Below are 288,358 nucleotides of genomic sequence, written 5' to 3' on the forward strand. Positions count from 1 at the left end.
AAGGTAGAAAATTCTTCCTTTTGTCTCCTTCAATCAATATCCTGAGATTCAATCCATATTGACTATAATAAGATTAAATTTTGTTAGTATTTTCTGCCTTACATTTTCCTCATTTGCAGTTTGCTACTTGTCTTTTCATAATTCTCCCTTCAATTTTCTCAGTTGCACCTCATAAGAGGTCTGTACTATTTTCCTTTGTACAATTTTTTGTTGTGTTGTTATCGTTATCACTTCCATCCCATTCTAGCTACCATTCTTACAGTTTTCATCTCCATCATATTTATTTTATCTTGTTTTCTGTGAAATCTGCAATTTCTACTTTCACTTTAACAGTTTGTTTCAGTATCTAACTATATATCCCTACTTAATATCTGTTGTTTATCTATTATTCGAAATTTAACTTTCAATATCCAGATGAATTGGATGTTAGGAATATTTCGGTAAACTTTCCAGATTACTACTACCAATATAACATTTTGTATTTTAGAAAACATTGGGAACAGCTTTTCCGAAGAGCAGCTCCTGGCAATTTGTATGGATATGTTCATGGCTGGATCTGAAACCACAAGTAACACCCTGAGTTTCTCTTTTCTGTATTTAATTTTATACCCAGATGTTCAGAAAAAGGCTCAGGAAGAAATAGATCGGGTTATTGGTAAAGACAGAAATCCATCATTAGATGACAGACCAAAGTACGTAAGCTGAAAATTTGTTATAATTGTCCTTTTCTCTTTTGTTATGTAAAAAGCAAACACAAGAGGATAAACCCATACTCGAATAAGTCGAGATTCCGTTGGATATTGTTCTTGAACTTCTGTTTGACCAAGAGCCACCAATCCTGAAAGCTCCTTGATCACGGATTCTAATATTTTTAATAAAAAATAAAAAATTTTACGTTTAGACGAACAAGATTTGCTTGGTCGGTGTGGATTTGATTGGTCGGAAATATTTCAATTAAATTATTTATTATTAAATTTCCATAATTTTTTTCCGTCATCACGGATTTTGATCAATCCTATATAGAATTTTGAGTGAAATATTATGTTCAATAAGAAAAAATCCAATCCTGCCGATCAATGATTTTTAGCCGGAAAGGTCATGCATACCTATTTGAATGGTGTGAAGCGGGGTAAAATTTATCTATTATCACGGAAACATTTTTTTTCAATTCACGCGTTTTAATGGCACATTTATAATTATCTTGATATGTGTGCTTATAAACTGCCGAAAGTATCGCGCATACCAAATTTTATTGTGTGAGTGAGGATTATACTATTATAGATTTCACTTACTTGACGACATTTCTTCTACTTCTGGTCTCTTCCTTAAGTTTTTAACTATTTATTATACTAATTAATATGGGAAAGAGGAAAATTTTTATTTGGGTTGATTATATAATAAATGAAGTTTGATACAAAAAATATGTTCAATTCAAGTATATCAATCAATAATCATCTACATCATTATCATTTCTATCTTCTTCTGATTCTTCGCTTTCCCAGCATGGTGGAATATTATTTGAATTGAAATTTATCATACCTTTGTAAAAATTTTTCTTTGTCGGTTGTACTTGCAAAAAATTTAAATAATAATTCAAATCTTGCAACATTAACATCATTATTTTTCATTTCATTTGTAAATCTTTGGACTAAATCTGTCTTTTCTTTATCATTTATGTCTTCCGGATTTGTCAAATGCTCGAACATGTTCTGATATTCTTCATTTTCTAACAAGAGGTTGTAGGCTTTAATTTTTCCTTTACGAACAAAAGCTGCTGTATAATCACAACCTGTAAAAGCATGGAAGCCCAGTAAAGCTCGATAGACTGATGAATCTAGCTTTTCTGCGAGCTGTGTACTACAATTTACGTAATTTATTTCGTTATTGGTTTTGAATGTGATCCATACTTCTTGCTCTTTGAATTTATGTATGTTTCAGAGACAAATAATTAACAGGACAGTATCTAATGATTTTATGAGGATTTTTTGTTGAGGCGAATATTTGTTAAGAGGAAAAAAATTTTTGTATCAGCTTCTTAATGGTAGCATTCATAATTTTCATCTATTATTCGAGTTATTATTCCATTACTATGAGTGTACACAAAACACTTGTCTGCAAATGTTAAAAAAACTTTTTTGTCTTTAATCATTTAGCTACATGTAGTGTCCGTCCAATGTAAAAATGTAACTATTGCGTCTTTGAATTTTGGATTACTAAAACTTTTATTAAAATCTGTAGGTCTGCTTTGTAATGGTCCCGTTATAGCAAATATCAAAAATCAAGTGGAATCTAAAGCAGTGGTGTTACATATTTTTTACAAAGGATATTGGGTTGGATATCTTTGCTGCATTAAACCCAATCAGATTGCTTGCACTCCATTCCAAAATGTTTCCAAGATTACAATTGATGGTGATATGGAGTCGGTGACAAGATGCATTTCTGAGGAATACCACCGTTGACCTCAAACCTTTCTGAGGTGTGTCCGTTGATAGCTACCCAGATGGATCGGTCTTTGCGAAAGCTACTAAGCCAGTCGACAAATCGTACAATGTTAATTTATTTAGGAGATTGGTAAAACCAAACCCTTTCAAAAGCGTTCCATTCCAATGCGATTGCTCTGGATTCCCCATATTTCTCTATAGCTCCAATCCATACGTTGGTGACATAAGTCTCTTTCACTATCCATTCGATAGAAAACGAAGTACATGGATGGGAGTGAGAGTTGAAAGGGATATCAAGGGTGTGAGATGCTATAATCCTCATTACTTTGGTTCATAAGCACGTTCAAGCAGCTATTATATCTAGTAAGGTTTATCGGCATCTCCTGTTTCCCGTGAATCGACAATCTACAATTTGTTTTCCATTTATCAATATAAAAGCTGATCAAAAGCTAGATATTGTGACATCATAAAAAGTCTAGAATATGGGATGGCTTTAATTGCCAGAGATCTTCGTCTTCTATTCCATACGCACCCAGGTAGTGGGTGTTTCACACTTCGAGAGAATGTGGATAGAGGTTTCTTCCTCTGTGCACGCCGCATTATCTACTAAGTCCTCTGGTGCAAATCTGTTGTTGAGGTTGCGCAGACACCATCGGCAACCCGCCCGTCAACGCCTCTAAGGTTCATCTCTGCTTCCTGGTTGTTCAGGTTCCGACAAGTTTTTCTCTTTTTTTGTAGAAGAGAGGGATCCATCTTCTCCCTATTTCCCATATTTGTGAGGTATTCTCACTTGAGTGGTGGAGGGCTACTCTACTTTTGCCGCGTGTTTCCGCTTTTATTTTTTTCTCTCTCCATGGTTGTTCCCACGAGTAGCCAGGGAAAGATTGGTCCATTCCAGCAGAGCCCTGCATGCCGCAGTAAGGTCGGAATACAATGGGGTGCGACCCGGTGCCTCAGGGGAATCGTTCGAGACAATATTCACCCTGCTGCCATTCATCCGTCGCTACGATGTTTTCTAACTTGAATTCGGGAGATTTTATTCTAATATAAGTTTTTTACTTATTCACAGAAGATCAGAAGTCGTTTGATTGCATCAATAACTTCAAAGGAACACTTTTGGAATATATACAGTTGGTTACTTTGTATAGTTTGTTCATTAAATTAAACTCAAACCTTTAAATTTTTCACTATTTTTAGAATGCCATATGTTGAATGTATAGCTTTAGAATCCCTTCGAATGTTTGGAGGAAGAGCATTCACAGTACCCCATCGAGCTCTTCGAGATACTTACTTATGTGGATATAGGATACCTAAGGTATGTTCATTATTAGTTTCACAGTTTTACATGTTCTCAATGCTTAAGAACAATTTTGTGCCATTATTTTTTAAAGGGTTAAACAATTTTGAGATTATACTATTGAAATAAAGGGATTCGGAAGGAACAGGTCCACTATAGATGCTATTTTTGTGATCTGCCAAATTATGGAAGAGGCTATAAAGCTCAATAAGGTGCTTCAATGATCGAAGACCTGGACACCGATAATTACACATATATCTGAATGGAAAATAAACTGACCAGTAAAATACCTGTGACGGCCGGTATCAGACAAGGAGACAGCCTCGGCCCGATATTGTTCAGTATCGTAATGGATGAGATTATAAACGAGAAAAAGCACGCTGGAAGAGAATACCAGATGGGAAACAAAGAAATAAAAATAGTATGTTATGCTGATGACGCAGTGATCATTTCAGTAGACGAAGATAACTTACAAAAGCTACTTTATAGGTTTGAACAAACAGCGAGAGCATTCAACATGCAAATATCCCTGAAGAAAACCAAATATTTTACAGTATCCAGAGAACCGAGAAGATATAAAGTGATAAATGCTTGTAAATGTTAAAAATCTGCTTATTCACGTACCCATTGAACCAAAAAATTTTGAACGGAAATTCAATATTAATATATTTTTGTCTTGGCCTATTCGCCGAATTGGAGGAGCTTATCGAAAAATTATCAATAAAGAGGAAAATAACCTTACCGGCTTTCCGGTACGGCGGCTATTGCTTCTTCAGTATTCACTGTTCGGCGTGTTACAAGATACATCGTAAGAAGTGAACGTGGTCCGAAAATTATTATTCGCCACTCCGAAAGACAATTTTGAATGTCATAAAATGGTCAAAGTGCCGTTGACGACAGCTACTTGCAAACGTTGCTAAGGTGTAAGTTTGTCCATAATGAACTGTCACGCTAAACTGAACAAAAAGCAACTATCAGCTGTTATCAAATAAATATTTTCATTACTGTCAAATAAAGCATTATTGCCTCGAAGCTGTGAACATTTGAGAAAGAATGTTTTAGTTTAAAAACCAAAGACTAAGACTTCTGGAAGTTTGTGAAGAATGAAGTGAAAGCTCAAACAACAAAGGCATCATTAATATCAGGGTACCTGAGAGATGTAATTTGACGGAATAAATATATGATTACCAGCAGCAAAGTAAGAATATACAAGACCTGTATGAGACTTCTAAGATCTACTGAAATGCGACGCTGAGATCAATAGCGGGACACACATTATTTGATCACAAGAGACATTATGAAATAAATGACATCCAGGATGTAGTGATATAGGCGAGAAATCGGAGAGGAGAATGGAGAGACCACGTGGACAGAATGTCAAATGACAGGTTGGCAAAGATTGCAAAGGAAAAAGAACCACCAGGACGACCACCTCAAAATGGTCTTTATCGTCCCAGCTGCAGCAAGGCAGCCATTGATGCAAGCACAGGACCAAGTCCTAAGGTACGATGAAGCAGACTATTAAAATAGAATAGTTTTAGTTCACGAAGAAAGTATAAATCTGATCCAATTTTCTGAAACTTTTACTTATTATTTTTATCAAAATAAGTGTTTTTCTCTTCCATGTGCTATTTGAAGTTCTATTTTAGGACGTCTTGGTAATAGCGAATCTCTATGGAAACTTATTAGGAGAAGGATGCGGTTATGACGATCCGGAAGCATTCAAACCTGAACGATTCTTGAAAAATGGGAAAATATTCTTACCAGATAGTTTTATTCCTTTTGGACTGGGTAAACATCGTTGTTTGGGTGAATCATTAGCCAGAGCGAATGTATTCTTATTTATAGCATCACTTTTGCAAAAGTTTGATTTCACCATGGTTCCTGGACAACCACTGACGACAGAATGGGTGGATGGAGTTACACCTGGACCTAAGCCTTTCAAAGCTAGGATAGTACCTCGAAAACATTGATAAAAGTTAATTCTATTAATTGAAAATAAAAAGCTTTACAAGAATAAAAAGATAAGAATTTCTCACGATTTTTACTTCTTTTATTAAACTATTAAATATTTCTCAAACTGAAAGATAAAAGGGAATAGGTCTATGTCTGGACATTCATCAATCAAGCTCCAGCTTAAAAAATATAAACTGTGTTCTTCAAAACTCACTAGTCAACTGCAATAATCAATTAAGATATCAATCACGGACTGGATCACGTTTACCCTCTCTAAACTCGGATCATAAACTAATAAACCAACTTTGTTGGTGGTACTGTCAATTCCATTCAAGTAATCTTCGGGTTCGATTTCAAAATCCAAATGTGTAGACTCCAGTTCTTCAGGTATACACTGTTAGAGATTCGGAAGATGCTCTGACTTAAGTAGTTCGAAGACTACAGGGAAACGTGGATTTTGTTGGTGACTCTGTTAAATAGTGTTCAAGCATTCTGCCTCCTCTATGTTATGAATATTTCATCCAAATAAATTTGATCGATTTCTAGTGCTTGCTAACAAGTAATTTATCAACCTATTTAACCCTTAACCCGAAACTTCAGATTTATACAACTCGATCTTATAGACACATCAAAGACTATATGAAAAATATAAGTAGCAACGAAAGTGTATTGGAGGATTTATTTTCAAATATTATAAAAATGAAACCTCACCTAACACACCTTATCTGAACGTTCAGCTAGAGAGTCGATTTTGAAGGTATAAGATGCCTCTCCCTGATTTGTCTTTCAATCTATATACATTTCAAGTCCATAGTGCCCTTTAAATGGTACTGAAATTCCATCTATTGTGACATTTATCCTATGGGGTTGAAATTATTCTCATAGTTTTATATTATCAATCAAGCAATTCAAAAATTGGTGAAAAGTTGTTAACTAGTTTTCTCTCCTCTTGTTCATTCATTAACCTTCTGTTCTCTATATTACTTTGAATTTCTCACGATCTGGTTTGAATAAATCTTACAAGTACATGAAACCAATGAATGCTTTTATCTTGGGTTTCGTTGTTTTTTAATATAATTGTTGGGGAGATATAGACAATTTCTCTTATTCAATTCACTCACCGACCTACACTAGACTACTCCCTATTTATAATAATTAACTATTCACTAATTTATTTAAATTCACCGGTTACTTTTTAGTACTTTCATCCCCTCACTATGATCTTCAATTATATAATGACTCTTCAGTTGTATAATTATAAAAATAAAGCAAAAAACAAATAAATATAAAGGTCTTCGCAGAAATTGGTTCTGAAAATATAACATAAACATGTAAACAGACTTTGCGAGAAGTTTGCACCCGGTGAGTTCACCAAATTCACCTAACCTAACCGAACCGAATTTTCCATGTCGTGGACGAGTTCGTAAGACTATTTTCCATATCTAGCAGTCACATCAAGCATATATTCAGTGAATATCATATTTTTTTGGTTTTTCTTTCACAAAAAGGTAAATTAGATTAGGTTAGCGCTGGTAACTTCGACCTAAATTAGTCGTTGTTCCCTTGTAAGCCTAGAGCCCTTGTTATATGCTTTATTTTCCACAATTTCCAAAATTTAGAAAGTTAGTTAACTACCCAACCACCTACCTATTTTTTACAATAATATATATATATCAAATTTTGCTATTTCTTCAAGACAATCAATACTGTCATCTCTCAGCATTTTACTTTCTCCGTTATAGGTATAATGCAATGGTTGTCCATTGCCATTCCCAATTTCTGTAGTCTTTTACCAATAGTACAATGTCCAGTATTAACTTCAATGATCTTCTGGTTTGTTTTCTCTCCATTGATCCTTAACCAAATCGCTCTGGATATCTGTTAGGCCATATATCAAGATGAATAACAATTCCATCGATAATAGCGCAGTAATTATCTCTTCGTCATCATCTTTTCTCAACTCACTCTTTACTAATTTATCCACTTTAGACTTTTCTTCCACTTATTATTGAGTTGATGCTTGATACACCATTTATTTAACACCTGCTTTCTCCTCTATTGCGTAAATTTGCACTTGAAAGTTATTACATTCACTTTTTAGCTTACTCTGAATATTCCTTTTCAGTTACCGAGCTATCCATGAAGATTGGGGTTTCTCCCTCATCTTCTTGGGTGTCCATATGAAGTTTCCGTGGGTTCTGAGCTTCTGTTTGGAACCGCTCATTCTATTCAGAAAAATTCAGTCCAAAGTTAGTCAGCAGCATGCAACTGTCCTTCATGATTATACGACTGCTATTCGTTAGCCTGTGTTTTCTTTATTAGGAGAAATTGCTTTTTTGTTTTGTTTGTCTTTTCAAATTTCATCGTTATCTACTGATACTGATATATTTGCAAGTTTGAGAAAGAATGAATAAAACGGACAGCTCATGCAAAAATTCTATCTGCATATCCGTCAGTCTGTCTATAGAGAGAATGGCGCTTCCGGCTCTAAAAATTTGCGGTTTGATGTTCTGGCTGATAGAGAATGCTCATTAGCTGAAACCTATTTAGCTTCTAAATTAGATTTATTTTTGATCTGCGGGAATAAGAAAAAATCATTGGAGGTAAAAGAAGAACTGTACGGCGAATGACCCATCTGACAGTTTTTGTTTTGATTCGTCTCCTGCGATTGTTTCCTTGATTTTTTCAAACACGTCTGGCAAACAAATACTAGTGAAACGACATCTTGTTGTCAATGGTTGTTCAGTTTTAAGTCAATAGGCCTGAATCGTCGCCTTTCATGATCTTACAGACGTCTTTTGAAGCACAGCGATTGAATTTTTTGAGCATTTCGTTGCATGAATCGACACGAGCTTTTTTTGAGCGACGTATTTCCATCCATTTTTTTACAAAAAAGAAGAATATGTCAAATATTTGTATACAACTCAAGTAACACTCATATGACAAGATGTTGTGAGTACGTTATACATATACATATATATATATATATATATATATATATATATATATATATATATATATATATATATATATATATATATATATATATGAGTCTAACCTGAAGTTAGCTGTTCCTCTAATTTGATAATTCTACACAGTTCTCTGTTATAAATCGACTCAGATGAATATTCTATTATTTAGATGTACAATATAAGGAAAATACTAAAAAATTATGTTAATTTTATATGATATAATCAAGAAGTTCAATTTCTGTGGAAGGATTACATATGATAAATTGAACAAAATTTAATTATACTACACAATTCATATTATTTCAACGGAAAAGGAATCTTAACCTCACAAATAAGGAATTTTATCCATTGTCAACGTAAGTATAGGTAATATTCCTTTTTTTTTATAAATTATTTTATATTGTTACTATTATTATTATTGGCCAATAATACGTGAAGGAACTGACCTGAGATGATAATATCTTGCAATATCAGATCTAAAACTTGCATTTACTTCTGTGAATTGTCAGTAACAAATCTTCAACTCATTGGATTAGTAACAAATCTTCAACTCATTGGATTTTCTTCAGTCCAGATATTTATCTTCCATTCATCTTTAATAATTCGCAATTATTTTGTATTTTGATTCAAATTTAACTTCTATTTCTTATAACTTTGCACTCCCCATTCTCTTTTCTGCTGATACTCTTTTTCCAAATTTTGATCCTACTTTTTTTTCCTTAGCAACCATATAATATGACTGACTAGACTTTTGCTCTTGTCTCCTCACAATGTCCTTCACTTTTCAAACACTTGTCAGTTCTTATATTTATGTTTTTAAATAAACTTTTATTTCATTAATAGTTTATGAATTTTCACTATTATGGGTCATTTTGGCAACAGTTTCATATATTTTTAAAAAAAAAATCAATCTTCCACTAAGTTTTATATTAATTTATAATTAATAACATTATTCTATGATACAAATTATGATTTGTACATATGCAATCCTTTTAGAATATATCATTTTTATATCATTTTTAATAAATAATTCCTTATATATAAAATAACTATAATTAATTAACTTACAAATATCAATTCAATTTCTTTTATTATTTTTATCGATTTTCTGCCTTTAGTTTAATTATTATCTTTAGTAAAACTAATCTCAATAAATTATAAATTTTCATTATGTACCTACTTGCTTTATATATATATATATATATATATATATATATATATATATATATATATATATATATATATATATATATATTGTTATGGTATTAATAGTGTGTAATGTTTATTTTTATAAATTTTATTTTAAATAAAATCAGATTTTAATTTGGGCGCCATTAATAATTATTTGAATTTCTTTATTTTATTATGTTATTATTATTTTTTTTTATTCTCAGGGTATTATATTGTGAGGTCAAATTAAAAAATTTTATTGTGATAAATTGTTATGGTTATAAGGTCAGATTATAATAGTTTTAAGACCGGGTCTGTTCTTTATAATGAATAAAATATTCAAAATATACAATTTCTTAACTAGCTATTACAATTATTTTATTTTACAAACATTCATTCATTCATTCATACTCATAATTACATTCATAAAACTAAATTATATGGAAATGTGAACTCAAATATTATATACTAAAAGAAATACTTAAACTTAATAGAACAGTACCTTAAGTGTTTGTTATGTTGTATTTTTAATTTTTTTTTTTAATTGGAAATTGTTACGGCCTTGCAGAATAAACAGATACTCCGCTGTAGTTCCACTCCTGTTCTTTTCCTTTTCACAACTTCTTTATCTTGGGAATTGTCCCTTTGTGAGTATTCTCACTTATTTCACTTTATTTAATTGTTTTCACTAATTTCTTAATACTACACTTATACAATTATTAATTATCAATCCTTTGAATATTTTATGCCTTTTTTATCAAGATTTTAATTTTTTTAAATTTCAATTAAAATTATTTTACTCTTTTTTCTCTTGCCAAAAAAAAATTTTTTTTCTCGTTGATTTTTTTTTTCTTTTAACCAATGATATTTATTTTAAAAGTTAGTTACTAAATTGTCATTTCTAAATTTTTAAATTATTGTGACTTTATTCAAATAATATTCTATAATTTCTTTGTTGTATTTATTTCATTCCTATGTTATTAATTTTATCATTGCAGTTGTCAAAATTTTTATATTTTATCATTTATAACCTTAAAATTTATGTTGGTATGTCACACAAATTTTTGAAGTTGGTGCTCCTGTTTTTATCTGTCAATTTATGGATTAAATTCTTTGATTATACAGGATTTGTCAAAATTAAATAATAATTTAGAATATAGTGTTGGCCAAAACTTAATATAAAGAATGTTATTTATTTTATTGTGATAAACTGCTCTAAATAACCGAATAACAGAACTGAACTTATTGCTTTATTTATATCTTATTATTATTTAATAATTTATTTTGAATATATTCATACCATAACAATATATATATATATATATATATATATATATATATATATATATATATATATATATATATATATATATATATATATATATATATACTTAAGTACCAACCCTCGTATATAAAAGGATATGAATTAATATAGTGTACAGTAAATATATTTTATTGAATTTAATAAAAACAATAAATGATATAAAGTTGTAAATAACTGAAAAACAAATATAAAATATTAGTATACAAATAAATAAAAATGCCCATTATAATAAACTAAGAACAATTTTGGATATTTAAATACATTCCTATATGCAGTTATACATATATGTTATTAATTTTTTGAAAAAAAAACAAATCCTAGAATTAGTAGAAGCGTAAAAAATTATAATAAACGAGAATCACTACTAGAATGTCAAAAACTGGCAACAATGTAATGATAACATAAATGTTTCCAATGTGTAATATAGAAAGATTGTATCTTGATCATAAAATAATATACTTTGGATAATTTCAGCAAAACATACTCGTATTTTGTAAATAATATCTCTTTGAAAATATTCCAATACTAATAGGATAAAGTAATAATAATTAACCCTGTATATGAATAGTTCACATATCACATTTAACAAGTGTTTAAGAAAAATTCATTCAATAATATAACTTCGTTGTTTCTCCACTAATAATTGCTTACCAAAGTAACTATTCTATTTTAAAATGCACCCATAAAGTGGTCTTATAATACTTTTATTTCTATAAAGTTCTGGTATACCTAAGTCAAGATATTTATTATTCAGAATAAGATGGTGGAGACATATATTCATTATTTGATGCATTCCACTAAGTACTTCCGATAAAAAGGTTCACGACCACGGTCTTTCCCGTTCCACTTAGTAAGTGAGTAAAATCAAAATGTCTTCTGCGGTGATAGTAAGTTATTTGGTGCTGCATCAAAACTATTTCTAGTATCCCTTGCCACATCAAATAATGAGGTAGATTCTCATGGATGCAATCTTTGTTGCTTTGAGTTTCGAAAATTTCGCTCCTTTCGACCCACCTCTTAACATGGATAGCATTAGTCATGATGTCATTAGTGACGTTTTCGCCGCGACCACAATGATTGTAGTTGCGATGTTGAACAACCAAAAGAGAATTTCAGGTGTTGTGATCACTTATTGGAATGCACTAATTGTAGACAAGTTGAAGTATGTGAATAGTCAAGCAACCATCGAAGCACTCAGCTGGAATGTCATATATACTTTAACCCTGCAGTCGACGCACGAAAATGCAACATATTTTCTTTTGTTTCAATACGTTACCGCCCCTGTTTATGGAAAATTTTGTTCTTGAGGTTGATTTTCTCACTATCGTTCAATAGCGTCACTATTAATTTTCAAATTATGCTAGTTGGATTTATTTTAGGTATTATTTATGATCTATAATGTCTGAAAAAATAGGAATAAGGGAGAGCGATCCAAAATTTGAGTAGGTGGTACTAGAATGGTTAAACGAAATTGAAAATCAGAAAAATTTTTCTATTGATGAAGCGTACCTAGATAAAAGTATTTAATCACGTTACAGATATTGAGAACCCGTCTTCAGAGTACAGTTCTTCTTCAGAGCAAGAACTAGATTCAGACAACGGTTTCGAAGTGGCTAAAAATGATACCCCAGTTACATACTTCGTACGATACTATAGTGGGTAACAGGGTACCCTGTTACAAATAATAGATTCATTAACACGGTCTACCAATATCAATAGTGTTAGATGCCTATATACGCATCTCAGAGATTGTGAAGTAACAGATGATGAGGATGTGGAAGAGCTAATAGGTATTCTATAGCTCGCATAAATTTAAAAATATCAACGCCAAAATATTTTTGACCATTTATGCATCTCGTTTTCTTTTTCTAATGAAATGTATTAGATTTGATAATATTACAATTAGAAATAAATGAAAATAATTTACTAAATTAACTCCAATAAGAGACCTTATCGAAATTTGTATCCAGAATTTCCTGAAAAATGATCCACCCTCACAGTATTTGCTAGTATATGCGACGAGATGCATTTAGTGGCAAATGCTCTTTTCGCACCAGTTAACACAAAAAATATTCTTAATATAGAAATGTATTGTGCTTAAGAGCCCGAGGGAGAGTTAAAAATTAAAGTTGACTGGTGCGAATGTGGTTAAAAGAATGGTGAAACATATTGAAGGCACGGGCAGAAATATTACAACGACAATGATTTTACAAGCATTCTATTAAGCATCGAAGTCCTAGAAGCAGAGTTAACTATTATAGGCAAGATTCGTAAAAATGACACCCAATTTCCACCAGAATTTGTAACTGGTAAAAGTAGATGAGAAAATAAATCTTATTTAGTTTTTACCATGGTAAGTGCTATTTGATCTCGCATTGCCCAAAAATGAATAAAATTGGCTATGTGTGACGATACTGGAGTGCAGTGGAATATGATTAATAGAAGTGCGTTCCATGAGTTCTGGGCCTCATATAGTAAATAGAATGCGTTCGCGTCAGTGACAAGTCTCAATAAGCTTTACACAAAGTTTCAATTTGCTGCTTCGATTCATTGTCATTGTCATGTTCTTTCGATAAAGCCAAGAATCAATAGAGGATGACGTGGTGCAAATTGTCTCGATTTCTGAGCACAGCAGTGTCGAGTGGAATGTTGTGAGCGATTTTTAGAAACTATACGAGATCGAAGAAAATATAATCCGATTAATTATATAAGTTATGAAACTATGGTCTTTTAATGATCCGATATCTTAAAAAGATTTCATGGAGTGACATAGAAAAGTAGAGCCCGTGCCAAAAAAGCAAAGGTCGCGAAAAACACCAAAAAAGTTAGGACTATATTATTTTGGGATTCCACCCACCATATAGTCTTGATCTGGCCCGGTCCGACTTATTTTTGTTCGAAAAGCTGAAGGCCGAGTTCAGGGCTGAAAGATTTAAAAGCTGCATTTTGACTCTAAAGATGCATAATATTTTTGTAGTGGCATAGAAGCTTTCGTTAGTCGTTCTGGAAAACTTGTGAAAATAAAGAATAATGATATTTCTTTCTATGTGACGGGGGAAGTTATGAACTTATGAAACACACTACTTCATCAACTTGATAATGTATAAAAAAATTGGAGGAGAAGGCGTTACATCTAATAAGACCGTCGGTTTCAAAATTCGTACATATCACCACAAATGAAGCAACGGATAAGATTTTCACTAAAATTCTAAAAGACATAAACAATAGTAACTCAACCACTGGACATTGCTATTACTGTGGAAGTACGAGAACAAAACCATGAAAAAATCTTGCAGTAACTCTAGTCAATGACCTTGTCCAGCTGTCTAGCTAAGCTTTGCTTAAATGTTTTTTTCCTGGTTCAAAGTAGTTATATACAAAAACATGTTTCTTAATTTAAAAATTGTTTTTCGAATATGGATAATTACATTTTAAATAAATTTTATACAATGTAGTGTCGTAATAACATTTTTAGCTTTAAAAAATTAATTTACAATTGTGCTCCCCGCATCTGATGGTGTTAAAAAATCAGACGCGGTAACTGTAAAGTTAAAGATCTGGGAATGTCTAGGAAAGGTAAGCTAACGTACACAAGTAAACAATAGTATAGTAAGGGGAATGTGATAAACAATGAGTTTGCTATAAACGTGAATAATGCATCAAATTGATGACCTAAACCATTCCCGAAGGCAGAATAATCATTAGAATACAATTCGCTTTTTTACCCCTCAGTTAGTTTTTCGGAAGTAATTCTGTTTACAAATCCAATTGAAGGTCAAGTTTTGTATTCTGTAGTTTGGTTCATTGTATCTTTTTTCTTGCTTTAGTTATCAGACTCACAAACTTTAATTTTACCAGTATTCCAAATAGAGTAATTATTTAACCACCAGAGCCAAAATCTTTTTTCTTAACAATTACTGTATAAATACTAGTATCACCACGTTTATTACCACTTTGTTTTATTTTCAATTAGGGCCGTATGTATGATTATAAATGGCGTAGTAATCAAAATTTTTGTTTTCTTTATATAAATTCGGGTTCAAAACCTCCTACGACCTTGTCCGACGCCTAGCTGTTATTCTATCCTGTCGCTGCAGTTGTTATCGTTCAGATTTCGTACACCAATTGATTTTCTTATTCCATGCATTCATGATAATCGTGGACCAAATTAACTGCTTCTCCTCAATAAATTATATAATTGTTTGTTCCAGGTTAATTCGCTTTTATATTGTTTAGTTTCTGATTCGATCTAACCGTAACGTTCTATTTGGTCTTCTTACTGCCTCTATTTCCGTGGCTTCTATTTTTTTTGTTTTTCTTTTATTCTCCACGTTTTCAATCCATATACCAACGTACTTCTAATCATTGCAGTATAGATCCATAGTTTTCTGACCATCCCACAGTATTCTATTTAGTCTGCCATATCCATTTTCCGTATTTTTCCTTTAGTTGGGGTTTAATGAAGTCATGTATATCTATCGATGGAGAGTGTATAAACAGGTGTCATCGCCGATTTGGATCAGAAACATTTTTTTGAAAGGTCTAGAGACGTTGCAGGTTCGCTGTAATAAATGTATCCAATTGAGGGGAGATGTTGAGTAATAAAATATTTTGACATTGAAATTTTTTTTGGTTATATAGGAGGCTGAGAATTTTTCAATATATCCCCGTACATGTAACTCTCAATTGGTTGTCTTTCGAGAAAAAAAACTTATTCCAAAAACATGTTTAAATGAAAACAATCGTATGTTTTATGACAGCTAAATGCAAATATGAAAAAAATATAAACAAAGAAATCCAATAATTTCAAGTATATGAACAAACGTAGTATTCAATTCCAAACATTCTCAGTCGTTTTGAAATCAGTACGTAGTTTCTGGATAAAGTAGCTCACTTTAACATATATATAATCATTTCTTGATAGTTAACTTGTAGTAAAAATATCACAGACAAAGGATTTTGAATCCAAAATTCATCATTGCAAAAATATTGAATATGTTTGAATAGGACTAGTCTGTCACCTCAATCTTGATTCGTCTTGGAGATGAATCTGAAATAAAAAAAAAATATTAATAACAATTATCGGGAATGAAACTGGTTTTGAAAATATGCTGGTTTCTACAGGGTGGCTCATTCCTTTTATAACGCGATACCCTGTATATTTTATGTTGCTAGCTAATGTCAAGAATTAGTATATGTCTACGAGACTGGCAAATGCACACATTTGGCCCTACACCACCTGGTAAATAAGGTTGAGGGCGCTTTACGTAGTTAGGTGGTAAAGATATTCTCCATCTATGTATAGAATTTTGTATCACCACCAGTTAGGAAGGTATGACGTCACGTTGTCGTACTCCTCTACCGGTTGGCAATTCTGGAGATTCTTTATAGCTCTAACTTTAGCTTCATTGTATTCCTAAATATGGTTTGTCAACATCTTGATTTGTTAGAGCTTCTGTAATGCCTTTAGAGCAGTTGTCGCCAAACAGTCAATCGGGAGCCACCACTGGCTCGCGAGGTGATTTTGGGTAGCTCGCGGTTAGCAACACTGAGTGACTGGGGGTGCTGCAACCGATTAGTCATTGCCGGAATTGCAAGTTTTTGTTTCGCATACTGTTATTGTCACGCATGTAGCCAAAGTAAGGTTATGTCTGGGCCGTATGTGTTTAATTCACGTGTACATGTTTAAGCTCTTGTTTGTTTTTACTAGTTCAAGCAAAAAGCCGAAAACTGTGAGTGTCTCTGTTGGAAAGAAAGGAAATGTTGAGCGTCAATTCAAGACAGATCACAGTGAAATTGAAAAAGATTATCTGCTGAATTCAGCTCTGAGAAAAGAGAAGGTGATGTAGTTAAAATCTCAGCTAAATGCAGAAAAGTCAACTTTTTTTGAAACACTAGACAAGAACAAGACAACTACCGAGGCGTCATTTCGGGTTTCCAAGGTTATCACTCAACATAGGAAACCGTACAAAGATGGTCAGTTGATTAGAACTGCATTTTTAGAAGCTGCAGATACAATCCGTTCAGCTTTCTGCTAATACAATGATACGAAGAGCTGGAGCTATGAGTTCTGATTTAGTTTCACAGCTTAAAACTGATTTTAATCGTTGTAGTTGTTTTTCCTTGAAAGATCGGGGTGAGCATCTCACCGAACTGGAAGATCCCACATGACTTCAAGATTTTTCCTTTCTTACTGAAAAGTTGGATGGCAGGGCAAAGATAACATCGGTGAAATGATTTCATATGTAACATCATTCTGATAAAAGCTCGAGATGTGGGAAAAGAATATAACCCAGTTTGAATACAAGCACTTTCCTAGTCTGAAACAGATCGCTGACAAACAAAATCCTCCACAACACCCCAACAATAAACAAGAATAAGTGGAAATTCTATCAGACTTAAGACAACAATTTAATCAACGATTCCAAGATTTTAAAAACATATTGATTATGGCACAGTTCGTCAACTCTCCCTTTGTAGAGATCGATACAGAAGATTTTTCAGCTTGTGTTGTAAAGCATTTTGGTGGAGATCAGGCTGCCGTTGAAATAGAAGTTGTTGATTTTCAGAATAACCTGTTCCTAAAATCCTTCTCTACGCCTTAAAATGTATGGCCTCTAGTCCCCAAAGAAAAGTATCCAATTATGGTTTAAGTTGCATTGAGATGAAAAGCTATGTTCAGTTCAACATACTTGTGTGAAGCATCTGTTTCAAATATGAAATTCATAAAAAACAAATACATAAACAGACTGACTGATGAACATTTGGACAACTGCATCAATATGGCGGCTACAACATATTCACCAAACTTCAAAAAAATACTTGATGAGCAAAAAGAGTCCCACTCCTCTCATTGAAATGACCTTTTTTTGTTACACTTCCTATATATTTTGATTAATACTAAAAATAAATGTTTGTAATAAACTGGTTTAAATTCTATTTTTTGTACTTAGTACTATAGTATAAGTATAATATTTCTCAATTTTATTTGTGTCATGGTATTCACATAATAATTATTATATAGTTATTTAGGCTCATTATATTTTCAAAAGATATCGAACTCCATTTTTCGTTAATACTTAGTGCGGTCCATCAGTTCTTAGCCTCATATAGGAAATAGAGTGAGTTCGCAAAAATCTTTATCCACGCGACAGTGGCAAGTCTCAATGCTCCAGTTCACAATTCTTCCGAGGCTACTGTTCACGAATGTCGCTTCATAGAGATTGACCAGATAACTCTGATCTGACCCTGCACAACTATTTTTTGTTCGTAAAGTTGAAGGCCGACTTAAAGGACAAAAGATTAAACGGCGACGATGAAATTGAACAAGCGGTGTACAAGCATTTGGATTCTAAAGATACATCATATTATTCTAGCGTTATAGAAGCTTTAGTGGGACGTTTTGAAAAGTGTGTGAAAATACGGGGAGAATATATTAAAAAATAATAACATTTCTTTACATTTGTGACTTTTCTTTCTATGTGCGGTTAAGAACTCATGAACTGCACTATGTATGTAATGAAATAAACATTCAACAAAATTTTCTTTGAAGTAATCTGTCTGGTACTTAAGAGACTTGGCAATAATTAGATCAATAGGGCCTTTGCTCTCTCAATATCATGTATCCTCCCAACTAAATAGCGGAGTTGTCGAAACGATGACGACCAGAGGTTGCCCACTGTACAAACTTTTGTTCCCAACTCTATAGCAAAAACTTAATTGCTAATCTGAGCAAGACAGCAAGACCTATACTGACGACTTACCCAGGCAAAGACGCCGCTGCTCTACAGGTCCGATATCATGGGCCTTACGGCACGTAGATCGGTGACCGTAGACCAATACCAACAGACGCAATGATGACACCTCAATTATAACAATGGGTGAAGCGTCTAGTGGTCACTTTTTACCCAAAACAGCTGGACAGAGTTCAGTATATCGTGATTCTTGGTACCACACGGTTTAAGTTGGCATATATCTATATATTCTTAATGAATTGCAGGATGTAGTAACTGGCTCCTATGACTGATAATAATAAGTGCTTGGAAGTACACAACACTGACAAGAAACAGTGGACGAGAGACTCTAAGCGTTCAATACTTAATAATGGAGCCATCTGGTATAACGAAAGCTCCTGGATGAATGGCTTCGCCGTAGCAGGCTTTTGCAGACGACAACTCAAAACAAACCGAATTTTCTCGCTTGTTAAAATCTGTTTCGTTTTCCCAGCCGAAAGTTTTTTAACGATAAAATGTGATCGGACGATACTTAGTTAAATATTCGGTTGTTAATTTTGTATAATCGTCAAACAGTAGTAATCAAACAGTGTTACAATTGGAATACCAATAAAAGCGGAGTGATGAAGGGATGTCTTTTATCATCCCTTTGTTCAAGCTTTATCCAGAGAACATATTTCGCGAGGCTTTATATGGTAAGACAGAGGGAGTAGAAATAGGAGGCGAAATAATAAACAACGTAAGTACACAGGTGGTACTGACCTCCTTGCAGAAAACAAATTTGCAAATGCCGCTGGGCAAAGATGGGTATTAATATAAAAGTCAAGAAAAAAAAATGGATGGATGCAGGTAGAATAAACAGAAAAGAGCGAAGATTGAAAACTCTCACTATAGAAACCTCCTCAAGATCCCGTAGACTGCACATACCAGTAATGAAAAAGACCTCAAACAGCTGAATAAAAATCCAGAACTCCTAAATTTCATGAAAACCAGAAATGTAATTTATTTCGGGCATATAAATCGAGGTATCAAATATCACGTCCCTCACCTGATCCTTCAGGGAAAGGTTGAGGACAGGAAATGGATAGATCGCAAAAAGCTATCGTAGCTACGAAATATAAGAAATTGGACCGGACTGGGAGTAGAACAACTATTCCGAATAGCGACATATAGAGACCATTTCAACCAAATTTTCATGGAAATAGCCCACGCTTGATTACAGGCATGGCACCAAACGGAAGGATTTTGTGTTGTGGGGCTATATAAAAAACAGATATACAAAAAACAACATCAATTGGAATAATAGACAAGATTGGAGGAGTTTCTAATAATATTTACGTAAACAGTTTGAGAAATGTAGTAAATTAATTTGAAAACCAAATACAAAGTTACACACACGTTGTAGATAGATATTTATTTCAATATTATTCCATTTAAATATTGCTATGGTTCATTTTTATTAAGTAATAACATTGGAAGAAATGTCGCTTTGATGAAAACTATATCAAATATAAGTTTTTGAAAGAATAAAATATCAATGAAACCGTTTGAAAAAATAATAAAATAATAATTCTACTTTTTGACTCACTATATATGCAGATATTCATTGAAAATTTTTGTTACAACTAACTTGAAAACTAGATAATAATTAAGCAACAAATTTACATTAAGATAAAAAAGATGCTGTATCAAAATGAATTTAAAAGAAGAAATTATAAAGGTGATTCGTAAAAGGGTTATTGTAAATGTTCAAATTGATGCCCATCTTGATCAATGTATTTACGGCAACATTTCTCAACAGAGGCAGACCGGCGAAGCATATCAAGCTGACCGCGAAGAGTTTCAATTTTTTTTACAATTGCAGTTCGGGAAGTTGGGAAGGGAGCGTGGTCCTCTTGCAGTAACGCGTTCTCTAGGAAAACACCACAGTAGGAAATCACAAGGTGTCAGGTCACACTCAACGAATCATTCTCTACCTACTCATTCAACAAAAAACCTCTTCTTGAGCGTGAGCTTGTGAGGATTATTAGTCAACTTAAAATAAATAGTCATTTATATACAGTGTTTGGTGAAATTGCACATCAGAAAAAAGACAATTATGGTGGTAATTTAAATTGGAAGAAATATACTCATCCTGTAAATATTTACGCAGAAAAAAAAATAATTTATTATATCTAAATCAGTATCTTACCTCACTTAATATGGCCCAATTATCACTTTCGGAGTGTACATTTAATCGTATCGATTCTATCTTGCCAATACTAACATCTAAAGTACCTGTAGCTATGCCGGCACTATCAAATTTACCTGCAATAAAGAAAAATAAGTCAAATTTCCACATTTCCAAGAATTTCGGATACATCGTGAAATAAAGTCGACTATAACTTTATTATTTTAAACGGAACACCCTGAATATTAAAACATTTTTGGAATCTGAGTAAAACTTTAGTATACTTTTGTCTGAAAACTTTTTTCGAAAAATGCATACTTTTTGAGTTATTAATTCTTTTTTAAAAAATTTGACGGTTGCAGAACCTTATACATTATTTTTTTAAGCAAGATATGAAAATGGTTTCTGTTCGGTTGCTTTAAGCGACGTATTTGAATCTATGTTGAAAACTTTTTTAAGTGTCAAAGCTTAATTAGATATTTATGAGGTTAAAATTTGAACACTTTTTATACACACCCTGTATAAAATAAAAAATTACGGTAAACTGTAGTGGTAGTATGAACAGTGTGTCAGTATAAAAAATATTCAATAATAATTCATTCATAATAAAATATAGGTTACGATTAAAATAATATTGGAACTATTCACTGTTATGTATTAAAGCTATATGTCATTTGGTTCAAACATCAAACTTTATTGAGTTCCAATAAAAACCGTCAACTAAATACGGTCACATCTCTACCACTAGTCAACGAATTGTGTGAGCTCGAATTGAAAGCGTTCACCGTTGCCAAATAGCATTCTAAAAATATACAGAATAAACAAAGCTGTGTTTTATTATCTTTTAAAGTTTCGTTGAAAATTAAATTTGAGCGATAAATAGAAAATATTGTGAAAATTATGAAATTTGATCCAGAGCTATTATTCGAATGTTTAATATTTATCAACGCTCACTACTATCCAGTGTTTGCAGTTAGCGAAATGTCCATGTTAGTTGCCAAATATCTTAGTGATAAAAAAGATACTCCGAATTTAGATCAAGATGCAGTTGTCTGTTTAACGAGGCACGTTTGTGAATTGATGAAATTAGTTTTGTTCCAAAGATTTAAATATTCTCATAAGAGTGAGTATATAACGATTTTTTATATCACTGTAATTTCCAAACTATAGTCTATTTTCATTGACAAGAGAGTAATAAATCCTAATTTCTAAGAAAAACTTGGTACAGTTTAATTGATACAATTGTATGGGACCTATATAAGTTTTCGGTCTTTTATTCATCTTTTGTAACCATAAGCTGTATAGAACAATAAAATAATGTTAGATAGACCAAAATCTCTGGGTACAAAATATTTCATAGCCGTATCATACAACTTTTTCAGTAAGTACTATTTTTGCCAATAAAATTTAGGAATTGTGTTTTATTTTATCCCAACAAATTTCATAGAAAATACGATTTTAGGTTTTTCCATTTAGAAATAAGACCCAAGTTGTGTATTCTTAAAAGTTTAGTTGCAACGTGAATTATTGTGAATTCTAGTGTAATTATGGAAAAATTTGGAAGCGTTCTTTAACAGTTAATGGAAAAACATTAATATTCATTTATTTTACATAATTTACCGGCAAATATTTATGGTGGAGAAAAGAATTGTATTCTTTGTTTTTCTTCTAACGAAGAGGTTCAAAAAAAATGAAATTGATCAAATTGCAAAATATCGTGAAATGACAGTGGTTAGATCACCAAGAAGATATAAGTAGGTTAGTTAGGTGAAAAAATAAATGTACATTCAATATATTCATACGAAAATACTTGAAGTATGAACTCAATAAAAATATCAAATTAAAAGAAGTGATATGCCTATAGATTACGAATGTTTTCATATTTTAACTGTCTATAGACGTAGATATTTTATTCCTAAAGTGATGTTTGTAGAAGGAAATTGTTCAAGATTGCATACATAAACGCTTATTTAGGGTATAGGATAGGTAGGCGGCTTAGCAGAAGAGTGATATTTCAGAGATTGACAATAGTTTTGCTATGATTATATTATTAGTTTACGCCATGTTTCAGACGTCATATGTAAAAATTTCACATAAATTTGACATATGGGTTAGTTCTAGTATTCATATATAAAGAAAACTGTTTTCCTTTATGCGTAAATATGAAAAAATAAGAATATCCAATGTAAAGTCAACATTTTTTACGTGGAAAAACAATGAAAGAAAACGAGTAAAAGTAAAAACGTAAATATTATTCTAAAAGTGTCGATATCAACACAGATGATGCTCAATTTTTACCAATTGGACGCTTAGTTTCTGAACTATTTTTCTGAAAATGGAAAAATTGAGTATCGATCTGTCATTAAATATTTGTTTCTAAATGCAATACACCAAAGAAATTGGAAGAGGAAATAGATTCTGTGTACAAACACCGTTTCTTAGGTCAGAAACTGTTCATCGAACCCTCGTAGCTCCCTTAATTATTGTTACCGTTTTCATGTCAGTCATCCTTATTATTTTTTTTATTTGTTTTATAAATTCTCATCCTGCTCGTTGTATAGATCATTAACCACATAATGTTCGCTAACGATAAAATACTGATCGCCAATCATCCTAAGGAATTACAGCAACAAATAAATGGAAGAAGCAAGATCATAATTAAACGCTAATCTACACCAAGAAGAAAAGAACGTTTGACCAATGCGTACTATCCGTCGTAAGACATGGATACGAAAAACGAAAACTTCAGGTAATACATGAAACTATGGAGTAAGGCATGCTCTTTAGTGGGAATGGGCAGGACACTTGACGAGAAGAACTGACAATAGATGAACCACACGAATCACGCATTAGTATCCAAGAAACAGATCTAGAAGAATACCTAACTTAAGGTGGAACCATGATCTTAGAAAATTGGTCGGAACAAGATAGGGCCCAACGTATAACAGTAGACAAATATAGAAAATGTACAAAATGAACAACCATATGTGAAAACTTCGTTCAATAATAAAATATTCATTTTAAAATTTTTATTTTAAATAATGTAATTTTTTTGCATTTTTTCCATTCTGTGTTTTAAGCTTTTACAAATAATCTTCATTTGACCGAATAAGATTAGAGAAATCTTGATAGGAATAGAGTTAAAAACTCGTTTTTAATTGTTTCTGTCGAATTATGTGGTTGTCGATTTTACTTTTACAGTTTACCATTTAAGATCATTTTATTATCGTTTAATTTTCTTTTTTTCTTCTCTATCACATTACCGTTTCACTACATCTTCTCTTTCAATATGAGTTCTTAGATAGATATAATTATATTATAAATCAGAATTATTTCTAGCATTTCCAGTTCATCTGTGAAATATATTGTCTCACTATATCCTTAATCTTTTTAGATCTCCTTAATGTCTGTTTACTTTCTATGTAAACTATAAATAGCATCTCTATTAAATATCCTAGTCTTTTACCATTCTGTATCTATTTATCATAGATATATCAGTAATTCTCTATTTTAAGAATTGTTTTTAATTCCCCTTTGGTATCCTTTATGATCTTCATTATTGTGACTCTTTCTTCTATTATGTTGTTGTTATTTTATTTGTACTATCCCATCGAACAACATTCATTTCTTCAGCATTTCCATTGGAGATTATCTTTAATATGTAGGAGTTATATAGAAATATACTGAAGACATCTTTGGTAATACTGCAACTGCAATAAGTAAAAGCTGTAAGAATATATATTTATTTAAAAGGTGTCTAGGAAAAAACTGATTATCTATTTACTAGATAAAAATTCAGCAGAGATTTATTTGATTGAAATGTATGTAATGAAAACAGCCATAATTATACTTGACCCTAATGTTCAATTTATTATGACCCTTAATTATAATATTACTATATTTTTAATGCCAATTGTGTTTATTTTAGAGTTTATAACGTTTTTTTCGTTGTTTCTGACCTTACTGACATGCGGTACAATATATTACAACATGCAAGTCCAGCAACCAGTGCTAAGGTTAGAAATTGTACTAAGTTGCCTAACCACATTGATGATAGGAAGCGAATTAATATGTGGAGTATGGTTTTTATTGCCTTGTTATAAAAAAGTTGAATATTTCTAATAAAATGTTTAAATTCATATTTATTTTATTTCTCGCCATATTCATAATAGATAAAAGTAAAACTTGACCTAACTACTATAACGCTCTTTCGTCACTACGTGTCGATTTGACGCTAACCTGGGCGCCAGTTTTTTATCGCGGTATGCTCCACTTGCTCCGGGCAGCGTCAGTGAAGAAAATAAAATATTCCAGGGGTCAATAATAGAGATGACGAATACGCTGAAGCCAGTTGAGTTGGTGTCTTGGGTATTTGCTGCTAGTTTTACTTACAAAACTTTTGAGGTAAGTAGTATAAGAAAGTGGAACAGCACAATTTCTTCTATTTAAAACTGGGTTTCTCCTACTTAAATTCAGGCGGACTGGCGCAGAGATCCTAACGGACTACCAATCCGCTGGATCTGCGCGGATTCCGATTGGGATTACCTACAACGATATTCCTTGGTTGGCTTTTTGTTTCCATGAGGACGACGGAACGATTTCCCTTTTACACACACACGTACGCGTTTGAAATCCCTGTAAGCATCCACCCCCGGATAAATCCACGGGTGGGTGCGAAAAAGAACATTCCACCAAACCCTTGTATTTTCGATAGGTCCTCATTCGCGTCGCAGTTTCGCGCGTAGACTCATTCCTCTCCTTTTCTATAGGAGTTGGCTATACACTCTTGGCTTCTTGTTCTGGACGTCTTAATGTGTGTGTGTGTTTCGCTGCCTCGAGTAAACCTTTTCCAACCCTCTCCTTCTCTATAGCTGTCCCCGATGTATAACTCTGAACTTACTTATGAAATGCGGAGTTACCGTGCCCGGGGGTTACCTCGGAGAACCTAGAATCTCGTAAAATATTTTTTTTTGTTTTTTGTGTTTTTCAAAAGTAACCTAACTTAACCTAATGATCTTGTTGTCCTCCGTTTCACTTTACCGATGAGTATTGCTATGAATGTCTGCATGTTCTGCAGCACACTCAGTAGCTGGGGCGTTCCTTGTCCTGTTGGTTTCTTAGCAGCTGGTATGTAGCTGCCCCCTGCTTGAGTGGTGTTCGTAGTGGGTTTGTTTTCCGTCTTCTTTGGGTATTTCGGGCACCACCAGTAGTTGGCAGGGTGCTCTCCTCCACAGTTCCTAGAGTTTGGTTTTTTTGTCCTGTTTTGTGTGCAGTCCGCCGCTCTGTGAGCTCCCGCGCATCTCACGCAGAGCAAGTCCAAATTGAACGTGCTTTGTCCGTAGTGGAATCCTCCGCATCTGTAACATTGTAAAGGTCCGTCATGCCTTTTTTGTTCTACCACACTTATTTTGGCGTGGCATAGGTATCTCAGCTTCTTGTATGCTTGTTCCTCTGTCGGCTCGATTACTACCATGTATATCAGTAGTAATTTTCGGGTGTTGTCCTCATTTCTTTGAGTACGGCTCGTCGGTTGCCATAGTCTTTTTGGTCTTAATCCATTTTTCCTCAGCTCTGCCTCTACTTACGACGTGGGGGTGTTTACAGCCAGTCCTTTTATGACTAGCTTCCTCTTTTTTTTCTTCGTTGAGTAGGTACTTATAGGAGCATCTTCATTCTGTTAACTTCCCTTTTAGACTGGATAACATCTCTTTTATTGCTGTAAGCGCTTCACTTTCTCTAGCATTGTGAAAAGTGGGGTCGCCTTAGCTACTGTTCCTTGAGTTTTGGAGCGAGAATACAATCCTTGTAAACAGTAATTTCGGGAGAGAACTATATTTTAGATCAATATATTTCTGTTTATAGGTACTCTATACTACTACTATATTATACTATATGGAAAAAGAATGAAGATATGAATTTACATTTAAAATCGGTAGTATCATTGCTTTCACGTTTTAGAAAAATAGTAACTTAGTTCCACTACAATATAATCCTTGGAATCGCTATCGTAATAACGAAAATAGAACAAAATCCAACTAGAGACTGGTCTTTCAACATAAGAGTCTGTCTCCATGCTATAGACAGCACGGACGATCCTGAATGCTACTGATGCATGAAGAAGAAAAAAAATCTACGTTACTGGTGAGAGTCTAGCACTCCCACGTGTGAGGTTGTGACATGGACGAGACTTATAGTGGAAGAACTCTTCTACAAGAAATAAGACGGTCTATCTAACCTAATTTTTCAGACTGTCCTTTGATTTCACTAATTATATGTGATTATTGTTGTTATTAGTATCACCTAGATGAAAGCTCTAATAGGACGGGTATACGTCTGCTTGCTATAATTTGTGACGTCACAAAATTACATTCTGTGAGGTTAATGGAAGTAGACCGTCTTATTCATTACGGAAGAGTCCTTGAGGCACAACGAACCTATTAGTAAACTATTTGCACAACAGCTATGACTAATGAAAAGAAAAAAATTTTGATTTCATTTCACGAGCATCTCTATTAACACACTCACCATTATTTCTCACAGAATATAGTTTTATCTATAATAAGTCTGTCAAGAATATATTTTTAAAAATATATACCAAGGTGATTTGAAGGAAAAGTAAATTTCCAAATGTTGGCAACACTTTTACTGCTGTTAGCCTTCGTTATGTTTTTAATGTCAGCTGTTAAAACAATTATTGTCAATAATAGTTAATGAAGTTAATATTTCAACAGAACGCAATATATAAAGCTATCTGAAAGGCAGGTGCCGCGATTGTCAAATGCTAATCAAAAGTTCGTTTCATTAAAATTTCAAACGAATATTTAGATATCTTCAAACGTCGATATGTCATAATACATGAAATGTTGTTATGTACATCATAAACAATAATATATTGCAAATAATGAACTTTACCCAAGAAATGTGTTAATCAAATACTGTGTTTGATTAATAAGTTCAAAGTAGGTAACAAAAGATTCAGATACAAGTGCGACTAATATTAAAGTTTTCACCAAAGGGTGCTCTACTGACATTTTCTTAAAAAAATAAGTACTAAGTTGATGGTGTTAACTTATACCAATCGTTGAGTTTGCATTAAATTATACTTCGGATTAAGTTTCAACCTCTTCTAGTTTGTCCTCAATATTTCAGCAAAAATAGTAGTTAGAATGTTGTACTAAGCAGCAGTGAACGAATGAAATAGGCTATGAACATATTTTAACCGTTAAAGTTACCAGAAGTGGATATAATCTCCTCATCCCTTCATCAAAAGAGGTAATAAGAATCCTACTACAGTTTATCAGCCTTATTCGGAGCTATCTAGAGCTTTAATATAGACCAGAGCTTCATACCAAAAGTAGAAAGAAGGGACCCCATATACACCCAGTCCTTCAGACCAATCAGCATAATTTCATTTCAATGATAACATATGATGCGACAGGAATAGATGGCAGATTTATGTCACAATTACTAGCTACTATAACTGCAGAAATGGAAGAAGGTTAATTAGCATTACCACAATAAGGGGGAGTTATGTCCCCATTTATGTGGAGCCTGGTAGTAAACTAACTCGGAGTGAAACCTTAATATACCTTGTGAGAGATATGCCGATGACATAGTCATTTATGGAAGGAGGAGTTTTGAGAATATATTCTTTGACTTAATTCAGAGATGACTGAACTATACAAGAAGGTGGAGTCGATTGGTGAGACTAAATGTCAGACCGAACAAAACCTACCTAACTAAAGAAAACAAAATCAATCTCAAGTCTATCAATTGAAACGTATTATAATTTAGTGAAAAACAGATGAGATATATTTGGGACTCACACTAGATAGTGACCTATTCCGAACCAAATACACAAATGAAATAACCAGTAGAGACAGAAAAGCCTCGATGGTGTGCAGGAACTTTGCATAGTAATAGCGAGACCAATCATCATTAATGAGGTCGTGTTCTGGGGCACTAGAAATTATCTGAGTACCACGAGAGTCATTCTCTCAGGTACAAAGACTGGGCTGCATATATACAGCCGGGGCAACAGAACATACCCAACGGCACTAGAAGTGATTCCAAATCTTCCATTACTCATTATTGGAAATCATGGTGAAAGAAGCCTCACTCGGAACGTTATACGAGGTGTCAGTAGGGATAAACTGAAAATTTTCGCAAACAATAATTAAATGTGAGATATGCGTCATATATATTGAAAAAGTTCAACTTTGAGAAAAACTTCATCTCACAACTAAGCTGTAGAAGAAAATGGAATCAAAGTGCCATACTATAAAATAACAGAAGCGGCATATGGTTGATTCCAAAACATTATACAGAAATAGAATTTACGTGCCCTCAACCAAACACTCTGAAAACTTGAGTCGCACCCTGATTTACCACATACATACTTATATTGGTTCTATGCCAGTCACTCACATTAATATATTGAAAAATTGAAAGCCAGTTGTATAACTTCAGGTTATAATGAGTACTTACCGACAATCAGAAAGCCATCTAGTGTTACGTTAGACATATTCGTATTTACAATCGGTTGCAGTGGTTTAACTTCCACAGTCGTATTGTAAAACTTATCGGTAGGATGTTCTGCATTCCCGCTACGGAAATAAAATCTAAAAGAGAACAAAATAAATTCAATATTAACTTTCATTATATGGTTTGAAAAATTCGATTTGAATTACAATTTATAAAATCCTTTCAATGTTTTCCGTCGATTACTCCACCACCTTGTTAGTACTAAATATAAATTCGCGCACATACCCCTCAACAAAAAAATCTATAGTGACGCCATTTCTCTGAAAAGAGAAGAGCTAGAGGAAAATGACAGTCGACAAACATTTATATGAGAAAATATAAGTAGAACAAAAATAATATGGAATGTCAATCAATCAATAGAAGAATGTTTGACTATTTGTAACAGGCAGAACGTGATCTTAAGCTGCTCGATCGAAGTTGTTTTTTTTCGAAATGATACGGAAACTAAGCGCCAGAGTTACCAAATGATCTAAGACAAAAAAAGAGATTACATGAGCAGGTCGATAGCTAAAACGACACTCATTTGTTTCTTCGAGGTTCTATAATAATTTCCTTTTACTTGGATGAACCGTTAATCTAGTGGTCTATTGCGAGGTCTTTGATAGATTTCGGAAAAGGTTCGCGCCTACGCACCGCGATTAATTGGATACTGCATTACGAAAATACTCGTCGAGTGCGACGCAATTGAGGACGTATAAATAAGTTTAATTAGAGTGACTCGGAGTTAAATAACTTCATTGGATTCGGTGTATTACTGTGAAAAAAAGGATTTTGAAGGTGACCATGTTATTTTATTATAACGATATAATATAATAATATATGAATTGCCAATTCTCGTTTATATAAAGTACCTTTTTAAAGCCGTTGGTGTTGTTAACTTAAACACAAGTTGATCTCCGGGTTGTGGTAGCAAACCCCAAAAAAATGTTTCTCCAAGATAAGCTCGCTTCAATGTATACTGTTTATAGTGTTTTATTCCAGACGTTACTTCAGCTGATGGATTGTTATGAGGAAAGAATAGAGCTACTTTTCCAAATTGTTTATCCTAAAAATATAGTATATTAAAAAACATGTGACTATTAAATCCAGCAAGTGTTCCAAATTCGGACAACCGAGTAATGCAACGAATGAATACTGGTCTCCTGTTACGAATGTTTTATTGTTGTTATACAATCTTAATTCGGTTGACATTCATTTTCTAATGTTAAAGTTGTCAGTACTGCTGCAATTGTGTGTAACAACTTAGTGTGTTAGCTATAGAAAAGTGGTAAAATTTTATAATTGACAGTCAATTCAAGATAGAGGTAACAAATTGCAAATTAAATCAATCAAATAGGATTCTGTGGAAATTTCAAATTAAAGTAGTTTTGATAGCCAAAGGTTTATTCGAAATTACCAACAGGATGAAGATGAAATAGCAAAATGGGTATTAAGAGATGCACGTGCTCAAGAAGTTCGTGTCGTAAGAATTAAGGACGAAATTATTACATTTATTATGCAAAGTGAAAGTGTTAAGGATATGTAGAATAAATTAGAAAACATTTACGAAAGAAAATCAGAGGCGAGTGACCATTTGCTAAATCAACAATTTTATAACCTAAAGTATGAAAATGATAAAATAAATAGTTTTATTCCGAAAGTAACAAACTTTAAAGCTAAATTGAAACAACTGGGTGAAGAAATTCCAAAAAACAATGGTAATAACTAAAATTTTTACATCATTACCAAAGAAGTGCAAACATTTTCGTTCAACATAAGAAAGTGTTGATCCAGATTATCAAATATTAAACTTGCGTGCTCGACTTCTTATAGAAGAAGAAACATTGAACAAGAAAGGTGATAAATTTCTTGCGTTAGTAACGTGTCAGTCAAGAAACATGTTAAAAAATGAGGTTGAAAAGAAATGCTTTAACCAAAGATGGGACACTTAAAATTTCAGTGCAGAAATTTGCAGTGTAGTAACTGCAAGAAAAGTGGCCATGTATTGAAGAACTGTTTTGTGAAGAGAAAGCAGGAATGTAATGGAACAAGTTCTAATCGAGACATTGGGGTACTCAGCACATGTGCAAAAAAAGAGGTATTTTCTATGAATTTGTGAAATTTGAAGACCCAAAATATATGAAGGTAGATAAGTGTACAACTTTAAAAGGTCAGGATAAAATTTGTGTCATGGCATAGAACAATGTAAATTTCCATATTGTAACTCTTGATGATGTTCTTTTTGAAACATATTTGAAAGTTAATCAGTTTTCACAAGGAAAAGCATTGGATAAGGGTCTATCATTATCATCTAATGCTACAAAAACACAATTTGTTGCTAAGATTGATGGAATTGAATTGTGGCAGTACGTATTCGCTCTGATAAACTGTCAAAAAATGATTTTAGTAATTGTAGAATTGCCTATTTCATTAGAAATAAGTTTCATGTTTATAACAAATTTATATTGACAAGCGGGAACCGGAAATAAGATGAGAGTAATTAAAGGCGATAACGGAACAGAATTTAATATTTCAGTAATTTGCTAAAAAATAATGGTATTAAAAATGAATATTACCATTAATATATTTATTTTTATTACACCATACAGCAATAAAAATTAAAAAACAATTAATCATTTTGTTCATCGAGGTTGTCAATGAAAATCTTATCAATAGCTGTTGAGATGTAAAATTGCTCTAAAAATTATGATGAATTGGGGGTATGTAAGACAATAACTCTATTGAATCTTTCTTTTTCTTTTCACTGATTGGGTGAGTAGTAGGATATAAAAGTTCAAGATTTTCAATTCCTCTTTTTAAAGACAACTTCACGAAAAAGAACATCATTATTATTAGATTATTTAAAATAAAATTTAAAAGAATGCACTTCACAAAACATTAGCCATTGCATCTTCAACCATTCAACTTTGCCTTTATCTCCACATAGTTTACGACTCGTATTATTTTTTTTTATAGATTTGCAAGAAAAAAATAAATCTTTTGTCATGGAAATTATTTTGAACGGCCTACACTTTCTAACCGCTAAAATAATTTGCTTCCAGTCTTCAGGCACATAGATGTTTTTGAAGAACCGTTTCTGTTTTTCCACTAAACCAAAATCCTGATCGCACGACATGTATGAATGTCCGCTCACAAAAAATTTGTGGTCAATTTTACAAATACCATATTCAGTAGAACTGGAAACAATAAACTGACAAAAGAACCATCTTGATATTCCTATTTTGCCCTCCACATTTATCAGAGTACATTATAAGATGTTTGCATTTTACAATATTTTTTAAGAAATACAATAGACAGGAAGCTATTTCCTCTGGATGTTATAGTTTTATCCCACAAAAACTTCTTCATTTTTCATATGATGAATACCTTAGCAATAAGTCCAGAGTTGTGCTAATAACAGGGGCTGGAAGTGTTTTCATAAGATCGAAGCAAATTACACTTACTCATGTTTTTTCATCATCATCAGCCGCTTTAATTTTAATATTAAATTGTTCATTGAATACTTTGCTAAAAATAAACTTCGATGCTGGATATTCAAATCTTTCAGCTTAAAGAGAATATAAAATACTCGTATTCAAATTTAAATTTGTGATAACTATTTTCGGTTTATTTTTTTATGAATGGAGTAATGTCACTTTCAACCTATCCCGCCAAATTACAGAGTTGCTAGTGTGCAAAAATGGCTCAACCAAGTTAGGTCGCTTTTGCGTTTGTGTCACAAGATGTTACTGCTAGTTACATGAGAAACTGAGATTAGGCTATTTTTGTATCTAAATATTGACACTACTGAATTAGTTGTGTGTACTGAACTTAAATATAGAGAAATTGTTGGTTAGGCCACTTTTGCGCTGACGGCCTCAATTTATCTAAATTGCATTTCATACTAGTCAAAAATTCCTCAAATTTTATGATAGGAAAAGTGAACATTACATTGCATGTCAATAAATAATTTTCTGTGCAAATCAAATTCAATTACCTTCAACTTCTGTACTTTTCCTTTTAGAGAAGAATGCATACCGATGTGTTGGAAAAGTGAAGGTTTGTAATGAATCCAAACTTTCGCCTTGTCTGCTTTACAGTTATCCTGAAATAAAAAAAAATTAACATTTCTGTTAGGTTATTACAATAACTACTTACATTTTTTTCCCAGTTACAAATTTTTGTTGTGATTAAGTAATCGAGTAACCAATCGACTGGTTTATCATTAAAAAACATGTGGAAAAACTGTATCAGCCAAGGAAGTTCTGCAGTTTTGAAGAGCTTTCCTAAAATGTTGACATAACGTTATTACAATGCTGAAATTATCTAATAATTAAACACTATTAAGAAGTACGGGAGTGACTACTATATCGTCTAAGTTGCATGAATATTACTAGAGACGTCTTTTTAGAAAAATAATTTTATTTATGTTCAGGACAATCACCACTTACATCAATTTATTTTTTTAACCGAAGCTCACTTAACTTAGAAGCTTGCAATCAATTATCTTTTGGGATGTTCTCCAAACATTGATGAACATCAGCATTTTCTTCGACCAAGTAAACGTCTTTTCATGTTAAAGGATAACCAGAAACCACACATGGTTAAATTAGGTGGAAAGGGTGATGACTGTTAACATTATTTTAACGTAGAAATCCAACTGCCTGTTATATAGTGTATACATTGTCGTAATGTGATTTTAGCCCGCGAATATTGACTGACTCCAAAAATTAATTTTTTTTCATGCTTTCTTGATAAATTCATATTTCTATGGCAATTCCTATGTACTACTATTTATTCTTTGATATCAACGACTGAGATCAGAGCTTACTACTTTAAAAGGATGTTATTTAAAATGTAGCGTTGTCAGCTCTAGCTCCTGCGTGGCATTTCAACATATACACAGTGACTCTTGTACCAAAACTAGATATAACTACTACGGATTTTTCCAAACATTTTATATTATAAAAAAAGTAGAATAGAGTTTATTTTTCAGTCAAATGAAAGTTTATTGTACATTATTATACAAAAAGCAGACAGAGTCCTTCTTTAAATTTTTGAACACCCTTCTACTAGCTTCACTTTTATGTGGGTTTATTTGTTTATGAGCTTGTTTGTTTGTAACTCTCCTTTGTGGCTCATAACTGTTAGTATATCCCACCACTTTAATTGCGTTCGTTAGCCGAGCGGGCCAAGGCGTCAACCTCCAGGTTCGCCGGTCACGGGTTAAAATCCTGTTCACGATGTGAAAAATTAATTTGGTACGTCAAAGATTTTTTATAAATCACTACTGCAAATTTTATCTTTACATTAGTATTACTTTAGAATTTAACATCTTAAATTTTATTATGCTGTTCGAAAAGAATTGTAGACCCGTACACCATCTGTTGATGATAACAATACTAATGACTAGAACTTGAAGAAAAATTTTATTTTTGACAATAAAACGAAGTCATAAGTAGAAATACAATATTACCATTATTTTCCAATCTTTATTGTTTCAAGCTTATTTTTAAAATTATTTCTTATTTTGATGTGATTTAAAAGCGTGTTTTTTAGTTAAACTATATTTTTTCTGTGGTTACTTAGAGCTTTTGTCTTGACAAAAATTTCATCAACAAGTGAAAAAGAGAAATAGAAATTAGCGACGAGATTACAAAAAAAAAATTAAGAAATGAAAATACTAAGAATATAAGACAATTGTAAAAATTTATACCGTGAGGAATAGGAAGCTATCGTTCTGATAAAAAAAGAATATCCTGGCACATAAGTCCCCAGAAAATGGATCGGGCAGGCAATTAGTAACTTTTTCAGATCCGTTCTAACTCAAGTAATTATAGCCAAATTTATCCATAACATGCGTTAATTTGAAGATACATTACGTCCCCAGATAAGTGAAACGACTCTTGCGAGGTATAAATTGCAAACTGTGATTATTCATTATCTACTTATATTTATTTTCATGAAAATATACTAAAAAATGGAACAATTCCCTTAAAACTCTAACTGCCATGTCAGTCATTCCCGACTGACAAGAATTTCTAAGCTGACGCCACGATCATTTTATATACGCGCGCACTACCACCTACGGTACAGAGATTCGTCGAATCATGCATACTTAATGTTCATTTAGTGGTACACACATCGAGAACATGTTTATACGTGTTTCCAAAAACGGTAGACACGGCGGCGTGGAATTACACAGTTTTTACACATTGGTTGATTATGATTATCATAATGTAATCATTTTTTGGGTAATATGCGTGTCTTTGTATTTTGTGGGTGACTACATTGGGACATAAATTGGAGTGAAAAAAATGAAATAATTCATTTTACTGTTTATTTTTATAGGAGTTGGAATTTGACCACTTCTCTTCTCAATAACTTCAAGAAGTAGAAAATCCATCCGAAAAGAGTTTAGGGATTTTTCTCCTTCTCCTTCAACTTCTCCGATGTTGACCCAGATTGTAATAATTCCAACGAGGATCCGAGTTCATCAGATAATGAAAAAGTAATGGAGAATGAAAATGATGAAAACAGCAAGTAATCTATTTCAATTCTGAAAATAACCAAAGATTTCAATTCACTGGTAATTCAAGAGGATCTAGCAAAAAATATTACATCCATTGCTGCATGTGATCAATTTTCTTCTGATATTATAGTTGTCAGTGAAAGAAACAAATCACTATACAGCCTATTTAATTTTCAATACAAATGTTACGTTATCGGGTTATCGCAGAATATTGGTCAACCGATTTACTATACAAAAATCGAGTATTGTCAAGAAATCGTTTTGGAATGCCGTTGAGGATGATTCACTTTAGCAATATGGACAATGAGACAAATAATGATAGGCTTTACAAAATCCGACCTGTTCCTGAAAGTTGAATATTTATTTTCAGCAGATTTATACACTAGGACAAGACATGGTCATATACGAAAGTATGATACCATGGAGAGACAGACTAAAATTTCGTCAATATATACCATCTAATAGACATAAATATAGTGTACTCCTGAAGGCTCTACATGGAAATACAAAATATATACTAGACGGACTAAGGAACGGTGCGCTGCAGGAATGCTTCATTAACTGAGGGATTATAGGATGGAAGCAGAACCCTCTACATGAACAACTTTTATACTAGTTGTGTATAATATAAGATTCTTTTCACCAAAAACACAGATTTGGTAGGTACACTTAGACTATTAAGAAAACACAAGATGTCAAAAAACATTAATACAATGGGCGAGAGACTAATGATGGGATGGTTGTCCCTAAATGGAAAGATGCTCCAGATCCATCTTCAAGTGAGCTAAAGAGGACAATGTCACCAATAGCTAATAATGATGTGTTGAAATCACTCGAAAAGAAAAAACAAAACTAAAGGCAGAAGCTTTTATTACTTATAATTATGAGAAATATGGCATCGACAAACGGTTTCATACATTACTTGTAATTGACAAGGCGCCAAGTGGTACCCAAAAGTTTTTTTTCGAATTACTGATAGGTACGTATATAGTAATATATACGTAATATATACGTATAATATAACGTATATAGTAAATGCATCCAACATATATAAAGAACATACCAATTCAAGATCAATTATCAATAAATTCAGAGAAGACGTTTATTATTTGGAAATGATGCCAACGGAAAGAACTTAGATACCCAAAGTAGCAAATTTATTTGAAAAAAACCGATGAGAAAACTCGAAAGCAATGTAGAACTTCTTATATCGACCTAACAAAAATTTCATGATCAGAAGCAAGACAAAAAGTAAGAAAACATATTGCGATGGAAAACCTGTAATGTGCAAATAGTGCCGCATTAAAAAACATAGTTCTGGAGTTATTTAATTTTTTAGCAATGTAGAAGATTTCTAATAAAAAGTTTCTCATAATTTCAAATTCATGTATTTTTACTTAGGGGACGTGAGGAACCGTGAAATTTTGTAGGCTTATAAAATTCGCCGACGCGATCTCAATAAGCGTACACAATTTAATATAAACTCGGTCCAAAAGCCCGACAAGGCCGTTAATTATAGTAGTGTTGTCGATTATAAACGAATGACGATGCAAAATTATGCATATCAGCCGGTCAGTCATATACGATTGACAAAGCAAAATAGAATAACCAAAATTTAGTAGGCTGGCAGTCAGTATGTTGAACTAAGTTTCTACCTATAGATATATATATATATATTTGCCATATTTATGTTGACTAAAAGGACTGACAAGTATTGAAATGAATCGGCATTTTCATAAATTCTAAGCGGAAAATCAACACATTTCATTCTCCAAATTCTCCGTCAGTGATTTATGACGTTATATTGAGGTTTACTTCCTGGGTCATGATCATTGTGCTATATGACAATATAGTGACTTTGTGATTGTAAATATGGTCTATAGATAGAAAGTAAATCAGAACTTATGAGAAGAAAAAAATGATGAATGAAATATGAAATATTTATCATATAAAATATGAAATAAGTGTTTCGATAACCAAGTTATCGTCTTCAGAGACTGAATTTGGTTATCGAAACGCGCGTCAGACAGTGTAATTGTGAGTGTTGGTGTAAACAGTGTATTCAGTTCTTCTAACACAAACTTCTTCAGTCCAAAAAAGGTGGTGAATTAAATTGAGTGTTTTTATTATTAATCGGTATGGAAACTTGAGGATAGGAAACGACATCACTATTAGTAACTTTTCAATCACAATAAAAAAAGGGCTAGAAAATAAATCAGCACAAAACGAAGAAAATCCTTTTGGATTTGTTTGAATTATTATCCTTCACAACCATTTACTGTCATTTTCTAAAGAAATGAATTGAATCAAATTCAAATTGATGTTTCACTATTTATCACATTGGTACAAACTTATTAAATAAATATTTTTGTTGTTTGAAACTGACAACGTTGCGTTTTCAATTAGCGCCGTTATTTACAAAACTTATCAATGAAAATGAACTACAAACATAGTATGATGAGCTTACCAATAAATCCAAGTTGGCAAAAATCTAATACAATCCAAGGTTGTTTGTTTGCGGTTTTTTCTATCGCGAACTTTTTCATAATTGTCATATAAGATGGCTTTGCCAGAATATCATCCTCTAATTGAACATAAAACGTACCTATAAATAGAATGATTACAAATACATTTTAATGCGCTAATTTCTCATAAAATATGACATGACAACAGTGTAATAATAAAATCAGTAGGTTACTACTGGTTAACGTACATCGTTTCAAATTTATGTGAATATCTCAATAAAAATGAAATAGTGTTTTAATGCGAAAATATAAAATTCAGAATCATAGCTAAATTAGGATCAATATTCACCTTTTGTTTGACAATATGCCATTAAAAACGCATAATCCAAGTTTTGTTTAGATCTCCATTTCACCCGTTCTGGAGAGTCTCCAAGAGTAATTCGAAGTTTATCAAAAGAAGGATAATATCCTGCAGAAGGAGCTATTATTTCTATTAATCCCGATTCAATTTGGAGTGGAAATCTGCAAAAATTTCATGAAACTATATTCAATAGAATATATTTAGTTTAGTACCATTGCAATAATTGAAACGTCTTTCAGAATCTCAGGGGTTACTTTATAAGAATTTTTACACAGAGAAATGAGTTCATAATTAAGTTCGTCAGGACCCGTTGCTCAGATCGGCATTTGGATAGTATGTCTGGATGCCTATAAAATGAAGATAAAGTCTTAGATGACCTTGTTCGGTTAAAACGCCATTCACTATTATGGATCAATTGATTTATTAGAGATATAGCGTACAACATTTAAACATATAGAAGATTCCAATTTATATTAAGTGATCTATCCGATAATTAAGTTCAGTTTGAGATGATGGGCAAATAAACTGTCAGTCAAAAAACATAAAAAATCTAATCAAGTTTAAGCAACCATCAATTGGAGATGCACACTCGTCCAAAAAAATTTGGTAACATCATCCGTATTCAAGAGGACGTTGAAAAAACAATTTATACACATTTTTCACTATTTTGTCGAAACTACTGGCAAAATTGTAATTAAATTTCATGTGAATATGTTTTGGAAACTGATACAAGCTATGATAGAGAAGTTATAAAAATTATAAAAGATGGTAGGTAATTTTGTTGAGCATGAGTATCCAGAGAAGTCAGGTTCTCTTATTTTTGACAAACTCATTGATGTCATTGGTATCATATTCGTTGTAGTTATTTTAAGAATTGATTGGAGATGTTCATTTGTAAGTATTGTACTATATTTGTTCGTATTTATTTTCATGACAGAAAACATCTGCTCACATAAAATAGGTGCTACCAAAGATACAGAGAATGTGTGCCGCATACTTTTTTAATTTCGGGTAATTATCCAAACTCTTGAAATATTGTGTATAAAATATAAGAGCGTTAATCTCATTAATTTTTTTTTAAATACTGTCTGATTGAAGATCTATCAACTCCATTTGCAAATAAACTGGTGCCTGTGAAGCTTCAAAATTGAATGGATTGTTGAAAATTGTTTCATTTATTTTGTGAAAGTCTTTAAAACGATTGTTGCATTCCGTTATCAAATTTTGCAGAAGTTGAGAATCTTCATCCAATTGTTTTTAGTTCACTGTGCTAAATGATTTTAAATAAGGGAAATGGTCCAAAGTTTGATTTTTTACCTGATTTTCCCACAACTTCTACTCTGTTTCAAATGCTTGATTATATGAATACATTTGAATGACAATCAGATTTTTACCCTGTAACTATAATCGGATCAGTCAAATGTTCATTCATATCTACCAAAAAGGCACAATCAATCCACTAATCATTGTCATAATCAATTGGTTTGTCTTTTTCTAACATGAAAGCTTGAATAGGGTCACGTAATGTAAAAAATCTTTCTAAAACTACTCCTCGACTCAACCCACGAACTTCGGTGAAATAAGGGACATAAGAAATCTTTTCTTCCAAATCTTGTAGCAATTGCCTGAACTGTCGATGATTTAGTACTCTATTCCTTATAAAATTTAAAATTTTAAATTTTAATTATAGGTTGCATGACATGGTCTATTTTTAAATGCTTGGATGCCAATGATTCCTGATGAATGATACAGTGAAATCCCACAAAATTACTATTTTAATTTAATTACAAAGCCCGAAATTTTGTCAGCCACGGCAGGAGCGCCATCCGTAGTTAGGCTGCTAAGTATATTCCAGTCGAGTTCATATTCTGGTATCAAATGCTCAATTTCAGACAAATATCATTTGCTGTTGTAGTGGAACGCACTTTAATAGTTCTTCAGTTGTTTCAAAGTTATTGTTAAAGCATGGTATAAAAACAGCAAGTTGAGCTGTACCAACAGAATCAGTGCTCTCATCAACAACCAGTGAGAAGTTTGTAAATTCCTTAATTTTTTCCTTTAGTTGAAGAACCAAATTTTGAGATAAATCATCTATTCATATTGGAAATGAAACATCGGCAACTTTCAACATACAGTCTTTAATAAAATCACCATCAGTGAAAGGTTTTGATCTTTTCGCGATTTCTAATGCAATAATAAAACTTGATTTCACAGCTTTACGTTTTTGTGACATTATGCTAAAATCCTAACAATTATGGAATTCGACGCAACAATTATGGATATCACAGGCGCACGACACAAATAAATGCACAATACCTTCACAATCACTACTTCGCAATACAATTAAAATCCTTCTCCAACCGTATCGCTTCGATTACTCGATTCAACTGACTCACGTCACGCCGACGCACTTGTTTTATATGGTTAAGGAAGCTTCTAGTCTAGACTCGAAGCGCGTGGAAGATTCTATCGTTCTAGAAAAAAATAAAAGGATAGTTCCGCTTGCTGCTAAGAGATGCCGATATTGTCTTTGTCTCTCGCTTGTCTAGGCACGCGCTATCCATGAAATTATTTAACACATCCTTAGAGGAATCCAATGAAGTCTAAAAGCTCTAAAAAACATGATCCTTCTCTTTGTGACACATTGTGATCGCGAGCCTTATTGACACGACCCAGAAGCCGGAAGCCACCCGTGGGTTGTATTTATGACATGACTGTGAAATGAGTTTGTTGTTATACAGTTTGGGTATAGCACAAAATAGAGACTGTGCTGTATCCCCGGAGTGCCCAACTTACGCAGGAAGTAATGAAAGTGCGAAGCACAAATTCTTCGTATGCCCGAGCTTCAGCATGATCGTCACACCTGGGAAGCTGCAATAGGAATTATCTGAAACTACTTGTTTTGGAAAACAATTCATATAGAAATTATCACATTACTAATTATAAAAATTTTATATTTTTCTGTTCCAGTTAAATACGGACTCCAGCTTGCCCTACGATCGTAGCCTCTCGCTGTGCAGCATCCAGAATAGTGCCCTAAAAACCGGCCATTTTAAACAATTTCAAAAAATAAAAATTTTGTTATAATTAAATGTATAAATAAATCACTTAATTGGATTACAAAAAAAATGAATAATTTATTTATATAAAAAAAATCGATTAAAATTCGTTGCATCTCTGAGGCCTAAAACTAGGGATACAAATTTCGAAAAAGATTAATTTCTTTGCAAACACTCTATGCGACAATTAAGGGGTTGAAGAAATGGTTAGTAGAGGGCGATCGAACCATGCTGTGGGGTTAATTAGGAGTGATCTAACCTTAAAATTCCACAGAAATTTGTCTGTCAGTTGATTCAAAGGTTTTATTTCCATACAGTGAATTAAATTAAATCTAAAACTTTTTTTATTCTCGTAATTTTTCATAAACCTTGTCATTTTCAAAGGAAGTCTAATAACCAAAGACAATAATGTTATTAATACAATAAGTTTGACAATTTGCAATTCTTTTGGGAATCGATAGATATAATTATTTCCAAATTAGTGGATAATTCTCATTGATATAAAAACAAATTCATTAGATATGTCAGCTTCCAAATTATATTTCTTATAAAATTTAATTACAATGTTACCAGCAGTATTCGCATTGGCGGTTTAATCTCCCAGAAGCAGTCTTAAATGATTAAATGAAATACTTTTACACTATATAAGTTACAGCATGATGCGTGGTAAGGGAGGAAACAATGAATCCGAGCTGAATATATATATATATATATATATATATATATATATATATATATATATATATATATATATATATATATATATATATATATATATATATATATATATATATATATATATATATAGCAATGGGTATATTTCCCTAAGAACATCAGACAACAAAATAATGATGCCATTAATCAAATTTGCTATGATGCAAACTAAATATATAATGTGAACGAAAAAATAACTCACTTTATTTCCACTTCCTTTGCAATTTGTAGAATGTACTCCATAGCAGTCTGTAAAAAATAATTATCAATTACCTGTTGTCATAGGAGTGGTATTTGAGTTGTTTACACATACTTGAAACTCTCATCTTGGTCAAAAAATGAAATTAAGTCGCGAACATTTTCGAATAATGATATTCTATGACTTTCGACATGGATTAAACCAACAGATCAACTCGCTTGGACTTTTCCTGGTTTTCTGAATTCAACACTAGAAGGTCGAGAGAATTTACTTACCTAAAAGGACGGCACTCGTTATCAATTTCGTTGAATTATTCCAGCATCATTTTACCTACTAATTCTAAATTGTAATAGATGAGAAGGTTTAAAGGTACAGTTCTAAATAATTTTTAAAAATCCTTGGAATAAAAAGTATAAAATAATAATAATAAAAACTTTCACTAAATTAATTACTCTTGTAATTTATACATAATGTAATTTTAACACTACATTTTCCACAATAAATTTTTTTACACTTTACACAAATGTTTGAAGATTTGTTCTCACATTCCGGTCGAATTTGGCATCTTTTTCTTTGTGGGCCCTCCAAATAGTAAATACAGTTATGTTTTGAGCTGTTTCGCAAGTGGGTTGAATATCTCGAGAAGAACCACAAGTTGATTAGATTTTTTGTAAAAGTCAATCTGCTTATCTTTTCATTTGTTGTTTCTTTATAGAGAATGCATGGAATGAAAGCAGCTATATCCAGAATATTGTAAAATACATGTACTAGCCATCTCCTTGCCCCAGCTCTCGTAGAATACTTCCGGCACATAGAGTCCATGGCATCTGCTCCAACTTTGTTTTTATTATAAAGCTCTACCGTCTCTGGCCTTCTTTTCTTACCTCCTGATATACTTATGTCAGTGTGCATTGTACTAAGCAATAGCACATTTTATGTCTTTGCGTTTGATATGCGGTAAGCGTATGGTTTTTTTCATTTTGAAATATTTTTGTGCTATACAAATCAGAGTGTTTCCTAGAAGAAGGCGGTATCTCTCTTCTATTTTTTATGGTTCCTACTAAGGAAATTTTGGCAGTTTCTCAGCCAATTTGGAAAAATTATTACTACAAGTGACATTTATGCCACTATTTTCATATGGCTCTAATAGGCGTAAAACGACATACTCTCCCAATTGCTGTTTCGCAGGCCTATCTTCTTCTTTTCTCAAATACGGATTGCAGATTGCAAATTTCTACGCCTGTTGTTTGGATTGTCGAATCGGAGATGTTTCATAATATTCAAAAATGTGTCCTTAGGCATTGAATTTTTAAAAATATTGGATCCCCAAGTTTTATCCCAGCAACCTTTCACTGATACTTACACCTCTTGCGTAAACCGGTGAAATAAATATCAGAAGTTCTTCTTTAGTAATACTCCAATTTTCATATTCTGATTTCCCGTGTTCTTTTGTATATTTTTGAACTATATTTAGCCAGTTGTCATTAATTATTTGGTTGAAAGCCGACAATGGTAAATTTTTTTAGCTTGAATAGTAGGCCCAGGAGTTATACGCAAAATATTTTGTTTTGATCGCCTACGTTATAACAAACCTGGTTGTATCTCCGTCCATTTAGTCCCATCACGAGCCGCTTCAGTATTGGTTGATGAACATTGTTCGTGATCCACATCGGAATCTGAAGAACTAGAATTTTCATCAGAGTCTTTACTTTCGACTATAAAATCGAGATCTTTTTCAAATAAATTCAATTATTGAGTAGCATTACTTGATTTATATCCCTTTCTTCCAAATCAATCTCTGGTTTGGATGTTTCTTCATCAATTTCCTGTAATGCGGCGAGAGCTTCTTCAGGAGTTTGTATATAATTTTACTCATTATAAACATTCACTACAAATAATCATTATGAAACAAGCTAAAAGGGGACGACCGGTTTGATATTTAGTGTTAGGGAACAGAATGTAAACTGAAAGAGAGTAAGAGAAAGGTTTATTATCCTACAGGTGAAGATTTGCACTGGGGAAAAGGTTTTAGGTCATAAATCATAATTGGATTTCCCAGGAATAAAAGAAAACATAAAAGGAATAGTTTTCAATCAAGTTAAAAGATAAGTTCTGAAAGATAGAGAAAGGTGTTTTTCTTTAAAGGGTCAAATGACCCTTCCCCGTCCTTCCAGGAAAAATTTTAAATATTAATAGAATATAGTATTATTTTTTTTTTAATTATCGTAATTTTTGGTCTTTTAAAAACAAAATAAACAAAGTCAAGAGGTATTAAGAAAAAATAATAATTCACCCGTACACAAAAATTATATTTAAATCCCAAAAAGGGTCATTTGACCAGGCCCATCCTTCTAGTGTTAATCGAGGTCGCACATCTAGGCGAGCGGATCACCCCCATATTTTTTCATGTACCGACCAATCGCGTTCTACATAGTTGCTAAAAACTATTGATCTTTATATTTTCAAGCCTAACCTAACCAAACCAATCGCATATGACGAAACACCACGACAATGCGAGCTCTCACACAATAGTTCAAACAGAAAAATTTTTGAACAGTCTAAAACATTGATTTGATGGGTCATCCGTCGTATAGTCCTTGTTTGGCATCCAATGATTTCTTCTTATCCCCACAAAAAACGTAAGTAGCAACCCTCGTAGTGTTATACAGACATAAAAGAAAGTTTTCAATTTATGGTGTGACAAAAAAAGAACAGAAGAAACCACTCTATTTATGAATAGTAGTGCTCGGAAATATAAGTTTATGATTTTTACCGAAGATATTCCGATTTTACATATTTAGGGTATCAATTCAAAAAAGACCATTCTGCAAAGCCTTCTATAACAATTGCTCAATATATCTAAGATAACTTGAGCTTAATTGGGGAGAATGATTAATAAAAACTTACCTCCGCGACCAATATGACAATCATAGTATCGTTAGCCTCATCTTCAGACAATCCATCTATAAGATTTTGTAGGGTATCCATTAAATAACTGTATTTTTCTCGTTTCACAGTAGGAATTCCTAGTACCAATGAAACACCTTCTCTATTTTTGGACATCAAATAAGATAATTTCAAACTATTGGGATTATCCAGCAGATGAGGCAGAAAATGATATGCAGAAGGAAATTTAATCGATACACCTAGAAATAAATTAGAAATTTTAACAATAAATAAAAAAATATGCGATACATTTTGATTTTGGTTAAAGGTTAAAAGGGATAGCAATTGAAAATTGGTGACAAGAAAATAGAAAGATATCTAAAGAGGAAATATATGGTTTCTATAGGTTTGGGGTGTTGTTTATACACCTGTAAGGATACATTAGACTATGTTTTTTAATTATATTGAAAGGTTTTAACTTTAAATATTAATATTAAAAGTTGCTTCTCCACAAATTCTTATTTTCCATTTAAATAAAATAAGAAAAACTTCTTCATCACTTTCGATTTTTAAAATCTACATTGGAAATACACGCTCTACAAAAAAGAGCTGATATTAATTTTTTGATATTGTCAGTACTTCAAAATTTATTCATGGTGAAAGTTTGATTGATGATAAATTGGTATATTATTTTATAGAGGACAAAATTTTCTCTAAGAATCTATAATCTGCTCATTCCATGTAAAATAAGAGACAGTGACCAATTTGACGTGGTTATTTCAACAATCATGGAACTTTCCACAATAAATTCTCTATGTCTACTGGAAATGAAAAGGCATTTCTGGCATCCCTTGCTGTGGAATATTGTGAAGAGCTATTCAAGCTGAATCCGGAACGACGAAAACGAGAAATGGGGAGATTAAGTGATGAACAACGACAACGAAAAAATGCAAGACAATGCTATAAACAGAAAAAAGGGAATGCTGCAGCAGAAAAAAAGACCGAACCTACAAGTAAGTGATTGGTTTTTTTTGTAACGTGGAAGCGTCTACATGATCAATTATTCCTATACGTTATTTATAGAAAGGTGATAATGGTGATTTTTAAAATGCTCTTTTTTCTTCCAGGCAACATGTAAATGTAAATTGACCTGCATATCGTTGAACTACGCAAACAGATTGGCTATTTTTGAAAAATACTACGATTGCAATGTTGACGTCCGTGGAACATATACAGTGCTTTTCAGATAAAAGTATCCACCTTTAATAACTTTTGTAATACTGATATTTAGAAAAAATCCAAAAACACGTCAATTTATGTTGGAAGGGGCAAGCATTATGGCTTATTTAAACTTACTGGAAAAGCCACCCCCTCACCCCTAGCAACATCCCCTTTATTTTTTTAAATTACTTTTCATATTTTTTATGTAAAATTTGGATACTCCTCTTTGAGCTGATTTCAAAAATGTATAATACTTGTAGGTTAAAGTGGTTAGTTTATGAGATAAACAATTTTTCTTTTAAGAGCACAAATTTTACTTATTATTTACTTTCACCTTATTTGCCTGTACTAAAATGGGTTGTACAACAGTTCAAACTCTTTAATCTTTTTAACTGTGCTATTTATTCTACTTAAAAAATCCAAACAACAAAAAACTCTACTTTTTATTAAAGTTTGACATTGTCAACTAGAATTTGTAGTCACTATTGATAGTGTAATTTGATACATTATTTATTTTGTTTCTCTGAAATGGTTTACTCTTTGCAAGAAAGAATTGAAATTGTAGGTTTATACTACCAAAATAATTATTGTGCAAGAGCTGCTGCTAGAATATTTAACGAATTAGATGACGGAAGACATGCAACTCATAAGTATATAATTCAACTGATGGAGAAATTTACCACAACAGGGTCTGTTTGCAATAAAGTGCATAAGCGAGAGGGACTCGTAAATAACGAAGCAATCCAAGTGGCAATTTTAGGGCAAGTCAGTTTAGAGACTCAACAACCCCAATCGTTGTCAACAATAAGTAGAGCGATCGGTGTTTCATCTTCTACAGTTTTCCTAGTTCTACATAAATTCAAGTACCACCCATACAAAGTTAAGTTGGTGCACGAGTTGAATGAAGATGATTTTGATCGTCGTCTAGAGATTTGCGAATCAATGACGCAAATTATCAATAACAATCCACAATTGTTAAACAATATTTGCTTCTCTGATGAATGCTCATGGTCATTAAATGGCTTAGTAAGTAGGCATAATTGTAGATATTGGGCTGAAAGTGATCCACATATTATGCGTGAATTCCATACACAACATCCCCAAAAGTTAAACGTTTGGTGTGGTATCCTAGGTGACCACATTGTCGGAGCTTTCTTCATCAACGGAAATTTAAATGGTGAATCATATCTTGAGTTACTCAGGGAAGGGGTTGACCCACGTATTACAACAATAATAGAAAATGATGATAACCTTTCCGAAGATTTACTGGTATTTCAACAAGACGGAGCTCCCCCACACTATGCTATGCCTGTCCGACAATTTTTAAACGAAACATTCCCCGCTCGTTGGATAGGTAGAAGGGGGCAGATGATGGAGTGGCCACCTAGGTCACCGGATTTAACACCCCTAGACTTCTTTTTATGGGGGTATTTAAAAACAAAAGTTTATGCTACCCAACCAGAATCTCTGGATGATTTACGAGAGAGGATAGAAAATGAATGTCGACAATTAAATCCAGCCGTATTAAGCAATGTCAGAGAGGCATTTCAAAATAGATTATACCATTGTATGGAAGTGAATGGTACTCATTTTGAACATTTATTGTAACTTCATAATAAATAGCACAGTTAAAAAGATTAAAGAGTTTGAACTGTTGTACAACCCATTTTAGTACAGGCAAATAAGGTGAAAGTAAATAATAAGTAAAATTTGTGCTCTTAAAAGAAAAATTGTTTATCTCATAAACTAACCACTTTAACCTACAAGTATTATACATTTTTGAAATGAGCTCAAAGAGGAGTATCCAAATTTTACATAAAAAATATGAAAAGTAATTTAAAAAAATAAAGGGGATGCTGCTAGTGGTGAGGGGGTGGCTTTTCCAGTAAGTTTAAATAAGCCATAATGCTTGCCCCTTCCAACATAAATTGACGTGTTTTTGGATTTTTTCTAAATACCAGTATTACAAAAGTTATTAAAGGTGGATACTTTTATCTGAAAAGTACTGTATAATGGGCTTAATACAGTTAACTGGCGTAAAGAGAAGAAGGCGTGATTCATATGAAGATCCTTGTGACAGTCATCGGCAATATACCATTCACTACACTCTTCCAGACGGAGAGGGTATGTGTTTGTAAATCTACTTTTATGAAGATATTTGATTTGACGAAAAAGCATTTGGAAACTATTATGCAAAATAAAAAAAAGCGGCCAAGTATTTTCTAAGGATATGAGAGCTCATACAGTCCTTGGAAAATTTACACAGAATTATAAGAAATTTATTACAAAGCACATAAATAGCATACCCCGAGAAGAGTCTCTCTATTCGCGTGCGAAAAGTGCAAAGGAATATATGAGTCCAGATTTAAATGTGAACCGCCTTTATAAAGCGTTTTTGCAGAAATATCCACAGAGCTTGGTCACTTATGAGTTTTAGAGGACAATATTAGAAAAAGATTTTCCAAATGTTTCATTTAGAGAACCTCAAAGTGACACCTGCCGAAAATGTGATTCGTTGAATTGCGAAATAAAAGCACAGGGTGAAAGAAGTTGTGCAGCAAAGGTGGAGTAAGAGCTGCACCATCGAAAGGCAGAAGCAGCTACCATGCTAATGAAAAAAGACATCGCATCGTCACAAGTGCCAGGAAACAACACGAGTGTGTTCTCTGTGGATAACAAACATTCTGTCATGTGTTGCTGGCATGAAGGAATGGCAGGACGTGGTGATAACGAGATTGCATCTTGCTTATTACGCGTCCTGAATATAAGCATTACAGGAAAAAAGAATGTTGTTGTGTGGGGCGATAATTGTATTGCCGAAAATAAAAACAGAATGATTGAGTTTATTTATGTGTTTTTGGTGAGTTGTAGGCTGTTTGAACCTTGTCAGTGGTCACAGTTTTCTCCAGTGCGATAGGGATTTTGCGTTAATCGAGGAGAAAGTAAGCGTAAGCTCCGATGGGTATCTAAGGACTTACACAATGTAATACTGTCAAGTACACACACTGGCCAATTGGAATAACTAGATATGACACAGGAAAAATTTTCCGATGTACAAGCGGCAGCCGACATGATGTTAAATCTCAAACAAGTGCATATTAGCAAAGTTGTACGAATGAAAGTTGATTCCCAAACACCTGGCTTTTTGTTCACTACTGAATCTTTTTCTGGATGAGCATACTGGGAAGCAACGCCGATACTTAAAAGAGGAAAAACCATACAAGATGTAAAAAATATCTCAATTAACCAGCTACCAAACATAAATAAGATTGGTGATAGCAAGAAAAAGCACTTAAGATCCATGATTCCGTATCTACAAAATCATAATCACAAATAGTTTTACAGTAATTTAAGTAATGTATTGGCACTTAGCCCATTTCCCAAATGTTTTACTTTTTTGAACAATTATTTTGAAATTGTTATTTTTTTCCGTTGTTTGTGACGTAGCAGTTTGGTATTATGGTGTAAAAAGTATTTTTTTTATATCTCTATTTAACAATTTTGGCACTTGACCTCTTTGTTACTTCTACTCCTCAATTAGGAGAGTTGTAGATGTTCTGGCATATTAACTAAAATAAGACTTAATTCTTATCTCTAGCTTAAAGTCCACCTCAACAGATTGGAAAGTTTGTCCTTGGGATTTGTGGATCTAACGGGAAACTGGTGATGCTGCATCATAATGCATCCCAGTTGTCCTCCATCAGTCAAGAGTTATCCTTGGCATATGTACTTTTTCGACGGATTGTTCACCTGTATGGCTTTATTACATGATTGCCCAGATTTGTTACCATGAGTCTTACACCATTGCATAGTCCTTCTGATAGGTCTAAATTACACAACATTTTTTCAAATTTTAGTTCGGGTGGTGTAAGTTTGAAATAAAAACTTGTATAAAAACCCTTGCCGATAATTTTGATTGACCTACCATAGGCGTAGATACCTCATTCTATAAATTTATTTTCTTACAAATACTATAATAATATAATAATAACATGATCAACACAATTTTTCCAACGCTTTTGGCGGTCTGCTGCTAGAACTTTCTTTAAGAGTTCTACAACCTCCCTACTCAGTTCTGGAGATTGATTACATTTTCGTAATTTTCGCAATTTCGTAATTCTGACTTTACGTTAACCCTATAGGGTTAATATGGGCAATACTAAAAAGGTAGTCTGAGAAGAGTATAACCCTGTTCTTTGCACAGCTTGTCAATGTAATACATTTCCTCTAACTTTAGACCTTTAATAACAGTGAGCAATTCTTTATTTGTTGGGCCTTGTTTACGAGCGCTGACAGGAATAGGAAAAATTTTTTCAGACATAAATGCTAAAATTTGAGGTTTGTTATTAATACTATTTGGTATCTTAAGGAGTTGCCGCGTATGGTAAGGTAAGGTATGGTATCCACGTGGACTGACGATTTGTTACATTTTATACGGCAAGTGAACATAATTTTTCATTTCTTAATTGGTATGAGTGTCATGCGTATTTATGAAATATTGATTAATCCTCACATAACTGTCTTCTGCAATTGATATTGGATGAACTGTAAGAGTAACGAGCATTGCTCTGTTTTTCATCCCTTCATAATTTACGTTGTCTAAGCTTCATCAATAAGATTGTTGCTTGATATAATACGTGCATATTTTCTTCTAGTTTGAAAGTTTTATAAACGGACCATAAGGAGCATCGCTTGATAGAGATATTCAAACGCCACCTTTTTCTTTTTATTTTACTTCCAATTAAGTTATAATTGACTTTGACGTATTAGCATCACATTGTTAATATTAATTAAATCATTATATTGAGTAAGCAGATAATAATCTTCAATATTTGTACCTATAAAAAGACAAGCCGGAGTTTAAGGTCCTACCTTCATATTGTATATCAATTTAAGGATATATTAAATTCATATATATGTACATATATTAATCACGTAATTAATGAATAAATATTTACATCACACTATTTAGTTATCTATTTGTTGTTCCCGCCTTTTTCCATTCATTATTTTTACATCCATCTAACCGCTTCCGTTCTATTCTCACATAATTGAAAATATGTGTTTAAATTAATTTTCAAAACATTTAGTACATTAAGGTGGGTTAAAGAAAGATAATTCATGTTGTTCAACATAGTATGAAAGTAAAATAAATGATAACTATTTGAGTTGGAATCCAACACTTAATTATTACAGTGAAACCTGGTTAAGTGGGACCTGAATAAGTGAGAAACCTCTATTATTGAGAGTTTGCAATGAGGTCCCGGTTCTTTTTCATTTAATTACCTCTGTTAATGGGACTTTTTGAACCTTGTTAAATGAGCTCTGAATTCTAATACTTTTCCCATACTTACCTCTATAATTAATTAATCTGTAGCTCAATTATCTGTATAAGTGAGACAAATTAATTATGTTTCAACACATCTTGACATGCTTGTTTACATTTCGCGCCGTCTTTCGCGCATGCTTTGTTTGTCAGTACTATCTCAAGTTTTGACCTAAGAACAAGGGAAAAAATATCCAAACGTAAATATAAAACGTTATCAGTATCTGAAAAATTACAACTTTTATCAGATTATGATGGTGGAAAGTCGCGCGATGAACTGTGTAGGGAGAATAACATACCAAAGTCAACCCAGTGTGGAATTATTGATAATAACGAGAAAATTCGGTCTCAGTGTATTGATGGAAAAGAAAAACTCAAACGAATACGAGCAGCAGAGTACCCTGAAGTTAAAAAGTGCCTCTGTACATGGATAAAGCAGGTACGTTTTCATAACATTCCAATAAGCGGACCCATGATTAAAGAGAAAGCTCAAGAATTTGCAAGGGCAATTCTGTGGACAATATCGAACGTAATGAGTGGATTAAAAACCTTCCAGCTTTATTACACGATTATTCCCCTGATGATGCATTTAACGCCGATGAAGCGGGCTTTTTCTACAAGTGTCTATCCGATAAAACATTTACGTTGAAAGATCAGCCTTGCCATGGTGGTAAAGTGAGTAAAGATCGAGTCACACAAGATGCTTCAAGTGTATTAAAACGTTGCCTGTTAATTATCAAAACAATAAAAAGAGCTGGATGATTTCTGAATCATTTGCAGATTGGTTAAAAAAAGTGGGCGAAGCTGTGAGTGCCTAAAAACGGCTCACAACAATATGCCCAAATTAGACTATATAACATTATTGTACTTACCCGCCAATACCACTAGTAAATTGCAGCCCATGGATTAGGGTATTATCAACTTAAGGTTTACTACAGGAAGGAAGTTGTTCAGTATGTTCTTAAATCTATTAAAGAGGATAAAAGCCCAGAAATCAATATCCTCCAGGCCATGAGATTTGCAAGAAAAGCTTGGTTTTCTGTTAGCAAAATCACAATTAGTCATTGCTTCAAAAAAACTGGATTCAAAGTGACGAATGCATCTGAACCTGAGAACCTACAAGAGGACATGCGAGATTTGTGCAACGTTTCCAGAATAGGATAGAATATTCACCACATGTAGGAATGACTTAAATGAGCAGCAGGCGACTTTTCAGGATTTCGTTTCTATGGATGATAATGTACTCATTTCAGAGGAGCTCAATGATGATGACATAGTTGCTATATATTCTTCTTTCGACACAGAAGAAGAAGAAGAAGACTGCGAAGAGACTCCAGTGAAAATTTCAAAGCGTAAGGCAATGGAAGCTTTAGAAACTTTACACAAGTATTTCCAAATGTCAAATATTGATAATTCTAATATTTTTGATCAAATTTATTCTATCGAGAAACTAGTAGTCAAGTACAATCAAACATAACCGATTACTTTAACTCCTAACCTATTTTTATCGACGTAATACATTATGTATGTACATTCATACCTACATTAAATTTATAACACCAAAAATACGCATTTTTATTAACATTTCCACCTCTAAATATGGAATAACGGCACATTTCGATCTCTGTAAATGAGGGCCTATGTAAATAAGACAAATATAATTTTAAACCTGCTTAATTGGAAAACTGGATTTTTGGAAAGCCTCAATAATTGACTTGGTCCCTTAAGATCCCAATTAACCAGGTTTCACTGTATAATAACATGAGTTGTTTAATTCTTAATATTTTCAAGACTATCTACATTACTTTCGACTCTGGCAGTTACAGTCATCCCACTTTTTAAACTTTCTAAAACGAGTGGGATTAACAGATCAGCTGTGAACACTGTCCTTTGGGTCGCAGTATCCTTAATATCTACATACACACATACAACTATTCACTAAAACACTATTTATTCAGATTCACTGTTTACTTTTCACTATTTCGTTCTATTTACTACGACATCCAATACTTTACTGACTTCATCGCTTATAAGCAAAAGTATATTTATACAAAAAGGATTTCTGGATAATTCTGTTCTAGGATGTAGATAAACAAAAAGGATTTCGTAGGAATTGATTTTATATAATATAACCAAATCGCTACTGTGTATAAAAACATATGAATAGCTTTTCTGGGAGTTTCCACATCCTCAAAAGTTTAGACTCTATAAACATAACAGAACAGGACAGGCTTTACGATCTACGTCAATGGATTAGTTCGTAACAATATGTAATCACACACTATAAATTGAATTAGATCATTATGCATTTCTCTATAGTTAAACGATATGCTTGGAGGGATTCTAGATTTCTTTTCAAATTTTTTTATTATTTATTTTCCTTTAATTAACAATTAGAATAAGTTTTTTCCTCAAAGTAATTGTTAAAACTTTTTATTATTTCAACCCAATTCTCCCATCGTATTTCCATGTTTTTTTTTGTACAAATATACAGTTAGTATAGCTGTTAATAGAAAATTTTATACGCAGTATGAACAATCACTTTCATGATATAAAAATGAAGAAGTAGACGTAATGTAGAACAGGTCAGACAGTAACATAATCATTATATTGAAATAATACATTACGTATACAACATAATTCCATTTAACAATTAACATAACAGAGAACATCATTAATATAGTTGTTTCGAGCATCAAGCCACTTTTAATATGAGAACCAATCCACAAGTAATTGGTTTTTTTATTCCAATATAATAATACTCGCATATGAAAAGTGTAACAGTTAAATACTATAAAATAGAAACAAGCACGTTTGATTATCTAATAACTCAATTATATAAGTTCTAAAATAAGATTTGTTATTAAAAAAAGTATCAAATGATTAGAATTTCAATAACGGATACTAAAGTTATAGAAAAACTTTAGACTTAAATTGGATAACGATTTGCACTAGAATTAAAAGACAATGAAAAACCTGCCAGTGATTAAATATATCAAAGATGAAAATAGTAATGAAAGATAATCACATGAGAAGAAATGATATACAAGAACAAAAAAATTATAGATGCCATTATGTCAAAAAAGAGAAGGCAGCTGGAAATATAATAGAAATACGAGGTCTGGCTATTAAATAACGAGATAGCGCGCCTAGATGGTGCCCTGGACGGGTGGGGTGAAAAACGAGTAGTGCGTTGGGTTAGGTCTAGATATCTTGTCTATGCACGTCCCAAAACACGTTTCCGTCACTTTATAGTATTTGTGCAATTGCGGTTTGAAACGAACGTGTTTTTTCCTCGTGCCGAAAACCATGACAGGAGCAACGTATTGATCTCAAATTTCTCGTTAAATTGAAAAAAATTCCGACTGAGTGTTGCTATAAATTGTTACAAGGGACCTATGGGGCCACTCTCTATCTCGTACGTGAGTTTTTGAGTGGTGTAAGCACTTTAGTGATGGCCGAGAGCGCCCAGGTCGCCCTATGACTATTTCAACTTCGGAAACAGTGACCAAAATCAACCAAATTGTTCGTGCAGATCGTCGAATGAGCATCCGGATGATTGCCGAGGCTGTAAATGCCGATAAAGAAACGGTTAGAAAATATTCAGACGAGGAATTACACATGACAGTCTGTGCGAAGTTGGAACCAAAAGCTCAGATTTCCTTAGGTTAGAAAAAGACTCGATTTGAGTCGATGGAAGCGGTAAAGCAGAGCTCCTAAAAGCACTCACCAAAGAAGACTTTTAGCACTGCTTCGATCAATGGAAAAAACGTATGGAAAGGTGTGTGTGGCGAGGGGAGGGGAATATATCGAATATCGAATGTAGAATAATTCTTTTCGTAACCAGTCTTGTTATTTAAAAGCCAGACCTCGTATTGTAGATAGAAGAGTAGCAAATACTGACTACTATTATATAATACAGTATGGAATACAAAAAATCTGCCAATATACAGGGTGTTTTCTAATTCATGCGACAAAATTTAGGACGTGATTGCTCGTACGTTTCTAATAGCAAAATTTCCTCAGCCTACCCTTTTCCGAGATATCACCTTTTAAATGTAGTGACTAATATTGAGTTTTTATTTATAAATTTCAGTAAAGCTAGAAACTTGAATTTATGTGATTTTCGTGCACATGCAAAAGACTACATCTTTGCTATCGACTATGGGTGTCGTGTAGATGTGATTGTTTGATTCAAGATAAACCCATAAACAGTAAACACAAGGATTTAACTCTGTAGTAGGAGGCCCTCCTCGACCAATCCGACGGTTGGGATATGTGGCACCTAAATGTTCCCTAGCAATCCGACTGAAATGTACCGGAACACCATCGTGCATGAACCACTTGTTTTGTCTGATATTGAATACGACGTCTTCAAGTAGTTCAGGGAGATCATTTTCGAGGAAACTGATGTAATAAATTCCATTTAATGGCTGAGGGAGAAAATGTGGTCCAATTAAGTTATTCCCTACAATACTTATCAAAGGAAAATAAACTTGTTTCCAGTAAAAATGATGTACCTCTACCAACTAACCTCTTGAAACTAATATTTCGTAAATACCGAAAAGCAACTGCTGTATCTACATGTAAATGAGGATGAATAACGAGATACTAATTCTACAAGTAAAGACCAATTATTATAAAAAGAACAAAAGCTTTCCAGTATATGATTTAAGAATGTACAATTGAATAAACATATACTGAATACAAACTACATCGAGTTTCTAAATTAATCCTTCTAATGAAAAATTTTCCACTTCAAAAACTGAATGCCGAGAGAAGAAAGTATTAAATTCTTACCCATAATAATGTTCAATAATCATTGTTCTGCACGAAAATCCTTTACGTCAAACAAATACTTCATTTTTTATATTAATCCTAACTATTTAACACTTACAACGGCCCTTAAATTGTCGTATTACGTAAGTCTAAGATCCCACCGCTTGATCTTGCAGGTATCTGTTTCTTTGATAAAATTAACTTTAAAGGAATCTTGAGAATGTGTGGAATGGATTAAGGATAGGTTGCCTTGTAAAAATTAGCCGCAATTACCTGTAATTAATTTTAATGTAATTAATATACTAATATGACTTGCAGCTATTTGTTTTTTCAGTCAATCTTACAGAATTTGAAGGAAAATGATGTCAAAAATTAAAATAAAAATGTTTGCCAGCTCTCAGTCGACTGCAGCATTAGGGTGTTAATTAACTGCATTGACCGGTTTTTTCTTAAAATTTTTATGCAAAAGTTTTATATACATTGAACATGAAAGTCCATGGTTGCCAGTTGTACAATGGCCTCAAGCAGAGGTTGCCATGTTTTTTGAAAGCACTCCAGGTAAGTGGAAGCGCAAAAGAAAAGATGGACGCATAGTTACGTGCGATGAATAAGGGCAAAGTATGGCAGCTGCGACACTTATACAGTTTACGTGCAGTTTAGACGTTTCATAGTTTACAAAAGGTGAGCACGCCATTTTGTCTCGTTTACGAAACGTGAACATTTTCGAACGTTTTCAATTTATTAAAGATTGTTTCGAGTTTATATTTGTGCTTTCTGGAAATGAAGACGTATTTTTTGTGCCACGAAGGAGAGAAATTGACTGATTTCAATAGTGAATCATTTAAAAAGTGTGAGTTTGTGTCGTTCTTTCGTAAAAAGGAGAACTATAAATACAGCGACATAACCTTTAATAGTGATATGATGGGAGCACATAGTTATCATCTATCATGTTACAAGAAATTTACCGTTTTAAAACAAATTATTGCCAAATGCAAACCGTAAGTACATAATTATTCTTAATTAATTCATTATTGTAATGTAAATATATTTCAGTCAATTTAGGAGCATTAACTCCATTTAGCTTAATGCAACGAGAAGCGTTTGCTCCATTTGCTCCAAAATTTTCTCAAGAATTAGCTGATTTTCGAATATCAACTCTAATAAATGTTTTTTAGTGCATTCCCACGAGTGAACAACTTGAAATTCTCAGCTTATTTTTTAAGCGTTTTTTCTCCCATGCTTCTGAGAGAGATGCGTTAGCAAAATGCAACTGAGCCAAATTGCCTTCAATCCAGAAGACTACGGTTGGTCAGTGAAGAAATTTAAAACCAACGTGGTTCATTGGCGAACCAATACCAATGACTGTCGAAGACATCTTGTTAGCATCGCAAGAATTTTCTTTAGACGATCAGCAACAAAATATAGAAGAAAGTATAGAAATAGACAATAGCTCTTATGATTCCGATGATATTGATAGTAACACAGACGGTGAAGAACAAAACTAAAAGATGTATTTAATACTAATATTTGCATTTAGAATAAGCCTAATGTCTGAAAAAAAACTTAACGAAAAGGATTTTTACTTTTTCGATAAAAAATAATATTGTTGAAATTAATAATAAAAGCAAATGAAGTTCTTAATGAAATAAAAACAAAAATCTAAGTATCCATAAACATAGAAAAAACTCCAAAACTTCTCTAACTATTTTGTAGAAAAATTTTTCAATGAAAAATGGGTCTTCACCCAAGCGCTGAAAATTCTCATTATGTCTAAAAATTTATGTTTAATAAATAATAAAACTTTCAACTTTATAATATTGTCAACAGCACGTAACAATGCATGCATCTTCTCTCTTGCGCTTCCACTTACCTGGAGCGAGAGTCGTTCACAAAAATCGTGGCAACCTCTGTTTGCGGCTATTGCGCAACTGGAAACCATGGTTTTTCATGTTCAATGTATATAAAACTTTAATTTTGCATAAAAATTTTAAGAAAAAACTGGTCAATGCAGTTAATTAACACCCTAATGCTGCGGTCGACTGCGAACTGGCAACCACTTTTATTTTGATTTGAGACATCATTTTTTTTCAAATGATGTAAGATTGACTGAAAAAACATATAGCTGCAAGTCATATTAGTATACTAATGACATTAAAATTAATTACAGGTTATTGCGGCTAATTTTTACAAGGCAACCTATCCTCAATCCATTCCATACATCCTCAAGATTCCTTTATAATTAATTTCATCAAAAAAACAGATACCTGCAAGATCAAGCGGTGGGATCTTAGACTATTACGTGATACGACAATTTAAGGGCCGTTGTAAGTGTTAAATAGTTAGGTGGGATCCTGCACTATAACGTTCGCCAGACCAAGTGTAAGAATGTACTTATGCGATAATTATCTTTTTATAGCATGATGGTATACGACTTCGACAAGTTTTCCCTAGGTCTAGGGAAATTGTGCACTATCTGGTATGGTGGTGTTTGAAATAACGCCATAAAACCTCAAATGTTTGAGAAATTTATCAAATTCTCTTAGTGGCTCTAAGGTTAATTACTCATTGAAGAGCACCTGTATACAAAAATAGTTTTCGAAGCTCTTGATTCCCGATGTTTCTTGAAAAAACCAGATGTTCGAAATGAGTATATAAGCAATCAGTCGCTTATCGCAATAGAACTTGTGCTTATAAAAATGTTTGTCCAAGGCTTAGATAGAGAAAGTAATGAGTTTCTTCAACTGGAGCTGAAATTCCCGTGCATAAGTTAAGCAAAACTTAAGAAAAAAATGTTCGTTGAACCTTAAACACCAAAATTTCAAAAAGATGAAAAGTTTGAAACTACACTTTTAAGAATAGAGAAAAGAGCATAAAATGCAATCAGAAATATATGTAGCCTAGGAAGAAAGCCTACATAAATCCAATTGAAGAATTTCTCCCATAATAATCTCATAAGGCATTAAAATGGTTCTATATAATCTAATGGGGATTCGCGTGATTATTGTGAAAATTTATGATACTCTTGAAAAATATTTTTCGTCCGTAAGCATACATTATTCAAAAATTGAGGATTTTGTCGCATTTCGTGTGTTGACCATTTTGGAAATTCTTCTAAGAGGAACTGAATCACTGAATTTAAACTTGTATGAAAGTTTGATTTTTTACCAAGCTGGTGGCGTCTCAAGGCGTAGTTTGGACCCTCAGAGAGAATATGTTTCACTGTCAGTTTCGTTTGGCAATGTTGGCAGTTTAGCAAAAGAGATCCTGATAACTATGTATGCCATATTTCGTCTGGATAAATAAAACTTAGGGGATCCATAAACTGTTGGTTGAATGTCACTTAGAGCCGAGGTAACTTGATTCCAATGACTTTTCGGTGTTACGATTTAGATTTTTTATGTATGTTTTAAAATCTCCAGAAATTTGGAGGTTAGTCAAGGAGTGAGTGAAAAGAGTGGCTTTTTTGCAAGATAATCGGCTCTTTCATTACCTATAATACCAGCGTGGGCAGGGACCCACATAATAGTTATGAAAGTATTTCGATTACTCGATAGTTCATTAAGGTTATGTATATCTTGGACTAAAGGAAGTCGGGTGTACGCATTTTTTATGGAATTTATAGCAGATAAGGAGTCTGTGCATATTGCTAAGCATAAATTTGTATTCTGTTGCGCATGTTTAAACGCTTGTAATATTGCAAATAGTTCACCAATGTAAACACTAAAGAAAGAGAAGATTTTATAGGATCCGATGTGGTTTTCTAGTGATTTTATAGAGCATCTAACTCCAACTTCGGTCTTTGGGGCATCCGTATAGAGGATGTATAGAGTGGTAGGAAGATGTGTTGATATCTAGTTAGCCTAGACCAGTTCCATGCATAAACAAAATATTGCGTCACCATAGTAACGAACAATAACTTATTAGAAGTGTCAGTGTAAAGTTTCACGTCAAAAAAGTAAACCAGAGTTACGCAATAAATTAAAATAAAAAACTGTCCACCAAAATTGTGAAAATCGAAAAATTGGATTATCGAGCCATCATCAAGTACCTGTATTTAAAAGGGTTAAGAGGTAAGCAGAAGATATGCTTAATACCCTTGGAGATCAATGTCCTTCGTATGCGACCGTAGAAAATTGGATTGCAAGCTTCAAAAGAGGTAAATTTTCCATTGGAGATGATGACTGATCGGAAAGGCCAGTTTCTGTGTCAGTCCTCGAAAATATCGATGCAGTTCATGACATGATTTTATCAGACCGTCGAATTGGGCTAAAATGGATATCTGAAGCACTAAATATTTTATACGAACGCGTTCAACATATAGTCACGTCAATTTGGACATGAGAAAAATTGCTGCAAAATGGATCCCCAAAAGTTTGATTGTTGACCAAAAGCGTGCAAGGGTAGAAGCATCGCGTTCGATCTGTGCTCGATTTAAAAACGATGTAGACTTCTTAAACCGAATTGTTACTATGGATGAGACTTGGTTACATTTCTAGGCTCCAGAAACAAAGCAACTATCGATGGAATTACGACACTCTGGTTCTTCAAGACCTAAGAAGTTTCGAGTCCAAAAATCTGCTGGAAAATTTCTTGCTTCAGTTTTTTGGGATTGCCATGGAGTAATCATGATTGATTTTTTGGATAAGTGTAGAACAATAACTGGAGATTACTATTCGACATTACTGAGAAAAGACGCGGAAAGCTATCCAAAGTTGTTTTTGTAGGACAACGCCCCTGCACACAAATCTCATGTTACCATGCAAAAAATTCGTGATTTAGGGTTTGAATTACTAGAACGCCCCCCTTAATCACCAGATTTGGCTCCATCCGACTATCGTCTCTTTTCTCAACTGAAAAAAGTTTAAAAAGTCGTAAATTTTCTTCCGACGAGAAGGTAATAAAAGCTGTGGAGGTCTGGTTTGCAGAGCAAGAAGAAACATTTTTTTCTGAAAGGTCTAAAGACGTTGCAGGTTCGCTGTAATAAATGTATCCAATTGAGAGGAGAATATGTTGAGTAATAAAATATTTTGACATTGAAATTTTGTTTGGTTCTATAGTAGGCTAAGAATTTTTCAATATATCCTCGTATATTCGATAGTAGTACTGGTCTAGTATGGGATAATTTTGCACTTTTGGTTAAGGTTTGGACTAGCAAAGGGAGAGGACGTGCGATTAAATTAAGTGGAAGATTGTGATGTTGGGATGATATTAAAGGTTATAAAAGCTTTCAGAGGAGCTAGGCCAGAATGCACCTAAACATAGTCAGATAGCAGTATTGTGTATCGAGTTGAGAGTTTTCAGATGGGTTTTATTTGGAGTCATGTAGATGAAGCTACCATAGTCGAGTTTAGAGCGAATTAGTGCTCTATATATTTGCAGCAGAGAAGTTTCTTCTGCACTCCAATGATAATGAAAAAGAGGTTTAATAATATCAAGCCTTCTAAGACATATTCATTTAGTTTCTTGAATGTGCTGTTTCCAGGAGTGTCTAGTATCGAATATTAGGCATAGGATTTTGCAGTTATCAACGACTGGTAGCAAGGAGTTGTAGATTGATAATTTAAGGGTGGAGGAGGAATAATATTACGTTTTACATCTTCACTGTTTTCCACTCAATTTATTAAAAAAACTATAAATTATGGTGTTTATTTTTTTTTCAGTAGCTATTGATTTTGAGAAAAAATTTAAGAATAAAATGTTTTTAATAAAACAATGAAAAAAATTGATATGAAATATAACTCAGGGTTGCTTAGGATAGGTCTATATCCATAGTTAGTCCTTTGCGAGTGCCCGAAAATCACATAATTTCAAGTTTCTAGTTTTACTGTAATTTAGAAATAAAAACTCAATTTTAGTTACCACGTTTCAAAGGTGATATCTCGAGAAAGGGTGGCCTGAGGAAATTTTGTTAAAGAAAAGACCCATTTTATTTTCATACGAGTAATCACCTCCTGAATTTTGTCGCACACACGCTGTATTAGGAGAAAGATATTATCACAAGAAAGGAGATAAAAATGATTGCAATAATTATCAGGGTATAATAACTTTACTGGGTATTATATCAAAAGTATATGAACGGGTATTAGAAAAAATGACTGATAAGATAAATAGAACGGAAATTACAAGAAATTCAAAGCAGATTCGATAATTGAATCAGCTGACGAATCAATTCTAATTAGAGCCTATATTAAAAAAATCAAAATTATGTCAGAACTGATAGCATGCAGTTAAGTTATTTTACAGTCAATTAACATTAAAATTAATAGGGAGTTTGGGGTCCACTTCTATGTAACATCGTAATCAAATAGAAGAACAAAAATTGTATGTTGGCTACAGGAACCTAGTCCTAAAATAGTCCAACGTCATGCTGTTTGGCATAAAGAGAAAAGAACTTTTTAAAAATCTACGAGTATAGAATAATGAATAACAAAAAAAAGAAAATTGATCAAAATAAAACTTGACATTGATAGTAGAGGAAATTAACGGATGAGTCTGATCAGATATACACGAGAACAAGTATCAATTTTAAATACACCATAAGCAAAATACAAGCAGTCAAAGTGATAAGTATATGAAAAGAACATATAAGTAAGAGGCCAAAAGCTAAACTGGTACTAGAAAAAATTGGAACAGCAAAATTGAAATTGGTACAACGCAGTCGAATGAAGAAAGAGAGGCAAGTCAAGATACAAGAAAAATCTCACAGAAACATCACCAACCATTACCAAGAAAATTTCCTCAGACAGAAAACAAACAAGGACGTAAGCGGCAACATTAAAAATTGAATGCCTTATAACTTACGGGTAGAAAGAAGCTGAGTTAGTTGTCATATTCATCGCGGTACATCTTGTTATTCAATACACGTCTGCACAAACAGCATTATTAGTTCTGCAAAAAAAGGTCACGGGGTAAACCTAATTCTGTAATTATATGTGGCAGTCAATATACGTGCTGTGAATTCTCGAATATAGTGGACTCGGGGGCAATGAAATTGTCAACAACTTGAACAAACATAAAGCCATTCGATTGCAGACATGGCCCGAACCTGTAGTGGAAATCCCTTATTAGTGAATCTTGAGCTTTGGAAAAGAGAAAAAACAAAGAATTATTTATCCAATAATATGGCTGTAGTGGAGCAAAAAAGCTGGGTAAAGCTACTGGAACAGATGACATTCCCACAGAGGCTATAAAGCTGTTCGAAGACGAGAAAATTGACATGTTGGTAAACCTTTTCAAAGACATCTATAGCACAGGTCACATTCCAAACAATTGGCTCTACTCAACTTTTATAATCATTCCTAAGACATCAAAAGTGGTAAAATATAAAGATCATCGACTAATTAGTTCAATGAATTATATGCTCAAGCTATTCCTCCATATCCTTTCAAACAAGGATGTTCAGATAGTTAGAAGAACTAAGTGGAGTGACACAGTTTGGTTTCAAAAGCGGTATGGGTACCTACTAAGCAGTTTTCTGCTAAATACCTCTACTGGAACTAGAAAGCATGGGTTAGACTGAATCAGACAATCAACACAGAAGACTTCAAAGTTTTAAGAGGGATACGCCAGGGGTGTTTTTTGTCTCCTGTGCTGTTCAACCTCTATGTAGAGAATGTCTTTGCTGAGGCTCTTAAGGGCTCTGATTATGGCTTTAAAGTTAATGGATAATCGCAGACAACGTTCTCGAGATGCAATTATTACTAGATAAAACAAATAATATTGGGAGATATTATGGCTTGAAAATAAATACAACAAAAACAAAGTGCATGGCAATAAGTAGAAATACAATTTTAAGTGCCCAACTGCATATAGATAACATGCCTATCGAGCAAGTGAAGACGTTTAAATATCTGGGGATAACTATAAATGAGAAATGGGACCCTCAGCAGGAAATTAAATGCCGCATTGAACACGCAAGACAGGCATTCAGTAAATTTAAACCGATGTTATGTAACCGTAATTTCTCCTTTGACCTTCGGTATAGAATGGTCAAATGTTATGTGTGGTCAATTTTACTGTACGGCATTGCAACAAGGACATTAAAGATATCGTACATCAATAAACTAGAAGCTTTCGAAATGTGTACCCTTCGAAGAATATTGCATATACCATAGACAGAAAGAATGAAGAACGAGGATGTGCTAAGAAGAGAGGAGACTGAGAGAGAATTGCTCAACTTGATCAAGATACGAAAGGTTGAGTACTTGGGTCACGTTCTTAGAGGAGAAAGATATACAATACTCCAATTGATGATACAAAGAAAGATCGAAGGAAAGAGAGGCATAGGCGAAAACAAATATCATGGGTACGCGTTATAAAATAATGGACTGGTATAAATAACACCGCTGAGCTGTATCATGCCACTATAAATAGATGTCTGACCATAAGATAATCGCCAACGCACTGTAGGTGCAAAGCAGTAGAAGAAGTGGAACAAAAACTTAAAAGGTGAGATAAGACTCTCAGACTGTGAGACAGAATTACTGTATTTGAAGCAAAGACTCTAGTAGGTTCTAATCACGACACGAGGAAGTCAGTTATTACAGATACGATATAGGGAAGGCCCCTATCAGGACTGTATATTGTGTGGAATAGAGAAGGAAACTGCGATGTACATCCTCTGCAACTGTCAAGCTATTGTCAACAAACGGTAAATCCTAAGTTCGATCTAGTGAAAGAGCTTTGAAATGAGCAACGCCTAGAGGATTATCTGGTTTACCATATTCCAGCATGGCGACTAAAAGGACCATGGATAGATTAACTTGTCCGCTACAAACAACAATGCCTTCTCATTCTTAGTATGAGTGTTGTTCATTCATTTGAATGCTCTGATTAATTTTACATTATCATCAACTTGAAGTGGGTAATTTTGAAGTTTTCAAGATTTTTTTCTTTTTTTCTTCGAGTCATATTTCTAAAAATTACCTCCTCAACTAAAACTACTCCTGTCATAGGCATTTATCATTAGACTTCTGTCACAATTTGAGCAAGTTGCGAAATTTTGTTTGGATTGGTAGCATAGCACATGTAGATCCCTGCAGTCTACACAATCCTAATAATCAAGATTCGTAAAGCAGAAATTGCTCACAAATAAATAAAAAAAACAAATTGTCGGCTCAAATCGCAAAACCTTTTATAATAGCCCCAAAGGTCCCAGTAAACACGATTAAAAAATTTAATAAAAGACTCGATAGAAATAGTGGCCACATATCAAATTTCGATAAAATAATAGGGAAAAAATAGTTCAAGTGAATTAACATGGAGTACAATTAGTTTTAAACAAAATGGTAGTCTGGATCTGCAAGGTTCTCTTTTAGACTCTCAACTTGTGTGTGTGACAGATAGAACAAGAAATGCTTTATTGTCAAAACATTGTCACAATTTCTAGACAAAACCTTGTAAAAACTAAAAAACAAACATAAAAATAACTAAATAAAGATACAAATAAAATAAAATTTCAATACACAGAAGAAAACCACAATGAATAATAAAATTATAGGTAATAGTAATAGGTAATAATTAGTATATAAGTCATATATAATTCCAAAAATTAAACCAGTATGCAGCATGCCCGAAATTAAATATTATTATTAGAAAAGTCGTTTACAGAAGGCACTTTACAGTAAATATGCCCTCAAATGATTACAAAAAGCGGGAAAAGGTGATATCGTTTGATTTCAATTGGCAAGTGATTGTACATTTTTTTACATTGTAAATATTGAGCCCTCAACTAAGTCTGAACGCATTCCTAAGTGGATAGCCGTGCAACAATCTTTCTAAAATTGGAGAAGCGTGTTTACGAATTAGGCAAACGGATTCAAAGATCAATAAGGAAGGAAAAATCAGAATGTTTAATCTTTTAAAGTCCCGGCAATGAGCTCTGCTGTTCTGTCCGAATAAATATCTAAAAGCTCTTTTTAATAGTTTGAAGATTCGCTTAAATTGCGCCTCACGTACCACAGAAGTGAAGGGCATATCGGAGATGAAACTCAATAAGTGCATAATAAACTGTTAAGAAGTTGGGGGTGGATAATTTTAAAACGGATTATTTTGAGACATTACGAATTTTTCCATAAGATGCGTTCAGAAATTATCTTAATGGTATCAAGATGTTGATATAGGAAAAAAAAGTTACCTACATGGTTTACGACAAAATCATTCAATTAAATGTAATAATGATAATGTTCTAAAAGCCTCAAAACGAAGAATGATAGTGAGAAAAGTTCTCTCAATATAAAATACATATTTCTTACCTGGATTGAGGCCATTGGCTGCAAATAATCCAGACATATTCTTAATCATTTGTTTTATATCTGGACGTGATTCTATTTGTATCAACGAGTTGTTAGAACTGTTTTCTGCGTTGTATAATTGATCGAAATGCTGTGTCAGTTCTTGTAAATCTTCTTGCCTCGATCTATACATCGCATCTAAATATTGAATTCTAACTTGGAGTTCGGCCAATCGTTGAACTAAGATTTCCTCCGAAGTCATATCTGTAAAATGAAGATAAGGTACAATGAAGTAGCCTAGATTCGAAACGGGCTAAATTCATTTAAACTCATTCGTTCAAATTCACAGAAAACTAAAAAAAAACTTTTACGGAATTTGACTCGCGAACAAAGATAAAGTTAACTGAACTTTATATTTATGTAGTAATCAAACGCAACATTTGTGATTATGTTTTCTTGGGTAAATTTACATGAAATATGTTTTAGCTATCTAAGTAAGTGGAAAGAAACTAAACTAATAAATCAAAGGTTAAATTTAGGGCCTTATTAAAGTCATAGCTTTCGTTTTCATCATTATCCGCATTCATCTCGTGGCTTTCTAGAACGTATCATTTCTTCCAAAGATTTTTGTAAAATAATACTTAAGTATTCACATCCTTAAGTTTAATATTTTTCGATTGAGTTCCTACTAAATTCTATTCGTATGTACCAGAGAGTAATAAATCTCAACATTTTAATAAAACTGTTGATGACACAGTGAAATTAGTTAGTAGTACGCTTGGGAAATTTACGATTTAGAAAATTATTAAAGAAGAGAAATGTGACGAGTTTGGAAGAGCACGAAAAGTTCCCGGAAAAAATAGAAAATCATTTGAAATACCGACTTTAGAAACAAATTTCCAACGGAAAACTTTTGCCAACATCCAAGTGGTTGAACAAAAAATTAAAAGAATTGTCTAAATTCAAAGAATGTCAAGTGCCATCCTGATTCTGCGTACTGTTTTCTGTGTACTCTTCACAAAGAGAAATTTGTGTAGATTCAGATGACGATTAGGATCTTGAATATTTTCCTCTTTTATTAATACGACTTTAAAATGAAAACGGATTCCCTAACATCACTCCAAGACAGATATGCCAAAGATACGGCCCGCGGGCCGCTTCCGGTTCTTGGGCCGTATCAATAAGACCCACGATCGCAATGTGTCACAAAGAGAAGAATCATGTTTTCTACAGCTTTTAGACTTCATTCGATTCCTCTACGGATGTATATGTAAATACTCGTACTCTACGTATGTTTATAAGTAATTTCAAGGACATCGCGTGCTTAGACAAGCTAGAGATAAAAACAGTACCGCCATCTCTTAGCAGCAAGCGGAAATATCCTATTATTATTGTTGAGAAAGATAGAATCTTCCACGCGCTTCGAGTCTAGACTAGAATCTTCCTTAAGCATTTAAAACGAGTGCGACAGTGCGATGTGAGTCAGTTGAGACGAGTAATCGAAGTGATACGGTTGGAGAAGGATTTTAATTGTACTGCGAAGCAGTGATTGTGAAGGTAAAGTTGATAGTGGGTGCAGAGTTTTTCAATCTAAATGATAAATTGCATATTTTTTCATAGAATGGAAAGGTGAACCACTGTGTTTGATTTGTAATCGAACTGTTGCTGTTTGTAAGGAATTTAATTTGAAGAGACACTATGATAAGAATCATGAGTCAAAATTCGATTGTTACATTGAAAGATAAGAATTGACAAATTTTCATCTTCAAAATCTAAACTTCAAGGTCAACAATCGATGTTTGCCAAAGCTAATACAGAGAGCGAAGATGCCCTGAAATCAAGTTTTATTAGAAATGCGAAAACCTTTCACTGGTGATGATTTTATTAAAGACTGTATGTTGAAAGTTTCCGATGCTTCATTTCCATTTCAAAAGTGAATAATTCAAAATATTTCGCTTTCAAGAAACACTGTTGCTTCAAGAATAAATAATTTGGTTCTGCAACTGAAGAAGCAGATTAAGGAATTTACCAACTGTTGGTACAGTTCAACTTGCTTTTTTTATACGAGGTATTAACAGTAACTTTGAAATAACTGAAAAACTATTAAAGTGCGTTCCATTGACATGCACTAGAACAGCAAATGATATTTTTTTGCAATTGAGCATTTGATAGCAGAATATGATCTCGACTGGAATATACTACGCAGTACAACTACGGATGACACTCTTGTCATGGCTGGCAAACATTCGGGCGTAACTAAATTAAAACAGAAAACATCAGGGAATTTTGTAGGATTTCACTGTATCATTCATCAGGAATCATTGGCATCCAACCATTTAAAAATGGACCATGTCATGCAATCTATAATTAAAATTTTAAATTTTATTAGGAGCAGAGAAGTAAATCACCGAAAATTCAGGCAATTTTTACAAGATTTGGAAGGAAAGTTTTCTGATGTCCCTTATTTCACCGAATTTCGTTGGCTTAGTCGAGGAGTAGTTTTAGAAAGGTTTTTTGCATTACGTGATCCTATTCAAGCTTACAAGTTAGAAAAAGGCAAACCAATTAATTATGACAATGATTGGTGGATTGATTGTGCCTTTTTGGTAGATATTTGACTGATCCGAATATAAAGTTACAGAGTAAAAATCTGATTGCCACTCAAATGTATCCATATATTAAAGCCTTTGAAACAAAGTTAAGGCTGTGAGAAAATCAGGTGAAAAATCAAAATTTAGACCATTTCCCTTCTGCAAAATTTGATTACGGAATTCAACAATCGTTTTGAGGACTTTCACAAAATGAATGAAATGGAATTCTCATTTTTCAATAACCCATTCAATTTTGCAGCTTCACTGGCACCAATTCATTTGCAAATGGAGTTGATAGATTTTCAATCGGACAGTATTTTGAAAGAAAAATTTTATGAGATTAACGCTCTTGAATTTTATACAAAATATTTCAAGAGTTTGGATAATTACCCGGAATTAAAAACTCATGCAGCACGCATTCTCTACATGTTTGGTAGCACCTATTTGTGTGAGCAGATGTTTTCCGTCATGAAAATAAATTAGAACAAACAACGCACAAGACTTACGAATGATCTACAATCAATTCTTAAAATAACTACAACAAATATGATACCAATGACATCAATGAGTTTGTCAAAAACAAGAGAAGTCAGGTATCTGGATCCTCGGGCTCAATATAATTACCTACCATCTTAAAACTTTGATATGATTTTCAACAACCGTATATTATATACTTATATAATTTAATAAATAAAATGTGATAATAATTCAGTTCATTTTTTTTTATTTTCAATCTGGTCCACCTACGAATTCAAAATTTAATATATGACCCTCTGTAATATTAAGTTTGACACCTATGCTCTAAAATAAGATCTGGGTAGCATTCCCAGATTTTCTGAAAACGTACAGAATTTGAACTCGATTTTCTCCTTTTCTTTGTAATGTTTCTTGTATCCTCCAAGTATCTTCTTTGATATTTTTTTCATAAAACTTTCATAGAAAACAAAATATTAAAAAGTAGTAAAGAAGAAGATGCTTCTTTTATATCTTCTCTGAGGTTATTCATTGAATTATTTCCATATAATAGTTAAGATAATTATAACAGTTGACTCGAGCATAATATTATGTAATGTAATAATATTTGTTTTACATATTTTTCGAGTTTACTGGATGTTTCGTTTTGGTACAATGATTAAGATAGACATACTAATTGCTAAAGTAATCTTATTATTATCAAATACTTTCAGAATATGTACACATTATACCGGTATACCGAAAACAATGAATCCATTATATATTTTTCCGATTTTGTCAAAAATATTGAGGAGCAAAATACAGGGTGATTCATGAAGAATTTTATATAGTTCAAGTACCTCGGGGAGGATATCATGTGGCTACTAAAAAGTGTCAACTCCTCTTCTTTATCTCTATCGTTCGAATTTTTAACTTTTTTCCTGATACAGTATACTACTATCAAGTAATGACGTATTCATTTGAACACATGTTAAAAATTTCAAGTATTATCACTAAAATGATAAACTGTATCGAGTTACAACAACGACAAATACTAAACATAAAAAAACAGTACTTAATAACAATAAATAACCATCGTTGGTCGATGATTATTAATCCTTGTACACAATTCCAACTTGGATTTCATCTCCAGAATGTAGTCGCTGAACCTTTGAATCTGACATGGTTACAAAATATTTTTTGTAAGATTCTACTCACTTTTGATTGAGTGATATAATTTCTTGACTTACTTGTCTAGTGCTTATTGTAGGCTTCCTAGTAACAGCGTCAATAATGTCATCCTCCTACGCTCCATCTACACTCATCACGGATTATTATTTTTGACAATATAAAAGACAAATTTGTTAAAGCGTATTATATTGAAATTTAATGAAAGAATTATGGGATGGTCAAAAACTTTTGAACGGTAGTATAGGTATAAAATGTTATGATATAAAATATAAATATAAAATATATCGTCAGAGCAAGACAAAATTTCCTATTTTTTTTTATACACTACCGTCAAAAGTTGTTGCCCACCCCATAATTCATTGATAAAATTTCAAAATAATACACTTCAACAAATTTTTTTCTTTCATATTTTCAACTTAAGGTCAACACGGTGTCTTACAAACCGAAAATAATAGTGTCCGTTATTTATTTACTTTATACAAGCATATTTTTTCGGTGATTACGACAAGTTAAAACTTGCAAGTAGATTTATTTATTATTTTTTAACTGTGAATTATTTCTCTGGTGTTTATGATTGTAGTTTAGTCCCAGCTAGCACTGTGAAATGCAAGAACGTGGTGTGATTTATACTTTTTGGACCAAGACATCTTTTTGTGAAGTTCGTATAGGAATTTGGCGATAGAATACGTACAGGACGGTCTCGAAAACCATTATCTCTGAAGATAAATGTATTGTATTGATCAGTAAACGTGATCAAGGACTCACGGGCCCAGAGATAGCATCTCAGATCAATGGATCTACCTTTGAGTACATCTACAGTGAAATGGAGATGAAGAGAAGCGTGAGGTTGCAGTTAGATGAACAATATATAAATTGGTCGCCTTGAAGAGGGTCTAAGAGAAGAGTGTTTACGCACAGGAAGAACGGATGTTAGATCCATGTGTACTGCTGACTGTAAAACACAGCAGAGTATCGGTGAAGATTTGGGGATGTTTTGGAAGAAGGGCAACTGGTAATAATTGAAGAGATTCTCAAGATAGGAGACTGGGTATAAAAAATTAATATTAAAGAAAATTTATCTTCTAGCATGACAATGATCTCAAGCATTCCTGGAAGCTGTGCAAAGAGTAATTTGGATGATGTACAGAAAATAATGATGAACTAGTAGTGTATGTTTCATAACAGTTTTTCGTCTATAACTCCGCTCGTTCCTCGTATCACGACAATTACAAGTCGTCTATTATTTTCGAAATCATATCGTGGGCTTAGTACAACAACCAGGTACCTTGACTTTTTCGGGAAATAATGTTACATTTGTAACGCTATGATTCAGTCCTTTCTAATGCCATAACTAGATAAGTCGTACGACATTTCAATAATTGGTGGCGCTAAATATGTTTAGAAATAGGTATCTCTTAAATCAAAATATTTCTCACTAAATCCAGTTATCTAGTTGTTCAATTAACATATTGTGACTAACCTAATTACATGTTTTAATGTGCGGTTTAAAATTTGTAAAAAATAGGAGTTATAGGAGCAAAAGGTTATTAGAAGCAACCCTTAAAAGCCCCAATGTTTGCTCTCGTAAGTAGTTTCTTGTTTTATACTTGTGAGTTGAGAGAAAAGTTACTACTATTGAGACATCAATTCATATAGTTTTTTTGTTTTATAGATTTTAAATTCCAATTTTGCCACCGGACACCCTATATGAACTGCAAAAACATCGGCGTTGAAGAATAGGAGGAAACTTATCAATTACATCTTTTGGTAAAGGATGAAGCTAGGCGAGAGAAGAAAAATGATAGGGAACGGGCACAACAAAATCACAACTATGTTATTTGCAATTTTGATTTGCAGCAAGTTCTATTGGCACCAACAGGATTGTTTTATTTGGACGGAGACAAATGGAAAAAGGGCCAGTTGTGAAATAGCAACATGTTAGTACAAATATTTTCAGTCATTTCCTACAGAAATTAATCACATATCGTATTTCAGTGATTGATGCAAAGGACAAAATTTGGTTGCACCAATGCTTTTGTCTGCCTTAAAAAACCTAACCACATTTAAATACCATAAATAGTTCGTGGTTGTCGGTCATAGCGAAATGCAATGTGACTCTTCATTCCGCTATAACCATCGAGCAGCAGAGAGTCGGAAAAGTAAACTGTACTGGAAAGCTTATGCCGATAGTAATGACTTGAATATTCGAAAAGACGATAAGGTAAGCTGGCAAAATATGTTGGCTGAGCTTTTCTATAGAGCGTCCGTCCATTCTCTATAAGATTTAAAGAACACTTTGAAGGAGAGTTTAGAACCCTTGACTGTATCAAAGAAAGAGGAATAATATCAATTTTCGACTGGCCGAAAAAAAGTGTTTGTGTGGAAATCATTACCCATTGCCCTCTTTTTACATCTGTCCCTCCAGCAATATATTTTATGAGAATATTACAAAGAGAATACCAAAAATAAGAAATCTATAAACTCACGTGGTCAAGAACTTGAAGAGTCGGGATCTGCGAATGACTAGTTTTCTTTTTTTTTCAACGATATTCATTGAGAATTCAAAACTCAGGCTGTGTGTTGATGTAAGTTGGTTTCCATTTATTTTGATAATTTTTTATAGATAAAAGTTATAAGAGTTTGTTTTTGTAATATCAAATATTTAATAGTGAATAAGGCATTAACCTTATTAATAATTAGGTAAGTAATAAAAACGCCGGGAAGAAATTCTTATTAATCTAAAAATTATTGTTTATTTAATAAACAAATAAAATAATTGAGTACCCATTATTAAAAAAGAGGCAAAAATTAACAATCGTCAAAAATATTGATTCTTTTCAACAGGATTTCCTACAAAAATAATGTTTCTAGTTACCAAGTAGTTGTATGATATATAGAATCTGTCGTCCATCCGTCCGATAAATTCTCAATATGAAATATTTTATATAACAAAAGTACATTTTTAAAACAATTCACAACTTTATATCGTAATTGAATAAAAACCATCAAAATTTATTAACATAAAATTTTGTTTGCCAATTTCAATAAAAACCGCAAATAATAACAATTATGATATAATATGAGAAATTATCATAAGAATCGGAATTAGAACTCATTTAAATACCATACATAGTGTGTTATTCAATAAATAAAGTAATGAATTAATAAGCAGAATAATGTAATACTTTACCTGGTACAGACAGTATAACAAATAAACAAAATGGCACAAAAACAATTAGCACAAATACAAAAAAACAATTCCGTTTTCTCAAAGACGACATACTTAGATTCACTATTGTCATGATTAAAGGTTAATCACAAAATAGTTGTTTATCCTAATAGCTGGTAATAGCAGCTACTACAACGACATGACCCGATGTCAAATCGAGAAATACCAACACGCGTTGTTTTATAGATATTATTGAATGTCTTTTATTCTCGATGCGGGTATGACTAATCATAAAATAGCGGTATATATATTCTTATATAAAGGTCGTGTAGTGGAAACCGACACGCGGCCTCAGTTGCGAGTTGAATCCAGTGTAGCCAAAGAGCTGTAAAATGCTGTGGATTAGAGAAATTCTCTCGAACATATGTCTACTAGTAATTGATATGGTATTGAGATTAATTAAATCGAATGTTTGCATAATAATATTACGCTCATTTGTAAATGTAAATAATTTGAATCAATAAATATACCAGGACGTGTTGATTAGAAAAGATTTCGAAATTGAATATTAAAAATTACAAATTATTTAGTTTAGGTTGCATACGCCCGATTTCCTTGAAATTTTAGTATGTTGTGGGGAAATTTATGCTGATTAATTTGATATATATATATATATATATATATATATATATATATATATATATATAAATTATTCCTTCACATACTTTTTCAAGGTTGAAAATTTAGATAGGTAAGATTAAGTTAGGTTAGGTTAGGTTAGGTTAGGTGAATTGGAAAAGTGCCAAAATCGCTCTGCTTAGAAAAAGAGAAAAGCCACTGGCAACCCAGGATCATACAGGCCGATATGCCTACTAGACGTTGAAGGAAAACTGTATGAACAACTAATCCTCATACAACTGAACGAGCTAGCGCGAATTGGAAGTCTGTAAGTCCGACAGTATGGTTTCAGAGAAGGCAGACAGAGGAAGCAGCATCGTATACAAGTGTACACCGAAGAATATGTGCAATGATCACACTTGACTTGAAAAATGCCTTCAACAACGCATCCTAGCAACTCATTCTTGAAGCGCTGAGGAAGAGAAGAATAGAGGAGAGCCTAATTAGCCTCATAGCCTCCTATTTGTCCGAAAGATAAATAGTTCTAGAGGCGGAAGTGTTGGATTCTACCCTGTGGAACATTCTCTACAATGACCTCCTCGAGCTTAAATTACCTGAGGAAGTAACATTAATAAGGTTCGCAGACGATGTGGCAATGGTCGTAGTCGCCAAGGGAGAAAATCTTTTGATGACCAGAGCAGACACAGCTTTATTAAGAGTGACTGAATGGATGAAGCAAAGGAGGCTGAAACTAGCACCAGAGAAGAGAGAAGCAGTTCTTTAAACTACCAAGAGGAAGGTACTACCAATCCAGCCAGAGTCAAAGAAGTCAAAATCAGACCAAGTAAGGCTGTGAAATACTTAAGAGTATGGTTAGATTCAAAACTAACCTTTGCGATGCACACAGACAAGATTGTGCAGACACAAGGTAGAACGGCAACAGCTTTAGCAAGGGTCCTACCCAATCTCGAAGGACCAAAAGCGTCGAACATGTGTTGTGCAATCGCAAATGCTATACGCAGCACCGATTTGGTATCCAGCAGTTAAAAACCAAAAGCTGAAGCCAAAGCTTACAAGTACACTAAGAATTCTGCTATTGTGAGTATGTAGTGCCTATAGGACCATCTCGGTTGAAGGAGTGGGTGTAATTACAGGAGTTCCACCCATAGACCTCCTAGCGCAAGATCGGCTAGAACGACATCAGGGTACAATTCCTAAAGAAGCCAACTTATAGAACGGTGGCAAGATAGATGGAACACTGGAACGAAAGGTGTACTACTTGATGACACAAGCTTTACCTGGACACGGCTGTTTAAGAAAAAATCTCTTTGAAAGAAACAAGGCGGACTCTGATACGTGCGGTTACAGCAGCGAGGTGGACGATACGGAGCATACGTTGTTCTTGTGTCCCAGATGGGAGGAAACCCGAACTGAGTATCTGGCAACAACAGAAAAAGTTTGCAATGCGGCAAACATAAAGAGATGTCTTGTCAAGTCAGAAACCAGTTGGAAAGAGATCTACAAAGCTGTTAGAACTATGGTAGAAACTAAAGAAAGTGAGGAAAGTAAAATGGGCAGATAAATAACCCCACAGACCACCTCCGCACTCAAGTAATGCGAATGGTTCGAAGTCTAGGGGGGGGGGGGTTTAGTCGGTAAGAGTCCGACGCTGCTTCGGTTTCCGAGGTTACTGTACACGAATGTGGCTTCGTAAAGGATTTTTTGTTCGCAAAGTTGAAAGCCGAGTTAAGGGGTAGAAGATTTAGCGGCGACGATGAAATTGAAAATTTTGACTCTTAAAGATGCATCATATGTTTACAGTGCCATAGAAGTTTTAGTCAGACTTTCTAAAAAATGTGAATATATTGAAAAATAATCATGGACCGCGCTAAGTACATAACAAACCATCTTGAACAAAACACCCCTTACAGCTTCTACATGTCTCTTTAACGATTTATCCATCACTTTTATAGTGCGTGGCCCATTAGTGTGTGGAAGTGCAATAACTTACTTAAGATAAAATATACAAAAAAAAATTAAATAAAAGTTGTTATATTTGCACAGATACACATTTCTAACGTATTTTGAGGTATACAGGATGTTCAGCCTAAGCGTGTCAATATGAAGTGAATTTTTTTTAAATAGGACTCCCTGTATATTAGTGAGAAGTAACTAAACTTGTTTGGTAAAGGATAGCTGAAATGTCTGATCAGTAGAAGTTTCGTTTGAAAATATCAATAGTTATCAAGTAACCTGTAAATTTTACATTTTCATAGTTTAAGTCAGATTATTTATTATCTAGACGGATTACAAAGAATAAGGAAGCAATTGATGTCAAGAATTTTCTGATACAAGAATTGACAGATATGATTTTTGTACTGGATGCCAGTGATAAGAACTGTTAACTTGTACAAAGGATTTATCAACTGGTATTGTAGCTTACCCTATTTATTTTATTACAGTTTTTAAAGGTACAAAATTACTGGTTTGATTTTGTCACAAAAAATAGAAGTATTTTAAACGTCGTATTCAGTGTTTCCTTGTTAAAAAGGTGAATGTTTTCAAATCATAAACTAAAAATGCAATTTTCTTAAAAACAGTTAATTTTAGAGTGTACATTATCAGACTTAATTTGAAGGGATAAAATAGTTTTATAAGATGGTAAAATAATATACTGCCTATAGTTTATATATAATATAGTTTTTGCTAATTGAAATCTCCTGAATTAATGCTTATCTAAAAAACACCCCGAACCCCAAAAGAAACTTCCACTCTGTTCAGACATTTCAGCCATCCTTCACATATGTAGTTACCAAACAAGTTTAGTTACTTCTCATTAATGACGTTTACTAGGCACCATTTAAAGTGCACCAATTTTCGTCAAATCTTCATATTTTTCGCTTCAACTTGGCAACGTCATAATTTATGGGAAAAGAAAAGACAGGGCTTGATGCAGAATTTTACGTTAAATCGATGGTAAGCAAATACACGGGGTTCCTATTTAAAAAAACTTCACTTTATGTTGTCACGCTTAGGCTGAACACCCCCTGTATACCTCAAAATATTTTGGAAGTGTGTATCTGTGCAAATATAACAACTTTTATTAAAAAATTTATTTTGTATATTTTATCTTAAGTACGTTATTGCACTTCCACACACTAATGGGCCACACCGTATAGAAATAACTGGGCACGGGGTTAACTACTGTTACCATACAAACAAGTCATTGTCAAAGTTACGAAAACTCTTTTATTTAATTTTTTTTCTTGTAATTATTTATTTTGTCGGGTTTTATGTACCACCTGAAATAATAATAAGTACCACTAGAGGTACACATACTGTAGTTTGAAAACCGCTGTTCTATGGAATATTTTCAACTGAGTAAATTAGTTATCAGTAAATTCTACATTAAATTTGCTTATTCCGCTCGTCAGAAGCAGAAAATATATGAAGGCTGAAGCATAAATAATCTGACCTATAACTACGATCCGTAAATTTATACTGTAAAAACTTCAGACCACAAAATCTAATTCATTCAATTAATGGATTTACTCGACCTGTGAAAAACTATAGGTAATTCATTAGGATTTTACAGTATATATTTATCTTTGTTGTGTGTCTAATTAACACGAGTTTACTTTGTATGGAGCTTTTGTTTCCTTGCTAATAACATAAACAGTTTTATTACCTATTATCAAACAAGCTGCGTATCTACATTGTTTACCAAAATTCCTACAATATATTAATGTTTGTCTATGAATTTTTATATTGGAAAAAGTATAGTTAACAACAGGTATATTACCTCGAAAAACTGTTAAATACAAGCCGAAAGATACAAGGGCTATACTGAATGTAGATTAAGACAATAGAAGATCTAATAGAAAGTGTTTCAATAGAGGAGATGTGAAGTAAATTTAAGTATACACTAGCGGTTAAGAGTTCTACGCACCAAATCATCCTTTATTAAATTTCAAAATAATACACTTTAACAAGTTCCTCTTTTTTATTGTCAAGCGAAAGTCGAAACGGTGCCTTACAAACCGAAAATAAGTGTCAGTGAGTGCGACAAGTAAAATCTTGCAAGTAAACATGATTGACGACTCATGGGCCCAGAGATAGCAGCTCAGATAAGTGGACCTGACAATCTGCTTTTGAGTAGTTCTACAGTGAAAAGGAGATTGAAAAAAGCGTGAGTACTACAACGTGAAAAAGTTTGCATCTACCAGAAACTTTGGCGATGGAAAAATTTGCCTTTAAAAACTACAACCACTGAAGATAAACGATGAATATATTTCCAATAAACCGCGGTTTCAAGGGGGATCGCAAGTGTCATGACCCCAAACTGTCTTACTTTCAGGAAAAATTTTGAGGAATAATCAAAGTTGGAGCATAGTGCCGAAATTAAAGAAAGATGCAATGACTCTATTAAATTTTAACGTGTTTTTGACTCGCAAATCTTATACAGATGATATCAAAATTGTATGTGAAAATGCAAAAAATTATCAAGGAATTTTTAATTATGATTCATTTCCATCAGTCGTTTCAGAATATGAATTATGGATTGGCAGAGAAAAGCCGGAGCATTACATGGAACAGATATGTCTCATTGTCTTCTCAATACTATATAAGAATGTAATAAAGAAGTGTACTTCACCAATAAGCGTCGCTTCAAGTGAAAAAAGCTTTTTAACTACGGCTGATACAAAATTGGCTTCGAGCATCCATAGGAGAAGGACGCATCATAGAAGTCGCCCTTATAAGCAGTAATAATAGGACAGATTTCCAAGTTATTCAATGAGAAGAATGGAATTTGTATTACGAGGAGGTACCCAAAAGTAACCGAATAGCATTGCCATGGGTGGAGCTTTTGTAATACAGATTTCTGCCCCTAGGTCCTGCCTAGCGCGACTCGTCGCCAGTTCAGTGCCGCGCAGGCCGTTGACCTGCTATGTTCTGTTCGTCACTAGTGACCGTTTTTGCTAGTGCTATTTCACTGCTGCTTCGTTTTTTTATGATGGCAACTTTAAGTGAACAACGTGTCGTTGTGAAATTTTGTTTTCTACGCTGCTGAAACTATTTTAATGCTGAAAACTGCTTACAAAGATAACGCTATAAGGAAATGGCAACATGTCGATTGATCGACTGCCCAAATCAATGAAAATGTTGAAAGAATTCGAGAGCTTGTGTGCACAGATCGTTGACAGACAACTGATCAACTGTCTGAAATCAGTGGAATATCTTGGAGCTCGGTTCAGCAAACAGGTGACTAGTTCTTCTACCATGACAACTCACCTGCACACTCAGCCATCACTGTTAACCAGTTTTTAGTGAAAAATAACATATGCAACTTTTTCTTGTTTCCACGCATGTAAAGGGGCTTGAAAGGACGTCGATTTGAAAACATTAAAGACATCATGAGAAGAACGACACAGGAGCTTGCAGCCATCTCTAAAGATGAGTTAAAACAATACTTCGAACAGTGGAAGTACCGCTGGGACAAATTTATTACTGGTAATGGAGAGTATTTTGCAGGGGATAAGGTTGTTTTGTCAATATTTGTGAATATATAGCATTTAAAAGATAATTCCGGTTATTTTTCGGTACCCCTAGTATAATGTCGAAAAAGCCTATTCAATAAATGATTCACGTATAGTTCTTCCAATATCAATTACAAAAGACAGTTATGCGAGGAACAATCAATATTTCATAAATACACACGGCACTCATACCGAATTAAGAAATGGAAAATAATGCTTACTCCCCGTATAATATTCGGTGAACATATAACAAACCGACAGTCCACGTTTGATGAGTGTGTGACAAAATTCATTATCTCTACTGTTTACCAATGAAAACATCGAACCGTAAACATAAATGCATTTCTATTGGCCGAAGCTGTCGAAAGACGTATGTACACAATTTCAACAGTCTGCGATAAGCAGTGGGGTTGTTTAGTGAGATACATTTAATTCATAAATTTCTTTAAATAAATAGAAATAAGGCGTTCTTTAGACCATGAACGAATGAAGACAATGAAATTGCACAGTGTAGTGAGAATAAAGACAGGTATGAATTGAATAATAAAGATTTAGATATACAAACACAGCAAGTTATTTTGAATATATTCGAATGTTTATGGGGGAAAATATTCAGCAATCTGATAATGCAATCATAATGAGAATTGCTAAATTAACTAGAGTAAATAAAATTTCCATTTATCGAGTAGTCACGAAAGAAGATCATTCACAGTACCAAAAAACATGTAAAGAAAAACAGAATCAGTTGACGAAGCTACTCAAAATTTTATACGTAGGTCAATTTATGGTTTATATAAGGAGAACAGGATTACGACGTTAGAAGTTATACAGCAAAGTTAGCAGATTATCCAGAATACAATTATACCAGTTTAGGAACATTGCGTCAAGTTTTGTCAGCCTGTGGTTTTAAACAAAACAAACTGAATAAACGGATAGCAGTAACCGAATTGTCAAGGATAGATGGAAGATTATTTCCATCATATAAAAGACTACCGAAGTTCTGTTAGACACACAATGTATCTAGATGAAACATGGTTTGACAGTCACGATGTAGTAAATTTCTGTTGAGTTGACAATAGTAAAAATTGCTATTTGATGAAAATGTAATCAGTCTCCAGAAGTGAGTAAAGAGGTTGTAGAACTTGTAAAGAAAGTTTTAGTAACAGACCACCAAGAGCTTTGCAAAAACTCTGTTGAACATGTTATTCAAAAAGAAGATGTGTATGTGGTATCACTCTTTGTAAAGCCCATCGTAATTCAATCATTCTAGTTCAGATAATTCTGACTACTATGATTATTTATAAAGATACTTTGGAATTGAAATGTTTTTATTTTCGTTTGTTTGATTTGCAAATAATTTATTTTTTTATGCTTTTAACGAAATTATTTAATGAAATTTCATTTTCCAGAAAAAAAAACGAATGGGGTACAAATAGGGTTCAGTTCACGTCTGGTACCCTATTTAAACCAAACTCCCTCAGAGGCATGTGCATTTTACTCGTCTATTCACGTTTTATAATTAAATAATCAGTTGTAGCAAGTTAACGATGTATAGTAATGATTTTTTTTAAGTTCCAAATAGGAATACAATTAAGTGCATCTGTATAAATAACGGTGTATAATGATTATAATGATTCGATTGCCTTTTAACGAATATTTTCTCGTATAAGATATACAAATTTTCAAAAGTATTTTTAGAAATAATAAATTCATAATATGAGGTATCTACGCCTATGGTAGATCAAACAATATTGTCGGCAAGGGTTTCGAACTAGTTTTTATAATCTGCAATAGATATTGGAAGAACTATAAATAGTATTATCTATTTGTTTCATTTCTTTATATTGAAATGATGGTTTTCAGTCAGAAAAAATTACCTATAGAAAGTTCTGATCACAGTTCTACTTTTTCTTTATTTTATTTCGTGTACCCCCCTTCCACCAAACTTAGAATCTGAAACCGTTTTCAATTGAAAGATTTTTTATTCAGTTTTCCTCCTAAATCTATCGTTATTCTATGACATTAGCTACTATTAAACGTAAAAATGATTTTTCAGAGCATCTCGTATTCGAATTTAAACCGTTTCACATTTCCATCGTAACTATGATGAGTTTTGGCATTATTCTAATGAGATGCAATTTCAAAGTGTCAATGCCGGCAACGCTGTTTGCATCGCAAGAGTAAGAACCACGCCTTCCCTAAGAACATTGAGTATTGATCAGTCGTCAATTCTTCTACATGCCCATAACGCTTTGCGTTTACGTTGATCGTAGAATACTTAATCATACACGAAAGGTTTTTTTTCTAATTTTGACGCGTAAACAACTAATTTAAGTTAATTATGTATGTAGGTAAGTACGTCAATAGTAGAAATGGTTTTGTTCACTACTTGCACCAATTTCAGTAGTGGTGATGAGGAATATACCAAAGATGTAAAAACGTTTTACTAAAAAATAGTTTCACTACAATGCAAACTGGTGCGAAACACCAAATTATTGGACATATTAGTTTTAAGGCCAGACTGTTGGCCGTACGACAAAAAGTTAAACGTAAACCCTTATTATTTTTTAATGAGTAATCGTTGAATTTTGATGTCAAGGTGGCTCCGAAGACACTTTTTTTTTAATTGTAATCCTCATATTTGACGCTGTAAATTGATTTCCACCAACTTTTACTTAGGTCACATTGTTTGATATGAGTAACCGTATAAAAGGGTTACAGGGTTTTAGGCAATTTCTTATATGGAAAAGGGGGACTTACAATAAATTTTTTGCGCACACAGAAGCTCCTTTTTCTTAGGGATATTTTCGAGTCCAAGATTGCGAATCCATTGTCCATATGCTCGATCATAATCTTTGACACTCATATAGTCCGGTCTATTTAGACTTTCGAAGTTACATAAATTCCCATCAGCGGAAAATCACTAAAATTGTTTAAAATACAATTGAACATAGAATTTGAATGTTTCCGATCATTTCCGTGCTTGGAAAAAATCATAGGTCAAAAAAATGTATCAATACTTTTTTTCCTACAAGCTACTGTTTCTGAGATATAATAATTCAAAAGTTGTAAAAATGTCGTATTTAACGGTTTCACCGATATATTTTCAGCAGTAAACTTTTCTTACAACATTGAAATGAACCGAGACTTGTTATGTGTATTTGTAAGAAATTTCTGTTGACCGTTTTGCTGATAATCGCGAAAACCCCATTTTTTTTACCTTTGACATTGAATAAAATTTTTTCCATACACGGAAATTATGGGGAACATTCAAATTTTATTTTCAATTGTATTTTAAATAATTTATGTAGCTTCACTCTTATTTTTTGGTCTAATTTGACGGGACTGATATGGTTTGTCATGAAAAAATTGAAAACGAGAATTAGAATCCTTACTGCTGAGTTTAATTTTTTCTCTTACTCGTCTCTGGGATACTACTAGAAAAGTGAAAAATAATTGGCGTTTACTAGGTAAAAAATTTTTGCTATCCGTATGCGTGATAAAGGGCGTTGGAGAAAAGAAGTTATGCATATATTTTACGATTTTTTTGGCAGCATTGTGATCAAATTTTGTACAAGCATGTCTTTGGAGCAGTTATAGTTTCTTCTAATGTTTGTTGAGAACGTTGTGAGTGTTCGTTATGGCTACATCGATGAGAATGACACTTCTATTATGGCGGGTTTACACCCTACATCAAATTGAACGACAAATCGTCGTTGACAAGTTGTAACGATTTGTCGAATATCGCATGTCCGTTTACACGTACCGACTTTTCGTTCAAGTCAGTCAGTATTTTCTCCTGTGTGAGGTGAATTGTGAAGTGCTTTCCAGCAATGGAGAAATTACTGTTATGGTATATGTACATAACTTGCCTTGCAACAAGTGTGAAGAGGAAATGTTAACATTCCCTGTAATAAACTTACAAAAAAGACCCTAGACCCTGGTTCAAATGGATTTACTAACCTCATTTATGTTTCCTTCTTCGGTTTCATCGAATGTGTTTTTGGAAATCCTTGCTGGTTCGACGTCATTCAAGAAATGGAGATGTTCGAAATACCACAGATTTGGTTTATAAACTTCATCACTACCTGCTCCGGATTTCAGGGAGTTGTTTATTTTGTTTTGTTCCCTTTTATATACTATTCTAAATGAGTTGATTTTTTTGACAACTGTAGATCTGTCTGCTTTTGGGTCGATCTCTTGATATTTTTTCACTAACTCGGCGTAGGCTAAGTCCTTCTTGTTTCTGTCAGAATAATCCTTGCTTTTGGTTTGCCACAAGCATGTAGAGTTTCGGTACAATTCAATGAACTCTAACAGGAACTCCCGAGAGGCTTGACGTAGGTCCGACATTTCACCGAAGCAAACTTATAATAAAAACTAATAAACAACAAAAACTTTCACTCAAAACCAGAAAATACAAAATTTACTACACTGTCTAGATGGCTTCACAACGGCAGAACTGAGGTACTTCGCTCCAAAAATAGAACTTAGGTGACCGATTTGACGGAGTCACCGTTTACACGTTCCGACTTGTCGATGAAGCCCTCCGACTTGTCGTTGCAAACCCGAGAAGTTTGTGGAAATTTGCACCAACCTTCCAACCTGGCTCCAACTCAGACAAGTCGTAACGACTTGCGGTTTACACACACCGACTTGCATGCAACGACTTATCGTTCAGACAAGTTGTTACGATTTATCGTAACGTGTAAACCCGCCTTTATACACCTATCTATCGGTGTTGAGACTAAAGTTGTCATTGGTACTTGTCTTGTAATACGGTGTATACGAGTATGGTACCAGAAGTACCCTGACCAAGGGATGGCGGTAGTTGCTTTAAAAAAACTACTAAATTAGAAAGTACACCATGCATACAGCATATGTTTCAAGTTTGAAGACGCCATGTTGTTAAGTATTTGCCAACAATAGTGAACGTTTCCAGTGAATTTGTAAATATGTAAAAAATTGGTCATCGTTATATGATACAATACTTTTATTTGAAAGCCTTAGCTCAACCAATATAGAACCTAAACTAGATTTCACTGTAGGTGAGACTGCTGCTTCGTTATCAATAATAAAATAATGAGTAGCAGTGTTTAAACGGGGTCGAACGATCTGCGAAGACCAGCATCGCATTGGTCGACCAAATACGTTGACAAATCCAGAAATGTTGAGGTAAACCCACAAAGTGGGACTGGATGATCGTCGATCGTGAGAGTACGCGAACCAACAGACATAATAAGCATTTAAAAAAGTACAGTACATCGCATATTAACTGAAAATTTAGACATGAAAGAGAAGTGTGTAAGAGCAAAAACAGCGTTATGAAGATGTTTCCATCGATATTACATTGCCTTATTATGCCTTCAACTGCAATGTTAAACAATACCGCTAAGAGTCCATTGCTCCAGCAAATTCCTTAGATGGTCCGTTTTTTGTTATTACCCTTGCCCTAGAATTTAGCAGAGTCACTTTTGGAGTACTTGTAGTTTTTCCATGTCCTTTATAATTTTCCTCTTTTCAGACTGTCAAATGCTTGTCGATGAAAAACGTTTGCATATTATTGTTGTGCTCATATAGCTTTTTTCGATTACTTTTTTTATAGCATATATGGCATCTACTGTTGACTTTTCTTGTCTAAAACCTCTTTGATATTCCCCTATTTATGGTTCCACTGCCTTTTTCAGTATTTCATTTATTAATGTTGTTAGTATTCTGTATTCGGTATTGAGCAAACTAACACTTGGGACTTCCTCTCTTCATTATTGGTATAATCAATCTAGTAGATCAATCTCCTGGCATTGCTTCTGTTTCCCATACTTTTTCTATGATCTTGAAATTTTGTATCTTTAGGTTATCTCCCCATATTTTATTAATTCATTCACTATTTAGTCTGGTCCTCCTATTTTATTTGTGTTTCAGATTGTAAATAAAAAAATCAAACTCTCCTAGTCATCTTATAAAGTGTTAATTAGAGAGAAAGTTGAAAACACGTCATTGAACTAGAAACGTTACCATTACGCAACTGGTGTCTGTTTACACTAGACATTAATAACCAATCGCTACTGAAAAATATCTTGTTATAATGAAATTTCACTTTTTTCGCTACAGTAAAACGAGTTGTGCCAGTAAAATTGTAATATTGGGTGTGTTTATGCTCCGCGATCTTAGCATATCATGTGCAGAATTTCGATTTACCAATTATACCATTTGAAATATCCGAAATTGATCATAAGAAATCAATTGGTCTTATTAATGGGTCAGCAGTAGTATTTTTTTATTAATGGTTGAATTTTTCAAGCAAATATCTGTAGAACTGGGAACATTTTATGAGCAAAATCATTTTTAGTAGTAATAAGTCCATTTTTGAGCATTTATCACTGTTCAAAGGTTATTCGCATATTAAAGGTGCAGTTAGCAAAAGAACAATTAGAAAAATTAAGTGAAGATACATACGTGTTTCTCATGAAGATGTATTTCCAATACGCATGCTGTCAATAATTTGATTATGACGTTTTTCGTCAACATTAAACTAGGGTGTTTATTGAGTTGGTATTGTTTTGACCTTTTTATAAACTAAGTGACTATCCGCGGTCTATCTATTTGAGTGATTTTTTTCCTTTGTATTCAAGCCAATCGCTTCGGCAGACGATTTTTTTTTAATTATAAATCGTATTTCTTCCAATGGGATATTATCAATATAATGATCGGATTTCCAGTGACGATTAATTCTTAGGAATAATAAGTTGATTTTTATATTTGAGCCCATTTTTGAAATCAATTTTTTAAATAATCGGACATGACAAACGTTGTTTTCTATTAAAAATTTGCTTTCAGTTCATTCTCGAAACACCTTAACAAGTTTTGCTGAATACAGAGTCATATTCAACTCGATTTGTTACAGAACCATTGTTGTTTGATTCGATAGAAAAAGTCAGTCAAGCAAGCTGTAACGTGCCATTCGACTTGTTACATTTTTAATATTCTTTTGTATTGTGGCAGAGTAATCACTTCTGATGTATTTATTCTAACATTCGAGTTTTTGAAAAAATTAATTACCATTCACTCCATTCCTGAATTTCAATAAAACCTCAGAATACGCTGTACAACAGGTTGCGAGCTCATCCAAGGATTAAGCCGATACACCACAAAGAAAGATACCAACCCATTTAACTCCAACGTCTGCAAACGAGCATTTTACAAAAAAACACAAGCAAAACTCAAAGACCGACCATTTTAGTAGGTTAAATATTAAAAAATCTAAGTTTTTGGCTACTCCCATCGTTCTTTGTATTTGACATGTAGAATTTAAAAATAAAAGTGTTTAAATTCACAACTGGAGAAATTTCTACTAACCTTTAAAAATCTAAGTATAGCTACGAGTGTTCCAGTGTTCAGCTAGTGTTTTCTTCAAGTTTATTCTGCAGATTTTTTTCAAGTTCTGTTTTTGTATACAACAGCATCATGATTAAACCAATACAATGGATAGATAATTCCTTAAACCATTGATGATGGAATTCGACAGTATATCTTTTAATAAAGGGCAAAATGTTTCTTAAAACACTGGTTTAGACTACCAACTTCATACCGCCTTTTTCCACTCAATTTTGGTTACTTTAAATACACTTTTATCAGCAGGTCGCATTATTAAAAAAAATCTGTTATTTTAAATATCCCTCAAGGTCACGGAACCATTTTCGTAAGTTTTCTTCTGTTTTATACTTCATGATAAACCCTTCTCTTCTCTCTCTCTCTTCTAAAGAGCACTCTGAATGATCCACGCCATTTTTCTCCAGGACGTATTCAAAAGATCATTTTTTGTGGGGGAATCCACATTTTTCTAACTCATTAATCTAGTTAATTAGTTTTATTTCTTCGTTTGAAGTTGGCACTGTAGCTGGACCTATTATTCTAGGTCATTTGTTCTTCACGTTTGGATTTTTTCCAAAGCATTTCCTGGGTAGTGGTGTATTAGTCTTTTCTTAAGTGTAATTCTGAGGAAGGTTTGAAAAGTGTCTACATACCTAATAATACTGAACTTACAGTGGTTGACTACTGAATTCTATAAATTCACTGATTGGCCAATTAGCATAAAAGGCAGCTGACTATTGGTTATACAAACTCAGACACAGTTTTAAGAGTAAAATTATAATCCAGAAAGTGATCTTTACGAACATGGTAAATATGGACCTAAATCGTAACATTTATGTAGTTCCCAGTAGTCGGCCAGGTGGCTGAGTATAGAATTTGATATGTATTTCAGAGCCAGTACTCAGCCATAGCCAAATTGATTGTTTTGAACAACTTTATGTCGTTTATATCATTGAAATATTGAAATAATACGTCTATACATTGATCTCAAGTTATAGCACAAAAGAAAATGCATTTTTTTGCCGATATACACTAACAATGATGAGTGTCTACTATAGTTCACATCAAGGATTTTTTAATTTGTACTCATCCATCCAATCTTCTCACCAAACTAGAAACTCCTACATAAACAATTTTTAGATTGTGTTCATTAAATTTTTGGATGACCACCGGGTGGTAGGAATTTATATAATATATATGCTTCTAAATGTTCATGATTTTAGGTCTTTTCTGTTTAAAAAATTCGTTTTTTTCAATTATTTTTGAAAAATTGACGTTTCGACTTAACTTCAGTCTTTATCAAACTAAGATATTGAGACTGACAATTTGCGTATTTATATAAATCAATAGAGCACCTACATCATGAACATCAAAATAATAATAAAATCAAAATAGAAATTTGTTCTAATAAGAAAAATTATTTTTTTCTCATTCCTTTCATCTCAAATATATAGCAGTACATAATCAATTAAATTATTTGTAATTTTATTATAATTTACAAAACAGAGCTATAAATTTTATTTAAATTATTCAGGTCTTTTTTTATTAATAGCTTTTTCGTTTTTATGAATGTGAACCATTTCTAAAAATTCCCTTTTTCGTGTATTAGATTCCGATTCAAGAATTTTTGAATCTTTATAATTGAATTCATGTTTTTTTAATATTTCATGGTTCGTTAATGCAGTTCTATTTTTTTATCGTATTGGTGACCTCTTAGTCTATTTTCTAAATACTGAGATGTCTGCCCTATGAAGACAGCATCACAATTAGTACAAGGCACTTGATATATTATATTACTTCTTCTATTTTTTGGTGTTTTAGATTTTAGTTTAGTGAAATATTTGGATAACGTATTATGTCCTTTATGACATATATTAATATCATATTTTTTAAAATAATTTGATAGTTGTTGGGAATGTCCTTGTACATACGGTAAGGAAAAATGTTTTATGTTTCGTTTCTGTTTTGTTTTTTAATCGATAGTAGTATCTGTTTATACTTCTCTTGAATATGTTGTTTATCATTTTTTCCGGATAATTATTTCCCTTCAATGCAGATTTTGGGTTTTGAATAGTTAAGCCTCTAAATTCAGGATCTGATAGTTGAATAGATCTGTCAGCCAAACTTATTATCACTGATCTTTTTTGGATGACATAGGATGACACGAATTGAAATTTAAATATCTTGAGTATGTACCAAGTTAGTTTCGGATACCATTCTGATCTTATGTTATTGTTAATTTTATATAATGTGACATCAAGAAAATTGATTCTATTATTTTGCTCGACCTCGATTGCGAATTGAATTTTTTACTTATGTTTTCAATTTGATTCTTTGGTACGACTGTAATGCAATCATCTACATATCGGAGAAAGAATGAAATATTTATATCAATTTTGCTTAGAACAGTTTCTTCAAGATCTTCCATTACTAATTGTGCTATAACACTTGAAACGGATGCCCCTGTAGCACAACCAACAATTTGTTTGTATTTTTCATTTTCATATTTGAAATATGTTGTTGTAAGTGTGAGTTCTATTCAATTTTTTAATTTTTTCTAACATCATTCGTTAAAAAGCTGGTGGCTCCCAATTTAATATTAATTGTTCACTCCATCTGAATACCACTTAGTAGATACTTTAACTGAGGCCGATTACCACTTCTCCTGTTAGAGAATGAAGGTTATACTTTGGTGCCCAGGTGAACGTATTGTTTGCTAATTACTTGGGTGGCGTGTTAAATTATTATTAAAGGTTTTCGTTTGAATAAATTCATTTTTTCATTCATTTTTTAGTATAATAAACTTCCCCGTATTAATATATCAATATTCGCTGGAGAGCAGTACAAAATTTGCTTTATTGTTATGTAGAGCAACCATATTTTTACAGGTTCTAAGTCATTTTTTTGTTTGAAATTATTTTAGTTCTTTCGTTTTATTTTCTGTTTTCGACAAATTGTTGACATATCTGTCAAGGTATTTTCGTTTTTTATTCTTTTTGTCGTAGAAACATTTATCGATTTTGGAAATTATCGCAGTTTCTTTTAAGAAATTCTACTTTTAAAAATGATGTTTTCAATATATAATATATATATAATATATAATTTTTAATTTGAATTATCAATAAGTATTGACATTAAAGCTTATATTTAAATAATGTTAGAAACCATTTGAAAACTCACGAACTTTCTTATGAAATCGGCATCAGTGAAAAAGCAAATCTTAGTTTTTCTTTCCTCACAAATAATTACATATTTAAAGATGATCTTACTGAAATTCGTAGTACAATTCAAGATTTGACTATAATTTAATATTAATTGTTCACCACATCTGAATACCAGTTATTTAAATACTTTAATGGAGACCGAATATCACTTCCTGATGAAAGTCTCTTGCTAGAAAATTGAGGTTATGAAATAGCAGCTTTACCACCTGACCAAGCTAATTCTACCGCTGCTATGTGATAGAATTTTCGTTGCAGCCTTTTAGGGATATTTTAACATCATGAATTTATCATTTTCGTTATTTCTACGGAACTTAATGCTGTCGTTACTTTGTTTTCTTTTATAGGGATCTGATAGCAGGTTTTGTCATATAGAATCGTTGGCAGCTCGCGCTAGCTTACTTATTAGTATGCACATGGTTTTGACCATAGTTTCTTTGTACTCTGTACTATCTTTTCTTCTGTTCACAGCCCTTTAAATTCAACGCCTAATCTTCCGATTTCCATATAATTGATACTTTCTATTATTACAAATCTTCATAAATGCTTTCCATACAAATTTTTTACTGTAAACGTTTTTTTTGTATATTTTATTAACAATACTGTCAGTATTACAACCAAATCATGACATATTTGAAGCATCAGAATCGAATTAAATCAATATGTATCCATGGCAATGTAATAAAGTGAAAAAAGCCCATATAATGTTGTACTGACTGCTTATCTTCAATCAGATGATTTCAAATTGATTGATTTCATTAGATTTCTACTGGAACAAAAAATTTTCAAAATAACAAAACAAATAAAGTCAAAACGTCTATTAAATCTCATCGAATTGATAAAATATAGATATAGAACTAAATGAATTTTATAAAACAGGAACATTCAAAGTGAAATTACCAATATTCGCTAAAACTTCCGATACACTTTTTGGAACAGTAAGTTCGCAAATTGCGTAATTCTGAAAAGTGCTGATACGATCGTTCCACATTAGTCCTTTATTGTTTAGACTGTAATTAACTTCCAAATATTTTTCGTTATTGCCAGCATTATCTGGTTGTTTGGGGAACCAATTAGCGAAAATAATCGGTTTGCCTGTACCCATCCATATCCAGTCAGAAAGATTATCGATAGATCCAGAAGTCCAAAATATGTAGTCGGTATTTCCGTCTGGAATTATAAATTTTATTAGTTATGTATAACGTGGAGAGAGATAGATAGGAGAACAGAAGGTATAATGGATCGGACTAATAACTGTTAATGCCATCTACAATTGACTTGACGCTCGCCTGTCCCTCAGAGTTAGTTAGTATCCTTGGAGTAGCTATACAACGGAACACGTTTCTATAAAGTTAATTTTTGTGTATTTTGATGTGAAAACACCAAATTTTGATCTGCATTCAAGTTTATTATGTTAGGGTTTTTGTTGTTTAATTTACTTAGTTTTAAGGATAAATACGTATTGAATAAGTATTGAACATCGATCCTGAAAAAAGTAATCGGTCTATTGAAGAAAAACCGCAATTTTGACGTATTTTTCAAAAAAATCGGAAAATGGGGAAATTTTCAATTTGAAATATGGGGCACTTTCAAGGTCGGATCTTGAAAGTAATGACATATTCATGTTCAGGGGGGTCAAAATATGTAAAATCGACCCTAAGAACGTCAAAATTGCTCACCCCACTTTTTTATGGTGGGGTGAAAAATCAAAAAACGACCTATGGCAAATTTCGAAGGGCTCCCGATCTCTAAAATTTTCTTTTGGCATTATTGCCCAACATACCAATTTTCATGCAGTTTGCCACTGCACTATATGTCGCGAGAAAAAGTTGTCAACAAAAAGACATGAAAAAAACAAAAACAACGTCTTATCGTATGTGAATACAAAAAAAGTGAGTGTAAAATGTAAGCCAAGTGAGGTGTGTGTAACAAAAATTTTTTAACCTTTGTTAAAAAACGTAAACATTTCAAACAAAATTTCACGACTTCTGGAATCTAGGAGATTGTAACGAACATCAGATTTGCCTAAAAAATCTTATACGGCTTTATTTAATAAACAGAAGAAGACATGGCAATTATGACGATGCAACTGAACGCAGGCAACAAATTGCATTTAAATATCTTATAATTAGAGGCATGTCGGAAGTTCAGGTAAAAATTCTATTCGTTATTTGAATTATATTCTTAGTCAAAACAATAATTAATGTTTTCAAAAGAATTCTATTCTAAAAGAAGTTGGAAGTTCCTTTTAATTTCTCGTGTGTAAAAAGACGTTTTGCGATACTTTTGGTATTAGACAACGCCGCGTGCAGATGCTTTCCGAAAAAAAAAATTAATTAATGACGTATAGATGTGGTTAAATAAGGCAGAGCGTTAATAGAACGAAAAAAAAAACAATTATAGTCGAAATGACGCGCCTAATAGAAAATATCTCCCAACACAACTTAGTGTGATAAAACTATTTAAAGGATTTTTAGATTCTTTTAAAATCGAAATAGATACTGCGCTAAGCCAAAGTTGGACTTTCATCACAAGCAAGTTGAGGTGGCCTGTAAACTAATGACTAATGATGGAGCAGACTCTAGATGCCTTAATTTAGATGTCGAGTGGTTTAATGAAATATTTTTCACCGAGTTTAATCTTTCTTCCAAGCCTCCGTTAGTAGACGCATGTCCGACGTGTGGCTCTTCTAAAATCAAAATAGATACTGCTATAACTAAAGAAGAAAATACCTCACTAAGCAAAAGTTCCTCACAAGTAAGTTGAGGTGGCCAGAAAACTAATGACTAATGATGGAGCAGACTCTAGATGCCCTAATTCAGATGTCGAGTGATTTAATGAAATATTTTGACCGAGTTCAATCTTTCTTCCAAGCCATAGACATATGCCCGACGTGTGACTTTTAAAATCGAAATAGATACTGCTCTAATTAAAGAAGTTAAGGACTTCGATAAGCAAAAGTTGGACTTTCATCACAAGCAAGTTGAGATGGCCAATAAACTAATGACTTATGATGAAGCAGACTCTAAATGCCCTAATTCAGATTGACCTCCAGCAATCGGTGTACCTTCAAACATTAACCCATACACAAATTATCTACAGTCGTCAGCTAGCGTTTGTAAATATGGAATTTCATTTGGAGGACGAAAGAGAGGGAATCATGTTCCTGTGAAATGAAACTGTTAAGCAAAAAAAAAATCAATTTTGTGGTGAGATAACTGTGGTAGGCAAAACAAGAACCAATCAGTACTTGCTATGTTCATCGTTTTAATTGCAAAAGGTTTCTTTTCAGAAATTAGTCATGAATTTCCTGCTATCATGATTTCGCGATAATTGAAAAATCGGAAAAATGTGTAAAGCCACTGATTCCATAAGACCTTATTGAGCTTATTTCAAATGCTGAAGAAACCCCTTCATGGTAGTGGATAATAAAAAATTCTAAATTGGATGAATCTGGCTGAAAATATAATTAATACCAAAAAGCTACAGATATCTTCGACAACGATGATTCGATTAACATCTGAAAGTTTTGGTGTTATTTTTACAAAGAAAAGTTACTGCCAATTTGCTCCTTGGATATCAACTCCAGTGCTTAAACCTGGAATTACTAAAGCGAATTTTGAGAAGCTACAAGTTGACAAGATCGAGACACCTTATCTCTATCTGATAATGTTAGATTTGTTTGAGAAAGGTTTAACGATAAATAAATAGTAGAGATGTTTGATGAATAAGTGTTCAATTATATAATAACAAAAAAAGAAGAATAAAGATATTATTTTATTTAATAATTCAGACTTATTATTTCTGTTGCTCAGCGAAAATATAAATTTAATGATGCACATACTTACAAAATGAAGTCATATATTCGTACAGAAAATCATTTTCTTCTTTTGTTTCTATACTAACTAAATCCATATTATGATATTTACACAACTGCGTTGCCTGGTAATGATTCCCCTAAAATGGAAAAATGATTTTTTTTTAAATTATCGTTTTCAATGTTTTTGATCACAGATCCACTTAAAATCCTAAGTGGATTACGTTACAGAAAAGTGAAGTGCAGTGAAATGAGGAAAAACCACTAATTACACTATACAATAGAAAATTATTAATGTTTTCGTCTTGGACGAGACTATGTGATTCGTAATTCTTATAGAAAAAATGAGAAAGGTGATTCTCTCACATTTTTGTGCGAAGTAAATTCATTGTTTTGAAAAAGTATTTATGAAACTCCAGTTTTATTATCAGCACTAAAAAAACATGTTTTCTAAGTGTGCGTTCACATGGTGAGGCTTAAGCGGTGAGCGTCGAGCGATGCCGCTTTTGCGATTTCATCGCGCACGTTGTCCTGTTTAAATTGGTTACTCATCGTTTTAGTTATTTTCTAGCTTTCGAACCAAAAGAACATAATGAATTTGGTATCCAAACGATTATTACTTATAGAAAGTACACGACTGCGAAGGCTAATTTTAAAGAAAAGCAAAAAAATACAAGATGTTCATGAACTTAATAGAAATAGACTTGCTTATGGCGAATTCCATCACCTTTTAAACGTTTGTTTACATTCTAGGAAAAATTAAGCATCGACTTTATAACAATTGAGGTTGGAGATAGAGGAAGAATAATGTTGTTTAATTTAATTGAGCTAAGGAATTTAATGAACCATCAGCTAAAGAATTGCCTGGTACGGATATTAAAGCACTGTTTGTACTCATTGGCGACGAAGCTGACCCGTTCTTCTTATTTAATTCCAGGCTGGCCTGGTTTGAGTTTCCGATATTAATAAGTCACGATCAATAATCTCATTTTGCGAGGTCATTTTATTAAAACTTGAACGTATAGATTAGTCGCATTTCGACTGGATAAAAGTATAAACATGGGCGCACCACAAAGGCGAGGCCACTTAAAAAAACGAACAAGATCGAAGATCGAACGGCGCAATGCGTTGCATCACGCGACGTTGAGCAGTGGTCTTTTGTAATGTGATCACATTCATTTAAAGTCTTTAGCCAGAAAGATTTTTTAATACCACTGGAGCGGCATGGCTCGACGTCACCGCTTGAGCGTTGCCAATGTGAACGCACACTAAGACTGTTTCACATATCTCCTATATTCGGAATCCGGAGTTTTTCTATTTAAAGACCAACAGTAGACTGCAAGCATTACTAGTTTCAATTTTCCTTGGTAAGCATTTCAATTATGGCGATATCTCAATGAAAGCACTCTCCATGCTCGTCACTTAAGGCGCCCATATTTTCCAGAAAAAACTTTAGGAAAGAATGTGAGAAGTGTATTTTGAAGAACAAATACAATCAATTTATAATATGCATTGAGCATTTTTTTTTGACAAACGCCATCCAAGCTTCTTTCTTTTTCATTTAAGGTGGTAAAGAATGGCGGATAATTTGTTTCCCTCGTGTCCAACAATTAGCGTCACTCAAAGAAGGAAATTTCTGTTTTAAGAATTTGAAATCAGTTCCATGTTTGACCATGGCATTTACAAAAATTTTTAATAGCCCTAATTTGATGTGCAAAGATGGAAATATTATCTTTTCGGGGTTAACTAAACTCATTTTCCACATTTTTTTGCCCAGAAACGTAAGCAGTTCTTGGCGGACGTATTGCTCTTACATAATGTTCATTTCTCACTCGACTGTTCCACTCGCATAAAAAGCAACAGCTTCGATTTCCTCGAAAAGCCTTCGGTGTTAATCAAGCAATACCAAAAGGCATTACTAAATATTGCCGATTAAACCAACCGGACAAATGAGGTTTCTAGTTATTGGATTGTCAAAATAATATGAAATATTTTTAATAGAACTACATACCTTGAAGATGCCTGCAAAGTAATAAACACTATCTTTAAACCTGGCCAAAGTCATTGATGGTAGTTTGCCTGCCATTAAATCAGTGTCTAAAAAATGAATATCAATAATAATTCTTTTTTACATTTCAATCGTATAAAAAAAAATAATATAAAGGTGAGGGAAATTTCCGCTCCAACATATCGACAACTTCTTCGATTTTTTCTTTTTAACTGCAGATCAACTTACAGATAATTCAAGTCACTTCCGAATAAGCCTTTCACAGATACTCGATCAGAAGACTCGTGAACTGATTATTAGGTAGACCTGTATCATTACCAGGGTTGCAAACAAACACCAAGTCATCACATAGTAGACCTGCGGGCCATCAGTTAGGCCCACCGCCCCCGGTGCAACTGTTTTGAAACAAATTGTGCAAACCGGTTGATCTTGCAACAGTTTTGTCATCAAAATAAAACTTTTCAGCACACGGATACGACTCGTAATCAGTATTAAATCAGTTGGTACAATAGTGAAACATAATTTTTCAAGGTATTTAGATGAGGTAGATGTCATTGATTATTATCAATACCGCAGACAACTCAGGGTACAGAGAGAATATTGGATCCATCCATACCTAAGTCAAAATTTTAACTCTAGACTGTTCGTAGCAGCACAAGAACTGTCTCAGACAGATATCGATATCTCTCACAAATTTTAGGTTCAGTTCTTGGTCACACATATTGAAAAAAAAGCAAAATGATAATCAAATGAAACAAAACCTGCAACGCAACTGCGACCGCGGAATCATGGTCATGTTGGTACATCCCATTGCAAACTAGTTTCATTTTAGTCACCTCGTGTGCGGCTCCCCGCAGTTATACATTGCCGAGTTTGCCGAACCGTTGCAAGATCAAATGGTTCACAGACTTTGTTTCAAAATAGACGCATAACGAGCGGTCGGCCTTAGTGATACGGTAAGCTCATGTACACTACAGAACATGATCTTTACGGAGACTCGTGATCGCATATCGACTCCAGCCGCATTTACTGAAATTACAGCTCATTCCAAACAGGATCTTCATAGTTCGAATCAATGTCTTTTGAAACGATAAATGAAATACAGCCGTACCTTCACCAGGCACATCAACCAGATTGTTGCTTATTTCTCTTTTAATACTTTCTGCTCTTTCAAGAAAGGTATTCGTGACTTGTCATTAATACTTCGGAGACCATTGTTACTGTTCAAACCATCTATAAGTCGATTTAAAGTAGCCCCTTTTATGGTAAGTCAAATCTTCTCGAACGTTATTTATCACAATCATGACAAAAATTACATTTAAAGAGATAATAATGAACTAACCAAGCTAAGCATTTCGTTACAATACTTAATATGGAAAAGTATATTTTAATTTCACTCCCCATTGAATCTAAATAAAATCTGAGAATATAAGTCGAAAGAAAGACAAAAGAATAGGGAAAATAACGAGGAATGAATCTTCAATTGGAACATGAAGTAGACCTCGTCAACCTCGTCAACCCCGAGAGAAATGGAGTGAGAATTTAGAACCAGGATGAGGAAAGATATGGAGGATGGGACGGGCGATGAACCTATTATGAAAGAGAGAGATGGAAAGGCTATTTCTTCATGTAAAAAGCAAGCACTAGAGGGTAAACTCTATTACACTCAAGTAGTTCGTGTTATCCCCGCCGTGTGGAGTTGTCAGTGGATATCGATCTTGAACTTCTTGAACAACTTGAGGTTGTAGTGTTCGAAAAAGATGAGGAAGTTGATTCCACAGGCTAGCACTTCTCCAAAGAAGTTCAAATTGACGTTCTCAGCATCTGCAAACGAACTGATTTAGGTGGGATTATGTTGGACAGCTCGGAAGAATATCTGCCGTGGTAGTATCGGTAAACCAGCCACATCAGCGACCTTTCTTCTATGTTTGAAATATCTGCATAATAATTATAATTATAAAGTTCCTCCTATGAGAAAGCAAGTTTTTTAACGTGCTGCGAATTGAAAAACCCCCCCTCCACAGCATTGTAAGTAATGAACACATAGCAGGTTTTGTGATCTTATGAAATGATAGCAATGCTTTGAGGTGCTTCAAATTTCGAAGAACTCAGAAACTAATTGGACTTGGGTTTGGGTGCAAGACGTCATTCCTGTATCAGAGTGAGCAAGTATGGAGTGAAAAAAGGCGTAGAAAACCCGTGAAAACAAAGCTCGATTGTCTTACAGAAATTTTTTACACGGACTTAGACCATCGATGCAACCTAGTACTGCAATCTCTTGGATCAAGTTAAGCTTATATATCTGAAAAAATAATGAAACAGCATCACATGTTTAGATCTCGAGAAGCACTTGAAAGCAAGCGATCACTGATTACATATATTTAGAAGGATCACTACAATGTTATTTATTCTGACTAAATTGAACTACTAATATGACAACCTTCTTAAAATATTGGCATAACATTATATTACCCAGTTTTGTCTTAAATTCATCAGCTTGTTATCTACTTATGCTAGCTTGATCCATCTGTGTGATACGTCTACAAAATAGGTGGTTTGTGCAAGCAATTTGAAACCAAACATCAGGTGAAAGCATACCTGTGCAACTACCCGTCAAACGTCAGTCAAAAATAATTTCCGGTCCCAAGCCCGGATAAAGGAGGAGGGTTCCCAAGCGAGGTTAGCTACCTACCTGGGGTAAAAGAACCAATTGGCTCACAGAACTGAAGATACAGTCATTGTTTCAATTTGATTATTTTCATATATGTTATGACATCACAATAGAGGGGAGGAATATCATAAATGTGACGGTTCCGGGAATCACAAGGTCATGAAATTTGTACGATATAATTAATGGATAGCGTTTTACAGTTAATTTAGTTAACAATATATTTATGAAATAATTTGTGGACACACATAATTTATCACTTACTTGCTATTGCCTGGCCGTAACCACGACTGTCCCCATTTTCACTTGCTTGGTTTGGTTTGAAGTCTAAATGAAGCACAAGAAAAAACAACAATGAATTATCGTAGATTACGTTAGCACTAATTAAGTTAATATTTGGCCATGGCCTACGATATTTGGCAATAGTCAAAAATGGAAATGGTGCTAACAATTGTATCAGTTGGTGGGAATGAGTGCGATAGTGAATTTATCAAAATACATTTATATATCTTCTAGCTGTTTTGAATCGTTTCCGTTTTTTTCAACCCTTACAAATTATAATTGCCCTATTTCTGCACAAAATAGGCGTTTACATAAACGATAACCTCCCTGTCAGATAAAAATCTCTCTCCTGCAAGTGAAAGGGTTAAGGAGAGGAGATAAGAAAAAGTCTTGCAGAGCTATAAAGGCTATTTAAATTGCAGATCTGAGTATGGGTGTGTTATCCTCAGCCCCCAGAGCAGTTCGTCTATGATTTACCAAACAATGTGGCTCCGTTCTCTTCTCAGGAGCAAAGTGTACTTCTATGGTAGCGATAGAAGAGGACAAATCTACAGAAGAAGATTCGCGCAGTGTTGCATAAAAGAAAACGTAACTTTTGGAAGAGGTTCCTGAATAGTTTTATAGAATTTCAATGGAATCAAAAATTGAGCTTGTTTTTATTGGAATTTGTGGTAGAAAATTTCATCTTAATGCAGGACAATGCCCGTCCACATTCAAGGCTCCATACGGTATCTGCAGGTTGTTGAAATTACCGCTATGGACTAGTCAGCGCGTAGCATTTATGGAATGAGCTTGAGAGAAAATTTCGGACAAGAAAAATGGAATAGTATCGAATAGAGGGAGAGCTAGTGACCAATTTTAGGTGGTCATTTCAAAAGCCATGAAGCGCTTCACAGTCAAACCTTAATAACTACAGATGTCGAAAAGCCACTTTTAGCAGCCCTATGTGGCCGGGATGAACTACCCTAAATTTTTAAAGAGGGTCAGAAATAAGACTTATTTTAGTTAAAGTATAAGTCATAAAATTCTAGGAAATTACTTTCGACAGTATTATTACTTCATAACATTTTTTCCAGAACATTTACGTCCCTCCTAATTGTTGACAGAACATAAATAATAAATAAATATTTATAAAAAAATCCAATTTTGTCATTTCATCAGTCTTGAAATTATAACAGAATAAATAAAATAGATACATAAGTCATAATATCTAAAGCCAGAAAGAAATTCTATCACCAACAGTCTGCCAGAGCGAAAAACGTGTCCGTGAGAGTGCAAGCAATGCACATGGAAACCTTCCTCGTGTGTGCACTATCATATTGGTCGTCGTGATCCTCAATGAATACAAAATCATTTGAATCTTCTATTAACGGAATTTGAGGCTCTAATATCCCATCCTTTGTGAATAAGATTAATAATGATTAACATATTACGACTTCATATACATACATATGTATATAATATGTATGCAATTTATATAAAAAATACACTTACCATCAATATTGTCATCATCTACTTCGATGTCAATGTTGTTTTTAGCGATAGCATCAATTACTGTAGGTGGTAGCTGATCTCCCTCGAAACAGTGAAACTCGTACTGACCATCATTCAACACCGATCCAAGTGCGAGCGATATATTTTGTTTTTAATACGTGTTGGTGGAGTTCAGCTTGACATGGAGGCAAATAGCATACATCAAACTTAATTACTTTATTCTTAAATGGTTCATCAATATTTTCAGCTGTGAAATAGTTCAAATCTTCCGCTATTTGTGTCGTCACAATTCTTTATTTTGTACATTTAGCATACTAATTTTTCCAATTTTGCTTTGATGAAAGCATCTTGATAAATTTTTGATTTCATCAGAAGTTTAAACGGATTTATTTTTTCTTTTTTATAAAATGCTGGATTATAATCACATCCAGTAAAGGCGTGATATGCAGGTAAACTCTTATTAATATCTGGACCAATGTTTTTGTCTATGATACGTTAATATAACGTTGATTTTTCCTGTACCAATATTCATCCATATTTTTACATTTTTATTTTGTAGGTGATCCATATTTCCAAGAATAACAATAAGAACATCTGTATTAGAACATCGAATAAGTATATTTTCTTCATCTTCTATTTTACATACATAATGAACAATTTTCGTATCAGCGTCTCCTCGTGATTTGAATCGTAGAAAAACTGTCGATATGACTTTATCATCGATACATTCATAACGATGGCATTCATTGAAGTTAAGATAAATGATTTTATTACCAATAAACGGAGCCATTTCATCTGTTGCCCAGAGTTGGATAAAAAAAATTAATATGGCTTCTGGAAATTTGTTATTTCTTGATTCTTTTGTAAATTCAATTTGCCGTTCTTGAACTGCTCCTACTATTATAGATGGTTCAAAGTATTGGTCAAAAATAAAATCAATTCTCAAATGGGAAGAAGAGAACATAGAAATACGTCACAGGTACAGGTAAAAGCAATAGACCTTCTACGAATTGTAACTCCCAAAAGAATACCTAGAATATTACCCATTTTAATATTTTCTCACAGTAGCCTTGTAAATGACCTGAAGAATATCTGCCTCAGAGGTACAGAAATATCTTTCAAAAGTGAAATCTCAACAAGATAAAGAAAAATCTACAGATGTCCAATAAGCGCTCTCACTCTAACTTAAAGGTTTCCATATGCATTGCTCGCACTCGCACGGACACATTTTTCGCTCTGGCAGACTGTTGGTGATGAAATTTCTTCCTGGCTTCAGATATTAAGACTTATTAATCTATTTTATTTATTCTGTTAAAATTTCGAGACTGATGAAATGACAAAATTGGATTTTTTTATAATTATTTATTTATTATTTATGTTCTGTCAACAATTAGGAGGGATTTAAATGTTCTTACTAAAATTTTATGAAGTAACAATACCGTCGAAAGTAATTTCCTAGAATTTTATGACTTATACTTTAACAGAAATAAGTCTTCAAAAATTAAGGGTATTTCACCCCGGCCACTTAGGGCTGCCAGAAGTGGCTTTTCAGCATCTGTAGGTATTAAGGTTTAACTGTGAAAAGTGACTTTTGAAATGACCACCTAAAATTTGTCACTGGCTCTTGGTCTAGAACGAGATCGAGTAAATACACTTATTCCATCCATAAAAAAGCGATAAGTATTATTATAAGGGAGGGAAAACTAAATATTGATATATTAATTTCAAATCAATTATTATTTTAACGAATTTAAGCTTGTGTTTTCTTTATTTATAACCCTCTTTTATGGTTAGAGATTCCTTTTCGTCTGATAGTTTTCCTTTACAAAAAAAATTATTCAATAACAACATAAACCATTCATTACAAAGTTGAAACCAATGTCTTTGAGATACTGAAATCAAAAAAAGAAAGGAAGCTACAGATATTTTGCTATATTTTGACAACAAGTGTGCGACTTGAGTCGATTTTTTGCTCATGAGTGTATATTGTGTAGCACATGGTATATCTTCAACTATTTGTCTAACAGTCACTTTTTAATCTTGGAACATGGAGTTTTTCAAAATTTACGTATGTGTTAGCAGTTGGGGGTGCTCCAATTGTACAGACGTCTGTCTGTCACATTAAAACTGACGCACCAACTTTTTATCAGTCATATGATAATGCAAATTCCCTTAATGTTCCCACCAAATCTTAGTGAATTGGATGTGGGATCAACTCTTCAAAATACAAGTATTCAATCAAAGCGCGTTGCTCATTACAATCCATTTTGATAAGATGAGATGTGCTCTCAATATTTGTTTTGTTCTATGAATGATCCAAAAGACCAGTAAAATTATCAGCCCTCGTAATAATTTGTGGTAGTGGTTGGAAACTTCAATTTTGTGGAAGAATGATTCTGAAGTAAATATATAATCCGTTTATCAGAAATAAATTGCAAAGTAACATTTTGAAAAAGATACAAAGGGAGTTTTCTAATTTAATATAAATTTTCAACTCTTTAGAAAGAATATATGCAAAGTCACGTTTTCTATCTTATATATGATTTTATCACTTGTTATCTATTTATATAGCCTCGAATAACCCCTATAGAATTGGTAAACAACCTACCTGTCGAAAAATTAATTAAAGTAAAAGTAAGGGGTGGAAAAATTTACCATCAATCAATTCATCGATTATAATTTTTGAAATATATGACTAATATAAAAAAATAATTTATTTATTTTGTAACGTGCATTGTTTACAGAAATAATTCTTCAATATTTTTAACTGACAATTCGATAAAAAGTTTAATAAATTTTGGATATAAAGTGATTGCTTCTCATTATTACGATTGGTCGTAGAAAAAACAGTGTATGCAACACCCATTCAATGACTATCAAGATACTAGTATTGCATCAACACAGATTTTTCTTATAAAAAGTAGAAAAAATAGTGATAGTAATACGTATTTAAAAAATTCAGAAGTAGAAAAAATACATTACTTACACAGAGATACATATTCCGGTAATGGATTTCCAGTGCCGCTACATATTGAAGCGAAAAGAATACAAGATATAACAGAAGTTCTATACATTTTTTTTGTTTTAACTTGATATTTCATTCGCGTTTGATCGAATAATATTACTAGTTAAAAAACAAGTGATATATATCATTCCGAAACAAACAAAAAATACCAATTTTAGCGGAAACGACAATGTGATTATGTTGAATGTATACACGAAGCAAAAAGCTGAATTTTTTATTTTACTAGGAGTAGCGTCCCGTTTCTTATATTTTACAAAAGTAACAAAAAAAATTCTACGAGTATAAAATATAAATAAGATATAATTAAAAGACATTTTTGATATGCAAGTCGATTTTTGATCCGTTCAAAATATAAAATGCCAAAACGTTAGATTTAAAAGGAATTTCGCACTGAATACAACAAAATAATTTCATTGTCCTGACCAAAATCACCAGGATTGTCAATTTGTTGTAACAGAATTTTTGAAGTTGATTTTTGAACATTTGAAAACATTGGATTTATTTGAAATTTCTCATAATTATCATGGACCGATAGCAATACAATAATTAAATAACTTCATGCAATAGTCGTGATCAGAACCACCAGGATAAGCAATTGTTTTAACGAATCATTGTAGTCAACTTGTTAGAACTCCAAACCGTCGGATTCATTTGAAATTTCTCACACTTATCCCGGATCAAATTTTAAAACGTCGCATTTATTTGAAATTGCTCATACTTATCATGGACACTACAATAATTTCATAACTTCATACCATAGTCGTGACTAGAACCACGAAGAGTAGCGATTTTTTGTAGCGAAATCTTTGTAGTCAATTTTTGAGCACTCCAAAATGACGGATTAATTTGAAATTTCTCACTTATCACGCACCAATGGCAATACAATAATTTTATGAATTTTAGTCATTATCCAAATCAGATTCACTAGGTTAGCGATTTTTCATAACGTAATCTTTGTAGTAAATTTTTAAGCTTTTCAAAACGTTGGATTTATTTGAAATTTCGCACACTTATTAAAAACTAACGACAATACAATAATTTCATAAATTCGTGACATAGTTCTGACTAGAATCACCAGGATTGGCGATTTTTTGTAACGGAATCTTTGAATCTTTCAAGTTAATTTTTTAGCACTTCAAAAGGTCGGATTTCAAACACTGGACTATGGAAACACTATGGACCGACGGCAGACGGATCAGAATCACAAGAATTGGTGATTTTTATAGTCGATTTTCAAGTATTTACAAACTTCTGATTTATTTGAAATTTCAAACTTATTAAGGACTGATAACAAAACATGAATTTCATAAATTCGTGTCATGATACGGACCAGATTCTCTAGGATCAGCGATTTTTTATATATACGAAGAACTCTTATAAAAGGAAGGTCGCAATTTACCCACTGTAGCCGACTTGGAATAAAAATTACTATATAATAGTTTGAAAATTTCAAAAAACACGCTTCAATATCATACCTAACTAAAAATTAGAAAATAATTAAAATTTCAATAAGTGTAGTGATTAAAAAAAGTTTTATTTTAATAATAAATAATAAAAAAAGATATCTTTCATGAATCATTTGACCCTTATTTGAATTAAATTTCTACCTAAGTGCAAGTTTGGTTTGCTATTAAAGTTGTTTTTCTAATTTTTTGAACTTTTATCAAGATATAATTCATTTCGCTCCTTTTGACGAAATTAAAGTTGTGAAGTGTGTAAGTTTACTACAAAACAACAAATTTAAACCGAGATCTGAATATCTCTTCCTCCCAAATTTTGATTAAAAATAAGTTAAAAGTAGGGGAATAAAATATAAAGCAAGTCAAAAGCATATTGACATAAGTATCAGAGACATGGACGCAGAGAAATGAGATTTCTAATAAAAATAGAGATAAATCAAAATACGAAAAAATAAGAGAAAATTTGAATTTAAATCAATTAAATACAAAATAGGAGAGGTTCAATAAAGTTTGGCCATGTTATGAAAAGGGGTGAAGAACGATTAATACGGAAAATATATAAAGCATGAACTTACAACGGAAAGGAAGACCAAGGAGTAGCAGGACAGAAGAAATTAACACTAATGGCAGGAGAAAATCGAGGAATAAGATGAAAGGAAATAGAACAAAAGACACTGGATAGAAAAGAATGGAAAGGGCTTTAAGAGAGGGAGCCCACGTGATGACTCAACTCCAGCATGTTGTACACCTGAAATGTAGAAATGCTTCAGGATTAAGTAAAAAAAGTTTTACCTAGCAAGACTCAATTAAGAAAGGTCAAATTTATTGGTTAAGCCGGGTTATAGATCTGAATAAAGACTAGATTAGATAGAAACATTAGATTCCCGATTCATGCGAAAATATTTTCTAATCATAATTCAATTGGGGAACAAGGAATAACGTAACAAGAAGCAGAGATAATGCTTATGTCTCCTAAAGAAATTAAAGAAATCGAAGAAAATATAAATGTAAAACAGCCCCTTGATCTGATCTCATTGCAGCAGAAGTTCTATTTTTTAGTAACGCTTAGGATGATTTTCAATTTTCTAGATTATGATGTTGACAAATATCATAGTTTGATAACAGAACATTTTTATAACATAAATTTCAAATTAGAGGAAAACAAACTATTAGTGTAACCTGAAAGTTTCGTATTAAATAGGAGACTTTAGTTGGTTGTGAATAATTGTATTTTCCATTAAACTGAAACATCCGCAAGATATAAACTATCTAGAAAATATCGAAAAATCCGTGTCCTTCCTGTGGATATATTTTAGATAACCATTCATTTTATTTCCATATATATTTGTTAGAACACAATTTTTGTATGTAGATACGAGGAATAATAATAAATTGATTTTATGAATTTTTGTACCATTGATAAGAAGGCAACTGTCTTCTGTCAAAACTTGACATTTATTGATACGAAATAATGTATAAAATATGATGAACACCCTCTACAACTGTCAAATTAGAAGCACATCACGATTTTGAATATGTCGCTTCGAGGGATAATCAATCAGTGACTATGAATTTTTCACAACTGATTCAAAGAAGAGGTGACTGTCAAATGTGAAAATTTTAAAGTTGATACGAAAAATTGCAAGAAATACGAAAAAACCATCTGCAATTGTCAAGTTAGAAACACATTAATATTTTGTAGTTACAAGGGATAAACAATAAGGGATTTTATAAATTTTTACCACCGTTTCAGTAAAGAGGTAACTATGTTTTGTCAAAATTTGACATTTATAACTGTAACTGTCTTTGGCAAAGTATGGCAATTGATATGAAATATTGCATACAATAAGATAAACACCCTTTGCAATTATCAAGTCAATCACGATTTTTCATTTGTAGCTAGGAGAGATAATTAATGTGACTTTATGAATAATCAATAAATGGTTATAAATTTTTCATTACAGATTCATTGAAGAGGCAACTGTCTTCTGTCAAAATTTAACAACTGACACCATCTGCAATTACTAAATTAAAAACACCAAGACGAGTAATTCAGTAGAGCCAGAGAGAACGACTGACAGAGGGAGTAGTATTCCTTCATGGCCCCACAGGACCTTTTGAAAAAGTTTAGGTGGACTTTCATATCCCATCACCCGTATATCCCGGAACTATCACCTCTTCCCCAAGCTAAAATAGCAATTAGGTGGCAAACGCTTCAAGAGCGATGATGAAGTCCGAGTAGGGATCACACGCTTTCTCGACAGATTAGCGAAGTAGTAATACAAAAGCTTCAAAAGTGTGAAGAATAAAATTGAGACTTTCTTATAAACTAAACAACAGTGTAAGCTTTTCAGTGATATATAAATTAATTACAATACATGTTTTTTTCTGTAAAAAATACGGAAGTCTTACTTTTGGTACAAAACTCACAAGCTGGACCAAAACAGTATTACAAAGCTAACCTCAAAAACTGAAAATTCATTTAATAAACATGGATAGTAGAGTAGGTATTGAAGCGGATAAATAGACCATTCTATTAATTTATCTCTTACACTATTTTACTAAATACTAACCATTTTATAAAGACTATTTGACTATGAAAAGTCATCGGTTTTGTTAAATATTAAAGGAAACACCAAAAATAAATGTTTTGGGGAGTTGCGAAAACTTCACTGATCCCATGATTTTAATCCTGATGATAATAACAGCAATTTTTTTTATAATGGAGAAATGCTGTGGAAATTATAGGAGAGACATTTTTCAAATAATTTAATTTTACAGAACTTTATTAAAAAAACACAAATGTGGATGCTTAGATCTACTTGAAAATATCGAGATGATGATTATATCAACTTATGGATTAAACACATGTCACCTGATGTTTTAGAACGCCATTTTTAAATTAACCAGTACTACTACATATCACAGTAGACAATCGTTTTGAACTTAAATAATATACTCAGTCGTATTCGTGGCTGCTTTCTTTTTGACCCAATAAAACGTCTTTTTCTTCTTCGGTTACTTCCGTTAAGGTGTGTTGGTGTAAAGCTGTTTTCGTAGTTCTGGAATTTATATTAGAAAGTCCTTCGGTGACTCCTGTTGTGGTGAGTCTTAAAATAAAACATAAAATTAATAGAATTAAATGATAACCATTAATAAAACTACTGAACACAAATTTACTACTATTATGCTTACACTAGCCCCATTCACAAGGAGAAGGAAGACAAATATAAATGCACCTATCCTTAATGGAACTAAATTAACACTTTCCAATGAAATAAAATATCTAGTAGTCATCCATACTTGGAACAATCACCTAGACAAGGTAATCTCAGAAGCCACTGTAGCTATATGGACTTGTCACAAGCCTATTGGCAAGACATGGAGACGAAAGCCTAAGATGGTGTAGTAAACAATCATCAAACCCATGATCACATAAGTACCACTTGTTTGGGGTTCCTCTTCACCTTATAGTGAAGAAATAGGTATTTAGAGACACCCACTAATAATTCTTTAATTGATAAAGGTAGAGAGCAGTTACAAACCAAAGCATAAGTCAATGAAAAGCTTTCACAGGCTCAAAATGTATCTCAATGGTACACAGACGGTTAGAAGCTAGCACAAGGAGCTGGATTGTTGCTAAAGTTGCTAGCAATAAACATAAGTGCTTAGGAGTGTTTGAATAGAAACCTCTTGGAAAATAAGATTTACATTGTCTCTGATAGTCGAGCGACCTTAAAGGTTCTGAAAGCTATCAAGTGCACATCCAAACTAATGTGGAAGTGCAAACAAATTCTAAAAGCAATAGCTAAAAGAAACAAAGTAACTAATGTGGGTACCAAGCCACCAGGATATATCAGTAAATGATGAATCAAACAACCCTCCCAAAAAAGGAAAATCGACTTCATAACTAGGACCTACTGAAGCCTCATGAGATGCCATATCAATAATGAACTGAACTGATGGCTAAAGAATCAGATGGAGTGTCACTGGAGATACACTCAAGGCCTAAAACAATCCAAAAGATTCATAACCATATCAACTAAGAACTTCTCATTATGACCATAAAGGACATCAAACTGCTGCTGAGTATACTGTCTACACTACTACTACAACAGCAACACTAACAATTACACTGTCTGATGAGAGTTTCGATAATCAAGTTATCATTTTCAAAGACTGAAAAAAGATGATAACTTTGTTATTGAAGCTCAATCAAACTGGAGGCGAGCAAGCCATGAGAATAGCACAATGAATGCCCTGCCTATTTCATTGAAAGGCTAAAGATCTTGAAGAAATAGTACCAACACCAGAGAAATGGGACACAAAATCCCCATGAAAATAGCCTCTTTTGGTAGGAGTGTAAGCATTTTGGAAGCAGAACAATGAGATGTAGAGTATTGTACAAAATATCTTCTAGGGATGGGTGCAAAATTGCTGTAAAGCCAAAACGACTCTCCAAACAATTTACAATTAAGCGCCATAGACTTCATACAAGAAGATCCAAGATCTGACAAGGGAGTTTTCACTGACAGTTTGCTGAAATGGAAAGTTTTTACGCAATATTTCAAAATGTGAAAAAGTTGATAGGGTATCAGGAGAAGGAAGGTATTGAACAGTTCCAAGACAAGAGAAGAAATATGAACCGTTAGCAATACCCTAAAATCAAGAGGAATCACAGTTAAAGTCATGTGTAGGAGTTTTGATACGATCTCAACAAATACCGGAATTTATAGTGTTGTCTTTTTACAACGAAAGCTTTGGCTCATTTGTCGTCACCATATCCTTGAAATCGTGTTAAGAGGCTCTGTTGTTAATAAGTCAATAGGAGTTTCATCCTTAAATAAGAAATTTAAAGGATTCTGGTCCTCTCTCCATCACAAAAATATTACCAACACAACATGTAATATTATTGAGTTTGCTAAAAACCAACAAACAAAATATCACCTCCAAAGGAGACTACAAAGAAGGGTGCCAGAGAGAGGTGTACATTTTAGAGCACCAGGTGGAATGCAAAGATCAGTCAAAGCTGTTTGAACAAGAAGGAATCCTGAACATCTCCTCATTAATCGTGAAAGTACTGGTTTCAAAAAGGATCTACATGTACTGCCACCAAAAATGGTTTGCAACTTTCACAATATTTGACAGAGTATGAAATAACCTGATCTAACTAGGGGTTTGACGTTGGGCGTTGCTGAATACACAAACGATTGACAGTCGATTGCTGAGAAGGCCCTGGTTCTTAAAGGACCTTAGTGCTGGTTAAAGAAGAAGAATGAAATGAGAAAATGTCAAAATGTAATATGAAGTTGTATCTATCAAAATAAATTTTAATAGCATTGTCCCCAATAAAGGTGAGAAAAAATAGTTGATGCTTTATAGAATGAAGATAGAGAAGAAGTAATGAAACAAGTCCTTAAGGATATTAAATGTCATCGGTGAATTGGAGCTGCAGGATTTTGTCTCAAGTAAAACCTTGAATTATTGTCATCTTATTTTCATATGTTAACAAATGAACAAAAAAAAATTGAAGATGAAAATAGAAGAAATAGCAGGATCACTTTAAGTAGTTAATAACATTACAGAACGTGGAGTTTCACTGATGAAAGACTACAGCTTCACAAAAAAGATGAAGAACAAGTAAAAACATAAACAATTTCTACTACTACGGGTTAAACAATTTAGAAAAAAGTATCCAAACTGAAAAAAATCAACTTTGATGTATTGAAATGAACGCATACCTAATATCTTTGTCATATACGAGGGTGAATCAAATATAAACAAGACTTATTTTTTAAAATATTTATTTTGATTTTAAACGCACAAACAATCATAGTTTATTTTTCTACATAATCTCCTGATTTAGAAACACATTTTTCCCAGCGTATAGGTAATTTTTTAATTCCTTCCAGGTAAAAAGAGTCAGGTCGTGTTTGTAGCCAATTGCGCACATATGCTTCAACCTCATTATCGCTGTGGAATTTTTGCCCTCCCAAAGCTTCCTTGAGAGGACCAAAGACATGGAAGTCACAGGGAGACAGGTCTGGACTGTATGGAGGGTGTTCCAGTGTCTCCCAACCCAGTTGCTCCAATTTTTGTACTGTCAGGGCTGCCGTATGGGGGCGAGCATTGTCATGGTGGAGAATCACTTTTCTCATTGGAAGGTGTCGTCTTTTGCGGCGATATGCAAGTCTTGCATATCGCAATTGCAATATCCGAAGTTGTTAGACGCCTATCACCTTCAACAAGTTGACGAACACTGTCGATGTTGCCCGCTGTAATGCTGGTGTGGGGTCTGCGGTCATGGCTCTCATTTTCAACACGTTCACGGCCCTCCACGAACTGTTTATGCCAAGCAAACACTCTAGCTCGCGACAGCGTCTTTTCCCCGAACTGTGCAGTCAATCTTCTCAAGATTTCGGCCGGTTTTACACCTTCTGCAGCTAAAAACTTTATATCAATACGTTGCACAATAGAGGGAGGTACCTCCTGCTCGGACATCGTAACGATGGACACTGAGCGAGTCTATGATGATGAGTCACGTGCTTCCCCCACTCCTGACAAACCAACCTAACAGCCAATAACAACGTTCTTCCATCACTATTGCGCGCGCAGGTCCAAAAGTCTCGTTTATATTTGATTCACCCTCGTATGAAAATTTAGGTGGTAGTAATGACTCTTTTTCACATAACAAATCATAAAGACTACCCCGAGGAAAAGAAATTTTCATGAAATATTAAGTACCACTTTAATGCTCATGTTATTATAATTTGCCTTATCAACCCTTTTGGCTGGGAACAATTGGATAATACCCCTTATAGACCGACCTAACACTTTTATTCCTGCATTTGAAGAGGCATCTGTTGAGACAACATCAAACCGATGATGACCAAGTTAAAACAACCACTGAAATTTTTGTTTATGGTATAGAAAATGACAGGATGTGTTAAAGAAAATCATTTTTTACCATATTTTAGGGACCCCTATAATACTCATATTTATCTGGCATTTTCATCTTTTTATATAGCAGGTCAGCTTCATCATCCGCTCCAAGATAATGCTCTTCATCATACAACAAATCGAGCACATTATCCTTTCTTTTGGCTGGGAACAATTGGATCATCACTTTTATAGAACTGATCTAACACTTTTGAAGAAGCATCTGTTGATGCACCACTAAACCGATGATTACCAAGTTAAAAGCACAAAGATGTAATGGTAATTTAACCCAACAACAATTATTTTTTATGATGGAATAGTGTTTTGATATCGATGGAAATAATTTAGGGTATTACAATATGGTCTGAGAAGTTAATAATTTTTGGAAAATATTTACTTGCTTTGGAGGTTAACTTACATTTCTATTTCATCATCATCATCTTCAGTTAAAGCGAAATAAGGATTCTGCGAAGCTGGTCTGAATTTGTAAGCAGTTAATACGAAGAATACGTAAGTAGCCATCTCTTTGAACATTTCATGTAACCAACCGTATTGGAAGGGCACTGTCATTTTCAATAAATAAACAATTATTCTTGTTGTATAGATGTAACAAACCACCATGACATAGAAGTGACGGAATAATTTCAATTTTCGAAGATTCATTGCGATTTTTCCATCGGTTTGTGAAGCTTCCTTGAAAATGAAAAAAAAATACATCTCAATATTTTTGAAAAATTATTTATTAAAAATATATACCACTAGTTTATACCCTTGTATAACCAAACATAAGAAATTAGTGTAGTAAATGAAAAGAAAAGCATTTCAAACAAATATAGATAGAAATGTGTAATGAAAAAAATTGTCTCAAATCCACCTTATGAGGTTTGATCTAAAAATATCGTGAATGTATTTTTATACCACCAATTAATGACAAATTTGAATTGCTCAAAATATGTCCCGAATTGAGGTTATGGGTTTGGTCTGAAAAAGCATCACCCGACATATACAGAAAGGGTATGAGATTAAAATCACTGTTAAATTGGAATTACGAGGGCGGTTCATCAAGATATAAATAGAATTGTACTATTTGAAGAAAAAGAAAGTGTTTTACCACTCTCTATCTGTCTCTATTATTTCTGATTGGTGTTTATGACTCCAGTTTTTTACAAGACAACACTTTAGTCACTATAACTTCACTAACACCGCCCATATTACTTGTATTGTTCTCCTCGTATCTTCCAATATTCAACTGACTGCTCTATTGCGAGCTTCTGCCATATATATACTCTCACAATAGCTCTATAACATTATATAATCTGTCTAATTACAGTTAACTGCTCCCAGAAACATCTAATTCAATAATAATTATAGATGGAGCTACCATCTTATATAGTTTCCATTACATTAAAGCGATCAGATGACGCGCGGCTATGTACCTGTCATGTTATAGATTTCAACATTTTACGACCAGCGCGACCAGATGGCGTGCAGCTGTATTTATGCTATATTTACCTGATTTAGCAGCATGTGCCTCCTGGTTCTTACCGAAATTTAAAAAAAAAGCTAAAAGGGAGACATTTTGACACAATTCTTGTCATGGAGAATTCTACGACAAAACCGATTTCAAAAGGAGAATTTCTGAAAGTATTCTCTACTGTAATTTCCTGCCTTATATATAGCATCACAATAACTCATATAATAGTAGAGTCTGTCGAGTTACTGTTAACTTCTTCCAGGAACATCAGAGACATTAGTTGTGGGACATAAAGTATGATATACAGATTAAGTTTTATTAGATTTTAACAAAATCTAACGGAGACAAGCTGTACGTATAATTTGGAAACTGTTAGATATTAGAATCTGCTGATATTAATATATTTTTGGATTGTTACTATTAGCACAGTAGCTAATTATCTATAATATTACCATAAGAACCATTTTTTTGAAGAAAAAATACATAAAAGCGCCATGGCAATAAGAATTATATAAGAATTACAGGAATTGGAAAGAATGAAGTAAACTTAATGTAACCATTTGAAAGAATTCTGTTTCTATCTACTGAATAATTATCAGTTTCAGCTAGAAATTAAATGATTAAAAATAGTTCAAACTAAAACTATCATTTTATTCATAAAAATGAAAAGCATTTGAATATTTAGTGTTTATTTACCTGCAAATGTCTAATGGACCACACAACTGGGAATAAAATACAACCGCAGCACAATAAATCCACTAGAATCACAAAATTTTTCCATGCAACATATTCTCTAGCACTTTCTTCGCTTTCTTCTAATATAATGTCAGCAACGTTCGCCAGTACTTGAAGAGGTATTACAACCATAAACAGTTTTTTATCTCTAGGTGTAAGAACATGTTTAACAAAAGTCCAACCGGTACCAACAAGTACTATTACAACAAATAAAAGAGCACCTGAAAGTAAATAATTAGTGCTACATTTTTGTTATAAGATTAAAATTGATACATAAAGGAAGATCCATTAGTTCTCGACGAAACTGGGTTAACAATTTTTATGCCACAGGAGAATTATTTGAATTTTTGAAAAAGTCCATTTTTCACTATTTACTGTCATCTAAGCCCAATATAAGATTAGACCAAATATATAGTTTTTCAGAGGGAATCTTATGAAAAGAATGCCGTTGGTAGGGGTATCTAAGTTATATTGAAGCGCTGAGATACAAATTATTGAAAATAAATGAAAAATTGGAATACTCAAAAATTTCTCTCGCAGCAGAATTTGATCATATTGGGTTCAAATTTCAGGATCGTCTCCTTTTTAGGTTTAATTTCTTAAAAAAAAATAAGCATCCAAATTGCCAACCTACGTGGGCACATTTTCATCGAGAATTAACGGATATGCCAATACATTTTTTTGAATTGATATAATATATATATATATATATATATATATATATATATATATATATATATATATATATATATAAATTTCTTCAATTTTTTATTTCTTAGACCTTTTGATATATTAATGCATCTAAATGTTTTTCATTTTAGGTCTCTTCTGTTTCAAAATTCTGTTTTTTTCAATAGTTTTTAAAAGAAAGATAAATTTTGACGTTTCGACTTTCCTTTAAGTCTTTATCAAAATATGATATTGACAATTTTGTAAATTCTAATAAATTTAATATATTTGAGATGTGGAAACCGAGAAAAAATTAATTTTTCTTATTGGAACAAAATTGTAAGTTGATTTTATCTTTATTTTGATATTCATGCTGAAGATGATTTATAGATCAATATAAGTGAGCAAATTGTCAGTGTCAATATCATATTTTGATAAAGACTTAAAGGAAAGTCGAAACGTCAAAATTTACCTTTCTTTTAAAAACTATCAAAAAAAAATAATTTTGAAACAGAAGAGACCTAAAATCAAGAACATTTAGATGCAATATATATATATATATATATATATATATATATATATATATATATATATATATATACAGTGCTTTTCAGATAAAAGTATCCACCTTTAATAACTTTTGTAATACTGGTATTTAGAAAAAATCCAAAAACACATCAATTTATGTTGGAAGGGGCAAGCATTATGGCTCATTTAAACTTACTGGAAAAGCCACCCCCTCACCCCTAGCAGCATCCCCTTTATTTTTTTAAATTACTTTTCATATTTTTTATGTAAAATTTGGATACTCCTCTTTGAGCTGATTTCAAAAATGTATAATACTTGTAGGTCATCTTCTACAGTTTTCCGAGTTCTACATAAATTCAAGTACCACCCATACAAAGTTAAGTTAGTGCACGAGTTGAATGAAGATGATTTTGATCGTCGTCTAGAGTTTTGCGAATCAATGACGCAAATTATCAATAACAATCCACAATTGTTAAACAATATTTGCTTTTCTGATGAATGCTCATGGTCATTAAATGGCTTAGTATGTAGGCATAATTGTAGATATTGGGCTGAAAGTGATCCACATATTGTGCGTGAATTCCATACACAACATCCCCAAAAGTTAAACGTTTGGTGTGGTATCCTAGGTGACCACATTGTCGGACCTTTCTTCATCAACGGAAATTTAAATGGTGAATCATATCTTGAGTTACTCAGGGAAGGGGTTGACCCACGTTTTACAACAATAATAGAAAATGATGATAACCTTTCCGAAGATTTACTGGTATTTCAACAAGACGGAGCTCCCCCACACTATGCTATGCCTGTCCGACAATTTTTAAACAAAACATTCCCCACTCGTTGGATAGGTAGAAGGGGGCAGATGATGGAGTGGCCACCTAGGTCACCGGATTTAACACCCCTAGACTTCTTTTTATGGGGGTATTTAAAAACAAAAGTTTATGCTACCCAACCAGAATCTCTGGATGATTTACGAGAGAGGATAGAAAATGAATGTCGACAATTAAATCCAGCCGTATTAAGCAATGTCAGAGAGGCATTTCAAAATAGATTATACCATTGTATGGAAGTGAATGGTACTCATTTTGAACAATTATTGTAACTTCATAATAAATAGCACAGTTAAAAAGATTAAAGAGTTTGAACTGTTGTACAACCCATTTTAGTACAGGCAAATAAGGTGAAAGTAAATAATAAGTAAAATTTGTGCTCTTAAAAGAAAAATTGTTTATCTCATAAACTAACCACTTTAACCTACAAGTATTATACATTTTTGAAATCAGCTCAAAGAGGAGTATCCAAATTTTACATAAAAAATATGAAAAGTAATTTAAAAAAATAAAGGGGATGCTGCTAGGGGTGAGGAGGTGGCTTTTCCAGTAAGTTTAAATGAGCCATAATGCTTGCCCCTTCCAACATAAATTGACGTGTTTTTGGATTTTTTCTAAATACCAGTATTACAAAAGTTATTAAAGGTGGATACTTTTATCTGAAAAGCACTGTATATATATATATTATTCCAAGAAATATATATTCCGAAAATTCTTCATGCCAAAAGAAATCCTAAAATGAATAATTGAACATCAACAGAGTCTTTAATATAAGTGATGTAATTCTTCGATAGCTGCCAAGAATAAGTATTCTTCTACTATCACTGGTACTACGGCAGTGGTAGCAGATAGTGTTGATATTTCTTCAATTTTTGCTCTTTCAAAAATTTTATACCCTGAATTTCCTACAATTTTTTCGTAGAAGCGAAAATAAAAGACATTGTAGGAAATTCAGAACATAAATTTGTCAATGAGGAAAAATGAAAGACATATCAGCATAAAATACCCAAATTTCACTGAATTCTCTAATAAATTCTATTGAAGCTAGCAAGAATTGGAAATTTGAGATTTTTACATATATATTTCTTTCATTTTTGCTCGTTCAAAAGTTTTATGCTCCAAATTTCTCTAATTTTATTGTTCGGCTATAAATGCAGTACTCAATAGCTTCAGTGGAAGTTCTCAGAAAATAATTAGAGGTCAATACATTTTTAGACATCATGTCTCAGAAAAAAATTGAAGTAGTTTTCCCAACATCCCCACACTACTTAATAGAGCTAAAAACAGATTGTAAAAGAGGAAAACTTCAAAACCTAAATTACTAGAACTGAACTTCATCATCATCATTCTGTGTTATCTCGTCCACTACTGGACATAAGCCTCCTCCAAATGCTTCCGGTTTTCTCTGCTCTGAGCAGTTGCTACCCAATTTGTCCATATTCTTTTAATATCGTCAGTCCATCTTGTAGGGGGTCTTCCTGGATTTCGTTTGTCTGTTCTCAGTCTCCAATCTAGAATTCTTTTTGTCCATCGGTTATCTTGTATCCTTGCAACATGTCCTGCCCACCGCCATTTTTGTCTCAGTCTATGATGTCTTTAACTCCAGATCGTCTGTGCAATTCGTCATTCCTTATCCCATCCCTCATAGTGATGCCGAGCATAGACCTTTTCATTTTACGCTGTGTAATTTGCAATTAAAGTATTGATCTTCTAGTTAATGTCAGGGTCTCTGCGCCATAAGTCAGGACTGGGAGGACACATTGGTTAAAGGCTTTTCTCTTAGGCCGATTGGCACATCCCCTTTGAACACATTTTGCAATTTACCAAACGAAGCCCATCCTGGTGTCGTTCTTCTAGACAGTTCTGTTGTTTGGTTGTCTCTAGTAATTTTTATCTCATGTCCCAGATATATATAACTCTCCACCATTTGAATATTTTTGTTGTCCACATTTAGTGGCTGGCTAGGAACTAAATTTGTCATTAACTTGATTTTATTGGAATTTATTTTTTTGAGACCAACTTTCCTTGTTGCGATTTGCAAATCTTGTATCATGTTTTTGCCTCACCTAATTCATCAGTTATGAGAACAATGTCATCTGCAAACCTTAGGTGATGTACTAAACTTACCTTTTAGTAAATGTGCAATATAGAAAAGAATTGCCCACGTAGCTAGATGCACACCAAGTCGTTCAATGTAATGATAATTAACTCCATGGAAAGCCAATGATACAGCTTTCAGAAATACCAGTACAGCCATCATATAATGAATTTTAAAGACGGGATGTCTGGATTGTTTCAACAAAAATACCCAGAACATTCCAGAAAGCAGAAACAGAATGGACATCATGCAGTACAGCGCTGGTAAGGGCATATCTCCTGCTGATAAGTAGCTACTTGGATTTTGCTCAACTATTTTTATATTGAAGTCAACACGAGATTCTATGTTTTTGTAAACAGGACAATTATGGAATATTAATGTGTATAGACCTTCTTCTTCTAAACTTCTGACTGCCATTACAAACTAAAAATTTAAAATAAAAAAAAATTTTCCAGTATAATTTTGTTGAATATACACTCACTGATGTATTATAATAAGTTCTTCCTTTATATTCTGTTGAAGTCAATTTAAATTTCAAGTCTTTACAATCAGAATTTTCATTTTCCTTATCATTTTCCTCCCGTTGTTTAAAAATATGTACATGATTTTGTTTTCCATTACAGGTAATTACAAGCCTACAAATTAAATCGACAAAATGTACAAAAACTCACAAAAGTTTTAATGAAAAACTATAAAATATCCACTTACTCTTTTGTCTGAAAATTCAGGATTAAAAAAATTATTTCAACCGTTTGAGGTTTTTCTGAAATACGCTCTAAAAGACAGTGATCTTCATGACCATTAAGATAAGGATTTACACCATCATTAATCGTTTTATCAAGACTAAAACCAAACTATAATATTTGTTAATATAAAACTAATTAAACACTAGCAATATGAAATACTTACAGGACCTGATATATTTTCAGGATTAACTGTGAAATTTGACAACTCTACTTCTAAATATCCACCTTTATAAAATCCAAAATTGCTCAAAGGAATATATCTACGAGCATCATTCTAAAAAATACATGTTGGCCACCTTAACATAATTTTATAGCTTAACTTTAATTTAAAAAATTAAAATTGTGTTGGAAATAAATAAAATAAACAGAATTATCCTAATAGGGGCAATTAATCAGCAAAATGAAAATAGTAGATGCTGGACTGGAGTTTCCCAAAATTGTATACCATGTGTTATGCAAAAGGACTCAGAGGTAATTTCATTACCAAAGATCTGACAGGAAGGTAGAAATCTCTTAGGTGCAGGTAAAGAAACACTTGAAGCTACTGGAAAGAGGAAACAACAAAAAGATATGGCTCTAAGTTATATGGATACATACAGGCCAAAATCTTCAAAGATAAGACAAACCCCTTAGATTGGGCAACGGAAAAACTGTAGGTAAGTATAGGGAGGACAAACAATCTAGTATATGTACGTGTATAGATATCACACCAGTTAAATATCAGAACCTAAAAAGAAAGACCGAGCAAAATCAATTTCTGTTATAAATTCCAGAGACAAAAGGTTTGGAGAAATGACTGGAAGAAAAATAGTAAAAATTACTGAGACCGAAAAACAAAAATGCAGTTTAGTTTGAACTACCCACCCACTACTGGTTACGTTTATTGCCTCTTAATGCAGGCATAAGAACAATGGAGTCTCTTTCTGTTAAGAACTCCTAGATGAATAAGAATTTAATATTAAAAGTTTTTTTGAGCTGAGATCTTCTAAAACAGTTTCGATAAATTACGTATAAGGGAGACAAACAGTCTGGTAGATACATGTATAGATATAATACCTGTAGAGCTTCTGACCAGGACCTTCCAATCCTGTAGAACAGTGAAGGAAAGTTTGATACACATCCTGGGAAATTATCAAGATATCAATAACACAATCAGAAAAAATTCGGTGATTTGACTTGCTTTAGAGTCAATGACGACTAGAGAATTCTTAAATTGTGGAGGACCTATACGGGCTAAAGCAAGGACAAAAAAAAAACGAATTACACGGACCATTAGAGCTAAAAAGGCTTTCCCATTCTTATTAACATTTCCATAGATACTAATCCGTTAGCCTCAGTGTACTGTTAAAAATCCTTTAAGAGCATCTGCCTGAATATTCTAGTTCCAATTTGACTGCTCAAGTTGTTGGGTAAATATAATTTCTCAATAAGATGCCTACCCTCATTATTGATGAGAATGATGTTATATTATGGGACAAATCAGATTTTTAAAAAATTTCAAATATAAAAACAAAAGCAGGATCGGAACTTTACTTTATGGTACCTCAAATATATTTATTAGTTTAGAACCAAAGTACTGCAACATTTTTACTAGGTATCTAGTTAAGTACATTTAGAATTAGGCCAATAAAAAGCTGTAGTATTCCATTATACCTAGCATAAGATGATCAATTCGTTAAAAAATATTGGTTGGGGAATTATATTAAGGCTTTTAACATAAAATTTGTCTGCTCTCTAATGATTGGAATACACATACACATAAACTTTTTTGTGAAAAGATGTGACTTTTAATATTTCTAGGGTTTGAGGCATTTAGCCAGCATTCATTTCAATATTCAACTTAATTCTTATGACGATACACATTTGGAAAGTTGCATCGTTCTTTATTAAATAAATTATAAGTGGCATTTCTATAATAAGAGCGTGGTAAGACAACCATAAAAAATTGGACAATATCTGCACTGTGTCAAAATATTATTGAACTACTTTTCCCGATAACTGAATATATTCATAAGTATATTTCAGACCAAGTACAATAAGTTACATAAATCATTACATATAAAGTGCCCTTTACAAAACAATATACCTATTTTACGAGTATAAGAGAATTGAAATTACGATGTGATTTAGTGGTATTGTATGTACTTACCGTAATTTCCAAATTGTGTTTTCTTGCTGAACATACACTTAGTATGCCAAATAATACGACTGCTATATAATTTACATGAATATTACTCATTTTATATGTTTTTTATTTATTCCTAAAATTTTTCATCATAACCATTGACAGATTTTGTGAAGGCTACACAGTGTGGCAGTGTTGAAATTATCAAGTCTTAAAGATGAAAGTCTTAATTCTCGAGTGGGATTTAAAACGTAGCTGCGTTAGTTGGTATCAAATTTTTTCGGTTCAAAAATATATTCATAAAATGTGAATTCATCATCCTCAGAAATAGTGAAATAATCAAGTATCTGGTACTTTTATTCTAAAATTACCTTGCATTTAATTATAAGATGACACTTATCAATACAATTATTCCATTGATTAGTTCTAAACCTTTGTTGGCCAGTTCAACACTATTACTCTCGAGTGTGTTGGATGGCTTATGGTGCTTTTATTTATCCAATACTGTGTATGCAATTATTCTTTATTTTATAGGGAAACAATAGTAAGATTATAAAACTAATCCCTCAATAAAGTACATTTGATTGAAATTCTCACTTTGTCAATTGATTTCTTTATACGTTTGACGTAGGATAGGACACTTAAAAACCAGATTTATAATATGATAAATACGGATGCTGTCAACATCAAAAACAGCTGTTATGTCACACAACGTCAAACAAACCTTTTAAAAATTTTATTGATTGTGCCCATTTTAGGAATATATAATAATGTCGGTAAATGAAAGGTACTTGCCCTTATTCTAACCAAAAATCACCAGAATTAAAATGCTTAAACTGTTTTTTGTAGAGTCCATGAAGAAATAGAAGCATTAGAAGCAATTTTAATGGATGATATATCAATTATTTACAACTCACAGTATGTTCATGTTTAATGGCATTAAAACAATTTGAATTATTTATTGTAATTTCAGAGGTCGTCCAGAACTAATTAAATCCACTATATTCCCTTCAACTGCAAACGAGGTAAACAAACAGTATGTTTGCGTGACGCTCGAAGTAAATCTTCCCGAAGAATATCCTGATTGTGAACCAAACGTTAAACTTAGAAGTCCTCGCGGCTTAGACGACTCAACAATTAATGATATTTACAAAGCCATCGCTGAGAAATGTAAGGAATATCTTGGTCAACCAGTTATATTTGAATTGATTGAGGTAATGCTGCTACTTTAATATATCAGGGAAACTTTCTTTTTCATATACCATAAAGATGAGTCACTTTAGTCCTATTTTCAAACTATACATTATTGTAACTTTTAAACCAAATGTTATAAATGTTTGTTATAAGTCTTATTTTGTAGGACTATATTAGTACTCTCAACTTTGAAATTGTCAAAAATCTAAACGATTTCTAAATCCATTTTTTAAAAATTGGGTGGCCAAAGTCAGACAATACAGTTACATTACTTTGGCCAAACATTATTTTATTAAAGACAGGGATATGAGTGACTTTAATTGCCAAATAGGTTTGTGTTATTTTTTTAGACTTTTGGGTTTATAAGCATAGCATTCTCCTTATAATAAAAGGAACAAAATGTTTTATAATGATTTTAATTGCAAAATAGAAGAACATTCTTTAGAAAACAAATATAGAAATAACATTGACATTCATTGGTTAAAAGAATTAAATGAAGTAATATTCTTTGGTAAAAAACAAGAAATTTTAAAATCTAGCTAAGAATAGCCTAGGAGGAGTATCTTTCAATTTCCGGTACCTTGAAGAAACCTCTCTTAAATGAAATAAGTCTCTCTATGACCTACAAAGTCTCTTCTGTATACCAAATAACATCGTTTGGTGTGGGCGATTTCCATTGAACCATCCACTAGATGCAAGAGATTTTATTTTGTATTGCTTCACTTTTTCCTGAATAATTTCTATGAAATAAAAATACAAACTTCCCAATTTTGAGTTCATTGTTATACCCAGCTCTTGTACTGTCTTGTATGTCTTTATTTTCACTTTCAAGTTCTCTCAAGTCCTGGTCTTCCTCCATTTGAAAGGAAATATTAACAGAACTATTGGACTCACTAGATATCGTCCTAGTTTTTTTGGTAGTGCAAGATGAGATATTTTTCTGAGCATAAATAGGACCGCAACTGATTGTTTTGAATGTTGCCAATTGAAATGCTTTTTCCAGCTATTACATTGACTTTTTTTTCTTTGGGGTTTGTTCTCTTGGGCTGGCGAATCTTCTTCTTCTAAGTAGGTCTATGACGGAGGTACTGACATTTAATTGGACGTTAGGGTCGAGATTTTCATTTGATATTATAGCTCCAATGTTTTCACTCTGTTAACACGATAAATTCCTGCTTTTTTAAATCCACTTTTAAAATTTTCCCCGACTGGTTCCTAAGGCATCTGTCAACAATTTAAGCAGACAAACTAATTTTTGCTCAACTTCATACAAATTTTACTTTTCAGTCTTTATCAAAACATATTTTGATAAAGTCTGAAAGTAGTCAAAATGTTAAATTTTTATCTGTATTTCAAAAATTATATAAAAAAACTAATTTTATAACAGAAGAGACCTAAAATCACGACGACTTAAAAACATAAATATTTAGATATAGAGTATATTGTGTTTCAATTTTTTTATAGCTCATCAGGGAAAGCTTGACTGAAAGTAACTTGCCAACCTGTCAGTGTGCGGTTTGTTTGTATGGTTTTGTTGAAGGAGACAATTTTACAAAAACTGAATGCTTTCACTACTTTCATTCCTATTGTTTATATAATCATGTCATTACAACTAAGAGACATTATCAAGAAGAGCAAGACAAGTTACCAGCTTGGCAAAAATGCACTAAAGGATTTCAGGTATTGTTTTACCAATTTTATTAAATATTATACTAAAAATCTAAGATCCAACAAATTGTGTATTTATCAGAAATGTGGACTTTGGTATCAAGCCACTTTTTTAATGGAAGAAAACAGCGGAGAGGAGTTATTTACACATTTTGAGCTATTTAGATTGATTGTCTTGTTCAAATGGTACTTTACAGATATTTTCACATTTTGGTTTACAATTCTAGGGAAATTTCACAAGATTTTCATTTTCCTGCATATGATTTTTGTTATTGATAAAGTTGCTAGTGATGTTATTTTCAACTAATATTTTCTAAGTGCAGAATTCTTACAATTCAGTACCTCTACATAAAAATCCCAATTTCATAGCATAATTCATCATCCACTGTTTTTCCATGACAGATGCCAATAGTTTCAGTGTCCTCTTTCCAGAACAAAGTTGAGAATGTAATATATAGGGGTAGATCTATTAATTCACGACGAAAGTATGCGCATTAGGGTCGACGATTTTGATGCTGATTTTTTCCTCGAAAGTATACCTAACAAGGACGCGATCCTGAAAATTTCAGCCCGACATGTACAAATCTGATCGCTGGATAATTTTTTTGATTTTTAAAAAAAGTAAGTTTGTCGCTAATTTTCATAAATTTTTATCTCTCAAAGACTCCTGCACAGCGGCATTTTCCTTAGTAAGACTTCTACTTGTATGAAAAAAAATAGATATTAGGTCTAAACTTATATCAGGCTTAGCTAATAGCTGCTAACTAAACATCTGTTTTGGTTGAATCTTACCTATTTATTAAACACTATTAATATGTACCATATTTAAAGTTGATAATCGATTAGCAGCTAATATCTTTTGTCATTTTATTGGAATCTTTTCAGCATAATTGCTCCTATTTTGTAAAGCTCTAGCTATTTAAAACCAAACAAATTTTTAAAAACCTCTGTTTTTAAATAGGTGGAACTTTTTTCTCCGAACTTCGATTTGTTTCATACTTACAAGAAAGTTGCTTTTTTCTGTCCCCAAGAATCCCTGAAAACTGGATTTAGGAAATTGAGCTTGTATTTGAGCTATAAATTTTCTGATATTGGCTTTAAAAAAAATTTCATATGTTGACGAGTGAGATATCAATATGTATTTTTCGAAATCAATAAAGTGAAATATAATATGGATCTGCCCATAGTATTGGGATCATTTTTGGCAAAAGAATAAAACATTAAACATTATTTTTCACGTGGCAAAACAATTGAAGAAACCAAAGAAAAAATATATAAATATTTTCCTGAAAGTTGCGCATCCCATGAAATGATTCGTGAGTAGTTCTCTGCTTGTAAAAATTTCCATATTAACAAGAATGATGCTGAACGCCTGCGATGGTCTCTTACTTAACTATTTCGAAAATAGTTGATGAAATGCATGCCTTTTTACTTAGAGATTAACAAGAGATTAATATTTATGTATCAAACAATCATCTGTTCTCCAATCTATCAAGAAAGTGAGCTCATTGAGTGAACAAATCACAGTTGGTCCAGTAAACTCTCTACTGGCGTCTACTGGCTGTTGCTAGGTCGAGCCGTCGTATCGTGGGAGAGGGAAGATGACACATTCTAGACTCAGTTGGTTCTGAACTCGAGCTAAACTCTGTTAGTGTTAGCTAAGGTGCTTGAATTTCAAGAGAACTCTAAAAACGGCGAGGAAAGGATGGCTGGACAGATGGAAGAAGAGGTATGGAGTAAGGCAGCTAAATATTAGTGGTCAGAAGCTATCAGCAGACTCATCTGAAATCGCGGATTTCAAATGAAAATGGAAGAAGTTGTGTTCAAAGAAGGACTAACTTCTGTTCAAATTTTCTCCTACCTTATAAAACCTTGGCATCAACATCGAGAGGACTGCTCCTAACGCGCTTTTCGATAACCAAGTTATCGTCTTCAGAGACTGAAAGTAAACTAAAATCTAATGACTGCGGAAAAAACTTCTTGGCTGAATGTAAAGATTCCTACCAAGGAGTTTTTTCCGCTGGAATTCATTTTCGCGGGTGAAGGTTTATTGGTGGAAAAATTTAGTACAAAACAATAGCAGTAAACAATAAAATTATTAGATTTTAGTTTACCTTCAATCTCTGAAGACAATAACTTGGTTATCGAAAAGCGCGTTGGACAGTGTAATTGTGAGTGTTTGTGTAGTGGTGGTGTAAACAGTGTATTGAGTATAAATATTTAGAAGAAATTCCAGAAATTCCAACTTATGTCCGATTCTGGCTACAGCTAATGCTTCTGGCTCATTGAAGCTAAGCTCGCTGCTTATTGGAAAGGCAGAAAATCTTAGAGCCTTTAAAATGTAAAAGTCGACTACCTGCCAACAAGGTACTGCAACCAAAGGAGTGCATGGGTGGACAGCCCGATATTCAGTGATTGGTTTTACAACGAATTTGTACCTGTGACTGAAGAGTTCTTGATAAATAATGAGCATTCCAGGAAAGCTGTTCCACTATTGAATAACGCGTTATCTCACCCTGATGCCCAAGAACTGTGCAGTGGTGGAATTAATGCAATCTTTCTACCCCATAATATAACTTCGCTTATACAACCTGTAGACCAATGGGTTCTAGAAGCGATGAAAAGGATCTACCGGCGAAGGCTTCTCCAGATGTTGATTTTAAAGTTAGACGAAGGAAACACTGTTAAGGATGTCTTAAAACAAGTCACATTAAAAGATGAGTCGTACTGGATTGCTTCAGCGTGGGATGAGGTAAAAACAACCACCGTTCAAAAGTCGTGGAAAAAATTATTTGGCATAGACGTACCATGTAAAAAAGCACCAGAACCCGAGAATGTGAGTGATTTAGTCGAAATAGCGAATGAGTTACCCGTTGAAGATCAAATCAACAGCGAAGACATTCGTGATTGGTGCGATCAAGATGTTCAGAGGGAGATTACCGACGAGGAAATCATCGATAGGGTAACCGCTGCTAAGGACAGTGAAGGAGATGACATTATGGACGAGATAACTCCCAAAATATCATACACCGACGGATTGAAGGCGATCGATGCTATTCTTGCTTTCACAGAGCAACAAGAAGAGTGTACGCCACACGACATTCTGTCTATACAGCGTTGGCACAACATTGCATCGTCCAAGCGAGGGAAGAGGTTATCTCAGAAGACGATCAATAACTTTTTCACGAAATAACCTATGTTTCCACTTGCTTACAGGTCGGTAATTGTGATTATCATATGTTTCTGCTTCCAATAAACCAGTTTTGTAACCTTTCACGGGGTTTTACGTCTTTTTTACCATAACCGAACTTAACTTTCCGATTATCCAAGTTTTCCCGTCTCCGAGGTGGTCCTGGCCCCAATTACTTTGGATAATCGGGAGTCTACTGTACTAAAATCTGCGTTCTGATGGACCAGAACCTTTGGAAAATAAGGAAGCTCTTTTCTCTTCTGTGATTTTTTACACAAACTATATTTGTTCTATTACTTTCGTTTGATTAGTTGAAGTACTTTGAATTTCTAAAACAGTTGGTTATATTGATATCTATGACACTGTTTACACTACCCCCACAGCAACACTCCCAATTATACTGTCTGACCTGCGTTTCGAAAACCAAGTCTTCAGAGATTGAAAGTAAAATGTTTACCTTCAGTATTATTATTATCACCAGATAAGAGAATGTCATTGAAGTTTCACCTATTACACATACATTTGAATTTTCCAGGGGGAAGCGTTCTCATCAAGATTTCAAGATTTTTCAAAAGAGTCCTTAGGGATTTTGGGATGAAAATATATATTAGGGAATTACTGTGGGTCTATAATATAAGAGATTTTAACCAACAAATATCAAAATATATGTAAGAAGCTCTCTTCTGAGACTTTGTTTTTATAGTTTGGGTATTTTTACTCTATTTGTCTGCTTGGTCGTTAAAACTTCAAAACCAAATTTGAAATATATCTCTGAAGAATATCACGTCCAACTTTTTTATGAAATCGACATTCCTTATGTTTCTCATAAATAAAAAAGAGGCATAATCTGCGGATCTGTTTTGATGTTATTACATATCATCAGATCGGCGTAACAATCTCGTCATCTTCATTTTCAACTTTCAAAGGTGATAAGTAGATTTCATATTTTGACGCATTGGCGATACCTCGTATATCACCAAATTCAATTCATATTATCATCGACTACGGCTACACTATACCTGACAGATGATTCGCAATTGGAAGTGAAGATGACGCCAGATAGCGTCTACTGGGAAAGGTTTAACTACGTGATCCAAATAGAAGCGCTTGCTGGTGTTGAAAAGACTCTGTAGTAGTTACGCCGCTCTGAATAGATGCAAAAACGTCGAAACTAGTCAGTGGTTATAACCTTTTTAAGCATATATATTTAAAAAGGTTATTTATAATTTTTTTACACTTTAGGCAAGCTGTCCAGTTTGTAGGGAATCAATAAACTGTGATGTTGAAGAACTGAAGACAGCTCTTCCTCCTAAAGATTTAGAAAACGCTCAAAATTTCCAAGTTACCAGTGATCTAAAAATATTACAAGAAAGTATGCGGCAATTGTTTTCTTACCAAAAAAGCAAGGGCGGTATCATTGACATTGAAGCAGAAGAGAACAAGTTGTTATTGATTACCGATTCTGGTGAAGATGGATCCGGTGATACTACTGAGGTAAGAACCATTTTCAAGTCTATCGATCTATTTCCTTCATTTCTTATAACTATAATTCTCGTTTTTTCTAATAAATCAATTAATAATACGCATTTAATTAACAATTTCTGGTGTAGTACAATAAATGACATTCCAGTTATTCATATGACCACTTTTAAAACTACCCTTCCACTATAAATCTTTGTGTGAAACTTTCAGAATAAAATATTAATTCAACTTTTCCTTAGTTTCTTTGAAAGTTTTTCCACGACAAAATGTTGATTAAAACTTGAAATTATTTTTTTCTTCAATATTTACGCAATAACGAAAATAGTTTTCTTTTTCTTATTCCCCATAATCCCCCTTTATTTCAATTTTCTATTTTCAGATCTCTGTACATCATCCTATGACCAATGTATGTTTTCCATCTTAGAGTTGGCTTTCCTCTATGTCTGGTATTCTTCGGACATGACCATATTATTGCAGTGTTCTGTCCTCTACTTCCTTTGCTATAGAGCATTCTACTTCTATTCGTTGCTATATTTTTGCATCATTTTTGTTGTCAGTTTTTCTGACTTGTTGGTACCTCCTCCTATGAACCAAATCCAATTATTTTCATTTTATTTCTTCTTGTTGTTCTGTATTTTGCTCTGAAATATTATCTTTTTTCTTATATTTAATCAGAGTGTTGGTACAGTCCCCTACTCTCAGGTCTCTATCCATCATCGTATGACCAATATATGTTTACCATCTTAGAGTTAGGTTTTCCTCTACCACTAATCACTCTATCACAGGTATAGTGGCTAGTGTGTTCAATATGAACATAGCCAACGGTTTCAAAAATTCCAACTGAACTTATCGAGTTGTTTATGAAGATTTTTTTCCTGGGGTGGAGAAGAAAGTTCTATCAGCTTATACTGATAACGATTGCTCGCATGCACTAAAACTTACACCATATAAGTCTCGGTGAGCCTGTAATCCCCCGCGAAAACCGCCGTCGGGCAACAGCAAATTTGCTCTTTCTTCTTCATTACTTCCCTGCATTCTCCAATCAATGCTGGTTGGTTGAAGGTTTAGGATAATAAGTTGGACTCTCCTTTGTTTTCTATGTTGTCGTCCTACATCAATGTAGGGAGCTTTCTATTACATAGCCTGGTGCTTTGCATTTTGCGTTAGTTGTGACACGTCTTACTTCGCTCTTCACGATGCAGATTCTGATGAACTCTCATGGCATTTAATTTATATTCAGAGCTAAGCACTGCTTTGACCAAGGTCTCAGGTTTGATGCCACGATTCTTGTTTATAAAGGTATTACAAGGCGACTATACATTTTTGCAATAGAAAATGTTACATTATTATTGAAATTCTGTAATTATCCGATCCTATTTCTTTAAAAGTAATAGGCACTTATAAACTAGCTGCCCTTGATATAAATTAATTTTTCATCATATTTACCAACAAATTTTCTCATGTCACTTTTTTACTTTTATTATTAGACCAAAACCCTTGGAAACAAGTAAAATTTTTTTAATTTCAGGACCCAGGACCTAGTGATGGCGTTTTGGAGCCAGATGTAATACAAAGGGGTCAAAGATATGAGTGCAGAATGAATTCTGTTTTCAGTAACAGATGACTAAGGCGCCCATTCAACTACCAGTTTTCGCATAATCTAAATGTCATGCTCCAATATTTATCTAATCATGGATGTGTTTTATAGAATCGATTAGTCTCGGACTTTTATTTATTTATTGTTTGTTTTTTAATTTTAATATTACTTTTAGTAAATATGTTGAAAACTAAAATTTCATTGCAATCAATCAAACATCTCTAAACTTCTTCTAATTTTCTCACAATATTAAGAATCATACATGCAAGGAAAAAAATGTAACTCATGGACTCGTGGTGGTTTTTACATTGTTTATCACTAAAAATAATGGATTTACAGAAATTTAGAGAGAACTATAATCAACCTTTAATGTGACAAAAACGTTGAATACTAAGAATAATAATAATCTATTCCCTTTTTACCGTAGTTTGTAGGAGTGTTAATTTCACTATTCTAAATCCTTATAAAAAGTTTCCAGTTCATTTCTATCTTGCGGCAAATGTTTCGACTCATGACGTTCCCTTCTTAAAGATTTTTTCTATGTGTTGTCCCATGTTGCTCGTGATCTTCCTCTTTTCCATTTTCCTGGCGTTTTACTTTCCAAAATTTTCTTTACTAGCATTATGTTATCCATCCTTTATAGGTGGTCCCACCATCCTAGTTGTTTCCTTTCTATAAATTCTTGTGTGGGCTCAATTTTGACCTCTCTTATTTTAGTTACTCCTTTCAGTGCTCGAAGGAATTCGTATCTGCTGCTCCAATTTTACTCTTGTATCTCACTGTCAATACTCAAGATTCAAAGCCATATGTGAGAATTGGGTCTTAAAATTGCTTTGTGCACTTTTATTTTTATTTCTTCGCCGAATATTTCATTATTGGGCATATTACACTTTGTTCGCCGTCTCTATTCTATCATTAGATTCTAAATTCTATTTGTCCTCCTTTTTTTTACATTTGTCCATACCATAACTTTGGTTTTCTTTTTGTTCATTTTCATTTCTTTTTCTATCAATATTTGCTTTCAGCTGTTTAACTTTCCTTCTAGAACTTCCTAGTTTTCTGCTAAGATCATTAATCATCTCTAAAGGCACATTCCGATATAATAATGCGTTCTAGTTGTCGGAATCCAATATGAAGTGGTTCTTTTTTTTTTCTCTTCACTTCTAATAAATTCCTCCATGATAAATAATGGATTCGAACTGCCATCTTATCGCAATTCTTCTTCTGTCGTGAATGTTTATAATTTCATGTTTCTGCTTATTACCTTATTTTTTGTTTCTTTGTACATGAATTTAGTGACTGTTGTTAATTTGCTGTCAACATTTCTTGTTTGCAGATTTTTCCATATTTTAGTTCGTAGAACCTTATCGAAAGCTGTTTCTATGTCTAGGAATGCAATGTATACTGGTTTTGATGTAAAATACCTACTCAAAAACAATTGAAAATACTTTCTTTTGTTTTTGTAATAAATTATAGTGCACTACTTCTTCTAATCACACTTGGAATACCACTGACAATGTAATTTGTGAAAATATTGACAATATAACAGAAAAGAAGACGTTGACTCATTCAAACAAGGAGTTTTTTTATCAACATGGTATTCTACCCAAGAGCAAGCCGAAAATGGAAACGATTCTAATAAAAATCGATATGAAGAAAGGAAAAAGTTCTTATATGATCCGGATACTTCAAGATTTGTTCTCAGAGACTTGTGGACGAAGGAGGAGAATTGTGAAATACCCCGGACACCAAGGAAATAATTAATTTGTTTGATGTTACAAGTAACATAATTTATTTATTTTTTACTAAATCAGTTTTGGTTTCTTCTGTTCCACAAAATCAAACCCCATCCCTGCAATTCTTTTCCAGCTATTGTCTTGCTTCACATGATTGCAAGTCTTTTTTCGAATTCTTGATGTTGGCGTCGATTTTCTTCCATTTTTCAAGATTTTTTTCACACATTTCCAACATTGCCTTAGTCTCTGGAATCAGAGTGGACAGTAGACTGTAACAAGGTAAACAAATTCCCATTAGAAATCCAACTTGACTTGCTGGCTGTTCATCCGGTTGATGTCTATCCATCATCGGTATAGGAATCCTTCCAGCTTTTCTTTCTGCATCTCCTTGTTCATAAAATTCCTCGACAATTACCTACAATTACATACATATAAAATAGAAGATCACAACTTTGAACATTTTTATAGTTTGTTACTTCAACATTATTTATTATTTATTTATTTCAATGTATTACACAGGCTTGGTTAGAAATATGCAAACATTTGTATATCATACTAACAAAAAAGATTTAAACAGGTGGTTTATTCAGTACAGTAGACTTCTGTGGTGGGAACACATCAAGGTACAAAACAATAGCAGACAAATGATAGGAATGTTAATAATGTCAATATGGAGTAATCGTCTGACAAAGAAAAGAATCGAAAAGGCGACACCAAAGCTGACGTTTAAGGAAGGAAGAAATGTATTTTATTTCTATATAAAATAGCTCAGCTACATTTGGATAAGATAAAAATAATATAATAAAAGTAAACTACCCCTATTTTTTTATGAAGGCGTCATCTGCAAGTGACACTAGGTATTGTAGTAAAGTTGAGACTCTAAAAGTCACATGCGTTTTTAACCACTTAGGAATAAAACATCAGTTTTATAATAATATTTATTACACATAATTAATTATGGGAAAATATTACAATTATGTATTGTGAAAGCTGTACCAACGCTTTAGTTGCATACCGACATTGCATTTGTTACACATTTTTCTAGTGCGTTGGTGACAATATCCACATTTTCGTTGGAAGCAGTCGACTTCCGAATGATCGTCCGCACTTCCTGCGGTTATACCGCGGTAGGTTCTCTTATCTGCAAAAGAACGCCACAAGCAGAATTACGGGACGCAGGCTTGCCATATTTTTGTAGATAAACAGTTAGTACATATCGCCGGAAATCACAATAGGTCCAGTTTTCAGACTGTCCTTTGATCAGTGATACATTTTGAAAAGATGCATCTAGGCCAAAAGCAAACAGAAGAAACCACCACTTTTTGCCGCGAAGAGCTACCCCCATAGTGTCAAAGCAGTCTATCCCACCCTTATACATCTTGATGATGGCTGGGAAATCGACTTGAATTTTTGCTCGTTATTTATCGACAAATCCAAGCCGATCGATCCACTTTTGTGATAGAATCAAATCAATCAAAGAGCCAAGGGATTATCTAAGGAAAACGTTACTCGTTTCTATAACTTGTTATGGCCTTTTACTGAGAAAAGTTCAAATGACACCACATAAAGTATTCAATGTCGACGAGTATATCTTAGTGTAAAAAGAAACATAAAACCTATTGAGTGGCATAAAAAAAACAAATCTATCCGATATTCGGGTACTTTCCCCTATTTGCAACATGATGCTTCAATGATGTCTGTGGAACGCCATACAGTTGAGCTACCTTTCTATAGCTCGCTGTTTTACTTAAATCGGCATCAACCTGTTTCATGCTTTCTATAATCCAACTGCTTTTCTTCTTATACGTACGCACCATTTTTTATACCTACAACAAAAGAAATTCTTTTATCAAATGTACAAGATGATTCCTTCAGATTACTTACATAAAAGGGGCACCATGGAGACAGCAGCTACAGAGCATAATGGGGTAACACACTTTGCTCCATTATACCCTATATTTTTGATAAAAACGATTCGACATATTGAGTGATTTTGATCAAAACATATCATTAAGTAATGTTGCAAGAAGAACAATAAAAAAACCATAGTAGTATTCTAGCACTTACCTATTTACAGTTGTTCTTGTGATCACTTAAGTTATATGAAATCATATAGAAAAAAGGAATTTTGTCATTAAAAACAAAAGTGAGGTTAGGTTAGGTTAGGTGAGTTAAGTGAGCAGTTGAGTCACCGGTCGCTGTCATAATGAATTGGGATAGGTGGATACTAGGTGTCGCCATTAAGTAACGAGACTAGCGCTGCTACAGAAAAAGTACACATGCACAAAACGTTAACGACTGTCAGCTGTTTAGCTTGAAGCCTACTCTTTCGAATGATTTGTCTACTCTTTGAAGACAAATCAGTGTAGCCATGGCCTTCGTTTGCATAGGGGCTGTTTTTTTGTTTTGACGTAAAAATGGAAATGAAAAGGTTTGCTATGAAATTCCATATTAAATCTAGAAAAACTGCAACTGGGCATTTGTTTATTGCTAGCAACTACCTGGTGAGTGACCTTCTTAGTAGTGTGGTCTAAAATTGCTCAATCCGGCTACTCGCGCTAGCTTCGAACTGTTTGTATATCAGAGAATGACACCGGGAGGTCTTAAGTTTATTTTGTAACCCACAATTTAGAACCTTAGTGAACTACAAAACCACCCTCCTATTTTTTCCCCTTTTACAGCTTATTTTTAACTATTTTCAACTTAGAACGAAGTTTTTTACTTTTCCTATTAGTCTGCTATTTTTTTTTAAATAATCTACTATGCCATCTCTAAGCAATTGGTGTCGTTTTAACATCAAAGCAGAGTATTGACAGAGCATATCTCCTTTTCTCCGTGACACTTCTTCCAATACTTCTGGAGTTTCTTGCAATAAAATGTCAATAATAATTACGATAGTCTTTTAGATTAACCACACAGTAAACACTCAACAGACGCAGTATCCTACTTCAAATAGAACAATTGGAATTTTTCTTGTTTCCAAACTAAAATTGTGTCTCTTTTATACTGCTATATCATTATTTGGAGAAATAAGTGTTTTTTAAATTATATTTACCTGAACAGTTTTGACTTGAATTTCCCAAGGTTTTGCGCTAGCACTTAGATCGCTACTAGTCATTGCTATCGCCTGAATTAATCGCCTATGTTCACCGTTGTCCCAAGAGAATTCTCCTGTCTTGACCAAATTTCCTAGTTTGGTTTTGTTTGTGAAGAACAAAGCTAAATCAGTTGCAAGAATGCAATGCTTCAAATAACTTAAAACTTGCTTATAGTCTTCGTTCAATAGTTTGCTGAAAATGTTGTGACCTTCCTGAAAATATTGGAAAAATGTACATTAATACACGAAAGTTCGTAGTAAAATTATCATTTTTCTATCAATAATTTAAAAAAATAAACGGTGAAAAAAGTGAATTGATTCACGTTAAAAGTATTTGTTGTAAAATTTTTTTTCTTCAACTCCTCAATCGTATTTTTTTAACGTATTGTTCATTTGATATATAGATAAAAGTATACCAGATTGCAAAACAGAAGAGATAAAAAATTATCACATTCTCATCTAATTTTTTACGAGATTTTAGAATAATCACATCAGAAAACTTCAACTAATCTACATTATAAAATGTGAATCAGCAAACTCTTGAAGAATTAACCAATGAAATGGTCGCATTCAGTGATAGAGGTCAAGCCCTTTTTGGTTTCTATCAATTGTTAGTTTTTGATAGGTGTAATATTATCATACGTGAGTTGGTACTTAGTTTTGAGATATGGCAACACTGATGTGAATATGTCATATCTAACATTATATAGTTTGGCATTTTTAATGGTGGACGTCTTCAGAACGTCTTGCTAATTGAAGGTACTTGAAACATTCATCTTGTTGAAAAAATGGCGAAAATTTTCGAGCGATGTTTTTTTTTCTTTCGATGTGGATTAAACCAACAGACTGTTATACCAAAAACATCGATGCTATCCACTCGCATATATTCAATATTGCTGTCAAAAGATTTGTTTGCTTTGGATGCCGTTTAATTTCACAATCACTCAAAAAAAGCTCGTACCGATTGGTGCAAAGAAATGTTGAAAAAATCCAATCTCTTGTTTTTATTGGTCTATCTCAAAACTTAAGTAGCAAACCTAGTAGACGCTATTTTTTTTTACTTTTATCGATCTTAACAAGTGTAACATAATAAAGTGAATGTGGTGATACTTTATATATTTCTTAGCATTTCTCGATTATGAAACTAACTTGGAACTAAATACTTACTTGCTGAAGAATCATAACAGTTTGATTGAAGTGGTGATGTTCCATCGTGGATGTGGAATAAATAGCTGCCAGTGGAGATTCTGTCTCCAACATAAATTTATTGTTCTTTCCTCTGTGATCTAAATCGTGGCACAGTGCTCCTACATACAGAGCCAAAGCCTAAAATTTGTTTCTGTAAAAATCGATTTTATTTCCATTTTAAGTGGTAGATGATTTATTGATTCATATAATTTATAAAAGTTGTCAACGGCAGATTATATTTTCCTACTTTCCTTGATGACCTTTCTTAGTTTTTGTCATGTGTTTCCATCCACATCCGTGAGGACTATCTTCTGAAACTTGCTGCCAGAGACTAAAGAGATGTAATGGCTACACTTTTGGCTAACCAAGAATAGGAATTAGTTTCACTTTTGATTTTGCTGATCCCAATTTGGAGTGCAAATCAATCTTGTCGTTGCCAGGGTATCCTGTCATTCAAACGAGCTAGATCTTGCAGCCATCATCAATTCACGTAGGACTCTAGGACAAACGTCTAGCCTACCAGTTTGGCCGTTATAAGCAACTCTAATATGTAAATAGATTGAGTATCACCTAACTACATTTCTTCAAAGCGAATAATTTGATTTTGGAAGCCAATTTTTCTCATCGCTAGTTAGTCTAACCTGTAATTTGTTAATGATATATCGTGTATATTCCATCCTCATAGCTTCGAATTGTGGTCGCAAAGGTAAGAGATCCAGTAGGACTTCGAGAGCCTTTATTAGGGTTGTATGCATAGACCCTGCCGAAACCTGTGAGACGATGAACATTGTACACTTCCACTCTAGTTTTCACTGTTCCCTCACATGACCAATACACAATGAGTTCGTGTATGAGAAGAAGGTTAGCATTCGAAGTGTGTATCCTTTGGGAGAACCTCGGTGAACGGCCCCATGTATATCTGAAGAGACTTGTGTATACTTACAGCACGCAGGTAGAGTTCCCCCGCGTTCTTACTAGAGCAGTTTTGGATATAAAGACTGTCATGTTATTATAATTGAAGAAGTGTACATATTGTGCCTTCTAGTAAAAAAGAGGATCTCGGTTTTTTGATATTAATAACACCAATCTACAAGCGCAATACCCTTGACCTTGACCTTGCAGAACAGTGGAAAAAAATAATCAAGTCATCAGCGAAGGAATATACGCGTCAATATACAAACTAGACTTGTTCGGACCAACGAAGAATATTATACAAAATATCGGATTTCTTAGTCGTCTAGGGTTTTTGTCCCCGTAAAACGTATAGAACTTTAAGAAATAAAATCGGTTCACAAGTGCTTGAAATAAGTGAAAAAAGAAGCATGAGCTTGATATTAGAAACATAGTATTATAACACGTCGTTCAAAGCGTGGAAATTCGTCTTTGGCTGCATAACTTTCGTCGGTCTGCATCTATTCGATGAAAACTCGTGGACATGTGCTTTTGTGCTTGGCAGTGACATGAAGTTGTGATATCTGGTGCTGTGAGATTGATTCAATGCGACAGATTACCTAAATGTCACCTTCTAGTTTGATAAGAAGGAGTTCCACATCATATTTTAATATTTGCATGATATGTGATCATCTTAATATTGAAGATTGAAATGGATGAAGAAGCAAAGAAGAGAAAAAAATACGGAGAGACAAGAAGAAATGCATTGACACAATTGGAGGAATAGATAACAAAATGAGAAATATTGAAAAAGAGCGAATAAATTATAAGAAGAAAGAACATTTTATATGAAAAGAATGGAGGAGAACAATAGAAAAAACAAGAGTTATTGAAACTCAAATCGGAGAAGTTCTAACGAGTGATCTTTTTGCTGGTATCTTTTTAGCAACACTGTTTTTGACAAGCGTGAATCGTGGCTTGTGTCATTATGAAACTTGTTCAGTTTGGTCTATAATTTAATCATGGATCGACTTACGAACGAACAACGCTTGCAAATTATTGAATTTTACTATAAAAATTTATGCTCGATTAAGAGAGTGCATCGCGCAATTTTTCCAATTTATGGGCGGTTTAATCGGCCACTGAGGGAACTATTCGGAAGCTTGGGTCTTGGACATTAAACCACTAACAGGCAAACGTACACTGAGGACCGAAGAAAATATTGCGGCTGTACCACCAGTGTTACTGATGACCGTAAAATGTAGATTCGCCACCGAATTGGGCATCTGTTACTCCATTACGTCGAAAATTTTGCGAAGGGATTTGTGTCTAAAACCTTATAAGATACGGCTGGAACAAGAATTGAAGCCACACGATCTCCCACAATGAATGAGCGCTGGCAAAGTTGGAGGGAGATCCACTTTTTTATCGAAAAATTGTGTTCAGCGATAAAGCTCATTTCTGGTTTAATGGATATGTCAACAAGGAAAATTGCCGCATAAGGAGTGAAGACGGCCAGAAGCATTGCAAGAGCTACCAATGCATTCCGAAAAAGACACTGTTTGGTGTGGATTATGGGCCGGTGGCATCATCGGGCAGTACTTCTTCAAAAGCGACGATGGCCGGAACGTTACTATGAATAGCGACCACTACCGTGTGATGATTGACGATTTTTTTTGCCCAAAATGGAAAAATTGGACATGCCTGACATGTGGTTTCAACAAGACGGTGCCACATACCATACGGCACGCGAAACAAATTGAGAGCCGCCTTCTGAACAGTTCATCTCACGTTTTGTTTTGTGGTTTTTTTCAAAATCAATTCCTATCCCTCTTAAAAAATCACTGATTAGAATAGTAAATCCAGCCTAAAAAAACTCAATATCGTTTTGAAATTTGGTTTTTAAAATATATTTCATTCTTTCACTATGTATCTCAATTAATTCCTTCCCCAATGATGAAAATATAGATACTTGAAGGTTTTTTCCCATAATAAACACCTAAATCTATGATATTTATTCAAGCTTGATTTTACAATGACCTTTATCAAATAAACGGAAAAATACTTACTTCATTTTTTTTAAACACTTCAGGCGAATGTTTGAGTATACAATAAATACTGTTAGCAACAGAAAAACCGTGGGTCCAATTATGATAAGGTACTCTTCGGTAATTTTTTCTAACGGTCAAAATGAACTTTAACAAGCAGCTTTGGTCAAATGAACCCTCTCCAAATAAATCATTGAACATAAACATTGCTTGTTGTGTCTTTTCTATATCTTTCAAGTCGAAAGTATTGAAGTAATAGTTGTCAATTCCCATTATATTTTTAGGCATTCCAACTTGAAGGGCAGCTTTGTATTCCTCTTCTGTACAAGTGTTATGATAACTCAACACGTCCAAAGCTACCTACAAATATTTGTTTCTATGATAGTTCTGAAATTAAATTTTCGTACCATAAAATTTTTCATTGATTTATTACAAAAAATATCGATGGAGTCCTTATTTCTCGTCTTGGTTTGGTATACTAAGCCTAATCGTACAAAAATAGGGTAGTTTGAGGGCTGAAAAAATATTGATTCAACGTTTGAAAGCTCTAGTACTAATCTAAATGTGAAATCTAATTCGAATAATAACTTGCTGCTATAATATTTCAATCGAACTGAACAGAAGTGTAATTATAGTCCAGAAGCCAGTGCTAGGTATTAATGACAAAGTCCCTCCCAATAGAAGATTTGTGAAATGCATCAGGGATTTATATTATCAATACTTGCAACTGTCAGCTGCGATACCGTCGGTGGGGTGGGTAGTGACAGCTTCCCCGTGGAAAAAAATTTCTTTATTCATTTCCTCCCATTTGAAAATTTCTCATATTATGGTTTACCTAATATTTTAAAGGAAAACATCTGACCTTAACATGGTGGTTTATCAACAAAAAAATAATCACTGATTTCCTCTAAACTAGAAATGTACATGGTGATCTTTTTTATGCTATTAATGGTAATCCAGTAGCTAGTAAACCCAATTGAGTGATACTGATTATTCCTTTAATTATATACAGGGTGATTCATTATCCATATTAAAACAAAAAAAGGTCTCCGCTACAACTATTTTTTAGCATTGATAAGAGTTGTAAATCCTATGTGGAAGTTGCAGACTGTCAAAGTACACTAACGGGATCCAATGTACGTATATAATTTATAGGAATTTCAATTATAAACTTATAGCAGAGAGGAATGGGACCAAAATGAATGAATGGCACGTGTAGAACGAACTCAAAATTCTACTTAAGAGGATCTAAGTGACGTTTCAAGGTCAATCTTACCAGCAGAGACGAATTGGGTCAAAACAATGTTAGCAAGACTTCATATGGGGCCATCTACTACAAAGATGATCCAAAAATGGCATGTTAACTGGAATATGTGTATACAAGCACAAAGAGGATGAAGACACTTAATGAAATGGCTGGCAAAAGGGAGATTGTCTGAATACCTAGCTTCTGAGCTCGAGCTTACTGAAGAATTTTCTCACTCGCAGATTAAGGAACGTTTTAAGGTGTGACGAAGGCAAAAGAAGTAAAACTTCAGTAATATGGCTGATGATAAGACAAAACTTGTGATCAAAAATAAGAGAATAAAGACAATGAACCCCTTTCCTGTTATGTATTTCACTTACTTTATATTTCTGTTGTGATTTACGAATTTTGTCATATAGTTTTGCATGATGTAAAGCTAAGCCGCAATAAACAGCAAATGTTTCAAAAGCTTCTTCATCATTTTTGGTGAAATATCCTTTATGCTTGTTCACCATTTGTACGACTCCAATTATAGACCCACGAATAAAAATGGGCATACATAAAATAGTGTGGGTTTTATATCCTACAATAATAAATTTTAGAATCATTATGTCTTTCGAACAATGTATCCAAATATAACTACCTGTGAGTTGATCTACAGCTCTGTTGAATCTCGGATCAGCGTAAGCGTCTTTTATATTGAGAACTTGTCCGTTCATCGCAACCTGTCCAGCGATTCCTGTTCCTAATGGAAACCGAATTTCTTTCGAAGGTTGTATTGATACTTCCTCTTCGCTTGCCAATGAACGAATTTCGGCTAACGTCTCTTCACCCACACCTACATCAAACACTGTCGCATACAATTCTTTACTTTTCGAATCCACAAGAAATAAAGATGCTCTGTCAGCGTCCACAAGTCGTTGGGCAAAATTCATTATTTTTATCACCAGGCTGTCTATGCTGACCATGTTTTGAAAAATTGACCTAAAAATGAGGAAAGGGAAATGTTTATGTTTTCGGTATTGATTGATCTCGTAGCAAATTTAATTTTTTAGACCTTTTTATATCAGGAGGAGACTGGTGCGGATGATGGCTCATTTTAATGAGCTTAATCCAAGGCGGAAGCAATCTTGCCGAGTTATTAAAGTACCTGATCCTTAATCACAAATGTGTCGCGAACGAACCCACTACATTCAAAGCATCGGCTTCTACTGATGTTGAAGTTCTGACTGGTGCTATTGACAAGGCCCGCAACATCAATGATGCGGGGAAAAAAGAGAAGGAGGGCTCTAAAAGCCATAAAACTACACCCCCAGTAGGGCCTAGTGCTGGCTACGTGGAATCAGAGGGATGATAATATCTTCAGCTGGCCCTGAGTCGAGCGGAAACACCTGATACCTGCTTCACGGAAAAGCAATAGCTGGATTTCATTGTTGCGGTGACTGGGGCCATCCAAGCCACCGCAGTTTATTCCTCTTGACAGGTATACTAGTGGGTTTTTGGATCCTCTTGTGATTTTGGAGAAAATACTAAGTGGTATTGTCCAGATATAAAATTTAGGAATCTGTAACTTCCCATCAAAAGCTAATAATGTTATGAAATTTTGTTGGTCTCAGTAACCTGGATCCCTTTAGTCGCTTTAGCCAATGGAGGCTCACCAGAGTAGTAAAATACTCCGAACTTGCAAGCAAGTCCCTTTCATTAGTATTTTCTTCTTTTCTATATGTTAGTAGAGAGAGTAGAGAGCTTTTCAGGTACACAGGATCTGATATAGCAGACCTCCACGAGCCCCTAACTAAACTTATCAGAGAGTTTACCTCTCCTCTACCAAGCGGCAGTATATCCGCTGCCTAGTTTGATACGTTTATCTATGAAGGTTTTGAATTCTCTACAGCTTCATAACTGGATCTAGGCATATTTGGTTTTTCCTTATACTACAATTGTTCCGAGGCATTTCTTGAGTAGGTTCAGTACAAGAGTCATATGCTTGGAATATCGTACTAAACTATTAAACTAGACAATGCTATCACAACAAAAGGCTCATGAATTCTATGAATCTTTACTTACTTGACGACTACTAGAAGGAAATCATTTAATTCTCTCTGTTGATTCATGTTAATGTAGAGTTGTGCATAATGTAGGGCGATTCCCCCCCAAACTAAGTAACTACAAGCGATTTCTTCATCCTCCTCATAAAATGGGTTGCTGGTCTCATGTCGCCACATCTCCAGCACCGCCAGCATTTTCCCATCGGATTGTTTTATAGGCTGACAATGAATGTGACCCACATTACTCTGTAACTAAAATATAACTTACGTAAGAAGTAATTACGTGGCTAACATCCAAATATTAGTTACTGAATACGCTGACTACACTGACAAACTCTCATGATTACACTGTCTAATGCGCGTTTCGATAACCAAGTGATTGTGGTCAGAGATTGGAGGTAAACTGGTTTACCTTTAGTCTCTGAACTCTATTGGAGCGTGGTAGTGTAAACAGTGCAATTTAGTAAAGATAAATTCTCTATCACAAATTAATAGTTAATGAGCTAGGAAAAAATAATTGAAGTCCTATGGCCAAACTAAAATGGACTGTTTATTCACTATAGTAGTATAACCTGAAGAGTATATTGAACTATAAGATTTTAACACACGCGTACAACGGCGTTGCCAAATACTCCATTGATACCTGTTCATAATAAATACTGATAATAATACTACAAGAAAATGAAATAATGATGATAATTATAGCAAAAGATGATAAATACAGATGAAAGATATTGCTTACCTCCACAAAATGTCGGAGCAGTACAATGCGTTGATTGTGTGGGCTATTCATTTAACATTGTCAAGTATGTAATCGATATAAAATCACTTATGACATGCTCATGGATGTAATTAGCAAGAATGATATTGCAAGATAAATTGCTGACGTTTCTCATCAATACACAGAAGTTTAAGAATTTAATTTTGAGAGGATAGTAGCTATTTGTAGTACTTTGGCTCTTGTAGATGATGTGACATTCATGCTTACATGACATCGAGGAACAAGGAAGTGCTTGGAATTATCCGATATTTTTATTCAGAATAGTTTCATGCATTTGGTGAAGTAGTATTTATCATTTCGTCCCCAAAATGATATTCCAAACCAATTTTTCTTATAGTATGATAATAGAAACAAATATTTTCTACATACTATCTTCTTTTATCAAACATAACAACATAAGATCGATTGTCTTCTTCACAAGACCAACTACAAGACATATGTAATAGTTTCTTTAAATTGACAGTAGTAATCGCAAAAAGGGACAACGATATAATAAATGTAACGTGAATAACTGTCTGTTCTAAAAGTTGAATTTGATGTGAGCTTTGTTTAATGTGGATTATTAGCAAACTTTTTGACTGAATGTGTATTTATTGTTGAAATCTATTCTATTATGAACTAATTTAACTTTTTGTTTAATTTTACATCGTAAGTGCGAATATAATACATCATCAACCTGTGAACTTTTCATATTTTGTAATACCTAAAATGCCGAAACACGGGAAGATTACAAGGCTTATATTACTACTTATTAGTGGTAAATAGTGTTTATCATTTTGTACAAACTTGTACAATTTAGATAAAGTTCTTAGCACGATCATAATATTAAAAATGTACGTAAACAAGAAAGTTAGGAAGGTAAACAACGTCTTATTATTGGTCCACCTCGTTTATCAAAATAATTCGTAGAAAACGCCTGTTTAGTGTTTTCCTCTGAATCATCGTGGTCAGATTATCACGGTGGAATTTCTAATTTAGAAGAATCGTCGTCAATAGAGATGCCATTTCAGTGTTTTCCTCTAAATCATCGTGGTCAGATTAATACGGTAGAATTCTTAATTTAGAAGAATCTTCTTCAATAGTGATGCCAGTTTAATGTTTTCCTCTGAATCATCGTGGTCAGATTAACACGGTGGAATTTCTAATTTAGAAGAATCGTCGTCAATAGTGATGCAATTTCAGTGTTTTCCTCTAAATCATCGTGGTCAGATTAACACGGTGGAATTCCTAATTTAGAAGAATCGTCATCAATAGTGATGCCATTTCAGTGTTTTCCTCTAAATCATCGTGGTCACATCAATATGGTAGAATTCCTAATTTAAAAGAATCGTCGTCAATAGTGATGCCAGTTTAATGTTTTCCTCTGAATCATCGTGGTCAGATTAATACGGTAGAATTCCTAATTTAGAAGAATCGTCGTCAATAGTGATGCCATTTCAGTGTTTTCCACTAAATCATGAAATATTTACAAAGTAGAACACAGCTAATTCCTAATGTAGAGAACCGTCGTCAATAGTAATGCCAGTTTAGTGTTTTCCTCTAAATCATTGTCGTCAGATTAAAACGGTGGACTGGACGATGAAATATTTACAAAGTGGAACACAGCTAATTCCTAATTTAGAAGAACCGTAGTCAATATCAATGGACAAGGCACCTTAAATTTATAATATATTTGCAAAGGAATAACCTCCTACTTCGTCCAACAAATATGAAATTATCACTTGGTTAAAAGCTAATAATGTTGAGTTTAATGAATACGTCTCAATACCTGAACTATTACAAATTACCAAAAGGAACCGAAAAGAAAATGTATATGTTATCAATGAATTGTTTCCAAAACATGGTCATGAAATCTTAAGGCTACCATCCTACCATTGCGAATTTGTGGTACAAATGGTTGGGATAATTGTGTTAGACACACCTAGAAAATAATTGAAGACTGGTTTACTTGAGAACGAAATTTGGTGATTATAGATATTGAGATATTGAATCAATGATAATAAATATTGGTGAAGACAGCGTAGATTCCGAATCGGATAAACTCTAAGATAATCTGCTGGAATTCCCCAGTTTTATTCAAATATTCTGGCTTTAGTCACGCGATGAAAGACATCCACATTTTATACAAAACACTACCATTAAGGAGTATTATGGTATGACAATGAATCAAATCTCACTAAAATACGAGGTCGATTGAAAATTCTCACTTTAGCCACAATAATTAATTAATTCTTGTCAATATTGAATTGAATTGAATTTTTTATACTAAAAGTGCCAGCGCATAACCAGCATTGAAGGTACTGATTCATTCAAGGTACGTTATGCTTCGGCAGGCGTCGAAAATGAAGCATATTGATTATTTTTAAGAATGTGCAATTGAATAATTTTATTTCCATTCAGCTCTTGAAATTGGTATGAGCGTTTTATTCTTCTTCAATCAATTTACAACAATGATTCAAAATTAATACATTTATTTTGATAAGGAATTGATAGATATGTCATCAACACAATTTTTATCAACCGAATATGTATCATCTTAAATTTCAAACACTATCATCAGAAACCTGAATGAAAGCTTCATGTACATTTACTCACCTCTTTCATAACATCAGCTGGAAATCTACAGTCATTTCTTCCTTTCGAAAATCGAATGGATTGCTGTGTACGGGCTACATGTGTGGGAATAGTGACACCACTTTTCGTTAGCTTTAATTTTGAGGTCAGATCTTTTCTATCTATACCCAAATATAGATGTAATTGTTCTGGATTCACTTTATCCACCAAATATAGCCTACAAAATATATTTTGTAATAGTAGACAACAGAAATCATTGAAAGATTTGTGGAGCAATTCTTATTTATACACATTTTTTTATATCTATTGGTCGATCTTCTTAACATCAATGCTCAAATTCTGAAGTTTGTATAAATGTAGAAAAAGAAATAATTTAAAAATCCACAAATAGCGTAGCAATAGGAAAATATATTTTAGAACTTCTGTAATTTGGTACCTGAATCCATCAGCTTTCACGGCAGCTGAAATACAATTGGCCAATTCCCACAACACGTGATCTTGATTCGGTTTCACTTGTAAACTATGCGTAAGATTCTTCAACATTTGTCTCTTATCAGCGTGGACACAAAATTTCCATTTAGATAAGCTCGTCTTTCTTTCTGGGTACGTAGTTTCTGGGATTTTGTTTCCTTTTTTTGATTTCCGAATTATCCAACGTTCTAGTTGTTCCACCTCTATATTTTCCATAATGAATTCTTCCAAGAAATTCGCATTTTGCAACAAAAATTTCGACACTTCCTCCTCTGGAAATGATAAATATAAATAAAATATATGTTGTTGATTACAAACATAGTTACCAGTTATCATTTTGTCCAAGCGGTTGTGTTGAGCGGTATATTGACTGATGCCAGTACTAGAAGTGAAAACTGAAAATCATATAGTTACATATTTGCCACTTAAGTACAGTTTGCGAGTAAAACAATGCATTTGGAAAGTGCATGAAGAAGTGGACAAACATATATTAGCGCAATCCCTATGTAAGAGACAAATAGAATGAACCTTTTTTTATCATAAAATATGTTTTACAAGTTATACCAAATATCATCTTCATGCATCCAAATACATCCACAAAGTAATAATATCACCTCGAAATTACTAATAAGCTAACACTAGTAAAAAGACTATTTCAAAGAGGGATTTTCACAGATATCTGGAAGGAAGTCAACTTGTTGTTAATGAAAGGGGCAACCACATCAACCAAAATATGTTGAACACAGATAGACTTAAGAAAGAAATTGAAAATATTTGAGCCTAGCAGAAGAATGATACGGTACTGAGATTCACTCTTTACAACTTGTACTGTACCATGATGAGGTATTAACACTACCAATGCCCTTTGGTGCGACATCCATTGGCCATGCTGAAAATTTCGTGATAAATTAGAAACGAAAGTCATGTAACATATTACAGATTACATGCATCCATTGCAAACGACAAAATACCACGAAGCATATTTTTTTTGCTTGGTATAGACGGAAAGAAGAAGAGAAATGGAAAATCTACTAGGTCCTTCTAGCCCTGAGTATATAATAAACAAGTTGCTAGATTGCTAGGGCTGTTCCAAACTCTCTAACGAAGGGTTTTAGTAGATATATCTTGACACTTCGACACTACAGACGACACCTAGCCCCAAGCATCGTTCTTCGAGCGGTTTCCCTTCTACAAAAAAATCCATTAGAGTTGTGTATGTTTCACCAGTTTTAGCAATGTTATCTACAACAATTAGAATTGGTTAGGTGAAGAAATGGTGGAAGATACTTGATCGTTGCCCTGTTTTATCGAAACCTGTGAAAATTGTTACCCCGCTGATTCTTATCATTTTATCCAATATAAGATGACCCGTCTCCATTTCCCAGTACATCGATTAATACACTTACGACTTACCATCGAAAGATACAATAAGGAAGAGGAAGACCTTTATTAAGGATCTAGCTGTACTACTTAACGGTGATGATAAAAGAATTATAAATATGTTAATAAATCGTCTTATGTTTAAGAAATCTCTATGTGTAACCACTTTTTTCCAAACTCAAAATGAAAAATAAGAAAAATTTGCTCTGATCTTTCAATTCTCTATATACAAAAGGATTGGAAGGAATATTAAGCAGAGTGGGTTTTAAATTGGTTTATAAATCCAACAATACATTAAAATAATTGGGATAAAATATAAAATTTGGAAAAGAGTGGTACATATCAAAATTAGCTGTGGTGATTGCGACGGAATGTATATTAGGCAGACTAAGAGATCGTTATTGTCCGATTTAAAGAGCACATAGCTCGTTTGAAATATGGACGGACCGGAAAATCAGATATTGCCGATCACGCTGCCAGTCACAATCATGACAAAAATATTAATAATTTAAAATTGTTAAAAAATGTATCCAATAATAAATTGTTGGATGCATTTGAAAGCATTGAAATAGCTAAATGTAGGAGTAGCTTAAATAAGGACAAAGGGACAACTCTTACAGCCCATTCAATAGTTTAGTAGTCAAGGAATCAATGTGAAGATTCCGGCCAAGGAGCTTTTTCCCGCTGTAATTAATTTTTGCGGGAGAAGGTTTATTGATGGGAAAATTTAGTATAAAACAGGTAAGTCAAATCATTAGATTTTAGTTTACCTTCAGTCTCTGAAGACAATAACTTGGTTATCGAAACGCGCGTCAGACAGTGTAATTATGTGTGTGAGTGTAGTGGTGGTTTAAACACAGTGTATTCAGTATGAAAATTGTTATAATAAAGAACCAAATGGTATTAGATGAAACAGGACTGCGAAACAGAATAAACAAAACAATCAATGGGTCGAATCTAAATGAGATAAGAATATAATTAAAGAATAATATAAAAATCTTGTTGTCTGCCAGATATAAGAATTGCATGGTTGCTTAAGTAAGAAAATTTATTCAAAAGAAAATATGACTTCCTAGAAAATATAATAAAATAAATCATTTAACTATATCAATTGTTCTATTTATTGATGTGATAATAATAATTTACTTATATTATCAGAAAAGTGGGAATGATGAATTGATTCAGAATAATTACGTAAACCTGTACAATATGATAAAACATCAGTTGTGTTGTCGATTGAACGATATCCGGGGATTTTCATCATTGACTCAGTCACAACTCAGACTTGTATATATACACATACTTTTATACATATTTGATCCGATAGAGGTCACTAACTAAAAGGCTTTGTTTTTTTCAGTTTTATCTCTAGTTGGTATTTCCGAGGAGCTGATTACCTCGATGTTCACATGGTTTCAGAGCAGCTGCTCGCGACTCTTGACAAATTTAGTGATTATCTGCCATACAGTCTCTACCTCGAAGTCTCGAAGGAGGTGGCTATTTCAAAAGTACTAGAGCGCATCAAGGTTGCTCTTTAGCACTTTATGTTGGAGGCTCTGAATTATTTGAGTATTGCTTTCGCTGGCAAATCCCTATAGTTGGATCTTGTAGGTCTATACTGGTTTTAGGATTTGTTCATATACAAGTAATTTATTATTTATTAAAAGAGAGGATTTTTTTATATATTTTTCAAAACGTATCAAAAATACACTCACGGTAAAATATAAATTCGTTTGCAACTTCAAACTTTTTTCTTGAAATTTACGGTGACAAATTTAAACTTAATTTTGCACCTTTTTCAATATCTCTGGAGAAGTATTATTGAAAGCGTTATTATTGTCTGTATCCATATTATTAATTATGAATATTTATAACCTGATAAACTAATATTTAAACAAAATTCCAATTTTTATGAAAGTACGAATGAAAAGACCCTCAAAATTCAATCAAACCTTCAGCAATCGTAATATTATGGCAACGGTTTTTTAAGCAGCCTGGGAAAACAATTACTGCAGATTCATATTTTAAAACTTCGCGACGCTTACAGAGAGCTATTCAAAACAAACGAAGAAGCATGCTGACTTCTGGAATTGTTTTGATCCACGACATGTAACTTAACAAATCCTTCAGAAATTTCAATAGCACATTTTCGAACACCTACCACCGAGTGATTTTCATCTTTTCCCTGAACTTAAACAGTCGCGTACTGACATGGAGCTCAAAGAAACCACCACAACTCACAAATCATTGCCGGCTACATTCAATGGAGAGTGATCATATAGAGAAATAATCTGTATTGTACCTTACTTTTGGTGATAAAATCTTTTTTGTATATTTATCTATTTTCTCTTTACAACCTATCGATAGTTGAAAAAAACAACAAATCTTTTATCTGGTGAGGGCAAAGTGCCATGATAAATATGACAGTATGACATACGTCACATCTCTTAGCAGTTGCAGAGAAAAATATTGCACAATAAACAATAACACTATATAATGAAACTTTGTCATGTCTGACTGCTGTCAGTTTTTGCTGTCAATTCAAATTTGGTCGTTATCATTGATTTTAAAATTCGTTTTTAGTAAACAACAATTATATTGTACTTTGGCTAAATGCTTCACTAAACGTCCAAAGCAAAGATAATTTCTATAAATAATGCGCGATTAAATTCTACGTAGTTGCATACCTACACATATAATTACTCTGTTTTATAAGAAAACAATCATAAAAAAATTGTCTAGCAACTTTAAAGTCGAGTTTAATCAATTCAATTGACTATTAAACAATAAAAGGAAGATTTTACACATTTCTAAGATTCACCTGCTTGTGTAGATTTTCCTCCACAGAAACGAATAATTCTTCGCAATAAAACACTACACATGGCAGTTCATCGTATTAAAAAAACACCAATAGGTAGTGAACGCAAATTTTAAGCTTCATATTGATAAAAATATAGATAAGATTTTTACCGTGTGCCACTGTTTGCGTTTGGTGTATATATATATCATATGTGATACATAATCTAAATTCATTACTCCAATCTAATTAATTATTATAACGTAGTATCACAGTAAATATTTTTGTTTAGTTCACGTTGAGGGTATTCAACAATTTAATTAGCCCATTTCAAAAAAGTTATATCATCGAATTATTTTGAACAACTCTTGTGCTATTTGCTGTATCAATAGATAGTGTAATAAACAAAATATTTATGTTTCTAAATCTTCTTGATTTTAGGTCTCTTCAGTTTCAAAATTAGGTTTTTTAATAATTTTTGAAAGAAAGATTAAATTGACGTTTCGACTTTTCTTTAAGTCTTTATCAAAATATGATGTGGACATTATATTTATTGAAATAATTCGATAAATATGTGTAAGTCGTAAAGGACATAAAACATCCAAATATTTCACTTAACTAAAATCCTGAACACCAAAAAACAAAAGAAGAATATTATATATCAAGTGTCTTGTACTAATTGTGACGCTGTCTATATAGGGCAGACATCTCAATATTTAGAAAATAGACTAACAGGTCATCAATAAGATAAAAAAATAGAACTGCATTAACGAACCATGAAATATCAAAAAAAAACATAAATTCTAGAATCAGAATCTAATACAAGAAAAAGAGAATTTTTAGAAATGGTTTACATTCATAAGAACGGAAAAGCTCTATTTTGTAAATTCTGATAAAACTGATTTAATTGATTACTGCTATATATTTGAGATGTAAGGACTAGGGAAAATAAATTTTTCTTATTAGAGCAAAGTTCTAGATTGATTTTATCCTTATTTTGATATTCATGATGAATCTATTGATCAATATAAATACGCAAATTATAAGTGTCAATATCATATTCTTTCTAAAATTATCAAAAAACCTAATTTTGAAACAGAAGAGATCTAAAATCAAGAAGATTTAGAAACATAAACATATCAAAAAGTCTAAGAAATAAGAAATTAAAGAAATAAACAAAATATAAATACAACAGTGAATATTTTAAAACAGTGAAATCATACTGGAGAATAACTTTTTAACTTAATAGCTATGATAATTTCCTAATAAATTCTAAGATTTTGACTTACCAAGTTTTTTCCTTGAGGTCTTATTATATATAATAATACATAATAATACGTATACTTACTATACAATTATTCTAAATCCCTAGCATCACATTAATCTTTCTCAGAATCACTGTCGTTTAAATCATTTACAATTTAAAACTGGTACCTGTTGCATATATTGGTTTTCAACTCTATACGTGATTTATGGCATTTCTACAATACTTGGTGCTACTATTTGAACATTCTTTCATTATCAATTCCACGCCGGAGTTTTCTCTTTTTATTCGGGACCATATTCATTCGATTGGATTTAAAACACAGTTGTACGGAGGTAATCTTAAAGCAGTGTGACCTTTCTTCTTGGCCACTTCGTTTACAGTATATACTTTGGCAATTATAATATTTTTCCTCAATGAGTTGCTTATTTGTATAATGCTCTTCGAAATATAAATCTGTTTACGCCACCACTACAATCACACTCACAATTACACCGTCTGACGCGCGTTTCGATAACTAAGCTATTGTCTTCAGAGATTGGAAGTAAATTGTTGACCTTCAATCTCTGAAGACGATAACTTGGTTTCAGAAGCTCGCGTCAGAAGGTGTAATTGTGAGTGATGGAGTAGTGGTGGTGTGAACAGTGTGTTCAGTATGAATATCACCAACGATTCCAGAAATTTCAAATCAATATAAATCTTGTTCAATTAGAAACTCCTGTATACCTATTTTGGAAAAATATTTAGTCAGAATTTGTTTTGAATAATACGAGGTGTTATTCAACACAATTAAGCTAATGACACATTTTTAATACGTGTCGTGTTAACACGCATTAACACGAGTTATATAAATATCTATTACGTTATTTTAAGTAAATGTATGCATATTATTATGATGTGTCGTCAGAGATCGACAACACGCTTTAACACGTCATAGCGCGTGTATTCAATATCTACGTTGGTCAGAAGTGTTACAAAGTGTTGTAGGTTATATTCACCACCTGTGCCGTTTTCGTTCTGAGCGTGACTGAAAAGTGTTTCCTTAACTATAAACGTTTCCGTAATATATCTATAATTATCTTTATGTTAATTGAGGTACAATTTATAGAGGAGATACGAAAGTATGAGTTTTTGTACAATTTCCGAAATAAGGACTACCGAGACCAACGAAAACGACAATCCCAAACTAATACTTATGTTTCAGGAAGTTCCTTTTCCAATACATAAATTAATTTTACAAATTTATTAAATGTTAATCTACTTTTCATGTCTAGTTTTATAATAATTTTATACTCTGTTGTATTTTAGAAAATATAATATTGTATTTTGTTGTTTTCTAACTTAAAGTTATTAAAAGTCGTTCCTTTGAAGATATTGCTTTTCTGAAATTTGTATTTTACTTCTTTAATTAACTTTCTAGTAAATTGCAAACCACGTCGAATTCCTTCTTGGTCATCCTGATATACATTTTACATCTGTCATCTTAATTGCTAATTTCGGGCCACAGAACATGATATTCGCCACATTCGTGCCTACGTTGGTTTATTGGATGAACCCAGTACTCCTTGGATTCATATTGTAGCACAAGCAATGCTGCAGAAACAGCAACCTCTTCCTCATCCAACCAATCCATCTCTTCTTGTAGGTGCTCCATTATATTATATGATCCGGAGGATTGTGAATGTGTGTTGTGTGAACCTGAAGGTCGAGGATACTACTTAACAAGTTAAAAACATCAAAATGTCAGCTGGCACACACGTTTTATAACACACATATGTATCCGACCTATCTGATGTGTCGCATTGTGACGTGTCGTGTTGACACGTGTTAAAAATGTGTCCTTAGCTTGACACTGTTTGCATGTAGTGCTGGTACCAGTTTTTCTTTGACCCGACACTCGCAAAGACTCCCTTCAATATCCTGGTGCTAATATAAACAGTTATCCTTTAAATGCTTCGAACTTATTATAAAGCATCCTTCACCTAAACTTGATCCTTACCGCAATGTAATATGATATGCGTTTACCTACATTTTCTTTTATCCTTTATCCTTCACGAACAGTATCGTGGCTCTTAAACCATGTTTCATCTTAGTAATAGATTCGTCTTTCTTCATTGCGATACTCCCGAATTTTTTTTATATATTCGTTTCTCCACTTCATCAAATGACTACTTACCATCACCGTTTGCTTTTTATTTAATATTTTATGCCTAAGTTTTTTTAAAAAACTTATGGGTGTTCGTAGTGTATCTATCTCAAGGATATGTTTCCTTTTCAGTTCTGCAAGAATACCTTGAGGATTTGTCATTATGTTTGATACGAACATACTGTAGATGGTTTGGCATATTGATTTTTTGAAAATTTCATAGAATATTCCTTTTTCATCTTATTGTCACATCTTGCTTTGCATTTTTGTAGAGTATAGTCTGAGAAGTATTTGTATATTCCACGACTACAATCTCGGTTAAAATCACTTTTTGAACATCTGTTGATAGATGTTGCTATATCTTTTCAACTGTTGGCTTCTCTCTGTGCTAGGCTCTAGTAGGACGTTTACCGAATCTGAAAATCGATTTGTTTACGTTTGATCTTGAAGCCACGGTTACCACATACTTTAAGAATAATTTGACTTTTAATTCACTGCTAACAATTACCTACTGACTGTGAACCGAAAACCCTACTCTACTAAAAGTACCTACCTGATGATTTTTGAAAAAATATTTCGAATTATGTATAGTACTCTATTTACGTTCATTATTCTCGGTATTTAGTAACCGGTTTTATTTAGGAATTCTACTGGATTAAGTTTTTGTGTGATGTTGTTTATCTGTACTTTTAAATTATTAACTGATTATAAAAATTAAATATTGTAATGCGGATCTGGACAAGTTGCTTACCTACTATTTTACTCAATTCGTAGTGGGGTATCTCTTATTCCTTTTTCTTGACCGGCATTATAATTACGGCCCGAATAGCATATTATTTATTAGTATTTCACAAATAAAACATCCACAAATTCCAAGTTTCCAAAAAAAAAAAAAAATAAATAAATAAACAAGAAACAACCACGTAAACACAGGTGGCCATGAAAATGGACCTCCCCGACCAATCCATTATTAGGGAATATGTTGTTAAGATGTTTTTCTTTTAAATTATTTGGGGAGGTGGATTTCCATCGTGTATGAACCACATGTCTCTGGGAATGTCACATGGGTTGGAAATCATTTTTGAGAAATTCTAAGTATCGCTGATCATTTAGGTTAATATCAAACAAATATGGATCTACTAAATTATTACTCACTATTCCTGGCCACACATTAACAAAAAATCAATGATGATTCTTTGTTTGCATTGTACCTTAAGGATTTTCATCTGCCCATAAATGTAAATTATGGAAATTGATGAAACAGTAAACAGTACTTTTCCAACAAATACCTTATTACATTGTTTTTTATCTAGAAACCCACAAGGGTATGCCAATCTTGGTGCATAATCCTTTACTTCCATGGTATGCATTTTCTGGATGTGAAAGGGGTAAAGAAGTTGCTCCTGGAGAATCCCATGAATAGTTGTCGTTGATTGTAGTGACATTTTGATTATACTTGTGGGATCAGCATCAACGGTATCTAATTCATTTTGCTCTAAGGCTGGTAATCGTATAGTTGGTTGTTGACCTTCGCTAGGTTACAAAAGTTCTACAGTGGGATATAATTCTGCCTGGCGTTCAGTATACAACCTTTCTGGCTTCTGACGAGTTACCAGAAGCCAAACCATACATCAAATGCGTGTCGGCATATTTACTAAAGATGGATTCTACCATATTGAAACATTAAATACGATGTGATAATTATTGTTAGCAGTTTTTGAAAAGATTGACATCAAACTGACAGCTTATTTGTCAGTAGCCTACTAGATAAAAATTAATTAATATCCTCAAAGTTTTTTCTTATGCCAGTAATATGATCTTTTATAGTATGTTTATTTTTTTATTCATTAGTTTTTCAAGAAATTTTTGATTGTATTTCAATGCCTCCTCTTTTTGAGGATATATTAGAAGCTCGTTATATGCAACACGTATGTAAACACAAGGAACGAAATCGATAGAATAAACTTTCATTGTGACGCAAGGCAGAATCTTGGAATGCTCTTCCATGTTCAAAGAAATATCTAAATATCTCTTAAACCATGAATTTTATCGAGTTAAGCAAAGAGTACCTTTTTGTTGAAAAATCGTATGAAAAATTAATTTTTGCTATCTTTAGATTGTACAGGTTGTCCCTGTGAAAGTTACGGATTGTTAACCATTGGGCATGAGTCACCCCTGGTCTTCAGATAGTACTATAGAATTATTTGTTCTGTCAAATACACTACATGGACATACGTAATCATCCATTCAAAATTCATAATGTTCGAATGTATAATTTTCGAATTATTTTCTGGAGCAGTTGCTCCTGAAGCAGCCGATCTCGTTCAGTCGCATTACTACCTCGGCGAAGTCGCGTTCAGTCATAAACTGTTTTATGTTTTATTATGCAATCAGTAACAAACAACAGTTTATAACATCTATTGTTAGTACAAAAATACCTCACAAAAACTAAATAATTTGAAGGAATTTTTAGAAAAGTTATTACCAAAAAAATATACGTGATAGGAAACAATAGGAATTAGATCTAAATTTCATTGTAGTCAGTTTTTAACAGATTAAATCTGTTCTAATATTTATTATTTAGATACTCAGTTTATTATTTTTACAAAGTAATTTGAAATAATCATACAATCATCTAGAAGTCACATAGATACTCTTTTATAGATACATTTTCTCACCAATTAAATGAGGAGTTCAATAACTACTTATTGGAGCGATTCATTCGTAAATGTAGATGTTCTGAGCCTAATATATGAAAGTTTGAACCAAAACACTTGCTACATTAAGAAATACATTTCAAGGCAAAATATTTGATCGTTTTATATTGTCCATTTTGTTGATGATAATTTTTCATTGTTTAATTGTTGTTAGTTGGTTATTGTTTATCTTATTTTTTAAACATGATTATAATGGTACTGGGTCGCCATCTGCCTGGTATTTTATTTAACTAAATATTTAGCAGAACTTTGCTCATCACTATTAAACAAAAGTTATAAGTACTAGAGAAGTAAAAATTTTACTGAAATAGAACTTCAGACAGTGGTATAAAATTTATGAATGTTTAAAGAAATTTTAATGTACGTTTATATGATCAAAGCCATTAACTACTGTTATATTGATAAACAAGTGAAGTCGATCTTAATATTTTCACTCAAAACCCTTTTATTTATCTCAGAACAAATCGATATATATTGCAAATATTTTAGTTTAAATCTTCATATTTAGGATAAGAATTTTCTCTCAAATATTTTGCTAACTTCAACTTTTGTTTATGAAATTCTACTAATACGTGTCGTATGAACCAGATCCATACTTTCTATAAACAGTATCATAAAATTTCATGTTATTGTCAAAAGGATTAACTTCATTTCTCAAATCATCAGAAATGTTCAGATAAGTTAAATTGCTTGAATCGCTAGATGCAGTTTGCCAGCGCACGTTCTGCAGATAATTATCGTTTCGGGGAGTTGGATTTCTGAAATGAGAATATAGTTAATACAATAAATATTTTGGTTAGATTAGAGAACAATTTGGAATCGATAATTGCTATGAAATCGTTCACGGGCAAATGAGGATTTGCTGGGAAGGGAAGATTTGTATTTTTATTTACATTGGGAAAACAAAAATTAACATTTTAAGTCGAATTAAAAAATAAACTTAAAATTTATCTTTTGACGGTACTAGTAGCTTTAAGTCTACACTTTCCTGTCGATGTTTTGTGCTTTGCTAATCTCAGATTGACTGATTCCGCGCAGAGTCTTTTCGAGGACTGTATCGCAAATAAAATTATTTATTACGGCCACGTCTAAGTCTTGTCTTCTCTAGCAAAGTTTCAGCGGAACATCGTGAACGATGTTGTACAGAGAATACTGAACTTTAAAATACACCTCCAGAGACTTCACATTTCATGGGACTTTTCTCTGCATTGTTGTGAGTGGCGAGTACCATTGCTTGCTAGTAGCTGATGGGTAGTTGAGTTTTGAGCTTATATACCAAATATGAAGTTTCTTACATATTCTTTCCCCGATTCGATAGCACGAATCACTATTAGAGTTTGTAGGTACTTTAGATGGATTGTGATATATATGAACAAGATTACTTGGGGAGAAACAACACTTGTATTTATTATTTAAAATTTGACGCCTCGCATAACAAGATTCTTTTCAGAAGATGGATGGGTAGAATGTAGTAACGAGTATGAAATAATTTAGAAGATAAGTATCAAAACTATAAACCAATAATAAAAACAAAACTATAAACCAATAATAAAAACAAAACACAGCCCACAAGAGATGTTAACAGAGGAAGAAGATGAAGAGGTAAAATGTCCCACGGAAAATGAGGTGCAAGACAAAATAAGAAAACTGCGGAATGACAAAGCCCATGGAGATGATGGAATAGAACCGGAACTTCTTAAATACGGTGGAGTAAATCTAAGTAAACATATTCATCAATTAATCGAGCAGATATGGAAACAAAACAAAATCCTAGCCGAGTGAAGCACAGGCATAATTACACCAATATTTAAGAAAGGAAATAAAGAATATGTGAGAACTATAGAGCCATCAGCCTGCTTAATATCGCCTACAAAATACTGGAAAATTTAATAAATAAAAGGTTGAAGGAATTAGCAGAGAGAGGACTAGGGGATTATCAAAATGGCTTTAGATTAGGAAGATTAACTATAGACCAAATGATAGAAAAGACAACGGAATATATAAGAGAAATACATATAGTCTTTATTGACTTCAGAAATGCTTTCAACTCAATAAAAAGAGAGAAAATAATGGAGGAATTAGAAAGACAATGATATCTAAGAAAATTGAGAAAACTCATAGAAATAATACTAAATAAAAGTGACATTAAAATGAGATTCCAAGGTACAAAATCAGATAAATCGCACACAAATAAGGGCGTTAAGTAGGGAGACCCAATGTCACCAACGCTATTCACCATAATTCTGGAAGGCATTGTGAGAAACGCAGGATTACAGAATAAGAACATTATAACAGACGTAACACAGATAATATCATACGCAGATGATGTAACGCTCATATCCAATGGACAGAGGGAATTAATAAAATCGATCAATAAATTAGAAGAAGAAGCAAGAAATTACGGACTGGAAATAAATGCAGGAAAAACAAAATATATGAAAATAGGATTAAAACCAAAACAGAGAGCTAACCAACTGAAAACTAGCAAATACAATTTTGAAACAGTATTGACCTTTAACTATTTAGGAATAACGTTGGGACAAACAACCAGAGAGAGGATAGAGGATGGGATACAAAAAGGCTATAAAGCCAATGGAAGAAGCAAAAACCTACTAAAATACAAAAACATAACCAAACAAAAATGTACAAAACCCTAATAAGACCAATAATCCCATATGCGATGGAAACAATAGTAATAAACAAATGAGAAGAAGAAGAACTTGAAGAACCGAATAAAAGAAATAAAAACTATAACAGGTCCAAACATAACACAGAAAGGAGAAAGAAGAGCAAAGGAAAACGAAGAAATAGAAAGAGAACTGCGGAAGGAAAATATACTAAGATACATAAGAGCTCATAAGCTCAACTGGGCCGGGCACATAATGAGAAGAAAACCAATTGGAATGATCAAAAGAATAACGCAATGGATCCCATTGTGGCCAAGGAGAAGGAGCAGGCCGAGAAAAACTTGGAGAAACGAAATAGAGGACGACATAAGAGCACTCAATATAGAAAACTGGAGAGCAAAATGCCGGAACCGAAAAGAATGGACAATAATAACAAAAACAGCTAAAACAAACTAGAAACTATGAAGAAAATAAAAATTAGAAAACGAGGAGTAATCCACCTCAAAAAAAAAAGATTTAAAGCGCCATAAGCGATAGCCATAATCCACATGGGATTGAAAGGCTTGATGATAATGTTAAAGAATAGTGAAGAAATTAAAGATACTGACCAGAGTGTTGAAGAATGAGGAAAACAAAGAGAAGACTTCAAAACAATGAGAAAGATCTTTAAAATAATTTGAACATCTCAATCTATATCATTATTTAATTTTTTCCTAATCTGATTGGTTTCTTGTTAATTTAACTTTTTTAAATTAATATGAAAGTAAAACATTATTTTTCTAAGTATAACTTATTTGTGTCACTTAACAAATAGTTACTACTACTGCCGTATGTTTCATTGAAGGAGTTATCTTCAGGAACTGGTGGCGTACTGAGCACTTATTTTACTTACCCGTATTTGGCGAAATTGGTCCACAAAGTAATAAGCCTAGTTCTCACTATCTGATCGTCTGTCCTTTCTGTATTGTTGGTATTACTAAACAAATATCCAAGATCTTCGCCGTGTCCAACACCTGCAAAAGAAATGATATTATACAAAATGACTAGAGTATTAATACGAACTTTCAAACCAAATATAATGAAAAAATAAAGGGTCTATAGCTTAGTTATCAATTCAACCATACTTATTATTTGAGGCAATTACTTATATTGTCAAAAATATCTCTATTGGAATTTGCTGTGCCGGTTCCTGGCAATAAACTACGAGAGAGCTGGTAGAAAAATTTTAGGGAACAACATGAAAATTTAGTGCGATTATCAAATGATAGCAACTTGGTAGAAGTTCAAAAAACGTTGAAAATAAGATCATCCAGGTGAACAGCGAGTAAAAATTGGAAGTTCATAGCAATATTAGAAAATTAGTAAAAGACAAACAAGTTATCAGTGAATAATTAGAAAAACACTTGTGGCAGAAAAAGTTATCACTCGAAGATAAGGACACAATTTTTTATCCAAAGGTAGCTTAGTCCTTGTCTTGTCCTTAGTCGTTAGCTTATAAAACATGATCAAATAACTACTCTGGAAGAAGAGAGTCAGTATAGAAAGTCGGAAGCTGAATAACTGAACTTAGAAAATAGAAAAAAATACTTGGTACCAATATTTTGTTACAAACCAGAGAAATTATATAAAAATATAGTTGGTATTTTATCCTTAAGGTTGCTCAACAATTGTTTTAATGTATTGTTGGATTTGTAAACCAATTTTAAATCCACTCTGCTAAATATTCCTTCCAATCCTTTTGTATAAAGAGGATTGAATTTCAATTTGGAAAAGATTGGTATATCTGCAATTAGCTGTAGTGATTGGGACTGAAAGCATATTGGTTAGTATATTGTCCGGTTTAAAGAGCACATAGCTAATTTGAAATATGAACAGACCTGAAAATCAGGTATTGCCGATCACGCTGCCAGTCACAATCCTGACAAAAATATTAATAATTTAAATTTGTTGAAAAATGTATCCAATAATAAATTGTTGGATGCATTTGAAAGCATTGAAATTGCTAAATGTAAAAGTAACTTAAATAGGGACCAAGTGCCGCAAAATGAGAATCCATGCAGGGAAAATAACGACGGCAAAAAAGAGAATTTCAAGAAAATGAAGATGCTCTTGACCGAGTATAAAGAGATTGAGTGATATAAGTATCTACTCAACGAAGAGGAAGAAGGGAAGTTAGTCGTCAAAGGATCAGCTGTAAACATTCCCGTATCGGACGTCGAAATAGAGCTGAGGGAAAATGAACTGGAACCCTAAAAAGTATGGCAATTGACGAGCTGTACAACAAAAATAAAACGAGGACAACACCCGGAAAGATACGAACGCCACACAAAGATAAATGGTGTGGTTGATCAGATAAAGCACGACGGACTTGTACAATGCTATAGGTGCCAAGGTTTCCTTCACGGACAAAGCATGTGCAACATGGATGTGCACTACGTGAAACGCGCGGGAGTGCACAGAGCGGCGGACTGCGCCCTCAGCAGAACAGAGAAGCCAAAATGTAAGAACTGCGGAGGAGAGCATCCAGAGAACTACTGGAGGTGTTAGTAAAACCCAAAGAAGACAGAAACAATATACCAGCCACGAACACCACTCAAACAGGGGGCAGCTACGCACTAGCTGCTAAGAAAACGCCAGCTCCAGCAGGACAAGGAATGTCCGAGCTGTTGAGTGTGCTGCAGAACATGCAGACACTCATAGCATCACGCATCGCCCAACAGGTAAAACGGAGGACAACAGTCGAGTCAACCAGCTAGAGGACACTCCCCGACACGGTAACTCAATTTCATAAGCAAGTCCCTATTTATAACTCTGTAAAGAAGGCGAAGGACCGCTAGGATTTGATCATTTTTTGTCGAAGAAGGCTAGAAAGTGTTTGCTCGAGACAGCGGAAACATACACACACATATTAAGACGTCCAGACCAAGAAGACAAGAGTTTATAGCCAATAGATTAAGACGCAAGTTGAGACGCAGTCAACACATGCAGGGCAGCACAGTTTCTGTAATTCTTGTAGTCTAATGGGGCCCCGCGATTTGAAAGGCAGAGCAGGGCAGGGCAGTACTGTGCCGGACGTGGCCAATGTGGCACTTGTGAATGTTACACAGAAGCTGCATCATACTCGCACGGGTTTTTAGGAAAAATAGAATCTCGTGAATAAAAATTTTTTGAACTAGTGCGATACGACCCAGTGCTATATAAAACAAGTGACCTGAGCTATATGAAAATTAAATTGAAACAAGAAATTTGGAAAACGATTGCATCCGAACTTAATTTAAAGAACGGTAAGTACCTCCAAATTTCATTTAAATATAGTTTATAACCAATATAGTTGACTAACTCTTTCAGAATTTATTTTTATTTACTTTGCATATTTTGCAGCAATGAACTTGTAATGAAAACTGTGTCTCAATATGCGGAGGCAACTGCGCGACACAGTTTTCTCGAGATGTCTTCCCTTGCGCTATGCTGCCCTGCACGTGTTCACTGCGTCTCAACTTGCACCCGGCCTAACTCTTGACAAATATATAAGTCTTCCCAGAACCTCCCATAGATCTCAGGTGAGAGGAAGGAGTCTATGTGCGATACTGTGACGCGAGCGAGGATGAGGACCTGTCGAAATGACAAGGGGTGGATGCTTGGAAGGACGAGATTTCTCTCATGTTTTCAAAGTTGGTATATGAGAGAGGAAAAATTCATGAAATAGAACCTCTCTAATCTGTGTTCTTGATCATTCAAGAGTCGAAGCAAACAAAAAGACAAAGACACTTCTCAGAAAAGAAATAAAAACCTCTTTTAGCTTGGTACGGAGATTTTCTGTAGAATATCCCTTTTAAAAAACTTCTGGAAGAAAGATTTTTCAGAGCTGGCGTCCATATGGATAACAGTCGATTCAGGGTGCACTGTATAAAAACGGTTAAATAGTGATATTAAAAAGATGCTGATAAGGAAGATAAGGAACTTGCAGAAGTGATGATCTAACTTTCTTGAAGTCAACACATTTACTTGAGTTTACTAAAAACTTTGAACTTTATAATTCCGTTTATCATTTATCTATAGTTATTTTCAAATGAAAATTTGAACATGAAATTACGTGAAGTTTCAACACAGTAGCGTAGTTAAGAAGTTATATTACAAATATGTATGGTTTTAATATTTTATCAAGTGAATAATTTTCATTAGAGGCTCGTATTCCTATTGATGATTCTCACCTTTTACTCCTTCTGTACCATCTCCTAACAAACCTTTGTACGAAAAAACATAGAAATAAACTGGTGAGTATTTTGCCATGTTGAGTACTGTCCTTCTAGTTGGTCTATTGAATTGATCATCACTTATGAACTAGAAAATAATTTAAAACTTCAATAATTTTGTATTAGTACATGAGTCATTACATTTGTATTTTACCCGGGATTCAATTTCTATTTTCCTATTATTCAGAAAATAAAGTGGAATATTAACTGTAGAATCATATCATCAAAGGTAAATCACTATTTTGGGTCTTATATGACAGAATTTTTAACGACTCATCATCATCATCTTATAATAATTTCAATACTATTTCAAATATATAAGGAGCTTTCCAATAAGGACTTGGCAACTTTTTTTCAAAATAACATGAAAACCATTCGAGATATTTCAAAAAGTGATACACCGTGTGCATAAATTCACATAGTTAAAAACCTTTCTTATTATATAGAGTCTGTTATATGTTTTTTGGCTTTTAAATAGGACAGCAGAACACGCAGTGACTTTCCAAACGTTTCATTGAAAGGTGGTTGTTGGAAATCATTATCCAAATCCTTCTCTACCATCTTGGTCTCACAATCATCTTTGTGGGGGTGCTACCATTGTTTAAACCTATAATGTTTCTCCAAGTTTCGTAATCCATTTGCAGTTGGATATCTTCTTCACTTTACTGAGGGGAAGTTCATTTACTTCCTTCCATTCGAAATACTGAACAAATTTGGCTATTTCAAACCGCTAGAAATTGTCTCCGGTTTACAATCAATACCATGATCAAGTGGTTGTAATTTAGATGTCATATTCGGCAGGACAACGCAAGCTGGATACAGTTTAATTCTTACTAGGTGTTCTAAGCATCAGCTGGACAATTTTCAGTAAAACGAATTTCTCTTCCCTCATTATAGAAATATCTTGTTCATAACGATTTCGCAACTTTTTACCAAGTATTGACTTCATTCTGAGTATTATGCACGTAGGAATTCTCTTTTCTATTTTCTAATCTTTGCTTAACTAATGGTTTTACAAGACTAAGTCCTACTTGTTGTAAGTAGATTAGCCTCCGATTTGTTTTGTTGATATTCCAAGTTGGTATGCTTTCAATAAACAATGTATAGACATTCAATGCCGCAATATCAATTAGAGTGAAAAATACAGACATGTTGGTCTTTTTGTAGAGTGCTTTCTGAGCATCTGGTCCACCGTATCGACACTTCCCTTAGTTGAGTTATAAAATAAATTCACTTCACTCTTTTTTCAACTCAGCATTGATTTTTGCGTCGGAATGTTGAGTAGATAAAAAAATAAGCACCTTTTTTGGTTTTTCACGAGGTATATATGATACTAATGTAACGGGTGGTTGCCTTGATGCAGGATCAGTAAACGCAAAAACATTTGAATGTAGCTCTCTTTTTTTCGGTTTGTCTGCATGGTGCCTACAAGCTTAATGCAAAAATTTTGGTCTTCTCCTAATTCGACAGATGTATAAAACCTCTCAGTGGTCAAGTTGCGTCCTATATTTTTTAGTGGTTCTAATAATCTCTTCACAATCGCTGTTGGACCTTTTGATGCGGGTATAGTGTCTTAAGATTTTCCAGCATATACTTCCATTCGCAAAACATATCTTTTTTCACAATCTAATACTCTGGCTTCTCTTTCATGAAGACTTTGAACGAGCATCGTCCTCGAAAAAGTGACAGCATCTCGTTTATAATAACATTTGCTCCCGGAATAATATAATCGAAAAGCAATGCGTTTAAATTTTCGAAAATATTAGGAATTGGGGCAAATTTGTCGGTTTTTCTGCGCTCTCCACCAGAATCAAAATTCCAATAAATGCGTACATCTCGGCAGTAAGAGGAATGTTTTCTCGAATTGCCTCTTCGTTAGTGTGCATTACGATAACACTCATAATTTCGTTTGTAAAAAACTTTTGAATTGATTCTAATATAGTTTGTACTTTTCCGTTTCGTCCAAAAACTTGGTTTTTCACTTGGTTTTTTCATTATATTCTGTAGAAAAAGGACGTGAAATTCGAGGTACAACTTTTATATATACCCTACCATTTTCGCAACAAATCGTGTCTTGTTAAAGTTGTCTGACGATAAATCTGGATCCACTTTTTTTTACTAGACATAGCTTCACCTACTTCACTAACATGATCTTCCTCATCACTATCACGATTCCTCGCACTCCATAACCTCAAAGTCCGAAATACTTTCCACTTCTTCTTCAAGTTCTCTCTGAGAGAGATATCGACTTATAATTGTACTACGTGTTTAAAGAATTGTATGAAAACAGACTATTATTTGCAAATTTCCTATCCAAAAATGACTCAGCAATGCGCTTAGGCTGATTTCAGGTTAAAAACCAAGGCATGACACTTGTTAGCCAACCGATTTTGAGTTTAATTACCTTGGTCGTTCTAGAGTTAGGAATAGTACACATTTATTCTTATTACATAAGAAACAGGAGTTTAATCCTAGTGACAAATGCCGAAGCAGGGAATAGACAAAGTTTAGTTTCCAAAAAAGTTGTAAGAATTATTTGTTAAAGTTGTATCGATGAAAACCATGGTTATCTATGGTTATATTACTGTTCGCGTTGTGAGTGTTTTCTTTTTGCTGCAATAAGTACCTTGTCACAAGCAATATACAAGATATTGATCTTAATCTTGATCTTTTTCAATATAAGATAGAGCAGGGATTATAAAGAATGCTACCTAAATAGGTTTTTTAAGGACGATAGTTTTTGTATCGAAATTATATTTATTGATAATTGTTATGTAGAAAATTTCATCAGAATCAGCTGCTAGTACTTTATAATCATAACAACTTTTTTGTACTTTGCCCTGGGTATCTTTGGAATTATATTTCTTAGCCATTCTTGGGCCATCTTTTAACCATTTAGTCAGCTAAAATCATTTGATGTAAATTACATAGTATAGATGAAGTGGTGATGAGTAGCGGGAGCTTCACTATGTGCTTTTAGCTTTAATGTTAGATTTTATGTGTGATAAAAGACTTTAGTAAGGTCTTAAGTGATCGATTATGAAATTGCATATTATGATACAAATAAGAAACGCCACAACAATCTTATAATGAACAATCAATTTCATCAGTAATGTGATGATCAGCCATAATTGCATAATTGTCCTTACTAACATTTTTGTGTGATCAGATCCAGATTTTAACAGCTCTCCACGATGCTCCTCTATTGAAGATTGTCTATTGTGATTTATACTATCCGTTTCGAAACAAATTATTTCTTAATTAGGCACCTTGGCTTGAGTCTTTCAACGCCACTGGATAAACTACAAGCCTTCCCATGAATTTAAACTTCAGACGTGTGATTGTTGGACAATCACCGATGATATAATCTACAGTTTATATTTCCTCCATATGCCGGTGGCATTCTGGATTGTACATGATGTATTTAACATGAAGATGGCGTCTTAGAAAAATACCGGGTATTTACAAATCCATAGAGACTTTCTTGAGAACCGGCTTCTGAGATGGAGCTACACTCAAGTTTCACCAATAATTGACTCTGAGCCTACTAGTGGTTTCACTAATACCAATCTGCTGACCGTATCAGTCATGTTGTTGTTGTAGATATTAGATAATTTTATGTCTTAATCTTTTGAAAAATGTGAATATATTATAGGTGGTGATCTTCACTTACCTTTACAATAGCATTTTCTTGTAAAGCTATGCTGAATACTCCAAAATAATGAAATCTTACATCAATTGCAGCAGAAGATTTGTTGGAACTGCTGGAAGTCAAATCAGCAGGTGCTAAAGATTTGTAATCGATGTCATATTTGATCAAATATAGCCGGAATAGAGCTGAAAAAAAAATATTATAAATATTATGGATATATAAGTTATGATCTAAAAATTACAATATACATATTCAATGTGAATCATAATTCATACACCTCAACTTCTACCACGGCTTACTCCGTTATGATAACACCTAGGAATTCATATTTGAATTGAACTTAAGTCAATTTTATGATATATCTCTAAATACACTTTTTTCACACCTGGCTTGATTTTTTAATTTACTTTTCCACTTATATAGTAGTTTCCCTGATGATGTGAAGAACACTTCCCGAAAGCTTGGGTTATATATATTTTGTTTTTTTTTTGTTTCAGCTTTCCATTTCCTCGGTGGAAATCCAAGGAGTAGGCATTTATATAAATTTCTTCAATTTCTTAGACCTTTTCTATATATCTACTCGTTTCCTGGTTAGCTCTGCCTGCCATAGTCTGTTCATCTTCATCACATCTCCGTACCAGTCTGTATTTCTCTGAAGTCGTGTATATTCGATCTATTCTTCATCGTTCTTCATTTCGTATATGCTATGTTCTGGATATCCTGCACGATCTTCTCAAGTAATCCATTTCCACACTCTCCGTCAGTTGCCAGCACCAGCATCTATACGATGAAATCGGCTCAACTATGGCTTTTTTCTTTGTTGCACTCTATGTCTTAAATCTTTTGGTGTTCCATCTTCCGAAATTATGCTTCTTAGGTATTTGAATTGTCTATATCGTCTAACCCTATTTATTTGCAGTTCAAGGTCTACTTGTGTGCTTCCTACCCCATTTTGCATATTTGTCGTCTAGTTTTCTCAACATATAATCTGTATCATCCTCATCGCAAGCTATAATAACTTGTTGGTCCGCGAATAGAAATAGAGTTGTTAAGCACTTCTCTGTCTCAATTCCCATTCTCGCAATTTTAGTTTTTCAACCACTCAGAACTTCCTGAATGGACATTTTAAATAATGTTGGTGATAAACTGCACCCTAGTCTCAAATCTTTCAAATGCGTAAAGGGTTTCGATATGGTATTTTCTAGCTTGACTACCCCTTTTGACTTTCTGTATATATAGCTCGAACATAAACATTAGGTTGAGTTATAAGTAGTATACTAACAAAACTTTCTTTTATATGCTTAAGATTTCGCCTAGTTCAAGGAAGTTATCATTTCCTGGACAAGACTTAAGGTTGGTTTCCAAAGTTGCTGGGTAGCGAAGAAAAATCCGAAAGAATTCGCATTTTGTAATTGTGTCGAACTCTTTTCAAGGAAAAAACGGGAACTTTCTTTCAAAGTACCCAGAATTTTTGTGATTGCGTGCAAGCTGCAAATGTAGACAGAATCGAGTTACTTTTGATTTAACAACCAATTAACAAAACTAATTATTTCATTATTTGTGGTAAATCTTCCTGTTTCTGGCATGTATTCATTTAGCCAGAGAAAATAAAGATATTTTTCATATTTTGCTCATTCTATACATATTTCATTTTATGAAGCATTTTTATTTATATCCATCTGCAAAATAGTAAATACGAGATAGTTTATTCGGTAGCTTCGGCTTTGCTTAATAAGCTCGAAACAGCCTATATCTACAATTAATTATCGATGAAATCCACAAATTATTACTGCTAAATATTTTTGATTTTATAAACGGTACTAAACAACAGAAAATTCTTCCTAAAAAAGATTGAACCACTCCCATCTCACGACAAGTATAAACTATATGTATACTGCAAAATACTTATAATGTTTTCTGTAAATTTTTGGAGACGTATGTGTGGTCTAAATTTTATTTATTTTTATAAAATTGAGAACATTTATTTTTCTACGAAGATCCCCTTATAGGTTTGAAAATAGTTTCTGTTCGGTTGCTTTTAGCAAATTCAGATGTATTTCATTTTATACCGGGTGTGTATAAAAAGTGTTCAAAGCTTAACTTCACAAATATCAAATTTCTTTATTTTTTTAAATAGAACCACCCGATTTTTTCTATTTTAATGCATTCAGGGGTAAAAAATAAGACAAATTCATGTATACTTTCCTATACCTCAATCTTACCGTTATCCGGATATTAAATGTTTTCTGTAAATTTTTGGAGACGTATGTGTGGTCTAAATTTTATTTATTTTTATAAAATTGAGAACAAGCCATTTTAACGATTTATATCAACAATTGACAAATGACAGTTAAATGAGTGTCATTAGTGTAAATAAGGGGATCTTCGTGAAAAAATAATTTATAAAGGTCTGCAACTGCAACTGCAAAGTATACTAAAATTTTACGTAGATTTCAAAAATGTATTAATATACACGGTGCTCTATTTAAAATAACAAAGTTACAATCCTGTTCTACCGGAAGTCGGCCATCTTTGAAAATATTTTAGTTAAAAAAATCGTATCCGAAAATCCAAACTTAGAAATTTTCATGATTGGACTAGGAGTATTTTGCCATTTATTTTTAGTTTTAACTCATCATGGGATAGCGGCAGCGATAAAATCTTCATTCTAAAAGTACTAAGTGCCTTCTGTTTTATAAAGCGAATCTGGAACTAAAGTTTGGTTGTGATTAGAGGTATCAATATCTCGAAGAAGAAACGAGATATCGAAAACTGTTATTTCTAATATTCGTTTTATATTGGCCTAATTTAGTTAAATTCATTATCAAATTGTGGCACCACGGAAATCGTACTTTCTCCCCTAATGATGAAGATTCTTACCTGGTAGATCTTTCGCTACAACTCCTTCGTTTGAATTAACACCAATTATAACTGGTACTCTATAGTACTCCCCATTTTTTAATAAATCATCACTCCTGTTGCAGAAGAAAGCTCCTTCATGACATGGTTCCATAACGGGGCTATACATTATTCCTGCTAATGGATTTTTCAAAGTGATCTAAAATATACAATACAAATTATGAGATGTGAGGCGAATGGTTCTGATTAATAATATACAATAGAATTACAAAGCATATATTCAAAAAGTATGTTACTTAATTTTTTCCCCTATAAAGTAACCGTAATTAGCCGTGTCAATTAGGTAAGTGTAACAGATCTGTGAAGTCTTAATCATATGTCAGTCAAATAGATCCAGTTGGGTGGTAACAGTGATCCTTTAGTCATTCTTCCGTCCTCTGCGAAGTTCGCTCAATGATAAAGTTTTTGATTGTACAACGATTTGAGCCAATCGAAATAATTGACATCCCTGTCAGGTTTATGAGCCGAACATAATGAGTAAGCAGGTGGTACGTCGCTAGGACGCTAATGATGATCTTATGTGGCGGCGTGTCATGTTCCTGAAAATACCTGATACTTGAAGACAAAATTCAACGCTTAGGAGCAGCACTCACAATTCTGTAATGGTATCAAGTTAACGGCGACGAGCCCCTCGTCAGGATCATCATGGGGAATGACACTTGAAACTCGCACTCAGAAACAGCAGTACTAAAATTAGCTGCATAGTGAATCTACGTTTAAGATTAAAGTGAAACAGGCAGTATCGGCATGGAAAGTGATGTGCACTGTGTGCTGAGACAGGAACGGTATTTTGCTTACTTAGTTCCTTCCACGTGGTGAAACAGTAAACGCTGTCTATATTTGTGAAAAAAATGCTGAGGAAATTGCGACATGCGATTCAAAACAAGAAGAGGGGAATGCTTACTGTACATGTTGTGAGGTGGTGCTCTTGAACATGATCGACTTCATTATTCTTCTTCTTCTTCTATCTTTTCTGTAGATAATTCTGCCTGTTTCTTTCTTTTGTTGTGCTTTTAAGTTACATTATCGTTTCATCTTTTCCGGTGTCAACCGATACTTCTCCTCCCGGCCGGCGATTTGTCACTTGCGATCTTTACTACCCTATCATCTGTTATTCTACTTATATTCTTTTTTTCTATTCAATAACCACTCGTTAATCTTCTCCACATTCTCATCTCATCTATTTCCAGCATTCTTTGTGTAAATTCTAGTCTTAGTGTCCGTTCTAATATGTTTGTTTCTCCATATTGTATTATTGAGGCATCCTGCTGCTCTATTGGCTTCCTGTATTTTTTTCACTTCTGATTCTACATCTCCATAGCTTGTTAGTGTGATGCCTAAGTAGTTAGTTTCTATAATCTGTTCAACGCTGGTACCGTAAATTTCTATCTTACGTCTCATCGGTTCTTTGCTAATGACCAGTGTTTTACTTATGGACCAATCTTTGTAGATCATCTTCACTTTCTGCTATGAGGATAGCATCCATCTGCATAGTAGACAATTTATATTTCTCTAGCTCCCACCTTATAGCCTTTCCTCCTTTTCACTGCCTTTAGTATTTCATCCATTATAAGATTAAAAAGTATGGGGCTTAAAGAATCTTCCTGTCTTATACCCGTGCCTATGTCTATTTCCTCTGTAAGTTGTCCGTCTATTCTAGCCTGTATAATGTTGTCCTTATATATGTCTTCGATTGTTTTGATAATGTCTAACGGTATTTGTCTATTGTATAAAAGGTGAACCACGTCTTTTAATCTAACTCTGTCAAAGGCTTTTGTCAAGTCAATCGACGGAGGTCGCTTGTATTCTAGAGCTTTCTCTGTGATTTGTCTAGTTACAAATACTGCGTCTGTACATGATCTCCTACAAAAGATATTATTAGTTGGATTAAAATTTTGGTTGTCATTTTTAGAGTAGTGTTTAGAAGATTGATTCCTATATAGTTTCCGGTTCTTTTCTGTCACCTTATTTAAACAGTGGAATTAGTATACTTGTTTTCCATTCTTCAGGTACTTTTTTGTGTTTTAATATTTTGTTAATGAACAGTGCCAAGTGCCCAGTCATTGCTTTCCCACAATTTTTTAAAAGTTCATTTGTTATTCCATCATTGCCTGTAGCCTTTCGGATTTTTAGTTTTCTCTGAGCTTCCTCCACTTCCTTTGTACTTATCCTCTTCATCAGTTGTGATTTCTGGTGTTTCCGGTTCTTCTGTTATGTGTTGGTTTCGTGGGTACAATCTTTTTAGGTAGTCAATCCAGGTTTTTATTCTTATATGTTTTACTTCTACTATATCTTTCATTTCTTGCCTCTGTCCTCTTATAAATCTCCACATTTCCTTTTGTAATCCGTAGAAGTCATGTTCTAGATCTTTTGAGAAACGTTGGTGTTTTGTTTGTCATATATTCCAGGAACGCTTTTTTCTTTTGTTAACCATTGGGCATGAGCCGTCCCTGCCCTTCAGATAGTCTACAATTATTTATTCCGTAAAACACAATACATGGACATACGTAATCATCCATTAAAAACTCCTAATGCTCGAATGTAAAATTTAGAAAGTATACTTAAATATAAGCTCCAATTTCGCAATTTTAAACGCCTATAACTCAGAAACGAAATGTCGTATGAGAAATTTGTTTTATGTCACAGCATTATTTTCACGTCATCCACTCAATCCCGAATTTTTCGCATCAAGTTTCGGAACACCCTGTAGAGAAAATTATAAATCACTTTTGATAACAATATCTAGAATATATGGAGACAAAAATCCGTACAAACTGTTTGTTTTAATTGAATGATTTGCACTTTATTCTATGCAACAATATTTACTACACTATGATTACACACATTTTATATATGTACCTGAATCAGCACCTAATTTTTGTTTTCAAATGTTGTATTAAAAATTATGAAATACTGAATCTGGCGTTTGCCGGAGTTTTCTCAAAATAATCATTTTCAACTCTGCATGTGTAGTTGCTTCCCAAACCTCAGAATATACGTGTCGTTTGAAATTTCGCAAAAAAGTTCAATTGACTCCAGTTAGGGCACACCAGAAATATTTCCAGGGTGGAAAACATCCGACAACGTCCTTTGCATAATAAGCAGTTACTGTATTTGTTCAAAACACAAAATTTCCTTGAGAATGTTCTTTATATTTGAACTGCATTAATCTAGATCTAACACACTCTTTTTTATATAGTTGGCGGTTATAAAATTTCCAGAAAAACAAATGTATGCTGAAGAGCAGCTACAAGAATATACCGCCAAACATACAAACACTTTAGAGTTAAACTCTTATTATTTGTCGTTTGATTCCTTCATTCTGTTCCTTTAGAATGTTGCTTACATATTTCTTATCGATTTGGAATTTTTTGTCCAATTTTCGGAAAATGACTCCCAATTTTGCGTGTTCCGCTTTAACCAAAGCTATCCTATCCATTTGTTTGCTTTTCTGTCTTATCTCGACTTTGTTCCAATCGAAATACATATCTCAACACGCCGACAGATATCGTGAATTGATTTTCTGGCTATTCCAATCCTTATAAACTGATTTACCGTAAACGATTTCTTCAAATCTTGATTTTGTACATTTAAATAATTCGTTTTCATTCTCCATACTCAAAACTAAACATCTAATTGAGACGTAATCTTTATACTTAGGACTTTTAATAACTGGCAAATTACGAGAAACAATTAATAACATCGTCAGTCAAAGCCTACATTACTTGTTAAACTGTCTACAAATGTACGTACTTTTTGTCCTCACATCCTTATAATCACAATTATTACATACCACTGTAGCTACCAAAAGCGAGAATTGGTGCAAGGTGCTATAATTCACTTTTTTCAAGCCTTCCACCAACACGGATGAATTTGAAGTATTTATGTCCAATAATCTTCCAGTGTTGAAAGCTATTTCTCTAGCTCGTCGGTTTAAAGCCCACAAACATAAAGTATTTCCACTTTGCATGATAGCACTCCGAAATAAACCTTTAACAATAAAAATCTTTGTATTATTTCGAGGATCATTACATTTGTATATTTTCTTAGAAGTATTGTATTAACTATGTTCTCGAAAAAATTATTTCGAGACCTTGTCCTTATTTAATTCGAAAAATAAATTTCAAATTCGAGTGTAGTTATTATGCAAAAGTTTGTAAATATATACAGGGTATCCCATGGCGAGTTAACATTATCTGTATATGGCAAAATATTAATGAAAATTTCTACGTTTGGGATTTTGGATACCATCTTTTCAACTAAAATATTTTAAAACAAGGCCGTACTTTTTCCGAAAAATGCATACATTTCGAATTATTAATTCTTTCGTAAAAAATTTGATCGTTGCGACCCTTATAAATTATTTTTTTACAAGTATACCATCAAAGATATGAAAATGGTTTCTGGTTGGTTGCTTTTAGCAAGGTCAGACGTATTTGTATCTATGTTGAAAACTTTTTCATTTTATACAGGGCGTGTATATAAAGTATTTTTCATAAATATCAAATTTCTTTATTTTTTAAACTGAACCACCTGGTTTTTTCTATTTTAATGCATTCGGGGGTAAAAAATAAGGCAAATTCATCTATACTTTCCTATATCAAAATATTAGCGTTATCTAGATATTAAATGTTTTCTGTAAATTTTTAGAGATGCAGGTGTGGTCTAAATTTTATTTTGACCCGTTGATACAAGCACTAAGAAATAAAAAAGAATTTTTCTTTATCTTGTCAAGGTCTGTGAAAAAAATCAAATCAAATTGTATTTACTAATCTTACTCCAACTTTTAGTCGCTTTTCAGATATTTGAGGTTTTAAATTATTATTCTATTTTTAACAACATTTAATTTTCTATGTATACTTTTAGTAGGCTTTTTTTTACAGACCTTGACAAGGTAAATAAAAATATATTTTATTTCTTGTATCAACGGATCAAAATAAAATTTAGACCACACCTGCATCTCTAAAACTTTAAAACATTTAATATCTGGATAATCGTAAGGTTTAGGTATAGAAAAGCATACATGAAATTGCCTTATTTTTTACCTCTGAATGCATTAAAATAGAAAAACTGGATGGTTCGATTTAAAAAAATGAAGAAATTTGATATTTATGAATTTAAAATTTGAACACTTTTTATACACATCCTGTATAAAATGAAAAATTTTTCAGCATGCATTCAAATACATCTGATCTTGCTTAAAGCAATTGAACAGAGACCATTTTCATATCTTTATGGGTATCCCCGTAAAAAAATTATTTATAAGGATCTGCAACGGCCAAATTTTTTACAAAAAAATTTATAACTCAAAAAATATGCATTTATCGAAAAAAGTTTTCAGACAAAAGTATACTAAAATTATAAGTAGATTTCAAAAATGTATTAATATACAGGATGTTATATTTAAAAAAACAAAGCTACATTCGACTTCCCGTAGAACTGGAAGTTGGCCATCTTTAAAAATATTTTAGTTAAGAAGATCGTATACGAAAACCCAAACGTAGATATTTTTATGATTTCACTATAAGAATTTTGCCAAATACGGATAGGTTTAACTCGTCGTGGGACACCCTGTATAAATCCTATACTTTTTTCAAATACTAAATTATAGGTAGGAGGTACATGCTAATTCTACAAATTTAAGTATTTATGGTTTGATGCATCATGAAACATGTTGTTTGTTTAGTATTTGCTTTTAAAACTATGTACCGGATCTCAATAACAGATTATATTACAGCTTCAGGGAAAAAATACGTCCACCACGTAGGACGTATTTGGGAATATAAAATTAAAAAAGCAAAATTCAAATATTTAACTGGTCGCATCTTAGAATTTGGTGAGTTTTTGCTGGTGATGTTATAAATTTCTTAGTTCTCAAAACGTTCTATTTCATTCTCCTTCTAATTTTTAAAGGTTATAATTTTGTTTTATGCATGGAATTTCTTGATGAAACTATATATACTCCCATTTCATCCTGTGGCATGTTCTAGGCAGTGACGAGTTTTTTTTCTACAGAATTACCTTTCTTGTTAGTATTTGTCTTATTCTTCCTGATTTTGTGTCTCACAAAGACGGTAAACATCGAGGATATTTCAGCTATAGCTCAAAATTTTCCCGTTATGCTTCTACCTATCATCATGTTTTTCCTTAGTTTTTCCACAAAAGTTCTCTACCTAAGTCTAATAACATAAAATAGAGTAAGTGTTCAACATTTTCCTCCGTTTTCATGAATACACAAGTCTATGCTTTTTTCTAAAGAATCCATTAATCTTCTAGACGTTTGGGAGTCAGCTATGAGATTTTTGAAGTGAAATTGAATCCTGTCTTTCAATTCTTGAGGTGAATTTACCTCTGTGGCATAAACTTTTTTCTTAAGATACGACCAAACTTTGTAATCCTAGGGATTACAATCGCATGACCGAGGAGACCAATAAATCAGAGCTTCTGCATCTCTACCAATCCATCGATTCGGAAAATCATGACACTTACGACTATCAAAGTACGGTGGAACTCCATCGTGCACAGATCTTGAATAAGTGATTGCTTAAAGAATCCAGATATATATCACAATTTACATTTCCGGGTAGAATGTAATTACCTATTAATTTGTTACCTAAAGTTGATGCCCAGACATTAACTTTAATTCTTATCACACCAGTATGGGAGTTAAACATACCTTAGACTTGTCTGTAATGATAAACTGTTACCCTTTAAGTATCCTCCAAGTACTAGAAGAAGACGTATTTGTTTGTCTTGCGATATTCCTTACGTTAACTGTTGGATTTTGATCAACTAAATTCAAAATCATATTTTCTTTATTAATGGTTCTTGTTGGTCCTGGCCTACCACAATATATTTTTTTAGGTCTCAAATTCCCAGTTTCTCGACAACGTCGTTCAATGGCTCTAATTGTATTTTTACTTGGTAAGTTTCTTCGATGAAACTTTTCTGCATAACTCACTACTTCATTTGATGTATCGACTTCCAAAACGTATTCGTATAAAATTTTCATACAATGTTGTCAGTACTTGAGGCAAAATATTTTTTAGTTCTCTATCTATTTTAGAGACGGGAGCACCTTTTTTTGAAACACCTTGTAGTTGAAAGATTATTTTTCTTAGTGAAGGTTATGAGAAGTGTCATGGCATCCTACCTGATGAAAAGTTATATACTTGTGAATTAATCGCATTCATTGTCTCATCAATTTTATTCCTGTCGTGACCTTTATATGCCTAGATATTCTCATTATTTTCGGATAGAGCCATAGTTTATTTAGGTAGGTATGATAGGTATTTTGACCGTTCGTTTTTAGAAAACTGCATCTCTTCTGTGAGTCATCGAAATAATAAGCTGTTAAGAACAAGTACAATGAAAATATTAATTATTCAGTCTGCATGCTGCATTCTTCAGTAAATATTTACAATCACAAAATGTTAATAACACATAACAGAAATAGTTAAGAAAATTACGTTATTTTTAATTACTTACTACTACAGAAAAAATATGTAAGCAGTTATAAAATATGTTGAATTGAATTACCTCTTGATCGTGTAGATTGGAGTTGATATGAAACAGCAACAGCCCCGGCACTTTCTCCAAAAATCGTAACCTTCTTGGGATCGCCCCCAAAGTATTTAATATTTTCTTGTACCCAATTCAGAGCTAACTGTTGATCTTTGAGAGCTGCATTTCCTGGCGCTACCAAATCTCCTGTACTCAAAAATCCGAATATTCCTAGACGGTAATTGAAAGAAACAAAAACGACATTGTGATCAAGGAAGAAATCTGGAGGGTAATTTTCGTAAGAGGAGTTGCCATTGATAAATGCTCCTCCATAAATCCATACCATAACGGATAAATTACCCTGTAACTACAGAATAAAAAAGCATTTAAAATATCGTATTAGAAATACGAGAGCTATCGGACAAGTAGTTGGTCTCACCGCCCGACAGCACCAGTATCGCAATTTACTATCATGTAGTACGACGGATACTGTGGAAATATCAACCAGATCGGATTTGTATTTTTGTTTTGTCCATATCTTGAATTTAGATACTGTTTACGGTGACTCTTTTCGTTTAATAGCAACCGTTAAAAATTGGTTTATCATGATCGTAAATCGGTTTATGATGATATAGCTGAGCAAATAGGCATTTCAAAAAATCGCGCGAGTCATATCCTGCATGGACTTTTGAGCATGAGAAAGCTGTCGGCGTCATGGGAGCCGCCTTTGAACACTCCGGACAATCATTATTTGAGCCTATTTAAAAACAATTTGAAGAAGTGTCTGCATCCTTACGTGATATTTGTCGAAATTTGGAACACACCAGAGTCTAAGGAACAGTTGAAATAGTGGAATTAATCTGACTAACGTGCTGCATAGAAAGAGAAGATTTTCCTATCGAATTCTGGGATTCACAAGGGGTGATCTACATTGTCTACTTGGAGAAGAGCAGCACAGTCACAAGACTCGACTATGATAAATTATTGGACCGATTTAAAGCCGAGTTCAAGGAAATAGGGCGAAGAAAAAAGTATTTTTCCACCATGATAATGGACCAGGTCACTTTCCACTCTCGTCAGTGTCAAATTAGAATAGGAACTGCTGTTATTTCCTCCATATTTTCCAGGTTTGGTCCCTTGTAACTCCTATTTGTTCCCAAGCTTGATAAGGCCACTCGCCATGTAGTTTTATTTTGCAAATCTCGAAAAAACATATCTCTCAGAGAATTTAAGGAAATATGAGCGTCGCTAGGTCGAGTGAATCGAACTAAAAAGAGATTCCTGTGGGAGAATGAGCTTCTTCTTCTTTAATAATCGTGAAAATTGTTTGGGCATTCAAAAAATCTAATCTAAACGAAAAACATAAATTTTTAGGAAATGAAACTGAATCTAATCTTCTTTTCAAGAAGAAGGCAAATGCAGACGAAAATATTGGACGACATTTTCAATTGAAGCTTCTGTAGGCTTCCCATATCATAGCGTTTCCAAATTTATATAATAACTGGACTATATGGCGCATATATATGTGACTCAATTCTGACTCAATCACATTTTTCAAATCTACTCGTCCTCGTACAATCAAATTAACTATATCAATAAATGATACTTACATTTGGTGTATATACATTTATGTAAAGACAGTCTTCTGATCCTTCAGCAGATTGTGTACCTTGAACGCATTGTGATGCATCTGTTGTAGCATTCAAAACTCCACTCCATTTTCTATTTTGCCTTGGCGGCTGGAATAATATTTGTGGTATTTATCAAAAACTATATACAGAAAATAACTTATATCATTGTTTTATGGATCCCTCTCCCTTTAAAGCTATTCCAAACAATTTTGAGGATGAATCAGAATGATAGACGCTTAACTTTAAACAACAGACAAAACACTTGAACTACAAAGCTGCGATGGTCAGAATACACTTATCAAAATTAAAAGCCAACATATGAGGTCCAAAGTAGAAAAAGAGGAAATAGATATAGTGACTTCCGTTCTACTTATGTTGTTATAGCATATGGGCCGATATATTCAAAATACAAGAATTACGGGGTTAGTTAATGCCAGTATATCGACTGGGTGCCTTGAGAGTGCAAACGTTTTCCACATGGTGTCCTTAGACGCAGTGTGTATTATAGCCGGACAGCTACCTATGAGCTCATTTGATGTGAAGTGCTCTCTACCGGCGAAAAGGCTCTACAGAACTAACCCAAGCAAAACTCATGAATGGTAACGGTAAAACAGCCTACAACGATGGAAACAGTGGAATTCATCGGAATATTTCCGATAGACTTACTGTCTTATTCCACAAATAGACACCTGGGAGAACAGTGAGGTCAATCATAACTTGACGCAGATGATATTAGGGTATGGATGCTCCTGTGAGTACCTGTATCGTTTTATGTACGACATATCTCCCGAGTGTCCGTCTTGGTCTGGTGGAAACAAAATGCTGAACACGTATTTTTTTGTGTGCTCCTGCTTCGAATTATCCCGCGGGAATTGGAGAACCGTATTAAAACAGAAGCTTCGTCCAGAGTCCTTGGTGAACACCAGGCTCTCATTGGAGACAGCTTAGTAAGAGACAAGCTAGCGACTAAGGTCCCCACAAAAAACACACACATGTTATTTCGTTGCTTACAAACGTCTTGCTTGAGTTATTTGAAGTCATTCAAATTTGATAGAATATAAATAAAGATATCAAAGTTCTTCACTTTGAAAACTTGTTAAAGAACAAATAAAGAACATATAAACCATACAAAGTGATTTTATGTAGTTACTGAAATATCACCTGCAAGCAATAAGCTATTAGCCACAAATTTTTTTACAATTGTTGCAGAATGAGTCCAATTGGTCCTAAAACCTAAAATGATGAACTGGATGTACAAATTCATTGTGCACAAAGTAACTACCGCAATTCAAAGATATTTATTCATGAAATTTATCATATAACAGAGCAGCTCTCCAGGCACCTAACTAGTTTAAAATTTATTTAGATCTAGTAAGGGAATGGGCACAATCTCTGAATTCATTGGGAGCAAACAACAACGTTACTCTAATATGAGTACACCGAAGTTCACGAGAATAAACAAGCTGATCACTTGTCAAAAAAGACGTTGTGACGTCTTCGTCTTTTATAGGACCACAACCTCTTGGATATTTCTTGAAAAGCCATAAAACAATTAAAGAGATTTCTTTTTATTATACCAACTAGTCCCAAAAGACCTTTTCATTAGGCAAAGATAATTACTACAAACTCTCCGGTGAATTACTATTTGAAGAACATCAGGAATACTGCCGATAGCTCTTATTTTTTCTGCAATAAACCAAAAAAATGTGACGCTGTCGATAGATAAAAGCTTCTTAAAGACAGAAGAGGAAAGTAGTCTTCTCGCCCCAGCGCATCTAATCTATGTAATTACGAATATATTCAAAGTTATTGCCTGAAGCCAATTGCAAGATTTCTACTGGCAATTGTGAAAGACACAGCTCAACCCTTTCAATAGGATTAGGACAAAACGAGAACAAAAAATAGCTTAGAATGTGATAACAAAGTTTGCCAACTATTATAAATCTGTTCATTACAATAGAGTCTTATCAGTAACGACAGAATCTTTTGAGTGAAATCGACAAAAAAATGATTCCTTGAGTAGCTTTGTTTTTTTTTTCAACCCGTAACCGCGTCAAGTTTTCACATTTTATCCACCCAGAAAATATAGACAGGTGTGATTTTATTAAAATTATTTATCTGAGCAGCATGATGTTTTGTTACTAATTTGTCACTACGATCTGTCGATTTATATCTGTTTTTATTAATATCTAGTCCGTGTACGTTTGGAATGGAATGAATTGGGCATATGGAATTCGATATAACTTAAATTCCCACGTCCTTCATGTTTGCCTGCCTGGAACAAACTGACGCACTTACAAGCGTGCAAATGACACCCAACCTTTCGCTAAGACTTGATGAATACCAAACCTTTGAAAACACACAAATTTTGTAAAACATAAGTGTGACAGCGATCTAAATTGGTGTCTAGTTGCTTCCGAAGTGGTATTTGTTAATGAATTCATGAACCAGAAATATACTGTCGAAGTAACTTAATTTTTAAATTTCCAATTTGTTTTTCAAATAATGGAAATAGACGAATCAAGAAAAAGTCAACACATCACATAACTAAAATGGAGTGATTTTTTTTAAACATATACATTACCTCAAATCTCAGATCTCCTACTGGAGGTTCGGCGTATGGTATGCCTAGAAATCGATAGTATTTTGTTCCATTTCCTATGGTTTTTTCAACTGTACCTCTGATTAAGCCATCTCTAATTTTCAATTTTTCAAAATTGTTGGTAGTCTGGAGCAACTAATTTCAATTAAAAATGAATCTGAGTACCTATGTAATTTATTAAAATATTGTGCAATTAATAACAATAAGATTTTTAACCAAATTTTGATTGTTGAAAATACAAGGATATAGTATAAATTGCACTGATCTTATCAAATTTGTTTGATTCTTAAACCTGTTTTTAACAGTTTCCAACAACAGACCTTGATCTGTACAACGCGACAGTACATCCACACATTAGATTACAATCCAAGTGCAGCAACGTGTGAAATAGAAATCCAAATTCAAGATTCATCTAGACGACGTAAAGTTTGGCATTATAGATCGGCCAAATGGAAGTATTTAAAGGTTTTCCTTTTTATGTTTCCTTTGAATGATGTTTGCTTCAATTCCAATGACCCTTCAATGTATGCAGACGAGATTACGTTATATTGGCAGGTATGGAAGCCCATAATCCTTACTGACAATAATCAATGGTTTGATAAAAACTGCACTAAAGCAGTCAACAACAAAAATGCTGCTCATCGCAAATGACGCTGAAATCCTAGTACTGAAAGACAAACAAACTTTGTAATCTCGACAAATACCATATATACTTACAAAGAACAATATATCGAGAAAATCGAAAACAAACTTCTCTATTGTCTAAATGGATCAAAGTTTCTCTGGTCTGTAACAAAAGCAGTCAGCCAAGGCTTTTGTAAGTCAAAAATTCTATCTTTATCTGTAGAAGATAGGTGAATCTCAGTTGGGACAAAAGAGAAAGCAGACTTGTTGGGTCGTATGTATGCATCAAATTCAACTATTGATTAATGGAAAAAGCTACCACCCAGCCTACCTGGAGTTGGTTAATTGATGCCAGAAATAGAATTTTGACACCGCGTTGTGGCAAAACTTCTTAAAGGTTTGGACATCAATAGACCCACTGACCTTATGGAATACCATCAATCGCATTGAATATATGCGTAGTTGAACTAACAAGTCCGCTATGCAAACTCTTTTTCCTCTCATATAAAAGAGGTCTCTTCCCTGCAATGTAGAAATTTTCCGGTTCATACCAAAAAATAAAAAAAGATAACTACCGTCCGATTGTTTTAGTCCCAGCCATTGCCAAGGTCATGGAGAAAGTCGTTAATCAGCAAATTTTGAGATAACTTGAGTCTGTTAACATCATTAGTGACCATCAATACGGCTTTCGTAAATATAGATCAATCGGAGATCTTCTAGACTATGTCACCAACGTATTGTACTGAAGCTATAGAGAAATATGGAAAATTCTGAGCAATACCACTGGGCATAGCGAAGGCTTTTGACTGGCTCAGTAGCTTTCTCAAAGACTGATTCATCTAGTTTGGTATCGATGGTTTACACCTCAATTTGAAATCAACGCTGGTGTTGCAACTAAGATTTAAACGTTATGAAGGTATTCTATTTATTTGTAGGATTGGTTAGAGGAGTAGAACAGCTGGAAGTGACCGAATCTATCACTTTACAGAAGGAACTGAATCGAAGGGTGGTAAGAAGGATCGAAAACGAGATCATTTACCACCCATTTCGGATGTATTCCTTTGATTCGTAAATGGGATCAAGATACTATGTGGTTTGAAAAACCGAACAGCACATTTAACATCACTGAGGGAACTATAAGACTTTCCAATGTGCTTAAACTTTGCACGTGCAACTGCCTGAGCAATCTTCCTCCTCTATGTACCAGCGTTATTCCATATCAAAGGAAATGGGGATGATGGTTTAGGTAAACTTGTTCATTTGAAACACCATTGAGCTAATTAGAAGACTCATTTATGTTTGCCATTATTTATATCAGTTGCTTCCATTTATCTCTGTAGAGCCTCGTTATTACCCTTGTTGACAGGATGACTTGGCACTCAAAAAGAGCTGGACGTAGAGCACATCAGTTATGCCTTTTATAGCAGATCTTTAGTATGAGAGTATTGAGATCATATCATTTGACAGCATTACTCACAGTTAACGATTCGGTTTCGAAGACAGGTTCTCACATGTTTAGCTACCCAGCCTATAATTCATTAAGGATATACGTAGTGCGGTGAATGAGTTCTTAGCGTAATATAGAAAGAAAGGTCATAAATATAAAAAACTGTGATTATGTATATTATTCCTTCATTTCTACACACTTTTGAAAAAGAAGAACTAAGCTAGATCAGAGCTATAATCAATTTCTGTGAGGCCACATTCGTGAAGCCTTGGAGCATTGTCATGAAACAAACGCACGGATGATTGTTTCATCTTTTTTTCGATAATTTTGTATTTGATTACTTTTAACCAATTTTTAATTTAGTTAACAATTTTGAAACAGCGCAAGACTACAACTTGACTAAGTTGTCGTTAGAGCTTTACTATTATGAAATTGATCGATGAAGATTAAGCTTTTTGAAAAGCTTGTTGATACTTATTACTTATGCGTGCATAAAGATATTTGCGAACGTACTCTAGTTACTATGTGAAGCCAGGAACTCATGGTCTTCACAACGTATATGCGATCCCTTTAGCTTCGAATTGTATAATAAGGTCCTACAGCAGAAGCCCCAATAGGACTTAAAGGTATACATCGGATTTACAATCAATATTGAAGCCGATTCTTTTTTTTTGCTTCAATTGGAAATTAATCAAATTGATTGATACTTTAGATAAATTTTCATCAAAATTATAATTTTTTTCTAGTAAACAACAAAATATTGGATCAAAAACTAATAATTTCCAAATTATAAAAACTGTTCAAATAAATGTAGTATATGAAAAGATTGAAGTAGATAGAGATAAAGAAAATAAAAAACTTATCACATTTTAATAATATCTACCTACAAATATTTTAATAAGATTTAAATGATAATTTTAATACTTACGCTACTTGCACCTATACAGTTTTCGAAGAGCACTGGAGCTAAACAAAGTAAAAATACTGTCCAACCCATTTTGATTTGATCTACAAACTTCTGATCCAACTTCGCATGTTCCATTTTATTTATATTATATAAGATATGTGCGACGGTATGTATGGAATACTTAATATGCGAGGTGAATAAATATGAATTTACAAAGTACAGAAATTAGTAAATGTGGAAAAACACTTATCAATGCAATCAAAAAGTTGTTTTTCGCAAAAAATGCAGAATATGTAGCAGTGAATGTTTAATAAAAATGGAAAAGTTTGTACCAACCGGGTAGATGTTTCACATTATCATGAACTGTAAATTATCTAAAATTATTTGTATAAAGTTTATGATGGAAAATATTGAATTTTGTATCATGGCTTTCCACTAAATAAATAGTTGTGTATAATTGTTTTGTATTTATTTTTAAACTTTTGAACTAGTCGCATAACACTGGAAAAAATTTTTATACTAACTAATCAAGAAGTTTGAAAAATATTTTAACTATACGTTAACAAGTTGTGATAAAAAGAATACAATAAATAATTTCAAAAAACAAACAAACGAAAGCTAACATAGAAATTTACATAATCACCAATCTACGACTGAGGGATCTCTGGAATGGTTTCTACCTGCTTTGTCGTGCTATCTCAATACCCGGAATTGTTTGGAAATGTTTGAATAATTTTCGAGTCTACTCCTAAAGGCTTTTCTTGATTGAAGATGTAGTAGATTTCACCTAGCTTGAAGGACAAAGTTGATAGGCTACCATAAGCAATAATTCGCTAATACATTACCGTAGTTCAGCGTACATACCTTTTAAACCAAACGCAATATTATTTCAGTCTCCATGGTGACGTTTTCTATTTCTACGGTAATTATGCGCATCGTTACAAAACCTGAATATGACGTGAATGTTTTGGTATAGAAGGTGCTAATAAATGAGTGCATACAGAACACAAAAATGGGAGAGGTATTCTAGAGACTCAACAACAAGTACATCAACACAGAACACACATCAAGATGAGGAACAAATTGAGAGATGTACCATATCTTTGAAGAAAACACAACAAATGGTGACTAAACTGAAAAACAGAAAAGCTCAAGGTATTGACGAAATATCGAACGAGATGATCAAGTATGGAGGTATCACGTTACACGAAGAACTACGGACTATTTTCAATACAATACTTGACACCAAGAGTATATCATCAGAATGAAAACAAAGTATTTTGATTTCAATTTTCAAAGAAGGTGAAAAGAACGATCCACAATATTATCGAGGTATTAGCTTGATGAGTGCAGTACAACTACTTTTCACTAAATTTTTAGCGGAAGTGATGTCATCTGGTATCTCTGAGGAACAGCAGGGATTAAAATAGAACAGGTCTGCTATAGGCGCTATTTTTGTGATCCGCCTATAGGGTTCAATAAGACAGCCTATATGTGCTTCATCGATCTTACCCAAGCATTTAATAGGGTACGATTGAGGGATGTAACAACTCTACTGAAGAGAAGTAAGATCACCCCAACATAATAAAAGAAATCTAAGACCTGAATACCTGTGACGGCCGGTATCAGACAAGGAGACAGCCTGAACCCGATATTGTTCAGCATCGTAATGGATGAGATTATAAAAGAGGTAAAGCACGATGGAAGGGGATACCGGATGGGAAACAAAGAAAAAAATAGTATGTTATGCTGATGGCACAGTGATTACCTTAGAAGGCGAAGATAACTTAGAAAGGCTACTGTATAGATTTGAACAAATAGCGAAAGCGTTTAACATGTAAATATCCCTGAAGAAAACCAAATCTTTTACAATATCCAGAGAACCAAGAAGATGTGAACTCGTAATATACGATCAGAATGTAGAACAAATGATGTCATTCACCTGAGATGTGTAATTTGGCGGAATAAATATATGACTTCCAGAAGCAAAGTAAGAATATACAAGACCAGTAATAACATACGCGCTAGAGACCAGAGCAGAGAACACCGTAACTAAGCGGCTTTTAAGAACTACTGAAATGCGAACGCTGAGATCAATAGCGGGACACACGTTATTTGATCATGGCGGGGAAATGGGCGAAGGGAGTGGAGAGACCACGTGGAAGAAAAAACCAAATACATCTCGACTACCAGGACAACCACCTACAAGATGGTATGAAAGCTGGTCTTCATCATCCCAGCTGCAGCTAGGCAACCATTGATGCAAACACAGGACTAAGTCCTAACCTACGATGCAGAAGAAGAAGGTGCAATAATGCTTTTTGTTCTTTTTTTTTTCCTACCCTGTAATGTATTATAGAGGTATACAGGTACAGATAAGTATAAATTACATATAAGTATAAACAAATTACATGGAGATGCGCACTGAAGACGTAGATAAAAGGAAATTTATTACATGGAAAGCAAGTGCACTAGTTAATAGATTTTATTATTTAGGAAATCGATATGAGAATTTTTACAGTGGAAGAACTATCAAAAATACTGAGAGCAAAAAGCTTTTAAGATACTCAACTTAGCATTTACCAAACTATTTTAAAACCAGCAATTGCACATATATCAGAAACATGAATCATGACAAAGAAACATGAGAAGAAATTGAAAATATACGAAAGAAAGTTTTCAAGAAAAATAAAATGGAGTACGTCTCAAGCAAAAATAACAACAATTAATCATGCTAGATTTGGATGAGGTAGGATTGATGTAGTTGAAAGGAGTAGCAAAGGAAAATAGGGAGTGCAGAAAAATACAGTAAAAGCAAAATAAATAAATAAAAAACAAATTTGTATATAAAAAAATAAATTTTATTTAAGTTTTGATTAATTATCTTTAGGCTTAGGCAATGGTTTGAAGAATTAAAAGCTCCTTCAATTCAGACTGATACGGAGTAGTCGCATTAGCAATTTTTCTCTTAAAAATAAGGCTTCGTTCCATAGACGGATCAATGTTCATGATGAAATCGCAAAGCTCATTTGCCATTCTTAAATCTTCACTAAGATTTTTCAAATTAAATGTCACGTTTCCAGTGCTTGTTGAAGCCTCTTCTTCAATGGGCTGTGAATTTAACATTTCCTCTAAGTCGGTTTCAGTCAAATCTTCATCTTGCGATTCAAGCAATTCCTGAATGTCACTTGATTCTATCTGTTCGAACCCATCTCGTCCTATTCCATTCACGATTTCGGCTATATTTGCAGTCATAGTTTGAACTTGCACAGATTATTCATCATTTTCCGCAGTCAGAGCAGGCCACAGTTTTTTTCAGCATGACTTCAATGTGTGTGGCTTCAGTTCTTCCAATGATTCTTTTATGTTTACGATACAATGTCAAATTTCTTCCAGCATTCCATAACATTCATACCAGGATTACATTCCATATTATCCAATATGATTCTGAAGGTTCGTCTAATGTAATAGCTCAAAGGATTGGATTATTCCTTGGTCCATAGGTTGAAGCGAAGCTGTCGTGTTGGGAGGTCAAAATGACACTATTATATTTGGATGCATAGTTTAAAGTTCGCAAGGATGACCTGGTGCATTGGCCAAAAGTAGATGTGCTTTAAAGTCTAAATTCTGTTTTTTTAAATAAGTTTCAACTTATTTAGAAACAGAACAATTCCGGAACCCGTCACAAAAAATAGTGCTTGTAACCCATGCTTTCTTATTAGCACGCGAAAACACTGGCAGGTTGTCCTTGTTTTGATTTTTTGAAGTCCGAGGATTAAACGATCTGTAAAGCATCAGTGGCTTAACCACATAATCTCTAGATGCATTCGAACATAGCAGCAGTGTAACACTATCCTTTGCTGCCTTAAATCCAGGAGCAGACTTTTCGCTTTTAGAAATGAATGTTTTGTTTGGCATTTTCTTCCAAAACAGTGCAGTTTCGTCTGCATCAAATACTTGCTCCGGTTTGTATCCTCCATCAGTTACTAGGTTTGCAAATTCTTCTGGATATCGCGCTGCTGCAGCAGTGTCTGCAGATACTACTTCTCCAACGATTTTAATGTTATGCAATGATTGTTTCACCTTAAATTTATTGAATCAACCTTCCGATGCTTGAAATCCTCCATCTGTATATTCACCACTACAACTACCATTAGGTTCTTTAAAATGAGCGTAAAGACGCTTTGCCTTCTCCCGGACCATTGGACCACTCAGGGACACCCTTTTTTGGTTGCAGTCTTCGATCCATCAAGATATTGGGTTGGATACCTATTGGAATCCTTATATTATTATGTATAAACTTATTAGATCCGCAAATAAAGAAATTTTTAGCCGCGAATATAGGAATTGGATTACATTTTTTTACTCCGCGAATAGTGAAAACGCGAATGAAGGAAGCGCGAATAAGGAACTTCAGGAAGTTCAGATTCGATAATTTAAATAACTTCGATCCCTATCGATCAAGATCAGCAACATTCGATAATGACATGGTAAGGGCGGAAGTGGAAAGAGCATTTATTATTTAAATCATTTTTTTATATGACATACGAGGCTTACCACTTAAGTTTGGAAATAGACAAATAATAACAAATATTTATAAATTGATATGGATTTATCGTTTTTCAAAATATTCTCCATTAAGTTCAATACGCTTTTGCATCTGTTTGGATCTATTCTTGAAGCATTTATCTCATTCCAATTAAGTTATCTCCAAAATATGTGTTTTGACCCCATCCACCGCTTGTTCAGGTGTAGGAAAACTGTATTTGTCTCATCCGAAATTTTGTCTAAATTAATGAATAACAATGAAAAAGAAAACATCAGCGATGAAGAGTTACTGGTATCCACGCCACCTAATCTCACCGAAGAAAGCAATACGGCCGTTCTTAATTCGTTGCCGCATAAATCTCGTGCAAGGTACGAAAAACAGTACGAGCTCTTTATGAAGTGGTGTCATCAGAAAAAGGCGAAAAACCCAACGGAAATTGTAATGCTCGCTTATTTTTCAGAAAAATCTAAAATCTGGAAAAGTACTTTATGGTCTACATTTTCGATGATTACAAAGTACTCTCGCGATAAAACAAGATGTTCACATCAACAAATATCCAAAACTTATCAATTTCCCGAAGAAACAAAATAAATGGTGCACTGCAAAAAAATCAAAAACTTTAACAAGAGAAAATATAATAGAATTCTTATTACGTTCTTATGCGTCGTCTAAAAAATGTTGTGTACGCCGCGACTGAAAGACTCGTCTGTTGCTCGTCTCGCAATTTCCAGACTCGACCAACAAAGTAGCACTTTCAGTTCCTTGGTATATAAATAACTATTTTATATGCGGCAACAAGAAGGAATCATATACTTTTTATTTGAACTGATGTATGATCGTTCACTTTGTCATGGTCGAGAATGATTCGTCTTCTGCTATTGGTTTCCCTGATTTTTTCAAAAATTTCCACTTCTCTGCACCAATCGACACGAGCTTTTTTTTTGAGCGATTGTCAAATTATGCGATATCCAACGCGGACAAATCTTTTCGACAGCTAAATTTTCATGCAATATTGAAGGTATGCGAGTGGAAATGAGTCACATGACGATTTTGCAATATCAGTTCACGCACAGCACACGATGTTTTATGGCACAACAACCGCTTTCGGATGACCTTCACGAAATTCATCCTGTAACGAAGTGCGAAGACGATTGGAGTCAGAAATCTAGCGAGTTGATCGGCATACTGCTGTTCATTTTTTCCCCTTCGAAAGTCATAGAAAATCGCACAAAAATGTTAGTGATTTAATTCCATTTTTTGAACGTTTTAATTATTTGTGAGCAACTCAAATGGCACTCATATGACCAAACGTTCTATACATTGAATGTGGCAGCTGGGGGATTAAATTTCAAGCACCTACATTTTATGGGAACCTAAGCACTTCCTTCGATCATTTTTACAATCTACTACAAGATACTACTACACAAGATGGTCGACCAAAGTTGGTTAAGCGTATTTGTTAATTCTTCGATTGCTTCTGTTCGTAGTAAGGTGTTGTTGGTATTGGTGATCAACAAGAATGATCTAATCCTGGCGAAACTGAAAAAAAATATAATGCTCTCCTAGTATTTGGCCGCCCATTTTACCTCGAATTGTAAATAAAGTCGAATATTCAATTATTTAGAACTACACATGTTTTTTTAAGTACATAAGTGAATATCGACATACGCAGAATCATTAGTTCCGGTTCCCAAATATAAAAAAAATAAATATCTCAAAGTCTTGATAGTACGTTCGATGTCTTTTGAATTATTTCAAAAATTTGAAATTAAAATTTATGTAATTAACGACTCATATTTCAGTTGATAATTGTTTTTTATAAAGCTGGATATTTGGAATACTAATGTTTATTAAATAGCTTGAAAAAACATTTGAATATATTGTAATTATTTCATGGTCGAATAATAAATGATGATGAATATTTCAGTGAATTTTTTTATTATTGTTTTCCTCATAAATACTTGTCTACTTAATAAATTAGCAACATTACTGGTTAAGTTGGAAATTCTGAAACCCTTGGTGATATTCATACTTTAAAAAGCACATAGCTCGTTTAAAATATGAACGGATCGGAAAATCAGGTATTGCCGATCAAGTGTCCAATAATAAATTGTTGGATGCATTTGAGAGCGTTGAAATTGCTAGATGTAGAGTAGCTCAAATAGGGACAAAGGGCCAATTCCTTACAGCCCGCTGTATAGTTTAGTCAATGAATTAATGTTCGCGGGAGAAGGTTTATTGGTGGGAAAATTTAGTATGAAACAGGATATGTTGGTTAAAAAGAAGAAAGAAGAAGAAAATATTACATATAGGTGGCTAAGACTGCTACAATAACAAATTTGAAATTTCAATAAATTATTATTGTTGAAGTTTATGTCACAATGGGTCGTTTGTCTGATAAAGAACGAAATGACATTTTAATGATATTATGATATGGTGTAACGCGTAGAAGTCAACAAGAAACGTGTAATATCTTTAATAATGTATATCCTAACCGAAATCCCATAACAAGATCTACTGTCAGTAAATTAGTAAAGAAATTTAACGAAACTAGTTCAGTAAAAGATTTGTCCAAACCAGGGCGCTGAAAAAATGCATCAATTGAAAATAAATCTTTAGATGTTTATCTATATATCTATGGAACTTGATATTTCGCAAACATCCGTAATGAAAATTTTATGTGATAATAAGTTCCCTACATACAATACATACAAAAAGAAAAAGAAAAAGAAAAAGAAAATGGAAAAGAAAAAGAAAATGGAAAAGAAAAAGAAAATGGAAAAGAAAAAGAAAATGGAAAAGAAAAAGGAAAAGGAAAAAGAAAAAGAAAAAAAAGGAAAAGGAAAAGAAAAAGAAAAAGGAAAAGAAAAAGAAAACGAAAAAGTGAAAGAATTATAATGTCCGTTTTAATATAAATACAATAGTGAGTGAATGCTGGATACACATCTTAATTTAAAAAAAACAACTAGTCGAAGCTTCACCACATAATGAACACTCGTTAAGTTTAAAAGAAAATAATTTCATTTGTATATACTATATACCCTCTATATAGCCTCTATATAAAAAATCTTGTCAAAAACTAACAATTTACAGAAATAAATCAAAAATAGCAGTAGCGTAATCGTCGATGAGAAGTACTAGGAGAACGTAATGCAATATATTTGTGGTAATAACTGAAGTAGTTTGAAGAGATAGAAAAACTACACTGAACGTTGATTTTCGTACCCGGAATATGTATTAACAACGAATTTTCTAATTCTTTTATTTCATCTGACTCCAATCTGCTTAGCTCTTCACGGCGACATGTACCGAATACACCAATAATTATTGCCATTTCCATCATCAAATAATCGGTATCTGGCTTCATTTCAAAATGTATTGATTTGTTCTTTTGTCAGAATTTTCGATTTCTTCGGACGGAACCGTAATTTGAGGCGAAATTGATAACCGGGTACGAAATTGATAATTAGATCATTTCGTTACATTTTAAAATACCACTTGCAGCGATCTTTTTCTCTTAGTCTTGTCCAGCTTTTATCTCGATACGTATATGGTGACGTGTGCCATTTTTCATCTAGTTTTTTGGTAAAAACACTTTTGAAATTAATGAGCTATTATCAAAGATTCAGTACCTCTGCAAACTTTCACTGGTAAGTAAAATATTCAGCAGATATTATAGCCGCGCAGGAAATTCAATATTTAACGGCTAGGGACAAATCGATCACATCCTTGTTGCTAAATTTATTTCTTCTATATCTTCTCCTTCTTTCAGACTAATCGAAAATTGTATTAGTGCATAAAAGGAAGGTATGAAGTCTACAGTTAGGATACCAGTTGAACAAGCACTAGCAAAAGTTACTGATGAAGGATTGAGTCTACAGAGGGCTGCTCGAGACTGTGACATCCCTTATGAGAGGCTAAATAACTACCACGGTCAACATTTTAGATAAAATGGAGGTCTAACCTATTTTAAAATCAACGAAGAAAGGGTGCAGTTGTGAAGAAGGTGGCCGCAAATATAAAACGCACTCGGGCTTCTGTTTCCTCACAAACCAAAACGAAATTTTTAACAATGCGCGAGAGACATTGCAAGATATACCTGCATGCTATATTTTTAACTATGATCGAATAAACGTTCAAGATTATCCAGGAAATAACAAAATATTGTTTATACGGGGAATAAAATATCCGGAGAGAGTCTGTAATTTTACAAAAAGTGCTAAATCCATTATGTGTCGAGAGTGCTGCTGCCTCCTTACATTAATCACAAATGCGAAAAAATCTGGGACCAGTGGACTGACAATGGCCTAAAAGGATATCAGTTCATTTTAGCATGGATGTTGTGGCAGGATGGAGATATATCTGTGAAATACGTTTGTATAAAAAAGCTGGTTATAACCTGAATATAAAAATTATTGTAGATTTCTTTCAGTTTATAAACTTAATTTTTTTGGCTGAAGTACAAAGTATTGAAAAGTGATCCTGAGATATTTGAGAACGAATAACGTTAAAAGTGACGAGAATATTTAGACCGGAGTCAAATTTATTATTTTACATGGTCTGATTGCAGCAACATGAAAGATATCATCGAATTCGCCTCAAATCAAGTTTGAATTTGATCAGCCCCACTTTAGTATTTTCAAAAGAAATTGCAGATAATTTTAAAATTGAGGTTTTCAAAACCTCTATATTTTTTTAGAAAAAATCCTACTTACATTTAGAGTTTTACATATTACCTAAACAAAAATTATGATAATGAATTTAGTCCCAAACTACGGTACCCCACATTTTCTTGCTTCAGAAATGCAATTGATTTGTGATATTTGCTGATGTCTACATTATACTTTATCAGCAAACTGGCTTTTATTATGAAATGATTGGACCACATTGTTGAATGTTTCCACACCTTCTATTTTTCATCTAAAAAAGCCAAAAATATAGTAGCACTAAGTTCTCTTCGATTCACATTATATTGTATTAATATATTTTGTGTAATATCATATGGTTTTTTGATTTTTGAGGCAGCAGATCCAATTTCGCTCAGTTTGCTGCCTGTTCGATGTTCAATGGAATGGCAATGTCAGCTTCGGTGTCGAATTCGGCACACACACACACACGGTCAGTTTCAGTTTCAATTTTTTCAATATTCTTCTTTGTTGTTACAATACAATAAAAATTATCAATGAAAACACACCAAAAAATATTGACTTTCTACAAATTTAAATAAATATTTTAATGTTGTCATGACACTCTGATATTATTTAGAAAAAAATAGATAAGGATAACATATTCAAATTTCGTTATTGATAATTGTTTGACCTAAAGTAATATTGAGTCGAATTCCGTATTTTTCATTTAGTTAATTTTAGTAAATTATAATTAAATATCTCACATCAACAACTCTTTACTAATAAACCTCGTAACTATGAAGATTTTGATAGGAGTAAACATATTTTATTTCCTTTGTAAGAGTTTTATAAAAAATTGTGTATGATATACGTGTTAAAAGTGATTTAATTGTGTTCATCTCCACTCGCTACTTACTTTTAACACTATTTTATGCCATGTTTAATTTATCATAATAATAATAGTAATTTGATTCAAAAACTTATTTCCATCTTGTATTATCAGTTGATTTGAAAAGAAAGACATTGAACGTAGTGTACAGTATGAATTCTATATCAGATTCAACAAAACAATAGTAATAACGTAAAAGTAATAACATTTTTTGAAGTACGGTGAGCGGGGAGGCTAATCTTGAGGACAATTATTTTCTAACCTAACCTAACCTAACACTTAAATGAAATGGTGCTCCATCAAGCATAAACCAATGTTCCAATCTCTTATGCAATGACAAATCGTCAAATAAACCCGGTTCGAGGAAAGGTATTTAATTTCTCATAGAATCAATACCAAAGTTTCCTGTTGTATGTTCTTTTAAATTTATCATTATCTAAATTCTCATACCTTATCACACACTTATTTTATTGATTCTGGAATTTCATTATTGTATGTGTATTTAATTATTTTATGAGAACAATTATTTCTTACGAGGGTGTGGACCGTTAGAAGAACAATCCTCTATCGATTCACAAATGAAATATCTTTCAGTTAAACAGTCTATATCATTCCATGTGAATCCACTGGGATGGGCCCAATGGCGAGCTTCAACGCAATTCTCAGAACCGTTCTGAGAATTTTTTCCACTGGGTTCACCAGGATACCAATTGGCGTATCTCATATTTTGACCCGTAGACAACCAAACCCACTCATTATCGCCAACGAGATTCGTTGCTGATGTCCAGTAGTGGCCATAGCCTAAGCCTAAAAAAGATTAATTAAAAAAAAAAATATATTCAATACATTGTGTGCTAAATTGTAAGGTTTTGATGTTAATATATTCGCGATATTCCAACTGAATTGCAAGGTTTGTTGATTATTATCTAATATAGAAGAACACACAGTTGTCATTTTTGTTTATTAACAATACAGAACAAATTGGAGGAATGAAGAATAATATATAATTTACTGGAACCTAATCAGTGTATGTATTAAAGTAAATACCCGAACCACGCATAATAACTAGAAGTATCTGTAATTTCGCGTTCTTATTAGTACGTAGCGCGAATCGCGGATAAAATTGCCAACGTCTACTCTCGCAGGCTCGTACGGGCTCATAGTATAGTTCGCGCTCGTGACGTGTATGCACGTCTTGTAATTTTCTCAATCGAAGTTTATTTGTAGTAGAAATGAACAGTGAAAACACTAGAGCAGATGCTTTACAACTTTGCGTTTTGGCAATTTATAGTTACACCTTAAAGAAACAATATCTACTGAGCGACTGAGCAATCCGCGAATATGGAGTCTTGTCGTGATCTCACACGCTTAGCGCCTGCAAGCCGGAACGAAAAACTAACAATTTTCGGGGAAAGTACTATGAAGCCGTAAAGAATATGCGAAACGGAACCAAACTCATTCCTCGTGGGCGCTTTGCGCCTTCGCGCTGATAGAGCTTAATGGCCACTAGGTTTAGGAAAATACTGAAATGTATCTTCAATTCGGCTATATACTGAAATTTTCAATCAGAACGCGTTCTTACAAAGCTTACAATAGTAACTAACAGAATATTAAAATTTACTTATAACTACAATTAATATTATAGGCAAGTATAGGTTTTAGAGAATAAAGTAGGCTTGGTTTTATTTAATTTGTGGCGCAATATATTAAATTTCACTTTATATGTGAAACTTGAGACATTTTAAAATTTAGAGTAATACACAACGTAATTTTTTGCATTTAAATAATTTACTTCGACAAATTTCAGTGCATATGCACATAAAGAAAATCCTGCCTAGAAACAAAATTAAATGAAGCTGCTTGATGTAAAGAAATTTGTTTATCTCTCCTTATTAAGTCAATGTCAATAAATTTTTGTTTTGCAAATGTCTAATTCGGATCTGGTATAGGTACAGATGATTAATGACTCCATATTTTGTACTTAATTGGTATATGTTGTCGTCGGTCCTCAGAAAAACAAGTAAATTTCTGAAAACATCTTTTGCTCTATCCATATCAGGAATAGTCACCGAAACATTATCACTTACGGTTATCACCTCCTTCACAAGCTAAAGACGATGAAGTCCGAGCAGCGATCACGCGTTTCCTCAATGAATGGGCCGGATGGAGACTTGGACTTGGGAATACAGAAGCTCCGTCTTCAAAAATGTGTCAAAATAAATGGAGATTATTTTCAAAAATAGATAACAGTTTGAGCATTTCAACGATTATAACATTTAAATCGTTATGTGAAAAATATGCAAACATTTTTCAGAACTATCTGATCTTCGATTTTTTCTAAACCACGTTTCGCTGAAAATCACGAAAACCCCCGAGTGAACAATCCTAGGAAATTTGAGCTTGGTATAAATTTTTGTACCCTCGGGTGTGAGGACGAAAATAATCTCCTAATAGGAAAAGGAAATGAAAAATTTTTTGTATTCTGATCCCAAAACTACATCATTCACAAATTAATACTTACCATTATCTTGGATGAACTTCCCAATTCTATCGTTTTCTTGTTGACTATTTATACTGAGAAGATGCATTCCTTGTTGTCTACAGAATTGCAGAGATTTGTAAAAGTTTGCCTGAAAATACAATAAATACCCTTATTTTTATAAGATTCCTTTCGTAACAAATCATCAATTCGATTACACCTCTACCTTTGGAAAATTAGTAATTTTGAAAAACTACATCACACTTATTTTTAAGGAAGCAGTTTGTATACACATTTCCAAGTATGTTACATCAACATTTGACGGTTCAAATATTTGCTATTTTCCTTAGTAGTGTCTGATAAACCAAAAAGTATATCAAAATATTTCATTAGATAAAACATAAATAATCGATAAAAAAAACAAAATTTTGAAATGTTTTCCATTATTAGCCCTAAATATCACCCCGGTATTCAACGGTAAATATTTCATACTTCTCTCAATTCTTCTGGATTTTATATAGTTTTTATAATTACCTTAAATACAGTATCCACATAATACGTTTTTCCTGCAAATGAAAACCAATTAAGGGTTCTTTTATTAGTATTCAAAACCGGAGATAGAAATTCAGTGCCACTTTCTTCCAAAGTAACGTAGAAGAGATTGGAGATAAATAAGAAGAAAAAGACATGAATAAACATTTTAGTATCTCACTAACTCAAAGAACACGTAATTGATTAACTTGAATATAAAAGGCACTATATTTAATCTTTTGGTTTTTGTGCGAAGACGTCATACTGGTATTTCCAGTTTGTTATCAATAAGTCGACTAAGAACTTGAACTTTAATTTGTGATAATCTTGTTGTTACAATTATATGTTGAGCAAATTATAACGCAATTTTGTATCAATAATTAAGATTTTGGTCTTCACTGTGAACATTAAAATAGAATTTGTAACCACTTACAGAACTTTCTGTTTTCAATTGTTATAGTTGAGATTCAAAATTCGAAAAAAAAATTTATCGATACTTCAAATTATTCACTTAAAAAAGACGTGAAATTTATAGAACATAAATGAATATGAAACTCAAATTTATTAGTTTTCTGATTTTCAAATCTGGTCATTGTGTTTTCATGGATTTTTGTAACTTTAATATTTTAACGTTACTAAATAGTATTTTCTAGATATTGTAATGCTTGTTTTCCTTAAACAAAATAATATTCATGATAAATTGCATCATGTACGAGGAAGGTTTGATTTGAGTAGTGACTTTTCAATTGAACAACTCACTTCACACTTAACGTTTAATTTTCCATTTTTTTCAAACATCTAAAAAATAATCTGTCTGAAGTTTGGCTTCATTCTGAATATAGCAGATTTTGGCTGTATCGTGATGCCACCCAATTTTTTAAAAATGTTATGTCCATCAAGTACTACATCCCAGTCTTAGATCACCAACTTTATTCGAAGGATCTTGCACAGTTCAACTTCTGCCTCTTTCCTAATCTGCATCAAAAGGAACCAGATTTGAGTCTGGTGAAGCTGTGAAAAAAAAATCGGCGCACGTCGTAAAGGATCTGACAGAAAAAGAGATTATATCAATATTTTATATCACCAGTCCCGTTATTTGGTAGCATCACCTCGTATATCTTCTTTGGAGTTTTCTGTTTCGCCCCAAGGCCTGTTGAATGTAATTTGGCCGATTTTTTGTCAAATCATGCAGTAGCTCTTCAATCGTTAGATGTAATAACTTGTACAATACTAGCAGGACCCGGCCACGCGTTGCTGGGGCTGATTGATAATAATGAATAATAATAGCAACTTCATCAACGGTTGGTGCATTGAATCTGCCAGTGTGTTCTCCCAAAGGAACCTTGTCCGCTTTAATGACAATTTGATAATTGTCACTTTGTAATTGTGGTGACACTATTCTAAACAATTAAACCAATTGATTACTGTCGAGTAATTGATGTCTGGTCCGTTTATAAATAAATACAAGACGAACAAATGATCCGCGTGTTACTGCGCGGTTGGTTCGATGATTTTCTCGGTTTTGTTCTCTATATGACACTATGTGTTGTTGACGTACCACCCTGGTTCAATGCATTTTTTTGTCGACGAATTTCACGCTGTTCTCGTGCACGAATTTCAGCTGTGCGAATTCTTTGAGCTGCATTTCTTTCTGCTGTCTGTTCGACTGATTCATGAGCTCTTTCAACACGTTCACATCGAATCTTCTTGCTACGGACATTAAGGTTTGATTTTTTGGATGTCATTTTACTAAAAACTGTACCTAATTGAATTTTTAATGTGAATGATTTTCGCTGTTCTCTGAATAACAGTAAGTTAGAAGTAAAAAAAATATTCGAAGTAATGTACGCAACGAAGACAAAATGAAGAATGATTTGAAAGAAGCGACGTTAAGTGGTATAGGCAAAATAAGACATGTATAGTGTGTAGTCTAAGAAAATATAACACATTTAAGTGTGGCGCCATCTATGAAATGCAAAGGACAAAATTTTACAGTTCTCTGTAAAGATATTCGCTTAAGGCCCCATCTGTTCCAGACTTATGGAAACTACGATTGATAACAACAATAAACGTTGATGATCAGTTTATTATTAATTATTAATTATTGAGACCATTGATTTAAATAAAACTATCCTATCATTTAAGGTGGACCAAATTACATATATATATACCAACTTTCATGAATATCAGTTGACTTGTTTTTGAGTTCATTCGGAACATATACACGGACACTGAATTTTTGTATATTAAGATTCTAATGTGTATTATTATTTGAAATATTTAAAATTATATCCCATGATTTAGTCAATCTATTTTAGTTGACTACAGAATTTTCTCAGTATTTGTTTGTTTCTAACAGTAATATTTGCTTCACCTGTTGTTTGAGTGTAACGTACTTTTCTTGTAATCTTATTCTCTCAGCTATTTCTGAAAACTATCATTAGTTTTCGTTATCGTTTCTCAGTCGACGTTTTCTGAATACATATTTTTTAGAGAATAGAGCTTTAGTCACCTCCGATTTTACTTTATTTTCTATAGGAGAGAAAATCCTCATGCACTTACGGTGTCCTTGACGGGTACTGTTGGACTATAACTGGCTAAAACCCCTACTGAGCTGCCGCATTTTTCAATAGTGTTCGCTCTCGCAGTGCTTCGTTGGAAAGGCTGTCTTTTGTTATGTTTAGTTCCTATTCTCTTTCTCTTTGTTTTCTATTATAGCCCATATCGCTCCATACGTGTACATCCAGGACTCGTCTGATTCTAACAAGCACTCCATCATGCTGATTAATGAAATATCTTCTCCTTTTCTGAGTATACAAGTTTCTTAATTCTTCCCATTTGGAACAATGGAAGACCGTATTCTCAGCATCGTCTTCCTTACTGCAGTAGGTGTATTTACGAATGTCTGAACTCCACCTGGTATAAAGGTACCTGCGGGAGCATCCCTAACCTGTACTTGCTTGTCTTAAGGAGTAGTCAGTTTCGTCATACTTACTGTTTACCCAGACTTTGATAATATGTATGCGTCGGTGGGTCTATCGGCCATATGTTCCGTTGTCCCATTTCACTTGCCCCCTCTGGGTGATATTTGCTCTTGCTTCAGCTTTCGACCTGTCTTTTCTCTTTCAATTGCAGCTCCATAGAGGTCAAACCTGCGATTACCACTTGTCAGCTTTACGATGCAAGTTTTTGTTTCTTAGACTGTATGCCATATTGGTGCGCTGGCTATGGACTACGCTCGAAAGGATTTTCCTCTTAGATGCACTAAGACCGTCTGGCATTATACTCGTCAGAGCTGAAAGAGTTTTGTCTGCTTATTCTTTTGACTTTTTTTCGTGTTTTTTAATGCTAAGTATCGCCTAGTTACTTTAGAGCTTCAGTTGGTGTAACAGTCGTGCCTTGTACATTGAACCATTTTCTGGAGCTAGCTTTAGATGTTTGCTTTCAAGCCAGAATTGCCAGAATTGCAGTGCTGCCCTAGTCAGGTTCATCAGGAGCTGCTCTGTCTTATTGTTACTAAGGCGACGGACGTCGTCTGCAAAGCCAATTGGGGCAACTTCTTATGGCATCTCTATTCTAAAGAACCCATCGTACCAGATGTTCCACAGAGTTAGGCCCAGTACTGATCCTTGTGGTACTTCACCGTTCAAGTCAAAGATCCTGGAGTCGTTTTCTACTTCAGTGATTATATTTCTGTTCAACAGGTACGATGCAGTGATACTTATTAGGCTTTACTAACTTTTATGGTTATGAATGCGCATAAGCGGCAATGGGTAGAGGAAAAAACTTTGCTATCCTGCAAACCTCTCCTATGTCATCGAGAGTTTGTCTACCTTTCCTGAATCCTTACTGCCGTTTTGATAAACCTCCAATACGCTGTAATTCTTGGCTGTATTTCGAAAATCAGGTGCTCGTACAGTTTCGCCTCTATGAATGGATATGAATGAATGAATATGGATTTTCTAATGGTTTGTTCTCTTTACGTAGCAGTCTTATTTCTTTCCATTTCTCTGGGAAGTCAGCATGGCCCATTAAGTTGATGTACACTGTTAGGAGATAGTTTTGAAAAAATTTAAAAAAGTAACTAATTTTATAAAAGAAGAGACCTACAATCAAGACGATTTAGAAACATATTCTGTGTTACGGTTTTATTATTTTTTAGAATTAATTTTGGTTTTATTGGTATTTTGTGTATATCTGTAATTAAATAAACAGATGACACTCCAAACCACCGGGGTAGGTTGTGCAGCCATGAATCCACTTTGCCTTGGATAATCAACTACAAAAGACGGTATTTGTCTTGTCTTAGTATGTGGCCAAAATACTCCAGTTTCCTTTTTTACTGTAGTCTCTGCATAAATTCTATGTTGGTGATGCGCTCCATCCAGGATATTCTCAAAATACTCTGATATATCCACATTTCAGTCATTTTAAAGTAGCCTCCATTATAGTCACCATTATATGGAGCACCTATCTAGTGTTAATTTTGGTTGTAAAGAAATATCTTTGCTGGTACAGTTTCTTCATGTTGTTAAATGTAGCTCGAGCTCTTTCTGATGCCTGGTTCTATTTCACGTGGCGCCGAGATATGTGCACGTTTCTACCCGATCTACGTCTTGATCGTTTATCGCTCTGGAGGATATTGATTTTGTTAATAATCATATGTTTTGTTTTCCATATATTCAAATACAGTCCATATTCTTCACTTATTTCATATATTTTTTGCATAACATTTGATATTGGCTTTCCTCAATTTATATATTCGGCATATTCCAAATATTGTATTTCCATTGTCATTTTTGTTTTCCTTGTCCCCGATTCGTCCTAATATTTTTTCATCTCCATTTCCTTCATGATCGTTAGTAGCCAATTAAATTGATATTTTCTTCTACTTTTATGATATTTAGTTTAGTGTGTTAAATGAGTGTTTGCAAGAATAAATTACATTTAAAGGTTATATTTTAAAAAAATCGAGTGCAAATGGTATATTCTATGAAAAAAATGAAACTAAATTCAAGCTTTTTTAATATCACCTGATCAAAAGATCGAAAAAAAGTATCTATAGCTTATTTTTAGAGAAGGCTCTAGCAAAAGTTGTAGTCTTTCTAAAATTTTTATTTTCAAAAATTCACAAGATTAAGTACGATTTAAATTACAAAATAGCATAGGTAATGACATTATAAAAAAATTATTTTCATCAAAATCTAATAAATTTTACTTTCTATTGGTGGGGAAAAACCTCCTTTGGAATTCATCATTATCCGTTTTCTCATTACCTTAAGAAACTGATTCTATTGTCATATATTTCTTTATTTAAACTTTTGATAAGAAAAATTATTTCTTACGACGTTTTGGAACGCTAGAAGGACAATCTACTATCGATTCACAAATAAAATATAGTTCGGATAAACAATCTATATCATTCCACGTGAACCCACTGGGTTGCGCCCAGTGGCGAGCTTCGACGCAATTTTCAGAATTATTCTGAGAATTTTTTCCGCTCGGTTCACCGGGATACCAATTAGCGTATCTCATATTTTGACCGGTCGACAACCAAACCCATTCATTATCTCCCGCAAGATTTGATGCCGATGTCCAGTAATGTCCGTAACTTAAACCTGAAAAAAACATATTTAACTTATTACATTAATAGGTTCTTCATCCTAGGTATAAATGAACAAAATATTGACCAATCATTGCTCAATCAATCTCTCTTTCCGTCATGAATCTAATGATTCAATTGCCTCATAATGTATAATTATGTATTTTGAAATAATTTTCTACAAACTTGTATTGTTGTATTTGTAATGAAGTGTATGAATACCTAGCAGAAAAAAAATTATCAATATTAATGTCCCGAGTGCATGTCAAATTGTCGATAATTTAATTTTCTCGAGTGCGCGAATGCGCACGAGAGGAAATTATGAGACAATTTGACATGCACGAAAGGGCATTTTGGCAGACTATTTCCTGAGAAAAATTTAATTTAAAATAAACAATAATTGTTCCTTTTCTTAAAATATAAAATTAAAACCAAATGATGTTTATTAATCCCAGACGAAAATTTGGCACTAGTGCAAATTATCGATAATTTGAACTAGTGCAGTATTATCGCTGAAATTTGATCGTTGCTAGGTAAACATAAAATATTACAGCTTTTTGGTTGGCTTAAATTTTTCGAAGGAAATAGTCAATATTAATGTCCCGAGTGCATGTCAAATTGACGATAATTTAATTTTCTCGAGTGCGCGAATGCGCACGAGAGGAAATTATGAGACAATTTGACATGCACGAAAGGGCATTTTGGCAGACTATTTCCTGAGAAAAATTTAATTTAAAATAAACAATAATTGTTCCTTTTCTTAAAATATAAAATTAAAACCAAATGATGTTTATTAATCCCAGACGAAAATTTGGCACTAGTGCAAATTATCGATAATTTGCACTAGTGCAGTATTATCTCTGAAATTTGATCGTTGCTAGGTAAACATAAAATATTACAGCTTTTTGGTTGGCTTAAATTTTTCGAAGGAAATAGTCATGCTAATTCATTCTTCAAGCACACTAATGATTTTTGTTCCATCTAATATTTATCTTTAATACAATAATCACAATAATCACAGAGGAATGAGTAGAACTTTGGATTTTTATAAAAGCTGAAAGTTCTTCTATGTGTGTCTCTGGTACAGGTAAGAATGATCCTCATCCATGAAGCTGAGGCAGCGGTGGCTTTGACAGGTAACAGGTAACAAATGTGTGTAAAATTCCATCTCAAATACATCAGGAAATAAAACTGAATTTTCTTATATCTTTTCTTTCATCTTGCCAGACGCATTCAAAGTGAGCAGTAGTCAGTCAGTCAAATTGTGCAGTTTATTTTTTTCTTAATCAAGAAATTTCATTAAATAAATTTTTACAGTTTGAATAACACATATTTAAAAAAATACTCAGTAAAAAAGCTCTGGTTCTTTTTTATTTTTTCTGAACATAAGGTAGACTTTTTCATTGATGTAAATGTAGTTTCAGTTTCTAATTCTTCAACGCCTTGATAACTGATGCAGTGTCCGTATTTATTGATAATGTCAATTATTTTTCTGCTGCTTGTCAAACTTTTTATAGTTATACCTAACATTATATGCTTCGACGTTTTAACCATTATGAACTCCGAAAATAACATCTTGACAATAAGAACGAACTTGACGAGAACATTTTTGGCCATTTTTTCGTTTTTGGTTACATCCACCAAGAAGGGTAAAATAAAAGTCTGATAATTCTTGTGCTATTGACACTTCTCCGAATGTTAAATGCTGTGATGTTATATTTTTTGTGGGTAGTTTTTTTTCCATTTAAAGTATTATTTTCCTCAGAATCAATGCAGATTTTCATAAAATATTTTCTTGTTCCAAATTATCCAGTACAATTCTTCAAGATGGTGTGCTGTGAATGTAGCTGTTATTTGAATAGAATTTTCTTGAAAAATTTTTTCTAATAAATCGATATATGATTCATGTGAATTTACTAATAAAAAACAGCGCCCTTTTTAAATCACGTCTTCCTTAATGATTGTAATAATTTCATTAAAAACTGTTTGATGATACTCTCGTTGATAATGCCACTCCGTTTTGCTAGGCGTTGATTTTAATGAAGATAACTTATTATTAAAATCAACTCGGCAATCAGTAGGATAATGGATTTTTTGACCAGAAAAATTATCCATTTTATTAGAAAAATCTGTAAACTCTTTGTGACTTTCAATATTACTATATGATATGATATATATGATAACTTCGTTATCATTTTTACCATCAATATTATCAGTCGAAATATTAACATCTTAAGTTACAAAATTATTATCACTAACTTCTGGTTCAAAAACGTCAGAAATATCTTGAAGAGCTGCAGATTGTAGACCTATTGCTTCAGAAATTGGAGCTGGCTGAGATGTCGTGGAAGATTCTGTGGGTACAGACTGTAAATGAGATTCATTTTCAGATGTTGAAAGTTGTGTTTCTGTGGACTGGGATAGTAAAATTAGTTGAGATGAAGATTCTGTTGACCGAGACTGTGGACACAAATCTCGTATCGACGACAAGGTTGAAGATGAGTTGCTCGTAATTACACTACTTACTTATTTTTTTCCTTTTTGTTTTTCAGCACTTAATGGTTGAGAAATGAAAAATTTTTTCATAAGACCTGTAAATACCTTGTAGCATGCCCTGTGATAACCACTTTCGGTGTATTCACTGGGTAAAATAATTTCTCTGTATTTTAGATTATGAATTTTTCGTAATTTAAGAATGGTCTGACATTTTTTTAAAGTCTCCTCAGAAAATATTATTATATGTTCATCACTTTTCTTACAAACAAAGCAAACTACTTTCTCATCACTCATGATAGCACTTTATTACAACTGATCACATTTATTTTATAAACTGCACAGAAAAATAATACGTTTATTATGAGCATAACCGTACACCGCCCACTGCTCACTTTGAATGCGTCTGGCAAGATGATAGAACCTTCGAAACTGTCCGGCTACTATGTAAACATAGTTTAATAGGCAGACAAAAAATTATATATAATACTTAGGTTTTATAATATAACGTAAGTATAATTATAAATTATAATAGTTTAGGGGTGTCCGGCAGAGGGTTGTAACCGTACTAACTGTCTGGCAATGAGCAACGCGATATTATTTGATATTATTATGAATCAAATATAAAAAAATCCTGTTTTATTTCATGATGAATTTGAGATGGTATTTTACACACCTTTGTTATCTGTTACCTGCTAAAGCTACCGCCGCCTCAGCTTCATGGGTGGGGATAATTCTTACCTGTACTAGGGACACACATAGAAGAACTTTCATCTTTTATAAAAATCCGAAGGTCTGGCACTCACTGGCTCTTGGACTATAACAATCCTTCTAATTTATAAATCTTATTTACAAATTGATACGAACCACTATCTTGAATGAACTTCCCAATTCTATCGTTTTCTTGTTGACTATTTATACTGAGAAGATGCATTCCTTGTTGTCTACAGAATTGTAGCGACTTGTAAAAATTTGCCTAAAATAACAATAAAGGAACTCTACTTGCTAAAATAACAAATTACGGTTTGTCTTATACGTTTTGATAGAATATGTATCATTCGTAATTTTCTTTAATTGTTTTAGTCTCTAGAACTTGTTGTTTACGATAAATTAATTATTCCCACAATATCATATACGAGGGCTAATACTTACATTTTGTGAATATGTCAAAATTGACATTACCATCATAAAGTTTGACATGGTGAATGTACTTAAACAGTGTTCTCATACGAGAGATATTTGAGTTGTTAACAGAAAGTTGAAACGTTCATCTTAGTCAAAAAATGAAAGTAAATATTCGCGATGATTTCCTATGACTTTTGACGTAGATTCAACCTATAGTCCAGTCATTTAAGCTTAAATTAGGTAAGAATCTCGGAATTCGAGATACCCAGCTGTAAGTCTGTAAATTCTTCCACTACGTCGAAAATTATACCTGGGAATTATACGGGCCCCTATTATATACTACGGACCTTTCTATTTATAGCCAGTCGGGACAGATGTTCACTTGTATCAGCCCACCTGTATCTGCAAGATATGCTCAAGCTGGAAGAAACTATGGATGAGCAAACTTATGAAAATTTCAGAAATGGATTTTTCACAGTGAAACGAACAGAAAAATATAATTCAGGTACATGGACAGATATGGTCATCGAACAAAGTCTCATGAAATCCATGAAACCCAAGGAGGAGTATCTCGTGGACGAAGTACGAAAGAAAGTGTTTTGTGTAAATGGGTATATGCTATGTACGCCACAAATACTATTTGTGAGGAAATGGAGAAGTTCTGTAATATCTCCTTGGAGTCGACCGAGCAATACGTAGATTCCAGAGACTCAAGAGTGAAAAAAGACAATGCCTACGTAAATATACTATTTGATTGATTTAAACTCCACTCCTTTTCCAAATACTACGCAGTTAATATCGACAATTGTTGGAAATGAGCAAATTAACTGCCACAGAGCTTACGAAATTAGATTAGAGTCTATGAAGAAGATCACCGACTTATCATTTAATGAAATAAAGTTTAAACGCTCCGAAAAAGTAATGCCGCTTTCCAGTGTTAACAAATCTGTGAAAATAAATGATTGGAAAGTTGCAGTAGATCCATTATTACTCTTCCAAAGAATTACTGTCAGCAAACAATTTGAAAGTAATCTTGAAGAATATCTTCAATATGAATTGAGTTCGTATCCAACAGCTCTATCTGATAATGATGGCATGAGAAAAACAACAAAATCGTCATTGTATGACAACATGAGCCCAATTGATTTTGTTCTCAATGAAAATAACGTAATGTTCATTATTGATGACGGATTTCTTCTTTATCATGTTGTATGGAGCAGAGAAGAAACTTTTTCTATTATTTTTGATAAATACATGAATTATTTACAAAGGTATTACAGTTCCAAAATAATTGTTGTATTTGATGGATATTCAGACTACAGTAAGAACGTAAAAGCTATGGAGCAGCAGAGACGAACTGCTGCACTTTCAAAAACGTATGAAGTTTGTTTCGATGAAACTATTGTACCAGTTACTCAAGAAAAATTCTTATCAAATCGAAATAACAAAGATAAGTTCATTAATATGTTAATTGAAAAATTACAATCTGCAAATATTACTACTAAACAAGCCAGAGATGATGCGGATGTTCTTATTGTTGAAACTGCAATTAAAGAATCAAAGTCTAAAAAAACTGCAGTTATAATAGGACAAGATATTGATTTACTTGTCATTTTAATTGGGCGTACACTGTCTTACGAACAAGAAATTTTCTTTAAAAAAGTTGGGAAAGGTAATGTAAAAACTCTGTGATGTGATATACTCGACTAAAAGTTTTGATAATTATCCTCATTCTAAAAAATATATTTTATTTCCGCACGCATTAAGTGGCTGTGACACAACTTCTGCGCTTTTTAAAAAGGGAAAAAATCATTTTTAAACGTTTTTGAGAAACTGACAAATTTGGATGAACTAGCTGCAGCATTTGATGAAGAAAATTGTTCGGTGCAGAGATTATTAGAGAGTGGAACTCAAACCTTATTGGCAGTCTATAATGCTCCGAAATCTGTGAAAAGTCTCTATCATCTTCGTTATATGCATTACGTCAAGTCTAGAAAACTTAATAAACCTGTGCAGCTTTCAAATATTCCACCAACAAGTGCAGCTGCTCATCAACATTTCAACAGTGTATATTATCAAGTTCAAACTTGGTTAGGACATGATTTGGAACCCTAGGTATGGGGTTGGGCAATGCGAAACGATTTTCTGGAGCCTATCATGACAATTTTACCACCTGCTCCAGAAGATTTGCTAAATAAAATTTTCTTGCGGGCTTGCAATGCCCTTTAGCTTGTGGCCAATGTAATTGGCAAGCTTGTCTCAATGCTGTACCATATCAGAGCGACATTAACGAAGATGGAACCTTTGACCCCGAAATCATGGAAGAACTTGAGACAAATGTCGTTGAAGACGATAATGAAGACCAGTTTGAAATTTACCAGCAGCCAGAAGATGACGATGAAGAGAAAGAAGATGATTAAAATTATAAATTGTAGCTTTTGTACCCTTTATTCCATTTCTTTACTTTCAATAAAAATAAATGTATTCAATGATATTTTTTAATAAAAAGATTAATTCATAATTTATTTGTTTTTTTTTCATCATGTAAGAAGTTATTAATATTAATTAGGTTAAAATTCAAATATAATTCCTATATTTTCATTAACAATTCTGCAATTACATGGGCAGGAAAAAATGATAAAATATAATATAATAGTTAATAAAAACTGACAAATATCTATAATCATTGATTTATCGATAGTTCATTAACTATATATGGCGCGTTTTCGACCGGAGGCACCGGTTGACCTGAAGTGATACTGTGACCGCGCGCTCTCCGCGGAGGGTGGAGACTCTATCTCGAAAACGGTTCACCGTATAAAAAATACAAAATTTGTAGAGAATTTTGTATTGTACAATATTGATAATACAAATAGCAAAAAACCCATAGGAAATGAGATATTTCCATAAAAAGCGCAAAAAACCGATTTTTGTCACCTTTGACCTTGAAATTTAATAGTTGCTTACACCCTACCATATATACGTTTTAAGACAACTTTTAGGGTGTCAATATACAAGTATTTACAGACTTACAGTTGGGTATCTCGAATTCCGAGGTGAACTTACTATAATGACTGGACTACTACAGCAGTGTGCCGATCAAATCGCTTCGACTTCTGGTGATATCGTATTCCGCTGGTTTTCTGAAATCAATCATGATCGCACTTCGCTACAGGATGAATTTGGTGAATGTCGTCCAAAAACGGCTAATGTGCCAATGGGCATTAGTTCCATTCGTATACATTCAATATTGCATTTGGCTGTCAAAAGATTTGTTAGAGTTAGATACTGCATAATTTGACAATCGCTGCTCGTGCCGATTGGCGCAAAGAAATGCCAAAAAAATTCAATCGCGGTACTTCAAAAGACGTCTATGAGATCGTGTCATGAAGTAAATGCTCGCCTGTTTCTTTGTTATAGCTGAACAAGTGTCCAGTGTTCCATATTAGAGTGACGTAGAACAGTTAATTTTGAATATTTATTTGCCAGGAGTGTCAGGAAACAAAAAAACGTTTTTAAACAGTCAAAACATCGAATAAATGAGTCATTCACCGTACAGTGCTTGTTTAGCACCCTAGGATCTCTTCTGATTCCCGCAGATCAGAAATAAATTGCGAGGTCAACACCTAAAAAGACGGTTGATGCGTTCAAATCACATGTTTTGGAGGTACCTCAATCTAAATGGAAAAAATTATTTGAAAATTGTTTCAAACGCATGAAAAAGTGTATTGATTTCAATAGAGAATATTTTGAAAAACAATAAAGCTATATCCGATTATAAACTCAAATAGCAATACTTGTACAACAAAGAATTGGAAAACTATATAAAAATAAATTAGTTCTAGAAAAAATAGGACGAAATAAGAAAAACCAGAGGAAAGGGCAGTATTTATTAGGGATTGAAAATCAAAGAAAGGATATAAGAGAACATATGTAATTGCATATGAATATGATGTGAAATAAAAAGAAATTTTCGATAATGCCAAATATACAGCTTCCAAATTACAACAGCAAAATGCGCATTTTTGAGAGTAGAATTCACAATTTTCAGTTTGCCGATGCAATATAGAAACTTTTTATTACCTATATTGACTATTAGAAACATAGTCTAGAGTTGATTCTAATTCTTAATACGTCCAGTATTTTACACATTGATATAATTCAAAAATATAGTGCAATAATGGTTCTTATCATTCCAACTATAGCTACTAATAATGCAAAAAATTTTCTTTTGCAGAAACGTTATTTTTCATGGCAATTTCAAACTGAAAGATTTTAGTTGAAACTGTTAATTTTAATATCGCTGATAATCGAATGGTGGGTCAGCATGGTAGATCTTATTTAAAAGTAATTATTTTAGATTCATTTCAGGCCGCATGAAACTAATATAAATTACTTTTTATATCAAATAATATATAAAAAACCAATCAGCAAGTTGTTGCTCGGAGGTAAGTTCGTCAGCAGGGCGGTATGAATGAAATGTTTAGCTGACAAGGAATCCACCCTTAATCATTCTGGTGACCCTTTATAGTATATATTGAAATAAATAATTAATTTTATACGACCTGATTTTATTTTTTTTTATTAAAATTCTCGTTTTTATCCATCTCTTTTATAATAAATGAGATAGACAACATTTTCGCGATCTAAATTTTTATTATTCTTTATTTAAAACTCACCTTTTTTAAAAATTTTTATCTTATTTAAACTAGTTTTATACTTAATTAGAAATAATATTTAGCTGAGTCAATAATCGTATATATTATTATTTTTCTTTTGTTCGATATTTTGAGAGATGAAGATATAAGGAACAAATCACATGTTCAGGCAAGTATTACAGTTTATTGTAAATTATATTTATAAATGCTTAATCAATACATGTTTTTAAATATTAAACTAATGCCAAGAATATATGATACATTATGTTACTGTTAGTCATTAGTATCAGATTCTTTACTTGTATCTGATTCATATTCGGTTTCTTCACTACTTCACACTTCTTCACTTTCCTCGTCTTCTCCGTCATTCAGTTTTTCAGTTTTTTCCTCTTCTTGAGTGTAATCTTGAAGCAAAAAAATATATTATTATTTTCCGCAGTAATCTATAATCAGTTTTCGTTTAAAAGTTCCAAGAATATATAAATATCTGTTGTATTGGCAACACTTGTAATGCTGCTAATATTTGGGGGAAGTTGATCACCTTCAAACCATTTGAAATGATATTTATCTTCCTTCTGTACCCATCCATAATCGATCGTCGAAAATCCAGTGGGAACTGGTAGATAAGCATGACTAAAAGGTTAGCAATGTATGCAGAACGTAGCACTTGTTAGTGTAATTCTGACTTACATGGAGGAAATGTCACGAAACGAAATTTTTTAATATTTTCTATGTAAGTTTCTTGCATCGCCGATAAGCGCTGGTTTAAAATCACATCCAGTGCTGGTAATGCTGTGCATAAATCTCCTAATTTTTCCTATAATTTATTGACATTTATATATCGCTTGGTATTTCCAGTTCCATATAAAAAGCTAATTTGCAAACATGAAATACCATTTTTGTATCAGTTTCTTAATGAGCTTGGCAGTTTAAATCTGGAACTGGAGTTTTCACTACTTTCTCATCAACAGCTTTGTACATATGAAGTTTAATATTTAAAAACATGTATTGATTAAGCATTTGAAAATATAATTTAAAATAAACTGTAATACTGATAAATACTAATAATACTGAACATTTGTTTTTTTTTATTACAAAATTCGCATCAACCGTATACTGGTTATTAGCGATTTAGTAAAGATTAAGTATTTAATCTATGAATAATTGTTAAATTAATTTTATGATAGAGATCTGTTTAAGGTATTTTTTAAGGTAAGTAATGTTGTATTTTGGTCCTAAAATTTCACGTATTGTTCCGAGTGGTAGATTTGATGATGATCTTTCTGAGTTAAGAGATGGACATTCTGCAGTTAATATGCAATTGCAGTTGCTACATTTTGGTTCGGGTTTCGCATCAAATAAATAGCTGTGCGTCAGTCGCGTATGGCCTAGACGCAGTCGTGTTAGAAGAAACTTCATCTCTGTGATTTTTCGATAGTATTGACCATGGTTTTATTGAGTCTTTCACTTCACGAAGTTTGTGTGTGGAAGTTGACCATTTGATCTCCCATTCATTGAACACTTTACGCTTTAAGATTGTTTTAATATCGGTAGTAGTTAAAAAGTTCATGCACTCCGCACTATCACTAATTACAGCTTCCTTAGCCGTCGGCCTGCCTCTTCGTTTCCTTTTATTCCAATGTGTGAGGGGATCCAACAGAATACTATTTTTTTGTTGTTGTCTTGTATGTATTGCAGTTGTTGCTTGATTTTGATTACTAATGGATTTGTGGTGTGAATTTTTTGAAGACTTTGGATTGAGCTAAGAGCGTCTGTGAGTATGACATGATTAGGCTCGTTTGATGAAGCGGTGAAGTGGGTAGCTCGATATATTGCGTATAATTCAGCAGTGAAAGTGGATAGGGTTTGAGGAGCTTTTATCATATATTTGGAGGTTCGTGTAATGATTGCGATCCCCGTACCGTCTTGAGATATTCATGCGTCTGTGTAAATATATACAAAGTTTATGTACTCATTGAGTATGTTATTTAAGTGTCCTTCGATTAGCTTATGGTTGGTGTGGTGTTTGTCGAAAGAGGTGAGATGGGTAATGAATTTCGTGCTTCCTATTGTCCATGGTGGTGTTTGAGAAGATTCGATAGGAAGACATTCAGGAATAAATAAATTTAATTCGCTTAGATATGATCGAATTCTAGCATAGAAAGGTTTGGGGGTTTTGGGTTTATTTGAAAAAAGATTTGGGAATTTCTTGGAGAAGCAGTTTTGGAGGGTCGGATTGGAAGGATTGAATTTTAGTTTGGCTGCATATGTAAGGATCAAATATATTCTTCTGTCTCCCAAGGATGGTTCCCCTGAATCGCAGTACAGACTTTCCATTGGTATTGTTTTGAATGCACCTGTTATCGAACGTAAGGCTGAGTTGTGAAAGCTGTCGAGTTTTTTCAGTAGCGATTTGTTTGCTGTTGAATATACAATTGATCCATAATCCAGTTTTGATCGAATAAGTGTTTGGTACAATGTTAGTAATGTTTGTCGATATGCACCCCATTCTTTGTTCGTTAGCGTTTTCAGTAAGTTCAGTCGTTTGTTGCAAGTTAAGAGAAGGTTTCTAATATGGTAGTTCCAGCTTAGTGTATCGTCGAAAAGTATTCCGAGAAATTTTATTGCTGTTTCCATTTTTATGTCTTCATTATAAAGTTTCAGTACCGCTATGTTTGCGTCATTTTTCAGGAAAATTATGCTGCAGTCAGATGGTATTGAACAGGTTAAGGATGTATTCGTGGGCAATTAAGGGGAGATGTTTCAAGAAGACAACTGGTATTTCATCTGGTCCTGGTGACGTTTCTTTCAGGCTTGAAAGAGCTTCATCATATTCTTGGGTGGTAATAGGTAAATTGATGGGTTCGTTTTCATCGAATCGTATCATTACCTCATCCTTTTCTTCTCTCTCATGGGTAATAACAGTATCATCGGACTTGCGTGTGATGGAGCGGTTTTTGTAAGTGGTAGCTAGTATTGAGACTATTTTGGAGTTATCTGTGGTTGTGCGTCCGTCTTTCTCTAGCATGTGTATATTATGGTGCTTGTAAAGTCCTGATATTTTTCTCTCTCTTTCCCATACCTCCGTCATGGGTGTTTCAGAATTTATTGTAGAGACGTATTCTGTCCAGGACTTGCGTTTAGCAGTTTTTATTGTACGTCTAGCTTCGGCTCGGGTTTTCAAAAATTCGATTTTGTTTGTTGATGTATTGTGTCTTTTATATCTATTGAAAGCTTTTTGGTTGCTCTTTATTGCTGATTCGCAGTCACTATTCCACCACGGCACAGGATTCCGTCGTTTCAGACGTGTAGTTCTTCCGATTGATATGATTGCTGCTCGCTGAAAAATACTAATAAGGTTTTCGAAAACTTCGTCTATATCTGTTGTAATTGTGTAAGTTGTCAAACTTTCTGAAATAATTGTTTTGAAAAGAGCCCAGTCTGCTTTTTCTAAGTTCCATTTTGGATATAAGTCGTGATTGTGATTTGGTTTTCTATTGTTATGAATGACGATTGGATAGTGGTCACTGTTGTAGGTATAGTCCAGCCGATCCCAGGAAAGAGCTGGAGTCAAAGTTGGGTCACAGATAGTGAGGTCAATACATGAACCCTGTCCTGATTGTATGTTAAATCTAGTTGGCTTCCCATAATTTAAGATGGAGAGATTTGCGTCATCAAGAGTATCTCCTAGTAAGCGACCTCTGTGGTTTATTGATGTTGATCCCCACATGGTGTTATGGGCATTGAAGTCGCCGACTATTATTCTAGGTTGAGGAATTTGTTTCCAATAATTCATTTAATTCTTTAGCATCTACTTGATATGCTGGAGGGATATATACATTGCATATATTTACTTTTGGATTAGTGTGTAGTTCGATAGCTACCGCTTCAAGTTTTGTAAGGATCGTGATTTCTGCAGCGTGGAGAGATTTTTCCACAAATATTGCTACTCCTCCGCTAACTATTTCAGCATTTATTCGGTTCTTGTAGAAGCTGTTAAATTGCCTGAGCGGTTCGTTGTTATTGTATTTGAAATTGGTTTCTTGAAGACAAATAACTTCGCATTTCTGTTTGGATAGGATGGTTTGCAACATTGGTAAGTTGTTATAAGAGCCATTGATATTCCATTGTAGTATAGATGTAATGTCCATGAGAATACGGGGAGAAAAATATTAAAGTAAATTATTGGTTCAGTTAGTTAATATTTGTTTGAGATGATTCACTTTCTGTTTCTGAGAGGTCCGTTTCTGGTATGTTCAATTGTAGGTGAGAAAACAGTTTCTTCTTGAGTTTGGTGCATCTGCTTTCGATAGATCTGTGCTAAAAGAAAGGATAAATTTTTGTTAGCAGGTCTATTAATCCATTAAAATCATTTTTGTAGTTCTTTATTATACTAATTGGATCAGATAAGCCGTAGACATTTTCAAAAAGGTCAGATATCTGGTTGTGGTCCAATATGAAAGGAGGATTCTGTTCTGAAATGACTTTTCTAATTGGTTCCATGAGAATTTCTGTAGAGATGTCTGGTTTATTTTTAGGCTTTTTACTTGGCCTATTTGGTTTGGGGAAAGACGGTTTCTTAGGGTTCTCTGGTTTAATTCCTTCTGTTTGAGGGGGAGGCATAATTATTTGTTCGTAGTTGCGTTTGGTGCTGTTTTGCGGAATTTCTTTTATGTTTATGGGGGTACATTCTGGGAGTGAGGTGTTATAGGGGTTTCTGATGGGATCTTGGTGTGTGCTTGTGAGTATTGGCTTCGGTATTTTGGGGTTGCTGGGAAGGTTGGGTGGGGTTTTGTGGTAGTTCAGCTATTTGGGGTTGTTTATAAGCTTGTAATTGGAAGTTTTTACAGTTTGCTGCAGTATGACCTGGTTTTTTACATGTAAAACATAGTAGACGGTCTTGGTATAGGTAAATTCTGTAGCTGGTGTTCTCGTCTGTAATCATTAGACAGTCGGGTATTTGGATTGTGGATGGTAAAATAAAGATTTGTCTTCTGAAGCTGTAGATGTGGTTATATTCCGGAATTGTGGAGCTAATTTTGAGGAAAGACATTGGTGAGAGTGGATTGAGACCTATTTTGTTAAGTTCATCGATTAGAGCTGAGTGTGATATGGTGGGGCATACATTTGAGAGTATCAATCTTTCGGAAGATGTTATAAGCTTTCGGACTTGGATCGAAGTGTTGTTGATAATGATCAGCCATTTATGAAAGGTCATGAAGCGGTATACAGTATCTTCATTTGCGAGGTACATGCATATTCTATTGTTTGATAGCCTCGATGTGAATAGTATATTTTTTGTACCGATTAGTTCTCCAAGTGATATCAGGTAATCTTGAATTTTCAGGTTATCAACAGCTGGAAAAACAATTGCTTGATGTTTTGTAGGAAATTGTGGTTGACTAAGTATAGATGAGTATTTTTTTGTAGGGTTTATATTCTGAGAGCTTCTGTAGTCAGAAGTCCCAACATTTGTATTTTGCATCATTAATTTTAGAAATATTTCCTCTTTGATTCTAGAGTGCGGACCTGTTTTAGCACAGGCCACTTCATATCAAGTTAGTAAGAGCTGGTTTGTTTTTTTTTGCGAATTCTTCCAAACCGGTGCGGTGTAAAATTGATAGCACAGTGTGTAACAAATTCACTCTTTTAGTATTAATGTATGAGAATCTACTTACAGTAATGTTTCTGAGTTAAGAGCACTTCTAAACGATTCTATCTATAGTTTCGTAGATTTTAGGACTGTGATAACTATCGAAAAAGAGTTATTTTTATAGGAACTGACACTTTCATTGTTAACGTTACGGTTGTCAGAGCCGGACTCCGAACATGTGTTTTGTTCCTTATATCTTCATCTCTCAAAATATCGAAAAAAATGAAAAATAATAATAATAAATACGATTATTGACTTAGCTGAAAATTATTTAAAATTAAGTATAAAACTAGTTTAAATAAGTTGGAAATTACCAAAAAAGGTCAGCGAAAGTTTTAAATAAAAAATAATAAAGATTTACCAGGCGAAAATGATGTTTATATTATTTATTATAAAAAAGATGGATAAAAACGCGAATTTTAATAAAAAAAAACCCAAATCATGTCGTAGAAAATTAATAATCCATTTAATTCAATATACAGTGCTTTTCAGATAAAAGTATCTATCTTTAATAACTTTTGTAATACTGGTATTTAGAAAAAATCCAAAAACACGTCAATTTATGTTGGAAGAGGCAAGCATTATGGCTTATTTAAACTTACTAGAAAAGCCACCCCCTCACCCCTAGCAGCATCCCCTTTATTTTTTTAAATTACTTTTCATATTTTTTATGTAAAATTTGGATACTCCTCTTTGAGCTGATTTCAAAAATGTATAATACTTGTAGGTTAAAGTGGTTAGTTTATGAGATAAACAATTTGTCTTTTAAGAGCACAAATTTTACTTATTATTTACTTTCACCTTATTTGCCTGTACTAAAATGGGTTGTACAACAGTTCAAACTCTTTAATCTTTTTAACTGTACCATTTATTCTACTTCAAAAATCCAAACAACAAAAAACTCTACTTTTTATTAAAGTTTGACATTGTCAACTAGAATTTGTAGTCACTATTGATAGTGTAATTTGATACATTATTTATTTTGTTTCTCTGAAATGGTTTACTCTTTGCAAGAAAGTATTGAAATTGTAGGTTTATACTACCAAAATAATAATTGTGCAAGAGCTGCTGCTAGAATATTTAACGAATTACATGACGGAAGACATGCAACTCATAAGTATGTAATTCAACTGATGGAGAAATTTACCACAACAGGGTCTGTTTGCAATAAAGTGCATAAGCGAGAGGGACTCGTAAATAACGAAGCAATCCAAGTGGCAATTTTAGGGCAAGTCAGCTTAGAGGCTCAACAATCCCAATCGTTGTCAACAATAAGTAGAGCGATCGGTGTTTCATCTTCTACAGTTTTCCGAGTTCTACATAAATTCAAGTACCACCCATACAAAGTTAAGTTGGTGCACGAGTTGAATGAAGATGATTTTGATCGTCGTCTAGAGTTTTGCGAATCAATGACGCAAATTATCAATAACAATCCACAATTGTTAAACAATATTTGCTTTTCTGATGAATGCTCATGGTCATTAAATGGCTTAGTAAGTAGGCATAATTGTAGATATTGGGCTGAAAGTGATCCACATATTATGCGTGAATTCCATACACAACATCCCCAAAAGTTAAACGTTTGGTGTGGTATCCTAGGTGACCACATTGTCGGACCTTTCTTCATCAACGGAAATTTAAATGGTGAATCATATCTTACAACAATAATAGAAAATGATGATAACCTTTCCGAAGATTTACTGGTATTTCAACAAGACGGAGCTCCCCCACACTATGCTATGCCTGTCCGACAATTTTTAAACGAAACATTCCCCGCTCGTTGGATAGGTAGAAGGGGGCAGATGATGGAGTGGCCACCTAGGTCACCGGATTTAACACCCCTAGACTTCTTTTTATGGGGGTATTTAAAAACAAAAGTTTATGCTACCCAACCAGAATCTCTGAATGATTTACGAGAGAGGATAGAAAATGAATGTCGACAATTAAATCCAGCCGTATTAAGCAATGTCAGAGAGGCATTTCAAAATAGATTATACCATTGTATGGAAGTGAATGGTACTCATTTTGAACACTTATTGTAACTTCATAATAAATAGCACAGTTAAAAAGATTAAAGAGTTTGAACTGTTGTACGACCCATTTTAGTACAGGCAAATAAGGTGAAAGTAAATAATAAGTAAAATTTGTGATCTTAAAAGAAAAATTGTTTATCTCATAAACTAACCACTTTAACCTACAAGTATTATACATTTTTGAAATCAGCTCAAAGAGGAGTATCCAAATTTTACATAAAAAATATGAAAAGTACTTTAAAAAAATAAAGGGGATGCTGCTAGGGGTGAGGGGGTGGCTTTTCCAGTAAGTTTAAATAAGCCATAACGCTTGCCCCTTCCAACATAAATTGACGTGTTTTTGGATTTTTTCTAAATACCAGTATTACAAAAGTTATTAAAGGTGGATACTTTTATCTGAAAAGCACTGTATACTATAAATAAATGAAAGGATGAGCAGAAGTGTTAAGGGTGGATTCCTTGTCAGCTGAACATTTCATTGAATTGACCTTCAATGGTCAATCTGGCGCTGTTACCGCCCTGCTGACGACCTTAGCACCGAACAACAATTTGCTGATTGGTTTTTTTATATATTATTTCATATAAAAAGTTTTTATCGGTAAAAACATTTACATAATGCTCTACTAAAAATCGTAGAAACACAAACAATAAAGAAATGTAATTGTTAAAACGATTTGGAAAATTTATTTGCAATGAAATTAAACACTAACAATTAATTTATTCATATTTACCTTAAAAACTGTGTCGACGTAATAGGTTTTTCCTGCAAACGAAAACCAATTCGGTGTATTTTTCTTGGATGTTAAAACAGGAGATACAAATTCACTGTCATTTCCCAATATTACTGTTAAAGTATTAAATAAAACAGAAAATAAAAATATAACAAAAATCATCTTATTGTCAATATTGAATAACTTGAAAAATATTATTTTGTTCGTTATAATTTCAAATGCACAAACGAGATATAATGTTCTTCGAATAATGCTAGACATGGACTAACAACACAACACTGCTTTTTCTACTGAAACTTGTTTTTCCACTTATGACCAATCAGTTATTCCAAAACTTTAATCACAAATGATTTTTTTTACAAGCTAATATAGTTTTATAAATTGCAAATATCAATAGCAGGTTTTTACTTTACAGTTTGTCTTCATTATAATCTTCTTTATATTGACTTAGTTTTTATGTATGAAAAGAACTATCAGATGAAATCAAAATTTTGCACTCTTGTCAATAATAGGGAATCCATAAATTCGTATCACTTTGAAACGTCAGATAAATTAAAAACTTTTCATACCAACCATTGACCGATGACAATACAATAATTTCATGAAATATTACATGGAATTTTCCTAGAACAGTGGAAGGTGGCAATGGAAATGGCTACTCGTACACCGCCTTAGCCAACACTCAGTAATGCGTACTGGACATAGCTGGGAATCTCTTTGAAAAACTGTTGAAGAAGATGCCGTGACTAAAACTAGAGGATTATATCAAAGGCAATATGGCTTTATACCTGGAAAGTCGTCCATAGACTCAATCAATCAAATAGTAATAGTAGCAAAAGAAAAGCAAAACAGGCCAGTGACCATCTATTCAGGAATCTATGCATGGGTGTAATGCTCGACGTGAAGAATGCCTTTAACTCGGCAAGACGTGGGGATATCTTAAATGCGCTAGTACAAAATTTCATATCCCAGACCAATGGCTAATATACTAAACTCGAGACGGGACAACATTATATCGAGGGCAGCACAGATTTGTTGGAGCATACGTAGAGTTATGGATGGATAGAGTCAAAACCGCTATCACTAATCATACAAAAAGAAAGCACCACATAATTGGGTGAATTTTAAAAAAATATAATTTTAAAAAATTTGAAATCTCGCTTCCAAACTGAACATCAAACTAAAAATACCAATTTTATGGAGCGACCGAGAGAGAGAAAGATTCGTTGGAAAATTTTTAGGTAAGATAAGGGAAATTTTGTTTGGTCTGTTGTTGGCCCTGATATAGGAGCTGCTCCTCTGCACGGTTGAGATTGTGTAGGTTGCGTGGGTCTGTTTTTGCTGTCCTGGCTGGATAGAAGGAAAAGCGAATGATATTTGCCAGAAGAAAACGAAAAGAGAGCTTTAGTAAGTAAAAACGGTTATTCTCGGTTTTGATTTTATTTTATTTCTTTTTCAAAGTTTTATGTTATTTTTGCAAAATTTTAAATGGGGGGTGGGCGGGTATAGCAGCGGCTGTATTATTCTCTGTCATTTCCATTTGGCTGGTGAACCGGTTGACCAGGTTACAAGGAGACCGTTGAAAACCTGCAATACCGACGATTGACGGAGTGATGAGATAGGGACTCAATCTTATGGATATGGGAGAGTTGACAAAGGAGTTGAGATAGATTTCAGGGAGGATAAAGGAGTTTCTTTTTGGGCTTTGAGCCGAGGGGCCATATATTGTTGAGCTAGGGCGTTTTTTGATTCGATGGTACAAATCACATAGCGGGCTTGGAGGTCAATTAGACGGCTTGGGATGGATGTTATGTCTGTATTGACATAACATCTGTCGTTCTTAGTTGCCTAATACAGCGGCTTATCAACAGGTTTGAAATAGTCTTTTTTCTGAGCCTCAAGAAAATATAATGTCTGTTTTTATTAGGTTTCTGGAACCTTTACAACAAAAACTAATTTTCTATATACTACTTGTGTCACTAACATAAGACACTAAAACGTTCATTTAGTGCCTCATGAAGAATTTGCTTTAAGTACATCCCAAGAATTGTGAAAATTTCAAATATTAATATTATTACTTACCCTTGAAGTGGAAAAAGCACTGTAAAAGGAGGTAGATAGGAGCAGAACCAATTATTAGGCCAACCTACAGAGGCTGAGGCTACAGGCAAAGACTCTTCTGCTAAATTGATCAACCTACTAACAGGAGTTCTATCGGGGCACTGTCGCTTCAACAAACACCTGAAGACGCTAGACCTAGCAGATAATGCGGCGTGCAGATTTTTTGCACAGAAATAGAAAATAAAGATCTCTGACAATTAAAGCCATCTCACATTCTAGACTTTTTTAGAGGAGTGGGATTAATGGAACATCTGTAAACGCTGGGTCCTTCAGTATCGCAGCGAGAAAGAGGGACACAATAAATCCAAATCTATATACAATTTGATAGTGTGAGCCCCGGTTTGAATGCTGGATGTGGTAGGACTTCAATACTACTAAGTTCTTCGATTTCAGCGTAATTTTTGCGGTATTATCGCGTTGTAAGAAAACACACTTGCCGTTGACTGCCGTTAACCTGGATATTTTCTCTAGTGAAACCTGATGCAACCTTAGCATTGATAGCTTGCACATCTGGAACAATTTTGAGGAGAGAATGATTGAGAGAATGTGAAGCAATTGTTCATAGAATAGGCTAGTTGACAAAATTTGGAAATTCGTTTAAAACTATAGCTTACCTCAAAAATATATTATATTAAGAAAAATAGGTTTTTTACGTTAGTATTTTGAGTTTTTAAAATGAACTACTTGAAATAGACCGCGAAAAAGGCCGAGACTGTCATGGCGTCATGAATGATGTCACACCTCGCGAAACAACTGTGTTTGTTTGTGAAAGTCAATTGTGTTTTTTAATAAATAATGAATTCCTCGTATTATAAATTCTGTAGTGCCCCAATGTGAAAGTACAATGATAAAAACGCCTTACAAATGATTCATTTATGTTTCAAACAATTAAGAAATAGGAAGAAAGTGGTTAAAAATGGCAAGAAGACAAGATGCTCTTTCTTTATTAAGATCATTTTGATGTAATTATCAAACAAAACTTGATGTATCTATTTATAAATGTACAAAATCTACCATAATATACCACACATAACATTGAAACTTATTGAAACTTTGTATTCGCTAACCTCAAAATCAGTAAAGTATTTTCATTCCACAGTGGATAAATGCGACTCTCTGACTGGTAACTGCTAATTATATAAGACTTTGTTTGTTCTTCACATAATACTTACATATAAGTTTTAACACTGCGAACTTACGATGAACAAAAGTGGGTGTTCATTGCAAAAAATTTGTCAAGCATAAAGACTTAAATTTTGGCCAAATTACTGAAGTTTGCTTTGTTAAATCTTGATTCCATGGCAAATTATATCTGTCTTTCAAGATTAAACTCAAAACGAACTTTAATAATGTAACAATAATTACTGAAAACTCGAAATAATCTTGCCACTTTATACGAAAATGACAGCTACAACACAGCGTTTCGCGAGGTATGACGTCACGTTTTCTGATTGCTCTTCAATGTCACTTGATTAAACGCCACATTTTGTCGATTTTATTTTCCAAAAATATTATTAATCTTTTATTATTTTTGTAGAAAAGTTGTTTTTTTATGTACTTATTATCATGCTTAATCATTAGAAAATCAAAGCCATCCGATTTATTCTTAGTGGATACAAGCTTATTGGAGACTAGTCTTAACAAGTTAAGACATGTTTAAATTGAAACGTTTATATTTTTAAATGATTGGGCACAGCGTAACATTAATTTTGCAATTCATCGCACGTCTCTAGCATTCATAATAGCGCTGATGTAAATTTTCAAAGGTTTAATATTATTACTTCGCCCTCACTTCTTCTTGCAACGCACTTATCGCTTGCTTACGTCACCAGCGCCGATCGACTTTCGCATTACCGGTTTTTCAGATCTGAATATTTTTAAAATACACGTTTAATATGGAGCAAATTTAACCCCTTGAGTATTTTTTTAATTAAAAAATAAAATCGGTCTTATGTTCATGACAAAATCGTCAAAAAATATTCTTTTTTCTATAAAACTACATTTTTTATGAAAGTTGGTTGACACCTTTTGATAGTTGTCAAGCATGAACTGAATTGAATTAATAAGTGATACATTCAAACGGGCCGGCTGCTCTCCCACACAATTGGCGCTGATGATGTAGAATAGATCTCGGGCGCTAAATATATCCAAACTTCTAAACTTTAAAGTTTGTTAATATTAATCGTATCGACTAAATAAATACCATTATTCTTGTGAAATTAATTCCGTTAAAAAATATACTTTTCCTAAATTTTCTAAGCCCATTGTGACAAATGAAAACTGACATTATTTGTGAGACACCCTGTGAAGTAAAGTGGCCATACTATAGAAGCTACCACTGAGGCACAATAATTAATTAAAAAATCAAGAAAAATATTTAAACAAAAATTTTGGGTTCAAGCGGTTATTTACTCATAATTGTAAACTAGTAAAGTTCTCTTTCCTCTTTCATTATAAACATTTGTAAACATTCAATCTCTATTAGCAGTTGAGCAGTCGTTACTCGATTCACAAATAAAATAAAATTCCTTCATGCAGTCAATATCATTCCATGCAAATCCATTGTGGGGCTTTCCCCAACTTAGATATTCAACACAATTCTCCTCGTGGTCAGTATTTTTGAAAGAAGGCTCTCCAGGAGGCCAATTGGTGAAAGTGAAATCTTGACCAGTCGATAGCCAAATCCACTGATTACGATCACCAAAATTTGTTCCCGACGTCCAATATCGGCGATGAGCTAAACCTATAACAGATAAATAACATATTGAGCAGGGTAAAATGATATTTATCAATGATATTTCTTAAACGATTACGATTTAAAATTTTTATTTATAAGAAAAATGAAATGAATATATTTATCGAGAATTGTAATGGGAAGATGAATACAGTAGAACTTGATAATGATCTTTGAGGGGTAAGGAAAGCTTCCCATTAGTACAAACCATGAAAGTAGTAAGTAGTAAATAAGAAATTATAATAGAATAATATGTAATCCTCAAGATTATATTAGCTTAGTTTATTTAATGTTTCATTTAAGGAAATTGAATACGAATTATAACTCAAATAGCAAGAAGGGGCTAATATTATATTTGACGGGTAGTAAAAAAATAAAGTAAACACAAACTTATGCTCAAATGTATCTAATCTCCGGAGTATATTCTAGGTAGCAATATTTACCTATAGGAAGATATAGGATTAATAAAATGCCATTTTTCTTACTATAACACAGATTTTCTACAAGTATGGAGCAAGAGGACACTATAATACTACTTGTGAAGTTCCAGCACATCAAAAGTACAGTACTCGTTTGAAATAATGTAGTAGTTTGTTATTGTAAGTTTGGTTTTATCAGCAGGTACTGTAAAAGTGTAAAATACTACCAAGATGGCTCAGGGCGTTGTTTATCCTCACAATATCCTTTGACAGGATCTGATTGACGTACTTACTTGAATGGAATTGCAGGTTAAGTTTCCCAACATAAAGGAATTGGTTCATTTAATGGAAAATGCAAGCCGGATAGATATAAACGAAAGCAACAAGCAAAAAACCAAATGTCAGAATCCATTCTATTAGATTAAATATAATATATTCTATTTATAAAGTACATCAATGAAAACAAATCAATAGGTCCTTCGAAAGGAAAATCAAGTCACGAACAAACCTGGTTTAAAATATAGACATCTATTAAAAGGATAGATCAAGATACGCTTTTGTTTGCAGACAGTGCTAGTGACCATAATCACTGTGATTAAAAACCCCAACCAAATTAGTAAACACATCTGTTCGAACATCGAAGCGGCATTAATGGCATTGCAAAGCATAACAACTATCAAATGGTACAAAGCACTTAATGGGCTGGGCAACGAATAAGCAGTTGAGCTGCTCTGAATTACTGGATAAAGGGTATCAAAGAGTTGGCTTGCGGTTTTAATCCCTTACTTGCAGGCAAAAATAGAGGCACGACTCTAGTCATATTATGCAAACAGGTTAAAATTTCCATAGGATAATTTTTTTACAAAGGGCAGCAAAAACACTGCAGCTGAGCATAGTCAGAGATAAATACTCTGGTAAGCATGACAGGGTACTCGGAAATCGGTTTTCTTAGTTACAAAACTGATACGTTCTTGTCCTGAGCTTCCGGGGTTCGAGGGAATAGGAGAATTGTCAAGCACTCGACTTCTAAGCGCACGTCTCGCATAGCAAAGTATTTCACAATAAAATTTTGTGTTACAAAGAGCTACTCTCAGTTCTTCTTGAAGTGCTCTTGTTTTCTCTTCTCATCTTATTACGCAATTTTCAGTAAATTCTGTGAATATTTCTTATTCTGCAGCTGAGGTACATCGAGAATAGTTCGACTTGTTACTAATTTGCCATCGGTGATAAAATACTTTTGTAAATTATGTACCTATTGCTAATTTTACGTAGAAAATGTCCAAATATTGTCATATTTCTTTGCAAACCTGTTCAATATTTTTTTGTTCCTCATTTACGCTTCACAACTCTATGAAAAGAGCAAGCTTCATTACTCGTATTCTATGTATCTCTGTTTGTTCCTAGGAGTTGAAGATACATAGTATCTTACTGGAGAAATGAAATATATCCACTCAATTTATTCACAAATAAATTATCTGGAAACTCATTGGCTTTCGAACGGTCTTCCTCGTGTAGAAAAGTGGAATTTCCTGAACTTAAAACATATAAACTTTGAGACTAGTTGTGGTAAGCTTGGTTTAAAATTGCGGATTTATTGTTTTTATAAAACCTTGATAAATTTTTGAAAAAATTGTCATCTAGCCTATAACATACTTATTTTAAAGGTACGTGTATTCTCACCCGATCATTTAGTGTGTTCTTATTATTATCTACAAAATATAAGTAGTTGACAAATATTTTTCTCTTGTCTTATTGTGTGTCAATTAAATATAAATAAACCTTTAGTGGTTGAGAGTGAGTATTTGTATTTCGAGGAAGCCATGAAAGACCAAGGTTTGGTGCAACGAATTCAAACAAGGTCTTGAACCTGAATCGAAACATCATACTGCTCCAACAGAACTCAGTGTCAACTATGAAAGTATCAGATGAATTATCTAAAAGCAAAAAAATCTCCAAATCATAGCGCACGAATATGGAATGGAGAAAGAAAAGCGAAGAAAACCCCGTGAAAGCCAAAGTCACTCCGACTGCATAAGAAGAAAGTCTTTTCCACGTTTTTTTTTTTTGATTGTAGGTGAGTCCTACTTGTACAGTTCTTAAACCATCATAGCAATTGACTACTACTCTCTCATGGATCGAGTTAAATATCAGTATCAACGCAAAGTATGAGATTGCTCTATTCGTAAGGTGTTGCTTCTCAACGACCACGCTAGGCCTCACATAGCAGCTGCAACGCAGAAAAAACTGGTGTGAATGAACTGAAAAACACTTTTACATCTATTTTAAAGTATAGATTTATAACAGTGCGATTTTTATATGTTTGAACCTCTAAAAGAAGCACTTGAAGGCAAGCGATTTGAGACCAACTACCAAGTGTAATTATTTATTTCGCAGCTCGCTAGAACTTCACAAAACCTCCCAAAAATTACCGCATCGTTGAGAAAAAGTGGATTATATAAAAAAATAATTTGCATACGTATAGTCGTTTCTTGTAAAATAAAGTTTGTTTATATAAAAAACTTGTTTATAGTGATATTATATATATTACTGAATGTGATACATAATTCGATTCATTTCCCCTATTTTCTCTATTTATTTAAAGAGATTTAAACTTTATTTAACCTTTCCTAGTAGTTTAAATAATATTTGAACCTACCATTTTGTCGCAAAAAATTTCCAATCCTATTATCTTCTTCTCTACTGCTTATACTTAACAGTTGCATTCCTTGTTGTCTACAAAACTGCATTGCTTTGAAAAAATTTGTCTAAAAAATTTCCAATTATTTAGATACATGATGCATATTGCTGCAATCATAATAATCATTTAGTTTTCATGCAATAGCACGATATCAAAATTTTGAAAAAAATAAGAAAAAAGCATCACATCATCAGCTATAGAGTTAGAATTTGAAATTATTTTATAGTTGTCGTACATGCAGTACATGATGTTTCGTGAGATTATAGTGCATTTTAATGAAACACCCTTTATATAATGATAAATATTGATACTTTGTTTCAGATTTACTAATTGAATTCTAATCACGAAAAAATTGAAAACAATAAAACCGATTATAAAAGAAAGCGGTTTCCATTTCATGTTTTCAATCACTTCATTTTTGTAAACTGTTTCATCATCTCGTGTAATTTTCCAGAATTTCTTGTCTGTCTTTGAGAATAAATATTTATTTCTAATTATGACTTGCTTATAGATAAAGCAAAATTAACATTATTGTTATTTGCATAAAACTTATACTAGTTTGTTTTTGTTGCAGCCCAATACTTCTTTCATCTTCCATTTTTTACTTATGATTAATAAGAGCTTATTACCACATTTTACTGGCGTGTAAACTGAAGTCTACTTTCAGTCTCTGAAGACGATAACTTGGTTAGGTTAGGCAGACGTGTAATTTTGAATGCTGGCGTAGTAGTAGTGTAAACAGTGTGTTCAGTATGAATATCTCCAAAGGTCCCAAAAATTCCAATCTAACTAAATAGTAATCCTAGAGCTTGTTTCACAATAAAAAAGTTATCAGGATCAAGATCTTTAAAAGCCCATTACACCGCAAATAAGGAGATGAAAAGAAAATGTAGCTAAGAGTTAACAGAACCCTTTATGTACTTAATGTCAGTCAAATACTGCCATGAGATGCTCAACACGCACCTAAAAGCAAATGGTACATCTCATTAATAACTCAAAATTTGACAAAGTAAAATAACAGAGCGTTGACGTCCTTTCATATTTTTGCAGTGTCTACACCATATGCTACACTTTGTAACTCCTCGATCAAATCTATCAATAGCAACTACAGCTCTCAACTTATAGTACAGTTTATATATGAGTGCATTACTTTTAATGAACTTGCAGATTGTATAGCAAAAGATCTGAAAAAGGTTATGGCGAGAACACTGGATTATAATCATTTTGAAGTTGTTTGAGATCTGGAAAATCTTCAAACCGTTCTACATCCCATATTTACCAAGAAAAGATAATTATCCAAGATTACCAATAAAACAATGTAATAGTACACTAATCCTAAAACTCCAGCTTATTGATTACAAGCAGCATAGATTCAGAAGAAGTTTGAACTCAATCACCTTGGAAGAAATTCTCAACAAACATTAGATATTATTGTCGATGGCTTTTGATGTCGTACCAGAATAAAAAAAATTCCCTGGAAAATTATTCAATATTGAAAAGTAGAAATTTTGTATTTGGAGTTTGTTGTTAAAATTTTAAAATTTAAATACTGTGCACAAACTGAAGTGGGAAATAATTTCAAGAAATCCCATCATATTTCTCACCAAAGAAATATAATAAACTATTCAGAATTCAGCAAATGTGATGTTAGAATCGAGAAAACATTAATTATTGTAATTACAAACTTTTAGTTTAGCAGTTAACCGACTAGAATACCAAGAAACTACAAAATTCTGAATAAATTATAATTTAACGTGTTTGACGATAATATTTCGAATATAAATAGGAATGGGGGCCATATGGGGTCTTAATTAGGTACTTTTTTACGAATTCGAACAATGATAATGTTGAAAACGGTAAAAATAAATTATGATCTATATGAGATCAAATTTAGTTTCTATGAAAATTATTTATCAAAAATTGATGTTTTCAAGCTTAAATCTTGTATCAGATTTTCTAAAAGAATCGATTTATTCTATGAATACATTGAATGGTGGAATTTCATTATGGATACAATTCAACAGCTGACCCTAATTATAGAAGAAATTATGAATTTAATAATTTTTCCTTGGATAAAATCATATATTAATGAATTTAACTGCAATTTTTATGATTATAAAACTATTTGTTCTAATTGTTTTATTACATAATATTGGTTAGTTTCAAAGATTTAATAGGAAAATTTCATATGTAAATAAATCTTTACCTTGAAAACTGTATCCACATAATAAGATTTTCCACCAGACGAAAATCTATTTGTAAATCTCTTATTAGGACGATTCAAGACGGGCGATAGAAATTCAGTAGCATTTTCTCCTAAACCCAAATGATAAAGATTCCATAAAACAAGAACGATTATCGTTTTAACTAACATTTCACATAAAATAAATATAGTGAATGTTTACACACAGACAATTCGTTATGATTTTCCAGTACGAACTAACTGGCAATTTTATCTTTTGAATGTACAAATAATATCATGCTGGGAACTCCATTCTTGATATAAAAACTTGTTGCAGAATGTTGTTTTCGATATATACCGGTCGTCCTACTTTATTGGAATACATTTATATTAAATTTTTTTCAAATATAAAAAATATATTATATTAAACTAATATTTCTTATAAAGTTTGAAAGAATGTATAGGGAAAAAATGAAAAAAAAAAACTATTTTCATAACAGAATGTTTTTTTCCTCTCACAGTTGCGGAATTCAAGTAACCGATTTATGTGACTTCCCTCGCAGAACAGGAAATTAGCTATCGCTTCAACAATTCACTAATTTTTGAGGACAGAAGTTAAATCTGTAGCAAGGAAATAAATTGGTTCTATTACCAAAAAGTAGAACCCAATTAAAAAAAATATACAGGTATGTCCTGTTTATCAAACCTTTGATGCTCTCAGTGACTAATGAAAAAGAAAAGACGATGTGAAATTTGAACTCAGCAAAAAGAGTCCCTTAACCATATAAAACGAGTGCGTCGGCGTGACGTGAGTCAGTTGAGTCGAGTAATCCAAGTGATACGGTTGGAAAAGGATTGTGCATTTGTTTGTGCCGTGCGCGTGCGATAACTATAATTGTTATGTCGAGTTCCATAATTGTTACGATTTACGCATAATGTCACAAAAACGTAAAGTTGATATATAGTGCAGAGTTTTTCAGTCTAAATGGAAAGGTAAACCACTGTGAGACACTATGATTTTGATTTTATTAAAGACTGTTTGTTGAAAGTTGCCGATGTTTCATTTCCATCTCAAAACTCAATAATTCAAAATATTTCGCTCTTAAGAAACACTGTTGCTTCAAGACTAAATGATTTGTCTTGCTGTTTTTATACGAGGCATTAACAGTAACAGTTTGAAATAACTGAAGAACTGTTAAAGTGCGTTCCATAGACTACAACAGCAAATGATATTTATTCTGCAATTTGGTATTTGGTACCAGAATATGAACTCGACTGGAATATACTTAGCAGCAAAACTACGGATGGCGCTCCTGCCATGGCTGGCAAACATTCGGGCGTTGTAACTAAATTAAAACAGAAAAAATCAGAAGATTTTATGGGATTTCACTGTATAATTCATCAGGAATTATTGGCATCTAAACATTTAAAAATGGACCATGTCATGCCACCTATAATTAAAATTGTAAATTTTTTAAGGAGCAGAGGACTAAATTACCGACAGTTCAGGCAATTTTTACAAGATTTGGACGAAAAGTTTTATGGTGTCCCTTATTTCACTAAAGTTCGTTGGCCCAGTCGAGGAGTAGTTTTTGTAAGATTTGTTGCATTACCTGACTCTATTCAAGCTTTCATGTTAGGAACAGGCAATCAATTGATTATGACAATGACTGGTGGATTAATTGTGCCTTTTTCGTTGATATGAATGAACACTTCACTAATCTGAATATGAAGTTACAGGGTAAAAATCAGATTGCCACTTAATTTTATTCATATATTCAAGCCTTTGAAACAAAGTTGAGGCTGTGTGTTGAGGAAATTCAGGTGAAAAATCAAACTTTTGACTGTTTCTCTCATTTAAAATCATTTGGCACAGTGAACCAACAAAAAACTGGATGAAGATTCTCAACTTCTGCAAAATTTGATAACGGAATACAACAATCGTTTTAAAGACAAAATAAATGAAACGGAATTCCCAATTTTCAACAATCCATTCAATTTTGAAGCTTCACAGGCACCAGTTCATTTGCAAATGGAGTTGATAGATCTTCAATCGGACAGTATTTTGAAAGAATAATTTAATGAGATTAAAGCTCTTACATTTTATACACAATATTACAAGAGTTTGGATAATTACCCGGAATTAAAAAATCATGCAGCACGCATTCTCTGCATGTTTGGTAGCAACAATTTATGTGAGCGAATGTTTCCAGTCAGTCTTATTTATTTTCAGGACAAAATAAATAAGAACAAAAATCAAACAAGACTTACGAATGAACATCTTCAATAAATTCTTAAAATAACTACAACGAATATGATACCTGACATCAAGCTCAAAAACAAGAGAATTCAGGTATCTGGATTCTCGAGCTTAACATAATTACTTATCATCTTTTTAACTTTGATATCATTTTTAACAACCGTATATTATATAAATATATAATTTATTAAATAAAATGTTATAATAATTCAGTTCATTTCTTTTTATTTTCAATCAGTCTGCCCGATTGAACATTAAATCACCTTACCACTTTAACGTTTCATTTCAAAATGGCACTTTTCCCAATTGTCTTGAGACGGTTATAATTATACCTCTGTATAGGGAGGAGATAAAAACGAAGCATCGAATTATCGTGTAATTGCACTTCGTTCCACGTTAACTAAAATCATGGAAAGATTGTTCTAAAAAGGCTTTTATCATTTCTGCTTAAATATAAAATAATACGACCCATCAATTTGGGTTTTTAAGTAACAAATGCACAAATGATACTATATTCTCCCTTCTTAATAATGTCTACTCTCGCCTAAACAGCCATCACACTACTGCAACAGCTTTTGTGATTTTTCTAAGTCTTTCGATTGTGTTAATCATAATATTTTTATCAAAAAATTACAGTACTTCGGGTTTAGCAGCGTTTCGATTTGATTGCAACACAGATTACTGCGTTCGTATTGGACCAATGAACGTTGTTTGCGAATATTAAAGCATTGAAGTTTTTCGTAGAAACCCTAAGATTGTGTTGTGTTAGTTGGAAAGTGAAATTTATTAACTTCGAAACATTAGCCACTCCATTCATTGCTTTGTGGTGAAACACCTGAAGGAAGAAATATTCTAGCAGACACTCATTGCTTCTAAATTACATAATTTTGTGCAGACACTATCTAAGAACGAAGATTTAATCCGACATTCAAAGTACTTATTTATTTGGATGTGCCTGGCTTACCAGCGCACAATTTAAGACTACAAGCTGTTTTCGTGGAAATCATGCTTCAAAATGTGGAACGAAACGCGTTTTGTGGTAAGTAAATTGATAAACAATGTGATTTCCGCGACGATACTCCAAGGAAAAATTCGAAGGTGAGGAAGCTCTCACTCCGAAGATACCGATAATGCCAACCGATTTGCTGTTTGTGTTTTAACGACCGTCTTGCATCGACTATGACCAATAACAAACCACAAGTCCAATCTTTGAAAGTTTGTGTTTATATATGTGTTATGTTCATGGGTGGAAAAACCATCTGCGTTATTTGTTCTTGAATCTGATGATAAAACAAATTTTTTTAAATTTATATTTATTATCCTCATAAAAAATTGAGCTCAATAAAAACCAAAATCTGTTCATTTATGGCTTAAGTTCGAACAAGTTACTTCTTACCCAAGTAAAAAACTACATAGTTTCATATGCATTTATTTATAAAATTGAGTACGTATATATAACTTTTCATTAACAACATGAACAACTGCAGCGGTTTTTACGAAAAGCGATCAAATCATTAAGTACGTTAACAATAATTTTATTTATTTCTCTTTTTCATATCTATAGTTGCCTAGAATATTTGTTTAGTTTTACGCAAAGAATTTATTTTTGTTTATGTATTGCTTCGAAATTTCGTTTTCCAAAAAAAAAAAATCAACCAGTTCACGTCTATTACAACGAACGAAATCAGTATTCAAATTTGTGCGTAACGAGTTATGACCTGATATAAGATAGATGTACGATTTTGGAACTAACCGTATAACGTTTCATGAGTTCTTGGCCTCATATAGTAAATAAAGTGCAGTGACAAGTCTCAAACAAGCTTCACACAAAACTTATACCTGCTGTTTCGATCCATTTTATTAAAGTAGAGCTCGATCGACCACTCAGTCAAGTTGTTTTGAAAAATGTCTAAAATTTTCGCACTGTTGATTAACACCAACTTAAAAAGAGAATGGAGGCTGTTTACGGTGTATACTTCTTTTTCAAAAATTGGTCTAAGCTGTTTCGCTAGAAACGAAAATCATTTGAAGATAGATCCGCGAGCGGGATATTGCAGTACATCCCAGCATTTATAAAACAAGTGTTCTGTGGATACTACGTTAGTGTTTAATAGTGCAAGGAGTGTGCTCCGAATTCTCAGCATAGTACAAAAACAGCGTCGAATAGAATGTTGTTAGCGATTTGTAGCTTTGGTCTTTTACTATGACTCGATATCAAAAAGTGATTCCTGGAGTGCTATCGATAAAAAGGGCTGTGCTAAATAAGCAAATGTGATACCAAACAAGTGATATTTTGAGAACTGCACACGACAAAATCAGCCGAGGTGTGCGCTTGCTACATGACGATGCTCCAGCCCACACTGCTTTGCTTTCCAAGGCTACTTTACACGAATGTAAGTTCACAGAGATTTAATCCCACCATATAGCCCTGATCAGGCCCCGTCTGATTATTTATTTGTTCGCAAAGCTAAAGGTCGAGTTAACGAGTACAAGATTTGATAGCGAAGATGAAATTGAATAGATAATGTAAGAACATAATATTTGATCTACTTGATCTACTTGACCTACAAAATGCTCATTTATCCGACTACCTAATAATAAAAACTTTTTCGTTCTTGGTTTATGTTTCTAAATCAATGCCGCTTTTAAACTTTTGCAACTATAATTGAAAGAACTGTATGATTTAGTTCCAGCAGTTAGCGCAATCGTTACTCGATTCACAAATAAAATAAAACTCTGCCATACAATCCATGTCATTAATTGCAAACCCATTCGGGGTACCTCCCCAACCACGGTACTCAATACAATTCTCCTCCTTACCATTATAAGAGTAAGAAGGTTGCCCAGGGGGCCAATTGGCATATATAACATCAAGACCTGTAGACAACCATACCCACTGATCGCGATCACCGAGATTTGCACCTGACGTCCAATAACGTCGATGATCCAAACCTATAAGAAAAAAAAATAAAAATGTGTATATGAAAACGACGAGTTTGAAACAAAAAATATCACTTTGAATATATTGGTATTATAATCAATAAAAACAAAATAAGGAATATATTTTATTAATAAAGGCATCATTTCATCGTAAAAAAGTTTATTATTGGTGGTGAGATGATTTCAAGTACCTACCTTTTTCTTGAAGAAATTTTACCATCCTGGCATCTTCTTCGTTATTATTAATAGCCCATAGTTGCATTCCTTGTAATCTACAAAATTGTACCGCTTTGAAGAAATTTGTCTGAAAATAAAAACAATAATATGTATCTTGGGACGAAAATCATCGAAACCAAGTACTGAAAATGCCAAAAACAAAAATTTCCTTTCAAAATTATTAGTCAGAAATTTACTATTCATCAAAGTAAGTTACAGTAAATTTGAAAATTATAGTTTCCGTTGCAATCTATTATACTTTTGTATATTTCAGGAGATTTTAATTTCAAAAATTTTTGATTTTGACCTACAACATGTAGATGCAATTTTTAAATTACTTGAAATTGTAGAACCAATCCCGACATGCTCTGAACCATCGGTATGGTCAAAGAAAAGTTATTGTTACTCAGTCTAGACTTCTAGAGTAACTGCCGCGTATTGTTTTATATGTTGATGTCAGTGGAGCTTCGAAGTAGTATGAAAAGTATTTTCTCAATTCGTGAACTCAATAACCAAATAACGAGTCCAAAGCTAGTGTCTAATCGCCAAGCTCCTGCCATTCTGTGTATTATATTTTTGGGAAATGGCAGAAATACCTACTAGAACTGTAGAAATGAGAACTTAATAACGTATCCGAAGTAATTTGGAAGTGGAACCATGGCCTGGTTGTTTCTTGGGCTCCTGGGCTACGGTAGAAAAAAATTAAAAAAAAACGTTTCTCTCACTTGCATCTTCATGAGTTGCTGGCTGCGTCAACTGATTCTATTATAATTTCATTCGATAGAGAAGAACAATACCTTGCAATGCCGAAATTAGACAGTTCTTCTGGAAAATATCCAGCAAAAACGGCATCAAACACGTTTTTCGTGAATAGAGCCCAAATGATAGACATTATGAAGATATTAAAAATGTGCTGTGATAAAATGGCGTTCGTCTGCTTTTGGAGAAAAAGCTAGAGCAAGAATGGTTTTTTTTTTACCTTTCGCCATTATGCTTACGAACTGAAGAAGTGTAATGATCCCACAAAAAAATGATTGTAAGGGTGTGAGACATAATGTACAAACTGTTTGTTTTCATTTACTGATCTGCACTTTACTCTAGTTGGTGACACTGAACACACTGTTTACACTACGACTCACAATTACACTGCATGACGCGTCGTAATGTAAACACTCTGTCAATTGTGAAACAACGGTTACTACATTATAATTACAAATATTTTATATAACTGAATCAGTACCTAGTTTGCTCGCTTTGCCGGATTGTGCTCAAAATTCTCCTTTTTAATTCTCCATGTGTTGTTGTTTCCCATTCTTAAGAATATACGTTTCGTTTCAACTAAAAACGTTCAATTGGCCTCAGTACAGGCACATTAGGCACAATAAACGGATTATTCAACCCTGTAAAAACTCCCTCAATGTCCTTTGCATAATGAGAAGTTGCCAGGACTATTTCTAGACTTCTCAATATTCAACAAAAGCGTCCTTTATATAAAAAACAAAACTTTCTTCAGGATGCTTTTTATTTATGAGCTGCATTAATCTGAATAAAACACACTCTTTTTCATATATTTTTGCGGTTACAAAATTTTCAAAAGGTCGATTGTAAACTGAATATCGACCACGACATGAAATCACCAACCATATCAACACATCCGAGTTGAACTTTTCGTGTCTATTGAAATACGCTTTTGAATTAACTTCTTCGCCTTTCCGACAATAAGTCTTATCTTTCGTCGTTTCACACCCGTTAAAAATAAAATAAGATTAGTCGTCGATGATTATTTCCTAACCTTTAACGGGCGAAAGCTCGTTGTCACTGAGACTGAGTTTTGATTTTTGTTCCATTTGTTACTTATCAGAATATTTGGGTAAAGATTTTCTTCATTTTTGAACTACATACTGTTCCTTTAGAATATTGCTTACATATTCCTTATCGATCTTGAATTTTCTGTCCAATTTTCGCAAAATGACTCACAGTTTTCCGTGAACCTCTTTAAGCAAAGCTTCTCTCCTTTTTTGAAATTTTTGTTGCTTTTTTTTGATCCTCAGTTCCTTTCTACCTACCGACAGATATCGTGAATTATTTGTCTGGCTACTTCCATTCTTACAAAGTGATAAACCGTAAATAATTTTTCATACTTGAATTTAATTATTTTATTATTTATTAATTAATAGAGACGTAATATTTATACATTTGACAATAACATTCTATGGTAACACATACTCTAATTGCTAAGCTGTCTAGAAATGTACGGATTTTTTTGTCTCCAAAAATGACCAAGTTCTGATAAACATGATATTTAGTTTGAAATGACTAAGTCATCTTGATCATGTTTGTACGATAATACAAGGATGGTCCCAGAAATACCTGGCCTGAGCTAGAGTTGTTAGAAAGATATCACTGTATTAGACAGTAGACAATCTATACATCATTGTTTGGTATTTGTTTGGCAACCATCAATAGTGAACGTTTTCATTGATTTTGTAAACATGTAAAAAATTGGTGATACCATACTTTTATTTCAAAAGCATTAGCCCAATCAATATAAAAACTTAACTTACCAAATTCTACTCTGGGTGAGACTACTCCTTCTTTATCAACAGTAAAATATTGAGTAGCAGAGTTTAAACGAGATGACCGCATGACCCGCTTCGCAGTGAGTGACCAAATAAGGTGACGACTCCAGAAATGTTGAAGAAAAGTCACAAGCAGCACTGCATGATCGTCGATTTAAAGTGCGAAAGCTAACAGACTTAGTAGGTATTTCAAAAAGTGCGGTACATCGCATATTAACTGAAAATTTGGACTTGAGTAAGCTGTGCGCAAGATGAGTACCGCGTTTGCCAAAAATGGAACAAAAACAGCATTGTGAAGATGTTTTTATCGAGTATGTATCACAGAAATATTTTTACGTCATTTCGTGATCATGGATGAAATCTGAATCCATCACTTCACTCCTAAAATAAAAGAACAATCAAAACAATGGACAGAAAAGAGAGAACGCTCCAAAGAAGGCAAAGACTGTACCATCTCCAGGCAAGGTCGTGGCGGTCGTTTTTTTGAGATGCGCGTTTGATAATTTTCATTGAAAAAGAAAAAACAATGAATTAAAATTGCTACCTCATGCACTCTTTTAGCCAGATTTGGCCTTTTCGGATTATTTTCTGCTACCAAGCTTGAAAAAATGACTCGGTGGTCAAATATTTTACAACAATAAAGAGGAGATTAGGTAGAAATATATATATATATATATATATATATATATATATATATATATATATATATATATATTTGCCCAAAATTTTTATGTTGTCTATGTTGGGACAGGTATTTCTTTCTCGTAGTCTTGTGGATTTAAGTTTGCAAATCAAATAGACTAATTGTATTTTTAATTATTTTTATTTAAAGATTAGTTTTGTTATATAAAAACTAAAGTATAAGGAAAATACTAATTTCCAAATCTCAAAAATACTATTTACAGGAGATGTTCAATCCGATGTTGGCTATACTGAGTGAATAACATTGATAACTCCTTTTCATTTGTTAGTAAATATTGTCAGTGCTTAGGATTTTTTTTTTAATCACTTTTCAGTGTTAGCCCATTGGATTTTCAGTTTGTTTAAAAAGTTCATTTAGTTTGAGCATAGAAGACTATTGGTAGAACTAGTGAAACAAAAATTAAAAAATTATAAAGATAAGAAATAATTATAGTTTTAATATTTAGCTTGTATACAACCTATTTATCAGTCCTGTTTGTTCTTTGTGTCTAGTTGACTGAAGCATAGAAAACAGAATTGATAATCTATATTAAACATCACATTTATAATTCCTTGACAAACGTTTTTGTTTTTCAGCTTATTGGTCTTGTTTCGAGGCTTTTGTTGAAATTCAACTAAGCCCAATGCGAAGTTAAACTAAAGGGCTGATTCGCTAGGTTACAGTGATCGGCATCTATTACTTTGTATCATTAAAATGGAGGCGCTCCCGCTTCTCGTGGTAGAATTATCAAAACATGTTGAAATTCAATAACTTACTAATAGAGTTTTATTTTATTTTCTCCACTGCTGAGTGTCACGATGTGCAAACATTAACCGATTCAACTGGTAATACTGAAATTGAAATGAGCCGAGATGATCCGAGCTCTGTTCGACCTTGTTCGATTGAGTTGTAGTAAAATGTTTCAAGTCAATCAAAAATGGTCAAGTTTTGGAATCACTTTTCAGTATTAGCCAATTGTGTTTTCTCGAGTTTTTTTAAAAAGTTTTAGTTTGAACACGAAGAGAGGAAGACTAATAGTTGAACTGGTGAATTATAGTTTTAATATTTAGCTTGTATACAACCTATTTATCAGTCTTGTTTGTTCTTTGTGCCTATTTAGCTGTAACTTAGAAGAATAAATAAATAAAAGTAATCATACCATGATTTTGTCGATAGTGAAATTATTATCAGTTGAAACATGGAAAATAGAATTGAGTATCACGATGTTTAAAAATTAACCGAGATGAAGCGAGATCTGTTCGACCGTAAGTTGCTCGGTTAAGTTGCGGCAAATCATTTAAATGAGCCTGTTCAAATATCAATCTACAAACCTGGTAATAATGAAAATCAAATCAACCAAGGTAAACCGAATTTTGATTTACCTTGTTCAAATAGATGAAAGTGTAAGTCACTTGAATAGACAGACAGTGAAAGCGATCGCGTAAGCTGGCTTAAAATACAGTCACGAAGATTCTTATTTCCCCATTATTCAAACGTTTGGTTGTGGTCGCCCGCCAGTTCTAACAGCTGATTTGCCGAAATTACAGCCTTCTACCGATTTCCGAAGCAAAAAAAACCTGTGTTCTACGGGTATTATTCCCGAAGAATTTCATTGTAGGTGAAAGTCACTTCCAATGGAAAGGAAAAAGAAGGAAGGCACTCCAGAACCAGCTATTGACTCGGATGATTTAGATGAAAGTTGAATGTGACATTATCATTAATACATAATAAGTATTCTTGATGTTATTGAGTGTTTTTTTACATTAACTTTGCATAGCAATATTAATCGATTCTTATAATTTTGTAATGTTTCTTTAAGTGAAATTTTTAATTAAATGCTAAATCTTTCTAGTTGTCCAATATTTTCTAATCACTAGTATCCTTTGCTTCTAGCAATAGTCTGCAATAGTAGTAATTAACAAGTAAAATTAATTGGTAATAGTCTGAAATAAAGAGACTAAGTCAAAAAAATAAAGTTTCAATTCCAAACCAAAGTAAATTATATATAAAATCGAGAAATAGAATCAACTGAAGAAGGAAAATTTTTAACTGTGCTTTTTCAAGATCTGAATTTTTTTACTTTTTGCAGGACACCCACGAAATGTGCTGATGTCTCAATTAAAATAAGCGCTAAAGACAAACAAACTGAAACCCTAGCTAATATTGGCTGGAAAAACTCCAAATCAGGATTTTTGTTTTTTAAAAACCTTAAAAGATTATGAGAGTTGATAAAGTAGATTTCCAAAGCGGCTCCAAAAAAGTTCACTGGTAATTTTATCAAAAATTAGCCGTCCTATCAATTTCTAACGATGAAGTTAATCAGCAAACCAAACTAAATATTGTAGAAAATTTACAAAGAAAAAGTCTACGTGATTTCGAAATGAGACATGCTCCATCGAATCAACAGATCTGTGGCCCTTTAAATGGGAAGTGATAGTGATTTAGTTCATGATTTATCTAATTCGTTAATACTAAAATCACTTTTTTTAGCTTCTTTAAATCTGTGAGTGACAGTTTCTGTTAACAACATAAATGTATTTGAAATTGACAGCAATTTCCTTCAAGAAAGCGTAACTTTATGTAAAGAAAATGCTAGGGACGCTAACAAGAAAGATTCTAGCTTAAACGCAATAAATCACACGATTGAGATGCTTATGATAGAATTTCAAGGTTTGATTATTGCAAATGAAGCACGGAAGTGTTTTCATTATGTTGTGTACCAGAACATAGAAAAATGTATCCTGATTGTAAACGATATTTTAAAGAAATAGTATTCAATTGAATATATATCTAAAACTACAATTGTTTATACTTTTGATATAATGTGCTATTTTATTTAACTTTGAGGTACTTACATTATAATTCTTACTAAATGAACACATTTCATAGACTGAGTATGAGAAGATTTCATGAAATATTTGTCAGTTATGTTATTTTGTCTTTTGATAAATAAAAAATTCGAAGTTTTCTTCGTTCCGCCAACACTGCTTTCTTACACAATTTTCTTAATCGTCAATGAAACGTTTCGTAACAATCTCCATCTTCTCAGTTAGACAGTAGTCATAAACGAATAAAATCAAACCATATTTGAGTCTAATATATTTTGTGTGAATAATACATAGAGAAATATTTACCTTGAATACGGAATCCACATAATAGGTTTTACCTGCAAAACTAAATCGATTCGGGAACTTCTTTGGACGATTCAAAACAGGTGATAAATATTCAGTGGCATTATCTCCCATAACTACTATGCAAACATAACATAATATCAAAGCTATTATTGTCCTTAAAAACATTTTTCTTTTAATTAAAAAACGTGTAATCATTTTATTTCAAATTGTTTATTTCGAACACTCCTAACAATTTGCAATGATAAGATTCAGTGATGTTGGAATTTCCATAATATACTTGCCCGTGATTAATTCGTGAACTGGCAATGAATGGTTGGTTCTATTGGAATGTTGTTTTAAGCTATACTGATTGTCCCGTCGTATGTTAATATATATTGTAAATAAAAAAATTTAGGAACACATTCACTTTTTTTAGTTGAATCAAGAATTTATTATAGCTCTTCCAATATCAAATATTCACGGCACTCATACCAAATTAAGAAATTAAAATAAAAACATTGAATCTTAAACAATAATGCCTTTTTATTGGCCGAAGCTGTCGGAAGACGTATGTACACATATTCCTGCCAGACAGTGCGATAAGAAGTGAGGTTGTTTGGTGAGATTCATTTAATTCATAAATTTCTTTAAGTAAATATAAATATGGCGTTCTTTAGACCATGGACGAATGAAGACAATGAAATTACACAGTGTAGTGAGAATAAAGACAGGTATGAATTTAATAATAAAGATTTAGGTATATAAACATATTACTACAACGTTATTTTAAATACATTCGAATGTTTAAAAAACGAAAATATTCAGCAATCTGATAATGCAATCAGAATAAGAATTTCTGAATTAACTGGAGTAAATACATTTTCCATTTATCGAATAGTCACGAAACAGATTGCTGTGGATCATTCATAGAACCGAAAAACATGTAAAGAAAAACTGAAATCAGTTGACGAAGCTACTCAAGATTTTATACGTAGGACAATTTTTAGTTTATATAAAGAGAGCAGGGATGCAACATTAGGAGCAATACAGCAAAAGGTAGCAGATTATCCATAATACAATTGTACCAGTTTAGAAACATTCCGTGAAGTTTTGTCAGCATGTGGTTTTAAACACAAAAAACTGAATAAACGGATGGCAATAACTGTCAAGGATCGTTCGATGGCGACAAGATTATTTGCCAGATAAAAGACTACCGAAGTTCTAATAGACACATAATTTATCTAGATAAAACATGGTTTGTAGTAAATTTCGGTTGGGTTGACAATAGTAAAAATTGCTGTTTGAATGGGCCATGTTCTAAAGGGAAACGAATTATAATAGTACACGCTGGAAGCAAAGACGGTTAAAAACTGTGCTGCTGTTTATCATGAAGATATGATAGCAGAATTATTTGAAAAATAATTTAAAGAACAGCTTTTACCTAAAATTCCACCACAGTCAGTAATCATTATAGACAACGCTTCTTATCACTCGCGGCAACTCTTTAAGATACCCAATAGTAGTAGAAAGAAAGATCAAATTTTAGCACTGATGTCTGAAAAAAATATTTCTATTCCTGTCAGCGATCGTGAATATGCCCAATAAACAAAAAATTGCTTAGTTAGAGAGAATTTATTATATTGACAATAAAATCCATCTCCAGAACTGAGTAAATAGGTTGTAGAACTCGCAAAGAAAGTTCTAGCAGTAGACCGCCAAGAGCTTTGGAAAAACTGTGTTTAACATGTTATTCAAAAAGAAGATGAGTATGTGGTATCATCTTTTTTAAAACCCGTCGTAATTCAATCAAATGATCATTCTAGTTCAGACAATTCTGACTACCATTATTATTCGTGAAGATACTTTGGAATTGAAATGTTTTTTTTTCTTTTGTTTTATTTGCAAAGAATTTATTTTCCTTTATGGTTTTTGCTTTGGCTTTGAAATTTCGTTATCCAGAAAAAAAAAACGAATGGGGTACAGAAAGGGCTCAGTTCATGTCTGGTACCCTATTTAAGCCAAACTTTCTTACTGGCATTTTACTCGTCTATTCACGTTTTATAATTAAATATTCAGTTGTAGCAAGTTATCAAGGTAAATTAATGATTTTTTTCTATGTTCCAAGTAGGACTACAATTAAGTGCATCTGTCTAAATAACTGCGTCTAATTTATAATGATTCGATTGCCTTTTAACGAATACTTTCTCGCATAAGATATACAAATTTTCAAAAGTATTTATAAAAATAATCAATTTATAAAATGTGGTATCTACGCCTATAATAGATCAAACAAAATTGTCGGCAAGGGTTTTATAATCTACAATCACTATTGTGGGGTCACAAATGACCCTAATTTCTTTTAACAGATCTAAAATGATTGAAAATTTTTTCTGCAATCCAGATATTTGTATGGGTTGGAAAAATATATTTTTAAGAGGTTGATAGTAGGAAACAAAAATAACTTTGCTTCTATATCACGTTAAAATAAATCAATTTTAAGTAAAAAAGTGAAAAATTGTGTCTTCTCGTTAATACCGTCATTAACTGTAACACATTCATCTGTAAAAAAATGGATTATAAAAATTAATGAAAAAACATGGCCATGTTTCTAGCCACATTACAGTAATATAAAATTAAAAAATAATATTCTTTGTGTGAAATGCAGGTGATTTCTCGTGTTGAATTAGTTTTGGGACTATCTTATGAAATCCTAAGCAAATGGTGGAATGTTTGGAATTTTTTGTTTTTGGACCACCTTACCGTAGAACCTTCTTGTTTTGGTTGTCCTCACGCGCCATTTATGTTTCTAGTGCTTTGAAAATTATTGAACACAACTCCTTCGACAAGTTTTGTCTTCCAAATTTAATTTGCAGATGCTCTTTGATAAGATACAATCCCAATTCCTTCATAAAATCTGAGCGTCATGACTCTTTAATATAACAACATCCATTATAGCATTCCATAATTAAATTTTCAATATCAATGGGCATTACTTTCAAAGCATTCTTGGCGCAATTATGAAATATGTTGTAATTACAATGTGCCGGTATTATTTATATAATTATTTTCTTCTGACTGTAATTTTTGAAAAACGGAATTATTGACTCCGTAATTAACAGACGCGTTATCTGCTCCAAATGCTGTTACTCTTTTCCATGGTAGCTGTGCTTTATCCAAGACCTGGAATAAATGTTGCTTGATAGATAGAGAATCTTCGAAGGCATTTTACTAAAAATCCAAAACTTTAAGGCAAATACTGCTTCTGGTAAAAATACTGATTAGCAACTGGAAACAATTCCTCATTCTCTTTGTTAGACGCGTCGGTAGAGACAGAAAACAGAATTCAAATCCTCTTGAACAAGTTGCATCGAATACGGAAACAAAACTTTTTGTACCAAGGGTGTACATTTAGTGCATCCTCATGTAATTTGCTTTACGATCTCTGAATCCGTAATTACTTATTTCATTACTTTTAACGAACAATCTTGAGCAATATGTGGAATATGATGTTTGAGACTATGATAAAGCTCAGTTAATTCGGCAAGACTAACTTTTTTACTTTACACACTACCTTTTGGTTTGGTGTATGCGCTGAGGCATGGCTATTGTACTTCCAGACTCCTTATGCTTCTTTGATTTCAAGCCATCATAAGCAACTGCGAATACTTGTTTCAACAAGTTTCAGAAACCTTTTGTGTCATCGTCACACTCATGTATCCACGAAAATTGCCTTTTCCAGTCTATATTATAATGATTCGTCTTTTTTTAGGCGCACTTGCTTTGTTAGTAGAGGCGTTTTCCATTTTTATTGATAAAGTTCTCTCAGTCAACACACCACATAAAATATTGAGCCTATATAGTTCCCCAGATTACCGCGAATTATTTAGAAGCGCGAAATGTACCAGACGGCCACCTAACAAGCGTATACGCATAGACGTATACGATAATACAGACCTCAAACAAACCTCACACTATAACGCTTGCGATACTTAATTGCGATTTGAGATATTTTGACTCGCCGCTTACCGCCATCTATTAGCATAACTTAGCCTTACTAGTAAAACCCTTGTATTTTTTGCAAATGATACGTGCGGTTCTTTGTTTACCGATTAATAGGTAGCGTTGGCACACTTTATAATCGAGTTGAGGCAATAACAATATTTTTACCCAAATTACGGAATAGTTCATGAATTCAACCAAATACCGGACATTTGCTTATTCGATTTACCAACATTTTTCTAACCGAACGATCCTCGAAAAAACCGAACTGTCCGGTCGAAAGCCTATTCGGAGCAGGTTCATCTTTTGGAATCTACTGCTTTCACTATTTTTTCCATTTCAAGAGTTTAGTCGTGGATACATGTCTCATATACATTGAAATTTGACTTATGCTGCTCAAAATACGTCAATAAGACCCGATAAATTTTCATTTGAATGCTCTTTTGGTGCAAAGTGAGCGAACGCGGTACACAAAGCGCTTACGTTTGCATAGTTCTTCGATCAGTATGTTTTTTGATATACCGATATACTCTCTTCAGTAATTTTAATCAGACGGTCGCCATGTCATAACATCACAAATTATGTGAGAAGAAAGATACAAATAATCTTATTTTGCATACTTAAATACGTTGTAATGGACCTTAAAGTGACGTGGATAGTTATCAACTTGTACAGTCCTAAAAATTAGATTCTGAAAAACATTAATGGATTTTAATCATGTTTGTCGGCGACTATGTTTTGATTTGTAAATCTGATTGTACTTGTATAAATTGCATGAATAAAAAGTAATTCCCCTTTGATATCAAGAGTGAATCACGATTTGATCATTACATTTGTGGAACTGTAAGAGGTGAAATGTTTCGCTATCTACTGATAATATTTTTTATGGTTCATCATATTTCTTGTCAAGATGAACATTTATTCACATCAAATATATTACCCAGAAACAACAATTCAAATTATCTGGATTTTCAAGGCCATACCTATTTTTTCAACACTGAATATGAGGTAAGTTATTAGATTATTTTTTTAACTTAGCAGTTGTTAGATTGTAAATGAATCCACAATCTAGCGGCATAATTTAATTTTGCAGTATATAAACACCTCAGATCTTCAGATCTTTTTCAAAATTCAAGACTGTTATCTAAAATCTATATAATTTTTGTTTCTAATATTCTACATTGAAAGCAATATATATATATATATATATATATATATATATATATATATATATATAATATCCATCCATTGGTTCTTTGTTAAGAATTAATTTTATTTTGAGGTTAATTTAATTGATAATGATAATGTTTTTTTTTGGTTAAAAAATGTGAAATTTAAATAGTGTGTTACTTATACTTTCCGAATGTCTGATGAAAAAGAAAGTTGTAAGTAAGGGCGGGGTGAGGGGTGTTCAAAAGTTCAGGAAAATGATTATTTCTAGTTTTTTAACACAGATTAGGTTAGGTTAGGTTAAGTTAGGTTAGGTTAGGTTAGGTTAGGTTAGGTTAGGTTAAGTTAGATTAGGTTAGTTTAGGATATGATATTTTATGCAAATTCTTCGCACAGTTATGTCATTTTTATTAGAAAAAGTAGTAATAAGGATTAGCCTAATAGTTACAAAGCTGGAAAGCTATGTGAAGACATACTTTCCGCGCCCAACATATATACGAGTGCATATAATTAATCAGCATAATTTGCTCTATAACATATTGAAATTTGTGGTGAAGGTGATCGGAAGTGAGGGGGTTAAACTGCGTAATTATCAAATTATGCGTATGAATTTTATTTTCATATATCGAAGCAATTTCATGTCTACTTTGTTAGATTATAGACGTTATGTAAATTTAAACGGATATCTTTTCAAATTCTATAAGAAATCGTTTGATTGTTTTCAGACGAATCTATATGAATCGATACGATATTGTAAGCAGCTCAAAATGGAGCTGGTTAGCATCGAAAGTGCGTCTGAAAATGATAGACTAGGACTGTACATAATAGAGCGAGGTAAGTATCGATTATACAGGGTGTTTCTATATTCGACCGAAAACGCTCTCAATAAATGATTCATTTTGATATAGAAATATGAACTCTGGTTGCATCAAAAATTTGCCATAAATCAATGATGCCTTCAAATTTTTTTTTAAAATTTGGTGACCAATATGCTTCTTGATAAAGTAATATTTTGACATGAACAAACTTTGGAAAAATTTAACTTGTGGCGCGCTGTCAGGGTTAGTTGTCACTTTTATTCCCCTATTTTTTACGCAAATTATTTTTTTTAATTTTGTTTGAATTGCCTGATTAATTTAAGTTTAACCTTTTATGAAACTAAAATGAACGGTGTTGTAGAAATTTGCCTCTAAACTAAAGTCTGCAAGCAAGTACATAATTTAAAAATTAATTAATTATTCATTTAATTTCTAATAATGATTTAGCGTAGGTAGTTCAAAACAAATAAAAAATAATTCATAATCTCAATTCCAAACAAAAATGTATTAGAATAATAACAAAATTGGCAATGAAAATAAAAATAATAATAGCACAGATCAAATTGAAACAACACTATATTACAAAAATAACAAAGTTACAGTAGTTGTTCAAACTGTTGGCAGCTTACTTCAATACACTTACCACATTGCTTTGTCATTAAAAAACGTGTATTTGAGAATAAATCTAGATGGGATTGAATGATTTCTGTCGCAGCTTGAGTTCTAGCCATTATATCTTGTTCAGATTCGATGATTGTATCGTACACTAATGACTTCTTACAGCCCCATATAAAAAAATGAATAGATGCTCCATCTTGTTTAAACCACATGTGTTGTCTAATATTTAACGGTACATTATCCAGCAATTCATCGAACATTTCTTCCAAAAAGAGCGTATAAATTGCCCCATTTGATTTATTTGGTAAAATATAAGGACTGATTAGGCAATCTCCAACCATACCCATCCACACAATAAGCGAATATTTATGCTGAAACCCCCTTTCACGGGGATTTTCTTCATCTCAAACGTGACTATTTCTAGAGTTGAAAATTCCTTCCCTAGTAAATCTAGTCTCGTCCGTATACAACACATATTTTGGAAAATTTAGATTTTCACGACACTTTTGTAAATACCAGTTTGAAAATTCCATAGGCATCTGGAAATCTCTAGGTTCTAATCTAATGCTTAAACACTGGCCAATTTGTATGGATGTAACACTTGTTGTTTTAAAACTTTCCATACAGTAGAATGGTCTATTATTTAAACTCTGATAACTTAAGCCTAAAGCAAGTTTCTAATTATTTCAAATAATCCAAATACTCTATACAACTATATTGTCCGTATCCTGATTTCCGAAATGGCAAGCGCAATAAGAATGACTCTCTAATTCGCAAAATGTATCTGCCTTAGTTGATGACAGCACCTTTGTATCTGTGCTAATTGGTTTGGGGTATATTTAAGACACGTTTTGTCCCGTATTTTTGACTATTTATTGCTTATTACCGCGATACGGTACTCTTTGAAGTATGGTATTCACGACTCTGTCTCTTACTGTTCTTACCACTCTTTCTGCTCTTTCTCAGGTGAAAATTATGGTTATTTCTAGCTTATAAGACTTATATAAGATAATAAGATAAAAAAAAACTAAAAAAGGTCTAAGGTCTAATCAAGAAAATAAATAATTTTTTGTGTACAAGCCCATTTTGATATCGTATTTTCCCAACCTAAAGTTAAACTTCCAAATTTTGTGCCAAAACTATTGGATCATACGTTTTTATGCAACAATAGATGATTGGGCAGGAGGATTGTCGTGATGGAACAAAATAAAACAGTTTCCTTCAACAAATGCGATCTTCTCTCAATTTCGACATCAGAACGTACCATTAAATTAGCTTAGCATAAAATTGGAATATTAGCGGGTTATTTTTGTTCTTTCTCTAATTATTCATTAACAACACTAGAATCTTAGAATAGAATAGAATAGAATAATACATCTCCTAGCTTGTCCAACATACTTTTTGTCACTATCATTACAACTTATTTTGTTTATATTAGTATTTTGAAAATTCAATATGTTATCCTCATGATTAAAGATAATAGTATTGTTGAACTAATTTCCAATCTACTATATGGAAAATATTTTGAAATCTTTTTGTATGAACAGGATTTGGTTTTGGTAAAAGGTGATTTCACAAAAATATTTCTTGCACCTACCACGATTAATCATTTTATCCATATATTTCTAATCATAACCGTTATTCACAATCAAATCTTCATTCAAGCCTTTTTCTTATTATATCTTTTTATGTTTAATGTTGAAATTTAATCTAACGATGTACCAGAAAATGAAGACTCGTTGCTGGATAGGATGTAGTGAATAAACCGGGATTTATCTGCATATAGCTATTTTTCATAACTAAACTATCTAAAAATGATAACTGTCCATTATTTTCACTTTCAAAAGTAAATTTTATAGATGGTCATTTTAAAATAAGTTCTAGAATAACATCTTCTACATCTATATTTTGCGTATCAAACATAGATAAACTATCGTGCATACAACTGGGAAAGTACTGAAACTTCTCATTAATCTGCTTTTCAAAGTGAATATTTCAGCCACAAACAGGAATAGGTAGCTGATCCTTCGTGTTGTTTGTAAAATTAATTTTTGTACTGAAAATAGTTTCAGTTTCGTTACTTGTAGATATTTATATATGCTGTTATATAAGCCCCAAAATTTGTCCTGAAGATATCCAAAGGTTTGTGGAATTATCACGCTAGGTAATAATGAACTTCCATCAAATGAATTGAAATCTCTCAATCTTAATTTCTATTCTTCACTTTACTCAGTGATTATATCATGTTTAAATGTTTTTTCTTATTTTTCTTCTATTTTTTATATCTCAATGGGATTTTTCCTTCTCGAAATGCCCTTTTCTCTATTGATTACTGCTTCCATCACATTTCTTATAAGTATATCTTATTTTTTTTTAAAGATTTAAACAAAATCAATAGTTTTTTTCTTTATTTATCTTATAATTGTTTCTTGTTGTTTTAAGTGTCTTATTTCTCTATTTCTACATTTTTCCTACTTCGTTTTCCCCGCTGCTTTTCTGGGGGTTTCATTTCAATTGTGATGTTTTTCAATGTACAATTTCCATTTGCATATGTTAAAATTGGTATTATCATTAAATTGTTGATTTTCATGTTTTCTCTCATGTCCCATTTTGGTTTTGTTTATTTTTGTCTCTATTCACTCATCCTCTGTCAAATTCCGTTACTTTCTCCAGTGTCTTGTCTTTACATTTTATTTAATTTGCATTCTAAGCCTGTAGTTTGCAATATATCATCAGCATTTTGGCTTGACAGGTATTTTTGTAGCCAATTATCGTTTATGTTTTATTCGTTTCGTAATACTGTCCATTGACAATATGTATTATAATATTGCACCCAAGCTATCCCCCTCTTTTATCAATTTATTTGTTAAGGTCTCTTTTTATTCAATTTCTTATGTATTTATCTCACACTTTACCTTCTTATATGTATTTCTAATAGCTCTATTCGTTTCCTAGGCACTTTTATCTTGTATAGACACCTCTCTGAGATCATACATTCAATATTGCATAAACACTTGGCTATGAAAAGATTTGTTCGATTAAAAAAAGCTTGTGTCGATTTGTGTGAAGAAATGGTGAAAAAATTCAATCGTGGTGCTTCAAAAGACGTCTATAAGATCGTGATAAGCGAAAAATCATGGATTAATGCATATGAATTCGAAACTAAAGAACAATCGAATGTATGGGTCTCCCAAGACGAGCCAAAATCCAATAAAAGTTGTTTGCGCAAGAACCACTTCGAAGCAAATGGTCGCCTGTTTTTTCGGAATAATTGAACATGTCGCCACCGTTCCATAAGAGCAATGTAGAACGGTCAATTCTGATTGTTACATCAGAATTTCTTTGTTAAAATTGTCGGGAAATTAATAGCAGAAGACGATGCGAGCTCTCACACATCAGTTCCAAACAGAACGTTTCTGAACAGTCAAGACATCGAATTGTTGGGTCATCCGCTGTACAATCCTTGTTTGGCACCCAATTATTTCTTCTTATTCCAGCAGATCGAAATAAATTATGATGTTAACGTTTTTTTACACCTGAAGAAGCGGCACTTCAATCGGTATGGAAAAAATTCTTCGACAATTGGTTCAAACACATGCCAAAGTGTATTTGCAAATCCAATTATAAATATTTGTTTTAATTGCCTATTGTTCCTTTCGGGAAACGAATTTCATTCTAAGTGTTATGTTTTATATATATTATTCAATTGTAAACATTTGTCTGTCATCTGTTTGTCAACTATTGATAACGTAACGAATGTTTTTGCAGGATTACAATCTCGAAGATTTTGGACGTCAGCGGTAAATATGGTTGATGGCGGTAAATGGGTCTGGCTATCGACTGGTGAATATATTAAATACTTCAATTGGGATGCAGGTGAACCAACTGGTACTATTCCACTAGTATCTAGCTATGAAAATTGCATCCAAGTTCGCCATGAAGGAAACAGAGGATTTACATGGAATGATCTGAATTGTGGAAAGAAAAATTTTGCTATCTGTGAGAAACCATCCAAATGTACTTGTTCCACAGTGAGGGGTGTTTAAGTTTTGGTGCTTTGGATCAATAGTTAACTTTACATAAATCAATTTTCTCTTATTCTATGTTTGTTTACTCATAAATATGCCTATTCGTTATTGTAGTTATGAAATTAATTTTCCCAAATATTTATATCTAGTGGTCAAAATGGTGTCAGACCTCCGAATTCTTTAATGTAGCTCCGATTTTCCTGAAAATTTAGAATTAATCTCATCTTATCCTCTATATCAAGATCTATATGGTCGCAAGATGTACAAATTGCTTTAAAGAGGTAAAAATCTCCCCGCATCGAAAAATACCAATATTATAGTTTTTCCTACTTTTTTTCAATTCAAATGTTCTTCGTTTATGCAGCATAGATATCTTGACATATTGTATAATAGAAAATTTATATATTTTGAGGTATAAACCCTTAAAAATCTTTAAAAAATATCCTCCTGATGGAAATAAAATATTTCAATCTTTTATCGGTTTAAAACATTGCAATTTCATTTTTGCTGTGAAAAATTCATAGCATTTTAATAAAATTCATTTGGCTATTAATTTTCATTACTCAACCCACACAAACTACCCCTTTGCAGAGAAAGAAATAAAAACTAATCTAATGACTGCCGACTTTTAGATTTTGCATTCTTTTTGTATTAAAGTTTCTTGTCTCCACTTAAAGTAACTTTTAAATGTCTATACCCTGTTAACCCTCAAGAGCCACCTCTTTGATAAAAAATAAAAAAATTTTTGTAATGACTATGAATGTTTTGGTTTGAATTCATTCGGTATTCAAGTGTATTTTCCAAACACGAAGTGATTTTTCATTCTCGACATCCTGACACCCTTTTACCAACAATACAATAAAAAAGTTGTGCTCAATGACATTCAATGTTTTGATTATACATTTTTCATGAATGAAAATTCATTTTCTGCCGCAAATAAAAATAAAATTGATGAAAAATAATTAAAACAAAGAAAATCTCGTATATATATATATATATATATATATATATATATATATATATATATATATATATATATATATATATATATAGATTATAAGTATATCATCTCTGGGTACTCTCAAATTTATAACTCCATTAATTTTGAAGCTATCACATAGTACAGAAAACCATTTTAAAGGTAATATTTAAGGCTTTTGTATACTATAAAAAAAATGTAAAATTATTATCATGAAACATTTTTTAATTTGACTGTTTATTTATTTTTGTATTTCTTATAGTTATGGAGAAGAAATGTGCAAAAAATTTTTTTAAACATCCAAAAAAAAGTATTATTTATTGCTCACTTTTTCCAAACTTAAGCATTTCTAATCAGCCAAACTTTTAGATGTCGTAAATAACATCCAAATAAAGTATTTGGTACAGGGAATAAGTTTAATTCTGATTTTCAATGAAATGGCATTAGTTTAAGTGCAATTTTTTTAGCTTTAACTATTTTACATCGTATCTCACTGAAATTTCAGTCGAAACAACTTTTATCAGAGGTGATTTGAAAGGTCGTCTTTTTAAGCTCTTTAAAAAGTATTCCATGACTCTTTGTTAAAAAATGTACCATTTTCCCGTTTGAGGTTAAATGCTCAATTACATTAAACAAAAACTATTCTTGCTTTTCTTATTTCTTAAGATCTCAAAATATAACTTAATTTCTTTGTTCATAGCACTTTTTTTTGTTAAAATACATCATTACAGAGTTATACGTAAAAAACTATTGAAAAATACAGTTTTTTGACGAAAAATTGTACTTTTCAATAACTCAAAAACTATTGATCTAGCGAAAAAAACTTGGCATTTTTCACTTTAAATTTTCTGATCGTTCTATTTCTGGGGTTATTTTGGGTGAAAAATTCTCCACCCTCGAAAAGGGGTAGCATCCCCCCCTTCCATGTGGATCTCGCTTTTTGGATAGACACCTATCATCTGTCAAAATTTCAAATAAATCGGTGCTGCGTTAAAGAATTCGGAGGGGAAATGCTTGAATGCCTGACCTAATCTAACCATCTTTTTGTGATGTTTACAATCCTTTTACCTTCTACTCTTGCTTCACAGATTTTCTATGTGAATCTTCCCTCTTTTTTTCGAGGCACTGTTTTTGTTTTATTTTCATAACGTTCACAAAGTTATGATGTACAGAGTGTCAAACATAAGGTTACCCATATACTCCAACTCTCTCTAAACCTGTAAGAGTTATAAAAAAACTTTAATCACAAAGGTTCTTCGTATTTAGAGGAATTTTTAGATTATTGACTTTTCGATTATACAGGGTTTCTCAATCGTTCAGTATCGACATCAATTTTAGAATTTCAAATAGAACATTCTATATTTTATTATGTTTTTTGTTTTAGTGGTAAAAACAAAGGTAACTTTCATAAGACCGATCTATTTGATTTCCACATGACTTATGAAATATTTGAAGTTATTTGAATTTTTATTGAAAAATCATATTTCGAAAAATTCCACAAAATAAAAAGAGGCTAGCCTGGCATCATTTGCAAAATGAATTTTTAAGCACTAGACTAAGTTTATTGATTTTTGAGTCTAGAATCTCTATGGGTGTCTTTGTTCACTGTATGAGTTTTTAATTTTGTAAATAACAAATTTCATTTTCTTAAATGACATACCCTGTATATTATACCTTCAATAAAAAGCGCAAAAAAATAAGAATGCCAGCTAGCACATTTTTATTTAGCGGAATCAGTCAATAATCTAAAAACTCCTCTAAATAGGAAGAACTTTTTTAATCAAAGTTTTTTATAACTCTTACAGGTTTGGAGAAAAGTATATGGGTCATATTATGTTTGACACCCTGTACTTCGAATGTATGAGATTTTATCGGAAGAATATTCAGGTTTGACTAACCATCCATTTCATATTTCTACGCATTGTATGATTCAACAATATCTGCAGCTATTCCATTAAGAGTACGGTGATTACTACCACTTAGTTATCTACATAATCCTACAAAAAAAACACCTGTGGGCATCTCTATATGAAGCACGTCGTCGTAATTGAGTCGAGGCCACCACTGGTGTAATCCACTTCTTTCTTGCTCCGTCACGTGTGGAAGTGCTTTGAAGGTAAATAAGGCTCTTATACAATGCCAAACCACATGCTGCGAAAGTTCCAGAATAAGATGAGGAACTTGCTTTTATTAAACTCCAACCACATCCAGCATTTGGTACGGATTTTGCATCGTTAGACTACTATTTATTCAGATCCATGTTGAAATACCTGCGTGGGAAAAAAAATTAAAATAATAAATAAAGGAGATGTTGAAAGTGTAGTGTAAGCCCAAAAAATTATTTTACCAAGGTCTCAAAGGGCTAGCTGAACCTTGGGTGAAAACCTTGGAATAACATAGGCTATAATTCGAATAATAAGGTTTCAATTCTGTACGATTATTTAATAAAAAAGTAAAACTCCATTTTTGTCTTAATTTCTTATAACTTAGACCTTTTGACGTATTTATGCTTTTAAATGTTCTTGATTTTAGGTTTCTTCTGATTTAAAATTAGTTTCTTTTATTATTTTCATCTGTCTTTAAAAAATCAAATCAGAAGATACCAAAAATCAAGTACATTTAAAAGCATAAATAGATAATTTATTATATAGAAGGCATTCCACAGAATTGATCAATTCAATGCGAACCTGTTTCCTCAATCGAATTATGTAGTATTATACAACTCTGCGCACGTGCCTTTCAATCGAGGGTGGCTCGAACCACCCCTGCATCGGTCGTAGATTTAGTGCGCAAAGCGACGCAAATCCTCGTTTCCTCGCGGGTGAACGCCTAACTGTGTCGTGCAAAATAGGACACCGTTGCTATCTTGGTTGCCTGGTTAAAGCTGCATGAAATACATCTTTCCGTTGTCACAGTGAGAATCAAAACGATTTTACCCCAACTATTATATTAAATAAAACTCGTGTCACGCGATCGACTGTTAGATAAAATAATGGATGTTCAGTGTTCATTTAGAAAAATCAAAAACGAAGTTTAATGGTTTGATACAGGAAGCACAAATTTATTTTAATTAGGTAAGTTTATTTTTAGAGGGTATAGCTTCAGTTTTTATGAATTCTAATTTTATTCGGACGCGCGTATTTTCGTTCGTGTCGAGATTGTTATGATAAATCAGTTTTCAGTTTCATATATATGCATGAGAAATAATATTTTCATTGAACTTCTGACACACTTTTACTGATTCAAAAGCAACAATTTGGATAAGCAAATTCGTATAATATTTTTTTATGAAAAGCTTGTATCTATTGAACGCAACTGGTTTTTTATTAACTCACTTAAATATTGATTGGAAGTGATCTTAATCGATTGAAAAAATTTAGAATTATCAAACTACCATGCCTCTACAGTTATGAGTGTATGCTACATTTTTTGAGACAAATAAAAATAAATAATTATAATTGAATATGGCTTTATAGTTTTTCAAAGTATTCTTCATTAAGATGGTAATTATTTAGAATTGGGGCTCCAGGCAAAAATCTCTCCAAAAAAATTTTCACCACCTGGAAACTATTTCATTATATAGAATTAGATAATTAAAGGTGGGGGAGACATATTATTTCCATTATTTTAGACATTATATGGTACAACTTACATATGATAAATCAATGAATTTCTTTAAAATCGTTGATCATACATTTCAGAAGGTAGCAAAAAGGGGCGAGGGGGAGGAGTGTTTATAATTTGGTTAACGTTTACTCGCCGTCACAAACATGTGTCCCCCACCTTTAATTATCTAATTCTACCTAATGAAATAGTTTCCAAGAGGTGAAAAATTTTTTGGAGCGATTTTTGCCTGGAGCCTCAATTCTAAATAATTACCATTAAGATCAATATATTTTTGCATGAGCTTAAGCCAATTGTCGAATTTTTCCATTCCTGTTGAGGTACTTTCAAAACATGTGATTTGAACGAATCAACCGCTTCTTCAGGTGTAGAAAAACGTTGACATCGCAATTTAATTTTGATCTGCGGGAATAATAAGAAATCATTGCATGCCCAACAAGAACTTTACGACGGATGATCCATCAACTCGATGTTTTGACGTTTTTGTTTGAACTGATGTGTGAGAGCTCGCATTGTCGTGGTGGAGAATGATTAGTCTTCTGCGATTGGTTTCCCAGATTTTTTCGAACAATTCCAGTAAACAAATGCTGGTGTACCATTTAGAATTGACCACTCTAGTTGCTCTAATGAAACAGGGACGAAAAAACAGGCGACCATTTGTTCCCAAGTGCTTCGTGTGTCGATAACTTTTATTGGATTTGGCTTGCCTTGAAAGACCTATACAGTCGATTGTTGTTTAGTTTCGGGTTCATATGCAAAGATCAATGTTTCCTCGCCTGTCACTATCTTATAGACGTCTTTTGAAGCACGAAGCGATTGAATTTTTACATCATTTTTTTGGATCAATTAACATAATCTTTTTTTGTGCGATTGTCAAATTAAGCGGTATACAACGCGAACAAATGTTCATGCAATATTGAATGTATGCGAGTGGAACCAATGCTCAAGTATGCCTCAATCTCACGGAATGTTATATGTCACAGCATCGATGTTTTCTGGCACATCGGCAGATATTGGACGACCTCAACGAAATTTATCCTGTAGCGAAGTGCTACCACGATCAAATTCAGAAAACAAGCGAAACACGGTGGATCGAGATGGTGCTTCATTACCAAAAGTCGAAGTGAGTTGATTGGCACATTGCTGCTGGTTTAATAAACGTAGAAAGTCGTAGAAAATCATCGCACGAAAATATACGCAATTGACTTCCATTTTTTTTTAACCAAAATGAAAAATTCAAATAGCATTCCTATGACAGCACGTTCTGAATACGCTCACCATTAAAAATGTCAAACTATCAGATTTGATATATTCACATCAGTGTTGCCTTATCTCAAAACTTAGTTAGCAGCCTCTAGTGGTTCTATCATCATTTGGAGGAACAAGTACAATGTAATAAAATAACAAAGAACTTGTCATATTCAGAGGCGTTCCATCGTGAGAAAAACTAAGTTATGTTATAATAGAATATTTACATAGGAATTCTATATGGTTTATAACAGCAAAATTGAATCAATTCGTTTAAAAATAAATTGAAGCCTGTATAGAAAAACGCTTAGACTCGATATATCCTATATCTTATCTTCAACTGTTTTGGAATTAACATTTACATTAAAATTAGAATATCCCCACAGAAAGAAGTCTAATTGCGTCGGATCAGAATATCGTTCTGGCCGTTATATCGGTCCACTGATTTGGTTAGGTTAGGTTAGGTTATATTGATATGGTAATAGGGCTAAGCTCTATCTTACTGGAACCATATTCGCAGAAACTTATGGGTTTGCTCGATTTATAATATTGTCAAAGTTGACACGATATTATTTTGGAGCTATTCTAAATATTTATCTCTTTATTTCCTACAATTCATGCTCAAACATCTGTCAGAATATCACTTAGTTCTTCTCTCATTCAATGAGGATTCTCATTAGACCAATAGCAGCAATTTTGACTATTAACATGACCGTGAACTGTAAAAGTGCTCTCATCAAATAAGAAAACATTTTTTAATTGAACCAAACTGTTATCTTATATTGTCATTATCTCTTCATAAAAATACATCTCCTATTGAAATTGCCTTCCTTGAGCTCATGAGTTGGTATCATTTTATAAGAATGCAATGTAGGTGAAAAATTTGGAAAATATAACGTGGATCTTGAAGGCCATAAAATAGGACCTGCACGTCCTATCCACCTGTTGCCATAAACATTATTTAGATATTGTCCCATTGGTAGTGAAAAGTCCACATCATGCTGAAAATATATACTGCGGATAACAAAGTTCGTGTTTTGAAAGCCTTTTCGGCAAAATATATTGTGCTCAGTAAAAATAGACCTGACGTCTTAAAGGACCATCAAAAAGTCAGACCTGCTAATTGGTCATTTATAAAACCAATCCACATGTTAACCGGAAACCTTAACTGGGAACATTTTCGAATTTTATCACGGCTCTCGTTAATTTTACTTCATCTGTAAATAGTGTCCTGTATGGCGTTGGGCGATGATTGTTAATCAACCTTCCAACCTATGGATTTCATCTCCAGGATGTAGTAGCTGAACCATTATATTTCCTGTAGAAGCAACTCTACCATTACCGTTGCAGAACTTATAAACCAAAATTATGTCTGCATATTCTGTGGTCGAAAACTGGTGTGGCATTTTGCACGAAAATTACCAAAGCCTTACCAAAGCTAACCCAATATTAGATGAAATCAATTGAATATTTATCGAAAATAATAACTCAAATTTTTTTAATTATAAATAAAATTTCGAAATTTATAATATGTATTCAAATTATTTCCTCATTATGTGATACGTCATTATGATTGTTCTATGTTTGATAAAATTTGATAGTTCACAAGAAATTGAATAAAAATGCGACTTTGTCTCACATATACTTATTGCATTTCAAAAAACTATTATCAAGGGTCCAATATTTAATACGAATCCTGTCGAATGAATGATGGTAGTATGAAAAAACGAAAAAATTTGAAAAATCAAATGATCTTAATAAATAAGAAGAATTGACACTTGATACTACATGATGTTCACCCCGAGGGACTCTACATATAAAAGAAGTATGTAAAATTACTCATGACTAACCCTGTGTAAAAAACTGTTGGTGAAAAAATTGATAATGAAATTGTTGGTAGAATGAAAAAACTGCTACTTCGACTGATTCAATATTTTTTTCATTAATGCTTCACTTAGGTAATTCGTCAAATTCAATGAACGATTTAATGGTTTTCTTTCTGAACGACAGATGTACAGTTCATTTGTGAATATCGTAATCATAAAAAAACTCAACATATGTTTGCAACATGTTTTAAACTTTCCAAGGTTTGCTTTTATTGATATATAATTTTGAGAACTTCCGTTAAGACTTTGTTCAGTTGAAATAGAATTTTTATTTAACATAAAAATTGTGTTTAAAGTATATTACAATAAAAATTTGACTTATTGTTTATAGCTAATAAACGAAACCCTAAAAACAGGACAATGAGATTGCTGTTAGGTTTCTAGATTGCAATAATAATATTGTGGTTTCTTTCACAAATAAATAATTTTCTTATTGGTATTTAATAAACAATATATATTATACTTATTTTAAAAGTAAGATAAATTAGTTTTGTTTTTCTTTTTTCAGGTACCGTTTCTATCTCCTTAGTTAGGTCTGCCTTCCTATAGTTCACCATATAAAAATCGCAAACATACGAGGTTTGTCAGAAAAGTTTCCGACCTAACAAAGAAACAAAACTTTTTTCCATAATTACCATTTTTAAATAAAATCTCCTTTCAAGCCTATACACTTAATCCAGCGTCGCTCCAACTTTTTCAACACTTCCATTCGTTTTTCTACTCAAAATAATCATTTATGTATGTGATAACATCGACGACTGATAAGAATTTCTTTTCTGCAAGAAAAACTGCAAGATTAGAAAACAAGAAAAAAGTCGCTGGGTAGATATGGTGAATACAACGATTGGTGAATCAATTCAAAATGCAATCTATCAAATTTAGATATAACGATCAACTGTGTGTCAGAAAGTGCGTTTTTTTGGTGAAAAAGAATTCTATTTTTTTTAGTGGTGGATAGGGGTGATTTATTTTTCTCAAGCAGCATCAATAAAAAATAAAAACTGTTTATTCGAATGCGGATATTATTCAAAGTTAACGAACGCGGCAATGGATGGGTAAGGATAGGCCGCTAGCCTATTCTGATGCATCTCTCAATATGTCGTGTATCTAACACATAGATGGCGCTGCCATTGTCAAACCGATATAACGTTTATAATATACCAACTTTCAAAAGACTATGTGTAATATTTCATGGCGTTTCGATTAGTTAGAAAAAAGTGACAGCCGTTTAAGTGAAGCTACTTTTGTTATTTTCAAAAAAATGGATGAAAAAAACATTGTAGAAGCTCAGCATTGGCTTTGAAAGTATTATCCAGACACTGCTCTATCGAAAAGAACCATTTGTTACTGGTTTTCCGAATTTAAACGTAGTCGTAGAGACATCGATGATGGTGAACTTTCTGGTCGTTCAATTGGAGGAGTTACTCCAGAAAACATAAAAAAAGTCCACAAATTATTTATTAAGCATGAAAATTTGACCATAAGAAAGCTTTTTCAAAGTGGGTGCCGCGTTTACTCACAGTCGATCAAAAAAAAACATGTTGATGATTCAGAACTTCTTTGTCCATGTTTACACGTTGATAATCAGATTTATTGCATCGATATGTGACAATGGATGAAACATGAATCCGTAACTTCATTCCGGAATCAAAATGATAAGTTTACAGCAGCAGGTAAACCACCTCTGAGGCGTCCAAAGACACAACAGTTAGCAGGGATGGTTATGACTTCGGTTTTTTGGGATGCGCATGGAATATTGTTCATCGACTATTTCCGAAAGGGACAGACAATCAATAACGAATACTACATATAGTTTTTGGATCGTTTGTTTGAATGCAAAAATCAAGAAAAATCGTCCTAATATATCGGATAAAAAACCAAGTCATTGCACTGATTAACAAGTTGATGGCTACGATGGTTAAATTGAACGAATCACCCTTCGAATCGCTTCCTCATCCACTGTATAATCTAGATCTGGCTCTCAGTGACTACTGGCTATTCTTTGATCTCAGAAAATGCTCACTGATAAGAAATTCAGCTCAAATGAAGAAACAATTGCTGAAACTGAAGCCTATTTTCAGACAAAAGACAAATCCTTCTTCAAGTACGTTATTGAGGAATTAGAGAAGCGTTGGAATGATTGTATTGCTCTTGAAGGAGATTACATTGGTGAATATCGATTTTTAGCAGAAAAATTTGTTTTTCTTAGTTACATGACTTATCCAACCTTAATCCGAAGGTTTTTCAGTACCAATTTTTTCGATGATATCGCTGGTTGTCGCAATTTTTGGATATCCTGAACGCTCATCGTCAGTCAAGTTGCTACAGCCACGTTGTCTAACTCCTTCTTAATATGTGTTGGCGTATTTATACAAATGTCATACAGAAATTAAGTATCCAAAGGGCTGGAATTCTAATTTGAAACTTTAGATTGAAGTCAAACAACTCTCACAGAAGGATTTCCAGCACTAAGCAGAATAATTTTATTATTATACCTTACTAAGTGAATGAATCCTCACACAAGTTTGAGTTGAGGAGTTGAGTATCTTTATATTCTCTCCAGACTCTATTCACTCATTTCTGTTGTACGGTAATCTGTTTTTTAACCTTCTTTAGCAAGTTTCTTTTGCTACTAAATTCGCATCCTCTAATTTGTTCTTCTTACTTCTTCTAGTCTTCTTGTCTGTTTTAGCTTCGAATAAATGTTCTATTATTCTTTCTTCCGTTATTTGTTCTATGTGGCCGAAGCGTCTCAGTTATTTGCTCTTAAGCACATTGCAAACGCAAAATATTGATCTATTCATTATGTTAACCCAGCACACTCGTACTTGAAAGATTGTACCTTCAGAGTCAAACAAGAAAGAGAATGTTCAGATTGATTAAAGCAACGGTCCCTCAAGGCAGCGCCTTTGGACCAACACTGTACTTATATATTTGTAACATCCCTATAACGAAAAATATTGAACTGTCACTATTTGTAGAAGATATTACAATATTAACTGTTAAAGAATCAATTGAAAAGAAGGTAAATAATCTTCAATATTCAATAAACAAAATGGACTAAAAAAAGGCGTATAATAATCAGTGAAAAAAAATTTCGAAGACGATAAAATAACTAGGACTGCTCTTGGATATTGAAATAAAGTGGCAAAATATCAAAAAGAAAGAGGAGGAAATGACATCACACATAAAAAACTTATATGCAAAGGTTTTCAAACGATTGAGGCAGGCAAAAATTCAACAAGAATTGTCAATTGTCATCTATAATAATACACACTTTATTTGGTAATATTAGTACAGCATGTTTCCGAGTAAACTGTCTGTCAGATGCGACTAAAAATACTTAGACTGTATCCATTGCAAGTAGTATAAATGTGTTAAGACAAGTTTGAATTTGTAAATCAGCTTATATAGTATCTTTATAATCTAACTATAATCTATGAGAGAGTAATAAAATGATGAAACATTCGTATCGTACCATAGGCATCCCACGTTTAGTAGACAGTATTTTGGTATGAAATAAGATTTGTATAAAAATAATTAATATATCGCGTGTTCACTTATATATTCACTTATTTAACTTGCTTATAACTTCCAAATTGAAGGTAAAGTAGTGGAAGTTTTTTCTGATATTTCAGTTTTCATTGTGTCATACTGGTTATATAGATATGAGAGGTTTATAACCTCATGTTCATAAAAAATAATTTTAATAGAGAAACTTACCAGTAGCAGCCAATATTTACATTGAATGGCTCGATCATTTCATAAGTAATATTGTACAGCTTCCATATGTTCCTTATTCTTTAATTATATGATTTTCAGGCTTCTCATTATCTGCAGTCCCCATTTTAAACCAATCATTTATTCTTGAAGCTTCTCCCTTTATCTGTGTACAAATTAGTTCAATCAGGTTTAGTTCGCAATGATATAATGGAGATCTAACAACCGTCATACAACGATTTTCTGCAATATCATCAATTTCATATTTTTTGAATGTTTATTTATGAAGGAACTACAAAAGGATATCTCTCTTCTAAAAGAACCAGATCTATCATTTGTTCGAACCATTTTTCTAAAAATATCAGCATACATATACTTTTGGTATCCACTGGAATCATTAGACCAAAAGTCAATAAACCAACTTTAACGAAATTATTTAAAATTGCAGAAATTTTGGTTTACCTGCAGCTTCACGTACTATTTGAAACTAGCCACATTTCTCTTCTTTAATAACTTTGTAAATCTTAGATTTTCCAACACCAAGCGTACTACTAACTAATTCCGCTGTATCAACAACATTTTTACATCAACATGTCTGTAGGTAAATGATTTAAAGCATATGTTTCACCATTAACTATTGAAAAACCGATTTTTCGGTGTTTACGCAGCCCTTTGGAAATTTTCCAGAATCATAAAGATTTCAAAATAAATTGCACACTGTACCTTGCAAGTAAACTAAAATGTTGAGAATACAGAACTTTGAACTTCTTACTAAATGGAAAAACGTAATATCGCATTTTTAGTGAAATTTGTCGGGAAGATATTCTTGGAATCAAAATGAAACATTTATTGGCAAATAGATCTTATGAGACGGCTATGTAATCTTCAATACAAAGGGCTTTTGACAACTCCAAACCTTTTTCTATTGTTCTGTACAACTTTTGGTAATAAAAAGCCAATAAAAGCCCGAAAACTTGTATTAGCTCAGATACATTTATGAAAATTTAACAAATATTTAGATTATTCTAATGACTGTACTAAATTTTGGATTAGTACGTTTTATTACTTTCCCGTACATAAAAATAAACTTTAGTACTTTCTAGACGATAAAATTGACATAACTCATCTTCAATTGAAACAAACAGTACATTTTTAAGTTTCATTTTGCTTTTAAAGACCATTTCAAATAAGAAATAGTGATAGGAGATAGCCCTTATAAAAGTTATCATCACATTTACCTGAAGAATATCTTATCCACACAATATTTTTTTATTCGAACTTTATTTGAATTGGGAAGGTATATAAGCGCCTTACGTTCCCCTTTTGCAAACGTTAATAACTTGGCAGAAGACTTATAAGGGATAGAGGTTCGATTTCATATATAGAATGGTGTAGGTAATAAAACGTGGAAAGATCCAGTAGTTCCAGAATAAATATTAAATTTTTTATTAATGAGAAAATAAAAATACATATACGACGTTCGTAAAGTAGAACTAACAATGACAAATCTCATTAAAATTGCCCAAGTCACTTTAAATTTATAGTAAAAAAATTATTCCAAAATTTTTAATTCATAGATGGACACTACTCAAACAAGACTTAAATACTGTTAATGGAGACTGCATCATGACTTGAGAACATAAAATTTTGGGCAGCTAATTCGAATTCACCAAATGCTAATAGACGACCGTCAAATTGAGGTTAGAACATATCAAAAGAACGCATTTGCCATTGCTTGATATAAATATTATGCATCCAATTCTTATGCCTTTTGACGCGGTTTTCTTCATCAAGTCATAACTGTCGAACCGGTCTGGATCTATCACTATATTCTTGAAACTGAATAACGGTCAAGACAGTGGTTTGCAAAAGGTGAACCTGCTTGGAAATATGCAAAGATGATAATATCGAACAGAAAAGAGATGGCGACTGGGATTTTATACATAGACTATTTTCAGAAAGGTAAAACAATAACAGAAGAGGATTATGCCTTATTCTTGATAAGTTTAAGGGAAAAATTGTAAAAAAGCGACGGCATTCGAAGAAAAATAAAAAGCTTTTTCATGAGAATAGCACATATTTCCACACTTCGGTGGTCTCCACGGCTTATATACCCTATTCAGCAAATATAGCACACAGCGAATTCATCCCGTTTCCTCATCTCAAAGTTTCATTTGTAGAAGAGAGATTTTCATTGGACGAAGACGTTATGGCAAACGCAAATGCCTATTTTGATGAGAAAAACAAGATTTCTAAGGACTGAAAAAATTAGCGTTTTGTTATGTTGAGAATAAAAATTATTATTTTTGTTACTTACATTCTGCGCAGACAATGCACTTCTTAGGTATTTGGATATCGTCGAATGTTAACTTCCTTTTTCTGGTTATTTCTTGATGCCATCAATACCAGTTTCCTTAATCAAATAAATGTAATTTCTGATTTCTTAGACATTTTGATATATTAATGCATCTAAATGTTCTTGATTTTAGGTCTCTTCTGTTTTAAAATTTTTTTTGAAGATATAATTTGACGTTTCGACTTTTCTTTAAGTCTTTATCAAAATATGATTTTAAAACAGAAGAGACCAAAAATCAAGAACATTTAGATGCATTTATAAAACTTCGATGAAATATCACACAGAATATTACCATGAAGTAATAAAGAAACTCAAAAATACTTTGAAGAATAATCAATATCCATATAAATATCCTGGCCTGTTAAAATGCATAATATTATTATTGAATACATGCGTTTTTATTAGTTTTCTTAAATTTTATTAACAGTAATATTCTACTTTGTGATAGTGTAAATCCATTCATAATGTACAAGTATGGGCAGAAGTGAAACAAGGTATGCACTAAAACTCTGAACACACTTATAACGAGACGGAGGAGCCTTTGAAGTTGCATATTTTCTATCATGCAGTTCAGATATGGCCTATGTAATCCAAAAGTGGTTTGATTTTGTAAAGTCTATCCGAAGTATTCGTAGTTTCATTGTTAGAGAAATGCGAATTGCTCGAAAAAAGTTCAAATCGGTTACGAGACATTACTGATTTTACTTCATTCGAATAAAGAACATTATTCGTCCAATAGCTTAGGCATCTGAACTAAACCTATCCAGTCCCAAAAAAATTTACATTTCTTCAGTATTAGTATCTTTCCAACTTCTAGTTCTAGCCTTGGGTAAAGTAAATTTTTTAGCCTGTTGAGAAGCATATATATATTAGTTTCTTGTACCATTAGATTTAGAAGAGTGTCGTCTACAAACAATGAAAAAAAATCAATAGGGTTTTTGTTTTGTAGATTTTGAATATCGATATTTATATTCAAGTCTTGTGCATAAGCAACAAAATCTTTCAGTCACTTCGTTCCATTGTTCCAGTAGGCTGTACTAGAATTTCGTCAGACGAGGAATCGCTACTCTACTGAAAGCGTCGCATAACAGATTCGATTGTTTCTTCAACACGTGTAATGCCACCAATATGTGAACTGAAGCTGAACTGAGTCTTTCAATTTCTGGTACATTTTCGGTAGACAGTTGATCGGACGATGTACTGGGTATGCCAGCAGGATTAGCACTTATGTTTCGTGACACTTTTTGTCTTTTTGTCTGTACAGGAGAATAAGATGAATCAGAAGACTCAGAATAACTTGTGCTTGCCTTGTAACTTTCCGACGAATATTCAAACGGTTCTTCATCTGATAAAATATCGTCCATCATTGCTTGTAAACGTAACTGTTCATTCTCATAATAACCCATCTCACTAATATCACTATCTATTTACTTTCATACACAATCGAAGTTATCTTCGCCAATGACCAAGATAAACTAAGCAACTAGACGACGTGAATTTTATAACACGCATTTAAGTCTTGCAGATTTTTGTTATTAGATTTTCATCTAATTCTGGTGCTTTTTCTGTCTCCTCTGGTCAACTACTTACAAGATATTTTCCATATGATGGTGCCTCTTCATTATCATCTTCATCTCTTGGTTGCTTTCGTGTTGTTCACTCGTTTCTCTGAAAGCGGCTTCAAAGTATGTTTCCCAATCCTTCTTTTCTATTCTCGATAACGCTCTACTGGGCATATTTTATGCTTTGATTTAGTGGAAATGTTTGCTGCTGTCTTTACTGTTTGCCTCCATTCCCTCAACCATTGCATCCATCCCCTGTCTTTACTTTCTTCTGCAGCATTTTAGTGCTTCTTTTTTTGTTGCCGCTATCTCGTTTTCGTTTTATATTGTAACCCACTATAGCCATGCCTGTTTTTTCAGCCTGGTATGTGTATCGTACTCTTTCTCAAACCACGTTTTCCATTGTTGGACTATTTTCTTCCCCAATGCACTGTTTGCTGCATTTCTTACTTTGCTTCTTTTATGTTTCTCCAGTTTTCTTCACTAGAACTAAGGCCATCCCGTGCCAAATTCTCTCTTAGTGTGTCTGGTACTCCTTACTGATTTCATGATTTGTTTTTAATTGCTATGTGTTCCACTTTCTCCTGCATATATTGACTTTGCGTCCTCTCTCATCTTCATTATTGCTCATACTAGGAAATGATCTAGATTTCTCCTCTATCCTCTATCTCCTGTATCCCGTACAATATGTTTTCATTTCCTCCATATGATTACGTGATTGATTTGATGTTATCTTATATCATTTTAGGTGTTCAAAATTTGTTCTCACTATGAAGGTATTCGTGTATGCTGCAAGATTGCACAATATCATTCCATTGGTGTTTAATGATACGTGGGTCGTCTCTTCGCTCGCTATTTATCCGTTCGTTCTCGATTTAGGCGTTGAAATATTACTATCATATCGTTCTTGGGTATTTTCTAGTTCTTCTATTTTCTCATTAAACTCCTCTAACAACTAACAACTTCGTGGTTAGCTTCCTCGGCTGGCCCGTAGAGATTCACAGCAGTTAAATTCGTTTGCTTTTTTTTAATCTAATAGTTGTACTTCCATCGTTCACTATGAGAAATCTTAAAGGCGGTGCCATTTTTTCCTGACTTTTCTTGCCCTGAATAGAATAATACAAAGTTTTCAAGGAAGATTTTCTTCTCCACACTCCAACTTGTTTCTTATGCTAATATTTCTATGTTGTAACCCTTAGTTTGTTCCATTTTGCACGTTTGCAGCTTTGTTCTAGCGTTCTATGTAATCAAACGGATTGTAGTCTTCTTCTTTTCTCTTTTCTTTCTGTCCTTCCTTTTCCTTTCTTCATCATTTGAATTTCTATGCATCATGTCCTTCTTAAGCTGTTTTTTCATTGACTGCATCTTCAGATGCGTATGGGGTCGTCGTCGTTTTCCCTCTCTGATACATGCTAGTTCTATATTGTTCGTATTTTAATACTTTCCGGAATTTTGGACATCATTCTGTTTCTGCACTGTGGCCTTTAGCATTGCACAAAGGACAAAATCGTTTATTCTCCCACTCTTTGAATTGATGGCCTTACCATAACTTCTTCATAGCTTACTTCTATCAATGTCCTACAGTCAGTAGTATAGTCTGTGTGGTTCCAGAAGCGATAAACCCTGGAACAGGTTCTCTCTCAACGATTTAGACTTGTAGTGTGATGGCCTGGTTGCTTTCAAAATATGACCTCAATTCACTTTGTATGAATCCTACAAAGCTCCAAGTTCATGAATGAAGCAATGAACACTTATTTTCATAGATCATTCTAATAGTAGATATTTTGTAAAATAAAATATGAATATTGATGAAAACACAATTTACGTAGAGCTGTTATTGAACTTACAAAGAAGAATGTATATTAATTTCAATTTTTTATTTTAAAAATCTCCTTCTTTCAGCTTTGTCATTTACTGCTTTTAAGCTGGACACCTTCTTTCTAGCTTCCACTAATGCCTCAATTTCTTTCCACGTGGTTTGCTCTTGATATGATAAAATTAGTCAAATATTTCAATATATATTATTACAATAAACGAATTATTCGAATAACAATTATTTGATTGTTTCAGGAATGTAGTCAACTACCCAAATAAACCCATTCAATATTATGAGTGAGTTGCAGTCAACCATAGAATTTTCAGTAGAATTATTCAAATTTTACAATGTCGACTTATTTCAAAGAGGGTGAGTACGAAATTCAATAAACTGGTAAAATTCCTCATTTCTTAGACCTTTTGATATGTTTATGTTTCTAAATCATCTTGATTTTGGGTGTCTTTTAATTTGAAGTTATTTTTTGAAGACGGATGAAAATTTGAAGTTTCGTCTTTGTAAAAATATGAAATAAAACAGCATTAACGAATCACTAAATATCAAAAAAACAAAAATTCAATTATAAAAATTCAAAATCTTGAAACGAAATGAAATACATGGAAAAAAGAATTTTTTGAAATGGTTCATATTCATAAGAAGTAGAAATCTATCAAAGATGAAATAGACTTAAATAATTGAAGTAGGATTCATAGATCAATTTTGTTACTTTTAATACAACTACGAATAATACTACTAATAGCTGCTACAATTTTTTATGTTAAAATAGATTTCCATGTTGATTTTTGATTTTTTTCAATTTTAAATGTCTTTAAAAAAATTTAAATTGGAAGAGACCTATAATAAAGAAGATTTAGAGATATAAACTATTAAATTGACACTTGGTGTGCTCATTTCTTTCATTTTCTTAAGATTGATTATAATTAGAACAATTTTCCAACTAGCTGGACTAGCATAGTACCATGTTATTTCCAGCTGAAACTTATAATTACCGGGGTTGCTACTTAAGTTTTGATATAGACAAATAAAAACAAATATTTATAATTGGATATGGCTTTAATGTTTTTAAGTTTGAAACAATTGTCGAAATATTTTCTAGATTCCGATTGAGGTACCCCCAAAACATATGATTTTAACGAGTAGAAAAACGTTGACCTCGCAATTCATTTTTGATTCTCGGGAATAAGAAGAAAAGATTGGATGACAAACAAGGAAGGCGGATGACTCGAAAAAATTAGATTTTTTAACTGTTCTACAATGTTTTTGTTTGAACTGATGTGTTAGTGCTCGCATTGTCGTGATGAGAATGATTCGTCTTCCGAAAAACAGGCGACCATTTGCTTCAAAGAACTTCGTGCGCATTCCACTTTTGTTGGATTTGGCTTGTCTTGAAAGAACCCATACAGTCTATTGTTGTTTAGTTTCGGGTCCATATTCAAAGATCAATGTTTCCTCGCTTGTCACTATCTTATAGACGTCTTTTGAAATAGCGCGATTGAATTTTTTCAGCATTTCTTTGCACCAATCGATAAGATTTTTTATTTGGGCGGTTTTTAAATTATGCGGTATCTATCGTGAAGAAATCTTTTTGACAACCGAATGTTGCTGATGCCCAAGTTTGTTTCAATCTCATGGAATGTTACCTCTCTATTTTCCAATATCAGTTTACGCACATTATCGATGTTTTCTGGCTCAACAGCCGTATTTGGAAGACCTTAAAGTCATAGAAAATCATCCCACAAAAATGTTAGCGATTTAATTCCATTCTGTGACAAATATGAATGTTTTAAGTATCTGTGAACAATCAAAATAGCACTCGTATGACACCCGAGTACATACACAAAAATGTCGAACTTTATTATGGCAATGTAAAATTTGCCGTATTCACATCAGTATTGCCATATCTCAAAACTAGCATTCCTCTCATATAAGTTACAATATTTTTAGTCCGTTATCAATATCCTTACAGTTGATGTTCTTGGTTATACATTGTTAACTCTATTCATGTATATTGTCAATCTGCATGAACCGATCGGTAGAGTTTTACTAAAGGTTTGTCCAATTTGTTTTGTGATTTTATTCTCTTTTACTGTCATCATTGCATAAGTTGAGTCATGAGATGCGTATTTATTCAGTTTAGTTAATTCTCTTAGATCCTTTATAAATCCTCTTTTGGAAATATCTTGTTTGGGGAGTCGGTTAGGCTTTTCAACCACTCTACACCTATATCTAGAAGATATTTCGAACATTTTGAACAATATTCTACATCTCATTGTTCCACTCTCAAAATATGTAAACTCGTCCCAAAGAAGACTAGAATACCTACCACCAGTTCAATATGATTTCTGGACGTGACGGAGGGCTCTTCTTAACTGATATGACTACGAATCTTTTGAAGTGTTTCTTCATCAAAACTTAATATGATTAGCCACATTAGGGCTCTGGTCCAAAGTATTAGTAGTTGCCTCTTTTAGGCGCAAAGCTGTCTGCTTCTTCATTGCCTGGTATACTGTAGTAACCTGTTAGCCACATCAGAGTTAGTCTGTATGTGTTAACTAATGCTTTTAGAGTTTGTTTGTACTACAACGCTAGCTTGAATGTGCACCCAATAACCTTCAAGACCGATTGACTATGGGAAAGATAGCAACTAGTAATATTTAATTTTTAGAATATCTGTTTTTTATCATCGTTTTGCCCTATATCAAAGGTCTCTTTCCTCTCATAACACCATAATTCATGTCCATTCTTCCCATTACCAATCACCTGTGTATTTTCGCCTATACCTATAATTACTTTTGCTGTATTTGAAATACAAAAGCTAAAAAAACCAAAGTTTGACAATTAGTTTTCATCACCATCTAAGTAAAACATACCGTTGTATATACAATATCTCGCATACCGCGACTGAGTAATATGAAAAACTAGTCTTCTTCATCCATAGAAATCCAACGAGTCCCTTTCTCGCTTACCGCGATTCGGGGTTCACCAGTCAAGCGTGCTGCATTTTTTGCCTCTTTTGACGCGAGCCCTATCTAACGGTCAGATACGACAACTGGGCGTCGTCCATTTTGTTGATCCGTTTTTCGTAAACAAATCAGGGTGATCGATCATAGCATCATCATACCTTTGTCTTTCAATTCTTTTAAAGAATTACGGAAAGATTGTAAACTGCGCTGTAGTGAACATTCCAAAAGCCTAGATTGATTAAAAGAAGTGTGGAGAATAATACCAAAGACTAATTACCCATATTGCTTTTTTTACATCTACTCTACAGGGATCGTCAATTCATATTAACGATGAAAACGTTCTACATGAATATAATAGAGAAAATATTAGGTTTTTCATACAGGAAATAATGAGACTGAATAAGACTCCGTAATAGACTGGAAATATCGGAATGTAGATGATCTGAGATCCTGAGTTTATTAGTTTGATATCTGTATATCTGAAAAAAATCTCAATTACTCCTAAAGACGCAAAGCAAGACATAAATTTCAGAGGGGAAATTCGAATTAAGTGGATAGAAAGAAACATCATTCATTTGGACACTGTTTCATCGAATGAAGAAATAAAGGTACACACATAAAATGATTTAAGAGAATTGAAAACAATGAAAGTGGAACGAGAAGTTATTTGGATATTAAGACAAAATGTGATGAAAGTAAAATCCTAATTCCAGACGAACAAGAGGCAATAAGAACACCATGGTGCCGCATGCACAAGTGAAATATAAACCTTGCCTAACACCATCACACGTTTCCCTTATAGCACTTCCCCATGAGGAGGAAATACAAGGTTAGAGGTGAGCTTCTAAACTGTTGAATTCTTCATAGCACTTTTGGGCTTGAAGTTCGTACAGAGAACTAGGTACTCTAGTCTGTCTAATTAGGTCACGCGTGGCCACTGTTCCCTATCGTCCTCCATAACTTAGTAGCGCAGCTGAAACAGGTCACAGCTACACTCCTGAACTTTCTTCTGATACACTCGGTCATGATGAGTCAATTTCTCACTATATTCTCTCAAAAAGCCATACTTTATCAAACAATAATCACTAGCAATGCAACGGTATGTCCTCTCTCCTCGTAACGCATCAACAACATGGCGCCGACACCTTGTTGTCATGTCTGCTTAATAGATGGCGCTCGCGTCGTGTCACCCTACCGGGGCCTCGAGCACCCCAAGAATAGAAAGTACCGTTCAACTTTTCGAATACCGTGACTCGTTAATAGAAAATATTATTCAACTTCTCGCACATCATGACTCATTAGTGGAACATACTGTTCAACATCTCGCTACCGCCCAGGTTAATAAGCATTTTTACCATTATAATCAAAAATGGAATTAATTAAGAACTTGATATAAAGGGATACATTATTTGAGGAAAACGTCGTAGCTTACAACTTATTTGAATGTGTGGTCTCAAAAAGCAAATTGTATTCAATATAAATAACATTAGCCAGAAGAAATAAATTGTAGAAGTAAATTGGAATGTATGAAACCGTTGGCGATATTCATACTGAATACACTGTTTACACCACCACTATACCCATACTCATAATTACACCGTCTGACGCTTGCGCTTCGCGTTTTGATAACCAAGTTATCGTCTTCAGTGACTGATGGTAAACTAAAATCTAATGACTTGACTTATCTGTTTTATACTGAATTTTCCCGCTAATAAAACTTTTCCCGCGAAAATTACTCGTTGGCGGGAATCTTCACATTCATTTCTTGACTAAACTATAATGTGGGCTGGAAGAAATTGACCCTTTGTCCCTAATCAAGCTTCTCTTACTTCTAGCAATTTCAATGCTTTCAAATGCATCCAACAATTTATTATCAGCCGAGATGTACCTGCACGTAGCTGATTTTTTCATTGTATCCAACATAAGATGACCATTCTCCATTTTCTGGTAAATCGGTTAATCTACTTTCCACTTACCATCGAGAGATACACTAATGAAAAGTCCTTTATTGAAAAAGTAGCTGTACTCAACGGTTATTATGAAAGAATTGTAAGTAGGTTAATCAATCGTCATAGGTTTAAGAAATCTCTATGTGAAACCACAAACCCAAAATGAAAAAGAAGAAAAATTTGCTCTGATACTTTTGAATCCTCTTTATATTTAGCAGAGTGGGTTTTAAATTGGTATATAAATCCAACGATACATTAAAATAATTGTTGGGTAATCCTAAGGATAAAATACAAAATTTGGAAAAGAGTGTTATAGATGAAATTAGCTGTAGTGATTAAGAATACTGGGCAGACTAAGAGATTCGTTATTGCCCGGTTTAAAGAGCACATAGCTTATTTGAAATATGGACGGTCCTGAAAATCAAGTATTGCCGACCACGCTGCCAGTCACAATCGTGACTTGAATGTTGATAATGTCAAATTGTTAAAAAATGTATCCAACAATAAATTATTGGATGAATTTGAAAGCATCGAAATTGTTAGATGTAAGAGTAGCTTAAATAGGGACAAAGGGCCAAATAGTCAAGGAATGAATGTGAAAATTCTCGCCAACGAGCTTTTCAAAAGTACCCCAGATATCAAAATATCAGCAAATTTCAAGTGAAAAATGTCCTATAAAGTGTTTTCTCCAGATTAATAGTTTTTGAGTTATTCGCAATTGAAAAGTACGATTTTTAGTCAAAAAACTGTATTTTTGAATAGTTTTTTACGTATAAATCTGTAATGATGTATTTTAACGAAAAAGTACGCTGAACAAAAATGGTTCTTATAAAAAAACACAGAAATTAAGCTATTTTTAAAGATCTTAATGATCTACCTAAAGCAAGTTATAGATACTTGAATAGCTTTTGTTTTACGTAATTGAGCATTTAACCTCAAATAACGGGAAAGGGGTACATTTTTCAACAAAAAGTCATAGATTACTTTTTGAAGAGCTTAAAAAACCTTTCAAATGACCTCTGAGCAAAGTCGTTTCGACTGAAATTTCAGTGAGATATGATGTAAAATATTTAATGCTAAGAAAATTGCACTAAAAATCAAAATTGACTTATTCCTTGTTCCAAATACTTTATTTGGATGTTATCCATGACAGCTGGAAGTTTGGCTGATAAAGAAATGCATAATTTTGAAAAAAAATGAGCTTTATTCATAAAATGTGGAGGGTCTCCAGCCTTTATAACATACATAGGTTTGTAGGCCTGAAAATTAGCTTCAAAATGTTTTTTTATAGGATATGATAGCTTCAAAATTAATGAAGTCACATTAAATTTTTTCTGTGCATTATAGTTTATGAAAAAGTTTCAAATTTTGTCGGATTTTTTCAGTACCAAGAAATGATATACTTATAATCTACCTATGTATATATATATATATATATATATATATATATATATATATATATATATATATACGTGTGTATATATCAGTATAAAGCAGCTAGAAAGAAAGAATTCCATATCAAAACATTAACAATCATTAAAAAAATTTTCCATCAAAGGGGTGGTTCTTACGGGTTGACAGGGTATAGATAATTAAAAATTACTTCAAGTAGATACAAAAATCTGTAATATCAAAAAGAACGCAAAATCTAAGAGTTGGCACTCATTAGATTTATTTTTATTTCATTCTCTGCAAAGAGGTAGTTTTTAAGGTTTGAAGAATAAAAATTAATAACCAATTAAATTTTATCAAAATGCTGCGAATTTTTCACAGTAAAGGAAATTACAATGTTTTAAATTGTTAGAATATTTTTAAGGGTTGATTCTTCAAAATATATGAATTTTCTATTATACAATATGTCAACATATTTATGCTGCATAAACGAAATACATATTTTTCGATAGCGGGGGGGTTTCACCACTGAAAATAAATTTGTACATCCTGCAACCATATAGATCTGGATATGGAGGGGGTAAGATGAGTTTAACTCTAAATTTTCAGGAAAATCGGAGGTGCACTGAAGAATTCGGAAGCTTGACACCATTTTGAGTTTGAATGCCTGCACTATATTCATATAAGAAAATCTACCAGTTACTTCAATTAACTGTAGTAATAAATAATTGTAATTATCATTTTGAGACAAATTAATAATATATCGAATTTGTTTCGTAATTAATAAAAGGAGTATTATTGATCGAGCTTCTTTGAATATTTTTTTCCGTTGAAAACACGATTCATTTGTGTTTGTGAAATATAAAAAATTAATTATACCCAGATAGCGAATTAGGGATCTAAGAGCATCGAGGCAATTAAGGAGTGGGTCCCCCAAAAACTTTTTTAAACACAATGAATAACAACTTCTTCGTGCTTTTTAATGAATTATTTATTAATACAATATAATTAGATTTATCCGAAATTAAATTATTGTGTTAATGAATGGACCAGACCAGAAAATCGTGGATTTGTAAGATTTTTTTCCTTATACTCTTTTGTGGGAACCTCTCTTTTGTAGAGACCTTAGTGCTGTAGCTCTTGATTCCCTCTCCTGAATAACGAATTTTTTCCATAATTTGGCCGTATTCGCATTATTTTTTAAAAGCAGACATTTTAAAGTTAATTCAAATTTTTTTACACTGAATTTTTTTTCGTTTTAGAATGTATCAAGTTCGTTGTGCTTTACGGGTTACATCAAAATTTAATGTTGAAATTGAAGTCACAACACCGGAAGTGACTACTGGTCTAGGTACTGCTATTGTTTTGGGAAATTATGGAGCTTGTCGTCCTTTTCAAATTCTTTACAGAAACGAAGAAGTTACGCTTAAAGATGTTGTTTTATTCAGGTAAGCAATACCATTATATTATGTGCTTATCTTATGAAAATACCATTTTTTATGTAGAAAATTTTTATGACAACATAATAGTAGTGGGAAATGTTAATTTTTTCGTTATGTATTATATCAAATTTTTCTTATAATTCTTCCCATTTTTCCATAATGGGTGAAATAAATTCGCATTTTTAGGGCTTAAACAAAAAATGTTTTCAAAATTATTAGAGTGAAAATGTGTACAAAACATGGAACAAAACAAAAAAAATTTCTTTTGCTGTGTCTGTAATTAAAATTGGAAAGCCTCGTATAATACCTCTTGCAAACAATAGAGAACAATGTTCCATCGACATTTCTCATACCTTCACTCATATAAAGGTTATTGTTCATATCTTTCTTATTGAGCTTTGTAATAAACGGAAAAAGTTCACGGGTTTTGATCCGTGTAAAGCGTGTCGAAATTATAGTTCCATTTACATTTATCACACAGACCTTAACAAAACTTGTGATGGGATGATTTTGATGATTTTAGATGGTTAGAATTTCAGAAAAACGTATTAATTTGAATTAAGGGTGCGGGGACAAAAAATCCGTACAAACAGTTTGTTTTAATTTAATTATTTGCACTTTACTCTATGAAACAATCGTTACTACACTAAAATTACACAAATTTTACATAAATTAATCAGCACCCAGTCAGCTCGCTTTCCCAAGATCTCATTACTACTAAGTCCTGGTCTGACGCGAGCGGTCTCTTTTTAAACGCTGAGGAAGAAAACTGTAGTTTTATCCTATAAAAGAGTTTTAAAACCTCTATAACTCAACAATGACTTAATACTATTCTAAAAATCGATTTTCTCGGTCTACATATTGACGGTGCCCTTCGATGATCTGTACATGTAGAGAATTATCCTCTGCTTGTTTTTCCATTAAATTTGTATCTTAACACCTAAACACCTCATTCTCATAATACTTTAACAACTCAAATCGCGTCTTCGCTATGGTTTGCCTTTCTTGGGGTCTTCTAGTTTTCACCTCTTCGAATCTATCTTCAAATTACAGAAAAATCTATTCGTTATGTGGTAGAACGCATTGCGATTTCTATTTTCTTTCACAACTCAACAGAGAGACTCTAGCCTAGTAGAATAAGGAATTTGGACATTTACTTAACTATACCCACTCCTGATCTGGTAAAAAAATCTTCAGTGCCAAAAAATTATTCAGTCAGCTCCCTTCAGAATTAAAAATTAAATTAAAAAATTTAATTAGTTTCGAAGATTGACATTTCTGCTTGAAAGACCTTATTATTCTGTAGCAAAATTCTAGAATTTACCATAGACTCACAAACCTAGGATAATTCAATCACAAAATGACAATAAACCTTATCTCTCTAAGTGTTGTTTTTAAATGATTTGCTCAAAATTCTTTTCTAATTCTACATGTGTAGTTGTTTCCCAATCTTAAGAATATACGTTTCGTTTCAAATTTCGCCAAAAACATTCAATTAGCATCAGTTGATGTACATTAGACACAATGAATGGAATATTCAACCGTGTTTAAACTCCCTCAATATCCTTTGCATAATGAGAAGTTGCCAAATCCGGCCAATACACAAAATTTTTTTCAGGATGATGTTTCTTCATGAACTGCATCAATCCAGATCTCACATACTCTTTGTCATATATTTTGACGGTTACTGAATTTCTATAAGGACAAATGTATGCTATAGAACGACTACGATCACCAATACTTTCGAGTTGAACTGTTTTTTTTAATACACCGAATTTACTTCTTGGCATTTCCAAATATTAGCGCGCGAATACTCGTTTCACGAAGACTTGCTAATGTTACCTATTTTCTTGATTTCTAAACTACATTCTATTCCTTTAGAATGCTGCTTACATATTTCTTATCGCACTGCTTTTTTGGAATTTTTTTCTGCTTCTTTTGCTAATCCTGATCCAAAAAATCAACAATGATTACTTCATGGCAATCCCAAAAAACTGAAGCAAGAACTTTTCCAGCAGATTTTTGGACACGTAACATCTTAGGTTTTGGAGAACCAGAGTGTCGCCATTCCATCGATTGTTGTTTTGTTTCTGGATCGTAGAAATGTACCCAAGTCTCATCCATAGTAACAATTCGGTTTCAGAAGTCTACATTGTTTTCAAATCTAGCGCGATACTTCGTATAAGGGTACGCCTTTGGTCAATATTCAAACATTTGGTGATCCATTTTGTAGCAATTTTTCTCATGTCCAAAATGACGTGAACTATATGATAAACGCGTTCGTGTGAAACATTCAGTACTTCGGATATCCGTTTAAGCACAATTCGACGGTTTGCATAAATCATGTCATGAAGTGCATCGATATATTCAGGGACTAACACAGAACCTGGTCTTCCCGATCCGTCATCATCTTTAACGGAAAATTTACCTCTTTTGAAGCTTGCAGTCCAATTTTTCACAGTCGCATACAAAGGACATTGACCACCAAGTATATTAAGCATATCTTCGTAAATCTGCTTACCTCTTAACCCTTTTAAATACAGGTACTTGATGATGGTTCAATACTCCACCTTGCACTTATTTTCGACTTCGGACTGAAAAAAAAAACTTTATGAGATCCATTACCGTAGGACTACTTTCTACCAGTTCCAAAGAATATTTTGCGATTGGCATTTAATGTTGTTCTTGCTGTACTGAAAAGTTTTAGGCAACAATTTTCACACAAAGCATTCTGATTATGATATTTAGTGAAAAATCGTTTCAGTTCGCTTACTTACTATCGACATTGGCGTATTGGGGCGCTTACAAGCAGTGCATTGAAGTCAGTATTAATGGGTCTCCATCCTCTTGCTTCGTTTTTCGCGTTTTCATTGCCTCGTTAAACAGTTTTTGTCTCCGAATCATTTGTGGACGTCTGATAACATAACCAGACCTGTAACCAGTATCAATGTGATTGTAATTTGTCACTTGAATGAATTCATAATTTCCGGAGTCGATGCAATTCTTGTAAATCTAAAACGTCGACTTCAAATAAATTAAATTCGATTTAAGACCAATATGATTTTGTAAAATTAACTTGTATGTAAAAATACTTTTAAGAATACAAGAATTTAGAACATACGTCAACTTTAACTCAATTTTACAGTTACATATATTTCTTTCAGGTGCCACATATTGGTAGATGGCCATAATTTGAGAGAATCTTTGGAAAGGGTGGAATTCTCTTTAGTTTTGGAATTATGGTTTAGCGATACTTCCCCAGTATCTATGGTTATGGTTTCCCAAAGAATATTACAACTTAATATGTCGCCGATTGAAGGACTTCACTATCATTTACCAGTTCTATTCGATTATTTTCATTTATCGGCCATTTCTTTGACTGTTCATACTGCGTTGACTGCCTTACATCAACCTTCTATGAAGTAAGTAGGACATTTTACATAATAAGAGTATTAAACTTTTATGAACCTTTTAATATGGATACAATTTCCTTGATGACTAAATAATCTCTTTTGGTAAATAATATCGTCATTATCTTATTATCATCTGATGTACATTCAACAGCAGTCAAATACAATTGAATTTTTTCCTTTCCTTCTTCGTACAATCTGAAGGCCAGAGACAGTTCATGCCCAATAATTAAGAATCCGTAATTTTTACAGGGACTCCTGTACAATCTAAAGATAGCATAAATGAATTTTTCAATCGATTTCTTAACAAAAAGGTACTCGATAAAATTCATGGCTTAGGAAATACGTAGATTTTAGATCGTTTTATATACTAATGAAACCAATCGCCATAAAGAGACATTCTGAAGAAAATTATCATAAACTGAAATTATTTATTGCAAATACAGGAAGTATTAAAAAACAATAAGATATAAAGATATATACAAATATATATGAGGAAATATCAAATGAAAACAAAAAAAATTATGTTCGAAGTTGGCTCTTTTCCCTTCTACGCGCTTCCAGAGTCTACGGAGGATATTTCTTTGAACTTGGAAGAACATTCCAAAGATTCTGCCTTATAGTGTCACAAGATATCCCCAAAAAAAGAAATTTATTGTATTTAATTCAGGGAACTGGGTGGCCATACAAATAGACCTCCCCGACCAATCATCCTTAGGAAAAATGTTATTAAGATGATTTATTACATTGTTTAGGAAGTGTAGCTCCATTGTGCTTGAACCACATGTCTTAGCGCATAGAGGTATATGAAATAATATCGGTGGGAAATCATTTTTGGTAAATTCTAAGTATCGTTGACCATTCAAGTTATATACAAATGTTCATTTATTTATTCATAATCTCCTCTAGAAATTTTTTATTGTGTTTCAATACCTTCTGTGAGTATTTTCAATAATGAATTACAGCTGATGATGATAATTTTCTTCAAACTGTTTCTTTATGAGAAATGGTTCCCTTGGAATTTTCAGCGATCTAAAAATATGCATATCTCCAAAATTATAATTTTTATAGAGTTAAACAATGAGTACCTTTTTGTGGAAAAATATTGAAAAATTCTATTTTGCTATTTTTAGATTGTCCTTGTAAAAGTTGCGGATTGTTGACCAATGGGAATGAGCCGCTCCTGGCCTACAGATAGTAGTGTGGAATTATTTATTCCGTCAAACACACTACATGGGCATACGTAATTATCCAAAAATTCATAATGTTCGAATGTATAATACAGGGCTAGTCCCGGTTATAATTTTGAAATATTTATTTTTTTCACATTCTTTGATTCCTTTTCCTTTGGAAGAACATCTCCTGAAATTTCATAGAGAAATTCTATTTGATAAGAAAGTTATACTAGTTTGAGCTTGCACGTTTTAGGTGCTCTAGAAGCACCTTGGAGCTATGGCATTTTTTAATCTGCGCTGAGTTATTCTTTGTAACGTTTTATTTGATTTGTTGTATTCCGTAATTTACCAGAAAATTGTAATAAAATTGAAAAAAAGGCCATGGGAAAAAACGTGAAAAAGAAACGTTAATTCTACATATTTATTTTAACAGTCGCCATTTTTTTTCAATTTTTCATTCAAAGATGGTAAATTACGATATCACTTTGTAAAAAGATTTTTGTATTTTTTGTTTCATATTTTTCAAATTCGAGGTTATCTCAGAGCAGTGGGAGACTATCATTTTCACAGTCTCTATAAAATGATATTGAAGAAAAAAAAATTGTAAAAATCTTTTTGTAACACTTTATTAGTAAAAACTAATAAACTAAAAATTTTATTTGAACTTATAACGTAACAAGAAAAAAATATTTAATTATGCGTCATTTTTCACCCTTATAACCGGTACTAGTCCCTATATAGCTTCTGATTTCGCAACTTATAAGATCTACATGACACACGTTATAGAGAACAGCTTTAACTCATAAAATTGGTTCTTCGTCTCTGCCCTACGTTAGCAATGCAGTTTGCTGGAAGCTTATTTTGGAATGGCTTTCATCTGTTTTATATTGTCTTCTTATTGTCAAAAATGGTGCCAAAACAAATTATTTATTATCGGGAAGATCCAGAAGTTACGTGGTGCTAAAACTTATAAAATGGAAACTTGCAAATCCTTGTAGCATGGCGCATTGCCACGAAGAAGTAGAAAGCCGTTGGTTTTATTAAAATTCTATCTACTTTCCGTACATATAATTCATTTATTATTGCAAATCGTATACTTGGTAATCATATTGGTATTTTCGTTAGGCCTGTAGAGATTAAAAAACTTCACAGTTTAATGTTACGACGATTTAGATAGTACAAATGAGTTAAGTTCTTCTTCTTTTAAAATATTGATTAATGTTGTCTAAATCAAAAGTTTCACCTTTTTCATTACGATTCTCTATCTTGATCAATTCCACAGAAGAGGAATTTTATGCTGCGTTGTGCATCAAGTTATTATCAGAGTCACTCTGGATTGAATCATTTACCATCTTTATTTGTTTTTGAATCAGTTTCAATTGTTTTCCATGAACAAATCTACATAAATAGGAAATTGATTGTTTGAATAATCAAAAGGTAAAAAATTAAAGTACTCTCTTCATTTTATAGCCAAAAATGCTAAAAATTCTAACGTTCCAATATTTATCATATAGAAATTATCTACTAATTGACCCATTTCTGTTTCAGGAAGGGCCTACTTCGGTACATGCAAAGCTGGTGAGTTATTTGATTGTAAGGATCTATAAAATTATCTATAATTGATTGACGTTGGCTAGAGGCCCGCTACACTATCCCTAAGACTTAACTTTTTCTCATTTATAAGTTATATTTTTAATTATATTCATAACATTCTTATCGGATCGTAAAAAATGAAGTTTTTCTGGGAAAAATTGATTGAAATATATACTGAGAACAAACGAACTGAAAATTTTGTGAAATAAAAATGTGTAGTCAACTTTCATAACGAATATAAATAATTATAAAGAAAGAAAGAGAAATGCTTTATTGTCAAAAAATTGTTACAATTTGTAGACAAAAGCTTGTAAAAACTAAAAATCAAACATAAAAATAACTAAATAAAGATAATAACAAAATAAAATTTCAATATACAGAAGAAAACTACAATGAATAACAAAATTATAGGTAATAGTAATAGGTTATAATTAGTATATAAGTCCATAGCAAAATTAAACAAATATGTAGCATTCCCGGATTTGAATATTATTAGAATAGTAGTCGTTTACAGAGTAGAAGGCACTTTTCAGTAAATATACCCTGAATTTATTGCGGATTGCGAGAGAAAATGATATCGATGTTATTTCAATTGGCAAGTGATTGTGCATTTTTTTGCACTGTGAAATATTGAGCCCTTAACTAATTCTAATCGTGGAGTACGTATGTAAAGGTCGTTCTCTCGAAGCTCCGCGTTCTTAAGTGGAGAAGCCGTGCAACGACATTTTTGAAGGCATAATTGATAAATATTATTTTTATGGATAAAAATAACAATTTTAGCGATGACGTCATTATGCTCACAAAGATGACGTCAAAAATAAGCCTTCGCGAATAGCCTGTTTAAAAATAAAAATCGATGGGTTTCAGTATTTTTCGTTAAAGTCTCCGGCTTGCGAAATAAGGAATTCATTTGTTTTATTTTCACCTTATTGTATATATACAAATTGAGGTTCGAAACGTTCAGATCTTGTACACTTGGTCTTGGTCTTTGTTTCTCCTGTAGGATACACTTCAATATTTTTTTGACAATCTTTCCTATCCCATCCTCTGCAAGTGCCTGTACCAAATTAACTGCTTTTCTTCAGTATGTTCTACAATTATTTGTTTCTGACCCAATGTAACCTTGACGTTCTATTTGCTACTCTTAAAACGTTCATTTCCGTGGCTTCTATTGGTTTCTTTAGTTGTTCTTCTATTCTCCATATAACAACGTACTCGTATTCATCATTTTAGATCCTCAGTTTTCGTTGTTTTCCTGTTTTAATATTCCACAGTATTCTATTTAGTGATTTAGTTGTTGCTCTGTTTATTCTACATTTTATTTCTGTATCATCTGCTCCATCTTTGTCAAAGCTAACTCCTACATATTTTTAGTTATCTCATCTCGTTATAATTTCGTTGCTTTCTAGTTATTTGTTGGTTATATTCTCTCCTATACTTAAGTACTGTCTTCTCTACGTTTATCTGCAGTCCCCATTTTCCGTATTCTTCCTTTAGTTTGCTTGCCATGTCATTTGAGTCATCTTTGTTGTTTGCACATATTACCTGATTATCTGCAAACTGGAGGTTGTATAACTATATGCCATCGTCGATTTGTATATTTGTATGCCAATTAATTTCTTCTTCCAAGTTGTTAAAGCTTTTAAAACATATATATATATATATATATATATATATATATATATATATATATATAATAGAAAGTGTTGGTAGATGCATCATCCTTGTCTCAGGTCTTCGTTTACTATGAAGAATTCCGAAACTTTATTTATTGAATATTAACAAAACACGAAACTTCTTAGGTCTTGGAGAACCAGAGTGTCGCCATTCGATCGATTGTTGCTTAGTTTCTGGATCGTAGAAGTATACCCACTGTATCGATATTTTCGGGGACTGACACAGAAACTGGCTTTCCCGATCGGTCATCATCTTCAATGGAAAATTTACCTGTTATGAAGCTTGCAGACAAATTTTTCACGATCACATACAAATGACATTAATCACTAAAGGCATTAAGCATATCTTCTTAAATCTGCTTACCTCTTAACCCTTTTAAATACAGGTACTTGATAATGGCTCGATACTTGAATTTTTCGATTTTCACAATTTCGGTGGACATATTTTTTCTTTTAATTTATTGCGTCAAACTTTACACCGACACTTCTAATAAGTTATTGTTCATTGCTATGGTAACACAATATTTTGTTTATGCATGGAACTGGTCTAGACTAACTAGATATCAATACATCCATCGTATTATTATTATCCATTAGTCTTAATCGCTTAATAATACTTCCTACGCAGCTTGTTTTTTCTGTTGCGAGCACATTCTTCTGATCACATCCTAAGCCCGTCTACATTTCTGCTGATAATGTTTCCGAATATCCCTTTCAAGATTGTTATAATTTCATTTTACCAAGATAACCACCAGCGTGGCATAATAATTGATGAAATAAAATTGAGATATGACATCGCATAGAAGGTTATTCAACTCTTCAACTCAACTTCAAGATATGTTTCGATTATTCATTTTTATATGTCTAATACTTCGAATATCATGAATCTTCTGCGTTATTCTATTAATAAAGTTCTTTGTTTGTGTTGTAGTGCTCCAAAACATTCGAAATCATGGAACAAAATTCGAACAACGCAATGTTCGTCATTAACGGATCCCGTCCTACCAGTGAGTAGTAATAAGATTTATAGCAGAATTCACGAATCACCGCAAATACATTTAGAAGCCTATAACGTTCTAGTAGATTCTAGCAATAATCTTAAAAATACTATCAAACATTATAAATCATTGTTACAAGAGAGAGAAGAGAATGTTTCAGAGAGTTATGATACTGTAGTCGTTAAATACAATGAATACGACAGCACCAAGGTAAGAATTTTTTTATTCTGCAATTTATAATATTCTCAGACTTAATAAGACTTTAATTAATTTACTTGTAAAGTTTACACTGACGAGTTGGGTGATTTAATCCCTAAGGAGACTTGATCTCTAGCAGTATAACTTCATTGGTGAACAACGTTTGGACTTACTATAAGTGAGTTGAGTGACTTTGTAACAATTTATTTTTTCTTCTGTTTCCAGATGTTTATTACGGTAAGTATGAGCACTTTTCAGAAATAAACAAGCGATTAAAATTTTTGGGAGATTCTAAATGTATTTCTACACAGAC

The 288,358-nt window shown here is 33.0% G+C and overlaps 14 protein-coding genes across 19 annotated transcripts in view; 5 read left to right on the plus strand and 9 right to left on the minus strand.

The window, feature by feature from the left end:
- The window catches only part of LOC130445853 (methyl farnesoate epoxidase), a 9,623-nt gene extending 3,912 nt beyond the window's left edge, over positions 1 to 5,711 (plus strand). The window contains exons 2-5 of the mRNA XM_056781741.1: positions 1 to 3; positions 488 to 692; positions 3,639 to 3,756; positions 5,388 to 5,711. The exon at positions 1 to 3 is cut by the window's left edge and continues 510 nt beyond it. Of these exons, the coding sequence (XP_056637719.1) occupies positions 1 to 3; positions 488 to 692; positions 3,639 to 3,756; positions 5,388 to 5,711 (650 nt within the window). The remainder of the gene's footprint in view (positions 4 to 487; positions 693 to 3,638; positions 3,757 to 5,387) is intronic.
- A 5,562-nt stretch (positions 5,712 to 11,273) lies between these two features.
- LOC130445512 (alpha-1,3-mannosyl-glycoprotein 4-beta-N-acetylglucosaminyltransferase B) lies at positions 11,274 to 75,295 on the minus strand. The gene is made up of 12 exons (XM_056781168.1): positions 74,786 to 75,295; positions 67,382 to 67,624; positions 45,824 to 46,062; positions 42,920 to 42,966; positions 38,933 to 39,105; positions 38,586 to 38,723; positions 33,745 to 33,872; positions 33,584 to 33,691; positions 30,459 to 30,652; positions 29,551 to 29,684; positions 21,085 to 21,200; positions 11,274 to 16,210 (listed from the first exon to the last, which is right to left on the minus strand). Exons 1-12 carry the CDS (start codon positions 74,895 to 74,897, stop codon positions 16,178 to 16,180), a joined length of 1,665 nt encoding a protein of 554 aa, XP_056637146.1. The 5' UTR covers positions 74,898 to 75,295; the 3' UTR covers positions 11,274 to 16,177.
- On the plus strand, positions 21,835 to 25,202 carry LOC130445514 (uncharacterized). The gene is made up of 2 exons (XM_056781169.1): positions 21,835 to 22,186; positions 24,992 to 25,202. The coding sequence occupies exons 1-2, from the start codon at positions 21,964 to 21,966 to the stop codon at positions 25,183 to 25,185; spliced, it is 417 nt and encodes a 138-aa protein (XP_056637147.1). The 5' UTR covers positions 21,835 to 21,963; the 3' UTR covers positions 25,186 to 25,202.
- Positions 75,296 to 92,059: 16,764 nt separating the features above from the next.
- LOC130445067 (perlucin-like) lies at positions 92,060 to 104,926 on the minus strand. 3 transcript variants are annotated; one of them, XM_056780562.1, is made up of 6 exons: positions 104,767 to 104,924; positions 100,269 to 100,331; positions 97,340 to 97,425; positions 95,360 to 95,468; positions 92,412 to 92,681; positions 92,060 to 92,277 (listed from the first exon to the last, which is right to left on the minus strand). In XM_056780562.1, the coding sequence occupies exons 1-6, from the start codon at positions 104,879 to 104,881 to the stop codon at positions 92,270 to 92,272; spliced, it is 651 nt and encodes a 216-aa protein (XP_056636540.1). In that variant the 5' UTR covers positions 104,882 to 104,924; the 3' UTR covers positions 92,060 to 92,269. The 3 variants fall into 3 exon arrangements, with proteins under 3 accessions (XP_056636540.1, XP_056636538.1, XP_056636539.1); XM_056780560.1 differs by having other exon boundaries at positions 92,061 to 92,280; positions 104,767 to 104,900; XM_056780561.1 differs by lacking the exon at positions 92,060 to 92,277 and having other exon boundaries at positions 92,304 to 92,681; positions 104,767 to 104,926.
- A 3,981-nt stretch (positions 104,927 to 108,907) lies between these two features.
- On the minus strand, positions 108,908 to 122,631 carry LOC130444812 (protein GPR107). The gene is made up of 8 exons (XM_056780074.1): positions 122,437 to 122,631; positions 120,451 to 120,561; positions 120,250 to 120,395; positions 120,023 to 120,176; positions 119,571 to 119,964; positions 115,375 to 115,634; positions 113,623 to 113,897; positions 108,908 to 109,375 (listed from the first exon to the last, which is right to left on the minus strand). Exons 1-8 carry the CDS (start codon positions 122,524 to 122,526, stop codon positions 109,225 to 109,227), a joined length of 1,581 nt encoding a protein of 526 aa, XP_056636052.1. The 5' UTR covers positions 122,527 to 122,631; the 3' UTR covers positions 108,908 to 109,224.
- On the plus strand, positions 122,606 to 131,739 carry LOC130444813 (E3 ubiquitin-protein ligase RNF25). Its single transcript, XM_056780075.1, has 7 exons — positions 122,606 to 122,762; positions 123,044 to 123,199; positions 123,262 to 123,330; positions 123,386 to 123,626; positions 125,071 to 125,286; positions 129,707 to 129,958; positions 131,475 to 131,739. Exons 2-7 carry the CDS (start codon positions 123,183 to 123,185, stop codon positions 131,568 to 131,570), a joined length of 891 nt encoding a protein of 296 aa, XP_056636053.1. The 5' UTR covers positions 122,606 to 122,762; positions 123,044 to 123,182; the 3' UTR covers positions 131,571 to 131,739.
- Positions 131,740 to 133,307: 1,568 nt separating this feature from the next.
- LOC130445252 (probable 3',5'-cyclic phosphodiesterase pde-5) lies at positions 133,308 to 151,901 on the minus strand. The gene is made up of 11 exons (XM_056780809.1): positions 151,825 to 151,901; positions 147,950 to 148,018; positions 147,589 to 147,895; positions 147,174 to 147,369; positions 143,817 to 144,049; positions 142,393 to 142,733; positions 142,130 to 142,332; positions 140,525 to 140,863; positions 137,544 to 137,702; positions 136,335 to 136,589; positions 133,308 to 133,694 (listed from the first exon to the last, which is right to left on the minus strand). The coding sequence occupies exons 1-11, from the start codon at positions 151,883 to 151,885 to the stop codon at positions 133,413 to 133,415; spliced, it is 2,445 nt and encodes an 814-aa protein (XP_056636787.1). The 5' UTR covers positions 151,886 to 151,901; the 3' UTR covers positions 133,308 to 133,412.
- Positions 151,902 to 157,747: 5,846 nt separating this feature from the next.
- On the minus strand, positions 157,748 to 186,538 carry LOC130445089 (venom carboxylesterase-6-like). 2 transcript variants are annotated; one of them, XM_056780587.1, is made up of 10 exons: positions 186,114 to 186,538; positions 183,097 to 183,249; positions 180,492 to 180,620; positions 178,918 to 179,248; positions 175,172 to 175,368; positions 171,340 to 171,517; positions 168,481 to 168,644; positions 164,766 to 164,895; positions 161,447 to 161,567; positions 157,748 to 158,685 (listed from the first exon to the last, which is right to left on the minus strand). In XM_056780587.1, exons 1-10 carry the CDS (start codon positions 186,225 to 186,227, stop codon positions 158,493 to 158,495), a joined length of 1,710 nt encoding a protein of 569 aa, XP_056636565.1. In that variant the 5' UTR covers positions 186,228 to 186,538; the 3' UTR covers positions 157,748 to 158,492. The 2 variants fall into 2 exon arrangements, with proteins under 2 accessions (XP_056636565.1, XP_056636566.1); XM_056780588.1 differs by having other exon boundaries at positions 183,097 to 183,240; positions 186,114 to 186,532.
- Positions 186,539 to 193,519: 6,981 nt separating this feature from the next.
- On the minus strand, positions 193,520 to 199,466 carry LOC130445719 (perlucin-like). Of its 2 annotated transcripts, XM_056781549.1 has the most exons (4): positions 199,172 to 199,466; positions 198,680 to 198,788; positions 198,246 to 198,356; positions 193,526 to 196,965 (listed from the first exon to the last, which is right to left on the minus strand). In XM_056781549.1, exons 1-4 carry the CDS (start codon positions 199,334 to 199,336, stop codon positions 196,682 to 196,684), a joined length of 669 nt encoding a protein of 222 aa, XP_056637527.1. In that variant the 5' UTR covers positions 199,337 to 199,466; the 3' UTR covers positions 193,526 to 196,681. The 2 variants fall into 2 exon arrangements, with proteins under 2 accessions (XP_056637528.1, XP_056637527.1); XM_056781550.1 differs by lacking the exon at positions 198,246 to 198,356 and having other exon boundaries at positions 193,520 to 196,965.
- A 4,804-nt stretch (positions 199,467 to 204,270) lies between these two features.
- Positions 204,271 to 222,471, minus strand: LOC130445509 (perlucin-like). Its single transcript, XM_056781164.1, has 3 exons — positions 221,464 to 222,471; positions 208,131 to 208,239; positions 204,271 to 204,786 (listed from the first exon to the last, which is right to left on the minus strand). The coding sequence occupies exons 1-3, from the start codon at positions 221,722 to 221,724 to the stop codon at positions 204,503 to 204,505; spliced, it is 654 nt and encodes a 217-aa protein (XP_056637142.1). The 5' UTR covers positions 221,725 to 222,471; the 3' UTR covers positions 204,271 to 204,502.
- A 134-nt stretch (positions 222,472 to 222,605) lies between these two features.
- On the minus strand, positions 222,606 to 231,957 carry LOC130445510 (C-type lectin 37Db-like). Its single transcript, XM_056781165.1, has 3 exons — positions 231,642 to 231,957; positions 229,394 to 229,502; positions 222,606 to 226,327 (listed from the first exon to the last, which is right to left on the minus strand). The coding sequence occupies exons 1-3, from the start codon at positions 231,807 to 231,809 to the stop codon at positions 226,056 to 226,058; spliced, it is 549 nt and encodes a 182-aa protein (XP_056637143.1). The 5' UTR covers positions 231,810 to 231,957; the 3' UTR covers positions 222,606 to 226,055.
- Positions 231,958 to 235,290: 3,333 nt separating this feature from the next.
- Positions 235,291 to 243,729, minus strand: LOC130445511 (C-type lectin 37Db-like). Its single transcript, XM_056781166.1, has 3 exons — positions 243,429 to 243,729; positions 237,013 to 237,121; positions 235,291 to 236,829 (listed from the first exon to the last, which is right to left on the minus strand). Exons 1-3 carry the CDS (start codon positions 243,621 to 243,623, stop codon positions 236,561 to 236,563), a joined length of 573 nt encoding a protein of 190 aa, XP_056637144.1. The 5' UTR covers positions 243,624 to 243,729; the 3' UTR covers positions 235,291 to 236,560.
- A 4,180-nt stretch (positions 243,730 to 247,909) lies between these two features.
- Positions 247,910 to 257,482, plus strand: LOC130445766 (C-type lectin domain family 4 member M-like). Its single transcript, XM_056781616.1, has 3 exons — positions 247,910 to 248,414; positions 249,302 to 249,410; positions 253,781 to 257,482. Exons 1-3 carry the CDS (start codon positions 248,262 to 248,264, stop codon positions 254,056 to 254,058), a joined length of 540 nt encoding a protein of 179 aa, XP_056637594.1. The 5' UTR covers positions 247,910 to 248,261; the 3' UTR covers positions 254,059 to 257,482.
- A 321-nt stretch (positions 257,483 to 257,803) lies between these two features.
- The window catches only part of LOC130445704 (protein FAM135A), a 59,770-nt gene continuing 29,215 nt past the window's right edge, over positions 257,804 to 288,358 (plus strand). The window contains exons 1-6 of one of the 2 annotated variants that reach the window (XM_056781522.1): positions 257,804 to 258,093; positions 271,486 to 271,600; positions 278,816 to 279,001; positions 282,160 to 282,417; positions 285,129 to 285,158; positions 287,781 to 288,057. In XM_056781522.1, the coding sequence (XP_056637500.1) occupies positions 271,524 to 271,600; positions 278,816 to 279,001; positions 282,160 to 282,417; positions 285,129 to 285,158; positions 287,781 to 288,057 (828 nt within the window). In that variant the 5' untranslated portion in view covers positions 257,804 to 258,093; positions 271,486 to 271,523. The remainder of the gene's footprint in view (positions 258,094 to 271,485; positions 271,601 to 278,815; positions 279,002 to 282,159; positions 282,418 to 285,128; positions 285,159 to 287,780; positions 288,058 to 288,358) is intronic. The other variant, XM_056781523.1, reaches the window with a different exon arrangement.

The sequence above is a fragment of the Diorhabda sublineata genome, chromosome 6, assembly GCF_026230105.1.
Source record: "Diorhabda sublineata isolate icDioSubl1.1 chromosome 6, icDioSubl1.1, whole genome shotgun sequence".
Classification (NCBI taxonomy): Eukaryota; Metazoa; Arthropoda; class Insecta; order Coleoptera; family Chrysomelidae; genus Diorhabda; species Diorhabda sublineata.

Excerpts from the sequence above, each read along its gene's own strand:
- LOC130445509 (XM_056781164.1), bottom strand. The coding sequence starts at position 221,724 with ATGTCTAGCATTATTCGAAGAACATTATATCTCGTTTGTGCATTTGAA. Across the intron at positions 208,240-221,463 it reads ACGTCGACACAGTTTTTAAG|GCAAATTTTTACAAGTCGCT; the intron begins GTAAATATGAAT and ends TTGTTATTTTAG. Across the intron at positions 204,787-208,130 it reads GAAGTTCATTCAAGATAGTG|GTTTAAGTTACGGACATTAC; the intron begins GTTCGTATCAAT and ends TGTTTTTTTCAG.
- LOC130445766 (XM_056781616.1), top strand. The coding sequence starts at position 248,262 with ATGTTTCGCTATCTACTGATAATATTTTTTATGGTTCATCATATTTCT. Across the intron at positions 248,415-249,301 it reads TTTTCAACACTGAATATGAG|ACGAATCTATATGAATCGAT; the intron begins GTAAGTTATTAG and ends GATTGTTTTCAG. Across the intron at positions 249,411-253,780 it reads ACTGTACATAATAGAGCGAG|GATTACAATCTCGAAGATTT; the intron begins GTAAGTATCGAT and ends ATGTTTTTGCAG.
- LOC130445510 (XM_056781165.1), bottom strand. The coding sequence starts at position 231,809 with ATGTTAGTTAAAACGATAATCGTTCTTGTTTTATGGAATCTTTATCAT. Across the intron at positions 229,503-231,641 it reads ATGTGGATACAGTTTTCAAG|ACAAATTTTTTCAAAGCAAT; the intron begins GTAAAGATTTAT and ends GAAATTTTTTAG. Across the intron at positions 226,328-229,393 it reads AAATTTTTTGCGACAAAATG|GTTTAGCTCATCGCCGATAT; the intron begins GTAGGTTCAAAT and ends TATCTGTTATAG.
- LOC130445514 (XM_056781169.1), top strand. The coding sequence starts at position 21,964 with ATGAAATTTGATCCAGAGCTATTATTCGAATGTTTAATATTTATCAAC. Across the intron at positions 22,187-24,991 it reads ATTTAAATATTCTCATAAGA|AGTTTATAACGTTTTTTTCG; the intron begins GTGAGTATATAA and ends TGTTTATTTTAG.
- LOC130445252 (XM_056780809.1), bottom strand. The coding sequence starts at position 151,885 with ATGTGTAGTGTTTTATTGCGAAGAATTATTCGTTTCTGTGGAGGAAAA. Across the intron at positions 142,734-143,816 it reads TTCCTTCTAGTAGTCGTCAA|GTCAATTTTTCAAAACATGG; the intron begins GTAAGTAAAGAT and ends CCTCATTTTTAG. Across the intron at positions 140,864-142,129 it reads AATCACAACAGAAATATAAA|GTAGCTTTGGACGTGTTGAG; the intron begins GTAAGTGAAATA and ends AAATATTTGTAG.
- LOC130445512 (XM_056781168.1), bottom strand. The coding sequence starts at position 74,897 with ATGACAATAGTGAATCTAAGTATGTCGTCTTTGAGAAAACGGAATTGT. Across the intron at positions 42,967-45,823 it reads TTGTCATATTGGTCGCGGAG|ACTGCTATGGAGTACATTCT; the intron begins GTAAGTTTTTAT and ends TATTTTTTACAG. Across the intron at positions 21,201-29,550 it reads AGATGGCTTTCTGATTGTCG|GTAAATTTGATAGTGCCGGC; the intron begins GTAAGTACTCAT and ends TCTTTATTGCAG.
- LOC130444813 (XM_056780075.1), top strand. Across the intron at positions 123,627-125,070 it reads TTATATTTGAATTGATTGAG|CTCATCAGGGAAAGCTTGAC; the intron begins GTAATGCTGCTA and ends ATTTTTTTATAG. Across the intron at positions 129,959-131,474 it reads GATCCGGTGATACTACTGAG|GACCCAGGACCTAGTGATGG; the intron begins GTAAGAACCATT and ends TTTTAATTTCAG.
- LOC130445067 (XM_056780561.1), bottom strand. The coding sequence starts at position 104,881 with ATGAAATATCAAGTTAAAACAAAAAAAATGTATAGAACTTCTGTTATA. Across the intron at positions 100,332-104,766 it reads ACCGGAATATGTATCTCTGT|ACTTCAAACCAAACCAAGCA; the intron begins GTAAGTAATGTA and ends TGCTTCATTTAG. Across the intron at positions 97,426-100,268 it reads TTACGGCCAGGCAATAGCAA|ACACTGATTTAATGGCAGGC; the intron begins GTAAGTGATAAA and ends TTCATTTTTTAG.
- LOC130445719 (XM_056781549.1), bottom strand. The coding sequence starts at position 199,336 with ATGTTTATTCATGTCTTTTTCTTCTTATTTATCTCCAATCTCTTCTAC. Across the intron at positions 198,789-199,171 it reads ATGTGGATACTGTATTTAAG|GCAAACTTTTACAAATCTCT; the intron begins GTAATTATAAAA and ends TTGTATTTTCAG. Across the intron at positions 196,966-198,245 it reads TTGTGAAGGAGGTGATAACC|GCTTAGGCTATGGCCACTAC; the intron begins GTAAGTGATAAT and ends AATCTTTTTTAG.
- LOC130445511 (XM_056781166.1), bottom strand. The coding sequence starts at position 243,623 with ATGATTACACGTTTTTTAATTAAAAGAAAAATGTTTTTAAGGACAATA. Across the intron at positions 237,122-243,428 it reads ATGTGGATTCCGTATTCAAG|ACAAATTTCTTCAAAGCGGT; the intron begins GTAAATATTTCT and ends TTTTATTTTCAG. Across the intron at positions 236,830-237,012 it reads AAAATTTCTTCAAGAAAAAG|GTTTGGATCATCGACGTTAT; the intron begins GTAGGTACTTGA and ends TTTTTCTTATAG.
- LOC130445089 (XM_056780587.1), bottom strand. The coding sequence starts at position 186,227 with ATGGAACATGCGAAGTTGGATCAGAAGTTTGTAGATCAAATCAAAATG. Across the intron at positions 179,249-180,491 it reads TAAATGTATATACACCAAAT|TTACAGGGTAATTTATCCGT; the intron begins GTAAGTATCATT and ends TTTATTCTGTAG. Across the intron at positions 175,369-178,917 it reads CCAATCTACACGATCAAGAG|GTTTATTTCGGAGTGCTATC; the intron begins GTAATTCAATTC and ends TTATTGTTAAAG.
- LOC130444812 (XM_056780074.1), bottom strand. The coding sequence starts at position 122,526 with ATGAGTAATATTCATGTAAATTATATAGCAGTCGTATTATTTGGCATA. Across the intron at positions 120,177-120,249 it reads CTGAATTTTCAGACAAAAGA|GCTTGTAATTACCTGTAATG; the intron begins GTAAGTGGATAT and ends TTTAATTTGTAG. Across the intron at positions 113,898-115,374 it reads GGTCCATTAGACATTTGCAG|GAAGCTTCACAAACCGATGG; the intron begins GTAAATAAACAC and ends TTCATTTTCAAG.